This window comes from Sander lucioperca, chromosome 5, assembly GCF_008315115.2.
Source record: "Sander lucioperca isolate FBNREF2018 chromosome 5, SLUC_FBN_1.2, whole genome shotgun sequence".
Classification (NCBI taxonomy): domain Eukaryota; kingdom Metazoa; phylum Chordata; class Actinopteri; order Perciformes; family Percidae; genus Sander; species Sander lucioperca.
The window spans coordinates 38,001,744-38,268,901 of NC_050177.1; the positions used below are offsets into that span (position 1 = coordinate 38,001,744).

The 267,158-nt window shown below is 40.4% G+C and overlaps 11 protein-coding genes and 3 long non-coding RNA genes across 28 annotated transcripts in view; 6 read left to right on the forward strand and 8 right to left on the reverse strand.

The window, feature by feature from the left end:
* Window positions 1–17,102, forward strand: part of LOC116045565 (protein FAM124B) — a 20,181-nt gene extending 3,079 nt beyond the window's left edge. The window contains exons 6-7 of one of the 2 annotated variants that reach the window (XM_031293271.2): window positions 2,283–2,445; window positions 15,898–17,102. In XM_031293271.2, the coding sequence (XP_031149131.1) occupies window positions 2,283–2,445; window positions 15,898–16,508 (774 nt within the window). In that variant the 3' untranslated portion in view covers window positions 16,509–17,102. The remainder of the gene's footprint in view (window positions 1–2,282; window positions 2,446–15,897) is intronic. The other variant, XM_031293272.2, reaches the window with a different exon arrangement.
* Window positions 17,103–18,267: 1,165 nt separating this feature from the next.
* Window positions 18,268–36,091, reverse strand: mmp28 (matrix metallopeptidase 28). Its single transcript, XM_031293273.2, has 8 exons — window positions 35,808–36,091; window positions 33,958–34,034; window positions 32,624–32,823; window positions 25,021–25,242; window positions 24,451–24,696; window positions 20,520–20,669; window positions 19,942–20,109; window positions 18,268–19,105 (listed from the first exon to the last, which is right to left on the reverse strand). The coding sequence occupies exons 1-8, from the start codon at window positions 35,931–35,933 to the stop codon at window positions 18,711–18,713; spliced, it is 1,584 nt and encodes a 527-aa protein (XP_031149133.1). The 5' UTR covers window positions 35,934–36,091; the 3' UTR covers window positions 18,268–18,710.
* A 304-nt stretch (window positions 36,092–36,395) lies between these two features.
* taf15 (TAF15 RNA polymerase II, TATA box binding protein (TBP)-associated factor) lies at window positions 36,396–50,159 on the reverse strand. 5 transcript variants are annotated; one of them, XM_036001329.1, is made up of 16 exons: window positions 49,979–50,159; window positions 48,939–48,963; window positions 48,757–48,790; window positions 48,570–48,657; window positions 47,256–47,313; window positions 46,709–46,863; window positions 45,366–45,546; window positions 42,804–42,838; window positions 42,231–42,263; window positions 41,454–41,563; window positions 40,849–40,978; window positions 40,349–40,456; window positions 40,126–40,204; window positions 39,910–39,995; window positions 38,579–38,639; window positions 36,396–36,855 (listed from the first exon to the last, which is right to left on the reverse strand). In XM_036001329.1, the coding sequence occupies exons 1-16, from the start codon at window positions 49,986–49,988 to the stop codon at window positions 36,816–36,818; spliced, it is 1,233 nt and encodes a 410-aa protein (XP_035857222.1). In that variant the 5' UTR covers window positions 49,989–50,159; the 3' UTR covers window positions 36,396–36,815. The 5 variants fall into 5 exon arrangements, with proteins under 5 accessions (XP_035857222.1, XP_035857221.1, XP_035857223.1 ...); XM_036001328.1 differs by having other exon boundaries at window positions 38,579–38,738; XM_036001330.1 differs by lacking the exons at window positions 46,709–46,863; window positions 47,256–47,313 and having other exon boundaries at window positions 38,579–38,738.
* A 915-nt stretch (window positions 50,160–51,074) lies between these two features.
* Window positions 51,075–85,999, reverse strand: porb (P450 (cytochrome) oxidoreductase b). 2 transcript variants are annotated; one of them, XM_031293312.2, is made up of 16 exons: window positions 85,874–85,999; window positions 81,477–81,664; window positions 68,546–68,594; window positions 66,819–66,947; window positions 66,016–66,168; window positions 61,606–61,730; window positions 60,991–61,080; window positions 60,246–60,344; window positions 59,808–59,924; window positions 59,602–59,720; window positions 58,702–58,883; window positions 58,372–58,521; window positions 54,920–55,187; window positions 54,438–54,583; window positions 54,103–54,188; window positions 51,075–52,715 (listed from the first exon to the last, which is right to left on the reverse strand). In XM_031293312.2, exons 2-16 carry the CDS (start codon window positions 81,653–81,655, stop codon window positions 52,571–52,573), a joined length of 2,037 nt encoding a protein of 678 aa, XP_031149172.1. In that variant the 5' UTR covers window positions 81,656–81,664; window positions 85,874–85,999; the 3' UTR covers window positions 51,075–52,570. The 2 variants fall into 2 exon arrangements, with proteins under 2 accessions (XP_031149172.1, XP_031149173.1); XM_031293313.2 differs by lacking the exons at window positions 81,477–81,664; window positions 85,874–85,999 and adding an exon at window positions 74,253–74,517.
* LOC116045582 lies at window positions 56,244–58,334 on the reverse strand. The gene is made up of 2 exons (XR_004103961.2): window positions 57,364–58,334; window positions 56,244–57,316 (listed from the first exon to the last, which is right to left on the reverse strand). It is a non-coding gene; the product is annotated as an uncharacterized LOC116045582 (long non-coding RNA).
* A 1,548-nt stretch (window positions 86,000–87,547) lies between the features above and the next one.
* LOC116045560 (ion channel TACAN-like) lies at window positions 87,548–92,990 on the reverse strand. 2 transcript variants are annotated; one of them, XM_031293261.2, is made up of 13 exons: window positions 92,937–92,990; window positions 91,393–91,451; window positions 91,068–91,186; window positions 90,681–90,797; window positions 90,495–90,554; window positions 90,231–90,326; window positions 90,017–90,106; window positions 89,434–89,499; window positions 89,175–89,236; window positions 89,003–89,095; window positions 88,773–88,837; window positions 88,399–88,467; window positions 87,548–88,281 (listed from the first exon to the last, which is right to left on the reverse strand). In XM_031293261.2, the coding sequence occupies exons 3-13, from the start codon at window positions 91,172–91,174 to the stop codon at window positions 88,168–88,170; spliced, it is 939 nt and encodes a 312-aa protein (XP_031149121.1). In that variant the 5' UTR covers window positions 91,175–91,186; window positions 91,393–91,451; window positions 92,937–92,990; the 3' UTR covers window positions 87,548–88,167. The 2 variants fall into 2 exon arrangements, with proteins under 2 accessions (XP_031149121.1, XP_031149120.1); XM_031293260.2 differs by lacking the exon at window positions 92,937–92,990 and having other exon boundaries at window positions 91,393–91,671.
* Window positions 92,944–103,379, forward strand: gdpd1 (glycerophosphodiester phosphodiesterase domain containing 1). The gene is made up of 12 exons (XM_036001382.1): window positions 92,944–93,137; window positions 94,719–94,868; window positions 95,514–95,556; window positions 96,446–96,581; window positions 97,535–97,580; window positions 98,055–98,176; window positions 98,308–98,397; window positions 98,684–98,817; window positions 100,970–101,029; window positions 101,440–101,491; window positions 102,095–102,238; window positions 102,465–103,379. Exons 2-11 carry the CDS (start codon window positions 94,733–94,735, stop codon window positions 102,227–102,229), a joined length of 954 nt encoding a protein of 317 aa, XP_035857275.1. The 5' UTR covers window positions 92,944–93,137; window positions 94,719–94,732; the 3' UTR covers window positions 102,230–102,238; window positions 102,465–103,379.
* Window positions 103,380–105,104: 1,725 nt separating this feature from the next.
* Window positions 105,105–132,134, forward strand: ypel2b (yippee-like 2b). Of its 5 annotated transcripts, XR_004897363.1 has the most exons (7): window positions 105,129–105,368; window positions 113,002–113,233; window positions 114,084–114,127; window positions 114,578–114,686; window positions 117,235–117,422; window positions 124,270–124,364; window positions 131,952–132,134. XR_004897363.1 is itself a non-coding variant. In XM_031293270.2 (5 exons), exons 2-5 carry the CDS (start codon window positions 113,117–113,119, stop codon window positions 117,322–117,324), a joined length of 360 nt encoding a protein of 119 aa, XP_031149130.1. In that variant the 5' UTR covers window positions 105,105–105,368; window positions 113,002–113,116; the 3' UTR covers window positions 117,325–120,063. The 5 variants fall into 5 exon arrangements, 2 of the variants coding, with proteins under 2 accessions (XP_031149130.1, XP_031149128.1); XR_004897361.1 differs by lacking the exons at window positions 124,270–124,364; window positions 131,952–132,134 and adding an exon at window positions 117,566–120,063 and having other exon boundaries at window positions 117,235–117,507; XR_004897362.1 differs by lacking the exons at window positions 124,270–124,364; window positions 131,952–132,134 and adding an exon at window positions 117,938–120,063.
* Window positions 116,605–117,238, reverse strand: LOC116045564. The gene is made up of 2 exons (XR_004103959.1): window positions 116,836–117,238; window positions 116,605–116,683 (listed from the first exon to the last, which is right to left on the reverse strand). It is a non-coding gene; the product is annotated as an uncharacterized LOC116045564 (long non-coding RNA).
* hip1 (huntingtin interacting protein 1) lies at window positions 128,578–178,376 on the reverse strand. 3 transcript variants are annotated; one of them, XM_031293274.2, is made up of 32 exons: window positions 178,059–178,376; window positions 156,024–156,087; window positions 155,282–155,424; window positions 155,021–155,077; window positions 153,262–153,342; window positions 151,653–151,729; window positions 150,414–150,475; window positions 149,171–149,311; window positions 147,737–147,794; window positions 147,474–147,549; window positions 146,658–146,801; window positions 145,974–146,071; window positions 145,593–145,665; window positions 145,272–145,455; window positions 144,686–144,774; window positions 144,356–144,472; window positions 143,912–144,013; window positions 141,207–141,209; window positions 139,980–140,174; window positions 139,630–139,777; window positions 139,423–139,509; window positions 137,954–138,061; window positions 136,851–136,987; window positions 136,619–136,729; window positions 136,248–136,306; window positions 134,831–134,924; window positions 133,385–133,485; window positions 133,039–133,144; window positions 132,781–132,904; window positions 132,518–132,579; window positions 131,347–131,464; window positions 128,578–131,259 (listed from the first exon to the last, which is right to left on the reverse strand). In XM_031293274.2, exons 1-32 carry the CDS (start codon window positions 178,173–178,175, stop codon window positions 131,249–131,251), a joined length of 3,147 nt encoding a protein of 1,048 aa, XP_031149134.1. In that variant the 5' UTR covers window positions 178,176–178,376; the 3' UTR covers window positions 128,578–131,248. The 3 variants fall into 3 exon arrangements, with proteins under 3 accessions (XP_031149134.1, XP_031149136.1, XP_031149135.1); XM_031293276.2 differs by lacking the exon at window positions 178,059–178,376 and adding an exon at window positions 167,115–167,715; XM_031293275.2 differs by lacking the exon at window positions 141,207–141,209.
* A 3,374-nt stretch (window positions 178,377–181,750) lies between these two features.
* On the forward strand, window positions 181,751–184,103 carry bcl7bb (BAF chromatin remodeling complex subunit BCL7B b). Its single transcript, XM_031293330.2, has 6 exons — window positions 181,751–181,916; window positions 182,410–182,485; window positions 182,586–182,670; window positions 182,820–182,978; window positions 183,172–183,275; window positions 183,437–184,103. Exons 1-6 carry the CDS (start codon window positions 181,804–181,806, stop codon window positions 183,506–183,508), a joined length of 609 nt encoding a protein of 202 aa, XP_031149190.1. The 5' UTR covers window positions 181,751–181,803; the 3' UTR covers window positions 183,509–184,103.
* Window positions 184,104–184,534: 431 nt separating this feature from the next.
* On the forward strand, window positions 184,535–202,711 carry baz1b (bromodomain adjacent to zinc finger domain, 1B). Of its 2 annotated transcripts, XM_031293308.2 has the most exons (22): window positions 184,535–185,362; window positions 186,531–186,647; window positions 187,623–187,767; window positions 188,137–188,329; window positions 188,557–188,678; window positions 188,936–189,133; window positions 189,232–189,420; window positions 189,540–190,860; window positions 191,073–191,228; window positions 191,497–191,635; window positions 191,757–191,920; window positions 192,194–192,308; window positions 192,394–192,492; window positions 193,121–193,298; window positions 194,173–194,358; window positions 196,379–196,526; window positions 196,876–197,019; window positions 197,208–197,355; window positions 197,964–198,082; window positions 198,960–199,099; window positions 199,278–199,384; window positions 199,888–202,711. In XM_031293308.2, exons 1-22 carry the CDS (start codon window positions 185,244–185,246, stop codon window positions 200,555–200,557), a joined length of 4,917 nt encoding a protein of 1,638 aa, XP_031149168.1. In that variant the 5' UTR covers window positions 184,535–185,243; the 3' UTR covers window positions 200,558–202,711. The 2 variants fall into 2 exon arrangements, with proteins under 2 accessions (XP_031149168.1, XP_031149169.1); XM_031293309.2 differs by lacking the exon at window positions 196,876–197,019 and having other exon boundaries at window positions 184,536–185,362.
* A 6,885-nt stretch (window positions 202,712–209,596) lies between these two features.
* On the forward strand, window positions 209,597–218,289 carry LOC118495077. The gene is made up of 3 exons (XR_004897391.1): window positions 209,597–209,607; window positions 210,147–210,151; window positions 218,196–218,289. It is a non-coding gene; the product is annotated as an uncharacterized LOC118495077 (long non-coding RNA).
* An 8,715-nt stretch (window positions 218,290–227,004) lies between these two features.
* Window positions 227,005–229,884, reverse strand: fzd9b (frizzled class receptor 9b). The gene is made up of 2 exons (XM_036001447.1): window positions 227,558–229,884; window positions 227,005–227,513 (listed from the first exon to the last, which is right to left on the reverse strand). Exon 1 carries the CDS (start codon window positions 229,355–229,357, stop codon window positions 227,600–227,602), a length of 1,758 nt encoding a protein of 585 aa, XP_035857340.1. The 5' UTR covers window positions 229,358–229,884; the 3' UTR covers window positions 227,005–227,513; window positions 227,558–227,599.
* Between the last annotated feature and the right edge of the window lie 37,274 nt (window positions 229,885–267,158).

A 267,158-nucleotide genomic window follows, 5' to 3' on the forward strand; every position in this document is an offset into this window, starting at 1 on the left:
TCGATGCATCGAATCTTGGACATGGACGATGCTGCATCGATAATTGGCTGGGCCATAATCGATAATTTCTGTTTACAATTTAATGTATTCCTAACAACCTTTCTGTTTACATATTCTGTTATGTTTTGCACATTCAGGAAGTGCCATGTGCTCAGTGCTGTAGTTTTATGTATCCAATTTATTTAGTATTAGAGCACTGCAGTGTTTTGTTTTTGAAGCTTGAAAAGCTATGAATTAAATATCCTATATGGCTTTAATAGAAAAATGTATTTGACACATTGTGATGCATCGAGATATCGAATCGAATTGAATCGAATCGCTGCCATGATAATCGTAATCGAATCGAATCGGGAGATCAGTGAAGATTCACACCTCTAATGTTGCCTGATGCCTAATGTTGAGGGCATGATTGTTCAATTCCTGCTGTTTAATTATGTTTTACATGCATCTTAGTGACCAATGTTGTGTGATTTTTTTTAAAGTCCTTTCCAGTCTTTAGTATGCCCCACTCTTTCTACAACATGTTAGATAATTGTTAATGGAAGAAAAGCTTCTCCTTGATTTATGTCAGGTGTAATCATGACGTTTGTCATCAGTGTGAAACAGTCCTACATTAACTGTGAACACACAGCAGTCTGCAGGTTTACTCTATATTTATCTCACAACATATAGAGTCCAAAGAGCAGGATCTTTGTTTTGCTAAAATGTTATTGGTAGAACGGAACATTTTGTACACTGTGTAGCTTGCCAGGATCCTCAAGGGAATAACGAGTTTGATTTTGAGGGAAAGCAGCAGTTGTTTGTGAAATGAAGGAATGTTAATGTGTTGCCTTGTCATGTTATGTTTAAATGACAAAAAGACAAAAACATTATTTATCTGGAATACATGAAGGAGAAGTTTTTCTTCCAATCAAAATTATCACACGATGAACAAAGACAGTTGCTATGGAAGAAAATGTTTCATTTTGCAAATCACACTTAGATGTGCATGTGATGCAAACCCCAAATTGTTACCAGATGTTGTTCAAACACAAATATACAAACAACACAGCCATGAGATTGACGGAGGAGGCCAGTTTGACGACAGGGTATACTATCGTATGTACTAAGGTGGTTATCTTCCCGGGTTTGGCTTGGCATCGCGGGGCAGAGTCAGCTAATAGGAAAGCTGTACGGTTAACCAAGCTAACTGGCTAACGGCAGCTAACTACAGTTAGCAGCAGTTAGCGGTTACTTTACAAGTAAAGCTATCTATCCAAAACTCTGTAAATCACCTTGGTACTGTATTCCCTGTTGTCAAACTGGCCTTATAACATTCATGACATCTTAATGAAAAGTAAAAATGGTACCACTGTACTTAAAGTCAAGGGAATTATTCATGACACAATTATAGAAGCATTTGGATGATCTTTCACTCAAAGAAAAATATTCATAACACAATTATAATGGTCTCATGACAGCCAATGTCAAAACCAACCACTTATGACCGTTTAATGTAATGTTAACACATGAAGCTTTTTTAAGTTTGATAATTAGGACTTCTAGGAAATACTTATGGTTATGTTGTCTAGTTTAATGTAAAGTTGGCATATAATAGACATCTCAAATAATGTCAACATTGTATTAAAAGTGTCATAATTTACAAAATGACTCTTAATGACAACAGTCATAAACATTTATAAAGACTCCTTTATGTTCATGACAGATGTCATGGTTATTACAGTGTCATGTCAGTCTTATGCGCAACCCTTTAAATAAAGTTACCGATTTTAGATTAGTTATATTTGTACCAAATGATAAAAAGTAGAGCAAGTTGGGAGCCGAAAATCATAATACGTGAGCGGCTGCTTTTGTCACATCTCAGGTTTTTAACAATGTCACATAACACAAACCTGATAAGACATAGCCCAACAAAATTAAACAGGTGAAAAAAATATATCTTAGCCAAGGAGCCAGGATTCTTTAGCCTGTTCACACCACAGAATAATCAGTGTCGACTGTCAGGGTTACATGTCATTCATTAGCTCAGAATAAAGAAATCAAGCTTTTAACAGACTAGCCTCATAAGATAAAACAGCATTGGTTCAATATTCCAGTGATGATGAAATAAAAAATGTCTGGATGCATGTGGTTGCTGTCTTTCACGGAGCCAACTAAAAGCTGTCAGAGTAGCCATATGTTAAATGCGTACAGTAATTCTGTCAAAGTTACTTAACTTGCTTAAATCTCTTTAGTCCTGGTGTAAATCATAATCCCTCTCCTTCTGTCTTTCTGTGCTGCAGGTGAAAACCCCAGCTCAACCTCAGCGGCCTCTGACCTGTGCTTTCCCCCTGACATGCCCCAGCGTGTCCCCTCGAGGAATGCAGCTCAGGAGCTTGGGACAGGGCCACAGCCTGTCGCCCTGCAGCCTCACAATGCCCCTGCCCTGGCAAACACACAGGCAAGGTAAGTACACAGAAGTGTAAACTGTGTTCACAGCGTGTTTTTGTTGATGTTTTTTGTGGCATAATACTATGACTTTTTATGACATTTTATGACCTACTATACTATGACTTTTTATGACATTTTATGACCTACTATACTATGACTTTTTATGACATTTTTATGACATAGTATACTATGACATTTTTATGACAAACTAGGCAATGAATTTTTATGACATACTATACTATGACTTTTTTGACATTTTTATGATATACTATGACTTTTTTACATACTATACTATTGACTTTTTATTACCTTTTGTGACATACTATACTATAACTTTATTTTTGACATTTTTATGACATACTATGACATTATTTACATCCTATGCTATGACATTTTAAAAGTATTTTACTCAATCCCCAGGTTCTCAAATGCTCTGTGAACTGGAGCTCTTGATATCCATAAAATAATAACTAATTCACAATGCCATATACGGCACATACACAATTAGCTGTGTATTTATTATTAATGAAACATTTGTTTTTAATGAGTTATTAGCCTACTCCAACCTAAAGAAAATGCCCCTGATAAAATAGGCCAACTTCACATTAAATAAATAATGTAGGATGGTTGTTTGACATTATCAAATGCTTCTCTCACAGCTGGTCTGCTGACAGTTTTAATCCAGCTCTGCAAAGGTGCATCTTTTAGCTGCTTCATTGAGCTCTATCTCTCTCTTCTTCAGTCATCTTTGTTGTGCAGGCATACTTAAGCACACAAAACTAACATTAGGCTATATTTTTTTTTAAATGCAAAGTTTATTACATTAACCAATTGGGACATTCATTTATCATCTCATAACAAAGTAAGGCGACTTTCACTTTCACTAACGTCACATCTGATTGTTGGTTGAAAACTCACGTAACATATTGACTGTAAACAACGTATAACCTAGCATGATTCAAGAGCCCAAACCACCACATCCCTGAGCCTCTCTCTTCTCTACAGAACACACACTAATGTAACGGACTTAACGTAGCTACGTTAGCCTGCTGCTGCAACATACGTTATATATACATATATAACATTAACTTTGGTTGATAACGTAGCATGCAAGGCAATGCCGTGATGCAAACGCTGACTATTCAAAGCTCAAGTGGATTGCTTTGGTTACTATTCACAGGGCATTTGTCATAATCTCAATAACTTTAAAAACTCACGTGAAGGCAGAAGGGTTTGTGGTGCTCCGTGTGTGAGAATATAAACAAAGTCACGTGACTGGGGGCAGAGGGCATCGCTGAGGGCAAGATTGAATGATATAGCGAATTTAATTTGATTTAACTTAAGTAATGATGGGCGTATTATGGTATTATAGGGTTGCACGATATTGACAAAATGTTATATTGCGATATCGATTATGAATATTGCGATATCGATATTAATTTTGATATTTTTAAACATATGTAAAATTACAAAAGTTACGGGAAAACGCATCAAAATAGATTTATAACAAATTAAACAAGTTGTCTTACAACACAAGGTTTATTTCAACTGACTGTCATATTGGACTGGCACAACATGAATAAATAAATAATGGCCATGTCTACAGAACAGAACTGATTCGTTCCGTTTTGTTGTCTCTATTTCTTCACTTACACTGTCACTCTGTCGAAATATGCACACACGTGGTACGCTCCAAAGGGTTTGTCACGTAGTGGCCCCGTGCGCTGACGTGCACTAACATGTGCAAGTGGCACGGTAACTGGCCAATGAAACATGATCATTATAGCGTTTCAAGCGGGCTCTAAATCGAACACAACTAGCAGCCAACGGATGGGACGCAGCGCTCCACAAAATAAACAAAATATTGCATACTTATCATACTCATATTTCGATATATTGCGATAACGATATTGAGTCGATATATCTTGCACCCCTAGATATAATATTGCGCAACGTGATATTGTGATAACGATATTGAGTCGATATATATCTTGCACCCCTATCGTATTAATGCAGCCACAACAGCAAAAAAAGAAGAAAAAAAAAGAAAGAAAGAAAAGTTTATTTAGGCTCTTTTGCCAGAGGGGCAGCTAATCCAATCAGGGCAAACGGGCTGTTGCCCGGGCAACAATAGCCCGTATTTGTGCACGTCCCTGATAAAAAACATAGTATAGTGTGTTGAAAAAGTCATGGTATATTAAAGAGTTGAACCCACAACCTCCAATTTTCATTTTTATTTCCAGCAGCTTATCTCACTGAGCTATTTGTGAAGCTCATAATGCATTGGTTCGGCGGTGTACTCATTGTTCACATTACTGAAAAAGCTGTATGCCAAAAAAGGTAAAAAAAAAAAGTCATAGTATAGTATGTCGAAAAAAGTCATAAAAAGGCAAAGTATAGTAAGTCGGAAAAGTAGTAGTACATACTGTACTACTACTTTTTTTTCGACATACTATACTATTACTTTTTTAGACATACTATACTGTATGTACTATACTGTATGTATACAGTTGAAAAAAGTCATAAAAAAGTAATATCGAAAACAAGTCATAGTATAGTATGTCGAAAAAGTCATAGTTTGTTGAAGAGTTAAACCCTCCATCTCAAATCTTTACTGTCTAGCAGCTTATCTCACTGAGCTATTTCTGAAATTCATAATGCATTGTTTCAGCATTGTATTTATTGTTCACATTACGGAAGACAAAAAAAGTCATAGTATGTCAAAAAAGTCATAGTATAGTATGTCGAAAAAGGTCTAAAAAAAGTCATAGTATAGTATGTCGAAAAAGTCTTAAAAAAGTCATAGTATAATATGTCAAAGAGTTGAGCTCTGAACCGCCAATCTTCATTATTATCTCCAGCAGCTTATCTCACTGAGCTATTTGTGAAGCTCATAATGCATTAGTTCAGCGGTGTACTTATTGTTCACATTACTGAAGACGTAAAAAGTCATAGTATAGTATGTCGAAAAACAAGTCATAGTATAGTATGTCGAAAAAGTCTTTAAAAAGTCATAGTAAAGTATGTCGAAAAAAGGCATAGTATAGTATGTCGAAAAAGTCTTTAAAAAGTCATAGTAAAGTATGTCGAAAAAAGGCATAGTATAGTTTATGGAATAAAAGTAATAAAAAGTCATAGTATGTCGAAGAGTTGAATCCTTAACTTCCTATCTATAGCAGCTTATCTCACTGAGCTATTTGTGGGATAATGAAAAATGTGAAGTATACTATGTCGAAAAAGTCATAGTATGTTGAAGAGTTGAACCCTCAACCTCCAAACTTCATTTTATTTCTAGCAACTTATCTCACTGAGCTATTTGTGAAACTCATAATGCATTGGTTCAACAGTGTATTTATTGTTCACATTACTGAAGACGTAAAAAGTCATAGTAAGGTATGTCAAAAAAGTCATAGTATGTTGAAGAGTTATACCCTCCGTCTCAAATCTTCATTGTCTAGCAGCTTATCTCACTGAGCTATTTCTGAAGCTCACAATGCATTGGTTCAGCATTGTATTTTATTGTTCACATTACAGAAGACAAAAAAAGTCATAGTATGTCAAAAAAAGTCATAAAAAGTCATGGAAAAAGTGTTAGAAAAGTCATAGTATAGTATGTCAGAAAAAAGTCATAGTATAGTATGTCAGAAAAAAGTCATAGTATAGTATGTCAAAAAAAGTTTAGTAAGTCGAAAAAGTCTTTAAAAAGTTACAGTATAGTATGTCGAAAAAAGTCATAAAAAAGTAATAGTATATCGGAAACAAGTTATAGTATAGTATGTCGAAGAGTTAAACCCTCCATCTCAAATCTTTACTGTCTAGCAGGTTATCTCACTGAGCTATTTCTGAAGTTCATAATGCATTGTTTCAGCATTATATTTATTGTTCACATTACGGAAGACAAAAAAAGTCATAATATGTCAAAAAAGTCATAGAATCAGAATCAAAATCAGAAAGGGTTTTATTGCCAAGTACGTTTTTTAACACATACAAGGAATTTGTTTTGGTGTTGTTGGTGCACGTCACACATTTTCTAGATGGAATATTAAACAATATAAGTATAGGTATAAACAATATAAGTATAAGTATATGTACACAGTATGTATTAAATTAAAAATAAAGAATAAATAAAGATATAAATAAAAAATAAAGAGCAAAGAGCATTACAGCAGAGAGAGAACAGTGGCATGAAGAGCCAGGGGTGGAGTGTCAGGGTGGTTTCCGGGCCTTGTTAATAAGGCTAGTGGCGGAGGGGAAAAAGCTGTTCATGTGACGTGAGGTTTTGGTCCTGATGGACCTCAGCCTCCTGCCAGAGGGGAGTGTCTCAAAGAGCTTGTGTCCGGGGTGGGAGGGGTCAGCCACAATCTTTCCAGCACGCTTCAGAGTCCTGGTGGCGTAACGGTCCTGGAGTGGCAGTAGATTGCAGCCAATCACCTTCTCTGCAGACCGAATGACACGCTGCAGTCTACCCTTGTCCTTGGCAGTGGCAGCAGTGTACCAGATGGTGATGGACAATGTGAGGATGGACTCGATGATGGCTGTGTAGAAGTCTACCATCATTGTCTTTGGCAGGTTGAATTTCTTCAGCTGCCGCAGGAAGTACATCCTCTGTTGTGCTTTCTTATAGTTATAGTATAGTATATCGAAATAAGTCATAAAAAGGCAAAGTATAGTATGTCGAAAAAAGGCATAGTATAGTTTATCGAATAAAAGTAATAAAAAGTCATAGTATAGTATGTTGAAAAAGATCTAAAAAAAAGTCATAGTATGGTATGTCGAAAAAAAGTCAGTATGATGAAGAGTTGAACCCTCAACCTCCAATCTTCATTTTATCTCCAGCAGTTTATTTCACTGAGCTATTTGTGAAGGTCATAACGCATTGGTTCGGCGTTATATTTATTGTTCACATTACTGAAGATGTTAAAAAGTCATAGAATAGTATGTCGAAAAAAGTCAAAGCGTAGTATGTCAAAAGAATCATAAAAGAGTCATAGTATATTCAGTCGACAAAAGTCAAAGCATGGTATTTCGAAAAGCATCATGAAAACGTCATAGTTAAGTATGTCGAAAAAAGTCACAGCGTATTTTGTCGAAAAGAATCACAATTTCAATTAAATTTTATTTATAGTATTAAATCATAACAAGAGTTATCTCAAGACACTTTACAGACAGAGTAGGTCTAGACCACTCTATAATTTACAAAGACCCAACAATTCCAGTAATTCCCCCAAGAGCAAGCATTTAGTGCGACAGTGGGGAGGAAAAACTCCCTTTTAGGCAGAAACTTCAAGTGGTGAGGAAAACTTCATTTTAGGGAGAAACCTCGGACAGACCCATGCTCTTGGTAGGCGGTGTCTGACGCCGCCTTCACACTGGCAGTTGAAATCAGCTCCGATACGGCTTCGAAACGACCGGAAGTCATTCATTTCCTATGGAGATTCGCAGACTGCATGCGAATGGGTCCGAACTGGGTCCGAACGAGTGCGGTGCGAAAAAAATCGTTGGTTGGTCATCCGGATGCGTTCAAAAAATTTAACTCTTGCGAAAGGCTACGCAAGGGGTTAAGCTTCGCTTCAGAGCTCGAATCTCCTATGGCGCCATTTTGATGCTACAAAGCGATCACCTGCTGTTAGCATTCCATTGACTGCCACTGTCACATTTACGTCGTTTCTCTCAGTTGGAGGCTGCGCAGTAACGCTCAGCGCTCACCGGAAAAGTGTTTCTAAAGGCCTTCACTGGTCTCCGTCCAGAGCAAGGGGGTAAGCCTCTCCTCGGACCGCGAACCTCCTATGGCGCCATTTTAATGCTACAAAGCGATCACCCCCCGTTAGCATTCCATTGACTGCCATTCATTTTGGCGCCACTTTGACAGCGAATAACTTTACATCTGAAGCGTTTAAAGACTCTATTTGTCCATTGTTTATTTCTAAAGAAACACGACAATGTATGAAAGGCTCCATTACCTTGTACCTCACGTTATGGCTCCGTAGCAGACGTTTTTATAAAAATAGGCTAACGATTGTGTCATAACCACGCAACTTACTGTCGCATAGTAGAGGAATTACCGTATAGTACAGGAGAAGCGCGCAGGCAGTTTCGTCTCACATTAGCTGTTTAAGTGCAATTACTAATGTTAACTAGCATTTTAGTTAGCAATAATTAGCCTGTGCCTATGTTATCTCCTTACATATACCAACGCTCTCCGTTTCTGCTAGATTGGGAATGATTGAGATTTCTCTTGGCACAGCTACCAGAAGACTTCCAACTTTCAGACACGTTGCTCACGTCACATTTACGTCGTCTCTCTCAGTTGGAGGCTGCGCAGTAACGCTCAGCGCTCACCGGAAAAGTGCTTCTAACGGCCTTCACTGGTCTCCGTCAAAGAATTTCTAATATGGGAAGAAGTTCCACTCTCTCGTTACTTCCGGCTTCTGAACTGGTTGCAGTTCCACCAGAGTTCCAAATAGGGGGCGCTCACAGGCCAGTGCAGAATGAATGGGACTCTATGGAGCTATACCCCTCAAAATCCACTTTTCTCAGGATATAATTTTTTGTCTAGTAATTTGAATGTTGCATTTGAAAGGGGAGGCTAAGAAAATACACACTGCTGGGTGTTAGATTTTTTTAAAGTGGCTTTTTTGTTCTAAAAAGCCTTTTAAAATGTCAATGACGTCATGCATATATACGGCCAGAGATTCTGCTTTACGGCAAGCTCTGAGTCGCTTCCTTTTTTCTCTCGAGGCATCGACAACACAGCTGACAGATTAGACTCTCCCTGTCAATACACGTGCTAGAAAGAGGTTTGCTAATGTTTTAAAGACCACGCCGAAATATTCACTCTGGCATTCTGGTTCCGCTTCGGATGCCGTCAAGCAGGATCTCCGATCGTAATCAGTCCTTCACTGACCAATCAGCATCCATTAGCAGAATGCTAGCGTGTTATGGGCAACAACGACTCAACCTGTAACAAATCGAAAGGGCTACGGTGTTCATTTTAGGACATCCTCAGATCTCAGACTCAGGTGTCAGACTCAAACGAAACGGCCTCAGCGTCACAAAAACCTCTCTCATCCTCAGACCAAACGGCATCAGCCTCAGACCAAACGGCGTCAGCCTCAGACCAAACGGCGTCAGCCTCAGACCAAACGGCATCAGCCTCAGACCAAACGGCGTCAGCCTCAGACCAAACGGCATCAGCCTCAGACAAAACGGCATCAGAAAAACCTCTGTCAGCCTCAGACCAAACGGTGTCAGGCTCAGACCAAACGGCATCAGCCTCAGACAAAACGGCATCAGAAAAACCTCTGTCAGCCTCAGACCAAACGGTGTCAGCCTCAGACCAAACGGTGTCAGCCTCAGACCAAACGGTGTCAGGCTCAGACCAAACGGCATCAGAAAAACCTCTGTCAGCCTCAGACCAAACGGTGTCAGGCTCAGACCAAACAGCATCAGCCTCAGACCAAACGGTGTCAGGCTCAGACCAAACGGTGTCAGCCTCAGACCAAACGGCATCAGCCTCAGACAAAACGGCGTCAGAAAAACCTCTCTCAGCCTCAGACAAAAAGTTGTCGAATTAGCTGTTAGCTATACTAACGTTAGCTTGCCTGTGGAGGCTAACGGCAGACCGCTACAATCAGCTAGCGGTTAGCCGAATGAGCCGTTAGCTAAACTAACGTTAGCTTGGCTGTCGACCGGAAGCGTGGAACAGATCGTGCAGTGTCGTAAATCCTCGTATAACAGCGCATGCACGAACATTTTGCGCATGTGCAGAACGGATCGTGCAGGCAGAACCATGGGCAGAACGGATCGTGTACCGACAACATCCATGCTTTCGACCATGCTTTGTAGTGAGTGCACAAGTACATCTCGCTGCAGTCTGCGGGAAGGCGGGGCTTGACATCAAGCCCCGCCCACATCCAAGTCAGTCATTTTTTTTTTTTTTTTTTTGCTTACGTCATTCCCCATACGCTCTAACGGACCAAGACCGTTCTCTTAATACATCCATGACCAAGACAGCCTGGTAGAATTTTTTTACTATGAAGAAAATTATTTGGATAAATGACATGTTTTTTATTTTGAATCTTTTAATTTTATTTGAAAATTTTATATCTATAAATGTAAATGATCTGAAAGAAAACCGAATAGGCTAGTCACCAATTTAAAAATGACATGAAATTATATTTTAAAACCTTAAAAAAGGACTGACAAATAAGAAAGCCATCCGGACTCTGAACATTTACAATGCCTTACAACCTCTTTAATGTAAATTTAATGCGACCCTTTTTCGTGTATGTATGTATGCATTTAATGTTTTCAATGTGTTTATGGATCTGTACTTGAATAATAAAGGTTTTTGAAGACAAAAAAAAAAAAAAAAAAAGAGCCTGGTAGCGAAGCTGATATAGCCTCTTGATTCACATTAGATAGAAACTGATGATTTAGGCTAAACAAACGATATTTCATGCAACAGTGAAGTTTTCATGTAGTTACTACTGATTTCTGATTTTGAAATGATATCCAAATTTGAAAAATGGGTCATTTTAAACCTTGTTAATATTGATGACAATGTGGTCAAACGGAAAACGAGCCATATTTCATTTAATTTAGCCCTCAAAAGTAGAATGGTGTGTTGTTTCGTTATGGACTTTCATATTAACAGCAAGAATTCAGTCACAACCAAATGTACAAAGGGGCGATTTTGCTTTAACAATTAACAGGTGAACCAGAAGCATACAGGTGAAACTCGAAAAATTAGAATATTGTGCAAAAGTTCATTTATTTCAGTAATTCAACTTAAAAGGTAAAACTAATTATATAGACTTATTACATGCAAAGCGAGATATTTCAAGCCTGTATTTGTTATCATTTTGATGACTATGGCTTACAGTTTATGAAAACCCTCAGAAAATTTGAATATTGTGAAAAGGTTCAATATTTTAGGCTCAAAGTGTCCCACTCTAATCAGCTAATTAATCCAAAACACCTGCAAAGGGTTCCTGAGTCTTTAAATGGTCTCTCAGTCTGGTTCAGGAGAACTCACAATCATGCAAAACGCTCCTCGGATATTACCTGCACAGTAAACACACCTAATCTAAGTATTTCAAAAGGTCGAACACACATACAGATGTCTAGATACAGTAAAATCGCTACGTGATTACCGTTATATCCGAGTTGCATTTTAACGGGGCAGTGCAAGTTGCTGCTGTGGTTTAGTTGAAGCTAACGCAGCCTGAGCTTTCACGTTACAATATAAAAGGTGTTGACCGTTGACTTAACTAGCACGCAAACAGTTCATTTACATGTCTACGAGCATGTTAGCAAACTACACCAAAAGACAAATACTGAGGAATATTGATAGAAAGCAGGGGAAACTAGTAGGATACTTCCATACTTTTTAGCATTGGCTAATTAGCAACCTGCCTTCCATCAGATGTAGCTTCCGAGCTAGCTAGCAGCTAGCCCCAGAAGCTCATGAAAACAAGGCTTTCACCGGAGCAGTCTTACGTTATTTCCGAACCACTCTTTTCGTTTCAAAGTCGGAAATCAAATGAACGAAAAAGTACACGGACCCAATTACAGTTCACTGTTGTTGCATGAAATGTCGTTTGTGTTTAGCTTACATCAGTTTCTGTCATCTAATGTGAAACAAGAGGATATGAGGTTTGCTACCGTCTTGGTCCGTTCGAGCCATAGACTGTATGGTTCGAGCGTATGGGGAGACGACGTAGGTAAAAAAAAAAATGACTGACTTGGATGTGGGCGGGGCTTGATGTCAAGCGCCGCTTCCCGCAGACTGCAGCGAGATGCTCCTCAGTGAGTGTACGTCCTTCTGCTCCGGTGAGTTTGCAAGTCATCATTTATTTTTCTTGTTGTTGTCCCATTATATATGTGTTTGATTGGATTTCGAACACCTAAATACAATTTTAAGTTAGCAATTAGCTCTGCATTCATTTGTGGCTGTAAAGTTTCGTGCATAACATTAATGACTAATACATAGCACACAGAGTAAGCCAGAACCCAGCCGTTTGGTCTGAGGCTGACGCCGTTTGGTCTGAGGCTGATGCCGTTTGGTCTGAGGATGAGGCCGTTTGGTCTGAGGCTGACACCGTTTGGTCTGAGCCTGACACCGTTTGGTCTGAGGCTGACAGAGGTTTTTCTGACGCCGTTTTGTCTGAGGCTGATGCCGTTTGGTCTGAGGCTGATGCCGTTTTGTCTGAGGCTGATGCCGTTTGGTCTGAGCCTGACACCGTTTGGTCTGAGGCTGACAGAGGTTTTTCTGACGCCGTTTTGTCTGAGGCTGATGCCGTTTGGTCTGAGGCTGATGCCGTTTTGTCTGAGGCTGATGCCGTTTGGTCTGAGGCTGATGCCGTTTGGTCTGAGCCTGACACCGTTTGGTCTGAGGCTGACACCGTTTGGTCTGAGGCTGACAGAGGTTTTTCTGATGCCGTTTTGTCTGAGGCTGATGCCGTTTGGTCTGAGGCTGATGCCGTTTGGTCTGAGGATGAGAGAGGTTTTTGTGACGCTGAGGCCGTTTCGTTTGAGTCTGACACCTGAGTCTGAGATCTGAGGATGTCCTAAAATGAACACCGTAAAGGGCATAAGTACTCGTTCATTCAACTTTCGACCTATAATCCATGTTGAACTTGCAAAAACTACAATCAAATCTGAGATTTCTCAACGACAATCAGGCGAAAGAGACAAATTTAGCCGTCTAGCTCCATAGGGTCCCATTCATTTTGCACTGGACCGTGATCACCCCCAGTGGAACTCTGGTGGAACTGCAACCAAAGTAGGTACAATGGGGCTTAATAGGGAGTAGAACTGCTTTCCGTAGACGGGCTTTGTCTCCGTCCAGAGCAACGGGGTCTGTTGGTCCACTCTTATATACTGTCTATGGTCCAGAGCAACGGGATCTGTTGATCCATTCTTATATACCGTCTATGAGGCTACGGACGGTTCCTATCCGACAATTCCAGCGTTGCTATGGTACTGATAAACAAACCTGCTAATGCTAATTAGTTAGCTAGCAACAGACATCGAACTATTGACATTATACCGCTATATCACATTTAACCGACGTGACATGTCAACGTCCTGGGCAACTTTTCTCCACGCAGCAGCCTCTCTATTTATATCTGTATAAGAGCGGTCATAGAGAATCGTACATTCAGACACTTATCAGTTGTTCTAGTCTCTCTGCCATTTTTGTGAGTCGCTTCCGAAGCTTTTCCACGGTGTAGTACGACGTCCGCTGGGGGCGTATTGCGTATTACGGAGCTGCCAGTGTGAAGGCGGCGTGACGGTGCCTGCTGGGGGTGTGGTGAATAGTAGCAATTATAGTCACAATAAAGATAATGGAACTAGGACTAGAAATAGTAGTTGTAGTTGTTCATGGTGTAATATGTCGAAAAAAAGTCATAGTATAGTATGTCGCAAACAAGTCATAGTATAGTATGTCGAAAAAATATGACTTTTTTAACATTTTAATTACAAACTATACTATGACTTTTTTGTGACATACTATGACTTTTTTATGACTTACTATACTATGACTTTTTATGACATAATATACTGTTTTGTTTTTTTTTTTACATACTATACTATACCCATTATGTGTTTAGGTTATTAACATTGAATGTAAAAAAAAAATTGTTTATAAGAAAACTCCACAGGTAACTTATAAGTTTGAGTTGAATAACAGTTTTTATAAGCCATTTAGCCACATTGCTACGCAGTTTGTTGAAGTGGATCAGAGTCTTCTACAGTAGCGGTCTAAGGCCCATGAGCCCTTTCTTAGATCCCAAAACTCTCATGTTGCCAGCTGTTAGTGAGCGTCACCTTGTTTTTATTTTATTCAAAATCAAATGCATTACAGTTTTTACTGATGGCTTATACACTTGTTACAAAATGTGGCTCATTGTTAAAATTCTTCACACAAGCCAAATAAGACGCAACACTTGGAGATAAATATCTCACTTCTATGTCACGATGAAATCTGCAATGAAAACGTAACAATCCTTTTTCAAATGGCATTTTTGCAACAAAATTATACACACATACACCACTTATATTACTCTTTCAAAGCAGCAACAACACACTGATGTACTTTATACAAAACACTGCTCTCTTTAGTACTTTGTATACCTATTTTCTCATACAGGCTCCTGTGAAAGATTGTTCCAGTACAGAACATCTACTTACATTTCAATGAATGCAAAAATAGAAAGGCTTCAGAAAAAAACATATACAGTTTATTTTTTCCCATTGCAGGTTTTACAACAAAAACGGAGAAAAGTAGAATTACAGTACAGTAATCAATGTTACTGTAAACACAAAAAACAATCAATATAATTGCAGTAAAATTATAGTGCAATGGTAAACCAAAAATTGTTTTGTAAAGGATTGGGTAGATTGTTTATGGATCCTGTCTTCTGTTTGGGTCTGGCCACATCATGTCATTCACATCACAAGCAATATAATCCCTGGCCAGGCAACAGGGGAAATATCACCTTGCGTGCTGTATACAACCTAGGACTGACCCCACCAGTCAGTCCAGTGTTTTCCCACTGATTGCTAGAGTTTTCATTCTTGAACAAAGTTTCTAATGTAAGAAATAGTGTGTAGTGTTTTGCAAGACGTGTGATGCAGAATTGCAAAGTGCAAAGCAGAAACGTTTTTTGTACTTTTGGTGCCTTTGTTTAAGGCATCGTTACAAAAGTTAAAGGTGCAGTAGGTAAGACTTATAAAACTAACTTTCTGTCATATTTGCTGAAACTGACCCTATGTTCCAGTAGAACTACATGAAGCAGGTAATTTAAAAAAAAGTCTGGCTCCTCCAGAGAAGCCTGTAGTGCGATTTGCAAAAATCCACCGCTCCCTGTTCAGATGCACCAATCATGGCCAGGGGGGGTGTCTAACTGTGTGTCAATCACTGCTCAGGCACACGCATTCATTCTCCCTTGTGGGGGGAGGGGCTTAGGAGAATGTTTTGGGCTTTAGCAGAAAGGGGGGGAGGGACTGAGAAGTTGTCGATGTTCAAATTCTTTGGCTAAGTCCTGGATCTTCCCAATCCTACCTACAGCACCTTTAAAGTTTTGATGCTTTTGTCCAGTCATTCACTCTCCCTGTGTAAGTAGTCGGCAACAACTGTAAAGGATGTCCATGATGATATATTTTACAACAAATCACTTCTTATTAAAAAATGTATTAAGAAATTTATCAGATTCAGATTAATGTACTTACTTAGACCACACATTGTTGTATGGAGTACAAAACAAAAAACAAAACACCGGTCTTATCCTGCAACGCCATCTGCAAATTATCTGACCCTAAGGCTATGAACCTCTTTTCTCCAGTCACTTTAAATTGACGTTACACAAAGAAACCACACTCAATTTAGAGTATAGTACAATAGCAAAGGTTTTTGATGCCCACTTTTGTGACTCTGCTGGATGTGATTTTGGTTGTCAACAGGCCACAGGCCGCGCAGTGACCCTGTCCTTGAGAAGCTTCATGGAGGAGGTGGTGGAGCCGAGAGCCAGGGATCAGGAAGCTGCTGCAGCACCCCTCCAGGCAGCTCCTGTTATTCATCCCAGCGCAGCAGCCCTGCACCGCCGTCAACCACCAATCACCCCGACTCTCCTCTGCGCCCCTGCATCGTGCGTTCGCTCTCCAATCTCCTTCTGGAAGAGGACGAGGAGGAGCCAGAGACCAACGTAGACACAGGAGTCCCTGTCTCACTGCACTCTGACACGGTAGTCAAAATAATTGCTCGCTCTTCTACCATGGACCCTTTGATGACTCACAGCCCTGAGAGACCTGCCGCTGTTGGGGCTTCAGCTGTTGAGGATCTGGCCAAGGAGCTGATTGAATGTCTGCCACGGACACACAAACACCCTCAGGTCGCCTCCAGGACATGGGGCTCCTCTAGATGTGCAGATGCAGCCAGGAAGGGCTGTGGCAGCAGGACTGTGGCAGCAGGACAAAGCCCCTCAAAAGAGCTCTACGTGGAGAACAGGACTACTGCTGAGCTGCTGTCAGCACACACAAACAAGGAGCCAGTCGATGAGTTCTTCATCTAAATTCCTGCTACGATGCCACCTGCTGTGGTAATAATCACAGTGCAAAAAAGCATAACATATCACACAGAGGACATCAACACAAGTTGGACAAGATGAAATCTTGGAATACAGAAGAAACCAAAGTTCAGCTGCAGGTGACACTTTCTACTCTAAGTCTTAAAATGATTTGACTCGTCCCATACATTTCTACAATATACAGTACAAATGTTCAAATCCTACTCTCACAGAGCTGCCAAGATAGCGGTAAGTGATATTTTAAAACAGTGCAGGTAATAATATTCTTGAATGTCGAAATGACTTATATTTACATCCAACTAATGATTTGTGCAGCTATTGTGCTAGAATGTAGCCATTTGAATAGCAAAACATGAAGGAAAAGCTCTATATTAAGTTGTTAACTATCAGGGTACTAATGCCAGACTAGGTTTCTGTCACATTACTTAGCTAGGCAAGCTAATGTTTTATTTTTTGACTGCTGTTGAAACAGATGATGATCTCAGCGTGAAGGCACTCTTTGATGTAGCTGTTGATCGTGATTAGAAATCTGATTTAGTCTGATTGCTTTCCACAGCGCAGCACTGTCAGCCTGTGTTACAGGCTGACAGCGCAGCACTGTCAGCCTGTGTTACAGGCTTTACATAGTAAAAGTATAGCCTAGTGGCTTTTGATTACATTTGTTTAAATGCACTTCAAATTATCTTTACTCTAGTATTTGTGTGTTAAAATGTACAAGACAAGTGATGGACTAGACCAGGCCAAATTACTGTATAGAAGAGGATTACATTTTCTCACATAATTATTTTTTTCCTTAGATAGCCTAGAGTTTACAGAACATTTGGCCTTTACAAACGTCTTGTAATATATATATATATATATATATATATATATATATATATTTATTATTATTATTATTATTATTATTATTAATCTAACCATTAGTATGTAAGGTATCTCAAACAGCCCAAATGTGTCCTGGACATCAGAAATGTTAATTATTGTAAACAGCAGACAGATTCATTTAAGTAAAAGTTTAACATCATGAATTGGACTGATCAGATACAACAGATGGTAGTCAAACCCACAACATTCCTGCACAGTGCTCATGATCAAGTCTGATAAAAGATAATATTGTATTGTGAGGAGAGGAAAATACTATGTTTTTAATAACCTCATGAGTCATGGCATATGAAGACTAACTGTGTGTCCTGACATGTTTCCACAAGACAAAATGTTTCAAGTATGTAATGTCATTGTCAAAATGAATTAGCTGTAGGATTAGTATACTCTATAGTGACTGACTGACGTCTGCTCTGCCTGCAGCGATGAGAAATGACACGCCAAGTGAATACTCTGATAAGATGAAAAGGTCACCAGTGAATGAAGGATATGTCACCGATTTATAACCACCCTGTTATAAAACTACTGTTGAGTTTGGCCTTCAGTCACAAACCATTTCATTTCATTTAATTTTGGTTAAATGGAGAAACATTCATGGTTACAGTTGAATCATCATTAAATGGTTTCTTAAAATGCATCACAGCTGTCAGCTTTGTGATAACATCCATCATGATACACTTTATAATGTACTAATTATATTGTCCAAACGTTGGACCTAAACATCTACCTGCTTTGACATATGTGAATCAGAAATGTGACCTCACATAATGCTGAGCACATGCTGTACTGGGAGTCAGTGATACACATTTAGGCCTTTTACCATAGCGAGCAATTAGCGGGCAACACACAATCACAGGCCAAAGGAAGTAACAGTCATTTATACAATATGTTACATATGTTAGTGACATTGCAGAAGAGATGATAAAAACACATAACATTTAGTTTCTCTGTTTGTGTGCAAATACTACAAGAGAAAAGAAGATGGTTTTAAAAGCATAGTTCCAACCTGTCTGCTCACCTAAGAGTAGACAGTCCAGTCATTATCTACTGTAATAATGAGGCTATAATTGCACATTCATATAGAGTAATATCCATTGCTCTGCAGTATAAATACTATATGTGCATCAAAATGTATAAACCAAGTATTTTTGTTGAATACCTTCATGGCATGAGTTTGCTGAGCTAGGCTCCTTTTGTAACATATAAACTCAATGTGGGTTTAGGCTGAACAAGTTGTAGCACCTTACATTATAGTATACATCAACAAATTGCACTTTATCTAAAGCTTACAGCTCCCTCTGCTGGTCAAAGAATGTTGTTGCTCTGAGGAGCGTTGCTGCAACCAGTCCAGCTCAGATCCTTGGCCCACTGGCCCTCTCTGGTGACACGCACCTTAACCGGGTCAAATCTCCAGAACCGCTGTTCTCTGAACAGGTAGAGGCGTCCGTCGGGACGGGTCAGCGCCCCATTGGTCCCCTGTGGCACACCAGTCCAGTCTGCCAGCCTGCGGGGGTAGTAGGGTTCTTGGTGCAGGGTTTTGAGGTTAAGCACAGAGTAACGGGAGCCCTTGAAGAGGACCATGTGACCCAGAGGAGCATAGTAGAAGGCACAGTCAGGGTGTCGGGGCAACCCCAACTCACTGCTCTTCCTGGGGAAGCCGGGGTCCAGCACACTGCCTGTGTAGCGCCACATCCGCTTCCCTGCACACCACGAGACGGGGAGGAAAACATGAAGTTACAAATTCTATAAGTCAACAATAAAACAATTTAAACTTCAAGATTTATTTTTGTAGAAATCCTTTGCAACGCACCATCTTATATTTGATCATAGTGGCTCTACAAATTCATCGAGTACTTCACATAACATCATGCCGTTGACAGGTCAAACTCCCTTGGCCACTTGCTCTTTGAAAGCAGACAATTCTACGACTTCTACCAAAATACAAAAAATGCCATAACCTCTGCTCTTTTAAAACTACATATAACCCTTGCAAAAGACAGAAAATCATTTTTTATAATAAAGTTTTCCCAGTCACTATTCTACAGAGAGAGGCTTAGAATGAACAACTATTTCGGGGTTCAATGTCTTGGGGAAATATAGCCTGCTACTTATGAGAGCAAAGTATCAATATTGCCGCTTAGCTCACAGATTTAACAAAAAGGAAATAGAAAAAAATGGAGATGGTAAGTATGGTATAAATAGTGTTTTAGTAGAGTGTACTGACACTTACAGAGTGTATTTTGCATAAATCTGTTCTGCATTTAGCACATAAGTGAATCTAGATAACACTGTCAGGTTTTTTACTTTTAACTTGGCCATAACCTAACCTAACATAACCATAACAAGTTATTAGCATTTAGCACAAAGGTGAAGCTACTTTAAAACTACAGCTGAGGCTTCAGTACATTATAGTCTTTAAATAGCACTTTCCTCATTAAAAAGCACAAACAAATCTATTTTGGGGGCTTTAACAGATTAGGGAATGTCTTTAAAGGGAAGTGTGAGAGTCCCATTAATGAGTTCAGTGAAGCAGTACCTTTGAAAAAATACCACTTGGAGTCTAGCGGGGAGAAGGCAGCAGCCTCGATGGCCGGAGGGAGGTCAGACCAGCGCTGACGGAGAGGCAGCGGGCCACTCACTGCGCCTTCAGCCAATACTGACCAGTACACACCGCCCCGAAACACCAGCACTGTGTCATTCTGGTCTAGAGATACAAACAGAAAAGAAAAAACACAAGAGGAGATACAGATTTTTACAACATACTATACTATGACTTTTTGTGTTGTATGAAGACTGAGATGCAGTTGAAAGCTTCAGATAAAAATCTGGCGAGTGAACATTGAGTTCAGACTTTTGTCAGAGAATAAAATGGTGAAGAAAATGGTTTGATGAAAACTCTTTTTCCTGTTTTGTTTCATTTCAAGTGATTTTAATATACCTTTGTCCAATAGTTTTAGAAAGATAAATATGATAACAGGATTCTCTTCCGTTTCTGCAGGTTTTTATTTTATTTTTCAGCTTTTAAAAACCACACCAGTAACCACAGTCATGAGGGATGTGGCTGCATGTTTTTTGATATTAAATATTTCTAATAATATTTCCTCCGGACCTCACCCATAGTGATGGCATCAAAGACACCCTGGCAGTAGAGAGGCTGCCCTGTGGTCTGATGCTCGTTGTGAAGCTCAGTAAACTCCCACTCCTGCAGAGCGGCGTGCAAAACCTGGCCTGGCAGCCTCACAGGGCGATCACCTGATGGCTTACCTGAGGGCAAAAACAAAGCCACAAAACAGTGAACTAAAAGGCATCAGACAAGGTCATGAGAGATGAATCCATCCATGTATGTCATATTCACTTTAAGTAGGGTTGTTTTTTAAAAACTACAGTGACAAAGCTGTAAGTATAGATAGTATGTTACTGAGAGGCACAGACAGTCTCATTTCTCATGCATGCCAAAAGCAATTTAAGTATTTTCTAAATTGGACAGCATGGGAACAAATGGAAATACACAAACAGTGTAGGCTAAAAAACAAGACATGGATAATGTTAACATTTAAATTGTCCTTTACAGGATGTGGCTGAGTTGATGTATACTGATGGATGACATTATACTGCACAGGAAATAAACAAAGAACTCTAGATAGAGCACACAATGAAACCTTAAACTTGAACTGAATTGTTAGCACACAAAAACTTTTTTTGGCCTGTGCAGCCTCATAGTGCAAATTCCTGGCACATGAGACCAAAAGAATAAAAGGAAGAATCAAAGCAGGACAAAAGGGAAAAGCACAACATACCAAAGCATAAGAGTAAAACGATGGTGCTTTACGTGATTACAGCCATTTAGTCTGCAATGAGCTGAACAAACATTTGTGTAGGAGGTGGATAAAATCAGCACACCCAAGAACAGGAGGACGGCAGGAAAAATAGATATACACAACACAGTGGATAACACATGAACAGCTGCCCATAAGCGATAAAGCAGAGCGAGAGAGAGAGAGAGAGAATGTGTGTGTGTGTGTGTAGAGCAGTGTTGTAAGATAAGGGATGGATGTCTGACCTCCCTCCTTATGCTGTTTACATTCATCAGTGGTTAAAGAAGTATTCAGATATTTTGCTTAAGTAAGAAATATCACAATGTAAAAAAAAGTCATGCATTGAAAATGTTACTTAAAGGTCCTATGACATGCTGCTTTTTGGATGCTTTTATATATGCCTTAGTGGTCCCCTAATACTGTATCTGAAGTCTCTTTCCCGAAATTCAGCCTTGGTGCAGAATTACAGCCACTAGAGCCAGTCCCACAATGAGCTTTCCTTAGTATGTGCCATTTCTGTGGGGGGAGGGGGGGGGCAAGGTGGAGGGTGGGGGTGTGGCCTTGACCAACTGCCACTTTGCTCGTTTGAAAGCCATGATGTCTCCCTCTCATGGGCGGGCCAAATTCTCTGGGCGGGCAAAGCAGAGAAAGGGGAGGAAACCTTGCTCCTTATGACCTCATAAGGAGCAAGATTCCAGATCGGCCCATCTGAGCTTTAATTTTCTCAAAGGCAGAGCAGGATACTCAGGGCTCGGTTTACACCTATAGGCAGGCTGGGGGAACGCATATTAATGTTAAAAAACCTCATAAAGTGAAATTTTCATACCCGTACTGTAAGTACTTAAAGGTCCCATGGCATGAAAATTTATGTGAGTACTGTGAGTACACAAAATGTACTTACAATAGTACAAGTTCTTTTCACATGGTTTTATAAAATATTATATTATGTTACAGTTTAAAGCAGAAGGGAAATGCTACTTGGACATTAATGCATCAGTAAAATTAATAATACATTTAATACAATAACACTCACAGGGGCCATTGGTTGATATGTTAAGTGTATTTTGCTAATAATAATTTAATTAATAATTATAATAGTAACATTTTCAATGCAGGACTTTTACTTGTAAATCAGTACATTGTGGTATAACTCTTACTTAAGTAAAGGATCTGAGTAATCATATATACTGTACATACATTGTATGTACAGTATACATACATATATACATATATATACATCTTATGTAGGCAAAACCACCACAAGTGTGTTGTTTAATATAACACACACACACACACACACACACACACACACACACACAGAGCTCATATCTTTAAGCAGATGTAGCATTTTTCACAGCGCCTGCAGTCCTGTCAGTCATGGTTCTCATCCGTCTCTGGAGCTGCTTGACATTTACGTAGGAGCAGCTGCAGTCTGCAGAAACTACTGCCACAGGGTGGAAATCAGGTTGATAAGCAGACGTGTAAAAAGCATGTTGCACTTTGCTAAACTGCACCTGTGCGCCAACTAAGGAATCCTGGATAACTTTTTGTGAAGCAATGAAATAAGTAATCACATTTTTTTCAACATTGCCAGGTTTAGCTTCTCACATCTCACAGCTCAATGAGCAACTAAAAACCGATAATCTGTTGTAATTGCTGCTCATTAGTGGCCATTCACGCAATGGTAGTAGCAATGGTCACATAATAAATCAAAGTGGCATTAAGTGCTGCAGAGTGTAACTGAGCTAAAAATGTGTGTCTGAGGCAGCAGAGTGGTCAGTTGCTGGCAAATACCATTTTAGGAAGCTGAGGCCAGAATATCTTAAGAGGCAGAGCAGAAAAAGAGGAATCATTTGAAGTGAATCTCAAGTTCAGAGTTGAATTATCCAAATGATTGTGAAACTGTCCTGCAGCCATGCAAACATTCCTGCAACAGGCTGTGTCTTCACTGGCCCTTTGCAGCTGTTTTCAGCTTATTTCAGAGTCAAAGCAGAGAAAGCACTTGATGCACTATTGGTATCACATCATCACAGAGGAGGTCGAGTAGTTGCAGAAGATACTTTAAAGAAGATGTTCTTGTGCAACTGCTGCAGTGAAATCAGTATTTTAGCAGCAGAGAAAACACAAGCAATAGGAGAACTCTGCACATGTGGAAACCTGCCTCACACATGCCAGGAGGGACAACACACTCACGGTAAACAGAAACTATTATATTTGTCATACACACAGAAGCGTGTAATGCTCCCACACTCTGCAACAACACCAGCAATCTATCACAACGGAGCCAACAAAACGCCCAGAACACTGTGTGTAGCACTTAGAGGCTGGATAATAATAATGGATAAATGTGTGTGTTTGTGTGTGTGCATGCCCATGGGTTTCATGGTGTTATTTTGACGTTCACACACCCTCTGCTGCCCTCAGTCTAAACCTTTCAGCTGAGAGGCCACAGAGCTGGAACTGATAGAACACACTCATGCTGTTAGAGACAAACTCAACTAAAATACAAAGAGAAAGTGTTGTTTCAACTCCTTGTACGCAGGATTTTATGTTTTACCACGTTTGACCGAACACACAATTAAAAGGGAATGCAAAAATGTTTTTTCTCTTTCTGTCAAATCCAGGTTTTAATGAACTCTCAACGGTGTTGCAGTTCTACTCAATCTTATTCTGTGTTTGCAGCTGGTGCTCTTCGGGCTACCTCTCTGGCCTTTTCACAGCTCAGTGCCACAACTCCAGATTTAATGGGTAGCAGAGTAAAAATTACTCTACTTCTGCGTTTCCTCAAAGGCAAGTCTGGTTTCATAACAAGTCAGCAATTCACGTAAGTGGCTCTATTTCATTCTAAACTGCAACCTCCTTTCACTTTCTTTAACTCAGCCGTCCTGAGGCCAGACAGTGAGACATTTGTCATCTGTCCACTAAAGTGCTTTCCCCCCCAACCCTTCAGACTTTATACCTGAGGAAAAAAGTGGTAAAAATATCTCTGTGTGTCCAGTGAAGGTGCTACATTCACCAATCCTCTTGACCTTGGGACCACACACTATCCATTCCACAAAAAAAACGTTTCCCTTGAGGGAAGATTTGGCATCTTGGAAATTTGGCATCTTGGGCAATGTTTGAATCTAGATGAGAATTTAAGGCAAATGCTTGTCCAAACAGTTAAAATAAACCCACAAATAAAATTTGTGGGCTGGAAGAGATCACCATAAAAAGCACCATCATCTCACCGTACAGCTGCTGCACTGCAATGATGTCGTCCCAGCTCAGCACCAGGCTGCGGCCCAGTTTCCTGTAGTATGGCGACATTAAGGCATGATGGACTGGGGAGTGTTCCAGTCCCAGAGTGTGTCCGATCTCGTGGGCAGTCACCATGAACAGGTTGTGTCCCTTGTGTCCGTTTAGCGTCCACCTCTCCGCCATGTCGAAGTGGGCTTCGCCCCGGCGAGGCAGGAAGGCGTGAGCCAGAGCTCCTCCTGAAAGTCAGAGGAGAGAAACCGTTAAGAGGCAGTGGGCTGTACAGTCACAGTAAACTCTTGTTATTGTGTAATTCCGGTCAGTGCAGAGTGTGTAATCAAACTATTATCCTAATCCGGTTTATTCACAGTAATCCGGTTATTGTGAACACACAAACAGCAGGACTTGTTAAGCTTTATTTATTCAGGAAGTTTTGCAAGAGAGGCCTGAGAGCAAATTACATACACAAGATCATGACACAAAACAATCGACACACACACACACACACACACACACACACACACACACACACACACACACACACACACACACACACACCTGACCTGGTCCGTCGAAGGCATTGCTGGCCCCGTCATTGTGGTCTCCCTCGTAAAATGCCAGCCGGATGTCTGCAGGGCCTTCAGGGGCCTCCTGGAACACCAGGCCCGATACGTTGCTCCACAGCTGGAAGGCAACGCGCACTGCCAGCCGCACGGAGCCCAGAGTTAGGTGACGAGGCCAGTTTACTATCTGGTAGGTCAGATGACGTTTGTACCACTTCTCAGCTGGAGAAAAAAATCCACAGAGAGAGAGAGAGAGAGAGAGAGAGAGAGAGAGAGAGAGAGAGAGAGAGAGAGAGAGAGAGAACGAGGAACTGAGATATGAGACATGTAGGTATGAAGCTCACAATCTTATTCATCACAGACTTACAGCCAGTGCAACTGCAGATGAGCTCAAATCATCAGATAACCAAAAGAAAAACCTTGGCAGCGAGAATATTTCAACTTTTTGTTAATAAAACACACTTTATTGTAATAATCCAACACAAATTAGGCATGGAACATGTTCTTCTCCTCCAGAGTGACAAAAGTGCCAACTTTAACAATTTCCACCTTCCCCATCTTCCATCACTCATTTTGTTCGCTTCATAAAAAAAAATTAGTTTGTGTGTCCGTCATTGCTCATTGTTTTGCATGTGAAGCCACTACCATTACATTTTACCATTATAGCAAGAGTTTTCTTGTAGTGCCACTAATCTGTCTGTTTTCTGTCTGTTTATATGTAAACTTGTTTGAATTCATGCTTGGTATTTCTACTGGTTTTGTTATTGACTTAAAGGTGGTTTTAAAAAAGGTTTCATAAACAATTCATATTATTATTACCTACTGGAGTAGCTACTGTGTGTATTTACATCTTGCATATCTGCATTATATATTTGGATGCCAGATATCTCATGTTCAACCGTGATGTTTTGAAGTAGAGCCTCTCCACATCCAAAATGATAGGATGTTAACCACATTAGCTCACAGCTGGATAAACTAACAAGCACTGAGCACACACTTGACTAACCAATTTACTTCAACATGTGTCTGTGGTTTCTCAGCTTAGACATAATAACATTTGTCGCAAACTTCGGAATCTTACATTTGTTCAGGGATAGAGAGAAGTGGGAAGATCAATTCTGCAGTTCTTTAATTGAAACACTAATCTCTTCGTATACATGAAGGATTACTCATCAATGTAGCAATCTGGAGACAAAGCAAACATAACAGCAAAAACACAAGCTCTCAGCCATGCAGCACACATCCACAACAAGCAGACAGAGAGGCCGCCTTGCAGGAAACAATCATTAGATAATATGAACCTACAGGGAGAGGTTGGACATCGCCTATTCAAATAACGGTCTGCAATGGTGAAAGAGTTAGTGAACAAAATTTAAACAAGAAGATGAAAGGAATTTTAAGAATCAGAGTTTGCTGTATTGATCATCTAAATTATCTCCATCTTTAAAAAATAAATATAGATAATTCTGGATTTCTGGTCCTCTAACTTTTTTTTATATTGGCAAGAAATTGCTAAAAAAAAAAAAAATAACAAAAATATTTGGAATAGAAGATGATTGCTCTTTTGTTACTATTATACCTCGACAAAATCCCAAATAAACTTAAAATTCAGGATAATTATCTCTTTATAATATTTTTTTTATTTTAAACACACATGCAAACCAACAACCAATCCAATTGTCCAAACAAGGATAATTGGATTGCAACTTACATTTACCTTATGATTTTGATTTGCAACTGAATGGTACAAGGGCAGCCCAATACTTGCCCAGGGTCTTTCAGTGACGTACTGTATGTACATCTCATATATATATATATATATATATAGTCCATTTTTCCCCAGTATTTTATATATTGTTCATATAATAGTCTCAAGGTTTTGAGGTATTCTGACACACAGACAAGTAAACAGAACCACTGCAAATGTGCAGTTGTAATAAGGGTTAAAAGTATTTGTACAGCCTGTGTAGTAGGTAATGCACCGCAGACGACTTACCACAAGGGCTTTATACATTTACATATACTTTCACATTTGAGGCTTAACTAGAAAGTGGCAAGATAGATCAAGCGCATACATACAGTTGTCAAAATATTTAAAGATGCGGTAGTTTGTTTGTCTGCCCCGATGTGGAGACCGAATGTGAGTGGGAGGTCTGCACATATGCCTGCATTGCACACTTCTGCTCAATCATACACAAAGGCAGTCAGGTTTGAGAATGTGGACCTTTGAGTTATTTTGATGGCTTTTGTGCTTGGTTAATTAGTATACAGCAAAGAGGCATGTCCAAGATGAGAGTGATAAACAAGAGTTATGCACTCTATGCTCCATACTACCTCAATAGCGCCCTGGAGAAAGAAAATATCTGGATATCTGGAGCCATTCAGACATGGGTCTGGCAATGCCATCAATGTGTGTAAACACACAAACAGAATTTGTGCTTCAGCAGGAACTCAACACGAATCTTGGTTTAAACTTAACATGACGCTTCACAGAAATAGTAGATAATAATAAGAGTGTTAACAGCAGGGCCTCGAACACTACAGCTGTATGGGAGTGAATAAGATTTACATTCATTCAAGGAAAAAAAAGGAAAAAAAAAGATAAGAATTCAACCTCAGGAGTAATGTCACTGCCATTACAACCGGCTGTCTTCTTTAATAAAAGTCTGATTTGTATACACAATTTAATATCTGTACCACTGGAGTAAGTGGGACACTTGAACACATTCCCTGGCTTACCCAACCCAGCTTCATGTTTCAATTCTAGATGAACTATATGCATTCAGCTTGTTGTCATGTGTGTAAATCTGTATTCTCAGCAGAGCTCAGGCGCCTTCTCTCCTTCCCACACTGCCGCAGAGTAAGAGGTCCCCGAGGACGGCAGAAAAGCCAGGAAGTCAGATACACAAGACATTCCCCGACTTCCCTTATGGAAGCAATTATCATGATGCCCTCTATAGCGGCAGTGTGGGGAGGGCGGGTTATCACAGACATTAGGAAGTGACTGAGATCATCTGATAGCCAAAGTTATTGTTTGTGGAGGTGCAGACAGATTTCGTTTGTTACTGGTGTCAACTTGGAGGCTGCTTGACACAGCTAAATGCTAAGGTCTGCGCGCTAACATGCTCACAATGACAATGCTAACCTGCTTTTGTTAACCAGGTTCACCATCTTAGCATTTTAGCATTGACTAATCAAGCAATCATCGTGTGCAAAACCCTGAGCTCCAAACTGTGCATTCTGCTGAAATGTGTAAAATTGCACTCCTATGAAACACACACACACACACACACACACACCAATCACACTTATAACACTTATCTTTGACAAGGGTGGTGGAATGTCAGCTCTGTAAACATCAGTGGGAACGACCATCGGCTTCCACCACAAGTCAAGGTTTGTTTTCAGTTTCCAGGAAGCTCAGAGACAGCCATGTTCACACAAAACAAAATCACAACATAGCTGAGAGTGAATAAAGTTAAGCATTAGGTTTAAGTCAGGTTGGCTCGCAGGTGTCCTAACTGCAGAAAAGACTGTCAAACTACAAGGGTGAGTGGACCAATACCTGAAATATCAATACTACTGATCCAGAAACAACAAGAGCCGAAAGTCATGCTAGCAGTGCTGTGAGGCTGTATTAGGCACAGTGTTGCTAAATGCTAACATCAGCATGCTCACAATGACAATGCTAGCATACTATATTTAGCAGGTATAATGTTTGCCATGTTAACCATTTCAGTTTAGTGTGTCAGCATGCTGACATTTGCTAATCAACACTAAACACAAAGCTGAGGTTGGACAATGGGAATGTCAATGTCATAATCCAAAGTATTGGGCAAATTGAAATGTGAGAGATGAAAAGTTAAGGAATTGCCATGTGCCAAGTGATTACAATTAATTCTAATGAGGACATGAATGCATGTACCAAATTTCACTAAATGCATCCAATTATTTTCAAAACATTTCCCTCACAACAACGACAAATGTGAACTGAATGGCGCTAGAGGAAAAGTGAAGGATCGCTAAAGTCAGGAGGATTCATTCCCTGGGAACAATAAATGTCTGTACAACATGTATTGGCAATCCATCCAATAGTTGTTGAGATATTCCAGTCTGGACAAAGTCAGTGACAGACTGACCAACATTGCCATCCATAGGATCACGTCACCATCATCCATCGAGGCACGCCGCTATCATGGCTAAAAACAAGGGCTGTACACAAGTAATTCAAAGTTGACCTAACAAAGGTGGGTTTCGCTGGCATTTCACCAAGTCTGAATCTGTTTGACCAAATGCTCTATTTAAATACAAAACTCTTCCAGTAAGCATTATTCAAATCACACAGAGAAATGCATCTGCTGCCACTGTAGGACAAAGCAAACTAATGTTTGAGTACAAGGCCGAGGTTACACAGCCTTACTATACTCACAATTAGGTCATTACACCGCTAAACTACATCAGTGGATATATGAAGCCAGATCTAAAAGGGGTTTGACCTGAGGGCATAAACGTATCTGCCACTTAACTCCTTGTGTAATAATACTGCCACCTGTCATATGAATCACGTCTGGGACTAAAATAATGACAATTAATGAGTTGTTTTCTTCATCAAGAACAGGCTGTAATCCATGCAAACATTCAGTCACTCAGCAAGATTTAGCCAGTAAGATTTCTGGCCATTGAGATAGTCAGCCAGTCTGACAAAGAACATAATCCAGCCAGTCAGTTATGGATGTGTTTACCAGAAGGAACATGTCAGGTACTGACATGAAGAGGCAGCGGCAAACATCAGCCACCACTGCATTCCCTGAACATTAGCCAACCTTGTTAGTGACAGGAAGGAATGCAGAGGCTTTACACATCATGAGGCTGGAGGCACAAGTAGAGAGAGAGGGAGAAGAAAACGCCCTACTCCTGTCACTAGGCTGCTGCTGTGCATTTACAAATCACTGTAAGGACCAAAGAGAGAGTAAGAACAAAATTAATTAAAACATTAGTCATTAAAGACAGAAACGTGTAGTGTTAACATGCAGCCTATAAGTCTATAACAGGCTGAAAATGGATCCAGATCCATTCAAAATAATAATAATTTACTCCTGGGTCTGCGCTCTGACTTTCCACCAAATTTCATTGAAATCCATTAAGTCATTTTTTTAAATATCCAGCTAACGTCAACAAATTCACAGATTCCCTGAGCCATATGGCTTCATCAACTCCAATTGAACCTGATGCATTAGAGGGTAAAATAAATTCCCCACACAGGGTAAAATAAATCCATTATAGTGTAAAGATTTTGCCCTAACTCCTCTCAATATCTCCCATACATGTTTATATAAGAGGGGAGAAATTGCACCTCTTAATTCTCATAGAGTTTCTGTAAAGCACCCTAAGACAGAAGGGGAGGACCTCAATTACCTCATGGAGACTTACGAACTCTTCTGAACCACTGTTAAACACTTTAAACCCTGCAGTCTTTAGCCAGTTGAAATTGCAGTGATCTGCTCACCAGTGAATGCTTTTATTACTGTGTTTACAGCAGAAAATTAGGATAATCTTCAACAAGAGCCTCAATAATTATTTAAAGGAATTTAGAGGAAGAATCAACTAAGATAAGATGAACCTTTATTGTTATTGCCCAGAGACTCACACAATAAAATTGTGAGTGCCACAATAGGTGCATTAGAGATAATAAAAAACCAAGATAAATTGCTGTTGTTTAAAGAGAAGCACTGTCATCTCCCAAATCATTTTGCAAACTGAGAAAAACTATCCAGTGGGTTAAGTGGTCCTCTCTTTCTCAACGCACAAAGGAGCATGTTACTCCTAAACTAAAAGAAAATGTTATTGTGCAGGTTTTCACCCAATAAAGATGACATACAACATACGTGGATTGTGTAATTGCAGCTAAAAGCAGGAACCATCCAGGCTGACGCATGCAACATCAGACACTCCACCGGCTTTAATTACAAAACCTCCATATACAGGCCAATATGGTTGTGAAGGGTCGGTACATTTCTGGAAGAATTCCATAAAATTCCCCGAAATCTTCCAAGGGAAGTTAAGCTCAGGGAATTTGCACAATTTCAATATAAAATAGTACCTTTAATGGTGAAAATACACATAAAAAAATCAATACAATAAGATAAGACTATAGTGTCTGTTCACACAAACAAATTCTTGCATCGCCTGCTCCAACAATCAACAGATAACATAAAAAACACAAGCATGAAAAAACCTCTGTATGGTCTTATGGCATGTTTTAGTTAGAAGTATTGTATGCCAACTTAATTGAATTGTAATCATGCACTGCATTCAGCAGTCATTATCCCCCAGATCCCACCAACATCAGCCACCTCTGAGTGCTATGGTCCCTGTTTTGTGTGACACACAACAGGCTGACCACTGCATAAGTTGAAAAACTGGCAGAAGTCTGAGCAAACTTGAGGCTCTTTGAGCCTGACACAGAGCCATCTTCGTCAAGCTTAAATAGTGAAGATAAGTCTGACATCAAGTGGAAACATTTTTTCTTGAAAAGAAGTTTTTTTGTTGGAGGCGGAATGTTTTTTTTTGTTGATGTCCAATGAAAGTTCAATACAACATTAAATAAGTCAACTCATTTAGTTAAAGGTACACTGTGTAGTGTTTTAAGTATTTTATTAGCTAAAATCAATGTCTTCATTCATAAATATGTCCTCATTGGTGTAAAGTTACCTCTGCCAATGATCTGACTTATCCTCGTAAGCGAAGAATTTCTTATCTGTATTTACATTGGACGGGCATATCCAAGGAGGCTTCCATGTCGTTCCACCATTTAGAAAAACTATAATTACTGAGAGGGACATAAAGCACTAGCAACGCGTTCAGAGCCAGCGTCACGTGACTGAAACGAGCTGAAACGGAGAAGGAGATCAGTGAGAGGCGCTTATCACTGCCCCGGCAAATTTGAAAGCCTGCACTGCACTTTAGTTCATAATGGATGATCATACTTATGCCGAGCCACAGGAGAAGGAATCCTCGTCGCCAAAAAAGCGAAGAAGGGAATTAAAAAGGCCGGCTTTCTTCTTGACAGTTAAATATTTAAAGTCTAAATTACAAGGGTAATTACTTATAAATGCTCACACTAATGATTCAATGCAGTTTGCAGTTTGTTTGAAATAACGAACGTCATCACCTGAATGAAAACTTGATGAAGCGCTATTGGAAGACATGTTGTCATAGCTTCTTGGTACATAATGGCTACCGTAGTTGCAACACGCATTTGAAAAAGTGAGGCGCTAGAGAGCACTATTCGTTTGAATGCAAAATACAATTTCACCGCTAGATGGGAGAAATTCCTACAAAAGTAGTACATTTAAAGTTCAACTCAACTACATTTTAGGTTTTTTGATTTCTGAAAAAAAATACAGCATGACCAAATAAATATTGCCGTTTTTTGAACATTCCCTGAATTTTGCAACTATACAGGGCAATGAATGATATCACAGCATGCTAGTGTTCGGTCAGCTCTTCACTGCACACAAACATACACGCTCTCTTTTTATGGATACATAATAACAAACATATAAACATGGTGTCTCACACATGTGCACGTTACACACAATACCTTGTGCAGCAGAGTGCCTTCTGCGGCGCTGTGGTCGCCTGAGAGTGATGCTCTTTCCAGTGAAGATGGCATTTACTCTCTGGGCCCAGATCTGCTGGCTGCCCTCATCCGACACCCCACAGCGGGGCTCCGCCATCTGCCTCAGAGTGGCACTGTCAAGCTCGCCTGTGACAGGAAGCCGGGACAACCACTGGAACTCGCTGCAGAGAGAGGTAATGTTTGCATGATGCTCTTCCTGAACAGACATTTGGCCTTTTAATCATGAATCAACTGGGATTTAAAACTAACTAGATACTCTCTACCCAGTCTGACTATTGGCTTAACGAAATGTAGTTTTCCTCTTGTTCTGAGAAGAGCAAAGATTTACAGTATATTGATGTTTACACTGTCAGCCAGCACCTCATTGCTCAAATGCTGCTTCATGTGCACATGAGATGAAGTTTGTCAACCACACACAGTTTACTAGCCAACGCTCAGCACAAGCTTTCAGCACAAGCAAAGCTTTTCAATGAGTTTCCATTACAGTACAGTAGTCTGTATCAACAGAAGTACATTTCCAGGATAAAGCCTGACATCTGGTGCGCTTCTGCTCTCTGTGTTACCATTCTCAAAATCCCTTAGATATGGGAAACAACAACCTTCGATCTAGCAAGCCACATGCTGAAAATGGCAAGTTTTGAAGAAAATTTGGATCGCTCATGTTACTGTATTGTGTGAACAGTTAACTTAACTTTAATATTGCACGTGACTATTTCTTTTTTCTGGGGTGCCACAAAAACAAGTTCCTTCCCGAGACCATTTTGCATTAATCCATTCTGTCTCGGGAGCTAAGCTCGATTGTGATTGGATTCAAGAAATGCAAACAACCCAGAGCGTTTTTTCTCCTATCCTAGGATGTATGTGTGGTGTAGCCAGACCTTACTCTACAGCGTTGTGGAGCTAGGTCTGGCAATGCGAGACAAATAGTACAGTGACTGTCAGTATATGGACCAGAGGGCGAGGTTCTTGACATTCCTGGATGGTTCAGAGAGGGTTCAGAATTCCCAGTGCAGAGGTGAGGGTGTTTTACTGTCCTGCACTGACATTCAGCCCTGGGGCTTGTCCCACACCGAGCTCATCCTTCCCCCTGATGAACACACTGAGCACCATCTACCTCTGATCAGCAAAATATAGAGAAAGATATGTTGGCCAATTACTTTGTTCTAAAATCATATCATGTTCATTTTAGGACATCTGTCTAGTTGTAATTTATATACTGATATTGGCACAACTGCTAACCACATGTTGCTGGCAAGAAAAGGGTTTAATAGATGAAGACCAGTGTTACCACCTACCGGATAGCTGACTGCATCTCTACTGCATTGTGGATGTGGTTGTCCTGATGGAGGTAGCCGTACTTTTCCAGAAAAACCTGCAATTTATATAGAACTTGTTAATACTACTGCTCCAACTAACTAACTAACAAAACACTTTTCCAATCATTATTTTGCATCCAAGTGCCCCTATGTAAAACTGTGATTTTCTCACAGTAACACTTTGCTTCTCATAAGAACACTCTGGTAAATCCCCATAGAGGCATACCTCCCAATGAGGGGGAAAAAGAAATCATAAAAGTGTAAAAAAGATAATTTTACATTTGTACTGTAGCTCTTGTAGTTTGCCGAGGAAGATGTATAGATCTGGACCACCCACAAGAGAGAAAAACCCCTGGGGTGTCCCTGAAAATGGATAGTTGTTTCTCAAGAATTTCATGTAAATCCAAAATACACCTATAAAACAGTGTAAAAAATAAACCAATTGGGTACATGACAACATATGTTGCATAGTGGTTTGAGATTAGTCATGTTGATAGTTTAATATTACGATCTCTCATGTGGATGTAGCAGGTTTCGTGTTCAGACAACAGCAGGCGCAGCTATGATTACAGATGTGGTGAAGGTGGGATGAAATTAAAATTGAGATGACAGATGTGCTTTGGCAAACAGGAATGTGCAACAAAAATGTCTCTTTGTCCCATTAGAGACACCCAAACACGCCAGAAGGCTTTTTTTTTTTATGTAAGAACAAGAGTTGTGGAAACGTAAAGTATGTAATAGCCGGATGCTATATGCTCCTACAGCTTATGGCAAAGACAGCTGTCAAATTAAACTAGTGCAGTCCAAACCGCTGTGGGCAATTAAATTGTAAAGTCCCAAAATACCCTTAGACACAAATAATTGTAATGGGCTTGGTCTCCTTTTGCGTCACTATATGCAGCTTTAGTATGTATTATTGTAGACAATAAACTAAACATGCAGCAGATCTCAAGACAGTATTTGTATAGCTAGCTTTTTAACCGTTGGGGTCCCACAGACCCCTGCTGTATGTCAAAAAAAAAAATCAACTAATTTGCATTTAAATGTCTATTTTCTTTTCTTCTGGCCTTGTTAAATCAATATGCAGAAAAGGATTGAAGTGGTAAACATTACCCATTGCCACAAACTGAGCTTGCACATTTGATGGTGACAATATGAGCATAAAACATTAGAGCATAGCCCATGTTTTATATTATACAGGCTATGCATGAAATAAATACATTCCTTTTGTCATATATAATTTACAGTCAAAGAAATGTAGCATCTCTTATCTTACATAATGACCTGGTTTATGTTTGGGAGGGGTCTAATTGACAGAAATCAAAAAAAAGGTTTATTTGGGATTTAGGAGGTAAAAAAAAAGGTATTCAACTACAGATTCTTAACATCTAATGCTGAGGTCTCAAACCATAACAGCTCGTTTGTAGGCCATTTTCATAAGATGTGTAAAAGTATCAAGCTGATAAAACAATGTATGTTTTTGAGCAGTTGAAGAGAACCACGACCCGAACCAAATCATTGGGGTCAGTGCCCGCATGACTACAGGTTAAATCCTTCCTAGCTTGAGTTTTTCGTACTCTGTTAACCTACAAGTTACACAAAAGCCTCCTGTGGACAGGTGTCGTAAATTTGCGTTTCGCTACAAATCCCAAACTCCGTGCATCTGGCCCTTGTGCATAAATGTATGACAATTCTAATGCTATTGTGATGTCCACATCAAATAAAATAAAACGTGCATCTTGTAGTTAACGTATATTTAAGAATTTCTTTTTAATTCAGTGATATATAACCTATCTACCAAACACCACTAGGTCTAAAGAAAGGAGTACCCCAGGGTCCGAGAACAGCGGTGCTCCTCCGGCAGTCTGAGCGGTGATGAGGGCGGAAACAGTCAGGATCCAGGCTGCCCTCCTGTCCGGTCCAGCTCCACACCGGTCTGGAGGTCGGCGGCTCATTGCGGGACAGCCACACTTTCACCACACTGGTCCTGTTGCGCATTTCTGTTGAGCTCCAAATATAGTTTTCATTGTTGGTTTTCCTTGCTGTCAGAAACTGAGCGCATGTTGCTGCTCGCCTAAACTCTCCATCCCTCTGGAGTGCCGGAGCCGACGCAACCACCGGAGTATTTCAGGGGGCGGGGCAGCCCCGCCCCTCTCTGTCCGCCTGCACAGCAGCTGAGCAGAGCATGGCAGCTTTTCCTGCTGTACATAGGCCTACTATTGCAATTTAAATATGTAGTTTTTAAAGCTTGACAATTGTCTTTAATATGTAGCAAATTATGGATATAAACCCGCACAAAATTGTAATTAATATATGTTCATGGGAGCATAATAGTGTGCCATTTTTTTTTTTTTACATGTTCTATCCTAGCACCTAGTATTTAAGCCTTTTTGTATAATCTCACACAAAGCACAGAGAAAAGATCAGTTTTTTTTATTATCATTTTGGAAAAAAAAAGAACCAAGTAAAACATTTAATCCGTTCATACAAAACAATGGTACGATGTCTACTTCACAAAAACATCTGCAGCTAGAATCTGAGAAAAATTAAAAGATGTACAAAGAAATAAAACAAAAGCAGAGAAAAAAAAAAACCCAATAAACTTTTGACCACATGCCAACAGTGCCAATCAGCCCCAAAGTCCCTTTACAGTAGCTCAACACATCCGTCCCTCACACAGATGAGCAGCAATAGTTGGGATGCACTGGCTACAAAAAAAACAAAAAGGTGCACAGATCAGGATGTCTGATCCCTGGTCCTTTCCCCCCAGTTTTCCCAACTAAATCCACCCTCCATGGCGAACTCAAGGGCTGGAATGGTTTCCATCTGCTCAACACTTAGTATGGCCGGTCTCTTCTGTCGTCTCTACGGTCACCTCTGCAGGGAAAAGACAAAGATGTCAGTTACCAGCTGTATTTTTTCAAGACCAACATCCACCATTGTCATTGAATCAACCGCTATCATCTGAATGATAAAGATGAGGGTAACATATGGCATCGTTTCCTCATTCACCCACCCCTTTGCCTTTTCAAATTTGTAAGTGGATAACAATTTGTTTTTAATAAAAGTAGTCTATATCCACAACGTTCCACTTCCGGGATTGCTCCGGTGCCGCAGGAAATTCCGCTAGATGCATGTCTTTTCACCGATGTCAGTTTCCTTCTGCTTTCTTTGTGTTGGAATTTTAAACTCTGGTGGATTTATGAGGATTATGATTAACTGCTCCTCAGATCTCTGCATGGTAAATTGAGCTAGACTCTGTCCCATCGGAGTTCTCTCGCATAACTAAGACAACTTTAAAAAAAAAAAAAACAACTTCCTTCGAGGATATTTTGTAGCGGCTCCGTGCAGAACTTAGCTCCGCCCATGATGATTGTGATTGGTTTAAAGAAACGCCAATAAACCAGAGCACATTTTTCTCCCATCCCGGAATGCTATGCGGACTAGCCAGACCCTCAGCCGCATTGTGTGGAGGATGCTCTGGCAAAGCGAGACTAATAAAAGGTGACCGTCCTTCCTTGAACAACCCTCGATTAATGCAGCACTTCACCTTCAGGGAGCAGCAATATATCAAAACCCTCAAATGGCACAAAAACACTGAAGGGCGTAGCATGAATATTTATACACTAGACACTTCACAACTTAGCTTCTTAAATAGCAGGGAGTTAAAATGGGATTAATTTCATTAAAGAGCCTTGGTGCCAGGATGAGTCTAAATACACAATTTGGAATTTGCTATGTAGTGTGTTCACACTAGGAAAGTGACAAAATCAAGTATACTTAATTGGGTTACACTTTACTTGAAGGTATCTACATAAGAGTGACATGACACTTTCATGAACGTGTCAAACAAAAAAGTCAAACGTTTATGACATAACACGTCTTTTAGTTAAGTGTCCTTTGGTTTTTGTCATGACACGTTATGGTTAGGGTTCATGTGTCATGAGTTCATGACAGTGTCATGTCACTCTTATGTAGATACCTTCAAGTAAAGAGTTACCCTTAATTGGTATATAGTACATATGGTATACATTTAGTATTAGGGTTGGGCATCATTTGGATTTTAACAACTCTGATTCCAATTCCGATTCTTCCTTTCGATTCCGGTTCCTATCGATTCTCGATTCCGACTCTGAGGGGTGGAGTTGAAACGGGTCACATGCTATTTAACAAATAAGAGGAACGTTTTATTTTGATTCAATGGTGGGTTGCAGTTTGACCAGGCTTTTTCAACGTAAAATAAAGCCACATTAGAGCGCTGCTTACTGTGCTCCATGGCTGCAACACAACAAGCGCCTGGCCGCTTCGCAATCCAAAACTTGCGCATGTTAAATTTGGAACCCATGATCAGATTTGAAACCAAATCCTCCAAACGATTCCAATAAAGAAGCCATTCCACTGGAATCGTAATTTTGAAAACGATTCCAAGTAGGAATCGGTTCTCGATGCCCAATCCTATTTAGTATGTTGTGTGAAAATGGGGCACAGCATTTGTCTTTAACCAAGTTACAGATTCAGAATTTCTGGACTAAACTCATGACAGGCTGCACCCCATTCTGGTCATAATTTAAAAAAAATAAAATAAAAGAATGCAACCAACCTTGCTCCCATTTTGTAACCCCCTCCGAATCCTCCGCCACCTCCGCCGTAGCCTCCACGGTCTCCTCCACGGTCACCCCCACGGTCACCCCCACGGAAACCTCCACGACCTCTAAAGCCACCACCTCGGTCTCCGCCATAACCGCCTCTGCTGCCACGATCTGCAAACAGTCAATTATGTCAGTAAAACAAGGGGAAAATACTACATTAAAAAAAAGTCATCTAATTACATACTTTAAATTAATCACAATTTTTGCTGTGAAAAGTATTTTAAATATTTCAATTCAAATGAATAATCAGCATTAATGACATTAAAGTTAAAAAAAAAAAAAAAAAATTATTCATTTTTCACTGTTCAAATAATGGCCATAACAATCAACAATATGACATAATATGCTGAGGAAATAAATTAAAAATTGCTTCAGGAATAGGGTTGGGTATTGTTTGGGTTCCACATTAATCCCACAATTTCTGCATCAACATAAATTATATTTAGTCATTTTTAGAAGGAGCGCATGTCACTCTGTCTGAGGTACTGAAATCGAAAGATGGAAAAACACGTCACAGCCTGCCCCACTTTGTCCTGGCGCCTGGCCTGAGCTATCATCTAACGTTACCAGCAGTGAAACTAAAAGCAGGTCTCGACAGTAACAGGCCTCTGGTTGCCCCCTTTGGCCACCACCTGTTCAATATTTATGATTTTTTAAATATATATATAAAAAAAAAAATCAAGACTTCCAACTGGATAATCTTATATTTCATAAGTCAATATTTTATTTGGTTAAAGTTTAAAACACTACGTTCGTGTGCAACACAGTTCAGCTGTTGTGCGACCGCTTTCCACACACGCGCGTTTGCCGCGAAAAGATACAGGCAACGCATGTTAAAATACAGTGCTAATATGGCACCGGTGCCCAGTATCTACCAGGTGGAAAAGCAACGCGGATTTCAGTGCCTCGCTACAGTGCCACCTAAATGTCTGCGCTCCTTTATTTACCAATTAATCGATCAAAATAGTTGCAACTTATCGATTAGTCTCTGCTGCTCTAATTGACGGACTTTAAATTATATGTACATACTGTTTTTATTTGATGCAATTATCCAATTCATACCAACTCCGTAAACATGTCTGCCATATGTCAGCAGCAGAGCGGACAGCTGCTGGGTAACCTGCTTGTCGGGCTGATTGCAGAAACTAAGTGTTCATGTCCATGGGAAGAAATAGTTTGTAGAATGGATGACACAACCTTGTGTTTTCAGGAATATGCACAGATAGTAGGGAATCTCTGGAACAACTTTCTCCAGTATTGAAATCAAGTTAAAAACACTTACCTCCAAATCCTCCTCCATCTCCTGGTTTAGGAGCGCCACACTTGTTACACTCTTGCCGCCGTGCAAAATTCATGTTGCCACAAGAGCTAAGGACAGAGAAATCAGATGGACATTTTATACATAAAAATTCACCTTCACAAAGGGGCTAAATGAGCCCCTTCTGCTGTAAATTGAACATTTTTCTTTTTTATTTAACTTACATAAAGGCATACAAACCTGTTGGGACAGGGCCAGTCTCCTCCCTTAATGTCAAAGCTGGGTCCTCCTCCTCCTCCAGCACCACGACCTCTGAAACCTGAAAGCGACGAAAAATTTATTAAAAAAAAAAAAAAAAAAAAAAAAACACGTCAGGGGCAGCAACATTAACACAAGCAATTCAGTTTTGAAACTAGATATTTGACTACTATTCAAGCCCTGGGACAGCTCCATCAATACCCACCTCCTCGTCCCCCTCGCCCACCTCCTCCTGCTGCTCCTCCTCTCTGTGTGAACTCAGCTCTGCGGGTGGCAAATGATACTTTGATGGGTCTGCCATTGAACTCCTTGCCTGAAATGAAAACATCAGTTAAAAAAGGGACCTTGAATGATGTGTTTTCGGCCTGCACGATTTCGCCCTGTTCGTGATTTAATTTTGAAATTTGGGCATTTTCAGCCTTTGTGATAGGACAAGCTGAAGACATGAAAGAGGAGAGGGGGAATGACATGCAGCAAAAAAAAAAAAAATCTATTTTTGGTACTGCCAATTAGTTTTGTCTTGTCATGGCTCATGTGTGCAATAAACAAAATTAAAAAAAAATCGTGGCAGAACATCGTGATATCAATTCTAAGCTAAAAAAAAAAAAAAAAAAAAAAAAAAAAGTGATTCATATTTTTTCCTCCGAATCGTGCAGGCCTAATGTGTATGATATGAGAAATTGGAAAATACGGCAGTGCTCTTACCATCAAACCAGTCAATAGCAGCTTTGGCAGAGGGCGGGTCATCAAATGACACTGTGCATTCTCCCTTTGGCTGACCAGTGGCCTTGTCAGAGTAGATGTTGATCATTGGCAGGCCAGTCTTCTTGTTCAACTAAAAGAACAAAATGAAAACAGGATTCTCAGAGCTTACATTTGCATTTATTGTTTCTACACCGGTTTGGGCTAGGTGCCAGGTATTTACGCACAAATAAAATCTTAATGTGACTGGTTCAAAGGATAAAGAGTGACAACAATAAAGGGAGGAAGTATGAAGTACAATAATTTCCATAAAGACATGCCAATTGTGTTATTGATTTACTTCAAAAATACTTATATTGTTATGGACATTATTATAAGAGTAAAGAACCTCGGACTTTTTGAAGACATGGCAATAAATATATAGAGATATCTCTATCGAGAGAGAGCGAGCGAGAGATCCATCTATCCACACACACACACACACACACACACACAGTAACAAACTAGACGCATTCAGACATTGCCTGTTTAATCAAGTCTCCACAGTCATTAGGATGCATGATCCTGTGTAATTGAGTAAGAACATGCCAAGAGAATAATTCAATTACCTTGATGATACCAATTTGCTTAAAGAAGTCACCGACTTCCTGAACTGTGGCATCTTCTCCCAGTCCCTGGACAAAAATGGTGTTGTTGTCAGAGTTGTCCTGCTCACCAGCTGTGAAGAGATCAATGAAAAGAAGGTCAGCAATGATTCTGTTAGGAGTCATTTTATAAGCCATGGCCAAATGAAGCTTCGTGAACCATTTTCTCTTTTTTCTGAGCCCACTAGATGGGGCTCTCTCTTCAACAAAGGGTTGAAAACACTTTATGCCATTCCTTTAACCTTTTTCTTTGAACAGAGCGCCATTTAGTGAGCTCAGAAAATAAAGACAATGGTTCACGAAACTTCATTCGGCCATCACTAATTTTATATAGATAAATACTGTGTCCATCACACAGGCAGAAGTACAACATTTAACTAAAAGTGTTCATTCTCATACAATAAGTACATTGTAGGATATCACAAATAATCAACCTATATGGGTAACCATGGCAACTCACTGCTTTTGATAACTTATGTGCAGAAACACAATCTGGATTTTCAGAAATCCATGTTCAGTTGATTAACATTAAAATGTATTATACTACAAATTCAAATACATTAATGCTACAAGGAATTTCAGTTATGATTAAACTGACAACTGGCATATGCCATCAACTAACTTTCCGCACTAGGTATTAAAGAATGATATTAACTTACAGTGACGGACAGATATGAAATTAGAGCCCATTTATCAGTACAAATCAGGTTAATTAATCATGTAATGCTCAAAGAGTCTTACCTGGTTCATCCCTTGAGTCAAAGTCTCGTGAGCCTATAAAACAGAGAGGGTGAAAGAGAACACTTGAGCAAGGAATCTTAAAAACTGTTTCACACAAATAATTATTAACTTCATCCCTAGCAATGCATAACGATAAAGAAAATTAAACAATGTCCATGTTTACAGCTCTCTGATGGGTGTTTTCATACCGTTGCATCATATACCAACACCGTGCAACAAGAACAGAATTGTTCTGGGTTTTTCTCTTGAGCTTACACCAGAAATGAAAACAATCAAAATGTCTCCAGTTTTAGAAAGTTTTCCTTTTTCGTCCTGGGAGCACCTCTGTCATTTACAATCAGCCCTTGTCTTCATGCAACAATACCATTATTTTAAAACTCAGGCTCCATGTTTTTACCATATCTGAAGTCATTTAAGAGAAACCCTGCTAAGATTAATAGGTTGAGTCCCTTGGGATCTGGACATGAAAATGGTGGCATTCACCGAGTTTCTTTAAATCCCCCTCCCTTTTCTTTTTTGCTAACTTAAGTTCTTTCCTCCCCCACCGACACAGTTCTGATGCTCGTCACTTACCACCGTAATTTTTGTAGCCACCACGGTCACCACCTCTGCAGAGGAAAAATTGGAGATATGATGGCTTTTCCTTTGTCCCAACTGAGAGCTCAAAGCTCCCCTACATCCCCATCAGTATGCACTCCTGCCAGGGTGTGCGACTATGGTGGAAATGTCTCACACGAGGAATGAGTTAGTCTTTGACATTAAAGATCAATGAACAGACGACTAGGCAGCTCTGACTGAACAATTGGGTAGATGAGCGAAGACAGTTACCACATCTTAGTCACCATTTACAGTGAATTTGGTACCTTTTCTTTTTACATAACCAGATTGGATACCAAGAGCTGGAAAACCAGCTGATTTTTTTTTTTTTTTAAACATTATCCAAATTGGTGTCAAGGTGTTAAACTGATAAGCAATCTTCCACTGAGTGTGTATATGAGATCCTTTAACAGAGGTCGAAGTTTTAGTTCATTCACTCTGAACACCTGTAGTATAAAATGTAGATCCATGTTAACACAACACACATGTTCGCCATTGTCAAATATACAACACTTGAATGAAACCTGTTGAATGTGAAGCAGCTGAAGATGTGACTCCAGGTCTAAGGGCATCGTTTCAGTGGAGTTTCTACTGTTAAAAAAAAAACAATCATGTGGTGCTCAGGGCACAAGAAACGCACTAGAATCTCTCTTCAAAACTGAGAAGTGCTAATTCTGCAGGACCTAAAAGGGGAAAGGACAGTTTCCCCAATGGTGAAAATTATGGGTCATAGCGCATCTCAGTGTGGAGCACACATTTTCATGCGTTTTATTATCATCTTAATGTGCTACAGCATTGTCACCTTACAGAAAACTTTAGGTAGACCTCTTCCATTTTTTATTTAATGTAATAGAGCTTCTGAAAATGACACATGGTGTCTTTTTTTTTTTGAGACTTCTTATGCAGAATCAACAAAGTATATGGTTGCAGAACCAGGTCTCTGGTGCCTAGGGTGGCAAAACTCAGAGTCAGGAGGTGAAAACTGTCCATGGGAATTAACAGGAATAACATGGAAATATGGGAGTTATCTGATCAGGTTTTATTTACCATGTTGTATGCAGATAGAAACAAACCTTTCACCATATAGGCAGACAAACATTCAATGTGAAATGTGCCTTGTGGTAAGTTAGTTCACCAATGGGTTAAGGTGCGCTGAAAAATTCAAGACAATGTGGGCGGTGTGCAATAGGATTTTATTGGTTTAAAAATGGTCCTGCAGAGTCTATGATCAAAACTTCGTCCATGGCAACAGTCCGTTTTACCTAGCAACGATCTGTTACACAGAATTTACACAGCGTGGTTGCATACTCAAGTTTGATTGGTCAATCACAGCATTCTACACTCTGTTATAACAGACTGTTGCCATGGACGGGGTTCTGATCATTGTCCGGCGGACCGTTTTTAAAATTTGTGCTCAGACCGCTGAACAACGGATCACGAAGGGAGAGAGTGGAGGAAACGGGGATCGCTATCAGCGCTAACAGTGCAAACAGAGCATTAGTTAGCTCCATGTTTAGCCCATTTACCAGGGCGACCTGGCTTCCGCCAGAGAGCCGTGCGCATCAGCAGTAAAGTTAACCGCTCCAACCAGGATGTGGGATAATATAGACCAAGGCAGTCATTGGAAATCTGAACCCTGACAGGGTTTCAGCTTCTAGCTGCTGGTTAACTAAATATAAAATATATATTCTGTCCAGTAATATAATTAAAAGTTACATGAAAGCATGTAGTCCCTTGGCTCAGACAGGACGGTAGTGTTGGCTGCACATGTGATAGGAGCATGCACTGCGCACGCAGAGGGTTAATTCCATTTAATGGGATGCTGGTCAATTACCTGGATGTACAGTATGTGATTAAAGTGTGTGCTGCTGAATGCAGTGCATGGTTATAATTAATTTCAATTAAATGGGCACACTTAACTAAAACATGCCATAAGACCTAATATTGCTTTTAATGTGCATTTCCCCTTCAAATACGTTCACTATTAAAAACAGTCAATATTTTACATTTCAAATCGTGCAAAAATTTCAAACTTCCCAAGCTTAACTTCCCTTGGAAATTCCTGACCCTTTGCAACCCTAGTGGTGCCTTTTAAGCTCCTATTTTGGCAGACATGTTCAGTCATTCATAGCTTTACCTAAGATCCCAATGATAACAAGTAGATCCTCAGTCGGTCAAACAACTAATTTCTAATTAACCACCACTTATGCATCATTAACGATCATTTGATCGTAACAGCAATGTGGATATAACACCAGCAAGTCTTGAAAATTTCTGGTGAATCAAGTTTTGAAAAAGGTTCAGGCACCTGGAGCACAATGCAGAGGGGTGGAGAATGTTACTCATGTGATCTGTGACAACTTTGGATGAAAAATTACTGAAGTTTGGGGTTCCGGGGCACAAAGCAGATGAGTGGTGAAAATCATCTATGTGGATGGTTTGTAGTTAATGGTTGAAGTGTTGAGTGACAACAAGTCATGTCTCATATTTCACAGTGTATAGGAAGTACCTTGGGGGCAGTGGCACTATGCAACTTACCCCATACCAGGAGGTCCACCTCTTCCGCCACGGTCATATCCACCACTGCGGTCATATCCACCACTGCGGTCAAAACCACCACGGTCATAGCCGCCACGGCCTCGGCCTCTGTAGCCCCCTCCTCCTTCGTTACGGTCTCCTTGGTCACGTCCAAACCTCCCACCCTGAACACCTCCTTCACCTAGTGTACAGAGAGATTTATTGAGTACTACCCAACCTGACTCAGGGCTTGACATTAACGCTTGCCCGCTTCAGTGAGCCAACCCAGTAGCACAAAAATGCCCACAATAGCAGAGACAATCTCTTCTGTTCTTACCTTTCACAACAAAAGCCCTAGACATATAGGCTACACAGCATACCCGTTAACCTGAGGACATTAAATTGACTCGCAGTGCACTCGCATTTCGCCAACAGGAAACTCAAAATAGCTTACAGTAGCTTTTTTCTGCTTCCCGACCGTGGTCTGAAAGCACAGGGGGTACATGGGCTGGAGTCTTGGGAGCCAAACACCCATCACTCCATTCAGCAGCCGGGAAACAAGACACCTCCATTGGTCTTGAGGAGCTGCAGCGTTTATGTGGGCTCAAACTGCAGTCTAGCCAATTATTCATTTGATATCTTCACTGCTAAACTTTATAACTCTCCTCTTTCTCATCCGCTCACACCGGATCTACCGTCACTTTCTCTCACTCGCTTCACCTTTATCCCCAGAAGGATCACAAAACTGTTCCACCGATATGCTAACTGTCCGCGGGTGATGAGCTGGCGCCAATATTCAAACCTTTTATTGAACGGTCGCAAATTTGCATCGCTGCCAGTATGAATAGTTTTGATGCGAAATACTCGCATACTTGTCATTTATTCGTCTCGCCCCCAGTGTGTAAAGACCTTTAGTAAGGTGAAAGAGAAACTTCAAGGTGTACTGTTGTATTTTTGTTTCAAAAGGAAAAAGGGTGTAGGAATATCTGACATTGTGTGAATTTATATCAGCAAATCGCTGGTTGTTGTGGCTGCTTGGAAAACTAGCTACCTCACAAGTTGATACTGGTGTCATTTAATGTTATTTGTTATAAAAGTGGTTAAAATAAGACCCCTTATTTGCTACATGAAGTGCATGCATAGTATTATTTTCAGTGTTCTTATGTCATTCTGGATATATAAAAAGGCTTTATCAATAAGCATGTGGATAGTCTTATTACAGCACATCCTCCTTGTAGGCTTCATTAATGACACAGGTACAACAAGGGCACCACTGCACAATAGCTGAAAAGGCCAGAGGCCCCGAAGCACCTGCTCGTCCAGTAATTACAGTCTATATTAATTCAAAATCTAGTTATTTGTACCTTCACTCCATCTTCCATAGCTGCCTCCGCTGCCACCACCTCCTTGCCCACCAAAGGAGCTTTGCTGTCCATAGCTGTCTCCTCCTTGACCCTGGCTACCATAGGAACCTTGATGGCCGTAAGAAGACGATGTTGACGACAACTTATCGCCATACCTTGAAGTGGTTTTAGCAAAAATCATTACAGTTAGCACAACAGAGATGCCAAATATTTTAATCTATTGAGCTGTTTTTATTGGTCATCAGGAAGGTAAGACAAGCAGTTGTCAATTAAAAATAAACCATAAAGTGAAGCAGAAAACAGTAAAATAAACTATACAGCGTAAACAGACTAGCACTTCAGTATATCTACACATTAGAGTATGCCTCTGGGTTTATCAGATTGTTTAATGATGCTCCAATTCTTATATGTTAGAATCTTAATATTTTACATCTAAATGTTACTAAGCCATTAAAAAAGGCAAAGAATGTCAGTGAGAATCATGCTGCACAGACTACAGCACTGACATTTCAAGAAGGTCCCTAACAATGTGATATTAGCAGCTTACCCAGATGGCTCCTGTCCATAATTATCAAAGCTCTGTTGCGGAGCCTGGCCATAACCGTCTGTCAAAAAGAAATTTCACAAAAGAAAAATCAAATCTCTTTCAAAACAATGCACCTTTCAATCCATCGTTTCGTGGTCAATAAACTTAATGAAAATGATCTTAAAAAAGGTCCCATGGCATGAAAATTTCACTTTGAGGTTTTTTAACATTAATATGCGTTCCCCCAGCCTGCCTATAGGTGTAAACCGAGCCCTGGGTATCCTGCTTTGACTTTGAGAAAATGAAAGCTCAGATGGGCCGATCTGGAATCTTGCTCCTTATGAGGTCATAAGGAGGAAGGTTACCTCCCCTTTCTCTGCTTTGCCCGCCCAGAGAATTTGGCCCACCCATGAGAGAAAGAGAGACATCATGGCTTTCAAACGAGCAAAGTGGCAGTTGGTCAAGACCACACCCCCACCCTCCACCTTGGACATGCTTGTGTGAACGACTGATTTAGTGAGACACAAATAAGACAGAAGTGCGTATAACTTTATGTTACTGCAGCTTTCACAACTGCTGATACAGAGGGCAGCCATGTTGGATTTTGGAACTCGGACAACCTTGCAGTAGCCCGAGTTCTGAGCTCGTAAATCTGAGGTCAGGGGGCGTGTTTCCGACTTTGAACTCGGAAAATCTGAGTTCCAAGGTAAATAGAACGCGGCATAAGGAAGGCTCATTGTGGGACTGGCTCTAGTGGCTGTAATTCTGCACCAAAGCTGAATTTCAGGCAAGAGACTTCAACAGTATTAGGGAACCACTAAGGTCTATATAAAATCATCCAAAGAGCACCATGTCATGGGACCTTTAAACTAAAACTGAAAACGCATCTTCAATTCTTCTGTGACTTTTTTTTATCAGTAGGGCTGCGACAATAACCGCATCAGTGCAGTGACGTGGCGCTGTTACGGTGATGTCACCACCGTATTTTTTGTTTTTTTATTGCTGGTGAAAGTTACAGAAGTGCACATGTTATATGAAATATAATAAACACAATCATTTAGTTATGATTGACTGTCTTCGTTCCTATGTACAATGGATTCTGGAAAATTGCTGGAAATCTTTAAGTGACATAATACTGTGGTCTTAATTACTATCAAATAACTCTGGATATACCAGTGCCTGCCATTTCATTAGCTTAACACTCCCCCTTTAGAGGTAATAACCTTACAGCTAGGTTGGCCAAATAAAGATTAAGCGTTGGGTGAGAATCATCAGTATCAACGTACCAATTACTGTGGTTCTGCAAATTGCTTCTATTAAATAGACATACTATACCTTGTGTCGCCACGCCTTGCTGTCCATAGCCACTGTAACTCTGTCCGCCATAAGAGCCACCGCCACTGCCATTTCCTTGTCCATAACCCTGTCAATCAGAATGACCAATTAGACATGTTATAATCCCACCCCCAAAAAACTGATTTAAAATAACGCTAACAGATAGTAAGTTGGGGCAGGGTCTTACCTGTCCACTCTGCTGCCCGCCATATGACCCATAGCTACAAAGACATGATATAAGCAGTTAGCTTCAGGTTATAGATGGATTTAAAAACTATAATATGTCAGTTATATATGTTATGTATTTTAATAAGAATGTGTACAACGGTTTAACATAGGGAATCGATGAGATGCTTGTTTGAACATTACCTTTGTGAGCCACCGTAGCCTGAATCTGAAGGAAATAAAACGGTTTCTTGTTACCACAAAAAGGTTGGCCGGGATTTATTACACACATTTTTTTTATATAAATAATTTTTAATTATAACATAAATAAAATACACTAATTAATTAATATATATATATATATATATATATATATATATATATATATATATATATATATATATATATATACCAAGTACAAGGAATGTACCTTTGCCTTTAACCCATCCTAACTATTTAGAAGCAGTAACATTAGGCACGCATAGTCCGAGAACAAACTCCAGTTTGCCAGTACCTAAGTCAGGGGAAATGGCAGGAGTTCCTAGCATGCATGTCTTGCTAGCATGCAACCCACCCAGTACACAGTAGTGTGTTTTTGCTGTACAACAGTGATAACCACTGAGCCACCGTGCCGCCAACACTAAAACAATCCCGTCACCACGCCGATTCGGTAAAAATGGCGGTCAATTTGGTCTAGGCTTGGGCTAACTCTTGAAACGAGACAAACTACCATAGGTTTATAATTGCTGTCCAGCCTCGGTAGTTTGATTTAAACCAAACTGTTTAGATGTGAATATTACCAACTTCTTGTGAAACTACATTTGTCCAAGTAGCGCAAACCGTGTCTCCTTTAGCAGATAACAATAGCATCGGTATAAACAAAGGCGCATTCATGCTAGCTAGCAGACACCTTGAGCTAACTTGAGTTAGCTAGTCGCGACAAGGCCCTGCTCACTCTGCGGTATTTCCTTATACTGGCGTTACGGCACAGTCACGGGTTTAAAAAAGTACAGTAAAGTGTGATCACAGAGTAAACTCTGCACCGAAAAAAAAAAAAAAGTTTACTCAAACACCCGGCAAAGCTAACTTTGTTCTTCTAGTGAAAGATGAGCCATGTTCCATGAGATAGACGGAGCCCTCCTTCTGGCCTCGCGGTGGTCAGCTAATTTAGCTACAATGCTATTCGGCCCACTTTTCATTATCTATTCAAGAAACACAAGCAATAAACAGACATGTTGACTTACCAGTGGCCATTCTGTGACGTTGTATATATAGTTAAAAAATACAATGAAGTCTGTTTCTTCTGATTAGCTGATAAAAACCCAGGTTGACATCTACGCAGCGCCACAGAATTGAGCTGAACACTCTGCGACACTTCCCTTATGCAGCTTCTTCTTCTTTTTCTTCTTCTACTACTACTTCCTGTTTGAAAGGACTGGTCGTATTTAAAGCTAAGTTATAATACCGCCACCTGCTGCTAGAACAGCAGTTTGTGTGCTCTTTTTAGTTTAAAAAGATAGGCTGAATGCATATTCATCTATTTCTGTCATATCTGATGGTATCTCCATCTAAGTTCTCTCTAAATAGACACTGAAAACTATAGGAGCATATCTGTGTTTTTGCAAGTTTCAGCTATTAAAAATGTATGGTAAGTGTATCTTCAAGGCAGAATCAAAGTCTACATGCAGAGACTTTGATCTTGCTATGTGTGGTTACTTCTAATAAATGTCATTGCGGGTGTGTGTGTGTGTGTGTGTGTGTGTGTGTCTGAGAATGACTGACCCAACAACAAGACCTTTTTCACAGATGTTGTGTCACAGTAGGAAAAGTACAGGTGCAAGTAATACGTATATTAAGTACTCCATTTAGATGTGTCCGTTTTGTCTTACTGGGGAACTTAATTGAAACATAATCAGTCATCATCATTCACGATATTAGTTCCACCTGTGCTGTTCTTATATGAAATGTTTCTGGACCCAAATACAGTGCTGTAACCCAGAACAGGATTTATCATATCAGTCCCTATAACAGATTTTGTTCAGCTAACTTTTACCAATAGTTCAGTACATATCTTGGAGAGGGTGCTGCTGGTAAGGTCACTGTTAAGTCACTCATGATTACAACACAATTTAAGCATAAACACACTGCAGCCCTGTGTGATTTTATTCTCTCAACAATACTGCCTCGTGAGTATTAGCGTGAATGGAGCTAAAACCTCACATCTGATGACAAATGGCTAACAGATAGTTGAGATAATCTGCTGGAGTTAATACATTGTAGAACAGTTACATACTCAAACTTTAACCCTATTTAATTAGAAAAAAAGTAATTAACCCAACAAATTATTCAAATTTTATTCATAAAAACAGGCATGCCTTGATAAAATCAATTAATATCATAAAGTGGAAGGACAAAAAAGAGACAGTACTGGATGAAGTGACTTTCTATCATAATGTAAGCATGGAAAAAAAATAACTATTAAAAAGACAGTTAATTGTCAGGGTTTAAATGCTAAATTAATACATAAGGCAGTGTTAAAAAAAAGGCACAGGCTGCACTTCATCTGGTTTGCTGACCTCCTCAAACTCCCATATTCACACAAAAGTACTGAGATAAGGACTGACTGACAGATGCTGGGAGACTAAATGTTTTGATATGTCTGGTCATCTTCTCCATGTAGTGGTGCATGTGATTGGACAAAAAAACAACAAGACAATTCCATTTCATTACATACTCCTGCCATCAGATGCATATAAAATAAACAAAACCTCTGTTTCAATGCCAATATTTCAAATGACATTTTACAATTATTACAGGGTACCTACAAATTCATTTTCATCATGTTGAAATGCATAAAATAAAATGCACATAATCTCACGTTTTTCTATGAATAATCTCGCCCTTTGCATGACTTTTTGTGCCTCTAAAAAGTTTGTTACTGATTTTAATAAACAGCAAATTATGCATAACAGGCAAAATCCCTTGTCAAAATACAAAGGAAAACGTAATTGTACCCATGATGCAGTTTGTTACATCAAACATTTTCCTCACAGAATGTTAACGTATTTTCTAAAACATTTAATGTATTTTAAGTACTATTAAAAGTACGACAAGATCAGCTCTGAGACACTAAGATCAGCACCCTTTCATGTCTAAAGCGTCTCCGAGTGTTCACACTGCAACAGGAACACACAATGCTTTGTATATTCACTTAGATGTACGATCCAATATTATCTGCTGTGGTTACGTCGGCAATCTATTAAGCAATGGAATTATATCATGTACATCCAGAGGTGGGACGCAGTGAGTCCCTGCCCCACCCCCGAGTCGTCATCAGTTGATAAAGCTGCTCTGATTGACTCATTAATGTAAAAATAAATCTAATCAAAACTAAGTCTGAAATGAAGACGACTCTTTGCTGCATTTGTATGATTGATTGAGGAATTTCAAGCCAGCGGGACCCACACCCAACCTCCAAGCACCTAAGTTACAGTCAAAAACCCAATTACACAAATTCAATCATTTATATCAGAGACTTTGAGAAACCAGACAGGGTAACCACTGTTTGGTCTGAGACCACGGCTCAGACCCTAGGAGATACACACTGGGGGTCCAGATACATAATGTAATGTTGAAATTGCTGAACGTGTTTATCAACAATTGTGCTGAGGTAGTGTTTGCCTCATCTGCTTCTGCTTGCTCTCATGAACCAGGGTGATGAACAAGTGTTTAATGTTTTTATATTCAGTCCTGATAAAAACAAGACCCACAATAAAAAATAAAAAAATTTAAAACCAACACTTAAGTAGTGAGACCAAGGCTGGTTCTGAGGCTCTTTAACTCCAGACATCTTGCGAGTAGCGTCCCTTGGTCATCAGTTTCTTGATGTAATCGGTTGCCTGTGTGCGTGTCATGCCTCCCAGTTCTTCTCCTATCTCATGGAGGGCTGTCTGCACATCCTTTGCCATGTTCTTTGCATCCCTAAATCAGGAGAGAGAGATCACTTTAGAACAGAGATCTTCAACAGGGGGTCCGGGACCCTTAGGGGGTCCTCAGAGTCACTGCAGGGGGGCCTCCAAATTATTGTCAATTTTTGAAAGTTTTTTTTTCCAAAAATGAAAATGTCATAAATGTCAACATAATTCCCACATATTATTAGCAAATATAAATCCCCATTGACGATAGGCTTACTGGCCTATAGGTAAAATAGTCACTAAGATAGCCATCCACAGATACAATTCATCCTAAAGATTCACTGTGCCCCATAAAAGATGATTAATTAAAATGATGCCAACAATTAATATTTTAATAGCTTAGTATTCTATGCACTAAAAGGTATGTATAAAGGCTTTAGGCCGCACTACACATTATTGTAGGCCAGTTTAATGTTCAACTTAATTTTATACAACATGTAGTAGGGGGTCCCTGTCCATCTCTCCTTCAGTTAAGGGGTCCTTGGCTTAAAAAACGTTGAAGAGCCCTGCTTTAGAAGTCTGGTCGTCAGTGTTTTTTCCACCCCCATATTTTATATTTTTTGTTTATCCATCTACTGGAGGATATTTCCCTTTAATCAAAAAACGGATCATCAGCCAGCAACAATGTTCACCTCAAACATGGTGGAAGTTATTTGCTTTCGATTCCCATAGACAGTTAAAGAAAATGGACAAAGCTACGCCGTAGACCGCCACTGAGACCAATGAAGGATATGAGAAGCACTTTTCCGGTGAGGGCTGAGAGTGCAGAGACGGAGAGCATAGGTATATGTAAGGAGATAACATGGACACAGGCTAATTATTGCTAACTAAAATGCTAGTTAACATTAGTAATTAAACCTAAACAGCTAATGTAAGTCGAAACTGCTACGGAGCCATAACGTGAGATACAAGGTAATTGAACCTTTTATACATTGTCGTGTTTCTTTAGAAATAAACAATGGACAAATAAAGTCTTTAAACACTTCAGATGTAAAGTTATTCGCTGTCAAAGTGGCGCCAAAATGAATGGCAGTCAATGGGATGCTAACGGCGGGTGATGGCTTGTTAGCATCAAAATGGCTCCATATGAGATACGCTTTGTGGAGGCTCGCTTACCCCCTTGTCGATTCCTGAATGATGGCAGTATAAACCAATTCTCACTATCCCACTAGAAGGTGCCAAATCACCAAAGAGAATGTGAGTTTCCAAATTTCAGCATTTGTTTTCCCTCCAGTGTAAATTCTCAATTCCTTCATATGAAATGGTCTCAAATGATTGGCAATATCAATTCAAGTCATTAAGTTCACAACGTAAATATAATAATGTGCAAGTCTGATCTTTTTGAATACATGATATTTCATGTGAATCTTTTGCTGGTCCAATGTGTTAATTACCCGCAGACGTAGATATGAGCGTTGTCTGAGTGAATCAGCTTCCAGATGTCCTCCTTATTTTTCTTCATGAGATGCTGCACATACACCTTTATTTTGGAAAGTGAAAACATTGTTTGAAAAGTTCCAAACACACGACAATAAAAGGGTTTATCATCACACACACTGATAAATAATATACAGTATGTACATGTGTTGTCTAATTGACTATTTTCCAGTGTTGTTCCTTATTCTCAATATGTTATTTGACCAAAAAGGTGTTCAATATTTTAAATAACATGAAGATATTTTTGTTTAGCGCTAAGGGACACCAACAGCAGTGAGCTAGACAGACATACCTTTTGCTCCTGGTCTCTGGAGAATGCAACATTAAGCTGTGTTAGAACTCCATTCTTCTCTGCTTCTTCCAGCTCCTCCTGGTAGATATAATCCTCGTTCTTATGTCTGCAGCCGAAAAACATCACTGTCTCCCCAACCTCCTTTCCTGTGAAAGGAAACAAAACATTGGTTATTTTGTACATGCTGTTTATTCCATTCAGGCTCTTCCACTAGACATTTAAAAAAGTATAACTGATCAAGTAAATCTCAGACATCTTGACATGCACATTTATCATGTCTTATAAGTACTTTTGTAAGCATACTAGTTCACAATTCCTACTTAACTAATTAATAGGCCTGTGTTCAGAGTGACTGAGAATGCTAATAACTGAATTAAGATTATGAAAGCACTGATTACTTGTATCCATCAACCCTTAAATGCCTTTTTTAAATAATTATTTCTTTATGGGTCACACACACACACACACACACACACACACACCTTGTTGTTTGAGCCAGCCCCTCTCTTGGATGAAGCCCATGAAGGGAGCGATTCCTGTCCCAGGGCCGATCATGATCACTGGGTTGGTGGTTTTGAAGGGCAGGCGGAACTGAGACTTGCGGATGTACATGGGAACGGTGGACTTGTGGCCGTTGTCTGTGACCAGTTTGTTCTTCAGCCAGTTGGTCGCAACTCCCTTGTTGATGCGGCCTGTCGCAGTCTCGTACTCCACCACTACAGCACAGATGTGGATACTGTTGGGGTGAACCTACAGAACAGCAGAGTGCCAAACAGCCCTCTATTTTAATTCTCAGATCTGACTAACATTTCAGTTCAGTTCAGTTTATTCTTTGTCTCAAAAGGGCAATTTGTATGCAGGAAGACATCACATGAAGAATATACAACACAAACCACACAACAATTAACACAATAAAAACAGCAGCTTCAGCCTGAGTTAAAGAATAAATAGAATAAATAGTTCCAGAGTTGTATTGGAGTTATAATGAAAGCAGAGGTGGGACAAAGTCATTGTTATGCAAGTCACAAGTAAGTCTCAAGTCTTTGCCCTCGAGTCCCGAGTCAAGTCGAGTCAAAGATGAGGCAAGTCCCGAGTCGAGTCACAAGTCAAAGCCAACAAGTCTCAAGTCGAGTCCAAAGTCCTACCATTTTAGTTTTGAGTCATTTCAAGTCCTCTTACCACAGAAATAAAATTTATACAAATCATGTATGTCTGTAAGATTTGTATTTATTTAAACCTCTTTTTATACAATGACATTAATCAAATAAGGGCCCGCATGTTTTGCAAATTGCAACTCTTTTTTTGTCAACTACCTCGTAATTGTTAAAGCCAAACGAAACTATCTTCGGTATCATTTTGCCAACTGGCGCGTTGTTGCTTGTGCTTCATTGGTTGTCTTGCAATGTGCCTGCTTAGATGCTGTTGAATCAAAACAACGTGGGACTACAGTGATTGGATGTCGTGCAGGCAGCGCGCGTGCTCTCTGCATGCATACAGGTGGTGCACATTTTTTTCACAGATGCAGATAAACAGAGCGGCGCGGCCGTGTGAAATTTTCTTCCCCAGTTTTCATGGGAAGTAGCAAGTCTTCTCGAATCAAAAGGCGCAAGTCCAAGTGAAGTCAGGAGTCATTGATGTTAAAGTCCAAGTCGAGTTGCAAGTCTTTGTACATTTTGTCGAGTCGAGTCTGAAGTCATCAAATTCATGACTTGAGTCTGACTCGAGTCCAAGTCACATGACTCGAGTCCACACCTCTGAATGAAAGTAAGAACTACAAAAACTCAAACAATAGATAATAATAAAATAGTATCTCTGTTTAAGAGCCAAGGGGGTGCTAAAACGTAAGCCAGATGGTAATAACATGTATTCTCCGTACAGAGGGTGAGTGTTGTCCTTGCAAATAGACATGGCTTTTTTTTTTTTTTTTTTTAAATCTGTTTGTTAAAAATGTCAGTAAGGCTACTGAACTTCACACCCACTATCTTGCTGGCCACATTCACAATTTTTAAAAGCGCATTTTTATCCTTGATGGTGAGGTTGCCATACCAGCAGATGACAGAAAATGTCAGGCCAGACTCAATAAAAGTTCTGTAGAACAAAGTCATTAATGTTTTGTCCACCTGGAATTTAGCAAGTTTCCTGAGTGTAAAGAGTCTTTGTTGGCCTCTCTTGCACACAGAAGCAGTGTTCAGTTCAAATTTAAGCCGGTTGTCATCAAGGTGCCCAGATATTTGTAATATGGCACCATGTCTATGTCTTGGCCCTTGATAATACTACTACAGGGGACATTGGGATGACGTCTGAGATCAATGGACATATCCTTAGTTTTTGTAATGTTTAGATGAAGGAAAGCATTCTCACACCAGGCAACAAAATCATCAATCGCTGGACCATGGTCATTTTCATGTGCACTAAGAAGGCTGACAATAACGGAGTCGTCTGCAAACTTGATAATGTGCCTATTGTCATGCCTATTGGTATATAGGATGTACAACAGAGGGGACAGGACACATCCCTGTGGGGATCCAGTGGATGATATTAACTCACTGGAAAGCTCACTGTTCACCCTCACCCTCTGACATCTCCGAGTGAGGAAATCCAGTATCCAGCCTACTAAGCTCGGATCAAGGTTAAAATGAGGTTGTATGGTATTGAAAGCAGATGATAAATCAACAAAGAGTAGCCTAGCATGATTCCCACTCCCCTCTAGATGCTTATATAAGAGGTTGAGTAAGGTGATAGTGGCATCTTGTACCCCCCCTCTTGGCCCTGTAGGCAAACTGAAATGGATCTAAAAGGAGTTCTGCCTTAGCTAGAAGCTCTACTTTTTTTTAAGTTTTTCTAAGGATTTCATGACCAAGGAGGTCAGGGCAACAGGCCTGAAATCATTAAGGGTTTGGGGTTGGCTAACCTTGGCAACAGGCACCACCACAGACTGTTTCCATAGAGATGGCACTCTCTGCTGGGAGAGTGACAGGGTGAATATATCATAGAATACTGGACCTAGTTGCTCTGCACACACTTTCAGCAGGTGGCTGCTAATATTATCTGGGCCTGGACTTTTCTTAGGTCTACAGTGTTTAAAACAGTTGATGACACTACATTCCACATTAAATGAAGGGATAAATGGGGGAGATGCCAGAAGACTGTTTCTGAGTTCAGAATGTTTATTGCTGAAGTCATGAGTGTTAAATCTGACATAAAACCTGTTAAGGTCCTGTGCCAGCAGTGAGTCAGACTTGTAGCTGTTCAGTTCAAGCCTACTCCTCCCCCCTCCCTTGAGCCCCACAATTGTCTTCATACTGTCCCAGGCAGAGCCCAGGTTGGTCATCCTGAGCTGTGTTTCTATTGTATCTTTGTACTTAAGTTTACCTGCCCTAATTTCCCTTTTAATGTCCTTTTGAAGCTTGTGTAGTATCTGTACATTTCCTTCCTTAAAAGCCCTATTCTTGTCATGCAATAAAATCTTCAGGGACTTTGTAACCCATGGTTTACTGTTTGGATATACTTTAATAACCTTAGCTGGAATAACAGTACTCTCACAGTATGATATACAACTGCACTATTTTGCTCTTTGCTTTTCAATGTTTAATGATTTATTTAAAGCACTTTGAGTTGCCTTGTGCTGAAATGTGCTATATAAATAAAATTGCCTTGCCCTTGCCTTGCCTTGCAGATAACATCTGTCAGTTCATCAATATCAGAGCTGGATTCCCTGAACATATTCCACTCTGTGCAATCCAGACACCCCTGGAGAGCCAAGCAAGTGTCCTCTGACCAGTCTTTAACGTGCACAGTCTGTACTTTACCCCTCTTGAGGGCAGTGCAATATGAATCTGTCAGATTAGAGCAGCCTGTGTGTCTTTGTTGCTTATACCCATATCAAAAAACATTTGTAAAAAAGGATAGGACTACCTGCCAAACAGGGAATTACCTTTGAGGAGGAGGCGATGGAATAATAGCGAGCCTGGAGACGAGGCAGCAGCTCACACAGGTGGTCAACGGGAGGTCTCAAAGAAGGCATATCTTCCAGGATAGCGAGGATGTTTCTACTGGCACCTAACACCCAACTCTGGTAGAGTGCCTGTAGAGAGGCAGCAACAAAAAGACAAAGTATAAAAAGAGGTGGAAAAGGGTTGAAAAAAAGGGCAACACAAACATACAGAGATGGGCGAGATGTATAACATGACCTAGATAATGACAATTTGGGGTTCAACACTATTCTAAAACTAACACCCAAAAATCTTTACCACCTGGTACTGACCTTGCCCTCAGGTGAGGAAGAGGCCATCTTGCGCATGTTCTCCTGGTCTTTGGGGTCAGAGGCGTACTGTGCCAGCTCATAGAGGACATTGGTGCGAGGAGGGTGTGTGATGTCCAGGTAGTGAGTGAGGGCCGTGCGGTAGGTGGTGGGGCAGGGGAATGGGTGCTTCTTGTTGGACTCCTCTGAAAATATATTAACATGTTTTTTTTTGGTATCTAGAATTGTATCAACATTCATTTCATGGTCAACTGATAATCATAAATGTTTAATAAAAGCTTAAAATGTTTATCAAGGGCAAAATATAACTATAACACCAACACTACAGGTCAACGTACTGCTCTAATTAATCTGTAGTAAATGCTTCCTAATTTTACTTTTGTAGATCTTCGTGTCACCTTGACTTTCAGGTAATTCATTTTGTGTTTCAACAATATTTAACACATACGTATGGTTACCTGCTGCACTGAATGTCTATACAAAGCATGCTTTAATTAATTTCCTATTTGATTGGTCACAAAATACACATCTGTACAGAAAGTTACAAAGAGATAACAAAATACACATCTGTACAGAAAGTTACAAAGAGATAACCTTAGATTGTGTACTAAGTCTTTCATTATGAAGCACTTACGGTCATTTTCAATGATGTTAATAAACACTGAACAGGAGCTGCCTAACTACAAAGTGCATCTGATGACCGGTCTATGATGACAGGGCTCATTTAATTTGTAACAAAACCTATTACAGCAATAACATTCAATTGCAGTAATATAACAATATTCAATTCCTCTGCATTAAGTGAGCAGATACTGCAAGTCTAGATATCAAGGGAGGTTTTTGTGAGAGGGTTTCAGGGACGATCTGTTCAAGTCAATGTGCTTCTGGCTTTCAATGCCATACCATCAAGGTTGTTGAGAGAGATAACCACATCAAGGTCCACTCCAAGGATTTGTCCCAGCTTGTTCACTAGCGTAGAGTCATTTGTGGGAAAAACAGCAACGTGGTCTCCTGACTCATATCTTAAATCACAGAAGGTGACAAATTCAGACTTTGACCTGTATTGCATTATCCAGAAATGTACTATAGATATATCCAACCAGTCTCACCTGATCTTGGAGCCTGTTATGTCTAGTTCCAGGTGCATAAGATGTCTATCACCGCCTTTGTTGAGTCTGCGGTTGACAGTGACTGGGGCCAAGAAAGGGTTTTTCGAATCAAAGGGCCTATAAATAAAAACAGCAACACTTAAATGTAAAAATGCATTTACAAAGGGTTGAAAATAGTCACAAAAGAGATGTAAAATCTCACTTTAATAAAAGACTATAAAGATCTATTACTCTTTAAATAAATGAATTATTGTTTGATTAAAAAAGGCTAGTGAAATATGTTTCCAATATCCACTAGGGGGCAGAAAGCTTCAGTTTAATAAAGTGACCTTTGGTTAACTTTGCATTTGGTTATAAATGTGGGTGAAATGTGAGCAGACAGCACTTTAATGATGAATGAGTTCTGTTGTTGAGCAACGTCTTTACCACAGCACTTACGGCTTTTGGACCTCAAAACTCTTCAGGCGGCCAATCTCTCCTGTGTACACTTTGTTCATGTTGAGGTCAGTGTGCTCCTTTAGCTCGTACTGCCGTATGCTGTGAGGAAAAAAAATAACTTAAGGTTAGCCTCTTCAGGCACAGACACACACATTAGTTAATTTCACATACAGGTGGGGTTATCATAAAGTAGATATGTCCTGATTAAGCATTACAGTCTTATATTTACAAAAAAAAATTTAAAAAAAGAACAAACAAAAAGACTTTGGGTGGAGTATCATTTTAAACCTAGCCCATTTGACCCTATGTGTACAATAAGTCACATTTGGTCATCACTGTGTGGTGATCACCTTGTTACTTTAGTCTGTGATTATTTTCACAGTCCATGTGGAAATTCTACTATCTGAAAATATGGCCATCTTTATCTTACTGAAAAATAGGCATTATGTAAAAACTACCTTACATCTGAAGCAGACAATATATTACTTAACCTTTACTTCAAAACACATAAGTTAGTGTCAATTGTGATTGCAAGCTTTCTGCTGTCATTATCAGTTATATATGTAATGTTGCCGGCTTTAATACGGTAAAGAGCTGGTAAAGAATGCGATTGGGGGAAAAAAAGGTTTAGGGTGAAGATAAGACAATTAAATAATGATGGGGCAAAAAAATGTGAAAAGAAGTAAAAACTTGAAATGATAAAAACAAAAACACAATAAAAAGGGCAAATTGTCTGTGAATGAACCTTGATTCATCGCCTAAGGCTTCAACTCCAAAGTGCTCACAGACAGCCGGCCAGAACTGCTCTCTCCATGAAACAAAGTCCTCTTCCAAACTGAAAGACAAAACCAGGCCAATCAGTTGAGAAATGCATTTGAATTTGCTCTTGCTCAACAAATTAGACTTCTTATTTTATAACTTCTTATTTTACAAATATACGATTTTTCTTTCTAAAGAAGATATGCAAACATTATTTTCACGTTTACACTTGTATTTGGTTTTCTACTAGAACATGTTTATTGCTATAATGTTCAAAACACATTTTTCACATACTCTCTGTCTGCATATACCTGTATATGTCTGAAACACTCCGTTGAAACGCCTGTCTCTTAAAGCCACCCTACCAAAAAGCCCAGTCTGCTCTAAATGGCTTGCGAGAAAAATATGGTGCACCTTTACAAATGGTAGTTCTTAAGCTATGGGTGGAGATACTCAGATGGGGTTCGGCTGCCTACCGTGGCGTGTACTCAGGATCACTTATTGAGGTCCACATCATGTTATTTTGTGTTGCATTTTGCAATTAGAGAAAGGTTTAGTAATCATTTCCTTTTTTGACTCAGATGATTAACAGGTCACTTACTTGCCATCGTCATCTCCTAAACCAAGGTCAAAGATGCGCTTGGCCCCAAGTTCTTCCAGCCTTTTGTCAACGTATTTTCCCATTGCATTGTAGTGTTCATATGTCTTGTTTCCCAAAGCAAATACCTGGAGACAGAATAGGGCACAGAGAGAAACCATCAGTGTGTGGTCTTGGTTTAATCTTGAAACAAACAAGCAGTTAAACAATAACCAATGCAGAAGTTTGTCTGCTTTCCGGTTTAAGTGTGATAGTGTATCAAGTTTTGTTGTCAGGCAATTTATTCTACTAAAATACTGAATGTAAACAACATGCCATACTGAAAAATGTCTTACAAGAGACCCTGAAAAATCTCTCAATGACTTTAATGTATGTAGTCGCTCTAATATAGCCAGAGACAGTAGATGAAATACAGGAGGAAGGATGTGACTGTGCCTAAGAATTTAACTAGATTTCCCATAGTTAAGTTCTTCACTCAAATGAGGCCAGGGGCTCTGCACCCCAACAAAGACGCAATGACAAACACGCACAGACAGACAACACACAAATCCTCTCCTTTCATGGTACACACAAAAGCCGACACAGCTCATGCTAGTTAAGCCTTTGTGCTGTACGTCAGCGAGACAGACTGGCAAGACAAACTGACTCACAAAATGCCACCTAAGTTGAAGAAAAACAATCTGGATCCAGGTATAATTAATAACTACAGACTAATTTTCAATATCCCATTTACAAGCAAAATACCTGAAACTTGTATATAAACAACTGGATGATTATCTTTCAATTCACAATATATATGATAAATACCAATACCCATCATGGCACAGAAACAGAAAAAAAAAATTAATGACCTCAAGATCAACAGTGACTCAGAGAATTTCGATTTCAATGTTGATTGATGTTACTGATGCCTTTGACACTGTTGACCATGACATTTTAATTAAAATGCTCCATGTTTCTGTTGGTTTAGCAGGTCCTGTTCTTAACTGGTTTTCATCATAGTTAAAGGACAGGAATTTTTAGGTTTAAATAGGTATTTTTAAATCTGCAGAAACAAAAATCTTCTCTAGGGTTCCACAAAGGTCAATCCTTGGGCCACTGCTTTTCTATCTGTACATGCTTTCGCTTGGTATTATCATAAAGAAACACAATATATCCTAACATTTATGTGCCGATGACACACAGTTGTACATTTCACTTTCCACTGATGATCTCCGTGCTCTTATCAAACCAGTAAACTGTATTTATGATATTAATTGCTGGATGTCCAAAAACTTTTTACAGCTTAATACAGACAAAACTGAGATACTCGTTGTTGGCTTTAGCAAGTAAGACTACCGTAACGCTCTTTTTGCAGGATTATCCAAACAATCAGTAGGACCCCTCAAACTCAAACTTCAAAATGATGCAGCAACCACAGTCCTTACACGTATGTAAATTTTAACATATTACTCCAGTACTGAAATTACTACACTGGCTCCCAGTACAACACAGAATCACCATCAAAATACTGCTAATTGTCTATAAAGCACTTAATGGTTTAGCTCCTAAGTACATCTGACTTGCTCACTGATGATAACCCCCATAAGGCCATCAGGTAGGTGTGTGTGTGTGTGTGTGTGTGTGTGTGTGTGTGTGTGTGTGTGTGTGTGTGTGTGTGTGTGTGTGTGTGTGTGTGGTCACATTTGTTTTCTTTTTTGTATATTGTCTTATTGTGTTGATGCTTGTACTGTATTCTTATTATACTTATGTTTATGCTTATATTTTGTCGTTTAATGTAAAGCACTTTGAGTTTACGTGTAATGAAAGGTGCTATATAAATAAAATTGCCATTGCCAAACAGGTTGTGAAGCAGCAATTATAGTGAACATGTAGGGCTAGGCAATATGGGGAAAATCAGATATCGCGATATTCTTGACCAAATACCTCAATGTCGATATTGTGTTATATATGGTAGAAAGTCTGAATATATTGAATGAAAGTCTGAATATATTGAATGAATGTCTGAATATATTGAATGAAAGTCTGAATATATTGAATGAAAGTTGAAATGGAATCTGACGTCATTTTCTGCCACCATCTTGTGTTTTCGTTGTGATTAATACTAACCGAAGTGTGACACTATGAGCGATCAGCAAGAAATCTAGTGTCAGCAATTTTGAGCAATGAAGAAATTATTAACACACTGCCGAATGCATGTATGGGCCAAAACACTGGTAACGGTAACTGTATCCAGTACCGTTCTCCCAATGAAGAAGTTTATTCACTTTTTCATCATGGAAGACCGAATGAAAGGAACCTCTTTGGTCAGGCAGGTCCCTTTCATCAGGCTAACGTCAACACGCCTTTCATTTTTTTTTTATTCAGACTTTCATTCAATATATTCAGACTTTCATTCAATATATTCAGACTTTCATTCAATATATTCAAGGTTCATTCAATATATTCAGAATAAAATTCATTCAATATATTCAAACCTCACTTACATATAATAATTTCCTAAACGGCATGCCATATATATATATATATATATATATATATATATATATATATATATATATATATATATATATATATATATATATATATTATATATATATATATATATATATATATATATATATATATATATATATATATATATATAAATAAAATTAACTTATGCTACATTTTTGTTTTCAACATATGATTGTGTTCTCATTAGCAACTACCTCTTAGGTCACAATTTGATTATGCACGCTAAGCCTAAAGCCCGGGCTACACCGCCTACCTAAGCAGTGTGTGTACGACGGCAGCCATGTGTACAGGTTAGAGCAGCCACATAGCCTGCACGCGATTACAGGCTTGAATTAAATATTCTATTATTAATGTTCGTTAACAAAGGCTAACTCAATATAGAAAGACAAGGCTGGCAGCAGCAGCAACGCTGTCTGTGTGGACACCACGCGCAAGACCCTAGCAGTTAAGCAAGGTAGCCATCACGCATAGGTAGAGATAAGCTGTGTGGTTTGGGCATTACCCTTTCATGCATGGTGTTCACTATAGGCATATGTAAAGATTATTCTATGTGCCATAGCCTCAATAAACATTTTCCAAAAAGTGTCATTATCAGTGTTTTGACTACATTAATGGATAATGCCAGCCCTCTGGTTGTCTCATGTCACACAACTATTTGACTTTTCAGCAAAGCGCAGTGAAGATAGATTGAATAATTGAGGAATGTATTTGTTGTCAGACACTGATGTCCAAGGCAAATTTATCATTAGGATAATAAGGTCCATCTTATCTTATCCTATATTAAGACAACCGACAGAGAATGAGGCTGACCAGGTCATTGGAGCCACCTGAGGTTACAGGTCTACATTATTCTAATTATGCTTTAAAATTCAACATTCCATCTATATACACAATGTAAACATTGTGTTTGTGACAAATAATTATGACCTAAATATACAAATATACCATAGTATTACAGCATCTACACCAGAGCCATCACTGAACTGAACTCCACAAAACAATGTCCCCAAACCACCACCACCCTCACCATCATCACTCAACACTCTACTCCACAGGACTAAAACTGGATTCATAATTATTAAAAATGGTATAATGTGCAATAACTCTATATAGCATGCAATAATATATTTATAATGTGTAAATTGTATTTGGCACAATGTACAAAATGCCACTTTTTTATTACTTATTACTTTCTCTTTTAAAATAAGTTTTTCAGCATGACAGGTGCGGGCATGTGTGTATGTGGTGTGTAAGCATGCAAGCATGTGTGAAATGATCATTCTTAGGAATTGAACAGCAAATTGAGTTGTATAATGTTCAATGACAAAGACATTCTAATATTACTGAACTATGGTGTGAAAGATGTGTGCTTCTTTAGATATGTGCCATTCACCTTTCATCACATTCCTTCCAAATTCACAATTAATACTGCTTTGAGTTCTGCCCTTTGCAAAGGATATTTTAAGGGGTGGGGCAAGAGAGTCAAGGGGGATCAGGAGAGGTTGGGGGTGGAAGCAATGGAAAGGGCATAGGTACAGGGACAAAATCTCAGGAGTCAGGTGAGGGTCAGGGGAAAAAGGGTGCCCAGAGGGTGCTTACTTCTAGTTTAAATAATCATTAGCTGCAGCCCTCCATGCGACAAAGCAACAAAAACACATATGCAGAACAGAGAGTGTAGCACAATGTTTGCATGGTCATTGACATCATACACAGTATGCTTTGTGTTGTGCTTATTAAATGGGCAATCTTATGCCAAACTGTAACCGTTTATGCATCACCAACACAATTCCTATACAATTACATTTTTTTATAATAATTTAGACAATTCTCAGCATTCTTGTAAGCTTGTAAGAATTAGAAAGACTATGTATACACAACTTGAGCATAAAGACTCACAGTGTAGTTTAGTCCGGAGAGGTCTTCATCATCATTTTCCTGCAGCCAGTCATAGAAGTCCTGGGCGTTGTCTGTTGGGTCGCCTTCACCATAGGTGGCCATGCAAAATATGGCGAGGGAGTTTTTAATCTCAGACAGACGGGCTAGCTCCCCCTAGAACATGAGACATCACAATCGGAGACAGTGAACGCTGAAGAACTACTAATTTTAAGTAAGTTTGTCTTCAATATCTGACCGGCTGTCTCAAGAGTTGCCCTGTCAGCAAACTTGCAAGTAATTAACTGACTATACCTATATTATAGACTATACCGGTGCTCACAGCAGTGTTGCAACACATTTTTGGATAAAGCCTGAGGTTATAATATTGTGAAGTTGTATTAATGTGACTGAAATAGCATACGCATTATGATCTCAGCGTGTGCTGTCCTTGCATCTTTATGGACTGAACTTGCCTGGACAGGTTTCATTTCAGCACAGCGAATTTATAATTAGAAATTATATTACTATGGCAGGTATTATAAACTGTTATTTGGCTTAGTTAGAATCTGCCATGAGATGTGTATTGTATCATCATCAAAATGACTAAAGGCTCTTGTCTGGATAATTCAGGAGAATATTTTATAACTACTGAGGTGTTAACTGAATGATTGCTTTGTCATAGTTACACACTTCTTCAGCACTGCAGTGTTACTTTTTCCATGACACAATGACAAATAACTAACTGGCAGCTATAATAAGTCATATCCAAAAGAATGTTAATTGTTATTCTGTGGTGTGTATGTTATTCCACTGATGCAAATTACCATTTCATACTCCTCTGGATCGGCAGCCATTCCTTTCATGCCATAGCGCTGAGCGTCTTTGGACAGTCTGTTGGAAAATTCCTCTCCTGTGCCCGTCTGGGAGCCGTAGAACACAATGATGTTCTTGCCCTGGTAACAAATTAAGAAAAAAAAAAACATTTACTTGTAAAAGCATGTAAAAGCTTTCTCCCACAACTACAATGAAAATCTGACCCGCCTAAACACACACCATGTAAAACAGATGCAGAATAGCTTTTGTAATTTAGCTAAAATATATTCAGAATGTATTTTCTCCCAAATCCTGAAATGCTGCATTGCATGCAACAGGGAGATGATATGAGCACAACCCAAACTACAAAATGTAAAAAAGGGCTAAATAACTTCACATGACTTAAACTTCACTTCAAAGCAGAGAAAATACAAATGAAGACAAAAAACAACCAACATTTCTCCAAAATACAGCTTTTCTTTAGATTTTCAACCAGCTCCATCTGTACATGTATTTGTGAGAATCACAAAATACTTTATTCCTGCCTACAGTGTTGCCATTACATTCATACAAAAGAAAAACCGAGACAAAATTAAATGGCACTGTGGACCAAAGTTCTTTCCTGCCAGCATCATGGTATCTGAACTATTTGCTGCAAAACCACATGATTCAAAACCAAAGTCTTTTCTCAAGGCTGGCTTAAGAACAGAGAACCATCAAAGTAAAAACAGTGTTTCTAAATCTAGAACTGCATACGGAATAATCACATTAGCAGCAGGCCATTATAGTCATCTTATTCTTCATCCACTGAGCATAAAAAAAGGGAGGAAAGTTTTATTAACTAAGACACTACCATTCCCTTTTCAAATCAAGCGCTTCGACTTGCACATCAATCAGGTTTTAACTGGGGAAAACCACCAAGGTTGATCAACACCACAACATCAACACTGTCTAACCTTGTACATCTGCAAGTCCAACTGGCTCAGTTTTCTTTTTAAACCCTGAGTTAGGCCGGCCACACACTAGCTGCGTCGCGTGAGCGTGGCCTTTCGATTGCGTGTCAGCTGCGTGGATTTTTCGATGTCTTTACACACCAGAAACGTGTCTGACGCGGCGCTGCTGCTGCTAGCCTTGTCTGTACACATGTATGTTTCCCATTGATAAAATGAAATACCATGTTAAACATAAATATATACTGATTTGATTACAGCAAAGACAAAGTCGGCAGTAGTGACGGCAAAATAGGCTACAGAATATTTCGTTCTGTATTGACAGGTGCAATATTTGAAAATCAATAATTATTATTTATTTTTTTAAATTACATTTATATCTGCATTTATGTCAAAACCTAGAGACTTTCAAACATCAACATGTCATTTATTAATATGTATTCGTGTCAAAATGACATATAAACATCTTTTCCTATTCTATTTCGCCTGGAAACGCTTCCAACATGCTTGCGTGTCGCGTGAAAAATAGGCGTCTTCTAGCATGCACGCGTTTTCGGCGCGGCTCGAGCTGCGACTAACCTGTTAACATGGGAGCCGAAATAAAAACGGACACGCCACGCAGATGACACGCTCACGCGACGCAGCCAGTGTGTGGCCGGCCTTAGTGTTTTGGAATAACAGAAACAAAACTGCTTCTGGATAATATATCTATGTTGGAAACATGAGACTGTTCACACAAAACACAACTGAAGCAGAAATAATGGAAAGGATTAAGTTACAGCACTCACTGTTTTCTTCATTTTCTCGATGAAACTGGTCTCTCTTGTGGTGGGTGCTCTGGGGAAAACAAACAGGTTTGACTTGTTATTACGCAATTTAAGCTTAAACAAACACAAAGGTGTGGTTAATTAATTCAATGAAAATGTCTTGTCTTTCCTCATAAAATAGTTAATTACAAGATCATCATACTTGTAACGACTTCTTTGAACTACCAATAGCCCAGAGAGCAGTAGGGTAAGGTGGTGATGGGTGTGTGATATCCTGTGTAATTAAGGTTGCAATGCATGCAATGGCCTTAAGGACTTTTCAGACCAAAAGGCAGCAACGGCACCGCTGCGCTCTGAAACCCATTGTTTCGAATTGCTTGGCGGCATTTCGCTGCCGCGTTTGGTCTAAAAGGCCCTTTATTGTTTAACTCTGCGAGGTGGAAGTACTATAAATTAAACGCCTAAATAAATCTTTGGACAAATCTGAGCTGAATTCACGACATCGTGAATATAGGCCTGTCTTCCTTAATAAACATGACTGGTGTAAACAAACCAAACAACATTCAAAATGTACATTTAGCTGTTTTCTAGTATTAGTCTGTGTATTAAATGACCACATGTCACTCACGGTAGCATATTCAAATTATGTGAGGAGGTGGAATCCCTAGGTCTCATTTTTTTAGATATTTGCAACTTCGCCATCTGTTAGTGAGGATTTTTGGATCCAGTACTTCAGTCCCGAAGGCACCAGAATGTTTAGATAAGGTGTTGTTGAAATATGGAAAAGGTCATGAGGCTTCCAGGTATTATTCTATGCTTATGCAGAACCTAAGGGATGGAGCCTGGACAGCCATCAAAAAGACATGGTAAGGGGGTCTAAGTATTAAACTTGATGATGAGGAGTGGGACAGAATCTGTAGGAATATTAAAACTATGTCACGCAAAGTGAGGTGCACGTAATTCAGTTCAAAATTATGTATCACTTCTATTGGACTCCCTCCAGGTTGTTTAGAATTGGTCTGAAATGTAAGACAGAGGACGGCCAATTACTTCATGTCCTATGATCCCGTGATAAAGACAATCCTAAGCGGGATGGATCAGCACATAAGAAGCTGGGTCAGCCAGACAGATTATTTTAAGAGGATGGAAGAATGAAGGGGTGCCGTCAATCCAGGAGTGGGCTTGTGAGGTGGCGGTGTTTGAAAAAATGTCATAAAAACGGTTTGCCAGATTGGATGTCTATACTAGAAAATGGGGAAAGTACCTGAGCTTTCTAGAGGTCTCCTAAGAAGCTTTGTGCTGGGGAGAGACATGTATTGATGGGCTTATGGTGTTGTCATTTATGCATTTGGTTTATTGCCCATTTTGTTACTATTCTTTTGAATGGTTTTGAATATTGTAGTTACTGTGTCATCTTTTTGTCTGGGTGGGTGGCGATGACGATTGTTCATGTGAGTTGTATGTTTTGTATTTTGTTTAAAAAAAAAAAAAAAAAGCAAAAATAAAAAAATTGTTTATCACAAAAAAAAGAAGCAAAAAAGTGAGAGAATAATGACTCATGAGTAGCCTGACATCGTCATACTCAGACTCTAGTCAGAATGTGAACTTCCCGACCTCGAATGTTGTGGGCGGGGCTAAGTTCGGCTGGCATCCAGGCTAACTCATGAGATAGGAGCAGGTAATACTTTGACCTAGTTAGTTTAAACACGGATCAAACAAGCTCAACTACTTAATAATCTTCTAGGTAAAAGGCCCACAAACAAACAATAGAGTAGAACTGGTTGACATTATCATTCACTGACATTTAGGGAATTGCAGTGTCAGGGTCATACGATCATATTGATGTGGCGTGAATAACTCCATGATTTTTTGCGAGTTCCTGAACTCATCCAGAACTGGACTCTGGTAAGACTCCTAGTTGACAGTAGCGGAAAACCCAGGACAGAAATTCCACTTTATGACCCCTTGAAACCCCAACAGTTGTTTTTTTAAAAGGTTATTTTTTGGGGGCATTTTAGGCCTTTATTTGTACAGGATAGCTGAAGACATGAAAGGGGAAAGAGAGGGGGAACGACATACAGCAAAGGGCCGCAGGTCGGAGTCGAACCCGGGGCTGCTGCGTAGAGGAGTAAACCTCTATATATGGGTGCCTGCTCTCCCAGGTGAGCTATCCAGGCCCCTCCCCCAACAGTTATTTAAGTTTTTTTGTTATTGAAGAGATTTATTGCATAACATTTCATTAAAGCATGAGTTTTTATTATTTAATGTGATGCACTCATTAATATGCTATATTGGGATATATAATAATTACCAAAAATATTCTCATAATAGCAAGTTATTTATTGAAATAATCAGCACGTAAATAACTGTGTAGCAACAACTCTTGGGCAATGTGGGCAAATTGTCTGGTCATTGTGTGTCTTACAACAACCGCGAGTAGCAGAGCAGTGACTCAGCAGTCATACAAGCATTAGTCATACTAAGCATATGATGTACTAAGCATAAGCATACATGCAATCATGTAATGTAATCATGCAATTTTCAATATTGTAAAGTGGTCAGATTCATCTAGGGAGTAATTAATGGACGGGAATAGATCAAACAACTTGTGCAAACACAGTGCAAGTAAAAAGGGGACACAGGAAGCAAAATCTATTATCGAGCCAAATAAAAGGCAACGCCGCTTCATTCAGCATCAAAGGTCCAAGTGGACAGCTGCAATTCTATCTGCACTGAAAGAGGAACAGAAATAGTATGCCAGATGAATGTGTTTTAGATTTTCCACATCCAAAAGCAACAAGGCTGCCATTAACACTAAGAGAAATAGAGACATTTATTTGCTATATTTGACCTCTAACACACATTTAGTCACAATTTACAACCTAAAGAACCCATCCAACAGCAGACTGCAGGCATGTGGGATTGATGCCCAACATCCCATAAAAAATGCCCCCCCGTGGTTAATTCAGACTGCACTCTGAAGCAAAGTGTAAATTCTTTTTAAACAAGCCTTTGCCCCCAAGCTGAAGCATTTAAGCGCGGTTATTAGCGTTTCTGTGCATCATTAGAAAATAGCCAGGTGACGAGAGTTCAAAATCTCTAGTATCTGAATACTTTGTCAACAAATGCAAAGTATCTTGAGCATGTGTACAATTAATCATAAAGTACATAGAGCAATATATATTCTTTTGTATATTTTAATCTCCAGAGAGTACAGTCTTAATTAGAACAATATATATTACATAACATATAATATATATATAACATACATATGGACAAAAACTAAAAAAAAGTGAACAAATCATGATGGACGACACATCATTAAGTGTTGTGGGACTACTACTGAAGTTGCAGCCTGAAATTGAGCAACATTATTTCAAGTAGACAAAGTGTTTGCATATTCTATGTTGACCACATTTTCCTTCATTGTTGTGAACCAACCAACCAACCAACCAACCAACCAACCAACCAACCAACCAACCAACCAACCAACCAACCAACCAACCAACCAACCAACCAACATACATACATACATACATACATACATACATACATACATACATACATACATACATACATACATACATACATACATACATACATACATACATACATACATACATACATACATACATACATACATACATACATACATACATACATACATACATACATACATACATACATACATACATACATACATACATACATACATACATACATACATACATACATACATACATACATACATACATACATACATACCTACATACATACATACATACATACATACATACATACATACATACATACATACATACATACATACATACATACATACATACATACATACATACATACATACATACATACATACATACATACATACATACATACATACATACATACATACATACATACATACATACATACATACATACATACATACATACATACATACATACATACATACATACATACATACATACATACATACATACATACATACATACATACATACATACATACATACATACATACATACATACATACATACATACATACATACATACATACATACATACATACATACATACATACATACATACATACATACATACATACATACATACTACATACATACATACATACATCATACATACATACATACATACATACATACATACATACATACATACATACATACATACATACATACATACATACATACATACATACATACATACATACATACATACATACATACATACATACATACATACATACATACATACATACATACATACATACATACATACATACATACATACATACATACATACATACATACATACATACATACATACATACATACATACATACATACATACATACATACATACATACATACATACATACATACATACATACATACATACATACATACATACATACATACATACATACATACATACATACATACATACATACATACATACATACATACATACATACATACATACATACATACATACATACATACATACATACATACATACATACATACATACATACATACATACATACATACATACATACATACATACATACATACATACATACATACATACATACATACATACATACATACATACATACATACATACATACATACATACATACATACATACATACATACATACATACATACATACATACATACATACATACATACATACATACATACATACATACATACATACATACATACATACATACATACATACATACATACATACATACATACATACATACATACATACATACATACATACATACATACATACATACATACATACATACATACATACATACATACATACATACATACATACATACATACATACATACATACATACATACATACATACATACATACATACATACATACATACATACATACATACATACATACATACATACATACATACATACATACATACATACATACATACATACATACATACATACATACATACATACATACATACATACATACATACATACATACATACATACATACATACATACATAGAATTAACTTTCCATTCATTCATCTATTCTTCCAGGAACTAAACCTTTTCAAACACGCACACTGACCGTCAGTACAGTCTTATTCTGCAACACTCAAACTGGTGATCTTATGATGCTACAATCAATGGCATGCTTCTCTATTTTGCATTCTGACTTATAAATATATATAATATAAAAAAAACACAATAAAATTAAACAAGACTGGAAATGTTCAACATAATGATGGCTTACATGGTAACTGACAGTGAGGAGCTTGTGAAAAAGGGGAAAAAAAACAGAAGACCCAATAATCAAATTATGTTCGTAGTCAGATTTTATGACCATCTCTTACATAACCTACTAGGAACATGTATGGTTTCTGAAACCACTATCTTGCCAGTGTGTGCAGGAAACAAGCAAATTACAGTGTGTGTTGAGCTTACTTTGGAAACAAGCCACAAGTTCAACATTTACAAACCACAAGATGGCATTCAAAAACGTACATGCCCATGTGTGATCTCTGCTATCAAACTAAACAGTAAGATTAAACAATAGCTGGCGGCAAATGTTTAAGACAATTTCAAGCAAATATTGTCTTAAAAAAAAAAAATCTCTTGGGCCTTAGAAGAAGCAGTAAATAAATCACTTTACTGACCTCTCAGCAGCATATCTCCTGTCCTCTGGCAGGGAGAAGACACAGCCCATGGCATGCAGACCTTTACCTCACCAATGCCACAAGCACCACTGGCTAGGCCACGCTGGGAACCGTCACGCTCAAAATCAAAGCAGGACGTCAACACTCCACAACCACAGAATGGAAAAATAAAACCAATCCAGGAAAGCAGCCGGACTCTCACAGGTTTGGAAGAGCTGCCTGCCTTCACCTTAGAGGCTCCAACACGATCTGAACTCTGCCTTTTCCTGTGCTGCTCTAAACCCAGCAGTGTCTGTTCTCCACACACACTGAACTCCACAAAACACACACAGACCCAGCCTACAAGCCCTGTCAGTGTCTGGCAACCGCTGAGGACACAATGGTGGGAAACTGCCTTTCCCATAAAATGTAGCTCAGCTGCCGACCCACACTTTTGACTCACACAAACACACACTGAAACACTCTCGGGCTGAAAATGCCTTCCTCCTCATCCCCGCCCCTTTTCCTCTCCGATCTGAAAGGTGTTGGAACGAAAATGTCTACAAGATCCATTCTGAGCATTTGGCTGGTTATCAGAGCAACTCCTCGGTGGACCATTAAAGGAGGGGGGAAAAGAGCTGTGAATGGTAGTTTTTTTTCTGAAGTATCCCCTGCCCCCGTCTCACTGGAGGAGAGAGGGGAATGTAATTGCTATGGCAACCTCATTTATCATAAAAGGATTCCATTCGTGACATGGCCTTTCTCTAATGGCAGAGCGGCTCAGCCCAGCCCACACACACACACACACACACACACACTAAAAAGAAAAAACAGGGGAGCAAGGAAAGAAGAATTAAAAAAGTAACTCAGGGCAAAGAAAGGGTTGTTTGTCTTTTGCTTCAACTTTCCACCTTTGGAGAGGTCTCACAAAAGCAGCTTGGCTTGCCCTCCTCATTTGCTTTCCAGGGAACTTTCAAAATGGGTTCATGGCCAAAAACAAAAGCACAGGAAAGACATGGAAGACTACGCCCCCTTCATAACAGTTAGGTAATCACTGCTCCCTTTAAGGGGAGGGGAGACCAGCTCTATGTTCCCTTCCTGTATTCCCGCCCTCCACAGATGCACACTCTTCCCAAAGCAAAACGTGCTCTACAAGGGTCTTTCCCCCCTTCAACCCAACCTCCTGTTTTTACACAAAGGGTCAGGATCTCCCCCACTCAGCCTCCAACACTGTCTCCATTCACATAACCACGCAAGACCTCAGCCACAGAGTGAGTGAGGCTGCTGCTAGCCCAAGGCTTTACTCTGGTTCCCAAACAAATTGTGTTGTGGGTGGGGAGGGACTTAAAGTGGTCAGTAGAAGGGGAGTCCACTGAAATTAAGTTGTGTTTCCATCAGCTGGGTTTAGGTAAATAAAGTGTTCCAATGTCAGAAAAAAAACTGTAAATAAGAGCTTGGTCATCTAGATCTTACTGCTGTTGGACAGGATCTTCTGTTTCAGCTCACATGAGACCATATTTGTTGCTTTCTGAAGCAAGATGATGATAGAGAGGTGCCTATCACAAGAAAATGGAGACAATAGGCTCGTTCGAGATGAACTGCACATGGCCTGTAAAGTGGATGAGAGCAGGCGGCAGCAGCCGGGGGCGGTGACAAATAACAGTGGTAAAGTCGGACAGTTTACAGCCGTTTCCAGCAGCCTTCAGACTGAACAGGAAGTCACAGAAACACTCACATCCTGTTAGGTCCGATTTCGATTTAATAAATGTTATCAGACCCATTTATCAGCTTGTACACGTCTCCAGTTGTTTTTATTAAGACAGAGTAGCTGTCAAAATGCTCTACATGTGATCTGTCGCTGATGTTAAACAGACTGTAGATGAACTTTGAATGGATTTAGTCTCTCTGACTTCTAAATTTAACTATCAGCCACACAACATGTGTTCTGTACAGAATAAGCCTTTAAATCAGACAAATGGTAATTAAAATCCCTCCGATTCAAAAACTATAAAAAGTTTATATAAAACATCATCATGTTGAGTCGAATTCTGAACCAATCAGCTGTTAGATCAGCTGAGAGCCAGGCGTTTCCCATCATGCCCCGGGTCCGCCTGGGTCTTGCAGTTGGTGAAAAGCAACTGTGCTGCCTGCGTCTCAAACCTGCAGCCACCTTGATCTCGTGAGGTTATCGTTGCCCGCGTGCATGACGTCAGAGCAAGTCGGGATCAAGTCGGACACAAATCTAACCAGCATGCATTGGGCGCCGAGCGCCGGCGATCGATTCTGCGCAGACATAGCTCGTCTTGAACGAGCCTAAATGAGAGTAGGCTGCTAAAGAAAACCCATTTATTTTAACCAATATAATTAAGCAAAGAATGAAGAAATAAGCTGAAGTTGCCGTCACGCCATGCCTGCTCAAGCAAAAGAGAACTGCTGAAGGCAGGAGCCAGAAATAGCACCCCCAACCCAGGTGCAGCTCATCGGCGCAAATTACCACCTGCAACACAGCAAACAAGAAACCCCAGGAAACAGGCACAGGGCCACCTAGTGGCAGGGAGGACTCTGTCGTCACATACCCATAAAGGCTCTCTTGATTTATGGTCGCAGTAGTGCGTTTGACAGCTCTCGGGAAAGTTATGCGGGAGTTGTCGCTTTCATCCAGCTTTTCTATTAGATAATTCACGCTTGAGGGTGTGGCTACACAACGACTTGTCAATCAGGCTAGAGGTTTAGCAATTAGTATCCATGGCAATGTGTACATTAAAATAGAGGTGAACGTGTTTTCTTTTTAAAACTTTGATCCTTTCACTGTGCGTTTTCAGTTTATGAAAGTTGATATGGAACATTTGTCGCCTTAAAAATGTCTTGTTTAGTGTTCGTTAGCACCTTACCAAACAAACTACTGTGCTAATGTGTTAGCTTGTAACTTAAGGGAAAGTTTGTTGATTTTCAACTGGCTCTGTGTACTTCTATACATGCAGATGAACAGCACCTGGAGGCCTCCCTTCACCCATCTGCAATACTCTGCTGGATTATTCGCTTCACCGCGGTGAAAATCGGCAGGTTTCCATTTTCAGCATTTAGCTTAGTGCAGGGCCATTTAAACTATAGACGACACTGTCTTAACCACGTCATCCTCCACAGCTCTGCCCTCTTCTCCAAATGTGGTCACTTCTGGCTCCAAAAAAAAACAACATGGTGACAGCCAAATGCCAAACCTGAGGCTTAACTGTAGTCCACAAACCAATGGGTCCCTGCTGCTGCAATATTTTTGACAGTCTATGGTCTGAACATTGTAGCCTCACTACTGAGGTCCCTCAGGGTTTGGTTCTGAGTCCCCTCCTCTTTTCTCTCTAAATCAAGTGACTTGGCTCGGTTATTCATTCACATGGCTTTTCCTATCACAGCTATGCAGATGACACTCAACTGATCCTGTCTTTTCCCCAGCCTGAAACCCAGGTGACAGAGTGTCACTGTTTATGGGACGTGAAAGCTGACAGAGAACTGGATTACTTCGCTAACTGCCGCTCGCCTGCCACAGGCTGCGGTCAACGGAACAGTTGTTTGCAAAAACCTGTTCAAGCCAGCGGCCGCTTGGATTTTGATGAATGTCTATTTGTAGTGCTTGAAGCGGCCAAAAAGTACTAAGAAAGAACCATATTTAAATCAATTTATTTGTTACATGAAAATCATATAAAATACAATTTCAGTGAAATATAATTCTGTCAGTTCCTACAATTTATGCATTAAAAACAATAATAATAATAATAATAATAATAATAATAATAATAATAAATATATGTGTGTATGATTAGAAGCTTCTCCTGAGCCTCTTAGTGCTGGCCTAATAATATAATAATATCAGCAATCATTTCTCAAATTTTAAATACCAAGTAAAAACAACTTTATTTTGTACAATAACAAGGGAGCTACAAATCATCTTTGTCATCTCTGTCATAAAAAACCTTTCCTTCATAGCTTAGCTGAAATTTCCAGTGGATTTGTTCAGACTGACCCGGACTCTATGACCATACAAAAGTTTCATATGGTTTTAGTGTAAAGCTTTGAGAAATTTAAAAAGGGAAAGTCGCCTCAAATTACATTAAAACACATATGTAATTTCCTCATATTAGTGATTTTTATTTTTCTAACTCCTGTTCAGGCTGACTCTGACTATGTCTTTGTCAAATTTTCATGTGATTTTACTGTACAGGTTTCGAGATATTTGAAGGTAAAGTCAGTTTTTATGACAGGTCAAAAAGCCAAACAACTGAAATTTCATGATTGTGACAGCGCTAGTGATGACGTGAGAATACGGGCTTACAGGCACTCACACGTGAGAGGGAGAGTTAGTTAAGTTAAAGAGGCTGTGTAAAAGAGCAGGACAAGGAGAGAGATAACAAAGGTTGCTACTAGTGGAACATTTACAAGCCTTAAGCAATGCACCCTCACACACTTGCTTCAGGCTAAGTAAAGTTATAATATTTATAATATAATATTTGTTTGTTTTTTACTGCTTTTATGTAATATAAGACACAGTCAGATCACTGAAGAGACACACACATATTTATCATTCTTCTCTACTGTGACAAAGAACCAGGGTTTCCCGCAGCACTTTGCAGTTCGGGCGGCCCGCCTAAGCTGGGGAATCCTACCGCCTTAACTAGGTTGTCAAAAAAAATTAAAAATCCACTGCACAAAAAGCCGTCAAGTGCCGCGATTGTTATAATGTAATGGCGATTGTTGAACGCCCTTGCTCACGTTTGTATTTTATGTGCATTATTTACATAGCCTGTAGCGATGCTAGATGTCAGCTCTGTCATAAGCAGTGATCACCTTTGCACATTTTGACAATGTTGTTTTGCACTTTCTTTTGCACTTTAGTGTTGTATAGTTTGTATACGGTTTGTTAAAACTGTTTCAGTTGTTAAGGACAAATATTTTTAACCATTTGTATAGTGTTGTATAGTTTGTATGGTGTTTGTAATGAAAATAAGCATCAATGGTCCACTTGTAAAAGAGTGCAATTACCAAAGGGCCCTTGAATTGATCTTTTTAAAACCAAGGATAGCTTGTAGCGATGCTAGATGTCAGCTCTGCCATAAGCAGTGACTGTGATCACCTTTGCACATTTTGAATGTTGTTTTGCACTTTCTTATTATTATATATTATTATTTAAATTTTATATTTAGTGTTTATAAGTGTATGTGTGTGTAAGTATTTAGGTGAATCATTGGTAAAAGAACAAGCCAAAAACAAATATCGATTCTAGGGAGAAGAATTGATTTTAAAAGAATCACAATACATACGTGAATAGTTCCCCCCCCCCCCCCCCATTGCACTATAACCTCGTCCAACATATTGCTGCTTGTTTGTTGTTGTATAATGGCCGAGCATAGTACTGCCTGTATGTTTAATCGTTTATTTCTGCGCTATGTTAAATTGCTATTTCTATTAGGAATGCAGATATGAAAAATTTGGTTGATGCCGATAACCGATATATGTTGATATGATTTGTATAAAACAAGTTTCTATGATAATACAATTTTTTGTACATACTGAAACACACGTGTAAACACTGAATTTGAAAAATGAATGTCTTTTTTTAATTTGCAAACCATTTGGAAAAGCCCATAAATCAGATTTACCACATTGTTTCCGCTCAACAAGTTACAGGGCCACCATGAAAAACACAAGTAACTAATAGTTACGGGTTAGTTAGGCTACTTTTATAACTTGTAGCAAGTGAATCACTTCATGAAAGTCCAGTTTAACTTACACCTGTGAAAAGATTTGGATCGATTTATAAATCAATTACTAAGGATCATTAAACAAAATATCCTGTTTAGGTTTTATGACTAGTCAGGGTTTTCCAGCATGTCACTAAAATGAGAATAGCTGGTCCACCTTAAAGCCAGCCCACCTTAAGTTAGCGAGCCTGTGCTGAAGTTGTTGCTAGCTCTGTGGCTAACCCATTCACCAACAGATAAACTGTACACACACTGTGCACACAGCTATAGCGTTACTGCTAACGTCGTACTCACCGACACACACACACCTCCTTCTCTCTTTTTTTCCTTCTCTCTCCATCGTACACTCGCTAATGTGTGGGCTGCAGCTGCCGCTGTTTGCGTTTAGGCTGCTTGCTAGTAACCTGTCCCTGATATTGTTTGTGAACTTCTGGATGGTGGTTCTTCATGCGAGTGATCAAATTGGTGGTGATGAAGGATTTGACACAGCGTCCACAGTATTACATTCTGCAATTCATGGTCTTTTTTCACAGTTAAAAACGTCCAGACCGCGGACATTGCTTTGTTCTCAGCATGTAATTCCTGTGCTGTGTCACTGCATCATAAATTTTACGAAAACGATCATCAGTTGTTTACATCAGACCGATGCCAATGTGTATATAAAAAAAAAAAAAAAAAAAATAAAAAAAAAACGGCTGATACGATACGATTGCCGATAGATCGTGCGTCCCTAATTTGTAACCCTAACCATGCAACAACCTGTTGAAATATGCATATTTAGATTGTTCTAACTATTTGCATGTATCCCTGTTCCAGAACCACACACCCTCATTTATTATCTATTTCATTAAATAACCATAAGGGACATCTTGTCTGGAATGCATTCTTACTGATGCCCCCTGGTAGCCACAACCTTTTATGAACCAGTCAAATTATAGTAAAGTCCTTCCCATTCACCAAAACATCTGTGCTGAACTATAAACCATAACATGTCCAATTCCAGATCAGCATACAGTATTGTATAGCTTTTACATAAACTAAAGTATACACACACAGAGACAGAGACAGAGAGAGAGAGAGAGAGAGAGAGAGAGTTAGTTTGGTCTAACAAAAGAGTTCGTAATTTTTGCCAGGTGGTGGAGCAGAGATCGGCAGAGTCCAGATAGAAAGATAGCTTTTAACATATTTTGTTGAAATAATATTCCAAGATCCGAAAAAAGGATTTGATTAAACTCAAAACCATATACAGAGCAGCAATTAGAATAAGAATATGTTAAATCTACACAATACCCAACCCCCTTTTTTACAAAAAAAAAATACACAATATATGCTCTTCTCTACATTTGGTAGCTTAAGGGTTTCAACTTGTTTCTTTACCTTGCAGCAGCCTTCATATTTTTTTAAGACATAGTCAGATCTGAATTGGAATCTAGTTCATACAAACTGCTTTTGTTTTTTATAATTAAATCTAAGGTATAATGTGATGGATGCTTACGGTGTGTCGAGCTTCTTGAATTCAGGGATGTGCTCAGGCTTCTTGCGGGACATGAACCAATAAATGACAAGGCCGACAATCAGCGAGAAGAGGAAGAGGTCCAAGTTGCTGAAAAGAGGCACCTCTTCATCCACCGCGGGCTCGGTGTGAGTGCTGGTCTCAGCGTCCATGTCTGTCATGTTGACACTCTACAGAGGGACAGAACAAACAGCGTCAGACCAGTCTACCATGAAACACTTAAATAGTGCGAAACAGTGTATGATCAATTGATTATTTGACATAAAATGAATCATATTTGATCATTAGGCCAAATTTCTTTTGGAAAAAATAGCAAATATTTGCCACTTCCAGCTCATATGATTGTATAACAAATCCCCTTGGACGTTTGATTAGACTAAATAAAATAACATTATAAAATAACAAATAAATAACATTATTTATAACATTAAGTGAGCTGTAATTTAGAATTGCATTTTAAAAATCAGTCTCAGTTAAAAATTCCAACTGAACAAAACTCAGGCAACTCAGCGAAATGAAATGGTTAAAAAGCTGAATAGAACAATATGATTGCTAACATATGTGAGCAGTATTCTTCATGCTATAGCATACAATGATGGCTTTTGTACAAGCATTGGACAATTGGCTCTACATATGATACCATCCGTAACACACTGCTTTTGGAATTTCTTCTCATGCAATAACGACAGCAGCTCTTTTCACACTGAGCAAAAGACAGACATCATGTTCTGAGCTCTCAAGTTTCAATTTGGTTCAAAGAGTAAAAACAATGAGATTGGGTTTTCACAGATTAATGTAGGCTGGCTAGTCCACAACTGGAGAACACTTTGATCGACACAGATATGTACACACTCACACAAAACACTGGCTTGCTACTACACTACTGTCAGATGAACATAAGTCAAAAACACTTCCCTGTAATTCCTAAATAGAATATTTTAATGATATTTTCACCATTCAACGTAGTGCTATGGAATATGAATGTGATCATTTCTTATTTAATTAACCTTGTTTTCACAGTCCACAGATTGTTTGTTCAACGCAAGGAAACATAAGTTCAAGCTCATCACTTTCCCATTACACTGTCACTTATATATCACCTTATATACCTACTGTTTATACAAACTGTTCACACCTTTGTATATATCTTTATTACTTCTCATTATGCATATACTGTATATTTACTACATACCTGTTTACATTCAGTTTATTAATTTGCAAATACTGTCTACACAAATTGATACATTTCTTTCTTTATATCTTTTTACATTCTCATTTTGCTTTTACTTGTGTAAGTAATTTCTCCTGATTGTTGTGCACATGACAATAAATAACTTGAAACTTGTTTTAAATTTGAGAAAAATGAAATCAAAATGTTGATTGTATATTATAGATCATTATATTTATATATCTGATTATACTGTTTTTATTAAAAAGGTGCACTATGAGTTCCTGCATGGTTTCAGCGCGATTTCCTTTTTGTCTCAAATCGTAGGCATCTCTCCTTGATCCGCTAGCTGCCTGCCCCCCGAATACACTGTGAAACAGCCCGGTCTCGGGAGACAACACAGCAGTCGTAAACATCAAACAAGCACTAGAGGCACAGGCTGTGCACCAAAATACAACAAACAACTCCAGCCAATCACCGACAAGATGGTTGGGGGAGGGAGTTAGAGAGCTGACACACCAAGCCGATTATCGGCCGTCGGACAGTCTGTCAAGTCTGTTCGGTGTGTTCCGTGCCGTCATCTGTCGGAGGAGCCGTCGGCTTTTATTTTGGCCGACCCGACATGTTCAGTCGGAGACAGGGCAGTCGGGACTCACCCGGAAATGGCGAGCGGATGAGCCTCTCAAAATCTGACAAAAATCTTTTAAACTAACCTTTGTCGATCTGAAATGAAGACAGATTCGGCAACAGTATGCCCTATTTCTCACTTAAAATGTTTTCAGAAACGCCAGGGTTCATACGCATTTTAACCAATACTTTTCGGCAAATTTCCATGACTATGTATTCCTGAAAATGTCAGTCGGCATTATACAATAAGAATAAAATCTGTGTTAAAGTTTACCCTCAGATGTTTAACAATAAAATGAATGACAATTTATGTGGTTCATAGTGGGATTCGTAATATCGCGCCCCGAAGAGAACGTTGAGGTTAAGATGATGAAATACATTTATTAATCACATATTATTATGCTGTGTTAAAAAAGAAATTCCATGACTTTTCCAAAACTTTCTGGGTCTTTTTATGTTTCCAAAACCTTTCCAGGCCTGGAATTTGCATTTGCATTTGTATGAACCCTGAAACACGTTCTGAAAACATGTTGGCCGTCTGGTTGCTGTGTAAGCACCTTTAGTCAGTTAGTCATGACAGTTACGGAAACATGGGGGGAGGGGCGAGCTTGCTCTGTGTTGTTTGGATTTTACTTGGAAGTCAACAGAAGTGACCATGCCAGAACTCACAGTGCACCTTTAACACCTGTTTTTGATCTTCCTGCAACCCTAGTACTGACTGTCTTTACTTTAAGTTTATTTAACAAGTTGATATGTAAGGGAAGATTTTAAAAAGGTGTAAAATAAACTTGTCAGTGCTTTCTAATTGACATAGTTTCTAAATGATCTCAAATACACCTTTAGCATCTCTGTACGGACTTTTCTTGTTTTTTTATTAGCTGACAGGTACACAGATATCCGCAGTAAGCTAATACCAGCCAAAATATTCGCTAGGCCAATTAATCGGGAGATACATTCAATTGGAGATTTGGGAGTGCTATAAAGATGATATTAAGTCTGATCATCCAGGAGATAAGCCTCAGATATGGCCACAAACTACATTCCTCATACAGCATCAGTTTCTCCTCTCTGTTGTGATATATTATCCATGCCAACTACTTTGCTCAGTCAAAACACAAGCACCTCCTGTCTCACGTCCATTGTGTGTTATATATGTACAGTACCAGTCAAAAGTTTGGACACGCTTGCATACTACTTGTAATAAGTTACAGGTAGCTATAGTAACGATAACAGACAAACCTAACTACACTCTGCGGAGAGATTTGTTCCCCACAGGTGGTCAGTGGCATGACTTCAACACTGCGGGGCTACGATACTTTAGCTCTGTGTATTTTTAAACAGTAGTAGGCCTACTTTGAAAGTATTACTCATGTCACAGAAAGCACTGAGAGTGAATCTTGTGTTGTGATGTTATTATCATCAGGGTTCAAAATTAACTTTTTCGTCCGCCAGGAAGGTTCAAATTTCACCAGCCACTCAATAAGATTACCATTGTTTTTTTTGGCTGGTGAGTGAAGCAAACATACCAGCCATTTGTGTATTTTACCAGCATTTGGCTGGTAGATGGTGCTAATTTTGAACCCTGATTATCATACTATCGGTGCTCTGCACACATCTCCCCTGTCCCCGGCTCCCTGGAGCTCTGTGCGCCCGCTGTTGCCTGGAGACGGCAGCGGTGTCGGCGCCCCAGGGACCGCCGGTAGACTTTTTTGGTTCATAAAATGTACCTGAACTCACGAATATGTAGGCTATTACTACTGACATTCCTGTAATCTTACACGTCTGCTGCGTTAGTGTATTATTATCAGCTGAGACGTGCAGTGCTTGCTTGACGTCGCTGTTTTACAGAACGTTACCGTTCAGCAGTGTGGATGCTCACATCGTTATAGTTATGGTTCTTGGTGTGGCGTCTGAGGACGGCCCAACACATGTTCTACTCAAAATCATGTGAGACTTTGGTTAGTCACCAATAAAGCCAAGGGAAAAGCTTCAATAGCTGTCACTGGGGGAGTTGAATGACCAATAGAATCAGACATGGACAAGGTTTACAAGAGGTCATTTTGACAATTCACCTCTTCTGCTTAAAGCAAATAATTATGTAACGTTAACACTCGAAGTGGCACGGTGACACCAGTTTCATTTGTTTTAAAAGGAGTTAACGTTATAGCCGATGTTTCCCGTTTAGAAAATAACGCTGGCGGTGAAATAAAACGAGGGAAATTAAGATGATAATGTTAGCCAGCAGAAGAGGAGTAAAAGGCCCTGACTATTCCCTGGACCGTGACAACACTACCTGAAACATACACTGTAAAGAAAAAACACATCTTAATGTAACAGACTAAACGGTGTTGTCTAATGTGTGCAAAGCTTATATTTTAAACTATACATGCCAAGGAACTGACTTTCTCCACAAAAGATATAAAAGTTAGCCACAGTTTGCGGAACACTGGAATCAGTAACGTCAGTTAGTAATGTTTCAATGAAAACATTTACTGTATTTTAAGTTTCGGTGTGAATGCTACGCTGACGTGTAATTCCCGCAAACTACCACAGACTAAAAGCTCGATGTAGGTTTGGTGCTTACCTTCGCCTTCCCTCTTTGTCAAGCTCACTCACACTGAATTTTAGGTTCCTTGCGCTGAACACGGAAGAATACTTTACGTCAATAGGATCAAACCAACTCCATCCTGGCAGCGGGTGTGGCCTCTTGCATTTTCAACGGCAAATACATCTAATCCAGACATGGTTTCATTTATATAGAAGCTACATATGTTTGTATTTTAAAGAGACGTATCTGTTTAAATTGTATGCTCAAATTAAGCATTCAATTTATTTGTTTATTTCAACGGACACGTATCTCAATTTGGCACGGTCTACAATGGCATTACCTAATTTTACTGTGCTTACGGACTCTCGAGGTTAGGTGCAGCAGGCCAAAGTCATGGTTATGTAATCCAACCAGACAGCACAACAGACTCATGAAAAGTGTCGTCCTCAATTTATAGGGTTTATTTTCACAGTGCCAAGGACTCATGTTACATAGCCCAACAACCTGTATGGTTCTCTGCCTGCATGCTCATGGTGGAAGAATAATTCAGATTATTTAAGAAAGTAGCAATGCCAAAACATATTAATGTATAAGTAAAAGTCATGCATTCAAAGTTTTAAGCAAAAGTTCAAAACTATTATCCCCAAAATGTAATTAAAGTACATTGGGAGCAGAGTGACCCCTGTCAGCAGTGCTGGAAAGTAATAGGTACAGTTACCCAAGTACTGTACTAATAAATACAATTTTGAAGTACTTGAATTTTTCAAGTACTTCATCTTAACTGTGTGTGTATAGATTAATTGTAATTATTCCCAATGATCATGCAATGTAAATCAAATCAATCACTTTTCCATATCAAGACAATATTCTGTTCAGTACTGGACTTGCACTTACAATGTACAGAAAATGATGTTCTATAATTGTATGTATTTAGAGTATGTTCCTAATTTTTAGTTTTAGTTTAATTTGTATTTCAGATTTTAGTTATTAAAGTACTCCTAACATATGAATACAGAAATAACAATAATGCAATAATACACAGTAATATAACACTGACATGGGTAACTCTGCATTATGAGTACTTTTACTTTTGATAGTTTAAGTACAATTTGTTGCTAATACTCCTGTACGAGGACTTTTATATTTAACGAGGTACTTTAATATACACTGCTACTTTTAAATAATCAAAATACTTCTTCAACCACTGCCTGTCAGTGTTATATTGTACAATATTTGATTATTATTTCTGACCTGAATGTTGAAGTAGCAGACAGAGCTAATTTTATTACTTTAGACTGCTGGGCAGTTTAATCTATAACAATGAATCAAATTTTATAAGATCATCAGGGAATTTTGCAATATGCAAAACAATTAGTTACTATTGCTTTAGTCTCGCTTTGCCAGACCTTCCTCCACAACTATTGCTATATATATATATATATATTTTTTTTTTTCCCCCTGTAATGTAGTGGAGTACTGAAGTGTAAAGTAACAGTAAATGGAAATACTCAAGTAATACAAGTACTTTAAAACTGCACTTATTTAACTGTACCTAAATGGGCTAAAATACATGAGTAAATGTATTAAGTTACATTTCCCCGTTTGTTCTATCTTCAGTTAAAGCTGCATTTTGTATTTAAACACAGGTAGGAAGTACAGTAATTGCCCAGTGTAACATAATAAAATAGAATGAGATGTATACCTTTTTAATCCATGCAGGGAAACTTAGAATTTACGTGCCCAACTTTTCCTCAAATAGAAAGACTGGAATAATGGGCTGCAATCAAACATATTCAGACACGTACAAGCACAATGTAAAAGTAAAAAAAAAATCCCAGCTTCACAGAGGCTTGCATGTCTGTAATGTATTGGCCTTTTATTCATTGTTTGTCCTCAGAGTCATTTTATACAAAGACAAGAACATACAGTAGAGGTTTTGTGGAGGATAATTTACCTTTTAATGGTGATTGATTAAACATAAAACATTTTTTTTTAACAATTATGTTTATACTGTACATGTTTTGTAATAATAGCCATAATTTGATAGCATAATAGCATTAAATCATGTTAAAGTCGACAATAATGATGATGTGAGCTTTTAATTTGAAGAGAAGCATGTGAGACAGTTTTTTGACATGTTTTTGTAATTTAGTATCTATTCTGCATTGATGTTCTTGACTGTAGCAGTTCTTTGCTCTAATGTTATTGTTATTGTTCCCTTTTTAATATGTTTATTGTTTACTGTGTGTACCTAATACACCAAGGCAAATTCCTTGCAAGTGCAAATTTGCCTGGCAATAAATCGGATTCTGATTTTATTATAGTATTCATCACATACTCTTTGGTTTCTGATTCCTGCTCTTGACCTTGTGACGGACCACAGCAACAGTGGTGAAGAAGTTTCCCATGAACAGAATAAGGAAGCAGAGGCCACACATCAAGACCTGACATCACATGGATAATAGAGAACAATATGTGAGTAAGCATAATAGCTTTAATTCAGCACATCTTTAACTGTTAAAAAACTGTTATAAAACATGGGTGATTGTTGGAGCACTGACCTGCCATTCTTTACAGTCTGGGAGCTGAGCCATTCGGAAGAGTGAGAGGCTGTTGAAGAGCTGCCAGAACTACAAGACAAAACATGAGGACTTAAGGATTTGTCTTGTAAAAAGTGAATGTATATAGTTTGCAGCTGTGCAAACACAGACACTCTGAAGCTTAAGGTGTTATTCAGATCACCAAAACCCAAACATTGTTTCCAATCATGCCTAAACGCACAATATAATATTATGTCTAGAATGACATCAGCATTTTTTATCAGCTTTTCTGTCATCCAGTCTAAACCATGACAAAGCATGATTTTTTGAGCAGTAGTTAGAGGACATTTCTCAAGTGCTGTTGCGAATTATCCAGTTTCACAGGCTGTACTCACATGACCAAAAAACAGGAAGGGTAACAGAAACGTCAGCCCTTTCCACATCCACGACTGAAATCCCTCTATAACAGAAAGCACATCTTTATTACAGCAATGACAATGGAGGAGGAGCCCCAGACATGCCCACTGTCACTCAAAACTTAAAAATCTTCACTAAATATTGAATTATGAGATGCCTAACTGAGTGTGTCTGTATTCTGTGTCCTCGGCGAGTCAACGTATCTCACCCACGGTCAGATCCATGTTGTGTCTTTCTCCCAGGGCTCGAAGCCTGTACAGACATCCGCTTTGATAGTAGCACTGCAGACACTGAACTAAACCTGTGAGTTCCAAATAAAAGAAACACGGATCAGGCTTTGATTTGATTTATAAAAGTTATTTCAAGTACTTTGACCTTACTTTGATACAAGGAGTAGGCAAGGAACTGGTTCCTGAATATCTTGTACAGATTCCCATCTGGCCTTCGGTGTGAAAGGGAGGAAATGTGTTACATAGAAAAACTGCAATTGAATGTATGTATTTTTCTCTGGCAGGAACAAAAATATGTGTGGATAAGAATCACTGGCAAGCATCATATTAATTACATTTTCTCTTGTGTTAGATAGAGTTTCATTGTTTCTTAATCTGTTTAATCTGGTTTCTATCTTCCTCTACTCACCATGTCAGCATTACACTGGACAAAAAAGATGAGATGTAGTGATGAAAAACCCACCAGCCTTTGATTCTATGATGCAGGATACATTTTATTATTAGATATTTAGATTATATGTTTTTACACTTTGTTAAACTGATTTGCTTAAAAGTGCTGTAGGTAGGATTGTGAAGATCCAGGACTTAGCCAAAAAATTTGAACATCGACAACTTCTCAGTCCCTCCCCCCTTTCCGCTAAAGCCAAAAACGGTCTGCCAAGCCCCTCCCCCCCACAAGGAAGAATGAATGTTCGTGCATGAGCAGTGATTGACACTACAGGCTGTAGGTGGTGCCAGAGGAGCCTGATCTTTTTTATTTTTATTACCTGCTTCATGTAATTCTACTGGAACATAGGGTCAGTTTCAGCAAATATGACAGAAAGTTAGTTTTAGAAGTCTTATCTACTGCACCTTTAAAGAAGGAGATTTGTTGAGCAATACTGACTAGTCGCCTTTAATAATGTAAAAAGTGAAAGGTCAGAGAGCTATCAATATGTTTTATTGAGAGATTATTGTTTTGGTAGGATGGTTGTAAGGGTGGTAGGGCTGACCTGGAGCCGTTGGTGATGAGGATACTTTCCCTGATGGTTAATGTACAATAGTACCACACCAGCAGGAAATTGAGGATTGCATCAAGGAATCTTAAGTCAGGGACATAAGACAAGTGCTGGATTTAAACATACAGTACATGCAGTGTCCATGTAATATACTCATTGTAACTGACAAGGATGGAGCAGCTGTGATGTGCGATATGCTGATGCATACCTGTAGCTCACAAAGAAATAGCATATGAAAGAGAACAGCATCAGGAGGACTGTGAAGTACAGCTTGAACTTCTCGTATTCATCTTTGTACGCAAATCTGACAAGGATGTGACAAATATGGATCTCAATATGCAGTGCAACATTTTTTTATAACTAATGAAATTGGCCAATAAAGTGTTTGGTTTTGGGAAATAAGGACTCTTTTCAATATTCATTAAAAGTACGTATTTCAGGTTGTGTGCTGGCTTTGATAGTCATTGCTTACTTTGACTGCTTGCTGAGAAGAGTGACATTCACATGTCCAAGAACCAGACTGAGGTACAACCTGCAATTTGAATGAATCATATTATTTATCTTATGTAACTTTATATAAGGTAATAAATTAATCCGTTGTTTTGTATTTCCATCAGAGCAATAACATCAACTTGTATTTTTCAATAGAAGTCATCACCCGTTTTTTTTTGGAAGGAAAGCTTCCATTTCAGAGAAAGCATTTGGTCGCATCTTTATCTTCTCATTTATTTCATCCAAGGTTTTAGCGTCTTCTTCTGATGGTCCTTGGATGCATCTGATGGATGATACAAGTGCAAAAGATAGGTCTATATCATTGACACGACATGACACATTTGTTTAGTTGTAGTTGTTGGACTGAGAGGGGTGCACTTTGTCCATATCAGTAAGCCTTTCTTTTACCCAGTGGATCTGTGTGCATATATATATATATATATATATATATATATATATATATATATATATATATGTGTGCGTATGTATGTATTTACCTGTGTATATTACTATATACCTGTGTCCATGCAAATTTGTTTGTGTGTAAACGTACTTTTCCACTAGGTGGGACACCTCCTTTAGCCTTTTGCGCTGACTGGAAATGGAGGAAGAGCAGTTGTTTTGTAGTTTGGAAATTTCATCCAGCTTCTGTAAATACATTCTGTGTGTCTCCTTGATGAGAAGAACATGGGGTTACATAACCAATGTAAATGTACCTTACAAGGAGCATTTCAACTTTTTTGGATTGCTGACATACGGCAGTTTTACAAGAGAGATTTCAAAAACATTTCATCATGTGGTTTGAGTAACACAATAGCAAGCATTATTTGCACAACTGATGTGAATAATCTGATAGTGTCAGCTGGTACGTTTCTTACCTGAAGTTGTTGATATTCCTTATCCAGACATTTCCACTCCTCCAGAACGACTCCTAAACCTTGAGGCATTTTGTAAATACTTTATATTTCACACACTGACAGCAAACCCAGGCCCACTGAAAATAATACCCAGCAGTAAAGCTTTAGAATTGTTTAACCACCAAGAAATGACTTGCACATAATGCTAAGTTGAAGTGTTTCTCTTTAGGGTGTGTATCACATCCCTGTGGATGGTTTATTGCATGAAGTGAACTTTGACTGGTGCAAATGTGCAAGATTTGATCTTGGACATTGTTCAGTTATCACTCACAAAGCTAAAGGCAATTATTGACTATATCACATACAATGCAAAGACGAGGTCTACCTTTGCCATGGTTCACCCAGCTCCCTGTTAACTAGTGCTTTTGTGCATATTTTATCTTTCAGAATAATTTGTGTGTCACTCACACAGCTCATTAGCAACATCTGGTGGATCAAAGGACTAAATCAGTGATAAACTCACTTTACTATAAAGACTGGTGTCAAGGGGGAATGTTTTGGCTTTTGTAATTTGTTGGCACAAATGACAAACTGGCAGAAACAATTATTGCATTAGTACATTTAAATAGTTTGATATAAAAATGCTGAGTTCTTTTTAATTGGAAACCCTGCACATGTAATAGACTGACAGCAGTCAATCAGAGTTTTGACACTGTACAATTCGCCTTTAATTCAACTAGTAAAAATACAAATACACAAAGAATTGTCTTCATATTGAAATGGTTAAAAAGAAAACTACAGTCAGCATAAGTAACACTGTCTGTTGTGACATTTAATTATAATTTGATGCATTTATGTTTTGTGTGATGTTTTGTAAGACGTAAGATAAATAGATAGGTAGATAGATGGTCAAGTAAATCACAAAAGACAAAATGACACTCAAAGAGGTAGATAACAAAATGACATTTCAAAAACATGAATACCTAAAATCTTGACTAGAAACTAAACACAGTAGCCTATATATAATGTGCAGTGCCCTGCTGCATGTTTAGTGCAGGTCTGGTGCTGTACAGTGTCTTCTATCGGTAGTGCTAATTCTGAGATGTAAATGGGCATTGAGGATATCAATAATGTATCTACACAGGTTTGCAAAGGTACAGGTAGGCTATATGCAGTAAGTACAGGTGTGTAATATACATAGACTGTATATGGTAACATACAGTATGTAAGTGGCATTCAAGCCATTTTTCTATAACCTGATCTTAAAGAAGCTGTCATTTCAACTGTATGTTCTTTTGTTAGACTGACAAACAAATAAAAAGTGTAAAAAGTGTCAGTGATTTTTCAATGTCAAATTTACTATTGTTACTATATAGCCTACTTCTACTGGCCTGTGATGTATCACCACACCTACCAGTAATATATACAGTACATAGAAATAAAATCAATTTTGTTTTATTTCTGAGTATTTTCAGTATTTGCCGAAAAGTCGCTTTTATTCTGAAGTATTTAGGCGGAAGTGCCAATGCGCTTGCGCATTCAGCTGACAGCGGATATTTATTTACGTCTGTGACAGCGGCAGGTGAATGCTTTGTCTGTAGACAGCTGTGTAGAGCTCGCTGGAGCTGTAGAGGAGAGGTCAGTTCATCAGTTTACCTTCATACAAAGTAACTTAGCTAGCTCTCTGTACACATTTCTGGACACCAACCACTAGCTAGGTTAGTCAACACAAAGAAAGAAAGAAAACCACTCAGTTTGATGAAAAGGTAAGATTTCAACCCCAGCTCAGCTAAAGTTAGCCTTATGTAGCTAGTAAATAACGCTATCGTCTGTAAGCTAGTTAACGTTGTCAGTTAACAGTTGTTGCAACTGTGTATTGTTAAGGAGAAAGGATGTCCTTAACATTATAGTTAATATATTATAGACAGTGAAAATAAACAGGGTTCCTATGGAAAAGTATGGAATTTGATTTAATATCCAGGTCTGATAAGTATATGGAAAAAAGAAAAGATATGTGGAAAAATGTTTGTGTTACACTATTGCCCCTATTTCTATAAATAAATTGATCATGCAAAAATGTTTACCAAAGTGCGGGCCAGAGCGATCTTGATGTCTTCGAAAGCAAGGCAAGAAGAATTGCTGCGGTGCAGTTGTGTCGGAATAATAAGAAAAAAAGAGTTACCTAATAGGAGAATTCCATAGACTGTAAAAAATGTGCAAATACAATTTGTGAAGTATGAATTATTCTGGGTACAGTTTCTCACTTGCGAGACATTATGTCCATTTATATCAATGTATATATAGCCTATATATATATATAGCCTATATATATATATATATCAATAGCCTATATATATCTATATATATCTATATATAGATATATATCAATATTGGCTTGTGAGTATCCCCACGCCCGCCCGGCACATCACACCCTGGGCAACTCCAGAGAAGATTATAGAGTCCAACCCCTGTCCAGGAGTACAGTTCTAGAACCGAGACTGTGTGTAGAGGTAAGCCCCACCAGATCTAACTGGTAGCGCTCCACCTCCCGCAGAGAGAGGTGATGTAGACCAGTGGTTCTCAAACTTTTTTCAATAATGTACCCCTTTTGAATTGATTCTTTAAGCCAAGTACCCCCTGACCAGCGCTAATCATTTTTGGTAGAAAAAAAAGTCTATATAAAGAGAAACAGTACAGCGCTGTCAGCGATAGATTTACTAAATAACAGCCTTGTAACTGAAAAAAAACATTTAAATGCTGATGAGAAAAGGAGACAAATACTGTAAAAAAGAGAAAAACTTGGAAAAAGATGGTAGAAAGAAGGAAGGAAGGAAGTAAGGCAAGAATAGGTCGAAATAGTATCAAAAACTTCAAAAACACTGACATAACTTCGAAAAAAGCGAGAAGCTTGTAAAAAGCTTGTAAAAAGTAGGAGGAAGGAAGGCAAGAATAGGTCCAAAGAAGGAGACACGCATGTCACATTTTTGGTAGGAAAAAAAAAGTCTACATAAAGAGGAACAATGTTCTGGACAACAGCCTTGTAACTATTAAACATTTTGTTAAATATCTCATGTACCCCCTGCAGTCCTCCAACGTACCCCTAAGGGTACACGTACCCCCATTTGAGAAACACTGATGTAGACGTCACCAGGGCCAGCCTCTGTTGCCCAGGTCTGGTCCGTCGAGGCCCCGACCTTCACTGCCACCCGACCCTAGCAGTTCCTCCCATGGGTGGTGGTGGGCCCATGGGATATTTTATTCACTGATTAATTTATTGGAGAAAAAAAAAGTGAGTTTATTGAAATCTTCACTGTAGATATTGACTTTAAGTGGATTGTGTTTTCCAGCCGACTGATAGGAGATGTGTGCTGCTGTGTATGTCCTGTCAACGGTAACGGGCTATGTGCTCACTTCTGCCCTGCTGCTGAAATGCCCAAATCTTTTGTACCGGAAGAAGCGAGAGTCTTTTGTCAGCAGGCACATTTCCCATCGTGGAGGTGAGTCAGCTACACTCATTGTTGTTTTAGCATTTATCATGTTTGAATTTTCTTTTCTTTCTCTCAAAAAACAAAAAGGGTGCATGGCAAGTTATCCCCAGCTCCTCACAGAATGTGCAATCTATTTTTCCAATAGTTAGCATACTTCTTTTTCAGGAAGTGATTTTTGTATATGAAGATGATGAGCGTAATTTCCATCTTGAGCTTAATGCTCAGGTCTTGGCCCATTCTACTGTCAGTGGCTACAATTTTACAATGTCTGAATACAGTATGATCATAATCATATTTGGACAGTTGTGACATTGTTGTGATAATAATTAAGTGATGAGTATGTATACGTTTTTGCTAATGAGTTATTTTCTTACTCTAACTCAAGGTAAGAATATGCCTACTTTTGAGTGTTTGGCTACTTTATCCTCCTCTGGTTAGGTTGGTACCATTTTGTTATATATCTATCTGCATGGTTTTAATTATATTACAGTGTATTTATTACTGTGCTTCCATCAGACAACGGTTTCTTCTGTTTTGTTTATTGTCTGGTATGCTTTAGTAGGGCGAGGGAAATGTTCCAGCTGTGGGTTCGACAGTAATGCAAAAATTAAGAAAATAATGTACCACGCTTAGTGTTTACTTTTTTAATTGCAGGAGCAGGTGAAAACCTGGAAAACACCATGGCAGCTTTCAAACAGTGAGTAGAAAACTTAGTCACAATGACAAAGCTCTTTGATTTTGGTGTGTATGTGTGAAACGTAACTGGTGCTTGTACTTTTTGATTGTGGGCAGTTTGTGTCATCTAAGTTTTGTTTGTGACCACTGTCTGTTTTGTCTTCCTGTTTATCCACTCTCGAGCACACAGGCAACAATGCCTTAAGCGTGTTTTACACTAGACGCATCCAAGGTGGCGCGCGCCATCGTGACGTCAAAATGACGTAATATCCTGCCGGCGCGCCCAATTTATGGCGCGCGAGCAGAGGTCGCGCACGGCTCTTTTTTTTTCAGCGGCGCGCGACAAAGCGGAAACGGGAGGCCTGAACGGGTTCGCCGACAACCGGATGCCAGGACTCTCACAGCGACTGCAAGTCTCTCTTGTAAACTTACTGGGTTAAGATGAGTTCTTTTATGGCGAATGAAAGGCTTGATCCGATGAAGTAGGTCATCGAATCAAATCGAAGCATTGACGTCAATGCTGCTGCCAGTTCTGCCGTTGTTTACCTTTTTCTTCTTCTTCTAGTCTGTAGAAAGAGCAACGTCTGTAGCCTTTGCTCATTAGCGCCACCTCTGTTCAGGAGAAGACTGCAACTAGTGTTGTGAGCACCAGCGCGGGTATAAATAGTCACGGCGATCCCATGACGTCACATTTGCACGCGCCAGCTGGGCTGCGTCTAGTGTATAAGACCCTTTATGGTTGATTATGTCAAAGCCTTGGATGATATACTGCTGCGGTTGTTTCTGATTGATTTATTAATGGTTTGCGAAGTGAACTGCTTTATGATTTTATTGAATGTGTTTTTAATTACAAATGTGTAAAGTCAATGGAGTCTCCCAGGTATAGTGATAAAGTGTGTTGGTCCATGCAGCGCTGTGAATCTTGGCACAGACATGCTGGAGTTGGACTGCCACCTGACGAAAGATGAACAGATAGTGGTGTTACACGATGACAGCTTGCAGAGGGTCTCTGGCATCAACGCCCACATCTCTGACATATCCTACGCTGTGAGTTACTGCTCTGCAATATCATCCCATTTCTAAAGCTGACAGAGAAATAACTATGTCCCTTGCAGCTCTATTAATTGTTTGGCTGTCCCTTTTGTATTTTTAATTGTAATCATGGAAAAATATTGAAAAGGTTAGTAGCACTATGAAGCTATTTTTCTACTCTTTTTGTGTTTGGTAACACGCCACGATATGCTGCAAGGTGCCCACATAGGCAGGGACAGCCCCCCCCCCCTACTTCCGGCCCCCTTCCTCGGACCAAAATCCATTATCGAACTCTGCCTTAATTTTGATCTCAACTACACACCAGTAAAGTTTCGTGACTGCATCTTGTACGGTTGCAACGCTATCGCGCTATATAAACACATGGCAGAGTACTCAAAACCTCCTCTGTGGTAGATCTAGCTACAGTAGGTGTCTCCAGGACCACGTTTTAAGGGTGGTAAAGGGCCTTTACTTTTGTAAATGAGGTATGATGGATCATGTGTCTTGATCAGGTGAGGTACACCAAGTCACTTGATATGTCACAAGATGAACTTCTGCCTGATCAAAACAGTCAAGTGAGAGTCAGTTGATTCATTGCTGTTCACTTAGGATTTCTGCATTTCTGTTTTACACATCTTTGATGGTCTACAATTTAAATGTATAATGAAACAAAGATCTTTGTTTTCCTGAGGAGCCTTAAATAATTTGATACCAAAATGATATTTGTGTAAATGAAGATTGGGTTCACAGTTTCACTGCTCTCTGGCCTTTTGTAGTTCAGAGAAGCAGTCATTTACACAAATTTGCTTTAAAGTGTTCTTGCCTTACTGTCTCTGTCATATTGACTGTCATTAATGTAACACCCTGCGCTCATCACGCCACCTCTGGATATGACCTGACCTTGCAGACTCTGTCTATAGGCTGTATTTCTTGTCTGTTCACCACTGACTGCTGTGTGCTCTTTGCAGGAGCTCCCTCCATACCTCTGCAAGCTGGGTGTAACTTTTCAGAGGGGTGAGCATCACATACCCGTGACTGCTGTAATTACTGCAGAGCTAACACCACCCACATACAGATGAATATCAGCTATATCGGTAGTCAGTGTGTTCCTCAGTTTTCAGTGGTGTGTGTTTGTGTATAGGAACAAATACACAAATATTGTGTTTATTTAAAGTTCGCCATTCATTAATGGATCAGTTAATCTGCAACAGCTTTTAAAATGACAATTTAGTTGACTTTTGATAGTAGGGCTTGGTACCAAATTCAATACTTTTTAGGCACCGTCCAAATTGCCTCTAAAGTATCGAGTATTGAAAAAAAGCCTCATCCCATACCCAGCCCTATTTGATAGATAATATTTTTTTTTATTTTACACGCTGTTGGCCACAGTTGAAATGATGAATACACTTGGGCCAACATGACTCCACCTGCCATATTAAGTATAATCTGAAGCTGACTGTGTTTTTCAACTTGTCCTTGTCTGTGCAGAGTATTTCTGTGAGGGGGGTGAGGACAAACGCATCCCTCTCCTCAGGGATGTTTTTGATGCATTTCCCAATACTCCTGTCAACATTGACATCAAGGTCAACAACGACATGCTCATCAAGAAGGTGTGTCTATGTGTGTGTGTGTGTGTGTGTGTGTGTGTATATAAACATAACATTTCTGATTCATGTTTCACACCTGTGTACCATGTGTTTTATGGAGTTTTTGTAATAATACATTTTTTAAATCCTGGCAGGTATCTGAGCTGGTTGTTAAGTATGACCGAGAGCATCTGACGGTCTGGGGCAACTCCAGCAACCAGATTGTAAAGAAATGTTACAAAGAGGTACACTTACATTAAATGTGAAGTTCAGTTTACCTTCAGTCCAGTCAATTCATGGAGTCAGTCTCCCTTAAAAAACAATTGCTTCCAGTAATAGTATTATTTTTATCTAGTAGGCCTTATATTGGCATGGATAAGCTGCCACAGTAAGCAGGAACTGTGCACTTTTCAATAGTATATACTATTGGTGACTCACTGTAGAGTACATTACAGACATCACTTATCACCAGTAGTGACTGAATTGAAGGGAATTAACCATGAATCCTGATTGTATGCTTGTGTTTTGTAGAACCCGCGAATTCCACTTTTGTTCAGCCTTCCCAGAGTATTGCAGTTGTTAGGCCTCTTCTACACCGGCCTACTGCCCTTCGTTCCCCTCAAGGAGCAGTTTCTGGAGATCCCCATGCCCTCTATTATCACCAAGTAGGTATACACACACAAAAATACAAATAGAATCAAATATAAAAAGAGATGTACTCATAGAGCTTTGGAAAAAAATAGTTTTTAGGAGATGTTAGGTCAAAGTCAGCATCACGCATCAACCTTTAGTAACACTGTACTCTACAGGTTATTATGTAACATGTACACAGTTCTAGTTTGTCAGTAAGATACAACAGTTACACTACACTCCACCAGAGGTGATCAGTATACAGGTACACAACATTTGATAGCAGTAGGTCGATAGTTTGAGGTCTGTTTCACAGGGGTAAGTATTATTTTCACCTTTACTGTGGCTCAAGTCTCAAAATAGGAGTCATTCAAAAATGGCCTCTAGATGACAGAGTGTAACAGGTTTTAGTAAGCTGCAGGATTAAACTGTAATTCTGCCCCAAACTCTAAAACATAAAGAGGAAGAAACCTACTTCAGCTTTTGTTTTTACTTTAATGAGCATTATTGGAGGTGCCTGAGGCCTAAGATTTCCATTGCCTCTGTTATTGTTGTGCACATGACCAATAATGAACCCTGAACCTTGAACCCAAAGTGCTGTGCAGCTGTGTTTCAGAAAAACAATCACAAATATCACAAATTTCTAGTTTGAAATCTTACCTAAACAGGCTAAATTGACATTGGCAATTGGTTTTAGCTGCCACTCAGAAATTAGCAGAGAAAATTGTTCTCTTACCGCTTCAATTTGATCTCCATTTATAGTTTGAAAAAATTGACCCTGGAAATAGCTGTTTGACAAAAATCTAGTCTGGCATAGCCAGACCTATCTCCACAGCGTTGTGTCGCTAAGCCCCGATAGCGGAGATGGCGAGAAGGGAGGGACAGAGGGGATGTCAGGCTTCATTCCAGCAATGTACATTCGTTGTGCCAGTCTACATCACATCAGACACCAGAGACAAACCTTGAACAGAGAAAGAGGGGTTACCACGTGACCGTGAAGTTTCAGACTTAACTGTACAAGCCAACTCTATCTGCTGATAAAAGCCTGGACATTTTCCAGTAAGTGGACCTTGCACTTAGAATTGTTTGTGTGGCATAGTTTATTTCCTCCTGAGATTGGAAAGTTGGCTTGATGTGGATTTTTAGAAGTTACTCACTTTACTTTGTTTTCTTTAATTAAATGTACTTTTATTTTTAAATTGAGGTATTTCATAATTGCAAGAGGTACCTGACTTTCTTGACTCAGGTGTACCCACTTCACTTTGTTCATTCTTGTGAACATTCGAGTGTCCTTTCTGTCTCTGTTATCTGGGGCACAACTGTTTGAAAGATGATCTCAGTCACTAATCAAGTCATTAAAGGAAACATTCACACCCGTTGCCTATGAAAGTGTAAATTAGTGGATCTTATCGGATCGAGGTCATAGAGCAGTTATACGTGCCAGACATTCATTAAGGTTGATTTCCTTGATTACATTTCTCTAAAGGCTACTACAGTATTTATGTTGCACTAAATAGTTGCTTTATAAAAATCCCACCCTCAAACACTCTTACAGTTTTACTGTACGTATATGTCATAAATCTGTTGTGTTTAATGTCCTGATTGAGAGTTGTTGTTCGACATTTTGTTGTGCACATTTTCTCCCAGCCTACTTTATTTACGTCTACTTTAGAAGCTGCAGTAAGTAGTAAGCAAAATCACCTGCCATAATCTCCCTCTCCTTGTCACCTATGCAGATGTTTAGAACAGCCAACAGTAGCGCTCTCTCTCTCTGAAATGACCCATGATTGGTCAAAGTCTCCCATCACGGGCTAGATTATCTAAAGCCTGAAAACTGAGCCAAGCGGAGGTGCAGAAGTCAAGCTTTCCCTCAGACCACTTGAATTAAAACATGCTGAAAGGTTATTATGGAATTTTTACCCAATAACGGCAAATATATCCTGCCTACTCCAGCTTTAATTTCCTATAATGCATTTCAGCTGTTGTGGGGGGGTATTTGACCAGAGTTAATTTAACTGTACAGATCATTCTGCAACTCAAATAACCTGTCATGCAAAAGTGTGAGAGCAGTGATTGACACTTTCCTACCACCTACCACATTTGAGAAGAATTTTTGTCAAGTCTGACTGTGACAACTACATTAGTTTGATGTAACTTTCTGACACTTTTTTCTGTGTGATTTTGCAGACTAAAGGATCCCAACAGACTATCTAGGAGTCAGCGATTCATCACCTGGCTGGCAGACACGTAAGTCACTAATTTGTCTGAATATTTGAAATCCCATTATCCTCTTTATTTTAATGTCAGAGTGGCTGAATCTGTGGGTGTTTGTAACTCACTACTTTAAACCTGGATACCTGTATAGCTGGGCTTTTTTTATTACCTTTCATTGTATTTATGTTTTTATGTGTGACTACCTTTATGTATTTCTCTCTTTTGAACACTTTATATTTGTGTTTTTGAGAAGTGCTGATACTTTGTTGAACAGGGACACTGGGAACAATTCTGATAACTTGTTACAAAATAATAGCCTCATACATTACTGTGTGACCATGATTAATGCAAAACCTTTACAATTGTGCAACTAAACCTCTCTCTAGCTTTGCTACAGTATACTTGTTACCCCATGCAGATGAGTATTTACTTTTCTCTTGCAGTTTGCTGATGAGGAAAGCTCTGTTTGAGCATCTAACTGCCAGGGGAATACAGGTAAAGCTATTGTTATGTAGCTTCTATAGTAGTTCTCAGAAAAGAGAAAACATCTATATATATATATATATATATATATATATATATATATATATATATATATATATATATATATATATAGATGATTTAATGTGTAGTGGATGAAAATTGTGTCGGCATAATAATGACCAGTGGCCACTTCTCTATAAAGTCAATTTAGTATAGTGTTTCTGTTTTTTTTATACTTGTTATAGAAGGCTTTTTGATACAATAGTGTATCCAGTGTTGACATGTACATAGTTCAGAGCAACTGGGTGCATATACAGAATTTTGGCAGTAAAGGCAATAGAGGATATTGCCTTTACTTCCAAGAATGACTGAAAAAACTTTCCATAGTATAAAAGGAGCCTATGTGCTGAGAGCTGTTTGTTGTAGTTGTTGTAGTGTTATGCTTTTAGTTAAGAGCAGTTACTGGGAAATGTCCACAGTTCCTACAAGTTCCAAAAATAGCCTGGAGTGGCCGCTAACACGGCTGTTGGAGTACAGAAGCATTCTTTATCATTGTGTGACTCCCTCCGCTGTGTGATGTGTGTGTTCTTAACGGAGTCCTGCATCTGGTTTCAGGTGTACGTTTGGGTGCTGAACGACGAGGAGGACTTCCAAAGGGCATTTGATTTGGGAGCCACGGGAGTTATGACAGATTTTCCCACCAGGCTTAAAGTTTTCTTGGACAGGAATGGCATTTCAAAGCCCCAGTGACCTGCCAAAATCTACCTCACGCGCTGTCCCCCCAGCCCCTCACACCAGACTGACCTGCCAAACCAGCCCCCCCCAAGTGCACCCACTTTTAGTGCATGTATTCCAGCAGGGGCTCCGTCCTGCTCTGCATCCTGCACTGGTTTGAGGAACCAGTTGTTGTACTGGTGACACAATACTCTATCTTTTTAATCAGATAAAATACTCTTAAATGACACCACATCTGCTGTATATTATCATCTCCTTTGATTTGTGTTCTGTGTTCCCCCAATAGATACCCATGTACCCAAACAGTGTGAGCTTTCTATCAGTATCACACAGCTATTTAACACCACACAATCTTTTTAAGTATGTCTATTAAATAAGACAAAATGGCCATCGAAATATAGTGTTTGCAGTTCTTATCAGCCTTGAATTTCATAATAGATTAGACAGCTATTTACTTGAAAATATATTTTTTAAGTTACGCCTTTTTTGTCATGCTTTCAACTCAAGTAAATGACAGTTATGGTTCAGGTGTTGTGTTAGTAAAAACACCCGCAGATGCAGTTTGATGTTAGGTTTTCTCTTGTTTTCTTTCTTTGTTTACAATCTGACTCTCACTTAGCATATGCAATAATACATTAATCTAAGCCATTGAGATATTTGTATATGTGCCACATGCAGTCAGATGTGCTACTTGTCATAAATTGCAGGGTGCAGACACAAGTCCTGTGCTACGTTGAGTTTCATATGAGCAGTGTGAGTACTGAGGTCAGTCGTGCCACTGCTCCATATTTACAATTCAAAGGCACATTCAACTGACTTGTGAACTGTTCCGTAAAGAAAACACAGTTTTTATGTGTTGTTTTTTAAAGACAATCTATTGTATGTTTATGTGAAGTTGCTTGGTCTCTAGATTTCCCTTTGAATCAAATGAAATGCCTGATTAAATAATCTGAGCGACATTTTGCACAAAAACAAACTTAGTCTTGTTTGTTTTAGTAATGACAGTTGTACCTTTTTCACCTGATTAAAGTGATTGTAATGTATTTTAATGTAAAGGCTTTAAAGTGTATTGGAAATATGGTAGACACACTGACACATGTTTATTGATTGCTTCATGGTAGTCACTTGAAATTGAAATATATTAAAGGCATCTGTTCTTTAGTGATCCCTCGGTGTGGGTGTCACAGTTTAAAAGAGTAAAGATCATTATGGTTATCGTACCACTGACGTTCTCTAATCCAAACTTGTGACCACACAGTGAGGGTAATGAATGTAGTATTGGTTGAATGTACTGTGTCACGTTTGGTATTTTACAGGCAAAACCGTATTGCTGTTTTATTTTCTTAAGTTTGTTGTTGGGCATTTTGTATTCATGCTAACACTGAATCTTATCATGAGTGAAATCTGCACAGGTGTTTGTTTGATATTCTGTTTTGGGAACACCTGTACATCCAAAATCATTACTTTTTGAGAGAAAGGTTTGTGATCTACCAATCATATTACAGATCTTACATTAATTAATATGCTCTAGAGTATTTTGATAACATTACCAGTGCGGTACTGAGTGTACATTTGGTTTGCATGTCTAAATGAATATTTGTTAAGCTGTGTTGTGTTTGAATCATAGATTGTATAAAAATGTGTGTTGTGACTTTGACATAACCAGTTTGTGGGACCAAAATGCTTTATCCCACATGGAGTATGGCATTTGATTCGATAACATAATTATGAGTTCATACAACAAGTACATTTTTATCAATAGCAATAAACACCAAAAACAATATATAAGCGGTGTGTATGTATAGTATTATAACAGCTTTAACATTGTTTGTGGCCATTCTGAACAACAAATATATGACAATTTATATATGAATATTTGGTAACCACCTACAGACTGACAGGAGATGGCGCTATAGACTGGAGGAATTTAAGAAGTTTTCACTGTAACGGGAAAGTTAATGATGCTGGGCATGTTTTGTGCAGAGATTCTTCCTACTCATTTTTGTAAGAACCAGTGGGGTCTTTCTGCTCTTCCCCTATTTGATGTTCTCTCATAAAGCTACACTCACATGTAGCTATAGTAGTGTACATTTTGATTGATGATTATTGGTCAGTCGCTTCTACTCTGGACCAATAAGCTCAGTGTTGCTATGCCTTATCACTTTGCTAATTGGCTGATAGAGCTGTCATTCATTCGGCCAGTGGGATTTCTGGCAAAGATCGTCAATTAGGCTGTCAAGATAGTTCAAATCCTCCGAAATGTGCGCTTTTGACCTGTCGTGTTAAAGGTAAACAAAGATTCTCTAACCGGACAAGTAAAGTATAACTAACTGAAGTGAAGTGTTCCAACCACTGTTTCATTAAATGAAAATGCGGTGTTGTGATGGTACAACCGTAAGAAATATGAACTTTTCCTTGAGGCACAGTTGTGATAGTAGGCTTAACTTGTTTAACTAAGGTCTATGTTACAACTTGAAAAAAACATGTCAAAAATTAACATTGCTTAACAGCATACAACTAGTCTTGGATAATAAAAACATAATGACAATACAATTCGTACAGCATACATTAATCTGTGATTCTATTGAAAATGTAATGAAAACGATTTGAAATGAATATTCCTCTAATACAAAAATAAAAGCAACTGTCACAATACTTATAATGAGCAGGTGCAACACGGTGGTTTTAAATATAATATTAGCTAGTATGTCAGACGTTCCAAATCACGCTGCTCAGAAACCGAAGAAAAGAAGCCGTCCTGCCTGTATAACGGATATTCTGCGAACACGGAAGTTGGTTAGAGTGAACCCTCTCGCTCCGGCTGGCTGTTTTGCCTCTCTCTCTCTCTCTCTCTCTCTCTCTCTCTCTCTCTCTCTCTCTCTCTCTCTCTCTCTCTCTCTCTCTCTCTCTCTCTCTCTCTCTCTCTCTCTCTCTCTCTCTCTCTCTCTCTCTCTGCCTCTTCTGAACTCTGCTGGGCATCATTGCGCGTCAAAACATTGCGTCTCTGCAGGACTTGCCAGGGCCGAGAGAAGAGGAACATTTTCCTGGGAAGGAATGCGAAAGGGAGTTTAGGATTGGCACTGCCAAGAAGAAAACAAGGAGGTGCGACATTTTCTAAGATACGTGGAGATCCGTTTTTTTCTTCCCTTCAAAGGTAAAAGAATGTCCCTGCGTTATTTTTTCACTGTGGTGCAGTTGTTGTTACGCACTGGTTTCATATCTCTATGAAGCTTATTCCAGCGTCGACGTAGTCATGTACAGCCTTATCTATCCAATAGCCTACTTTTAACTGAGGCAACTTTTACCTTGCAGACACACGTGCTGTAATATTACAATAAGAAATAGAAGTTGATGGTTTATATCCTGCAAACAACATGCATGACATGATAGTCAGATGGGTTTATCATGCCTGGACTGATGTTTTCTTCGTGGATTGGTTCAGGTCAACTCTGCAGTGGAGCCACAGTATCTACTGGTTATTATTAGGACACATGCTGTTTGTGGTGGCAGTCCTGGCTGCACGTATGCACCATCATCCCCGTGCACGCGCTCGGTCATGATGGTGTACGTCAGCGGTGATCAATGCGGGTTATCATGTAATACGGACATGTGATCATAAGCTCTGACGACAATCACTTGGTTCTCATCGATCTGTCGAAGTCATAGCAGATGTTAAAGCTTTTCAGAGTGGCTAGTGTGTGTGTGTGTGTGTGTGTGTGTGCGTGCGCGTGTGTTTGTGTGTCTGTGTTTTCAGCATTGCTGAGCTGAGGCATCCCCGCCATCAAAGTGTGGTGGCTGAAGTTTTGCCCCAATTGAAGTGCGCCACTGCCTGTGACCTGATTCAATAATCACACACACACACACACACACACACACACACACACACACACACACACACACACACACACACACACACACACACACACACACACACAAGTCAATAACAGGGAGGCCAGCAGGTGGGAATGCTGCATTTCCCCCCTTCCAAAAAACATCTGTAAGACAGTTTAAGAAGGGTCTTTTATTTAGTCACAACCTTTGCACTGATCAATTTCTATTGCAAAGTTGTGCATGCAGATAGTTATTGATCATGTGAGGAGTTGATACACAGGGATCGAAGATGGTGGGTCAGAGTGTTGCTGGCCTGGGAGGTGATCCTTCACAGATAGGACTTGTATACATAAACAACAGTTGTGTGCAATGTGTTGTGCCTACAGGTCTGAGTCATTTTGTCACATCACTCACTTTGTTTGGTTTTGTCACTTTTCATGACACTTTTACTGTTGATAGCCACACACAGAAATGCAACAGAGATTATACTGTATGTATAAACAAGCCAGCTAATCGGCAGTTAAAAAGTGTTTCCCCTAGGCAAACTCTCAAGGAAATACACAAGTACAAGTGTCTAAAACACCTGAAAACAAGCTGCCTTCCTCTCCACAGAGCACAAGAAGAGACAGACAGAAGAAAACTGGAAGTGAGTACAGATCGAACATAGCAACAGTAACCAGACACACAAACCTGGGATGGCTATATCAGTGATATTTGATATGGTTGGGGAGGAGGGGGGGGGGGCAGAGAATAGTTTTTCCCTCCTCTAGTCAGTGATGTCATGCTGCTGTATGATGTTGGCCTTGGTGTAAGACTGAAAGGAGAGCAAGATGAAAGCGCATGAAGTACAGAAATTGCGTCGGTTCAGCTGGTGGGCAGTATAGGAAACAGCTCATCCATTGCTGAAGGGACACACACTGCTTTTTTCCTCTTTCCCCCTGTTCATTTAACTCCCTCACTCCCATATCCCCGTCTGCCCCCCCCCCCCCGTATCTCTTCCTCCCCTCTGTCTTTCTCCTGCTCTCAATCATTGTCAGAAGCAGCATCAGCAGCGGCAGCATCAGTGCGTTACATAACAAGGTTTTGTTTGTTGGGATACAAGGGCCCTTTTGGCTCTTGAGACTTGTGGCATGTAGCCTTTTGTGATGATACCCAGAAATGACCAGAATGGACAGCTCGGTGACCTCAAACGACCCGCGGCAGAACTGATGAATAGACAGAGTGGCAGCAGAAAATAAATACATATACAAAACAGGCTGAGGGGCATAGAGACAGACAGAGAGAAGACACTGGCAGGCTGAAAAATAAACTGATAAAAGATGGACAAACACCAAAGACACACACTGAGGTTATGCAGACAGTCAGTCTTGCTAAAATGTCCTGCTGTTGGAGCCCATCTGAATTGCTGCAACCAAGTTCTTCTAGTCATCTAATCATTTATGCAATTTGTTATTCTGTCAAAGGGGGGGGGGGGGGGGGTTGTGCAAAGCAGCTCTCTTTGCATCAGTGTTTTACAGCGAGTCAGCATTGTTTGTCCCCACAAACAATGTTGTCTTGCAAAATGATTTTCAAGCATGTCCACCCACCAAGATGAGTGTCCTGTTCTTGGAAACTAATTGTTTTGAAATGTCAAACAGTGTCATTGTGCAGCCTTGATCAGGTCCAGGACATTTTCATCTGTTTAATGTGGTATAAAGCCTGTACTTGCCTTCTCTTCTACTTTATGTTCAGTTGCTTTCTTGTCGTTACATTTACTTATCCCTTATTAGAAGTTTTTTCAATGTTGTAATTCAGTCACTAGTACATGTGTATGAAATTAAAGGGATACTTCATCGATTTAGCATTAAGCTTTGTATCAGTAGAAACACGGTAGTATTTTTGAATGACTGTGCTTCCCTCCCTCATGTCCCCCTGAGATGAGAGATCTCTGTATTGTGGGTCTGGAAAAAAGCCTCTGATGACGCAAAAATCGTCGTTTTCCGTCATTGGAGGCATTTTTGCCCAGAGGCAATGGACTACAGCCAATAGTAGGAGCTACTTCCGCATGTTTTCAACCTGCCCATAGGGGGTTGGACTGTCGTCTTTCTCCGAAAATTTCAGAACCAAAACGAGCGTCAGCCATCTTGAATTTCCGCTACTCCCTTCTTAGCAGAAAACTTTTAGATAGATAGATAGATAGATAGATGTATTCATCCCGAAGGAAATTTTAGAACAACAATTAACAATTATGTGCATTCAAACTACCGCACACATGTACCACTGGATACATTGGTACAGATCGGAGAATATGCAGGACACTTTATTACAGACGGAATACTCGACACAGCTTCGCTCGCCTGCTATGGAGACCAGCGGTGTTGCTCGATGCCTCTGGCCGGTAAAGGGACATCATCAGCAGGGAATGTTGAACGAGTGTGACGGTGGAAAGCTAACGCTAGCTGGCCACCTGTTCCATCAATCCTGCTTGCAAGTGTCCGCTCATTAGACAACAAACTGGACTACACCCAACTTCAACGAAACTCCCAACGCGAGTTCAGAGACTGCTGTGTTTTTGTTGTTGTGGAAACATGGCTGAACAACAGTGTACTGGACTATCCAGCTACCAGGCCGGCTGCTCTGTCGCCGGGTAAGACTAGTGGAGGAGGGCTGTGTTAACACGGACTGGTGCTTGTATCCAACTAACTGCTAACTGCTGGTGGAGTTTGTGACTGTTAAATGCCGACCATTCTACATTCCACGCAAATATATATAAGTTTATACTCTGTGTTTTCAGCCCACCAAGCGCTAATGCTAGTATCTATTGGTTAGCTGAACTTTACGGAGCATATGTGTGTGCACTAAATGTAGCCTGTTTCGTATGTCGTTTTTATATAATGTTGTTTTTATTTATTTTTAATTGTGTAACCACTTGAGCCACGGTGAAATGTTGTTTCGTGTATATGGTTGAAATGACAATAAAACACACTTGAGTTGAATGCTGCCTCACTGTCTGTCTGTAAACGGTAGGCGTGGCTTGGGAGTAGACATTCTGGGATTTGGTGTCTTTCTTCCACATGAGCCAAAAACACATTTTCTGGCTTTTCTCAGCCTAGAAGCCACCAGTTTCTAAAATAAATTCACATTTCTAATACATAAGTGACCCAATTTAAAGATATATTCATCTTTCCAACGGTGAAATATCCCTTTAAGCTAAATAAGCTTTTAATTGGTACCATGTAGGCCTTAATGTTAAACAGAAATATTCATGGCCAAATCAATCAAGGCAATGTTATGCCTGCTAAATCAAAGCCATAACATTTCTAGGCCTGCAGCTAACATTTTTTTTTTATTATCAGTTATTCTGGTGATTATTCTCAAGGTTAATTGGTTATTTGTTTTTCTCTATAAAATGTCAGAAAAAAGTGAATAAATGCTTCACAGAGCCCAAATTGACTCTTAAAATGTTTTTTTTTGTCTGACAAACCCCAAATATATTTACTTCACAATGATAAAAAACAAAAAAAAAAAAAAAAAAACCAGCAAATTTTCATAACTGAGATACGGGAACAAATGGTTGGCAATTTTTGCTTGAAAAAATGACATAAACAATGAAATAGTTCATCACACAGTGACTATATGAACATCTAATTAATCACATGAGTAAGAGATATCAGCTGTTTTCATCCAAAGCCAGTGACATGCACTGACACACTGTTGTTATGGCTGTAATAAAGTGATTGTTCAGAGACTGACTGCAGATAATACACAGAGAGAACTCCACATGGATTATGTAGGACCCACAGGTATTTGTGTAACAAGTACAATACTTTAATCCAGCAATGCTGTTTAAAGTCCATTGAGGGCACATTACTATCATGATGCACTATCAACATGCTGACATTTAACAGCATCCCACAGAGCTTTTCCTACAGATGATAGTTTAAAACATCTCTCCAGGCAGTTGTGACGGACAGGTTCTATACATCACATTTTAGATTTTAGAGATTTAGTTGGTAGTCATATCCTGAGTGACTTGTAGCAAATGTAGGGGTAGAGGCTTAAAAGAAGCTTTAATTAGAAGCTTTCATTTATGTAATTAAATTTGAAGCTCAAGTTTGAGGCTTACATTCCTAGAGTACCTATGACTAATTACTGAGCTATAATCAGGCAGCCTTGTGCAAATGTAAGAGATTGTCTTGATTCATTGAAATCCAAATTGCTTGTTTTGTCTGACCAACAGTCTAAAAATAAAACATATTCAGCTTACTCATAAAAGAAAAAAGAGCAAATATTCACATTTAAAAAGCTGGGACTTGTAAAATTTGGGCATTCCTGCTTAAAAAATGACTTAATCAATTATCAAAATACATTTTCTGTTAATTGACTAATCAATGAATCCACTAATAATTTTAGCTCAAAGTTCCACAGTAGCCAAATATGAAAGAATCAAGTGGCAAACTATATATGTAAGTAAAGTGTCTGTGTGTCAATGTGTTTCTGTATGGCAGATCTCAGAGGACTTGATCCTACAGAAACTTCATTCTTGTCCTCAGTCCTGAAATGACCTAGAGAGGATAAAACACCCTTTGGGTTAAACGGCAGTGAGTGTGTGTGTGTGTGTGTGTGTGTGTGTGTGTGTGTGTGTGTGTGTGTGAGTGTGTGTGTCTGTGTGTGAGTGTGTGTGTCTGTGTTTGTCAGGGGTCAACTCCGACAACTGTACTGAGCGTGTCTTTGTGCCCCAAACCCACGCGGCACTGCTGGCACCGAGTTAAGGGCGCGCTCACTGCCTTATTTATTGATATCCCCCGGTCCTTCCCATCAGCACTAGAGCCTTTATCAGCTTCCGACACTAAAAACAATCATATTGCAGTAAAGTAAAGAGGCCTCTCTCTCTCTCTCTCTCTCTCTCTCTCTCTCTCTCTCTCTCTCTCTCTCTCTCTCTTTTTCTCTCTCTCTCTCTCTCTCTCTCTCTCTCTCTCTCTCTCTTGTTTGTCCTGAATGCAAAGAGACCTCCTGCTCCCGTTCAGTATTTTATTAGTTTTTCCAGATGGTTCAGTAATGACAGACAGGAAGGAGACCGAGTGGGACGGCATATTGTGAAGTCATGAAACAACTCAAGTTATTACAGAATCTTATAGTCCTGTAGACTATAGAAGTTATTGTATTATTTTTTAAGTTTACTGTGATACATTAAATTAGAAAGAATAGTAGTTGAAAAATAGGCCGGTAAACAGTAAAGGGTGGATATACCAGTCATTTTAATGAGTCTCCTCAACAGCTTTATGAAAAGTAGCACTGGGCAATGAAACTAGATTAAATTTTGCGATTGATAGGTTGTGTTTAGCACCAGAGCTACAGGGCTGAAATCACAATAAAAGATGCATTAAGCAATAAAACCACAAAGATTATATATGCACCACAAGGCAGAGAGCACAGGCCCTGAAGCATCTCCTGTACAGTTAGTCAAAACATACTGTCCTCCTGGCCCCGGACCTTTGGGATGGGTTCCCGGGGCCAGCTCACTAATCTTCTCAGTCATCAGAGCACACCAGCAGAAGTATTTTAAGGGTGTAGTCTATTTGGATATCATGGAGTGAGCAGAGCACGATCCTCACAGTTGTGCTACGCTAAGCAGATTATCTCTGCAGCCTCATAGACTTAAACACAGAATGTGAGCTAGCGTTGCTGCCTGTGTGTACTGCATTGAACTACTGCAGGATAATGGAGACAGCTGTGTCTTATAATTATTTTAATTATCAATTTTCTGCCACATCAGTTAATTCATCAATTGTTTGATCTATAAAATGCCAGAAAATAGTGAAAATTGCCCACCATATTTTCCCAGAATGCAAGCTGACATCTAAAAATGTCCGACCGACAGTGTAAAACCCAACTGAACTCATATGGGGTCAACATCTCCACTGTATAGCTTGGAGCCAGACCCAGACGAGCTTTAAACATGATCAGTAAAATCTTAAAATCAATTCTAAATCATACAGGGAGCCAATGGAGAGAAGCCAGGATTGGGGTGACGTGATATCTTCTGTAAAAAACATTGAAAATAATGTAATATAATGCAGGAAAGCAGCAAGCAAATCGTCAAATTTAGGAAGCTGGAACTATGACTTAGACAAGGAGTCTAAAGCCACACTAGCAGCTCTGTGAGGCTGTACTGCAGAATGTTAACGTCAGCATGCTAACGTGCACACAACCAAAATGCTAACGTGCTTATGTGTACAATGCAGGTTATAATGTTTCCCATGCTAACATTGTTTTGCAGGTATTTGATCGTAAATGAAATACCTGCATTGGAAAAAATAAGCGTCTGCCTTGATGGTGGCACTAGAGGAAAAGTCAGTGAATGGCCAAGTCAGGATTCATCCTCTGGGCACCATGAATGTCTGTACAAAATTTCATGGTCATTCATCCAGTAGAACTTGGATATTTCCGTGGAGGACCGACCAACAGACTGGCCACAGACTGACTGGCATGGCTAATAAATTACTTAAACTAAGCAATTATTAAAATAGTCCTATTGTCCTATAGTTTCCTATTGATTTTTTTTCTGTCCCTGCTTTGGTAACCCAAACTGTCTTCTGGACCAACTAGGAGACATTTTTGGCCTTTTGGTAGAAGTATTTGTTTCCTGTGTGGTGAAAGCCTGTTCCTGGTTTTAATCTCATCTCCTAAAGTTGAATTTCTTTAGTGTTTTCACATTGAAACTGAATTGTGAAATTGAGTGACTCAGCCTGGAACACAGGCTCATTAATATCGCATGATGTCTCATCACATCATTGCTCTGAGGTTTTAAGAGTTTCAAAGATGTGAGCAGTTTGGAGAATTCTCTGAACACAGAGCAGACTGTAATCCCACCACCAATTATACACCTGTGGTTCAGTTTACAACATCAGTTTAAGGAGGCAGCTGTTGCACAACCATGTAACCATTAGCTGCTCTTTTATCCTCCCTGTGCTCAGGTGTTCGCCTCCCAACCCACCGCCCACCACGGCCCTCACCTGTGTGTTGCGGTGCTTCCCTTGTGAGCCGACCTGGGCTGGCAGTCCCTTCTTGCACCGCCCGCCGACTCCGCCCATGGTCAGAATGACGCGCTCCAAGACCTTCCAGGCGTACCTGCCGAGCTGTCACCGAACGTACAGCTGCATCCACTGCCGAGCTCATCTGGCCAACCACGACGAGCTCATCTCCAAGGTAACCGGCAACCTGCTTTGGTGACTTGTCTCATCTTACCAACAGTGGTTGTCCCTGGAGGAAAGTACTTACATTCAGGCAGCTAATTATTACAGACTTAAAAGTACTTGTTTTATCACAGGTAATGTTGTATTACTTTATAAACAAGCAATTTACTGTTTAGCTTTTGTCTCTTTCATTTTATAAATTGACATTGATTAACAGCCATTAAAAGGACAAGCGTTGAAGCTTAAAAAAAGAGGGAGAACGGATGAGGAATTATGAAAACAAACAACAGACTGAACACCTGTATGTCTGTGTCAGCCACCGCCGCACTTTTGCCTATGGATGGATTATGTTATAAAATGGTTAGTGAATTGGATTATGAATGCACTATCACTTTTTCCACATGCAAATATGAAAACACTGTTTACACAAACTTCTGCTGGTCGTAACACAGCTGCACAACATAAATCTGTTTAATGTGTAATAGTTAATAATTAATTAATAATTTATAGAAGTTTTCATGTTGTGGAAAATAAAGGCCTGCAAGAAAATAACTGCATCACAAGAGGTAAAGCTTCTTATGCATTAACCAACCATGATGTAATCAGTAACATACGGGCTGTTACTGGGAGACTGTGCACCATTTTAAACTATATGTTAAAATAGATTTTGTCTACAGGTTTTTAAAATAAGAGCTTCTATTTAAGTAAAGGCCTCTCTCAAATCAACATGTGGGCGTTTTCATAAGAAAACCAAACCTCTCTCTCTCAATATAATAGTATGCTTATATCATTTTATAGAGTTACTATAAAAGGGCCGATTCTTGTTTCAGCCTTTTCATCTTTGTCTCATCTTGTATCTGCAGTCCTTCCAGGGCAGCCAAGGCAGAGCCTACCTGTTCAACTCAGTGTGAGTATCCCTCTCTTGCTGCATTTCAACCCACCTGGTTGACGTTATGTGTTAGACAAAAACGTTCATGCTGGACTTTTAGACAGGAGACCAGTGATCTGCTTGCTCAGGTGTTTTAAAACAGTTTAAAAATGTATATGGTTCCACATAGTAGCTGTGTTGTCTTTTAAGCCCTAGTGTAGAAGGAGCCAGCCTGTGCCTCGGAGTCATTATCAGCTGAATTAAGTGTGAAAATGAGGCCGTTTGAATCTATGCTCCTTGGCTTGGTGCCCTATCTGTATGCGCTGTTTGAGTGGGTGTGAGGCAGCGACTCACTCTGAGCACATCATACAGTACATGCAACTGTGCAACTTACAGTAAGCCAAAACTTGTGTATCTGCTTGTGTCTCCTTTTTCTCTGCTTTCCTCTCCACAAACCCATTTCCCCCCCCCTCTCTCTCTCTCTCTCAGGGTGAACGTCGGGTGTGGCCCTGCAGAGGAGAGAGTTCTGCTCACAGGCCTGCATGCTGTCGCAGATATCTACTGTGAGAACTGCAAGACCACCCTGGGCTGGAAATATGTAAGTGTCCTTGTCCAATTTATATTTGAACCTCCTCTTCTCTCGGGGTCAACGCAGTGTTACAGCTGTGGGCTGAATTAATTATGGATTTCTCAAAACTGATGGAGACGTCTTATTCTATTCTATCTATTTATTGTATATGACTTGTGATTAGTTTTTAATGTTTTGTGGAAGTGAAAAACATCAGCATTTCATTTATCGCTCAAATCTGAAGAATAACTTGCACCCAGTTCATTCTTTAGGTTTTAACAGTATATCATTGTAGAACATTTCTAGGTGTTAATACTGTTGGTTGAACACTTACAAACTGACAGTGTAGGTGATTTATTTTAAAATAACTGACAGCCCCACTATGTAGCTTTGGCTCATTTCAGAGCCATATATATGGTAAAAGTCTCCGTAAAGCTGTGATATAGCATCTCAAAATACACATGCAGGATGTATTTAGTACAGGTGGTATTTTAGGTCCCATGTCAGGGTGAAGTAAACAGCATCCACAAATGTTAGCTGTCTTCATATGTCAACAGAGCAGAGCATGTACGGCTGTCACTGGTGAACCCTCTCCGCATGGAAGTGAGAGTTTACACTATAGAGCACTTGACTGTATCCTTAAGGGGTTAAAACACACACACACGCACACACACACACACACACACACACACACACACACACACACACACACACACACACACACACACACACACACACAGTATCCTTGTTGTTTGACTTTTGAGAAGGCTCCATTGACCAGCACTCTTTGCCTAACCTCTAACCGTAACATTCACTGCCAGGTTTCTAACCGTACACCTTCTATAACTTTCCAGCCTAAAAATAACTACTTTCCTTATGACGCCTGGTATAAACACCTGGCGAAGCAGCTTCAAAATTAGATACTTTTCTGGGTAGTTTCTATTCCTGTCAGGACCCCACAAGGCAAAGAAAAAAGGGGTTGCAAGCATGCACAAGCCCACAGACACTAGATAGGACTTAATGGAGGGTTTCCATTAATATCAGTTGCAGCGGTATTGATTTTCCCGCAGTCGTCAAAGTTCTATTGAGAGGCTTGACCTACTGCACTTCTAAACCAAGAAATCTGATAACGTGCCTCTGCAGCTCTGAACCAAAATAGTCAAAGACAAAAACAAGTTACAGACGCTCCACAGTGAAAGAACATTTGTATCAGCCGACTCTGTCACTCTGCTTCAAGAGAGCTTTTGAACAAGAACACAAGGTTGTTCATGGACTTGGACAGGAAGCAGAAGTTGTCATTTTGTGTCATTTTCTTTTATGGCATTGATTTGCAACTCTGCTGGAAAATGGAAAAGTCGATATGATCCAACACTTTTAGAGGATGTGTTAATACAAAAGAAAAAAAGTATTTTTAACCTCAACCTTTACCACAGATACCCTTTTAAGCTTGGGGCTTGGCTTTACTGCTTGCTGCTATCATTGTCAGTGTTACTGAAATATCCACATTTGGGGATATGGGAGATGGAACTGGAACAAGCTATGGTGGGATCAGCAAGCTGCAGCCACCGCAGCTGAGCGTGATGACGTTACCGCCACGAGAAACATCTGTTAATCAAAAACACTGAACACACTCCTGTAAAAGTCACCATAAATCACCATAAAGACCCATATTAGAAGAAGGAAAATTTGCTTTGTGAGTCAACAGCAATGTTAACAGCTCTATGAGGCTGTACTTATAGGCACAGCCTTGGTTTTAGCTAAATGCTAACGATATCATACTAAAATGCTCACAATGACAATGCTAACATACTGATGTTTAGCAGGTATAATGTTTACCACGTTCACCATCTGGTGTTAGCATGCTCAGCTGAGGCTGATGGGAATGTCATTACATACAGTAAGTAGCCTTGGTGGGTGCCACCTGTCACCGTGAATTTTGATCTTTTAGTTTTCATTAATTGCTACTTGATTTTCTTGCTGGGTTTACAGCATCTCAGTAAGCTAGGCTAATGGCAGTTGCAATCATGCTTTTCAAATGATTGACATTTTGCAGTCAGCATCTACTGTATATAAAGTAAAAACTGATAAACTGTGAAAAATAATGATTTTGCCTTCTGTGTAGCTCAGACTTTCCTATAAATCCCATTCATATTTTCCAGAGGAATTTTGGGTTACACACCTAACAGTAGAAATGCATGTTACAGCCTGCAAAAAGAGAGCGGACTCTACATCTCTGTTGGCTGTTGTGAGGCTCAAATCTGTGGCCTTTTGGTTTTTGCTGTTTCTTAGTGGTGAGAGACACATTCCTGCCAGCTTAAGGTATGATGATCCAGTCCGGTCAAAGTTTTGGTTCTGCAGGCTCCTCTGCAGTGTTTAGTGACTGATGGTTATATAACCAGCTCCCAAAGAGCCAGCAGCAGAGACAGGCCAGTATTGAGTCAAGGATTTTCATATACAGCTAAAAGGACTGTCATGAGCAGGCGTTTTTAATGCACCTTGTGTCTAACTATCCTACTCTCAGTCAACGATATAAACATGTTATTATGCTGTCTCTCCTGTCCTGTGCCACACCCTCCAGGAACATGCCTTTGAGAGCAGTCAGAAGTATAAAGAGGGCAAGTTCATCATCGAGCTGGCCCACATGATCAAGGACAACGGCTGGGACTGAGGGACAAGCAGCCGGGACACGACCACAGCAGAGGAGAGGGAGGGGGGAGGGGGCTGGATGGACAAATGGATGGGAGAGATGGGGGTCGTGTGTGGTGGGTGAGTGTGTGACTTTGGTTTGGCTGATTTACAATTAACCCTGTGTAACTCTCTGCCCATCCCTCCCTACCACGCCTCTTGATGTACACACACACACACACACACACACACACACACACACACACACACACACACACACACACACACACACAAACACACACATTCATCAAGGTCCCAGACATCCCAGCTTGACAGAGAGACAGACTAGGCAGGCTTTTGCACAGCTAGCAGGTCTAGATGACTGGCCAGCAAGATGTCTCATTTTCACATTTAAAAAAAAAAAAAAACCTGAAACATGATTTGATAGCTCTTCAAAGGGTAGCAACACTCCCTCTATACCTGCTAGAAGACATCTTCATTGTGTGAAGTATTCCACCTTGTCTAACAATAATGATTAAACCAGTTGTTTATGGGTCATTCAGTGGAAATTTAGCCAGAAGGAGGGCAGTTAGGCCGGCCTGGCGGGGTTCATTGGCCTTGGTTGAAGAGCTGACGGGCATTCTCTCTGTCCACAGCTTGAATCAGATGACCTAAGATGATTATAGCAAATCCAGCTGATCGGGGCCATGCCAGCTGGGCCAGTGATGAGGCCTGGCTCTGAGGCTTGGCACAGAGGCCTGAGCACATGGGCGTTGGGTTGTGGCGCAGGGCTGGGGTGATTGCGGGGATTGCCGCCCACCAGGCCGCTCTCTCAACATGGTGGGGAGGGGAAAATCCTGATCCAGTTATGCAGTGGCTTTGATGGCTTCTGGCTGGGATTCACTCCATGTCTTGCCAGTGATGCAGCTCATGACGGGCCAAGAGTGAAAGAGATACAGACAGACAACTACCGGCTTGTCCTAAAACCTCACCGGAATTTGCCCTCGCAGCAGCAAAGCAGCTCCCCTTGGTTAATACAACAAGTCATGTATAGGGACCTGCTGATACTTCCCGTGTATGTTTGGTGTCATCAGACGCATCGCTGCATCCACCTTTGTTACTTGGCCAGGTAGAATTACACAACATAAGCGTGTCTAAGGTGAACAACTTTGGCTGGGATTCCCAAAGATTTGCAAGCACTGTGAACATCTTTCTGCTGTTGGAGGTGGATGAACTAAGGTGACGAAGCTCTGCAGGCCTTGGGAAGGCTGGGAGCGGCTAGTGATCAGTGAGATACAAACACAACCCCTGCTATCATGCAAATAACTTTTTTTGTTTTGATTTGTGGCCAGACTGCATGACTGGTTTCATGGGCCAAGGGAAAATACAAATAGTAAAGAAATTCACACGGAAAGTAAATGATTACTTTCACTGAAGTTACGAGGTATATACATACCACAGAGGTGTGTACTGTAGATGCATATGTTTAAAATATCACTCTTAGGCTCTCTTTCAGTCTGGGATGACTGCTGTTTAACTGCTGTTACACTGATCTTCACTAACTGGCCCTCACGAAACATTATAACACAACTACTGGGCAACATTATGAAGAAATGCACTAGATAGACCAACTTGCCTATTCTTTTGTTCCTTAATGCACCAACACATTATCTTTTAAGTTTTGCCCAAGTTTTAGATCATTTTTCTCTCACCTCAGTTAGCTAAAATATTCCTAATGCATCATGGGCTTTCGAGTTATGACACCTGGGTAATATTTGAGGTAACATTAATGGGAAGCATTGCTCAGGTACTTTCATTCTACCTTTTCTTTGCTAAGGCCAGAATCCTACTTAATGTGCTGGATGTGTTATTATTCTCTGATGGAAATGTATTATTTTCAAATGAGAGAATCCATCCCATGGATATGCGACATGAATGCATGCATGAAGTAAAACAAGTGTTCTGACCAGTTTTGTGCTCGGTCCTCGTCACATTTTTGTGAAAAGAACATTTTGTGTATACTAGAGTTGCAATGAAACCTTGTGCTGTAATACAACATCTAATCAGTTTCACCCCAGTTCATTTAAGCTGCGAGATCCGTGTTCTTTAGATTAAATGTGATCATGGTTTAGAAAACTAAAATGATTTGCCCCGTTTGTCATTGTTGCAAACATTGCTCTAGTCTAGACGTTGCCCTGTATATGGTGAGTGCTGTTCAAGACTCTCCAGTTACAACCGGACCTAAACAGATAACTCTCTTCAGTAACACTCAGCAAGTGACTGCTGAGTTGGAGGCTGCGACATTAAACCCAGCACAACCAAAGAACCCACCCATCAACAATAAATTGACCAAACAAAAGATCTAATTTTGCTTTGTCAAGTGTTGCAAAACAAGAGGATGTGTACAGCTGAAAGCCAAGGTTGTGGATAGCCTTTCTCTGTGATATATATATAATGCATTATGATTTTGTAAACATAAGATCTTAATATATGAATATATTATATTTACTGTATTCACCACGAGGATTACCATTCATGTCAACCTCTGTGTTACAGACTGTAAATAGTGTTAATGTATTGTGTTTTATCTATGATCCATACAGCGATTAATGAATATGATTTAGGTCATGTCATGCTTTCTCTCTGGTACCCCACATTGGCTGTACGATACTACTTTTTTACTGAAAATGTTTCAATTTTAATGTCTTTTGTAAAGGAGGATGCTGATGTTGACTATATATCATTGGATCTTCATCTAATAAAATGCACCTTGATATCTGTATGGAATATAGTGTTGGTTTCTTCTCATGCAATCTTAAATCAAAAGCAGCATGCACTTTAAAGTGGCAATTCAATGATTTAGCAATGCACCTTAATTAAGTTGGGCGACTCACATGAGATATTTTGAAACAAATGTTTAAAATTGATGCAGCAGCAGCAGAGGCTTATATATCCTAATTTGTAATCCCTGGTATGAGTCAAGCTCCAAAATACTGGATCCTACATTTTCTGTAACGCAACTAAGTAGCATCTATCGTTAGACCATCCCTGCTCGATTAATGTCCTCGCCTTTTAACCTTCACTACGTGAAACACAGGTTTTCTGTTAGGAATTTGAAGTCTTAAGCCAAATGTGAGATTATCCTGGTGACACCCAAGGGGATAAGCTTCTTTCCACAACGCATACCTCCTATGGCGCCATTTTGATGCTATCAAGCACTCACCTGCCGTTAGCATTCCATTGACTGCCATTCATTTTGACGTCACTTTGACAGCGAATACCTTTACATCTGAAGCGTTGAAGACTCTATTTGTCCATTGTTTATATCTAAAGTAACACGACAATGTATAAAAGGCTCCATTACCTTGTACCTCACGTTATGGCTCCGTAGTATACGTTTTTGTTAAAATAGGCTAACGATTGTGTCATAACCACGCGACTTACTGTCGCATAGTAGAGGAATTACCGTATAGTATAGGAGAAGCTTGCAGGCAGTTTCGACTTACATTAGCTGTTTAAGTTTAATCACTAATGTTAACTAGCATTTTAGTTAGCAATAATTAGCCTGTGCCTATGTTATCTACACCTACGCTCTCCGTCTCTGCAAGATTCGGAATGATTGAGATTTCTCTTGGCACAGCTACCAGACGACGTACAACTTTCAGACAGGTTGCTCACGTCACATCTACGTCTTCAAACTCAGCTGGAGGCTGCGCAATAACGCTCAGCGCTCACTGGAAAAGTGCTTATAATATCCTTCACTGGTCTCCGTCCAGAGCAACGGGATCTGTTGGTCCATTTATTTAACTGTCTATGGTGACACCAGGGTTATTTTCTTGTTCCTTAAGAAGTTAATGTGTAAATTTGGAGAACCTCTTTAAGAGATTGAATTGGATCTTTGCAGCCTTGTCTGTAACAGAGATGGGGTCAGCCCTATGTTCCCACAGCCCAATGGTCCCACAGCCCTATGTTCCCACATTTCTAAAAAAGAATTCACTGAAAATTAGGCCCTATGTTCCCACAGCCCTATGTTCCCACATTTCTAAGATTTTTTTCAAAATTAGACCCTATGTTAGGGTTTTGGGTTACATTCCATCTGTAGTCCATTGCTACTGGATAATAGGTTGGGTGTAATTGGCTTCCAAATTGGGAGAAAGGATGGGGAAAAAAATCTTAGAAATGTGGGAACATAGGGCTGTGGGAACACAGGCACGCTCCCACAGAGATAACTCATGTCAATCTTAGTGTTTTTGTTATTGTAGATGATAGTTGCAAGTATAGCTTCTGCACACTAACCACATCCTTGGTTGGTGTGTGAATTGACGTGAGATAACGTGGGCACAAAGCCTGCTGCAACTGAACTGTGATTCATGATGGTCACATTTTATTGTCCCCATGGTAACAAGTGCATCATCTATTACTAAAATCCACATCAGCCGCTTGGTTTTGCACCTACCAGCATTTATTACATCTCACCTTCATACAGAAAGTGACGTCAAGATGATGCTCAAGGTGTTTTCTGTGAGAATGGTTTTGAAGGTGTGTGTGTGTGTGTGTGTGTGTGTGTGTGTGTGTGTGTGCATGTGTGTATGTATGTTCTCGTTTAACTATATTCGTGGGGTCCAAAAACCAGGAATACAGTATACTTGTGGGGTCCGGACAGCTTTGTGGGGCCAAAATGTTGGACCCCACAACTTTAAAGGGCTGTTTGAGGGTTAAGACTTGGTTTTAGGATTAGGGTTAGAATTAGGTTATGGTTAGGGTGAGGGTAAGGGTTAAGGTTAGGCATTTAGTTGTGATGGTTAAGGTTAGGGTAAGGGGCTAGGGAATGCATTATGACAATGACGGGTCCCCACAAAGATAGTGAAATGCACTGTGTGTGTGTGTGTGTGTGTGTGTGTGTGTGTGTGTGCACGCGGAGGAGGGTTATGAGTGGGTATAAGAGTCACACCTGTTAGTCATACATTAATCAAGCTTCTCGTCATGCTTACTTTCCTCTTGCCCTCCCTCCCTGTTCTCCATTCTCCTAATTCCCACTCCCCTTCACTCTTAAATCTTGCTTTCCTTTTCTCCCTTTCATCTTTCATAATCATCCTTTATCCCCTCCTCCCCCTGTCCTCCCGTCTCTCCCTGTTGTGGTGTTTGCAATGATCCTCCTGTGCTGATTTCCCTCTCTCTGTCCGACTTGGCTAACCCACTCCAAATCTCACTGCAGCAGATGGTGCTGTGTTTTCATTGGGTGAGGTCTCCTAGCAACCCCATCTCTCTCTTTTTTTCCTAAAGCAGAGCAGAAGTTGGTGTCATGCACAGTCTGGGTCTGCCATGCCCACCCCTCCTCGGTCTCTTTGATTGACCGGACCGCCTATCAGTGTTGATGTCTATGTTTACGTCTGTGCCTCTGTCTCTCTGTCAGATGCAAAAGTAGGGCAGGGCCCACCTGTCTGGATTACTATACATATATAGCCTAATGATTAAATTGATGTGCAAAATTGGCAAAGCAGGACACACAACAACCAATGTGATTTGTTACCCTATGTGACCTAGACATTTACGTAAGGACAAATAAGGACTAACTATATCCTTACATGGCATTGGCTCTTTGCTTTCATACTACCTCTGGGGACACACACACACACACACACACACACACACACACACACACACACACACACACACACACAAAGCTATTTAAGACTATCAACTCCACAAAACTCTGTATTTCTCAGTATGACTATGTTTAGAAAATGGTGTCCTCTCGAGTGAAGATAATTACCTCTTCTGAAGAATCCATCATGTTTTTTTAATCCTCCGTGTCCCACTTGGCTACAAGTTTCTGTGTTGAGGAGGGGTGGGTGCAGGCGATCACAGAATACTTGTGTCATGTGGATGTAACGACTGTTGTTATCATTACTTAGAATTCCTCATGGGGGAGACAGAAACTACGCACTATAGCTTTAATAATTCTTCTTGAAGTCTGTTGACTGATAGCACAAAGAGAAACAACCTTCTGCTTCATGAGAGCGCTGAATAACCTTTTTGTGTATTTTCAGTAAATAAAAACGCTTCTAACACTTTTAAAAGCTTCTGTTATACCCCTAAGTGGCACCAGATATTGATGATCATTATGAAGCCACAAAGCATCTCCCGGGGGATTGTCTGCACCAGTGGCTAAAAGCTGCCTTTGTGGCTCTTGCTTCTTTTTGAGGAGAATCATTGGCCCTCTTAGGGAAGCAGTGCCTCCTGCTTGTTTGTTTACTCGGGTTGAAGTACCCATAGGCCTCAGCAAAGAGGGGGAGGCTTTTTCCTCAGCCCATGACCTCATATCTGTATCAGGCACTCAAAAGCGGGCTGAGGCCGGCCTCACTGGAAAGCAATGTGCAGGGCAAGCACAAAACAATGCATTCAGAGACTCTCAGTGAGGGCGGCCTGAGTGATGACACTTTGCTGTTCAGGCCCTCCTATTTAGATAAACCCTTCCATAAACAGTAAAAGCTTTCAGAAGGTTTTACAATAGAAAGGTTGTTCCTTTCAGGTGAATTCCTCAAGAGAGGTGAGATTTATGGGAGGTCACCAAGTTATCTATAAAGAGTGAACAGAATATAGGTCACGTTTTGCCTACTTCATTATGTCTTTTAAGGATTTTCTAATATTCCCACAACGGCCAATCAGGACAGAAGCTCCTTCTGTTGAGCAAGTTGTGTGTTTGATGGAGTGGCCCAGATTTTTTTGAAGCTGTGGTAAGCTGTAGAAAACAAAGCTTCTGCACACCAAAACAAATGAAAGTGAAAGTGTTTCTCTCCTTTTTGAATCAAGGATTAACCCAAGCAAACTGCCCTCTAAACCTAAATATTTGTAGTTATATAGCTAACTGGGTAAACCATACAGCCTTTTCTTGGTCCATTATACAGTAAATAATCATCTGACTTGGTACAACTAAAACTGCTGCCATGGAGTGTGAGACAACTGAAATGTTTTGTTTTTGTCTCAGAAACACATCAGCCATCTGAGTCTCATGGGTTGCACCTGTACCTTATCTCCGTGACAACATCAGATGTTTCCAGGGATACAGATGCTGAAGAGAAGGTAATTAATTCTAATGAAAACACCCCCTCAGTCCAGTCTAATTCAGCAGTAACTCTGCATTGGTGAAATGTTTATCTGTGTGTATAATTCAGCTGGGATCAAAGTCCAACTTGATCCTTATAAATGGGTAAGAAGGTGAATAAAACTAAAGTGCAGTGTAAAACAATGTGGCCCTGAATCCTGCTCAGAAACCCAATGACACTTCATCTCTGTACCTGCAAGCCATCCACATTGTGTAGCTACTATCAAGAAGAAAACAATGTTTTCAAGACGAGGTATATACCTATACAATATCTTTGTGAAACTATAATAAAATACAATTGGTGGGAATGAGACTCAGCATGCTGGATGTTAGAGCCCAAAATTCATAATTTATGTTAAAGGGTTAATTATAGATTTGGAGAAAGTAAGCCTATACTCTGCTGTTATTTTTGTGTGAGTGTCAGGAGGGTTGCTGACAAATGCAACATTGGATGTCTTGATCACAGAAAAAAAAAAACATGTGACGTAAACATTTATTATTTTTTTGTTATTATTCCAGAACAGCAGCCTACTTATTGTTTTCTTGTTTTAAGATAGTTTCTGAAAATGTCTTGCACATTTCTTGTTTTGTTTTTGTAAACCGTTTGAAATAATCTGTATGCAATTACAGATTTTTTGTTGAAGAAAAAAAGATTTGATGGACTTGATTATGGACAGAAAGGACTTGATAGGTTGGAGATTTACACAGTTTTAGAGTCAGCAGACCCATTGTGCCCATCTAACATTAGGCATACATTTGGGCCTTTAAATAAATTGAGCTTAAATACTTTGCCATTATTTCCACTTCCAATAAATGCTATGATGTTGTGTATTCTGATGTTGTGAGGCAGAATTGCAGATCTTGGAAGCAGTTTCTTACCAGGTTTGTGATGGTCGTTGGCATCTGGAAGAACTCGAAGGCTGTCCAGAGGAGAGAATGGGGGACGGACCCAAAAGCATTGGCTAGGTCCAGGAATAAGAAGGGCAGATCTTTTCCTTCCCTCTTTGCAGTCTGGATTTAATGCCGTATCATGCTTGTGTGTTCTAAGCATCCCGAGACGCATGGTATTCCAGCTTTCTGTACCGACGTGTCAATAAAATTATTCTGTTTCAGGTAGGTTGTCATCCTTTGAGCAACAATGCTAAAGAAGATCTTCCCATTTGCCGGAATTGGTCAATGTTCGAGGCATCCTTTTCCTTGGGGATTAACACTCACCCTGCTCTTCGCCATGCTTTTGCGATGGTTTTCTTCTTCCATACCACCTTCACTTGCCTCCACAGGAACCATAAGACATCTGGAGCGTTTTTATATGGCCGGTATGGACTATTTGGTCTTGGAGATGAAGCTGCCATTAATACAACACATTAATGAAATAACACATATGAATCAACATCAACATATGAAAAAAACTAAGTAAAAGCCTATTTTGGCACACATTTTGCAGGTTGTTTCCTATAAGCCTAATTCTAGATTTCAACAACTAGTTATGTTTGAGGCCATATTTCTGTTGTGGATCATACAATATTTTACATATTATTACATCAGCTTTCTATATGTTGTATAAACTGTTTCAGCAGCAAAGAACAGATCTGATGTTGTGCACAAAGGTTCATAATGAAGCTTGTGCTTTGCAGCCTACTGGAAATTACTTTCCACACAAGTGACTTTGAACAATCAGCCTGTTCCTGTCAGTGTACCTGCTGATTTAAAGCATCTATATGTGTGAGGCTGGCTATCCCCTGTTGGATCCTGCTTGTGTTGGAGAGCAGAGGGGAGAAGAACAGACTCTGCTGCTGCCAGGAGACTGCTGCTGTTAGCCCAGCTCAGGACTGCAGAGACTATAAATAGTTCAGCTCTTCCAGTCTTCCACAAGCAACGCCCACCACATTACCATGTGTCAAAACAGCAGCACAAAGCAAAACACCACTGTGTACTGTACTACATTAAAAAAAAATCCAGAGGTAGCCAGCTCACTGCTGAATGTGGGCATGGAGTAATATACCAAGATCTGACAGAGAAGTGGAGAACCAGTAGTAGTGAAAATCAGGGGGAATCTTTTGGTCTAGATAATATTTGTGCACTTAGTCTGGAGTCATTTAAGTTAGATAGTTAAACAACAACGCTCACTCATTTTAAAAGAAATCCCTGCATATCGCTACCCACCATCAACCTGAACCTGTCTAATCAGACTAACTGATCGAAAACACCTCTCAACCTTTAAGATACCCCAGACCTGTTGGACTATCTACACAGACCCTACCTACTTATAGTTTTCTACTCTACAAGGAAGTTAACCATTAATTACACTCACCTGGCAACTACCCGAGAGCCTCTAGTTTAGGGAAGTAAGGCTACGTTCAGACTGCAGGCAAAAGTGGCCCAAATCTGATTTTTTTTGGGTCAAGTGACCAGATCAGACTTTGAAAATGAAATGTCTCTCTTTCTTTTCATTCTTCTCCTCCTCAGCACCTGCTCATCAATGTTACGGCTGCCATTACACACACATTTTGAAATAAAAGCGAAAATGCTTACTTCCTCCATAACCTCCCTAACTTTAGTGCAACAGTGTGCCGCGTCTGATGTCATTGTTTTTGTTCTTTTGTGCGTGCAGGTCAGTTAGAAACCGCAAACGGTTCACACTGGAATCTGATACAGGCCACATTTTAAAAGGTAATGTGAACAGCCAAACAAAAAAATCGGATCTGAGCAAAAAATCTGAATTAAGCATTAAGACTTGTGGTGTGAACGTAGCCTAAGATTTGATTTATCCTCAAATATCATGTATCATCAGCTGTCCGCATCTCAGCCTGCTGTTGTTGTTCAAACACTGTTACCTCACTGGATTTACTGAACCGCAAAAAAATGACTGGAGTCCTGCACGTTTAGGGTACTCGCTGGTGGCTAACAAGACCCACCTGGTCTGCCTGGACCTGACAGCAGGTGTGGCTCGTTAACTGCCAGGGAGGAACACATTCCTGCAGGACACCTGTCCAGTCTGTAATTATATATTGTGTCAGTGATAGACCTTTTTCACGGCAGACATGTTGACATGTCATAGTAGGAAAAGCACAGGTGTATTCAAAACCATTAATGATGGCTGCATTCCACTTAGGAGAGCATGCTGACTCACTGAAATAGCTTACTGGGACACTTGATGGAACTGAGCCATCGTTTAAGGTTCAATTTCAGCTGTGCTTTTCCTACTATGACAAGTCAAAATGTCTGCTGTGAAAAAGGTCCATATAATGTTCTATTTAAATCTTCCTGAGTTTTCTATTTACAACCCACTATTCAAGATGAGCATTAACAAAAAGAAAAACAAAATCAGTTACTATCTCAGTGGGAGTCTTTTGCACTGCAGAAACGAGGAAATAAGACTCTTATCAGAAGATGTGGTTGATCCTGGAGCAGCCCAGATTAGGGATTTCTGTAATCTCAGCACCGTGGTTTCAGATTACGCAGATTCATTTCCTCAATGCCTCCAACATATCTGCGTGTGTGGGGTATTCAGTGTTGTTATTTTTACTGTAGGAAGAGCAGGCAGGTTGGAGTTGCAGCAGCAACACATTTTCTACAAAGTTTATTTTTTTCTGTCTCTTATTTGACAATATTTTCTTTAGAATTGAATGCCAACAAAGCACTTTGAATTGCACTAGTCAGTGCTTTTACTGGAAAACAATCTTACCCTCCCAAAAAAATCAATAGGGTGCATTAGAATTTTAGCTCTGCTCTGATGTAGATGTGAGGTTATTGCTCCTGTAAAAGTTACCAAGCCACTTTTCTTGCTCACACATAAACAAGCAAGAACCGTATTGTATTCTGCACTTAGAAAACATTTGCATTAATCACATAAACGTACATATTATCTCCTCTAAAAAATTGCAACATTCATTCATTTTCTTGGAATTCCTGGAGTTTTTTTCATTAAGTGTTGCATCATCAGGTAAGAGGATTATTAGAACTGTGGCTAAAGCAATCTATCAATCAGTGATTATCCAACTTCCAAGAATGATACTAAAGGAAAAATAGAAAACATCAGGTGAAAGGGCAGAGACATAACTGTGCTCTCTCCTAGCCGAGTTATCTAGAAATAACTTGTTTCATCATCTCAGCCTCTTCACTAATTACATTTCATGATAGCTGACTGTAGCTGCTTTGTCTAACATCATAAAAACCACAGTCATATTTGGGTCTGTATTAAGGAGTTGATTTTTTATTTTAAAAACTGAAAAAATAAAAACAAACCCACCAACATAGTTTTAGTATATCATACAAAGACATATATCAATGTTGCTATGTGAGTATTTGTTTCTCTTTGACTACAGTGTGAGGCAGTTTGAAAGGCTGGCTGAGCTGGTATGACTACAGACACAGACCCGAGAGAGAGAGAGAGAGAGAGAGAGAGAGAGAGAGAGAGAGAGAGAGGTTAATAAAGAACATGTGGGCAAAAATACAACCAAACATTACTCAAGGTGCGTTCAATTAATCTTTTGAGACATTTGAAATGCTTAAAAAAGTGGATCTATCTTTTCTTGTTTTATATTCCAATTTCCATTTAATACCGCTACCCAGATGTGGAAGAAGTGACCGAACACAGCTAAAATCATTAAATACAAAGGCCTGGACCCAACAGTACTGCAAATAACACTTGATGTTTGTTTTATAACCTGCTTGGAGCAGCAGATGGATGGTGTCAGATGGGGAAATTATTTTAAAATCTGACTAATAAAACACTTTTCTTGCATCTGCTTCTGCAAGTGGTTTACAACTAGTCTTTAAGAATTATTGGCAAATACTATTTGACCCATGTCTGTTAAATAAACCAGTGTCACAACTTATACTTATAACTGTGTTAAGATACACAGGTGAAGCAGAGGGTCACAACGAAGTATGTTAAGACACAGAGAGAGAGATAAACTCCAAGAGAATCATCGTCGCCGTCATCAAACAGAAGAAAAAAAACAAGGTGTTGGGTTAAAAAACGGATGCCTACTAATCTCATGGTTTACACAAAGGCATGATCAGTCTGCTTACAGAGTCTACTGGCAGTCTCAGTAGGACATTCTGTTAAATAACCTCTCTCTCCTGTGGCATTCATGTGCACTATTTTGTATCCCTTATTCAAATAAACTGAATCCATACTTGGAGAGATGCAAAAAGTAAAAGGTAATGCTATTGAATGTTTTTAGATTAAAAGAAAGAAAAAGATTATTTTCAACAAAAGAAGGCTTGTAGTTTATATACACAGCTACTTGGTCTTTAGGAAGCTATTGAAAACACTGCAGTCACTGTGTGCTCTATACTTCAAAGTCCATTGTGGTCCTGAAAATGCAGACTGTTAGTTAGTGAAGGATTTATAAAACTGCAGTCAACCATCAGTCCTCCAGGGTATTTGAAGAGGCAGGATCATGTGAATGAATAAAGGTTTGCGCAGCTTGAAATGTCCCAAAACTGACACTTTTTAGGATTTCCTTTTTGTTGCTCCTGCAGATTTTCTCTGACTTGTCTCCTGAAAAAGCCTAAACAGTTTATCATCCTCCCCGGGAGCACGGTGGTCCTGTTGGCAGAGTCATGACGTCTCGAGGAAGTAACCGAGAGAATTGCTTGGATAGCCGTCTGTCAGAAGGCAACACCGTTAGCAGTTCATTATGTGACTGGATCCCAGCTGCACCTCCAGAGCTGCTGCTTCTGTGACAGATTTGTTGTAGTGCTGCTTGATCACTGACGTTTGTAAAAAATATGCACCGATAAGGGTCTTAAACTTTATTTACCAACTTTTTCCTTTTTTTCTACAAGAATTGGTCTGTTGTTGCTTTTAGTTATATAAAAAAGGGCTTTTCATACCACAACCCCATTTCCTACCTTTAACTAATAAAAAATAGGAAATGAGAAAAAATGACCCCATGTCTTTAATGTTTCAGCAACGGATTCTCTCTCATCAGTCCTACCCATGATGCACTGCTACCTCTGACGATGTGGCATGAGGTAGTTGGCAGTCTCAAAGCTCACAGGGAGAAGACTGTTGAGAGAAAACAAATGCTGCCACATTCCTTTTTTGAAACTACTCCCCAGTTTGGAGCTTTTTAAAAATTTTCCATGCAAGCCTCTTTTAAAAAGAAAAAAAAAGAAGAAAATAAAAAGGGTGTTGAGTCGAGTTAACAGTCGCGGTCGTTACAATGGTGGAGAGTTGAAAGGCAGAAAGTCCAGTAAACCAGCCAGTTAAGCGGTATGGACTTAATACGGTGATAACTCACAGTGGGAAAAGAATAGGAAGAAACTTGGGAGGGAGATAAAGACCGATAAAGAGCAGCTCAGGCTTAGTACGGGAGCATGCATGCCATCTATGTGACACAGAGACATGATTTAGGGGCTAGTGTAGCTCACTGATCTCCCCTCTTGATGTGGGAGTTTGGCCCTTGTGTAGTGCATCCTGGGATGTCTTGAGTAGAACTTGTGCTCGTAGCCTCTCTGCTGGGACTCCTTGACGAAGCGCCGTTATTAAAAACCGGGGAAGAAAAAGACAATAAATACTCGGTAGAATGGGTCCTCTTCACTTTAACTGCTTTTCACCAACACAGTCCTAGGGGAGAGGCGGGGGTGGGGGGGGATGTGAGACCATGAAGTTGGGCTGCATCTTTTCTCCCCCCACTCCTTACATCCCCGTTGCTGAGCCCTGGGTGCTGTCCTTTGTGGAAGCTTTTGGACACGGGTGGAGAAGCAGGTTTAGAAAAGAAGCACCTTTCAATTTGGCTTAGATAACAAACAAACAAAAAAGAGAGAAGAAAACAAGAGAGTGAGAAGTGTATAAATAGAAAGAGGCAGACAGAAGCCGGTCTTCTGGTAGAGGAGGGGGAAGCAGGTCTCAACCTGTGCCTATGGAGAACAAGGAGACAGACCCATTTGAGTCATTTTAACTGTAAAATATTTTGGGTATATTTATAGTGCAGTGGTTGTCCTCACCCTCTTCTTGCTCGCCCCAGCCCTCCGCTACCCCAGCCAGCTCGTAATGTTTCTTCCTCAGCTCGCCGAGACGCTCTCGCTCCTTCTGCAGACGAGTCTCCAGCTCCAGAACCAGGACCTGAGGAAACACAGACACAAGCAAAGGACAAACCTTCGTCATTTCCCTGAAACCTCTCATTGCCCATCGCAAACCATGGAAAATCTAAAATCCTAAACAGATCATTATTTTTTATCATTCAAGATACTCGATGAACGTCATTATTTTTATGTTCTTGCCTATGATCAGCTAGCTGTCTAGCTAGAGGCCATTTTTGATATAAAATTAAAACTTTTTTTTTTTTTTACAGAAAAATGTCATCCAGGCTAAATTAAATTAGACAGAGCAGTGGTAAATAAAAATTCTTGCTGGTTATGTTATTTTCTCCAATTCCCCTTGTGTCTGTGGATGCTTTCTAAAGACCAGTTAAACAACCATTATTTACACAGGTTTTTTTTTTTTATAGATAAAAACTCCTAAAGATACACTTCAAACAGAGGTACTCTGTGACTTTACAACAATGGGCAGTGTGTGTTAGCAGGTCCAGACATTTCTGTTTTTCTTTCAGTGTCGGGGGAAGCAGAGCCGCAACACCGAGTGAAGTGTTCATATGGGTCTGATATTCGGCTCCTCAATGGACGAAGAACAATACACCTTCAGAGTCTAATGTAAGAAACTTTATTAATTTAAATTGTTATTCAAACTCGCATATCATAGTCCTTACAAATTATTAAATCATCGTATCTCCATATTTTGTCTTTTTTCCCCCCATAAATCAATACTATTGGTTACCCTTTACGTCTGCCTGTTGGTTTTACAACTATTTAACCAATGAAAAGTATTAAAAGAGCGTGTGACTAAATCTCATTGCTCCATTGACTCCTCAAACTGTCGGCAAAACCTAACATAACTCCACTCTGCCTCCATCTTGAATGAAGTGCCGCACACAGCAGAGCTGAAGGTAAAACAGTGACGAAGCGATTTCATCTGAGGTAAATAGCTTAATAAAATGTTTTTTTTTTTTCATTTTCCTGAAAAGTAACGTAAGTAGGTTTCCGCCCGATGGCGACAATATATTTTTTAAGATTCAACTCAGCTATGCAGCTTATTATGATAGATATCTTTGCTGCTTACCTGTGCATCCATCTCTTGTCGTTTGATCTGGGTGAGAGTCATGCTGGAGAAGTCCATTGTATCTGGATACAAACAACAAATTACCTATTGAGTTTTATTTACAACGTGTAGCTTTGAACTCCCTTAAACTAAGAACTAAAAAAGATAGCAGCTGGACATTTTGTGATCAAATAAAGCTTAAACAAAAAAACAAAAACAAAAGAAAAATCATTAAAACTGTGAAACAAACAATTTCAACTTTCCAGTCAACGTGATTCTCTCACCTGTTTCTTCAATCTGGGACTTTCCAGACTTGGTGGAGGCCACGACAGCTGCGGTGGCCTGCGTGACGCCTCGGGACGCCTGCTGTAGGCGGTGCAGGTTGCCGCTGTCTTTGTCTGCTTTTACCTGGAGAGGGAGGGCAGCAACAAGACAAGAGACATGAGATCTACAACATGTATCCCTTTAACTCTATTAGCTCAGCAAACACCAAACAACTTACACCATTTAGACCCAGAGAGAACTATGTATTCTTTGATTACCTTAGAGGCAGCCACTAGCTGGGCTGTGCTGGCAGCTATTTCATGTGAACACACCATCAACTCCTCAAACTTCCCTTTGCCCTGCACCACCAGATCAGCAGCGTCTCTGGAACGACACCATGTTGATGTTTAGACCACTTTGTTCACAACACAGTGACAAGCACCTGATTTATGAATGACCTTCCATGCTTGAAACCTGATTTACTGTTTTGTTTTTTCTTTATTTATGCCCTCATAAGGGTCTCCTCTATCATTCTTTCGGACATTTAAGACTCACAGCACTTGTAAAGCACTTTCATACTCTGTAGTAAGTAGAAAACACTCAGGAGGGAGGACTGATACTTACACCATGACCGTGGCGCCCCATCCCACTGCTTTGGAGGCAGAGATCAGGCCCTCAGTCCAGCGGGAGTTCTTGGCATAAAATTCCTTCATGGAGGCTGCCCCCTAGTGGACAAACGAGAAAATATGAAATATGTTTCATGACACACTTCTTAAAGTGCCCATATTATGAAAAGATCACTTTTTCTGGTATTTGGGGTGTTATTTTGTGTCTCTGGTGTTTCCACACGCATACAAACTTAAACAAAAAAAAACATCCATGCTGTTTTGAGTGAGATACGGGTTTCTGAATGTAACCTGCCTTCAGTCTCCGGGTGAGCTGTTCAAAACCTGCAGGGCTTTCTACGTCACTAGCCGAAACGAGGGGGCTAATCGTCAGCCTTCATTCTCAATGGCAAAACACACACGAGTTCACCATAATCTACAAAATAATTACTTACATGTCCCTATTCTGCAGGTATTCCATGCAAAATTGGAAGTGTGCCCTCGTTTAGAAGAAGTCTCCCGGCTAATCCTGCCTTGTACTGACTGAAGTTAGAGAAACAGCTAGCTAGCTGATGTGATCCGTACCTAGCTACTGTGCATGTGCGACTCCCAACAGAGATGGTACAGAAGTGTGATGTCTCACTCTGTAGCTAAAAACACACAGGGTGAAAAGCGGAGCTGCAGCAATGTGCAGTACAACAGAAATATGGTGTTTTTGAAAATTAAACCATGTAAACCTATTCTGGTACAACCTCAAAATACAATTATGAACCTGAAAATGAGCATAATATGAGCACTTTAAACTCACAGACATGAGCGCAGTGACTGCCACTTATGATTTGTTTTAAATTATTCAATAACCTAGCAATTATTTTCTTGATTAATCAATGGATCATTTGGTCTATTAAATAATAAAAAATGGCCATTACAATATCTCAGAGTCCAAGGCGACATATTGTCTGACCAACAGTTCAAAACCAAAAGATATTCAGTATACTCTAATTTAATACAAAGCAGGAAAGGCAGCTAATTATCACATTGGAGAAGCTGGAACCATCGACTAATCGTTCCAGCTATAGCCTGGACAGAATATCATGAAGATCTGTGCAACATCAAATACGAAACCTTGCAACATATATACGGCCGGTTTTTGTTGAGGGTGTGTCTGCATTATAATGTCAGCAGAGCCTAATATTATTCTAGGTATCAAGGTATTTTTTCATAGTTGCATATCCAGGTTTTTTTTTTTTTTTTTTTTTTTTGTTGAACCATAAACTAAATTCACATACAACAGACCTCAGTGAAAATTAGCATTTGTGAATATGAAATGTATCCATCACAATTAAAAGACTGTAAAGTTGCAAATTTGAATCAGTCAGTTTGGAGAAGTTAGATGTTGGAGTTAGAGAAACGATGCTGAATATCTCATGAGAAATCTGTTTATAATTTCTCACTGTCAACTCACCCTGCCACTCTCCACGATGTCCCTTTGCAGATTCTTGGAAGACAGAACGAGCTGCTTGATCGCCCGCATCAGCTCTGTGCAGGAGGCCAAAATCCTGCAGGGGGCGACAGAGCAGAGGACACAAACAGTGACGCACTGAAACTCTACAGCTGCTGCTATCTCTCATTTTCATCCAACTAGACACATTTTGAAAGATGGAGCTCAAAACAGACAGAAATCAGCTTCCTCACTATTTGGAAATATCAGTTAGTTTCCCCACAGTCTAGTTATTGCATGGCCAATGCACCACTGATGTGAATTCTCAATGTAGTAGTTGTAGATGCAGTAGTTGTACGTTTCTTTTCATAATTATCTCTCACAGCAGCACTGGTGCAGCAGTTATTGAGAAAACAACTTAATTGGCTTCATTTGCACATAAAAGAGACTTATTACACAAACTGGATAAGTAAACATGAAAAGAAACAAACCCAACTACTAGATGGCATGCACATTAACATCAGTATGAGACAAAAGCAGCAAAATCTAAACCCTAGAAAAACTGATAGTCCTGTAGCCTTGGATGGTTAAGTGAAGAGTCATGTGCCTGATGCAGCAGAACCACCACTGATTCTGCACAATAATGTAATCAAGAGATTTCTTAACTTCCTTGGGCTGTTAGTTGCACCATATCTGGTGTAAGACATCTATGATATGATAATAGCTTGTGGAGCTGCTCCAGCGAAATAGGAATGACATTACCGGTATAAAAACTACAGAATGCACACTGAAGAAACTCATTTAAGGTTTGGCTGTATGGAAAAACAGCAGGCAAACATTACATGTCACACTGGCTTCAGGCTTCACAGTTTGCATCGGCTTTGTGGCTGAACTGATGAAATTCTTTGCACGTCAGCCCTCAGTGTGTGACCGTCTGCAACTTCACTGAAATATCATGTGACTGTTGCGCTGCCTTGTTGGTAATCATCTCTATGCCTTTTTCCAGTTCAGTGATGTATCTATAACAGATGAATCGGTTCTTCAATCTTCATATTTCTTTTTTAGGCATTTTGTCTTTCACCGCAGAGATGGTTGTTATTGTTGTTGTCGTCGTTCTAGTCACCGATAGTTCAAGTTTATGGTTTCTACTTTAATCTTAATACAACTTACTGCTACAGTATAGAGAGGAGACACCAAGATAAAGCCATAGAAAGTATAAACGTTTGTTTGTGGGTCAACTGTAGTTCTATTTCAGGAAACTGTGATATTCCTGTAACATAATGAGGTTGATCGTTTTAGTAGATCTAGATCAAATCGTCTTGCACTCTCCTGAATCTCATTTATATTCAGTTAATTTGAGGTTTAAACCGTTTTTGTTTGATCCTGTATATAAACCTTTTCACCTTGGAGAAAGGGATTCCAGGCCAAATCTTTGCTTTACCTCTCATTGACTTCCATCTTGATTCCTGTATCAACTGCTCGGGACTTGTTGAGCATTTCCTGTTGGGATCCACAAAGGCACATTGGAGACAAAAAAAGACACTTTGAAGTTCATACTTCTTGAAAGTGAAAACAGGGGGCAATGTTTTCACCTAGCTTGCAAAGAGCCGCACACTTACACAGCATGTGCATTTAAATACACATCTTCCACCAGATGACCACAGCTTAACACACACACACACACACACACACACACACACACACACACACACACACACACACACACACACACACACACACACACACACACACACACACACACACACACACACACACACACACACACACACACACACACACACACACACACACCTCTATCCTGGTAGCTGCCGATTCCACAGCAGCAGAGGTGGCAGCCATTTCCTGCTCCACTAGATCTCCCAGCTCCCCCTGCTGTAGCTCCAAACCCCGAGGACGCAGTTTCTGAACAAAGACAGAACAAGAGAGACTGAAGTCAGTATTAAAGTACATACATGAGCATATTTAACCTTTTATCACAATCTAGATCATACAGCAACTCTAGGGAGGATTTGTATGTATGGACCTCTGCAGTGGCCAGAATGGCCTCCAGAGCCGCCTTCAGCTTGCTGTTGTCTGCTGCAGTCAGGCTGTCCTGCTGCTTCATCTGGCCCAGCAGAGCCAGAGTTTCGGCCCCACACGCCTTCACACTCTCTGAGAGGGCTGATAGCGACAGAGACAAGGACAGGGAGGACGCATATAATTAAAATAAATAAACATATATAGAAAGAAAATGACCAATAAGTCTGATTTCCTGATATATATATATATATATATATATATATATATATATATATGCCATGCTGTAAAGTCATTTACACTCCATTTTCTATCAAAATACCATAGTATTTCTTCTGTACACTCTGATGTGTATCAGTGCCACTAGGGGCTGCAGCTGCAGTGTTAATTATACTGACATCCCCTCAGGCAAAGTGTCAACTAACAGCTGAAACAGCCACTCCAATGGGAGGTAGAGAAACCAAAACTACCTCTACAGCAGCTGTCGTCCTGTTTTTTCAGATGCAGGACAACCAGCAGATTTGCATCAAACTGTACGCAGGCTTTCAAATGCTGCATTCAAATGTTTCTGCAATGGATAAACACAGGGTCCATTGATTGTCTGAGTTACAGCTACAGATGGCGCTTCAGTTCGACCCAGTTTTAATTCTATGTCGTTTCTTTTTTGCAGTATTAAGACTGCTGGTCAGAGCTCCATTATATTTAGGCATGTTTAGACCTGCCCAGGCTGCTAACATCTCCCAAGAGAGCAACATCCTGCAAACATTAATCCTGAATGAAGTCAGCAACTTTGTTTTTACCCATGCATGTTTTGGCTGAAAGACATGAGTTATTTCTAATTACAGGACGTTCAGATATATGGACTGATACAAGGTATTACCAGAAGATTACATACTAACATTAAGGTAATTATAGAGACAATAGTTTTAACTTTACTGTACATATGTAACACATGAGAAGGTACAATATGAACTACTTACAGACATGTCAGAACATGTACATGTCTGGGCCTGAGAAAAGTGGAGACTACAATTTATTCTATTCTATCTCTCTCACACACACGCGCACACCCACACAGGCACTCACACACGCACGCACACACACACTTACCATCAGCTTGCTCTACAGGCACCATGTGGGAGGTGGCACTACCCTGAACGATGGTGTCTCCCACCAGGTGGCCACACTGGGTCACCACTCGTACCAGCTCAGATACACCTACAAAATAAATTAAAATCTTTAGTACTTAATGGCTTCTTAGCACTCACACAAAAACACATCAACATAAACACACACATATATAAGACATTGGTCACTTACATCACTATTTTATTGCTGTTTTGAAAACACATAGACTATATATTTTATTTTATCTTGTTTCATGTTTTCACTCTTAATGTATTTTAATTTTAACTTTTAAAAAGGTTTTGGACTAGTATTTTTATATGAATATGGTTGGAATGCTTTTTAAAAACTTGAACAAAGAAAGTAGCCTTCTTAAACACAACGTAGCTATATACTTAGCTATATTCAGAAAAGGCTTTACAGCTAAAAGAAACTTTACAACAGCTGCTTTAGCATTTAGAAGGGACATTAGCAAGCTAATAGCATATAAGCTAGTAGCTAGCAAACAGCTATAGCGGGCTGAATACAGTATACTGTATTACCTTAAAATACAGAGATTCATGTGGTCAAACGTATTATTCAGTTAGAAATTACTCTTGAAATGGCCATTGTTTTTCCAATTCTGATAACACAGACATCACCTGGTGTCGACTTTGGCTCTAACGTTACGTTTTCTCGGAGGTTCCCACTCTGTTTTTATGATTCATGTTTTAAAGCCCCCCACGCACCTGTTGTACATCCTCACAGGTGTTTTCTTATGTTGCCTGATTAGACCTTTTCTCAGGTCTCTCTGTACAGACTGTGTCTGATTGACACATACCTCCATCACTTCTTATGTAGCGTCTCATTATTATTTATATATTAGTGCAGAAAGTGGGGATATCACACAATTCCCTGCAGAGCTTCCCCCAGCTTCAACTTGAGACAATCAGCAAATAACTGAAAAAAACCTGTTTGGATGCCCAGGGCCTTTAAAAATGATCATTTTAAGGTCTGTGGACGGTAACAACAGTATTCATTAAAATGTTGAGTAGCAAAATAATAAATCAAAGGCACCACAACATCAGTTAAAATATCTAATTATTTACTAGCTTATTACATATCTTTCTCCTCTACTGTTCCACCTGCTTTTTCAACATGTTAACTACCACCAACAGAAACAAACTCACTCGTGTCACCCAGATTGCATAAAAAAAAAGAAATTGGCCTTCCCACCCCCAACCTATCAGACCTCAACAGCAAAGCCACCAAACGCAAAGCACAGACAATCACTCACGACCCCGCTACAATAAGAGTTTTGTGCCTTCTGCCATATCATCCCTAAATAGCCCTGTACAGACTTTGAAAACAAATTTTCCCATTGGACAATGAAGACTAACTAATTAACTAACTAACTAACTAACTATCTTAATTGCATATCTTTACATATAATGTATCCCTTTCTAACTGCTCACCTGTGTTGTCAGCCAGGAAGGCCTGTCTGGCAGAATGCAGTCGGTCTATACAGTCTAAAGAGGCCTGACATCTGGATGCTAGGTAGTCTGCAGGGATAACAAAAAGAGAGACATGGCAGCCAAGACATAAAAATGTGAGTATGCACACAAACATTACTACACACAGTGCTGATCTGCATCCCAACACTGAATTACAGCAGCTCTGACCTGCAGAGCTGGTGCAGCTGATGTGCACCGGGTCGTCTATCTGAGCCAGCGAATCCTGAATGATCTTCTCCGCCTCCTCCACAGCTCCCTGCAGACTGGACCAGCGAGCTGTGACCAGCTGGCTCTCCAACGACTGCTCCCTGCTCTCCTGTGGATGCAAATCCACACACACGGTTGAACTTATCACACCAGCCTTTATTAGAAAGGCCAGAGAGCGTAAAATGTGAAGATTAAGATGTTTATTGGACATGCTGGTTCTCTCAATTGCCACCAAAACATTGGCTCAATTTATTACAGCTAATTAAGAAAGTTAATTAAGAAAGATAATTGAGAAAATAACAATGTGTCACCTTCTCATTGAGCTGATTTTGCAGGGCTTCTGCCGTCTTCACCCCGCTCTCCCTTTCAGTCGCCAGCGAGCTCTGTACTCGTTCTAGCTCCTCCCCGCGGGCAGCCAGCTCTGCCTCCACCTTCGACAAGGATTGCACCAGCTCCGCCTTCTCAGACTCAAGGGCGACCAGCTGGGTGCCGATCACCTCACTTGACTGCGTGGACGAAAAAAAAGCAGGGGGGGGGGGATAAAAAAAGAAGATGATTTCGAGGCACAATGAATCCACAGGAAGACGTGGTTACACGTGGTTAGGATAATACATATCTGTCATGACATATCAGGATGTGGTAGGGCGTGATGCCAGTACTCTGACCTCACAATAAAAATAAAAAAACACTTCATCTTCAGCCACTGATTATAACAATATTGCCTCCATTTAAGTTTGCGGAGAGGCGTACAGTCTCCAGAGATGTTTGGGTTGAGGTCAAGTTTACAATCAAACGAACACTAGGAGGCTGTGGTTGTGCAACTTGGCTGCAATGCAACAAACATGAACTATGGCAACGGGGTAAAGGGTTACATCAGATCCTGTGTACTAGAAGTTTCTGAAATGACATTTCTGGAATATTAACTACTTAAAAAATTAGGTGAGCGCAAGAATATGATCTACAGGTAAGAAAAACATGTGTGAGACCTACAGCCTAAGTCCCAGCAGGTCCAACTGAGAGGGAAAAATGTTGAGAGATAAAGGAGAAACAGAATTAAGAATATGGATGTAAACTGTGCGGCAGGAGCTCGTGAGAGCTGAAAGCATGTGACAAGAGCGATAAAATGTGGGCTATGTGTGAAAAGGACTGTGGAGATTAAAGAGATGGAGGAGGAGGATAAAAGACTGACGGAATTGATAAGTAGTGACTACAAAAATAGGATGTCAGGAGTGGGAGGCAGAGACGGATGAGAGGGACGCTGCATGTGCAGAAAAACATCTGAAATTGTGGGTGGAGGGAGTCATGAGCAATCAGTGAGGTTGTGAGGGTGTATAACATGAATTCATAGCTCATTGAACTGTCACTCCCCTTATAGTTCCCTTCGAAATATCCCTGCAGATCAATTTGAGCTAGCTGCTCAAAGACACAAACTCACACGGATATACTGAAGCAGGAACCAAGCGGCTGCATTTACGAAAGGGATTCTGCTGGGGGAAGGACAGTCAGTCAGTTAAGGATTTAGTTTTCACAATGTGAACAGCCTGGTCCAGGATACAGAATGGTATATACAGTGGCACTAAAAGGTTTATGAACCCATGCTAAAGTTGACTAAAAAGAGGAATAAAAAATTAATCTTTTGGAAATTGATCTTAATGCCTTAATTAAAAAAATGAGGAAAAATCCAGGGAAATTGACGACATTGGCGACAATGTCGTCAATTTCCCTGGTGGAAGTTGCTGAGGTAGTTAAACAACTCCACAGTCGCAAAGCCCCAGGGATTGATGAGATCCATCCAGAAATGCTTAAAGCTCTGGGTGTGGAGGGGTTGTCTTGGTTGACACGCCTCTTCAACATTGCGTGGAAGTCGGGGACGGTGCCTAAGGAGTGGCAGACCGGGGTGGTGGTTCCCCTTTTCAAAAAGGGGGACCAGAGGGTGTGTGCCAATTACAGGGGTATCACACTTCTTAGCCTCCCCGGTAAAGTCTACTCCAAGGTGCTGGAAAGGAGGGTTTGGTCGATAGTCGAACCTCAGGTTGAAGAGGAACAATGCGGATTCCGTCCTGGTCGTGGAACAACGGACCAGATCTTTACTCTTGCAAGGATCCTGGAGGGAGCCTGGGAGTATGCCCAACCGGTCTACATGTGCTTTGTAGATCTGGAGAAGGCGTATGACCGGGTCCCCCGGGAGATACTGTGGGAGGTGCTGCGGGAGTATGGGGTGAGGGGGTCCCTTCTCAGGGCCATCCAATCTCTGTACGACCAAAGCGAGAGCTGTGTCCGGGTTCTCGGCAGTAAGTCAGACTCGTTTCAGGTGAGGGTTGGCCTCTGCCAGGGCTGCGCTTTGTCACCAATCCTGTTTGTAGTATTTATGGACAGGATATCGAGGCGTAGTCGGGGTGGAGAGGGGTTGCAGTTTGGTGAGCTGGGGATCTCATCGCTGCTTTTTGCAGATGATGTGGTCCTGATGGCATCATCGGCCTATGACCTCCAACACTCACTGGATCGGTTCGCAGCCGAGTGTGAAGCGGCTGGGATGAGGATCAGCACCTCTAAATCGGAGGCCATGGTTCTCAGCAGGAAACCGATGGAGTGCCTTCTCCAGGTAGGGAATGAGTCCTTACCCCAAGTGAAGGAGTTCAAGTGCCTTGGGGTCTTGTTCGCGAGTGAGAGGACAATGGAGCGGGAGATTGGTCGGAGAATCGGCGCAGCGGGTGCGGTATTACATTCAATTTATCGCACCGTTGTGACGAAAAGAGAGCTGAGCCAAAAGGCAAAGCTCTCGATCTACCGGTCAGTTTTCGTTCCTACCCTCACCTATGGTCATGAAGGTTGGGTCATGACCGAAAGAACGAGATCCAGGGTACAAATGGGTTTCCTCAGGAGGGTGGCTGGTGTCTCCCTTAGAGATAGGGTGAGAAGCTCAGTCATCCGTGAGGAGCTCGGAGTAGAGCCGCTGCTCCTTCGCGTCGAAAGGAGCCAGTTGAGGTGGTTCGGGCATCTGGTAAGGATGCCCCCTGGGCGCCTCCCTAGGGAGGTGTTCCAGGCACGTCCAGCTGGGAGGAGGCCTCGGGGAAGACCCAGGACTAGGTGGAGGGATTATATCTCCAACCTGGCCTGGGAACGCCTCGGGATCCCCCAGTCGGAGCTGGTTAATGTGGCTCGGGAAAGGGAAGTTTGCTGGAGCTGCTACCCCCGCGACCCGATACCGGATAAGCGGACGAAGATGGATGGATGGATAGAAAAATCCAACCTTTAAGGACACCAATTTTCTTTGTGAATGAATAATGTATCGTAATTAAATAAATGCTCTTCCTTAAAATACAGGGGGCATAAGTAAATACACCCCTATGTTAAATTCCCATAGAGGCAGACAGATTTTTATTTTTAAAGGCCAGTTATTTCATGGATCCAGGATACTATGCATCCTGATAAAAGTTCTACATATAAATAAATAAAATCATCTCGCAGTGCAAATCAAATCAGCTATTAGGTTAACTGAAATAAAACCATGCCAATCTCTAGGTATGGTGAAGGGTATGTGATGATGTGGGACTATTTAATTCCAAAGACCAAGGGAACTTTATCAGGATGCATAGTATCCTGGATCCATGAAATAACTGGCCTTAAAAAAATAAAAATCTGCCTGCCTCTATGGGAATTTAACATAGGGGTGTACTTACTTATGCCCCCTGTATTTTAAGGAAAACATTTATTTATTTACGATACATTATTCATTCACAAAGAAAATTGGTGTCCTTAAAGGTTGGATTTTTCCTCATTTTTTTTAATTAAGGCATTAAGATCAATTTCCAAAAGATTTTTTTTTTTATTCCTCTTTTTATTCAACTTTAGCATGGGTTCATAAACGTATGAGTGCCACTGTACTATAGCCTGGGCCTAATTTTTCTTGTTTAAGAAGGTCAGGTTTCATGAACAGCTGATCCATATGGATGACGTGGTACGTGCACCAAAGATGTAACTGACGCTACAAAAGTTGGGCGTAAGTGAGATAAATAAATAACTGATGACTAGAATAAGAGTGCATGCCGCCAGCAGCCCATTTTTTGATTTTGTCCAGACTGTGCTCCATTAGGAAACCCCAGGTTTGATTAATGTCACATGACTGATCTTTTCACACTTTCTTGTAGCAGCCGCTTTTATCTTTTATAAATTACTTCAGTAACAGCAGCTTCAAGCTAATCCTTTTGTGCGAGGAGTGCCAAAATGCTGAGAGGAGAGTGACCTGTTGTGACGAGGCCAAGGTGGTCTTCAGGGAGTCTAGCTCCGTCCTGCTGGACACCAGCTCTCTCTGGAGCTCCTGAAGCTGCTCCAGCTGCTCCCTCTCCTGAGCAAGAGAAGTCAAAATCTCACTTTAGACAGCTCACATCAGCTCCACCAATAAGAGAAAAAAAATTCTTTTGTGGGAGTTTTTTTACAGGTCCAAAAAACAACAACCAAAAATATAATTTCTCAAAGCAGTTTCTTTTGTTTGGGTCTTTTTGTGGCCAAATGATTGACCCTGAGGGCCCCAAAAATCTTTTCCCTTATTATGTTCCTCATGCACCCTAAAGCAGTGAGGTTCAGCACTGTTGGACCCACAGCCAATCATTTGACTGCAAAACACTGAGATGAATGGACGTGGCTAACTTGCTGTGTGGCAGGGATGTTAAAATGCATTTGTAGTCACCTGTCTGTCTGCAATCTCCTGAGCGGCCTTCACCTTCTCTTGCATCTCTCTCCTCACTGCGTCCACTTCATCCTGTGCCGCACGAGCCACCGTCATCTGCCGGGTCACCTCTGCATTCTACACACACAAACACACACACACACACACACACACACACACACACACACACACACACACAAAAAGGGCCAGCTCTTTAGCTTGGGGGAAATTATAACAAGGACAGCAGGGGGACAGAATTTAATTTAACTTGGAAGTTGTTTTTTTTAGGAGGTGACAAGGACACAGAGACGGATTTGATTTAACATGAAGAAGTCAGACTCGTCTTCATACCTTCCTCAGCAGGTCTGCATGACTCTGAACCAGCTCTGAGTACTTCTCCTTCAGTTTGGTGTAGCGCTGCTCATTGGCCTGAGCTTTTTCTGGTTAGAAACAACAGAGAGAGAGACACAGTCATACACAGTTATTAGCAGACACAATAATTGACTGCAGGTGAGGAACACTGTAGGTAAATCATCGATACAACAAAGACCTAGTTTAATAAATTATTATCAGTTTTTCATCATGTTACAACCTATTGTTTTTTCCTTCCTTTTAAAAGGCATACATATCTGCAGTCAAGTTGAGTCATGGATACAAACAGAAGAAGCAAATAAATGAACATAAAATAGTCTTGACTGTATGTTAAGTGTACCAGTGTGTTCTGTATAAGTAGGACACAGCATGTATTGTGAAACACACTCCTTTATCAGATTTGTAAACTGCTTTGTTGTAGCTTCACTTAAAGCCATTGCCAAAAGGGTGGAATTTGTCAGACTAAACAAAACAAAAAATGAGGGCAGCACAGCTTTAAACTATTTTGATTAATAATGATGTGACCAAGAAGCTTCCTGTTAAAGGGACAGATGTCCAGACTTACTCTCTATCTCCGTCAGGCTCCGCTGCTCCTTCTCCGTGTCCTCTCGGACCCTCCGCAGGTCGTCCAGCTCCGCCTTCAGGAACTCGCTCTCTCCTGCCGCCTGCAGCCTCAGGTGGCTTTGCTCTGCAAGCTCCGCCTCCAGCTCATTGACACGCCCCCTCAGGGCTTGACACAAGCGACCACTCTGGTGACGGACAGAGAAAGAGAGAGTGGGATTAAAAGAAATGAACACTGGGATCCTTTGTAGATAGATTTATTTGTGTGTGAGACATTTGTAAGCTATCTGTGAAATGAATAATGAGTGTTTCCTCTCCTCTTTACCTCCAGTCTGAAAGAGTCCAGCTCGTCTTTCAGGGCCTGGATCTCCCTCGTCAGCTGTTCAATGAGACGGTCTCTGATGGGTACAGACAAAACAACAGTCCAAAATACAGTATAAACAGGAAATCAATAAACTTTATTTTCGCAGGAAGACTTGTAACAGATACAAATGAAATTTGGCTTGATTTGGGTCTGGATTTTTGTATGCATCTAATTAAATGTAGAATTTCACACAACCACCCCAAAGATCCATAACTGTGCTGCAATATTTATGCATTTATGCAAATGTAACGAGAATAATTTAGCTTCTTGTCAAATTTTAAATTACACCGACGGCTATAATCATGCAGACACACAAATCTAGTGTGACGTTTTAAGCCCTACTTGTCGTCCTTCCGCATGCCGTTCTGACTGTTGAAGTTGAAGGGGTCTATAGCAGCCGAGGTGCCAAACAGGTCGTCAAACTTGGTCTCCAAAGCAGCCTGTGTGTTTAAAACAAGCAGGTTTAAAAGAAAAATCACATGAGAAAACTTACATTGGCACCATTGCATTGTCGTCATTAACTGGGTTATTATTTTGTGTTTCCTTGTCTTTTCTAACTCATTATGAAACAAAGTCATTAACTATTGGAGCTGTACCTACAATCCACCTTTGTGCCTCTAATGTTTCATGTCTTCTAATATTCTTGTAAGTAGTCTCCATCGATCTTTCCAATCTGCACATTCACTGTCAATGATCCAGGTGTTTTGCAGCTTTATAAGAAGACAAATATTTTTTTTTCAAACAGCCAGCTACTGTATGTGAAAGTCAGTATAATTAACACCATGACATGCTGACATAAATATAAACCAGATGTTTAGAGTAGTCTTACCAAGAATCTGAAAAATATGTGGTTACACAGGGGAGTCTACTCATGTCTACGCTGCTGGCAGGTTATTTCCTGCTTTTTCTCCTTCAGTTTACCATTTTTGATTGCTGACTACAACAGCACACACACACCATCTCCAAAACAGAGATGGATTTCATTTAAGAAGGTATCATTCAGGGATACTTGGCTTGTTTAGTTACCGGCAACACGGGCACATCCGTGTCCACCAGGTCGTCTGTCTCCACTACGTGCTCCAACTCGGGGGACGACGACTCGGCGGGGATCACGACCACAGGGCTGATGTGCTCCGACAGAGCCGACGCACGCAGGAAGTTAGGAGGGTTCTGCAAGAATCACACAGCACAATTTTAATCACCATATTGTTGTTTTTTTTTTTGCAGGAAGCAGCTAGAAGTGTCCCTAAATGTCTTTACCCCTTGAAAATCTGATATTTGTTGCAAGTTTAAACAACATAGAAATAGATGTGTATTTTTTAACAAATGAGATCTAGATTACATCAATATCCTGTGCTTACATTCAACACAGATTCATTTACATGAATTCACCTGCATCCCCATGAAGGGGAGTTAGTCATTTGCCTTGTGGCAGAATTTTAGTGTGAAAGCAACTTTTGTTTTTCTTCGTTTGCATAAAAATAAAAAGCAAGGGAGTGCAGCTACAGGGCATGTTTATGTCACGTCATGTTAGTGATGGATATGAGTTACACCCTCAAATAGATATGAGCAAATGTAGGACAGAGAGTGAGCTCAAAATACATATTGTGAAGGCGGCATATTTTTTTTATTTTTTTTTAAAGATATAATCAAGACTTGTTTTAGAGTCTATAAACAACTGGTATATAAATATACACTATTAAAAGAGAGAGCTTTTTGATGGGGAATTAATTAATCAACTGTTAAACAAAAACCTGAAACAACCGTTGTGGGTCAACTTGAGGCTTAGGTTTGGTTAAAATGTGGGTGGAAAATGTAAGACTTAGTGAGGGCGGTTCTCACCTCAGGCAACTGTGGGATCTGAATCAGCCTCTTGAAATACTGCAAGTTACTGGAGCGATAGAACAGACTCTTTAATCTGAAACAGAGAGACAGAGAGTTTAGGACAGACCAAGGAACAGACAGAAAATCAAAGAGAGACTAAAGAGTTTGACACTGTAAACGTCATTCTACGCGTTACTAAGAGCTCAGTCCTCGGGGTCACACTCAGTCAGCGAGTAGAGTGAAACCGTGACCGGCTAGGTTTATGTGAGTGAACTTCATACTTCTTAAACTGTTCCTGGAAGCGATCTCTGTGGCCCTGGAGAGTGTCTGCTGGAAGGCCTGCAAGCACACACAAAACAGAAACATGTCAGTGCTCGGACACCAATGCTGTCAGGTATTCTGTATACAAACATCTTCTTTTCAGAAACTGAGAAAAGGCTTCTTGAAACTGAATTGCATGCATGTTTGAGTTTATCCAGCAGAGCTGTGAAAGTTTTTCAGGAGCCAAAGGGTCTGAAAAAGCCTTTAACTCCGAGGAGAGCATGTCATCTTTAAATCTTTGAAGAAAAGGGTCACACATTTTGAGTATTTACACACATTATTTCTGTACTGCAGTAGGACTTTTAAGAGTTAAAAGGTGAAACTCAAATCTCAAAAGTTGAATTCAATGCTGCTCAAGAGGCAATGGATCTCATACAAGAACCACTCAAACAAACAGATATGTTCTGAAGTGTGTTCGAGTGATTCAAGAGAATTTGTGGCATTTACCAATTTACATGTGTTAAAAATGTTTCACAAAGGGAATTCATGAGTGGTTTAGACCTGTCATACAAGTCATGTACAGACAGTATTTTTAAGTTTAAATCAAATATAACTATAAAAATAAATAAATATAACTGAAATAAACTTAGGCTAATGCAATATTAATATTCTCTTCACCATATTATCATTATCATGGCTTGCCGATTTAGTTTTTTTATGATTTTATTGGCATATCTAAACTTTATTTTGTCTTTATTTCTGTCACAGAAATATTGAAGCCTGTTTTAATATTTTCTTCAGTAATTGTTTCAGGTCCCATAATAATGACCGGAGCTGCGATTATCAGTCAATCGGAAAAAAAAAAAAAACATTAACTGGGAATTATCTTGATAGTCGATAAATCCTTACTGTAATTCTTTAAGCCAAAATGCCAAATCTTATCTGGTTCCAGCTTCTCAGATATGAGGATTTGCTTCTTGATTTGATCATATATGATGGTAGATGAAATATAATTTGGTATCGGACTGTTTGTCAGATAAAACAAACAATTTAAGGACATCACTTGGGTTCTGGAAAGTTGTGAATGGCGTTTTTCACTACCTTTACCTTTTTGTAGAATAAATCGTGAAAATAATCGTCAGATTAATTGATAATGAAAAGAATTACTGCCCCACTACCGACACTGGAAGTTGTCACGTTTTCGTCTGCTGACTTCCAATAGCAGGACTTGACTACTTATTCATCAGTTATGAGAAATTGATTATGCTATCGATCAAAACCCATGAAAGTGCACCTCCCCTATGAACAGGTGGCATTCATCAGATTGAAACGCATACTTTATGACAAGGTAAGGCAGTTTGTAATAAGAGACTTTTCAAATAAGGTTTGAACTCTAATACTACTGAGCCTGTAGTTGCGGTGCAGTTTGACCAACAGACGTGTGTGTCACTCACAGGAGTGCAGCTTAAACAGCAGCTTGACGGTGTAATCATACAGGTGGCTGCTGTCCAGGATGACTTGGATGAGGGGGGCCAGGCGACACTGGCCCGCCGCTGTCACTGACACCGACCGAGACATGTCGAGAGAGCTAAATACTGGGGAGGGGAGAGAGAAACACATACCCGATCAATGGATCTCTTCAATGCATCAATATCTACCCACACACAGTCGTGAGAACCCATCAGGTATCATTACAAACACACCACACATGCACACATCATTGATTATTAATGCAAACGTAGCGAGACAGTCGTGCACGAGCCTCGTCAATCATGAATTTTTCATGAATCAATCAAGTTGTTCTGCTGTGCTCTCAGCCACTAAAATAAACTGATAAAATGACTGAAAGCAGCAAGAAGCTCACTCTTGCTCATGGGGGGGGGGGGGAAGGTTTGAAGTGGAGCAGCAACCTGAACACTAACAGGATTGTCTAACTCCCTCTCTGCCTCCATCATCACGCCCCTCTTTCATTTCCCTGCCACCCTACTCACACCACCCCTAAAGCCTGGAGAGCCTCTGTGCAGTGCAGAGGTGTGGTTTCCTGCACAGCTATAACACACACACACACACACACACACACACACACACACACACACACTGCCCCCCCCCCCCCCCTCCCAGGCCTATTTACCCCTGAATGACGTGATGCTTTGAGATTTGGGTGTGAGAGGTGACACAGACTCTAATGCGTTTTTGTGTATGTTTAGTGGAATATCAGACTCATAAGAAGAAACATTTGTTCTGAATATGAATAGAGATATGGTTTTGGCAGATATCTTTATTTCCCTAGAGAGAGCATGGGGTAATAAGAATGAAGAGCATCATACATTGAAACAAGAATGTAATTTTCTCCTGTTCATTTAAGAACGGGAGCGCACAGCTTCTGAGCTCCTGGTCACATCCCAGCCATCTATTTTTAGTCCTGTCCATACTTTAAAAGACATTAACCCAGGATGACTCACCCAGACAACAGCAGGGCTACAGTCCGGGTATCTAACCACTAATAGCTGTCAGAGTGTCTATTTCTGTGCACCATTATGAACAGTACACCTATCAGTCAGACTGCGTCTTCCTGTCTGTGAAAGTGTATCATCAAACTGTTTTGTTGTGTGTGTGTGTGTGTGTGTGTGTGTGTGTGTGTGTGTGTGTGTGTGTTACATCATAGTCTGGCTCAGATAAGCACAGCTGGTAGCTTACCACCCAGGAAGAGGTTGAGCTCACACTCCAGGTAGTCAAACATCTCTACTGTCAACTGGAAGCTAAAAGAGGAGAGATACAGAAAGAGAGATGACCGTTTTACATGATTTCAGCAAACACACAAATGTTTTATCTCGTCATAGTGGTAAAAATTGCATCAAGGAGTGTAAGAGAGAGCGTTCACATTGATGGAATTCTTCTCACATGTCAATACCACTGTTGCTCCAAATAAAATGACCCAAGAGTACCAAAAAATGTGGTTCTTCAGTTTTTTGCAGATGAGTGTTTTCCTGTTTTTCTTGAATCAACACCTTTACTTCATTTCCTTCCCACATTCTGATTGGCTGAGTCATGGTCAAAGCAGGAGAAACATACCCCAAACTAGAAGGGCACTCTGGGATCACAGACCTCCGCCAAGGCATGCCCTATTTCACAATGTTAATGCAGTGCGACTCTTCCCAGTCGGGAACTCATTTTTCCAATTATTTCGACACTACGTGAATGCAGCACAAATGCACAGAAATCTGGCAATATTAACAATAGCAAAAAATAATTGGTGTATTTGCCCTGTGATTCGGATTTGCTCCAAAATTTTAATGGGCTCCTCCTTGGCCCATGCTACACCCTTCTACCAAGTTTCATGAAAATCCGACAAGTAGATTTTATGTAATCCTGCTGACAAACAAACAGACAAACCAAGCCAAAAACATTACGTTCTTGGTGGAAGTAATAATAGTAATGCACACCTGTAACGGTATAATACAGTAGGTCCAAACCTGGGAATACATCTCCACAAAATGATTCCTTTTTTTTCGGACTTTTCCTATATTTTTGCAAACATTAGATACTTCTACTTCTTCAGGCCTCTGGAAATCTAAATGTAACAACATGAGAAGGAAAACCTCGCTCTAGTTTGACATAGAAGTTATTAAAAGAGGTAACTGTAGCAGCCCCGGAACTAAACTGCTTGGAGGGAGACTAACATTTTTAAACAGTTTTCTTCTACTAACTTGTGCTGAACAACACATCTCTAAAATGATCACGATGAATACGTTCTTGTGGCCCTGTAGCATTATGATGATAATGAATTCATCCAATTACATTTTATTTCACACTTTGGTCAACACAGTTTGAGATATAACACTGAAAACCCATTCATATCTGGATCCTGGGTTCTGGCCGGCAATAACCACAAAAACAATAACGACAGGCGAGGCAGCAGCAGCATGCCACACTCACAAGTTGTTAACGTCGTTCTCTCCAGCCTCGTCGAGCTGTCTGTTTGACATCTGTAGGTTGCCGGGGAAACGAGGGTTCTGAAAAAGAAGACAACAGGAGGAAGTTCAGCCGTCCTGATGGCCATCTGAGACGAACACATGAGTAGTTTACAGGCATGATCTACTGTGTATAACCATTAACGTATGTACTTTTATAATTCATGCATAATTCATTTGGAGTCATGTTTGTGTCCATCTGATGAATTTGAGTCCAATATTTACTCAGAAACAAATCCTCAAAAACATATCTGGCTCTTTAGCTGCTAATGCTACACTGTGTTCACCAGCTAGCTGTGTCTGTCTGCTGTTTGGTGCTGAGCAGGTAGAGTACAGAGAGTTTTTAGATGAGATCGGGGAGAATGAACCAAACCGGTACAGTTGTTGGCCAGAAAACCAAAGTTATGAGCTGAAAAAGTCTTTATAACGCTGTGTAAAGCAGAGGGGATGCTTCTCTGTTGTTTTATCACTATGAGCGACCCCTTTTACAAACAAATAATCACGAGATACATTGTTAATATTGTTAAATATTAATTGCTTTAAGTAAAGGATTGAAAGGAGTGATTTCCCCTTGGGGGATCAATAAAAGTATGTCTTAATGTCTTAATCTGAATACTTCCCATACGCTGGCTGGCAAGTTTACGAGAAACTCTTTGAATCCCTCAGGCAAATGTGTTGTTTGGACTTTGAACTGCTCCCGTGCACTCTTTTGTCTCACAAGTTGAAGCCTTGAAGTTGAAGTTTGACTCTGGATTTACATAAAACTGCAGCACAAATATATATCTAAAAACCGTTCTTGTTTCTCTGCAGCCAAAGATTATATGAAGTGTAATGGTGGGCAGGTGTGAGGACTCCAAAGATACAAAAAAAAGACAAAAAAAATCCCGCTGCAATAATTCTGTTTTGAAAATAACCCTAAAATATGTTAAGGCACCCTATTTCTGTTGAAATATGTATGTGGGCAGTAGATCATTTAGCAAGTAAAAATGACCCAAGCAGATATTCTTTTTAGTTCACCAGCTCTTTGCTTTGTTAATATGAGACTGTTTTCACAGAAGCTGACTGTTGATTAATTGACCTTTATCTAGTGTGTGACGAGATAATTTGTATTTCTTTCTCTGTGAGCTCAGCGTTTTTTAAGACATTGCGTGAGGCGTATATATCAACTTGCATGCTGATGTGTCAGCGATAATAAAATATAGGGTACAGAGGTGAAATAAAAGTTGATTAACGGTTTCCTCCGGCAAAGTGTCACTTTACTCTTTTGATTCCCATGATACATCTTGGCAAACTGTCCTCTAAAACTGCCCTGACCCTTGGGTAAGAATTAGCCGTCAGCGGTGCAAAAACTAACCACATCTTCTTGTGATAGTATCAACACTGCCTCTCGGTCAGAGCACAGCTCTGCTCTGCTGTCTCATAAAAAGACTACATTACAGATTCTTGAGAGGCCATTAGTGTAACCCCCCCCCTCCCCCAGCAGAGATATGCTGGCACTAAAAAGAGAGTCTGAGACAAAGATAATGAGTGATGAGGGAGACTGGCGCTGGGTTTTATAGGCCAATATGACTCACTTTGATGTGAAACTCCATTTTGGTGATGAGCAGTTTGAGGTAGATGCTGCACAGCTTCCCATAGCCTTCACTCAGGTGACCCTGGGGGGGAGACATTAAGAGGAAGAGCAGAGACATGATCAAAAGGTATAAAAAAGTCGTTTCTCTTCCTGGAGGACTTGCAGCTCTTGCTGGTAAAAGAAAACTGAGGAAGCAAATCATTTGGTGTTTTGAGGAAATTCGTTGTGGCACTTTAGCTGAAGGCATCACACAGTAAACGTGAAAAGAGTTAGCAAAGACCATATTCAGTTCAGGTTCAGTTCAGTGAACTGGGTGTGAAAATGTCTCAGTGTGGACAAAGTTGAATAAGAGTAGTTATTTGGCCAATTTGCTTCTCACTTCCTTTTTCCCTGAGCCTGGGAGTGCGGGTGGTGATGACACAACAGGAGAGGCCACCACCCGGGTCACAGGGACCAACTTCCTGTATCCTCCTGCCTAGTGACTTCAGCGAAAACTGAGTAATAAAAAAACATCCAGGAATACAGAGCAGAGCGGCTCTCCACCCGTATGTTGCTTTAGACTGCTCTGATTTTGTGGCTTTAATGCACTGCATTCTGTAGAGGTAGGGCTGGGCGATATGGAGAAAATCAAATATCACCATATTTTTGACCAAATACCATGATATCAATATTGCGACGATATTGTAGGGTTGACTATTGGTGAGTTCACAAAATATTTACACAATAAGATCTGTGATAAATAATCACCAGTAATGTGGATATAACGACTAAGTGGTTAAAGGCAAATAATAGAACAGCTAGAACAGTTTGGTAAGTTCCGAAAATTACATCCTTTTACTGTAATGTAGCCTTTAAAACCAGGAACAACGCGTATGCCATATTACAATATAACGATATCCAAAATCTAAGACGATATCATGTCTCATATCACGATATTGATATAATGTTGATATATTGCCCAGCCCTTTGTACAGCTTTACACAATAAACCCTGTTAATTTCTTCAGAGGTGTCATCAATAATGTGAAGAGCCTTGCGCTCACTTAGATCAATGCAAATGTTATCACCAATGAGACTTACACAGAAACCAAGTTCAATTTTTAGCTCTGCCACCTTAAAAACAGGTGAGAGCAGGGATTCCCCGCTGAGAAGCTAGCAGACTAGCTTATGTAACACTACTGTCTGTTAGCCACAACATGTAGCTGGCAGGCATTGCGTTCTGACAGTCACACTTGGCATGCTTTTACATGGCTTTGTCCATCACAGGACACAATGTCTGTCACTCCAACAGCAGCCGGCTGACTAAAAACAAATCATGTAATCTAACAAGGAGGACAGTTGGTGGCTGTACTGTGATCATGCTAATAAACAAAATACAAGCATCCTTAATAATAATTCTCCTTATTTTTAGGGTAAATCATCAAACATTGCTGCTGCATTGCATTTCTGGCCACAGTCCAATCATGATGTCAGAAAAGGTGTTTTCCAGCTGCTGTCAAAAGCCACACCCGAATAAGTTGTTGTTTCTGACGACATTTTAGCCGCTGCCAAATTACAGGAGCTGGCTCAGTAATAGACAATTATCATTATTAATATGGATGGAAAATATGTTTTAACACAAAAGTATGTTATTCATCCATGTTTAATATTGATGATCAAAATACAGAGTCACCAGTAGAGAAGATCACCTATGACATAAGGTCCTTTTTGTGACTGCATGCTGTAATGTGACCACATTAATATAATACTCTGTGTCCTTACCCACATCCTGCTCATATCAGTTAAATCAGCCTTGTTCCTCATGGAGTCCTTTATCACCTGGAGGGACATCAGCAGAGACAGAGGGAGGAGGAGAACCAAGAGGGCGAAAAAAAGAGTTCATAAAGCAGGACTCATCAGGGATAATTAACTAAATGTAGACGAGGTGTGACATAAACTGAAGAATTAACCATTAGTGAAATTGTCACCATGATATGTGAGTGAAAATGGTTACGGTGTTACAATATTGTCATCTTCACGTACGTTTGGATGGCCGTCTCGCAGCAGCTTGTGGAAGACGTGGCAGAACTTCCAGCAGAGCACCGCGTTGCTGGAGAGAGGAAGCCGGTTGACTGCTGCCCAGAAAGTGTGGGCGCCTTTCTCATGATGGGTTCCCAAGATGCAGGGTGACGGGGCTGGTCAAGGATCACTGGATTATTATAGTGCATGACATACCAACATTTTTTTTCTGTGTGGCACTAGTCTGGCTCGTGACCAATGTTACATTTCATCATCTCTTTTTCTTGTCTTTTTTTAAATTTTTACCAATCTTCATACATAAAACCCATGTTTTTACAATCAGTTTAAACAGATTTTTACTAAACTTTCATGAGTTGTTTCTCTTGAAGCAAGAAGACACTGATTACTACAGTTTTAAATTAAATCTAAATTACAACATTGACAGCTCAGACAAAAAAAAAAAAAAGACAAATAAACACAAATGAGCTGCTGATGATGTGGAAGAGTCTGTACTCCTATGTAAAAATATGAAAAAAAATAAAAATAAAAATAAAATGAGCTCCAGATATTTTGGATTTAGTTCCTCCTCTCCCTGGGACTCTGCAGACTCCAAACAATTAAATTAGCTCTGCAGTAGGGCCACATGAAGATGATGGGGTTACACTAAGTTTATTGTTTTGATCTTGCACTAACGTAACCCTGCAGCTACGGAGAAACACACACACACACACACACACACACACACACACACAATATGTGAGGATATTCCTGGCATGCTTCTCTTTGACAGCGACCTCCTGTGTGTTGATGGCCTTATTGATGCTGACAGCCTGTGAAGAGGAGGAAAGAAAGGGCAGAGGAGAACAGAGGAAAAAATGGAGAACACAAATCAGCTCACAGCTTTTTTTTCACTGATTACAGAAGAAATGTTTGTTTTTTTTAACTTGACAACCTTTCAGAAAGATATTTTTTTTACCTTTCCTACAAATCTGGAAGTGGAGAAAGAAGCAAAGTTTTTATTTAAGGGTGATTGACCTATTTTCTGCAGAGTTAGTATTCAACAGCTGCTGAGAGGCCTGAGCTCCTCTCTGCTTTTGAGGAGCTCTACAGAGGCAAACATCTGTCTCATCAAGCGACACATAGGGCATCACATCTCTTCTTTATGTTCCACCTGCAGAACACAGTCACTACCTTGAATTAGGGAGAAGCGACAGAGCATGTTGAGTGTATGTAGGGCGGGGGGTGGGGATCAGAATATTGGATCATAAAATAGAAACAATCATGTTTATTGTCTCTATTGAGAGTGTGGACAGAAAGCAATCATGAAACAAATAGATTTCCATTTCCAAGCCAGAAGCCTGCATTTCCAAGGAACGACTTAGGACTGTAACCAGGAAGACCGAATGAGATAGTACCAACAGTTGCTCCCGTGTGGATAATCAGAGGAATATCTGTGAAATCTACTAAGAAATGTTGGCCAGATTAAAAATGAGCCCCCTCCAACTTCAGCTCAACTTAAAGTATCATCTAACTCTTCATACAAACACTCAAAACGTTTGAGTTATATATGCATCCTGCAGACAGTTTTGAATTTATACTGATATGCACAGTTAGACAGCAATCATGACTATTACAAAGTTGTTATGGTTTGATATTAACAGGCTGAAATACAGCCACCAGTATAGTTTGGATGTTAGCTGCTGCAGAGTTGGTAGTGTTGACAGTGATTCCCCACAGTGAGCATTAGTGATAGTTGTTGGTTACAACCCACAGCATTTTTATTTTTTGGGGTTTATTCATTTGATAAAAAGAAAAACTGTCTGGTATATTATAAACAATAAGATGAAAGAGCTATGCTAGCAGCTCTGTAAGGCTGTACTTGTACTATGGCAATTTGACAATGCTAACATGTTAATGTTAAGCAGTATAATGTTTACCATGTTTAACCATTGTAGTTTAGCATGTTAGCATGCTAACATTTGCTTGAACTAAACACAAAGTACAGCGGAAGCTGATGGGAACGTCATTTTGCAGGTATTCAGTCATAAACCAAAGTATTTAACAAATTAAAATTCTGACCAGATGATTGTGCTAACAAGTTGACAAGTTATTATTAATATAAAAGTTATTACCTATTACCTATTATTACCTATAACTTATTTACATTGTCCTCCTATTACATCTTCAGACTCACAATGGACAGTTATAAAACGGAACTATCGACTAATACGATAGTTCCCCTATAGAACTATCGTATTTTTGATCCAAACATTCTTCTTCCTGAAAACCTAGTTCCCACAATGCAACTCGACTGCCGATAGTTTGATCAGAGATTCAGGAGTGTTTTGCTAGTAGCGGCTAATGTAGCCTCGATCTGCTAGCCTCAAGCAGAGATGAGGAGCTACAGCGGTCTGTTAAGCTCATTTCTATTTTAAATGGCATTCTATCCTGTCAACCTTATGTAAGTACTAGAGTAAAATTCAGGGGATCACCAACGTCAGTATGATTTATTTTCTTGAGACCATGAATGTATGTACAAAATATCATGGCAATCCATCCAATAGTTGTTGAGATATATCAGTCTGGACTGACTGACAGACACTGCCATTCATAGAGCCATGCTGTTAGCATGGCTAAAGATCCTGTACTTGTTCTTGTTTTCTTTTCTTTTCTTTATGTTCCATCAAGGTTATGTTAATCAGCCAAACAGGAAAGCTGTATGATGAGAAAAATATGAAAAATGTTCTGGCTAGAAGTTCCAGACCCACACTGTTTGAGAGTTAAAGCCGTTTCAGATGCTTTTCAAAACAAGGTGTTCTGGAGCGGCATCTGGCTGACATATCACGTTGCACATGACAAACCAAGAAAATCATACATCTCAACCCCTAAATTCAAATTATGCTCATAAAATGCTGACGTTCAAAAAAATAAAGCCAAACATGCATTTTGTCACTATGGTTTGCATGGTAAACATGAACGGTGACTGTGGTTCCTGGGGTCAGCAGAGGACAGGAGGCCTGTTTCATAATCTCACTTCCCACAGATGTCCGGAGTCTGCTCCTCCTCTTCCCGTATGTGAGCTGTCAGGACTGGTAGTTCACCGTAATCAATCATTGGAGGAGAAGTGTGCCAGGAGGGGTGAGACGGAGGCAGGAATAAAGGAGGGAAGAGGAAGAACTTGGAAGCATTTGTAGCTATAGGCACAAACCCAACACACTCTGCTAAAATCATTAGTTAAATCTCTGAACCAGAACATCTGCACCCATCTAACCTTAAATATGCTAACAGGTGTCATGGCTGTTTTGAATCTAAAATGTCCAGAGAATATTTTATTTGTAACATAACATAAACCCTTCAACGACACAGCTCAAAACAAAAACTAAACTGGGATTTAAAAGAAATTCAGCTCCTGTCTTGTCTGAACAGCAGCAGACTGCATCATCCACATACCACATCTGAATGACAAATCATCACCAGCTCCAGCAAGTTGGGAAAAAAAAAAGTTTTGTGTCCTTGGAAATCAGTCACAGGAGTGGTTCACAAAAGCAAAGTTAGGGCAAGAGGAGGAATGTAGGAATGAGGCTGCTTCAACATCATCTACCCGCCTGCGCTCGGCTCGTAGTCCTGGCGATGACGAGGATACACCACAGGGTGTGTCGTAAACATGATGCCTGACTGACCACGCTTCCACTCCTGTCATTAAACATGCACGGTGTTGATTAAACATGAGCACGGAAGCGACAAGTGCAACACCTGTTGTGTTGCATCAGCACCTGAGCCATAACTCTGGCTGTGTGTGTGTGTGTGTGTGTGTGTGTGTGTGTGTGTGTGTGTGTGTGTGTGTGTGTGTGTGTGTACTGTAAAGGTCAAACACAGCAGGGTTTACGCTGTCTTGTCCAGGCTGTGCAGAAGAGAGCTGAAAAGGTCAAACCTACAGTCTGTTTCCTCTGATCGAGACCACGAGGGAAAGGTCACCGAGTTAAATTTGAGCATCTGCTTTGTAAGACGTTACACTTCCTGTTTAGGCATGAACATTTTGTCAACAGAATTCAAACATCTCACATTTACTTTCTTATCTCATCTTCATAGCACATGAAACAACAGTGTTGCAGAAGCAGTTGCGAGGGGATGTTAATAGCAGCTCTAAAATCATTGGCAAAACACAGAGATCCCTTGCACAGCTTAATGCCGAACACATACGAACAAACGTATATTATCAATGACACCACACATGTCCTTTATGTCAACTTTAAGATAATGCTATAGGGACTGTGTTTCAGATTGCCTGTATGTAAAACTAACAAAAGAAAATTTGGTTTTATTCCAGAAGCCATAAGTGTGTGAAGTAATTTACTTGATGTATAGATTAAACTCATGGTTCACTTGCTAAATTTTTCTGAAGCTTTTAACCTAATTATGTGATGGACCTTTGACCATGAGATGTGGTTAAAGGCTACAGAAAAAAAACTAGTAGGTGAACATTATAAAATAATTTTGGCACACTAGTATTTCCGAGGTGAGGAGTGAACTACGTCTTTTTTTAAACCAAGATATGTTTCCATAAACCTATAAAACCACATATTTTAGAGGTGGTTCCTGTTATTAAGTGTCATTTTTCTCACGGTTAATGAAAAACACTATAAGACTGTTGACGGTGTAGAGGCCCTCATTTAGCATGGTGCAATCAATAATTGCAACATACTAGCTTCATTTCCACCACGAGCACGTAAAGCTAGCCAGAGCTTTTTCGGTGCTAGCGGGCTGCACTTTTCCCCCAAACACTGACTCTCATTAGCAAAAAGGGAAATTACTTTTGTGTCGTTTCCTGTCACTGTCCTGGTTGCTAATCTGTCAACATTATCTTGTGTTGTTATCAGTACAAGGGTCATCTAGTAAAAATGACACTCAAACGTTTTTATGTTTGATATCAGCCGTTGGATGTCAATGTCACATTTAAATCTCAAGAAGAGCAGTTTTCATCACTTTAATTGTTTCAATGTAATGTCATTTTAGCTCATTTTGCTTCCCCTTTCCTCTCCGTTACTTACACCCAAAAATCAAGGGATGATTGAGAAACTCGCAGTGCAACTGGTTCCCACGTGAGGATGACCCAATTAGCCCACAGTGAGACTTTGTACTTTGTGTTTGGGTTGAATGAGAGTGCCAGCTGCCTGGGACTCCTGGCATTGGCTGCTGGCATCGATGCATCAATGACCTATTAGCTCCTCGCAGTGTGGCCAGCTACGCAGACCAGCTAACAGAGTGAAACGATGAGAAATTAAATCAGAGGTGAGAAGCAGGTGATTATGAGGATGAAGAGCAAAGATCAGCTCTGTGGGGACATCCTTATACTCGTTAATGTGGACAGAAACCTCAACTCCTTTCCTCCTGAACATCCTCCCTCATGCCTTCCTTTCACCCTTTCAGCACTACACCCAAAAGTTATAATAAGGATGTATTTAATTCATCGCCAGCTGAAGACAAAACTCCTTTTTGCATCTTGGTATCTACAAAAACATCTTTTTTTCCTCCACAGCTTTGCTTTTGAACAAAGTGTTATTGATACATTGTTGAAAGCATGTTAAGTTAAGCCTGGCAAGCTCCAAACAGCCCTTCTGTAGAAAGCAGGGCATTGATATGCTGATCATAGCCTGGCTGTGTCCACTGAAGGGTCAGTGCACAGAGCCTAGAGAGAGGAAACATCTTCTGCCTGCTAAATGAAACCGCCCTCGCTCATCGATTCACTTCCCCACCCTGACTCCTCTAACCAGTCGCGAGAGCTTGTGACTAATGCATGCCTTGGCAAATTGATGTCCATGTTAGTCCTGGAGATATGTCATCGTATCATGGTCACCCCATGATGGTAGCAGAGAAAAAAACTGTGTTTTTGGTTATTTTTGTCTCCGCTATGTCAACATTAATGTTGAGATGAACCCAGTAGTGTTCAATCATGAGCCAAATGAAACGGGGCAGAGAAAATTCTGGAAAACTTGATCTCGGTGGATTTAAATTCTCATGGTCAAGGAGGCGGAGGAGGTATCCTTATGTGACCCCGATGATTTAGTATGGGAGTGGTGATTCATCTGAGTTATAGCACTATGATTGCATGACCCCAGTCATTTAGGTCTAGAGGGAGGAGGACACAGAGCCGGGAGCACCCATGACAGTATATCATGCATATCATGAGTCTATCCTGCAGTCTTTTTTAGCTAAACAAATTTATCAGATCATCATTTCTGACTGGCTCTTCCAAGTATTTAATCATAAAGTCAAGGCTTAGGTACTGTACTTACTCGATGTATCTCCAATGTCTTTGCAATATTTCCTTCCCTTGATGTATCTGCAGTTCTTGTGATTTGCTGTATCTGTGGGGCTTTAAATGTATTTGGACTAAAGCTGAAACAATTCGTCCATTAATCGATTAGACAGCTTATTAAAGGGGAACGATTAATCATTTCACTGGTTACAGCATCTTGAATGTGAGGATTTGCTGCTTTTCTCTGATTTAGATAACTCTAAATTAGGGCTGGGCGATATATCAATATTAAATCGATATCCATATATTGGACTAGATATCGTCTTAGATTTTGTATAATATTCAATCGTAATATGGCATAAGTGTTGTCTTTTCCTGGTTTCACAGACTGCATTACAGTAAAGTGATGTCATTTTCTGAACTTACCAGACTGTTCTATTATTTGCCTTTACCCAGTTAGTCAATATATCCACATTATTGGGGATTATTTATCTAAAATCTCATTGGTAAAATATTTTGTAAAAGCACCAATTGACAACCCGACAATACCGTCGCAATATCGACATTGTATTTGGTCAAGAATATTGTGAAATCTGATTTTCTCCATATCGCCCAGCCCTACTCTAAATACAATATGTTACAAAAAACAAAGTTATTTGAAGGTATCACATTGGGCACTGAGAAATGGTGATGGGACATTTTTTTTTGGACAATTGAATCTAAGGTTTTCACCCACAATGTCCAAAAAGAGAAAACAAAACAAAGTTAGTTAGTTGCAGCCTTTATTTAGACCTTGGGAACTACGCATGTGAACTGCATTTAACAAGTGTACTTGTTAAAAGCACAGGCATGCACAGAAGTTGACGAAAAAACGTAGAGAAAAAAATGACATAAAGTGCAGTATCTACAACCCTCAAACACATCGTTAAACTCCATCTATATTAGGAGTCCAAATTTAGACGTACAGGATGTGTATCCAGTAGACTATTTGATGCCATTACAAGCCCTGGCATTCTCTTTTGTCAAGCACTTGCCACAATACTACTTGAGACTGTTATTTATAAATTAGGAAATACTTGCATTGGACCTGTGTGCAGAGTCTTCCATCCTAAATATTTGCTTCCTTATCAAAACTTATCTTTTAAACCTCACCAAACCAAACTGTTGATAAATAATTACAATTCTACTTTTCCATGTAACAGTGAGCTTTTCAAACATTTGGAGATTTACTGCAAGTGTAAATGAATGGTGGTTTACAAAGCCACATCATGGCAGCAGGTGGCAACACTACTGCTGAAACTTGTCCAGCGACTGTACTGTACAGGGGGATGGGTGACCAGTGAAGGGATGAAGGGAGGAATGACAACAGGAAACACGCACGGCTGTCTGTGAATGCAGAAGCCCGGTAATGCTGAGGTGCGGCCGTGGAGTCATGGCCATTGTGGCTGACGTACTGGGGGTAGAGGTGGTAGTGGTGGGGAGGGGTGGAGGCGCTCAGTCAGGCTTCCTGTCTTGGCACACCCTGCACTGCCCATTTCCTGCCTTCTGAAAAATGCCCAGCTAGAAACCTTGCTCAGTTGACCCAGACAGCACCCGAGCAAGTCAGTCAGGCCGAACACTTCATTCCTTCTACCCTCTCACATTTCCTGTCAGATTCTTCCAGGTGTCTTTAAAAGAAACACCACGGCTTATAATAACTTCTTGGGTCTTATATTTGTAGCTCTCTGGCTTTTAGTTATGAATAAAACCGTCCTTGCAAAAGCAATTATTGAGATCTGGGAACAAGGGGACATCACAAACAGGGGGCAACAGACACGAGCAGTCAGATCTCCTCTAAGACCAAGTTGTAACAAAAAGTGGTTTTCCTTTTCAAGCTAAGCTGAATATATTCTTCACGTCACTCTTGTGTGTGTCAGTGCATTGAGAAGCTGGACATAGTATTGATAATTAAAAAGGTATCGGCTACGATGCAACTGAAGGTCACCCATACAATAAAATCAAAACACAGAATTTTGAAAAGGGAAGGAAGGTTTGAACATATAAAAATACATGCCCATTTCCTTGAAAATAATACAACTCCCCTCACGGTTCAACATGCACGACCAAAAATAAACGCTTGAAACTGAAAGCTAGTCTCACCACAGTGTGTTTCACATAAACACACATCTTCCCACACAATGAAATGGCACTTATTACAAACAAATTAAAATAAATCAGATAATATATGGAAAAGCGTTTTGAGCCCAAACATTTTTCCAAAAGTAACTCAACCCAATTCCAAAGGTCACTCCTCTGAACAGAGCCCTCTGTGTTGCTTGTTTAAGGACCATTTTACGTGGTGCATTTGACATGAACATCCGCTCTCATACAACAGTCACTCCACGCCTCTTAAAAGGGAGCCTGACCCTTTTTTTAGAATGGCTATTTTCCCTGTGTACATGAATGCACGCAGAGAAAGACCCAGCTGTGAGAAGGAACATTACAAACTCACAAAGGTCATGTTATACAGCCCTCATTCGAGGGAAATGAGGCAGTTCACATATTGATCTGCACCATTATCAGCGCAGTGAACAGAATCTGCGTTGCAAGTAATAATTCTGCTGATAAGCGATGGTGAAACATCTATGTTGTCTCAGCCTCTATCAGCCTTATTACAATCATGAAGACTGGCGGGCTGAAATGACTCTCAGTCTGTAACCTGGATATGGTTTTTCACAGAATGTACAGAGCATCTTCGATCCCATTAATAACAGGGTATTTAGTGACACAGATATGCCCAGTGGGATGACGCCGTCTCTAAAGAGCCCATTAAAAAGCATGAAAACATAGAGCTTCAGGATATTTGCAATGTGTGACCTCAGAGCACTGGGCTTCTGTTCCTGAGGGCAGAGGTGGAGGGCAGCAGCTGGTTAAACACACACACACACACGCACACACACACGCACACACACACACACACACACACACACACACACACACACACACACGATGCTGAAGGCCAGGCCGCAGCATAATTAAAGTCTCCGGCCCACACCCCCATGGCAGGTTTACGAGCCTGTCCTAATAGGACCGCTTTCTGCAGCCTCGTGTGAAGGAGTCTCGGCTCTAAAGCTCAACTTCCTGCAGGACCGGTGATGTCATGACGACACATTATAAAAGGAACATCTGTGCAGCTCAGCGAGGCTCCTCAGCCCACTTGCTTATTACTCCCCAACATTGAACACACGTGAACATCACAGTTTGTCTGTGTGCGGGGGTGCGTTTTCCTAAAGGACTTGATGGCTTATGTTGCAATCTGACACCAATTAAACTCCTGCAGCTAACAGACTGTTGTCAGTGTTTTTTTCTAAGCACAGCAGTCTGTTTGACTGGCAACTGCCAGCTCAATTTGTTACATTTGTTCAAGGAATCTTTTGATGTGCATCGTTAGAGACTTTACTTAAGTTATGTGGAGGCAAAAAAAGGCATGCCAATCAGGGACGACACTGTTCGCTCCTCTGTACATCCATGTGCCTAGATTATAAATAAATCAGTGTGCATGTTCCTTTATTTTAGCCCTTATAATGCATTTCTGTTTACTTGTTACATGTAGAGCTACAATATTTTAATTATCAATGAACCTGCCGATTATTTTCTCAATCAATTCACTGTTTGGTTAATAAAACGTCAGAAAATGCCAGTCATATTTCCTGGAGCCCAAGGTGACATCTTTAAATAGCTTGTTTTGTCTGACCAAAGGTCAACTGTTTTTTTTTTGTATGTGCAAGTGTGACAGGTACTGTACACCTAAAGTGCTACTGTGGGGAAATTAAAAATACCAGTATCGGCATTCACTGCAATGGCACTAAAAATGATTGTTTATTGGACATCTGTACAAGTATTCAACATCATGCCACTCCAAACAAAAAACATGTAAATCTTTCATGCAATCAAGTTCCTCAAAACTCTTAAATCCAGCAAGTATTTGGCTCAGCTGTGCATCACCAACTTATATGCAGTGTTGGAATGTAGAGTATGCTCGCTGACAAGGCTTGCATCTATCTAGACTTTGTTTTCATACTACCGCGTCTCACTACATGCCAAAAAGCCAAAACATAGCAGCAGAAAGAAGGCGACAATCAACCAAGGAGAACAGCTTTGAGGGGGTTCTGTTAGATTCAGAAGACTGTTTTCCCAATAACATCAATAAGTTTGCCTGTAAAGTGCAACTGAATGAAAATGAAGATCTACAGGAAGAGATTTCCCACCACTACACCTACGCCATGTCTGCGCTATATGTCCCGACTGACTTCATGTGGGCAGCTGGAATTTATTTCAGAAATCAGAGAGTGATTTTCCTGTTCCAGTTATCAAAAGAAACTGTCTGGATTCTGTACCTCTTCATACATTTGCCACTATGAATGTGTACAATTTCTTTTTATGTTTCTCAGAGTATTTCCTTCAATACAAAACTTTCTTAGCTGAGGATCATTGGAAAGAGGACTAGGGGTGTGCTTGTATCACCCACCCTCCCCCACATCTACTATAAAAGGGCTAAAAGTACACCCATCCATCCATGTTGGCAGTGAAAGGCCGGTCTTGTTGCTTTGGCTTATGTGCACCTGCTCCAGTACACTCTGGACACTTTAGCCAGCCTGTTAGCCTCTATCACATCATTCACAGCCCTCAAAGGAAAGGAAAATTAAATGCACACAAGATTTGAGTTGGGTTAGCTTCCACGCACCATTAAATATTGTTTCTACTGTCCTGCTTGTAATAAAGACAATATACCATCTCACTTTACTTTTAATTAATACCGATTGTCTCTTTAATTTGTTAAATACGCTGGGAGCTACACAAAGACAGAGTGTCTTTGAGGTTTGTCTCCAACAAACATCAATACAATCTGCAATTGATATTCATGGCACATGTAAGCTGTTCTTTGCTGAACTTTATTTTCACTAACCTGCAGCTGGAGACTGAGCTGTGTAAAAAGCAGAACGCACTGGGCAACAGATGGGCACTGCGTGGTCTTGGACCCCCAATTAAACTTAGTTAAAGCTGCATATGTCCATGTGTTAATGCCATGTCCACAACATAGGATACAGTTTTGGTTGCTGTTGTTTTATCAGCCTTGTTTAACAGTCTTTGTACAGTTAAACCTGTGATCTCAGTGTCTTAATGTGATCATTTTCAATACATTTAAGTGGATTTAAACTGTTCTTCCATTGAGCTGGGATCAGACCCACTTCAAGAACCCTGTGCCCATATTGCTGGTCGGACCTTCAACAAAATCCAAACTTCCTATATATGCCCACATTTATCTGCAATAATCGGCAACAAGTATCCGCTTGTTGCCGATGATTGCATTAGGGCATATTGGGCATAGGAAGTATACATATTTATATATACACAAGTATAGAGCATAATATACAAGTAATCGCACAAACAGCCCGTGTGTGTGTGTGTGTGCGCGCAACAGGACTTCTCGGACACCACCCCCACCTCCACCTCCAAAAAAACATGCAAAGTCTCAGTGTATGTCCTGCTGTCGGTGATTTAAAAAAAAAAAAAAAAAACATTTTTCAAGAAAACAAAACAAATCTGTTCTTCAGCACTTACGATTTTACTGAGATCCATGATCGTCCCCCAAAACGACGATTGAGGATCCTTTGAGCCAGAGAGGAGATCCGCTGTATCCTAACGCGGAGTAATTAGTAACGGGAAGGCGACTGAGGCAACAAATGCATTTGCGAGGAGAAAGGGGGGGGGGGGAGGTGGAGCGGGCCGTTAGCTCAACATGTGTCCCGATTTGGTATTAAAATGCTCCCCTAGCCTTCCTTCCTTCCTTCCGCGTCCTTTCTCCTTTTTCTCTGCGAGCCCTACGTGCTCCCTTATCGGCGAGGACTTCCAGCATCCGACAGCCGACAAGCCGAAGCTCTCCGGGAGGAAAACACAAGAGGACTACCGCTGGTAATACCCGCTCATTTCAGCTTCACGTTAAAACCCACCCTGCTTGTATGTATCAGCCCACATAGCGGCTAAGACCAAGACAGTAGGCTACCTTTATTTTGCAAATAGCCCGCTCTCTTGTTAGACAATAGTAGCACGGAGCCTGCAGAGAGGGATGGCTTAAACCCTGTGGTTCCCAAGCTGGGGTCCGGGGACCGAAGGGGGTCCTGAAAGAGGGGAGGTGATGTCCAGGAAATGAGAAAACAGCTGCATATCCATTGGTGCTCCTTTTATTAGCAGGTAATGTGATCACCAATTCTTTTGTTTGGTTCACCTGGCCTGCAGCAGAAGACTGCAAAAAATAAGCAAACATCTTGGAGGATGTTCCTTAGGGTGATGACGTCAATATTGTCATTCATTAAAGAGTTGTTTTCAAGAAAAGGTGTGGACACCCTTCCGCCTTCTCTCATGCTCAGTGTGCCACACCACATACACAAACAATAACCACAAGTAGCTATTGTTATAACACTACTAACACATATTGATTTAAAATAAATATTACATGACTGCACATGCTTCATTTGGTTTTTAAAGCGCTGAGGCCTGTGGGAAGGGAAAAAAGCTCAGCTTTCACCATGAGAGCAATTCTAGGTAACTGATGCCCCCATCTGGTTTCTCTAAGACTGTCAACCATTTTCTGTCTTCACGGCACAGTTGTGTTTGATGTGAGCCTGATATTTTAGAGTTTTACAATGGGCATTTGTCACAGAAGACATTTTGACATGTAGAAAAATCACAGGTGTGAATTTAAAAAAGAATGAATTAATAGCTGAATGCCATTTATGCTTCAGTTTCAGGGTCTTGTGTTTGGTTTCTGGTATTGTGCATGCTGGCTCTCTGTCACAACTTACTGGGACACTTTAAACCATCGTTAATGTTATTATTAGAAAACAAGGACTTGAAGAAAGAGAAAATCCCGCACACTGCTCTTGCTGCAGCATCACTATCTATTAAAGAAAACTAACGTTTCGGTCCCTCTGGAGCTTCGTCAAGAGTAGTTTTCTTTAATAAATGGTGATGCTGCAGCAAGAGCAGTGTGCGGGAATTTCAATTTCTTCAGGTCCTTGTTTGTGTCCTACGCACCTGCACAGAAGAATTGTTTGGATGTGCAAATTATTTGCGAATTATTACAAAACATCAAAAAGCACTAAGCACACTTGTTTACCATTATAGCTGAAGTCCTGTCCTGGCATTTTTGTTTTTTTCAATTTCATTACAATTCTTACAAAAGAAGACACTTATTTATTCCCTGATTTAGTTGAATAAACAGTTAGTATTGTGGAACCAGCCATGTTTATCGGTGTTTTAAGTCCCCAACGTCTCCTTCCAGGCAGCACTGCCTGGAAGGCACTAGGATTAGGCAATGGTTATGGTTAAGGTTAGGGTTATGTGCCTTGAAGTCAACGGTCGCAGCGCTGCCTGGAAGGAGACGTTGGGGGCTTAAAACACCATCGAGCGCCAGCCACAGACAGAGAAGTGGCTGACACTTTTCCTCCCACATCCTCAAACTCATTCTTTTCTTGTGGAGGTGGAAAGTTTATAACCATCATCCACATCATCTGTTCTTTTTTCCTGCGTGTTACAAATACTGGATGCCTTCACAGACAGTATATGCTGAAAATTGTCAGGGACATTTCCTAGATTCCGTGTGAGAAAGGACATGAGGTGTGATATGGGTGGGAACTTGGGCAAATGCTCACAAGAGCTCAGAGTTGACTAGCATTGCTGTAACTTATACAGTATATGTCCTGTACAGCTGATTAAAAAATGCTAAAAACAATATAACGCAGTAAAGATCAGCACTACTATTAATTATGATCTTAGTAAAAACAATATGGTTACATTAACATTGTTTTAGTTTTAACAAAAAATGAGCATTATAAGCTTCATAAAGGTTGAATATGTGGCAGAGCTGCTGTACTGGATTGCATTAGATTGCAGGTGTACTTAAAGTTGTCAAAGAGTGTATGTTTCAATCAATTAGAACTAAACTGATGTGTAATTTACTGTATTTGTGGAAATTGGCATGTTACAGCAGCAATTTGATACATAAATACATACATACATACATGATACATACATTAACACTTTAGGAGTTTTAAGTGTTAATATGAATTATCCAATCGGACCTTTAAGTCATAGATTACCGTTCCGGGTAATTCAACACCCTGTTGGGATTCTAATTCGCAATAATGACCGGCTTGCTCTACATTATCCTCTTCATTACAAGGCTAGTACTAAGAAATGAATAATTTGCCACAAAATATTGATTTTAATTTTTATTTTTTTTATTTTTATATAGGCATCGGTATTTGATGATCTGGGAATGAGAACGAGTTGTTGAAACTGATGGCCCTGCTTCCTGTTCATGTCTCACTGGCTGGCTGATTGCTGGCGACTCGCCGCTGCTATAAAGTCAGCCTACCTGTCTACCAGAGAGGACAAGTTGGCTGTTAGTAAGCTTATGTTAGCTATGTGTTAGCAAGCTAAGGCACTTGCAAACATAATACTGAATAGCTTTCTGATTTATCCACATTCCACTATAACACAAGTTGCATACTGTCAAAATGCTTAAGGTTAATTTATAGAAATATAGTTAGCCTAAAACTGACATATGGGATGATAAATGTCAGAGCCCACGTAACAGATTAGATTAGATTATTATTTTGGGCATTTTAGGCCTTTATTGGATAGGACAACTTGAGACGTGAAATGGGAGAGCAAGGGGGAATGACATGCAGCAAAGGGCCGCAGGTCGAAACCGAACCCGCTGCGGTAAGGACTGAGCCTTTGTACATGGGCCGTATGCTCAACCAGGTGAGCTATCCAGGAGCCCCAACGTTATGCATACTTAGTATCAGGATCCCACAGTTTTCCAAATGTTCCTGCTGACGTCTCATGTCTTATTGCCTGTACAGTGTTTCCCACACATAGACTAATTTGTGGAGGTGTGCTGCACTATCAACACTGGCCGCCGCACATTGTGTTTCGTTATTCTTTTTTTTTTTTTTAAACGCTATTTAAAACACGTTCAGCTGCATTTCCTTTCCCTGCTCTCCTCCGTCTCTCTGTCACTTGGGTCTTGCTCACACACACACACACACACACACACACACACACACACACACACACGTCTGTCTCCATAAAGGAGAGAAGACGGCTGGCGAAATTCACAAGTTCACGAAAGGTTGGTATCTATCTCGTGAACACCTTTACAGAATCACACATTAAAAAGTGCTATAAAAATATTTTATATTCTGAATACAATGTTGTCAGTGTGTTAATGTTGGAGTCCCCACCCGACTCTTAGCAAACAAGCGATTGTGCCTGCTTTAGAAAGTCGCAAGTTTGCGGTAAAATGCAGTTGGGATGTCGAGGTCAAAACACTATGTAGCAGTTGTGAATCAAATACACGTATTATAAATAATGTTATGTAATTTTTTTACTCTTACACAGAATGTTTACTGCTTCAATCCAGATGAGCATTGAAAAGTATTTTCCGCAAAAAAGGCACATGTTGAGGATAAGGACCAGCCTGAACCGGAGGTATCAGTCTGAAACAGAGCTGAACAGTCCGACCAGTGTAATTAGTTATGTTATTAAGTTGTTTACAATATTTTCAGGCTTCAACCAGTGAAAGACAGGGTCAGGGAGAGAGAGAGATAGATGTGTTAGGCATTGAAGTAGGAGAGGAGGACAGCATTGCTTTGTAATCTGTGGGAAACACTGCTGTATCCACTTTTGTCTTCCTAAAAGCTCAGTTTTTCAGTTCAGCAGCTTATAAAAACCTAGTTATGGGTTCTTTAACCTGTTGTTAGTGCATCCCAACACACAGCAGCTTTTAGGCCTGTAGGTTGTTTGATAGCAGACGGAATTGACAAGGAGGCCCCTTCATGCAATACAAAGTCAATGGTGATTGACTAATCAGAATTGAGTATTCAAAGCTGTGTAATGAAGGGCTTTAAAGACCAAACATTTTCATTATTATTATTATTATTATTAATATTAATGTCACTACTAGTAGTAGGTTTTCTAATAAAAATGGTTTATTAAAGGATAATAATGCTACTCTTGTCATGTAGATCCCACCAGAAATAATACGCCTAAAAAAATTTTTAAACCAGGCCACTGTTTTAAAAAAGGCTTTTCTATACAATCACAGGACATCAGCTGATTGATCGAGACCAGGCCAGCCACGATAATCAATACGCTACTCATTATACCATTGGTGCTGCACATTATACCTCCAGGCTGTTCAACATAAACAGTCTGTCTCCAGACAATGCCGGCTCTTTTCCACTGAATCTCTTCACTTCCTGGTACGGCGTGGGCCCTTCGTTGTGAGGGCAGCCTCACAGAGCATTTCTTACATACAGCAGTCCCACTCTGTCTCTGTCTGGCCTTCACTCAGCCAACCAAAACCCTTCCCCTTTTAATACAAATTTAAAAGTTTTCTCTCCTCATCACCATCTTTCCATTCCAATTAGCTTCTAAAAAAATCAAGTTAAGCATTGATGACACAGAGTATCTTCCTTCCTCAAATATTACACATTTATAGGGTGAAGGACAAGGAGTAAAAATGATGGTTTTACCTGACCTGTGTGGATGAGGTTCCAACTAACTTGCCCGTTTAGTGCTGGAGACTACTCATCAAACATCACAAAACCTCTTTGTGTAATGGTGACATCACATGTGGTTTTCTTATGTTGTATTTAATAGCAACAGAGGAATTTTAGTCTTTAAGTCCTGCTAAAAATTAAAGTCTGTCAATGCCTAACAAATATAAACAAAAATATGTCCGGCTTTGAATGTTACAACTATGCAGATTCTGGAACTGTCCAATTACACATTTGGTGCAGATATGGGATATTCAGCTGATACCTCTGATATGATAACGTTTTGATATAACTTAAAAAATGTAGTTGCAGTAATAAAAGTGTTCCACATTAAAGTTCTCTGAAGCAAAACATGGTCTGTGTTGAGCAAACAGGCTAAAGCCTGTGCACAGGGGTAAAGTCTACTCATGCAGACTGACACTGAGGTTAAAATGTGTAGTTTTTCAGGTCAACTCTATGTCTCCCAATGCTAAAGTCCAATACAGAAATGATCCAGCATTTTGTTCAAATCAACATATGTTTCCACCATCTGTACATGCTATAGGATTCTTAAATCAGTCTGTTGCATTAAAGCAGGTTTGCAGAGGATATTTGGGCTCAGACTGTCAGACAATAAAAAGGTAAAATTCTGAGTGCGTCCTTTCTCTTTCATTCTGACGTGTTGTATAAATTAACAACTATCCATGCGAGTTGGCATGAAGCTCCAACACTACGCTTCCACAATAATCAATGAAACTGGCTACACCGTGCATGAGAGCAGCACGCAAGTGGTGCGAAAGCACTGCGGAGATCAGCACTACAAGCGTTAAAATAGGACAGTCTTCTATTATGTCAATTTTTTTTTTTTATTAAACTACCAATATACAGAAAATTACTAAATGATTGTCAATGAGTTTATTGGCAGCTTATTGAGTTTGTATTTTTATTTATTGTTTCCTGTCACCTGTGCCCTTTGATAATAGCATACTGAATGATAAAAGTAAAAAAAGAAAAAGAAAAGATGAGCGATAAGAGCTTATTGACCTAACGTTAACTCCATTAGTCAGTGCAGAATGTAAATTATTATTTAAAATGAGGAAGCAGGCTAATTTGCAAACCACACGCTTACAGGTTTCAGTCTGACTTTTGACCTTTGCTCTATGTAAAACAAAAAAAACACTCCATCTCTGTCTCTCTCTCTCTTTCCGCTTTACTGTGCTGTAAAACACAGATGAGAACTCCAAAACAATGTGTAAATCAAAGCCATTGTTAATGCCGCCAGGAACTCATCGTTGCACTATTCTACAGCCAGTTAGTGCAATGAGGCCACAAACCACCGCCTGCTGTTTCTGCCGCCTCAGTGCTTTTAATGGTCTCGCTTTCATGCTTGCATTCTTGTCTGTGTGTACTGTATGTATGCGGATATCCCTCCATAACTTCCCTGCACTTTGAATTGCAGGATGTAAATGAAGCAAAGGAAGACTCCAGACAATAAACGATGGAGGGGAGAACAACAAGGCAAAGAGAAAGACAAAATACAGTGGAGAAAGAGAGGCAGAGAGACAGGGTGATAAAAAAATTCTTGTCTATGTCTGCCCTGCTGAGTCCTGCTTGTGCCCGAGGCCCAGGGCAGCAGAGAGGCTCCTCCCCCGAATTCCACAGCTGCCAGGGCACCGAACAGCACTAAAAGAGGGTGCAATGGCTAAGGGTTGTTCATTAATGGAGGTCCATACTGTATCCCAGTGATTCCCAACCAGGGGTACTTGTAAACAAGGGGTACTTATGCAGCTGCTAGGAGATATGTGTGAGAGATTATGGTGTAATCAACTAATTTAAAAAAAATTAGGCCATTTAATTGTTCAAATATATATTTACAATGAGAACACATTCAGTCAGATGTAACAATTGAGAGTGCGTAAAAACTAGTTAGCAGCCAGCAGACAGGAGGGGCAGTTAAATGGTTAGCTAAAAGTAAAAGATAAACGGAAACAGATAAAAGTCATGGATTAACAGTTAAAATAGTTAACTAACGGATAAAGTTGAAATAATTAGCTAAAAGTAATAATAAATGGTTGCAATTGTTAGCTAAAAGTAATGGATAAATGGTTGAAATTGTTAGCTAAAAGTAATGAATGAATGGGTGAAATTATTAGCTAAAAGTAATGAATTAGAAGTTAAAATAGTTAGCTAAAAGTAAAAGATAAAAGGAAGTAGTTAGCTAAAACTTGGATTAATGGTTGAAATTGTTAGCTAAATGTAATGGATTAGCAGTTGAAATTGATAGCTAAAAGTAATGGATAAACAGTTTAAATTATTAGCTAAAAGTAATGGATTAGCAGTTAAAATAGTTAGCTAAAAGATAAAAGGAAATAGTTAGCTAAAACTCGTGGATTAACAGTTGAAATTGTTAGCTAAAAGTAATGGATTAGCAGTTGAAATTGTTAGCTGAAAGTAATGGCCAAACGGTTTAAATTTTTAGCTAAAAAAAAGATTAGCAGTTAAAATAGTTAAACTTGAAGATACACGGTTTAGATTGTTAGCTAAAAGTAATGGATTAGCAATTAAAACAGTTAACGGTGGCTAAAAGTAATAGATAAACTGTTTAAATTGTTAGCTAAAAGTAATGGATTACCAATTGAAATAGTCAAGGTTGGTTAAAAGTAAAAGATAAATTGTTTCAATTGTTAACTGAAATTATAAAAAGGTTTCAATTGTTAGCTAAAATGACTAAACCATTAATGTTAGCTAAAAGTAATGGATAAACAGCTTAAACAGGTAATAGATACAGTAAATGGTTGAAAAGTCCAGCTTCTGCTACTCCAAGTGGTAGTATAATGAATGCAGACTTGACCTAACCGACCATAATATTGACAGTTTAATGAGATAGAAAAGGTCACTAAACACTGCTGTACATTCACACCAACTGCCAAACAAGCATGTCTTTAAATAAACAGGACTCATCAATGACATCCGTGTGGACCAGTAAAGAAGAAGGAGGTGGCTGGCAGCCAGTCTAATTTTAAGGCCTTAATTATGTAACATACAATGTGGTGTCACCCAGGGGCTCACGCTGCATGTCCCAACTGAGGAACTGGTGCCCCAGAAGTTTTCCACAAGCACTAATTTTGGCTCATATCGGTCCAGAGATTACTACCTACACCAGCTTTCAAATGAAAAACCCTGGCCTCTGACAGCTTGGAGATGGTTTTGCAATCTAGGATAGGGTTGGTATCTCTGACATTTTGGAGCCTTAAAATAAAGATTATAACAAGTGTTTAGTACTAACTTGTTATTTACTTGTTGGTTTTATTCTATTGAGAACACAATAGAACACCAAAAGATGGAATGCCGTTCAAGACAAACACACCAAAGATTAAACCCCCTAAACTCTAAATTAAAGAGTTAGCTGCTATTATGAGGCGAAACATGTCATTAAAAGTAGGCGCTGTGTGCTATAGGGATGCCCTGTTTCTTTCTTTTTATAACCCAGTGTGGACACTATGGCAGAGAGGATTTTGAACACACCCTGGTTGTTTACCCAACTCAACGGAGATATAGGCAAGCACTTCTCAAAATCAGCATTTTACACAGCTATGGCTTTACAGTAGTTGAGCCTGCTGTCCGCAGAGCACACTGCTCATAGCTTGTAACTGTAGGTTGCATGTTGAGAAGGACATACAGTATAATCCGCTGTTTACCCTGGCTTTGTACTGACATACTGCTGACAGTCGGTTCTCTAGTGACACATTTCTCTACATGCATTGCAACTGATTATAAAAGTTATTCTGCTCTGTAGTTAACACACTCACATATCGGTAGCAACCAACCTTAACAACTCAAAAAGTTGCTTGTTCCAGTCTTCTGTCATAATAATATTAGTCTATATCCATGACGTTCCACTTCCGGGATTGCTCCGGTGCCGCAGGAAATTCCGCCGGATGCATGTCTTTTTGCCGATGTCCGCTTCCTTACGCTTTCTTTGTGTTGGAAATTTAAACTATGTTTGATTCATGAGGACTATGGTTAACTGCTCCTCAGATCTCTGCATGGTAAATTGAGACAGCTAGCTAGACTATCTATACAATCTGAGTTTTCTCTCACATGACTAAAACAACTTTTGAACGTACACGTTCCACCAAAACAAGTATTTTGCAGCGGCTCTGTGCGGAGCTTAGCGCCGCCCATGACAATTGTGATTTATTTAAAGAAATGCCAATTAACTGGAGCACGTTTTTTCTTCCATCCCAGAATGCTGTGTGGACTAGCCAGACCCTCCTCCGCAGCGTTGTGGAGGAAGGTCTGGCAATGCGAGACTACAATAATATGGAAGACCTTCATACTTAACATGGGCTTATTAATACAAACATGTATTAAGCTTTCACTGCATTGTATTGCTTAAAAGAGATGACTGGAGACAACAGAAGCAGACAGACAGATATGCAGACAGACAGGAGGTGAAAGCCAGCCACCCAGCAGATTTAGGAAGCTTTAGAGCACAACAGATCACATCAGATTATCTCTCGCTGATCCCCTGTAAAGCAGACAGCAGATTCATTGATTCCTGCACCGCCTGCCATGGCTCTGGATCCCCCAGTCAAAAATCAACCAAATGAAACTGGCACAATTGGTATCAAGAACAAAACAGCTGAATGTGCTGCGGTCTAGTCACGGAACACTAATAAATAATAGCAAATCAAACTTGGGCTTGTTTTATTTTGCATGGATATTTTCACCCTCCTTAATGGTAGCAGTGAGCTGATCAACTGCAAAGCTCTGTGCTTCGTTTAAATTATCTCAGATAAATTAGAGATATATTCCATTCAGACAAATTTCTTTTTACTTCAATTGCCACAACACATGTTATCAGGACTCGGAAGAAATTATGTACATGTATTGTGTTGTGATCTAGGAGCCAATTTTGCCTTGACACACTTTCAGAGGGTGGGATCTTAGGAGCCTGACAGTGACCTAGTGACCAGGCTTGGCTCAGGACACATAAAGCCACCATGCGTCTCTCCCAGCCACTCTAATCCATACTGCTACTGTTCCGGATGGGAGAGGCGTGGGAGACTGAGAGGGGGGTGGGCAAACTATATGCAACCATCCAGACGCAGAATTGCCAAATACCTACTGTCCAATTTAGCAGCCGCTGTAAACGGGAGAAGCATGTTGTAGCACTATGTTGCAGCACTACCACAGCAGTTTGTGCTGCCTTGATTTATCTGACCTACTTTCTGCCCCCTTTCCCTCCCCTGTGCCTGGTCTGGGGAGAGGGGAGGGGAGACCACCAGGCAGGAAGCAGCAGGCTCCACAGCATAACAGCAGCCTACATACATATGCTCATTGGGAGAGTCCTGCAAAGACAGATGTAGCTTTTAAAGCTACACAGCATTCATTATTCACCAGAAGCCATAACAGAAAACTAAACAAAATAAACAAAGATCTCATCATACCATCATCACTGATCCTGCCTTTACTGGAGACCTATAAGGCACCGACATCCTGTCACACTTGACTCAGCTCCACAAAGCCTCAACTTGCCTCCCTCTTTTTCTGGTTTATCTAGCAGATATTCTAAACAGTAGAGATATCTGAATTCAAAAAGGCCATTGACCTACATTTCAACAGCTCTTTTGTTGTACAGTGGACTCATTTGTATCTCTGCTGATCACAGGCAGACATCAGGAAAGGCAACACTGTCTAACCCATAATCTGGATCAAGTACAGGAACAGCGGAGTATCAAAACTAGATGGATTCCCTAAATATGTCAAATGCGGTTATTGTGCGTCAAGACAAAATCTCACAATGCATAGTTTAATTAAGGAGCTGACAGCAAACATTCTGACATGACTACTCCCACCGTATAAAGCGGCAAGGACTTGGCTTCATCCCACGCTTTCAGGAAAATAATGCTATCATTACATTAATGTGACCCCCCCCCCACCCTCTGCTCCATACCTGCCCTCTCTCAAAGTTTTCCTTCTCCAGCTCCAGGCTGTTGGCCCCTCCAGTCCGTCGGATCACTTTGGGAATAGCGTTGGGTACTTGCTGCATGGAGCTTTTCACTCGATCCATTGTCGTCTTTTTTCACAGCAGCGAAAAAAAACTTTCAGCCGATAAAAAAAAGGCTAGACTGTAAAACAAATTAAAAAAAATAAAAGCTGCACTAACTATGGCGGGCAGCAGTCCATGCTGGGCTGGACTCGTCGCCCCTTTCACAGGATCATTTGGCCTCTCTGTCCACCACCCCAGTCAATGACAGGAGCAGTCTGAACGGCACCAGTGTAAAGTGAGCCAGGCTTAGAGGAAGGGGACCCTTCCGCTTTTCAAAATAAAACCCCTTAGCCGACGTTCTAGTCTGTAAATCAGAGATCTTCAACAGGTGGTCCGGGACCACTAAGGGGTCTGCAGAGTTACTGCAGGGGGCACCAAAACATTTTTGAAATTTAAAAAAAAAAAAATTAAAACGTCTTAACATGAATCCAACATATTATTAGCAAATATAAAGCACCCTATTAGTTAAAAAATTATAGGCTTACTAAATAGATAGATAGATAGATAGATAGATAGATAGATACTTTATTCATCCCAAAGGAAATTTTAGGCATCCAGTAGCTTACACAACCATAACACAACAAACACATAATACACACATATATCACACATACATAAAAATAAAAATAAAAATCACTCACAGAAATGCAATGACCATGATAAGGTGCTATGGTAGACTGTGTGCAATGGTGATAGTGCAAAAGTGAACAGTGCAGGGATTGAACTGTGCAGTAGAGTATTATTAAATATTAACTATGACTATGAAATATTAACATAATAACATATTAACTGACTGATTGGATAAGAATAAGAACAAAATATAACAGGGAATAAGTTAAAAGATGTAGATGTTATGACCACAGTCCAGATTGTGTACTAGCCTACAGGTAAGGTAGTCACTAAGGTAGCCATTCACAGATACAGTTAATCCTGAGGATTTAGTGTACCACATGTATGTTTAACATTAAAAAATGATTTATAAAATCATGCCAACAATAATTATTTTAATAGCTTAGTATTGGGTGGGTGGGTGGGTGGGGGGAGGGGTCCCTGCTCCGTCTCTCTTTTAGTTAAAAGGTCCTTGGCTTAAAGAACGTTGAAGACTAAAGCTGTAATGCGTGAAATGAAATTAGGTCCAATTCTTACATGTAAAACAAGATTGTAGTGTCATAATTACTTGTTACTAATTAACTCAAATGCGTATTGAACTAAAACCCGGAAGGTCTCCATTTACAATAGATGTATTTGGATATTTTCTCTGGCAACTGTCACTGACTCCTCCCAGTGTTGTAGCCACTGGCTGGAGCTGCAGCAGTTGGGATTTTTATTTTCTAGCCCTGCCCAAAAGAAATACTCCTGCAGTCTTATCGTACAGATATGACATATACATCTTAACAAAAAATATGGCTGGGTTGGGGAATTCAGGCAATTTCAGGAACAGTGATATTTAGTCTTATACTTTTAAACTATTGTTGTATATTATATTGCAGAAGTAAATTAAGACAAAAAAAAACACAATAGATATAGAAAATGCATTTATTATAGTTGTTGAAATTATGCTTGTTGTTGTAGGCAGCAACAATTTAATGGGAGAAATCATAATCCCTGCCCTTTTGCTCTAACAATCTCATAGTAATATGCAAGGAAAATATTTGAATCTATTAAATTTAATATAATTTAATCAGGTTCAATTCCTAGTTACTGACAATACAGTACTTTTAATGCCATACGCTCTGCAGGAAACAAAACAATGAGTTCCCTTATGGTGTCCTGATTAGTGCTACCACAACTTGTCCAAATAACAATAGACAGGTACTGAACAGTCAGCATCAGTGTGCCACTATCAGCACTGTCTGAGTAGTGATGTAGTATGTTATCAAGTATTGTCATTAGACAATATTTTTTATAAGGGCTTTTTGCTGTAAACCACACAGTCCACTCGGATCAGTTTTGGTAAGGAGCTGGTTGAAGAGAGCTGATCCTGCTCTTGTATTCCCTGGAGGATATAGGCAAGCAATGGATGATATCTTGTCAGTGATCATATGATGAATGAATCAAAACTGCAACAGACTCAGCCTTTGCTCTCAGTCTTAGGTGGAGCCTGTTTGCTCTGCACAACTCAAGACTACCATCTGTTGGTCAAACATGGGAACCAGAAGTCAATGTACATTTAATTAAGCTTTTGTCTACACAGTAGCAAAGGCAAATCCGGTTTTTCACATTCACAATAATAAATTATATATATATATATATATATATATATATACATATACATATATATGTAAATATATGCTAGATATAAAAGCATAAAGATAAATAAACGGTGGAAGAAGTACTTAGATCCTAAAGTAAAAGTACCAATACTACAATGTAAAATTACTCAAAGTAAATGTCCTACATTGAAAATCCCACTTCAGTAAAAGTACAGAAGTATTATCAGCTAAACGTACTATAAGTATCAAAAGTATAAGTACACATTCTTGAAAACTGGCTCCTGTGACAGACATATTATCATATATCACATTATTAGATGTTTTAAATATCATTTAACTGTTGTTGGTCGAGGTGGAGCAAGTTTGATCTATTTTTTTTTATCTGAGTGGTCGTGAGAATATTAATAATAATATTAATGGGGTAGGAAAGAACAAAGAAATTCAAGTTCTGCAGCTCAAATCATATTATAGAATATTTTTTGTGAAATATCAGAGTGTTACTCTTTGGGCCTCAACCAATTATCTAAATGAAACCATCTGAGTCTAAGTCTGGCCGGGATGAAATGATTCTTCGGTGGAACTGCTAACATCTAAAATGGGACAAGGGACACCAACCAGATACAGCTTTTTTTGTAGGGGCCACAAGCCAAAAAGGTTGGGAACCACTGGTTTTATCTTTAACAATGCACTATAAGCTTATGTAGAATCTTAAACTGGAAAGTAACTAGAAACTATACCTGTCACATAAATGTAGTAGATTAAAAAAGGTACATTAAAAGGGATAAGAGAGACTTTATTGTCATCCATACAGTTCAGTACAGTACATAGAGGAACAAAATTGTGTTTCCCTGATCCCCAGTGCAAACAAATAAAAAATAATATTTAAGGTGCAAACAACAAAATACAAAAACAGGTACAGAACAAGATACAAGACAAGGTAGGCTACAGACATATAGTGCAATAACAAACATGCAGTGCAATGACAGAAAAATAAAAATACAGGTAGTGTAAATAAATGTTAACAAAGGTAAAGTGATAAACAACAGTAAAAACAGTTTTTGGGTCCTTGAGAATATTTATGTAGTAAGGTGCAATAGCATTTATGGTCCAATATTACTACATTGTAGTGGAGTAGAAATATAAAGTAGCATAAAATAGAAATACTCAAGTTAAGTATAAGTACTTCAAATGTGTACTTAAGCATAGTACTTATGTATATGAGTATACACGGTTAATATAAACTTCAAACCCTGATAAATAAATATATTATGAATAAATAAATAGCACCTACCACCCAATCATTACAGTATGAGCATACTGAGGAGGATGAAGCACAAAAAAAGAGAAAAAAAAAAAAAAGAGATGATGAAATCTCGCGAGATTACCACTGTAACGGTGGACTGGGGTTTGGTCGAAGTTTTCAGATGCATCTGTAGATGAATCATAACAGCATCAAGATGTCGGGACGATCAGGCCGCGCTGAGACCCGAAGTCGGGCTAAAGATGACATTAAAAAGGTCCTGGCAGCCATCGAGAAGGTGCGCAAATGGTATGTAGGCTGTCTTGGGGACAATATGGAGGGGAATGTATTGGTAGACTGTAGCCTGATATCTGCTGCGTCGCTCAACAAACTTCAGTCGGAAAAGTTAGATGATTGACGGAGCTGCTGACCAATCAATGCCCCGGGTTGACAGGAGAGGCGGAGCTAGCTGAGTTTTTTTTTCCGCCTAGAGCTAGAGCTGTCAATATGGCCACAGCCTCACATGCTGAGCGGCGTAATGTAGACGACTGTCCCGTAGTCACATAACATGACATTAATGAACACCTTCGGACCTATCCTCGTGGCTTTTAAACGCCATGTAAAGTAAACGATGGCTGTAAGTGAGCACAATAGGACATTTGATTTGATTAGCTGCTGTGTCTCTGCTGTGGACAGAAGGACACGAGCATGCAGGCTATGTTACAGATTTATACTAAGATGGTTTAGTGTTAGACCTTTCGAAAATAATAACTAACTAATTAATAACTAATTTCATTCCCAGGGAGAAGAAATGGGTGACAGTTGGAGACACATCTTTACGCATATTCAAGTGGGTGCCAGTAACAGAAACAAAGCAGGTGGGGGCCTCTGTCACATAAAAAAAAATCTCACTTTCAAGGATTTACTTTAATAAATCTAGTGAGTAGTCTGATTTTACAAACCCCTCTTTGTGTTCAGATATATCGCACCAAATCCACAGGTGGAGATAGAGGACTGAAAGATGTGGTCCTGGAAAACACAAACTCTTTACTGGATTTCACTGGTGAGTTTTGTGGCTGTATTTATTAAAATACTGAAACCACTGCATGTAGGCAAAGCCAAAAGATCACACAATCAAACTCATACAATCTAAAAACAAAACCAGCATGAGAACATGTCACCTGATGTTCAGTACAACTCCTCTCTGCTCAGATGAAAACAGCAACCAGAGCTTTCTGTCAGACGTTTACCAGCCTAAAATGGATAACAGCAGCAGCACTTCAAGCTCGCAGCAGGTCAGCCCTCCACACACCTCCAGCCTCCGTACTGAAGACTCTCAGCCACCAATGCTGGGCCAGGAGAGTGTGGATGGTATGTGGATGGCTCTCTCTAGTATATTTTCACTCAATTGTACACGTTATCCGAGTATAAAAGGGAATCGATCCTAGAGCTCAGTGGTGACAATTATAAACAATTACAATTAGTTATGTCCTGTACTGTCTCTGTATTCCCTCACTGTCAAAGCTGTATTAATGAGGATATATTTCCACCCTTGTGAAAGCAGAACCAGTTCATTCAGGACAGGAGGGGGCTGATGAGCCTCCCACTCTCATCAAGGAGGACCTTCTTTCATCGGGAGCTGTCAGACGGAGCACCCCAGACACACAGGTTCACTTTCTGAAAACGGGTTCAAAAAAGACCAGAACATGTTCCTTGATTAATTAAGAATTCATTCCTGTCACTGGGGTCTGTTGCATGGTGTCAATTGATGTTCATTTTTAACTAGAATGGTGTCAAAACATGTAAACATGTTTCTTTTTATTCAACAGGAGGAATTGGATGAATCAGGAGCACCCCCTTTAAAGAAGATTTACACAGGAGAAAATGCTGCTCTGAGATAGCTCATTTATAATAATTTTGTCAAAATGCACACGATACCTGTCTTCAGTTCGATTAGCTAAGCTTTCAAAATGATTCCAAGATTCTCCTGACATATTTACGAAAATGTTAAATTACAGCAAACGAGAAAAAAAAGTTTTTACTGCAAAATCCTTGTTCACTTTTAAAAGGTCTTTAAAGTATGCTGTTTAAATTGATTTCTAAAATGAATGGAGAGGATTTTCCCAACTTTGTGTGGCAAGTCACTGTTATTGCAGGCAGTGTGTATTTCAATTCACATGCTGTAAATGTTTTTTTTGGCAACTAACTGTTTTGAATTTACTTATGCAGTTGAACTTTACGTTTGCATGTTTCCATATCCTATTGCTTTATTTTTTAGGTTTGCAGGCCATTTTGAAAAGGTGTTAAAAGTGTAGCTTTATGCAGATTGATTTTTAGATGTGCCATTAGATATTAAATACGAGGCTCTTTGTGGAACAGATCTTCTTTTGGCTTATCACATGCAAGACAATTTTTTTTATATATTTATAATATAATTTGCCCATGATTATAACTGACAATGTTGTAAACCATAATAAATGCTACTTTCCAATTCTATTTCAATTCCTTGTTTCTGCAAGGTCGGTATGCATTTACCATGATACCTTGAGGCAATCAATCTACTATATCATGAAGGCAAGGCCTATTGTTTAATCAGACCTGTTCAAAATGGAGCCCACACAATGGGTTCAGAAATTATTTCGATAATACATGAAGGTATTCATGCCACGTCATTTTTCAACACATACATAATCAAAATATGTAAGCGTGTTTTAGTATGAATGAGCTAAATAGATCATATAAGCTTTATTGTCATCAGGCTGACCTCTAGCCCCCTCATCTGTATTCGATGCAGGCGTGGTTTCTTTTAAGGGGCTATTCTAGTTTGACAATAGACAGGACATAACAGCCAATGAGAAACCGTATCAGAACAATTCTATGAAGGCCTTTCACTGAGGAATCCAATGAACGTCGAGGGAGGGCGGGACGTGCCTGCGACGCTGCTTGCTGCCGGGGAAACGGAGTTCTGAGGGTGTACGGAATTGTGCCGGTGGACGAGAAACTCCCGCCATTTCGACAAGGAATTTAACCTCTTGATTGATCCAGGTTACTTTTTCGTAACACTTGCTAATTATCTTATCTGACAACAAGAAGCTCAGACAGTACGAACATGCAGCAAGTACAATTGATTAAACGAGAACAGGCCTAGTTTGCAAAGACTTGGGATTGTACAACGCGCCAGACCTACTGCTGAACTGAGCTTTGGCTGTTGCCGCGAGTTTGATTTCGGTTTGGTTTGCATCTTTACATGTTCATCCGGAGAAGCTAAAAGTTTACTAACTATACCGAGAGACAAGTCCGGCAACCTGTTTTACATCTAAGACATTGCGTAAAACCAGCATGACACCACTACTAGAGGAGAGGAGAAGGATGCGATGAGGCGGGTGGCAAGAAGCGGACTGTTATTGTTTTGCAACGAGATAGCAATCCATCCTACTAGCTAGCTAACGTTAGTCAGCTAGCTAGCTGCTAGCTACACGTTGAGTGCCGGGCCTGCCGGCGGTAACGTGAGACGTGCTAAGATATTTAGGGACACTTGCATACATGCTAAGGACATATTATTGTATGCTATTGTGCTAGTTTATTGCTAGAAGATTTCATTTTACCCTTGGCACCCGTGCCATCTGTGGATTTGAGATGGCACCGCTTTTAGGCCGGAAACCTTACCCACTGGCTAAGCCGCTAGCCGAGCCACCAGGCCCGGGAGAAGAGGTCTACATCATCGAGCACACCAAGGAGGCCTTCAGGAACAAAGAGTATCCTTTAACATGATGCTGATGCTCAGTCTTGACTTATCTATCCAGTCGGCATGATGCTGTATAGTTAGCTAAGTGGCTTTGTTCAATTTGCTATATGTATGCTCACATAGACACGTGCATTGGTCTGTAGAGCTTCAGTACCTAATTTGATGTTACCTTTAAAACTTCACCCAATTTAATATTAACCCACATGTACAGTGTACACCGGATGATAAGCTTGCTGGCTAACGTTAGCACCGCTTTGCTAATCAACTCATTGTTAGCTAGCTGGCTGTTTCGCTAAGTTATAGTAAATATTAACTTTTAAATTGCGCATAGAACAATTCACATGCTTAGTTAAATATAGAGAGCTGCTAAAAGGCGTCCCGTCACTTTCACGGCCCCACTGTCAGCTAGTAATGCTAGTGGGTTTAGCTAGCGCGCTGCTAGCGTTAGGGATCCCATTATGTCACAATAGCCCGCCGTCTGCTTCCACAGGCTGAGGATGTTGCTCGGCTGGTTACAGTTAGCTGTTAATGCTTGCATGTTTAGAGTCAGCTAGCCTTAGCTACCGCTACATTTGTGGTTTTTAGTTTGCCAAGAGAGAACGGTTTACTGATTTAAGACAGTATTTTGGGATAGCTATTTCTGTTCTAATATAATAGGATAACTTTACCCACTTGTTTTGGTGTTTATGTGAAAACTTTGAACGTCAGCAAGATTATGAAGCCAGTTATGACATCGGTGTGACACACGCAGTGCGAAAAGTAGACTATGTATTTTTATGGCTGCATGAGTTGTTATAAGTTCTAGTAGATGTGGATTCCTGCAGCGACATGGTTGTAATTCACTTTATGTCGCGTTACCTTTTAACATCAGAATCTACCATCACTGCTTGAACAACAGCTATGTGAAACACAGGCCTCCCAGCTACCTTTCCACACAATCTGATCATCAGAATTGGTTCAATTCTCAAGTGGAGAATGTGGTTCACTTTATTGTTGTAGTTTTTACAATCACCAGAGGTAGCAAAGTCAAACTTTTTACTCCCATCAACTACCCATAGAAGTGTGTGTTAACTTTTTTTCCACATAACTTATTTTCATCTTGTTAGTAAGCAAATGGCTAAATAAGGAGGAACTGCTTACATGTCACTATTGTAATTTCCTTGACAAAATGCCTACAGAGAGTACGAGGCACGCGTGCAGAGGTATAATGAGCGCATCTGGACATGCAAGAGCACTGGAAGCAACCAGCTCACACACAAAGAAGCATGGGAGGAGGAACAAGAAGTCACCGAACTGTTAGTATTACATCCAGAGTTTGTTTGTACACAATTTTATCCAACTTTTTAAATAATAGCCATTAGTCGACTCTGTTGATTACTGTCCATGGCCTATACAGGGTGTGATATGTTTTGTGAAGAATACACTGGTACAGTTTAGTAAATGACAGTACTGGTAGTTTAGATGCCCAAAAAAATGCGGATTAGCCTCCTATAACAGCAGCTCAGTTGTATCACAAAAGAGTGACACTCTCCCAGTGACGGTCACAAGGCTTGCTTCTTTGCTATGATTGGATAAATCTAGTGCTCCTCCTCTCATTCTATTTAGAGGGTGTGTGATTGAGTCATCCTTCAATCTGCAATGACCTGGTGATAGTTCCCTTTAGACTGATCTGCAAACAGGAAGAACATAGCCATAAAAAACTGTAGGAAAGTTCAACTGATCTTTGTCAGTCCACTTATCACCAACCAGGTGTACATACACTGTCTGTATATGTGCTATCAGCAAGAGAAAGGTGGGCCAAAGAGATGTCACAGCAAAGAGGGGGCAGAGCGTTGTTCAGCTGGCCAGAGCTCAAGTCACTCAGGATCACATTGTGTATTTAAGCTCTGTCTAATTATATCAGCAAAGGAATTTTACTCCCCCTACTGGTCACTCTCAGCCCTTTGTTGCCCTGTTATGTAATGCTCTGGTCCCTGTGACAAATGCTTAGGAGAAATCCAAACAATGTGAAATAAATCTTGTCTTGAACAGAGTGCATCACACCCATTTACCAACTCAATTTATGTCTGATGTGGCAACAGCATTGTTTGCTGAGCATCAGGACAAATAAAAGCAGTGTCTGACTTTATACTGAAAAAGGTGGAGCACATTAAGATGGGAATGCAAGACAGAAACTATATTAAACTTTATCTTCATATATTATGAGTGTATATATAATGTAATATAAAAAAATTGTGTGTGTGTAACTGCTGACCATTTTCTGTGTGCAGGCTTCAGGAGGAGTATCCCCTGTGGTTTGAGAAGCCGGTCCTGGAGATGGTCCACCACAACACGGTGTCTCTAGACAAACTGGTTGAAATGGCCTGGATGGAAATCCTTACCAAGTATGCTGTGGATGAAGAGTGTGACTTCCTGGTCAGTTTGGCTTCATACATTTCTGAACTTGTCTATTATGTAACTTTGCATTTGGATCTCATGATGACTCCAGCACCCATTATCACTATTAATATTATCTTTAGAGGACCAAATACATTTTTAACAACAAACGAGACACTTTAAAATACTGCTGGCAATTTACCAAAGGTTATTGACATTTTTTGGATTAATGTTCTACCTCTTAGGCAGCAGTTGATTTTTGGTTCTTTTAAGAGGTGTTAAGAAATTACAATCACTGCTAAGTCTAATATGACTTGTAAAACCTAAACGATACCCATCCAGCAGGTGTTTAATTGAGAACTTCCACTTGGTGTATTCTGAGATGCTCACAAGGCTTTTCCACTTCAGGTGGGGAAGGACAAAAGTTTGCAAGTGAAGGTGGTGAAGATCCATCCCCTAGAAAACCCAGAGGGCGAGATGGGAGAGAAGAAGCTTGAAGGTGCCTGTGATTCTCCATCTAGCGACAAGGAGAATGCAAGTCAGGAGAACCAGAGGAAGGAACCTCCTCCCCGAGAGGAGGAGAACAGGAGGGAGAGTCTCAGTGAGTACCAGTCGCTGCATAAAGAGTGTAAACAAAGAGTTTTGAAGCAAATTGATATTGTAGCCATGCAGCTATATATATTGTTTGATTGTTTGTAGGCCCAGAACAGTTTTTTTTCTTAGAAAAAATGTTTTCATTTCCCCAGTTAATTCACTTTATGTTGTGATCACTTTTTTCTGCATGTTTGGGTAAAAAGTCTCATTTCTTACACATTTACTTCCTATTAGGTGACAGAGCACGACGTTCACCAAGGAAACTTCCCAATGCCATGAAGGAAGAAAAGAAGAAATGGGTGATGCCCAAATTCCTTCCGCATAAGTACGACGTGAAGCTCGTCAACGAGGATAAGGTCTGTATCTCGTTGTCAACGGAAAGTGTCTGAACTTCTTTTCCTTCTGGGTCCCAGATAAGAATTAGTCTCGTCTTGAAACCCGTGACAGTATATTACTCTTCCGTAGTTTCCTGTGCTAAATGTGATGATATTTGGCAGCCTGGTCCACAACCGGTCTTACATGTTTGGTTGATGATCTTTTGAGACCTACACAGTTTTTTTAAAATTTTTGAAAGAAGCTGACGCTAAATCTTTCCCACCGACTCGTCTCCTAGGTGATCAGTGATGTCCCAGCAGACAGTCTTAACAGAACGGAGCGCCCTCCAACCAAGGAGATCATACGCTACTTTATCAGGCACTATGCTCTGAGGCTGGGCATGGGAGAGAGTGCTCCCTGGGTGGTTGAAGATGAACTGGTGAAAAAATTTAACTTGCCCAGCAAATTCAGTGACTTTCTTCTTGATCCACACAAGGTAATTTACTCATGGCAATTTCTTTTTGCAATATTACTCGATTTTAAAAATGTCGCTTGTTCTTGGCTCACACTTTTTTTTTTTTTTTGTGTCTAAAGTTTTTAGCAGAGAATCCCTCTGCAAAGCGTAAGAGCTTGTCATCTCCAGAGGGTAAACCTAACAAGAGGCTCAAGTCCCCTGACACCCCAGGAGACGATTCAGGAAATGAGAAGGGAGAAAAGAAAAGGAAAAAGAAGAAAGACTCTTTAGGCATGCCCCTTAGTCCGACCATTTGGGGCCACATGCAGGTTAGCTGGCTTCTATGCACATGTTTTTTTCAATTACTTAATAACTATGGGGGTATCCCCCTTTTTTTTTTTTTTTAGTCAAAGCTTTGCTTAACAGGCTCATTTTGACTGTATTTCAGAAAATAAAAATGAATGGCTCCCCTCTCAAGATGAAGAACTCGGGATCTCCAAAGAAAGGAGAAGGCAAAGGGTCGGCTCCCTCCACTCCAAAATCGGGCAAGAAGTCCGGGGACAAGAAAGAAGGAAAGAAAACTGGAAAGAGCGGTGATAAGAAGCTCAATGTCCTCAAAGCTTCTAAAAAGGAGGATAAAGCTGGTGCTAAGACACCGAAGATGAAGCAGATGACTCTGCTGCATCTGGCTAAGAGCACCCCTGCTGGGAGCCCTAAGAAGAGAGCCCGTAGTACCAGCATAGGTACGCCTAAACTGGGGAAGCCACTGCACCCTATGGCTCTCCACCTTCTTCGTTACTATAAGGAAAACAAGGGCAAAGAGGACAAAAAGAACTCCCTTTCCGGCCTCATCTCCAAGGCTGCAAAGACCTTGTCCCCAGATGATCGGGGCCGGCTGCCAGAGGAGCTCAAGGAGCTGGTGCAGAAACGCTGGGAGCTACTGGAGCAAAAGAAGCGCTGGGCAGCCATGAGTGAAGAGGAAAAGCAGGAAGAGATGAAGAAAAGGCGCGAGGAAGTCAAGGAGAAACTTCGAGAAAAGGCCAAGGAGAGGCGTGAGAAGGAGATGCTTGTCCGCCGAGAACAATCCCGCCGATACGAGGACCAGGAGATCGAAGGTGGCAAGACTCTGCCGACGTTCAAGCTTGTAGACATGCCCGAGGGGCTGCCCAACACCCTGTTTGGTGATGTGGCTATGGTCGTGGACTTCCTCCACTGCTATGCAGGGCTGCTGATGCCAGATGACCAGTACCCCATCACAGCTGGGGCTCTGATGGAAGCCCTGGCCGGGGAGCGGTCGGGCTTCCTCTACCTGAACCGTGTGCTGGTGGTGCTGCTTCAGACGCTGCTGCAGGACGAGCTGGCAGAAGGCTACAGTGAGCTTGATATGCCCTTATCTGAGATCCCCCTCACCATGCACTCAGTGTCAGAGCTGGCACGGTTGTGCCTGCGACCATGTGACGCCCATGGCGAGGAGAGCGCCCGGGGCTCAGTGGACTCGGGGGCTTTGGGTGGCTTTGATGATGTGGTGACCAGTGAGTTCTTAGAGAAACTTGAGACAATCGAGGTGTTTGAGCTGAGCCCCGAAGAGAAGGTCAGCCTGCTGGTGGCAATGTGCCACCGCATACTCATGACGTACTCGGTTGAAGACCATGTCGATGCAATGCAGCAACGGTCCGCTGAGGTGTGGAAGGAGCGTCTGGCAATGCTGAAAGAGGTCAATGACCGCAAGAGGGCAGAGAAGCAGATGCGAAAGGAGATGGAGGGCAAAGGTAGGCTTCTTTTCCCACTTATTTTAACTGCACTGAACAGCTTATATAATGCCCACAAAAACATCAATACAACTGAATTTTTGGATTGTTAAAATACCAGAGAGTGGAAAATCTTCTCTCAGCCTTTATTTAGTCTTTTATTGATATCCCCATATACATAGGTTGATGTCAATATTCATTTTTTTTGTTCTTTTCTTCTTCTGGGCTCAAAGGCGAGAAAAAGAAAGAGGGGGGTGCTAAGAAGGAGAACAAAAAAGAAGTAAAGGTGGAGCCAGAGCCAGAGGACATGATCAGCTCAGTGAAGAGCCGGCGGCTGATGTCCATGCAGGCCAAGAAGGAGAAGGAGGAGATGGACAGACAGAACAAAGGTAAACTTTTGTAGCAGGGAGTGGAGCACATAATCCATTTCAAAATATGCTATTTAAAAAAAACAAAAAAGTTGGTTAACTGACAAGCTAACCATTTATCGTGTGACACAACGATTTGATTTTGTTCTCTCAGTACTTAGTTTCTCCACCACTGAGATCTTGTAGGAATGTGTCATTTAGAGTGAAGCCAGTTCATCATTAATAACTTATTATAATATTATAATTCTTAAGTCAGTGTACCTCACTCTACTGTGTTATTCCCCCAAAGAGCGCATGGAGAAGGAGGCTGAAGAGGAGCGGATGCGTAAACAGCGGGCTGCTGTAGAAAGAGCCTTTCAGGATGGCATAACCAAAGCCAGACTGGTCATGCGCAGGACCCCACTGGGTACCGACAGAAGTCATAACAGGTTAGTGCTGCACACAAATGTTTGAAAAGATTAAACGCAGATAAATAGGGTTAGGAATCGGGTGAATTCAATGAATAGCCTAAGTAAATTATAACCACGGCTGCTTGACATTTTTGTCCAGATACTGGCTTTTCTCTGACGTGGTCCCTGGTCTGTACATTGAGAAAGGCTGGGTGCATGAAAGCATCGACTACAGCTTCACCCCTCCACCGGAGGACAAACCAGCTGAGCCCGAGGTAGAAGAGGAAGAGGATGGCGAGTCGGCCGCTGTTCACGATTCACAAGGTACAGTAACTCAAGTGTAAGGTATCCTCGTCAAAATGTTTGTCATCAAAATGTTTGTGTTAATGCGAAAAAGTTAATATTGGCTGATGTCTGTCCCAAATATAAAAATCTCATATATTGGTATCGACTTAAAAATGCGACTCTAATTCAAATGAATGTCTTGTTTAGTTTTGCTTGGTGTGCAGTTCTGTGTGTGGACATAATTCATTTGCTGTTTTGGTCAAACCTTTTTAGTCATAAAAATCTTTTTTTTTTAATTACTGTTTGTTGTAGGAGCTGAAAAGGATGATGGCAGCATAGATGGTGCTATTTGTGAGGGAGCCCAGCAGGGGGCAGCACCAGACATCTGTATAGAAACTACTGTTCCCAACCAGGGACAGAACCTCTGGTAAGAGCTTTTGTTTCTGTCTTCTTCTTTCATTTGATTGATTTCCTTCCTTTTCTTTTTACGCCATCTTTTTCTGCCTCTACAGGTTTGTATGTGAAAGCACAGCTGAGCTGGAGGAACTAGTGGAAAGTCTTCATCCTCAGGGGGTTAGAGAGAGCGAACTGAAAGCGAAGATACAAAGCAGGTGCGTGTACTCATAAACAGTTACTCTAACTCCACCTTGCTCCAACTTCATGGAATGAGTTACAAAATCAGCTAAAATTGCAGGTTTTTATTTCACATACTGAATTCAAGTCCCGCTTACATCAAATATATCAACATGTTTGCGCTTGTTTTTAAAATGTGATTTTCTGTTTTTATTTCTTATTTATTATTGCTGTCCATCCCTGTCTCTGTTATTTGTTGTATGTTAGTGTATTTTCATGTGCTGCCTTCTTGGCCAGGGCTCACTTGTAAAAGATTTTAATCTCAATGTGATTTTTTTCCCTGGTAAAATGAAGGTAAAAATAAAATAACAAACATGCAAGCATCCAGTCGTACTGCGCTGCTAAAGCATTACCTGGTTTTACCAGCTTGTTGGAGTGATCCAACAGGTGCTATTTAAAACTTTTGCTTTTTTTTTTAGTTGCAGCAAGCTTGTAGGTTATGAAAAAGTTTAGAATTAAAGTAAAATGAATACAAAACCACCAGAGCATCTACAAGAAAGTATGAACAATGGTGTTTGAAAAAACAAAAAGAAGAGTTAAAAAACATAGCAGCAGTGATGCAGTAAATGAGAAGTTGAATACAAAGCTTTCCCTTCCCTGTTCCAGGTACCAGGACATCCTCCACTCTGTCCATCTGACCCGTAAAAGCAAAATGGCCCTTAGGACCTGTGATGGCTACGCAGAGCTGCTCAATTACCTGCGCAGTGACATCCATGAGGTAGCCTCGAGACTCCAGAAGGGAGGCCTGGGATACCTAGATGACAACATGGACATTGAAGATCAGGTGATTAGTTTGTCTGGCTACATACAATATCACTATCAGTAGCCCTGAATTTACATTACAAAAAAACATTAATGTTCACTGACAACTGAGAAAATTCTTTCTTTGGGGTGAGTGACTGTGTTCAACCTTCTGTCAACACCTGGAAACACCCTAATGAAAAAAAAAAAAGAAAAAAAAAAAAAGCATGAAACATAAATGTGTACAAAAGGAAGTGGTATTTTGATTATACAGATAAGTGTACTCGGCTGAGAAAACGGGTGATTTGAGAAAAAAAAAATGATGTAGAAAGCATATGAAGAAGAAAAAAAACCACTACATGGGCGCCTGGTTAGCTCACCTGGTAGAGCAGGGGCCCATATATAGAGGTTTACTCCTCGACGCCGCGCGTTTGACTCTGAACTGCGGCCCTTTGCTGCAGGTCATTCCCATTCTCTCTGCCCTTTCAAGCCTAAGCTGTCCTATCCAAATGAAGGCCTAAAATGCCCCAAAAATGATCTTAGAAAAAGAAACCACTACATACCGAGGCTCTACAATTGTGTGTGTGTGTGTGTGTGTGTGTGTGTGTGTGTGTGTGTGTGTGTGTGTGTGTGTGTGTGTGTGTGTGTGTGTGTGTGTGTATGTGTAGTTATTTTCGCATATCATTTAATGGTTAAAAGTGGTTTACCCCTGTGTTTACAAGCATTGATGATGGTACAAAAACCATCATCAACCCTAATAGGTTTGATAACATTGCTTGTATTATATTGTGCTTGTGAAACAGCTAATGTTTTATTATACAGTGGAGTGTTAATGGTTTTTATGTAGTTTGTCAGTGTTGGCCACACAACGTTGGGATTGTAACTGATAACTGATCCGTTTCGTCCTCTATTCACAGTTGAAAGACATGGAGAGCTTGAAAGACTTTGGCGAATGCATCATCACCATTCAGGCCTGTGTAATCAAAAAGTTCCTGCAGGGATTCATGGCCCCCAAGCAGAAAAAGAAGAAAAAGCAAGGAGGGGAGGAAAGCAGCAAGGCTGAAGAGGTGGACGAGGAGAAGAGACTGGCAGAAGAGGCTAGGGTAAGAGAACAGAGTTGCAATATTCAAGTTTAGCTTTTTAAGTTGGTGTCTCAACGGTAACGTGGTCCATTTTAAAAAGTCACTGGATGTTGGGATTGTCTGATTTTCACTGGGGATGTTTGCACAGGTATTAAAGGCATCATGGTCATAACTCTAGGTAAAACGTATTAATGTCAAAGCTCCTGTAATAAGTTTTTTTCTTTTTTTTTTTTTTTTTTTTCTTTTTTTTTTTTAAATATCTGCAAGAAAACACGGAGCTATAAGATGGGCACATAAAATTGAATTGAGAAGCTGACGTTTGCTCATGAAACATACTAAAGACTCATATACAGACAGAGCTATCACCAGAGGTGTGGACTCGAGTCATGTGACTTGGACTCGAGTCAGACTCGAGTCATGAATTTGATGACTTCAGACTCGACTCGACAAAATGTACAAAGACTTGCAACTCGACTTGGACTTTAACATCAATGACTCGTGACTTCACTTGGACTTGCACCTTTTGACTCGAGAAGACTTGCTACTTCCCATGAAAACTGGGGAAGAAAATGTTCACACGGCCGCGCCGCTCTCAGTTTATCTGCATCTGTGAAAAAAATGTGCACCACCTGTATGCATGCAGAGAGCACGCGCGCTGCCTGCACGACATCCAATCACTGTAGTCCCACATTGTTTTGATTCGACAGCATCTAAGCAGGCACATTGCAAGACAACCAATGAAGCACAAGCAACAACGCGCCAGTTGGCAAAATGATACCGAAGATAGTTTCGTTTGGTTATAACAATTACGAGGTAGTCGACAAAAAAAGAGTTGCAATTTGCAAAACATGCGGGTCGAAGATTACAGACGGAGCTGCCACAACGTCCAACTTTGTTCGACACCTGAAGTTGCACAAAGAAAGGTAAGTTTTGAATGAATGCTAAGCACCTTATCGGATGTATGTACCGTAACATACTAGCTGCTGCATATTTACTGTCTCAACGACACAGTAAACGCACGTCTCCCTTGCTGGTTCATGCTTACAAAAATAGGGATTTTTGAACCCTGATTATATGAGGTACATGAGTGTAGCACACTCAGATGGAAAACCTCGCCAACATCATGTCAACGTCCGTTTTAAAGTAACGTTACCATAACACAGTCACAGTAGATCCACCATTAGCCTTCCCTTTTCATATCAGGGGTTGTATTCGCTATAACTACCGCCTCGCTATACATTATCCCGCTTATTACATGACTACCTATCAAATAAATCATTACTTTGACACAAAATATTGATTTTAAAAAGGAGTTTATTGATTTAAAAGCGATTGTATTGCTTCCGCTAAACCGAACTGCGTCCATAGCAACGCTCTGTTTTTCATGGCAACGGTCTGTTATCAAGAAATAACAGACCGCATTCTACATTGGAATTCAACCAAGCCATGTAATAAAATAAAATAATAACGATTACAGTAGTAATGTTCAGAGATGCAATAGATTATTATAGTGCAGTTCTTAACTAATGGGAATATTGTTTAGCTTATTTTTGGTTTCATTTGGTTTACTTTAGTTATTTAATTTATTCAATTATTTTGTTTTGCTATACTTTTCATGCCAACTTGCCATGGCCCCCTAGTACCCCCTCACAGCACCCAGGGGTCCCCGTCCCCACTTTGAAAACCACTGCTATAAAGCATATGACTTCAGTTTCTTGAGAGAAAGGGCTTTCTTATGACTTTTGAAGCAGTGAAAATATTCTTAATATTGCATACACTGAAACTGAAATGACTTGAAATGACTCGAAACGAAAATGGTAGGACTTTGGACTCGACTTGAGACTTGTTGGCTTTGACTTGTGACTCGACTCGGGACTTGCCTCATCTTTGACTTGACTCGGGACTCGAGGGCAAAGACTTGAGACTTACTTGTGACTTGCATAACAATGACTTTGTCCCACCTCTGGCTATCACTATTGAACTCTTTCTTCATGTAAAGTTCTGAGTTAATAAACAAGTCTGGGCTTTTCCTCTTCCTTAGGTGGCGACAGCGGTAGAGAAGTGGAAGACTGCCATCCGAGAGGCCCAGACCTTTTCCCGCATGCACGTCCTGCTGGGAATGTTGGACGCTTGCATAAAGTGGGACATGTCTGCCGAGAACGCTCGCTGCAAAGTCTGTCGCAGGAAAGGTAAGGACAGTTTTCTGTTGTTTTCTCACTCATTTGGTCTCAAAGAAAGGAATTTGCAGCCTATGAGAGCGTCATGGCTTGATTGACATAGAAGTGTTGGTTGTAACATGGCTTTCTTTGACCAATAACGGGACAAATAACCTTTTTGTTCTATATCTGACCTCAGATCACCTAAACAGAACTACAGCACCACAACTGGCGCCTGTCTAATAAATATGGTTTCTCATGTTTTTCTTCATGAAGACACAGTCAGTACAACAGTCAGTCCTTACTAATAGGTGTGCTGAATTGTTGAGTTGCAGTTTGAGTGAAGCATTGCTACACCACTACCCTTCTGCCTTCTGTCTAGTGCTCAGGCAGAGCCCATCTGTGCTGAAGCTGATGGAGTCTAGACCCAGATCCAAACAGGGCAGCAGCGGCAGGCTCAGAGCAGGGCAGACTAGTAGTGTAAGGCAGGTCTACATACAGAGCCGGCAGATCCACAGGCCAACAGGTGAACCTGTAGTGATAAGATGACGATTAAAAACGTGGTTACTTGCACAGAGTTTGTTGGCCTTTTTCAGGGAGTGAATACGGGAACAGAAATGTGGGCATACTGAATACATTTTAGGTAAAACCAGGAAATTGGTTTAAAAATGCCGTCTTTAGCCAGTCCTATGGTAAATGTTGATCCTCTTCCAGGTGACGATGAGAAACTCATCCTCTGTGATGAGTGCAACAAGGCCTTCCACCTGTTCTGTCTGCGACCGGCCCTGTACCGCATTCCTGACGGAGAGTGGCTGTGCCCGGCCTGCCAGCCCACTGTGGCCAGACGCGGCTCCCGTTCAAGGTAACTGTCCGCCGCACACTTTGTCACGTTCCTTCATTATCGCTGTAAACTGTTAGAGTTCGTGTAGACATAGAAATGGCATTTAATTTGTGTGCAGTAACACATTTGTCTTTGATTAAAAGTGAAATATTTTTATTTATCACAAAAATGAGTGCTGTGCATACAGTAAATAGTGGAGCATTTACAGTGACAATCTGTCATTTTGTCATTTTGGATGTGTGCATACAAAGATGTTTTCATTATAAAATGACTGTAGACCTAAATGAAGCTGGATAAATTGGACTATGCAGGTTTCTGATGGACACATTTCCCCCTCACTGTTTTTAAAAGGACTGCATTCTTAAAGCTGCAGTAATACTCAAGATTGTACTCCCCTCACTGTGCATAACCCCAGCCACAAAATGTAAATTGGCAGGAAAATGGCAGCACAGTGGCTCTAGTATAAGTGAGACTCTACATATTATTTGACACACTACTATGATATATGATTATTTTTCCTAATTCTAACAAAACCTCTAAAGTAAACCCTGCCTCTTTTCCAACTACAGACCATGTTCTGTCTTTGTAATCCGTGTAAAGGTTTTTGATTGGCAACCCCTGTATTGCAGGAACTACAACCAAGACACAGATGATGAAGAAGAGGACGAGGAGGAGTCTGAAGAGGAGGAGTCTGAGGAAGATGAAGAGGATGAGGAAGAGAATGACTACAAAGCCATGGGTCACAGCTGTGAGTACCGGCGAGAGAGAATTAAGTCCAGGTTTCACAAAATTGTCTCGGCTCAATGGTTCATCATTAGGGTATCAACCAGGAATAAGTTAAGGATGAGCGGCCAAATGTCTCTTTTGATTTCTATGTACCAACTCCAGACTGGAATCCTTGCGTCATCAATACGTTACATTTCGTATTAAAAACGATGGCACAAAACAAAGAATACAACAAATAAATTGAGTTGTCCAAAAGAATAAGTCACAGTTGGTTTTGGAAAACGGGGTGCTAAAGGTTGGGAATGAGAAGAACGCTGACGGAGAATAACGGCCCCTGTCCTCTCCCCGTCTCTATTGTCTGTGTGTTGTCATGTAGCACAGCTCAGGTCTGGACCTTTGCTTTGAAGCCATGTCTCACTCTGGCTTCACTCAAAGTATGTGGCAGGATGATCCCCTCTGTCAGTTCAAGCGTGCATGTCAAGGATGACAATTAAGAACTTTTATGCATCAATAGTTTGAAAGAGAATGGCAGAACAGATAATTTTTCTTATTTCTAGCATGAGACTTTGCGATAGTCTACAGCATTGCGCACTGGAATTGGTCTGATAAAAAAATTTAAATAATACGACGAACAATTAAGCATTAATTGTTTAGTAACTGTAACTTAGAAACAATACCCTCATTAAAATAATTGCCCATCTGCAGGCTGTGTGACATGACAAATTAGCAGTTAATGTTGGTTACACATGGCAACATTTCAGATATTTATTGATTATTGTTTTTCCTATGCCTTTTTGGTGCATACAAAATTAAGTGTTTCCACTGGGGTTCTTTTTCTTTTTCACTTGCCTCCGACCTCTTCTTCCTCTTGTCCTGATCACCTCGTTATTTCTTCACAGTGAGACCAAGGAAGAAAAATAAGCAGTCTTCGTCTCGGCAGAAAAGTTCAAAAAGTAAACCCAAGAAGCAGTCGTCTTCGAGTAGTCAGAGCAGCAAACAGAGGACTGGCCCCAACAGCCCTGCGGACATCGATGAACTGGTAAGAAACAAGCATACAGAAGCTAGGTCTTCTTAGAAGAATTAAAGAATACACTTAAAATGGGGAAACGTGAGGGCAAGAGTTGATCTATATCTCAGAAAGAGACAGACATTGTCATTGGCAGCCTAGAATAAATCGGTTTGTTCTAATTGTTGTTCTGTGTGCGCGGTGTCTGCAGGTGCGACAGAGTTCCCTATCAGGAGTGCGCAGGCAGGCACTGGAGCTGGAGAGGTGCGAGGAAATCCTCAAGAAACTGATGAAATTCCGCTACAGCTGGCCTTTCAGGTGAGCAAAGGACATAATCTGAATGTTTGAATGGACATTCAGTTATGAAGTACTCTGGAGCAGCACCAACTACTTGCATGTGGGAGAAAAGTGTTATACACCTAGGAGTCATAAATTGTGATATTTATTTTAGTTTGTATAACATTTCCTGTATCGGTAGAAACCCAAAATTGGTCTTTCAGGGTGACCTCATTTGTCATATAAAATCTTGACACCCCATCCCCAGTACATTCAACATGTATGATCTCACTAAGACTACTGAATTGAACGTTTAACATGTTGCTACGTAGTCTAAAACAATAATACCAGATTACCCTGGAGAGATATGCTGCCGGTGTTGTTGCAGGTCTTTAGACCCATGAATAAATCACAAATTAGTTTCGGAGTTTGTCGTAGTAAATCGACATATCCTACTACCTGAATGACTTGGACATCAAGAATTAATATGATGCTTAACCTGTAGCCTAACGTGGCACTTTTCTACCGCTCGGCTTCTCGTACAGGGAGCCTGTGTCCACAGAGGAGGCAGAGGACTACCTGGACATCATCTCCCAGCCCATGGATTTCCAGACGATGCTGGGAAAGTTCAGCCAGGGCTTGTATCGTCACGGCCAGGATTTCCTGGAAGACCTGAAGCTAGTCTTCTCCAACGCAGAGGAGTACAACCAGCAGGGCAGCAGCGTCCTCTCCTGCATGGTCAAGACAGAGCAGTCGTTCATTGAGCTGCTCCAAAAGCTGCTGCCTGGCCTCAGCTACCTCCGCCGGCGGTCACGCAAACGCGTCAGCCGAGCCCCTGCAACATCTGAGGAAGAGGAGGAGGAAGAAGAAGCTGAGGAGGATGAAGAGGAACCGAAGAAGAAGATTCAGAATGGCAAATCGAACAGGAAGAAAACCAGAAATGTTCAGGGACGAAGGGAAGAGGAGAGCGAGAGTGGCGAGGAGGAGGAGGAGGAGGAGGAGGAGGAGGAGGATGATGATGATGATGGCAGGAGGAGAAGTAAGCGGACCTCTACCACCTCAGGCAGGAAGGATTACAGGGAGCAGGATAGCGATGGCGAGCGGGACACACGGAGAACTCGTCAGCGGGGGGGCCGGGGCGATGCTGGGGCGGCGAGCAGCGACGAGGACCGGTCCAGCAAGCAGCGACATTCCAAGAGACAGAAACGCTCATGAAGACCAGGGTGATTTTTGTTTGTTTGGTCGTCTCTTTTCTTTAAAATTTCTGTCCCGCTCTTCTAAAAATGATCAAGACCCCTCCATCACCTCCTCCTCCTCACAGCCAGCGGGACTTAATCCTCAGAAGGACTTTTTTGTGTTACTAAATTTCTGTTCATATTTTGAAAAACGACAAAAGAAAACTGATTTATATTTGTACCAAGTTTAATTTTTTTTTTCTTCTTCTAGCCAAGAAAAATGAGACATTTGAGATAATGGATGGGTCCTCATAGCTCTTAAGACTCTTTGATTTGAATTTCAGTTCCACTTCGACAACCTCACACGTGTGTAATTTGACTTAAAATGTTGTCCCGTGAACTGCTTTATTTTTACATTTGCGACTCCCCAAACACCAGTACAGTGTAATCAGAGGTCTGTCTTCACTCGACACACAAAGTCCAGCCATCACTTGTGTCTAGCTGTAAAGTGTTTGTTCCACCCACATCTCTGTTACAAGTCACGGTGTTTTCACTGACGTGAAGTACTTTTTGTTAAAAAGATGGTGTCCATGTAGCCAAAATCTTTCTTGGCTTAAAAACAGCGCTGATAGCTGATATTAAATGTTCCCGTCGCCTGTAAATCCCTCTTACTACTATAAGCATCTTGACGCCAACATTATCTTTAGTCAAATGCAAGTCTCTAGACACACATGGTAGGATTTTTTTACTAGTTAGTATACATTTTTTTTCCTGCCCAGGTGCAGATTTATTGTCAAAAGCTGGGTTCAGACTGCATGTCACACATGTAGTTGCATCACTTTAGTGCTAAAAACACAATCTTCAACTCAGCTCTTAGTGCCAAGATGTTTTCAAAAACAGGGACCTGACTTGGAGTCTCGTCCTTGGCGTGTAGAGCTGACCAGCCTTTCCTCCTCTGTAGTGCCCTGCCACTTTAAAAGAACCTGTACCTCAATGCTCCGTCAGTTTGCACTCCTCTTGTGCAAAGTGCACCTATTATGCCAGCAGCTGCAGGACCAGACTTTATTGAAATTATGTGCGTAAACATTTTGTAAACGGTGTTCAAAACAACAAATGTGACGTTTGTTAAGAAAATGGGCATTTTTGAATATTTGATATTTTTTTGCACATTTTATTTGGTATTGTAAATGATAACTTGTTGATCTTAATCATATCCAACAAATGGCGAGGTTTAACCAGGGCTCTCCTAGTCGATGCAGAGAACATGTCAGGAGTGGGTTCACTTTTCATTGTCACTTGTTCACTTTTGTAACAAACACCCTAAAGTCACTCTTTTAAAAGGATTTGCGTGGGTGAAACGGCTCATAGGATGCAAAATGAAGGTTTCCCCTGCATGTCCTGGTTCAGTCACCAGGCGGTGCTCCACTCCTGCTCTCTGAATACTCTGTCCCATCGGTTTCCTAATAATTAATTGACAGTGCTGTTAGCTGGACTGCTGTAACTCACTGCTTTGTGGGCTCACTGGTCATCAAAGGACGGGGAGCTTCACAGTGCTGGTGTATTTTGGCTCTACAACTTGTTTTGTAATACACAGACAACCTAACAAATCTTTTGAGTATGCAGAATATATATATATACATCACTGACCCTCTAACACCTGTACTATGCTGTGCTGGTCTCCTGTGTTTTTCTAGTGCTGTTATCATCAAGACCTTACTGATTTCATTTGGCCACTGATCCCCCCCCACCCCTCTTATTTTTGTTTAAATTTGGCTTAGTTCCTGACATGATTATAAAATCACTGTTGTAATTGTTTGACATTTCAATGAACAAACAAAAGGTTACTGCCCTTCTCAAGTTGAGACCTGACTGTAAATGCTTTCTTTGTTCTTGGAGGAACTGCAAAAAGTCTTTTACACTTCCTTTTTTTTATATATATATTTATAGTCTCTAAAGTTGGGGTTGGGCAGGTTCAGAGGATTCACATGTAAAGAATTTCCAATAAAGGCTATGGACGAAGACTGTAGTTTCCCTGTTTTGTGTTGAGCTGATGAGCGTCCCCTGGTCAGACAGACACACATCACTGCCATCTGTAAAACCTTGTGATAAGATGGTCGGGGAGAGAAACGGGTTAGCCGTGAGCACCGACTGATGTCTAATTTTACTTTTTAATAAAACATCAAACATGGTCTTACTCTCTGTGTGGACTCTTTTCTCAAAAACATCAGCATCTTCAAATAGAAGCCAAACTAGCTTCAAATATGTGTGCGTTGAAGCCAAAAGTGACATGACAGAGGATAAATGGTTTCATTTTCACAGAGGAGGAGGATGAGCAGCTTGGACTTAACCTATTCCAAGAAAACATTGTGGAAAATGTGAAGCTTATGATGGTTGAGTTAAGCCTTAATCACACAATTTAGGCTCCGTAAGGTACAATGTTACTTTATTTTATTATTTTGTATTCGTTAGACTAAATCTGAAGATGAACAATTCCTTGTCCAGTAGAAAGCTGTGGACACAAGAAACCTTAGATGTTTACACAAGGCTATTCCATTGTCTAGACTGTTATTGACTGCTTCTGAGGCTTTTTATGGACCAAAATAAAGATTTTGCTGCACTCAGTAGTCCGAGTCAGTTTCATAGGGAGCTCTCTTCACAAAAATGTGCCCGTATAGGTAATAGGTGGCAGCAATGATAACTACCAACTGGAAAGTCCCACAGTTATATAGCCACAATAAGGAGTGTGTCTGTGATGGATGGAGCAGAGGAGAGTACAAGAAGGACAGCAAGATCCTATGAAATCTACTAAAGTGATGACCGCATCTAAGCCATCTATAATTTGGCAACAGGTGTAGAGGCTGATGGATCAGAGTAAAGGTCAGAGATGTGAAAAGTCAGTGGAAACCTTGCACTTGATTAGTGACCGTTCAAGCAACTGCATTCATTAGAAAAACTTGAAATGTTTCACTTTTATGAGTTTAATTATCCATAAAGAACAAATTCTAATTTAGAAATAAGATTGCTGACACATTCTTAATTATCTGTCATTTCTTAATAGCTCTCTGTTTTAAAATTAAAGTGTGCAATTTCTGTCCTTCCCCAGACATCTTTGTAACTGCAGCATTTTGAGCCTTAGAAGAAGAAAGAGGTTACAGGTCCATGATTTTGACCCACAAGAAAAGAAGTTAATGGCAGATTGAGGACATTATGAGTTACAAGCCCCAAAGCATTGGAGGGAAATCACCGCTTTTTGTCTGTTTTGTTGTTATTTCGGAGTCTTCAATGCTAGCTGAATCTCTGTGACAGCCAGTTTTTTGTGGCTGGCTGTTTTGGGAAATGGAGCCAAAAGCAACTGAACATTGCTATATATACAAAATGAACTCACTCGCATGACTTAAGTGAACTTCTAATGAACTCTGGCCTCTTAAGCATTCAAGACTTGACTTGTTAACTTGAATAAGATACAATACAGTCATGATGTATGAACTTTTAGAAGGCTGGTGGATCTATCAGGGTCTTTCCAAACCAACGAAACATGTTTCAAGTTTTGTTCATTCCTCGCAAGGTGCATCCTACGCAGTGAAACATAGTTGAGACATGCATTAATCACCCAACTTTTACTCCCTATTGAAGTAAAAGAACGACTGTACACACGCTTCTGTGTAGCACGAAAAGAGCTCCCGAGTTTTTACGGGTAGCAGGACAAAGAGGTTCAGAAATAGTTCAAATACAGTTACATAATGTGAAAGAATCCTATATGATGAGCTATAGAGGCCTATTTTATTTTTAGCCATGCTAGCGGCGTGGTTCTAGGGACTTTTAGTGCAACCAATGAAGTTCACATTTGTGGTTTTGAGTGTCTCGACAGCTATTGGATGGTTTGTCATGAATTGTAAAGATTTAAGTAAAGCTTAAATATCGCTGTAGTACGGCCTCAGAGCCGCTAGCATGGCTGTAGACTAGTCTTGTTGAATGATCTTTTGTAATTAGGTGGTCCATGTTAGTGTTTTATTCTCCTATTTAAGTTGCTTTTCTTAACAAAGTAAAGGTTATGTGCACTTGTGTATGAGGGAGGTCAAATGGACCTCAAATGAGTGAGGAGATTGAGCACTGTTCACACTCATGACATTTGTCCATTTTGAATTTGAAACTGTAATGTTTTAATACTAAAAGAAGCAGAGGACTCCAGCCTGTTGGAGAGCAGTAGAAGTGTACTGTTAAAGAGGCTACAATCAATATTTTTTACAATAACAATGAATGTGACAATATGAAAGGCAGACACCCAAAATCTGCAGCTCCTCGGCTGTTTACAGAGTTTTATATAGGTTTATCTCATTGTTTAGCTGCCGCAACTTTACTATTTTGTTTCACTCTCAACTCTCTCATTGTTGTTTTCGGCTGCAGCAGGCAGCTGTTTTCAGTGAAAAAGCTCTAATAACCCATTGTACCTAATGTTACACAGTTACCAGCTTGTGAACACAGTGGAGCATTTAGCAGCTAAAGCGTCCGATATTTCCATCAGGAGTTGGTGGAGACCAAAATCAGAGCTAAAAGGAGAATGAATATTGGACTTACATTCATTAGGTGGTCAGAAACACAACTGACACAACGCAATGATAATGTTCCTCTGTATCTGCTGGATTTGAAAATAAGCATCTGTTTGCTAAAAAGTTTCTCATATTTACTTGAAAGGAGATGATGATGATGATGATGTGTGTGTGTGTGTGTGTGTGTGTTTAGGTTTTATGTTGCCTCCACTATTATATCGCAAAGTCTGACCTCATAGGTTGAAGCAGCAGGTGCCTTCACTCTATAACAAGCAAACAATGGCCATGCACAGACTAATCTTTGAACCCTGTGCAAACTGACAGCAGCAGTGTATGACTGAGACATCCACACACATAACAGCAGAGCGGAGCAGCCCAACCTGCAAATATTTACCCCGGGTCCAAGTCGGTGCAGAGGGCATCTGGCAAGGAGCAAACAAGTGTGTTTCTCACTCTCATTCCAGGAGACACAATGTACAGCAGTCTGTGAAGTGACATTACTGTGACCACATTAAAGGACAGTTGCAGGATTTAATTGAGGCAGGGTTTGGTTTTACTGCTCATCAATGCAATATGAAAATGTTATCTCTCTTATTTTTTGTCATTTTCTATTCCTTATGTCCTTTTTTGTTTTCTTTCTTATCTCTTTATGCAATTACCTGTTAACTCTATGGTTTATCTTTAGTCTCTGTTATTTGTGTGCTTTTGTGTTTGACCTCAGTAACTGCATTAGACGAAGCTAATCGGGACCCAATTAACAATAAAAAAAATATTTTTGCTTAAACCATTAGTTCACCTGAATGTCCCACTTCCCTTTGTCTTCCTACATTTTTTAATTTGATTGGTTAAACATGTTTGACCTTAATAATATAGATAATATTTCTGTAGCGGAAACAGTTTGTTTACTTAGGCTTAGCCCACACGTTCATGGGGAGTTTTGAAAACAGGGGTTTTCCCTCCTTCGTTCTGAAAAGTTTTTCGTCCACATGAGCACTTTTTAAGAAAAATCTCTGTCCACATGAAAATGCAAAAACACAATTGAAGCATTGTCAAGAGCATGCTGAGCCAACAAGTTGCAATAATCCCAGTCCTTAAAGAAGAAGAAAAAGATATTGGCCAATCAGAAGCCTGAAAAAGCTGGTGGTGGGGTCTGTGTCTATGGCAGTGTTGGATTATTTAGCAGTGACCTCTGTAGCGCATTCTGATGCCTCTGTTCCTCAATACAACGGAAGAGTAACTGTACATTTATGTGTAAACATGTAAAAAGTCCTGCTAGCAAGCCTGTTACCATTACTATTTTGGCCATGTCTGCCATTGCAAGAAATGTTGCCTTAGTTGTGACGCCTCACAAAGGACATACCGGTTATTAATGGAGCACACTCTCTACGTTACAAATCTAAAACTTAATTTTCCCTGTCTACACGACAACATTTCTAAAAATCTTCACCCTGGCCTAAAGGTGACCTAAAACAGCATTTGCGTGTGGACGAAAGGCCATAGAAGAAGCTACGTTTTTAAAAATACCCGTGTACATGTTGACTAGGCCTTAGACAGCAATTGAAAATCTTGTTGTTGTTTTTTATCTCCAGTGGTTTAACTTCTCACCTAGCTGTAGCGAGCTGTGTGTCAGTACACCGTGACATCAGTGTTGAGTGTGGTGTCCACCTGAGAGGTCAGTGAAACACTGCTTGTCAGCCTGGTATTAGTTAAATGTCAATATTTTGTATAGTTATAAATAAGGATAAGTGACAAATTAAAGGAAAATGAATACATTAAATGTAACAAATGTAGATGCTTCTGTACAGTATGAAATGTCAAGACACACTGCAAGCGTAGACACTTCCTTAAATTTGTTACCCGTCTGTACCTTTGATAGCTATCACCTTTAGATGACTCAAGAGATCAAACCTTTATAAATATCTTTTTACGTGTTGAACAGGTCTTGAGCTTGAGATGAGATTATACTGAGGCCTACTTGCTACATTTTTGACACCTGTCCCACTGGTGCCGTCACTATAAAATGACACAGCGAGTCAAGCTGTCCTGCTGGAGTTGGTGTTGCGGTGAAGGGAGTTTTCAGCTGTAAGCATAAACTCGATTTGTGTCATATCATGGCACGCTTTAGAATGAGCTCAGTCAGTAGTCTATCATGCTGGCAGCTGCAGCAAAGCACACAGAGAAAATGAGGACAAGGGGGAAAGAGATAGAAAAATTCTGACAGTCTGCCAGAACAGAGAGAAGTAACATAATCATTCACAGAGCATAAAGGTGACCTAAAAATGGAGTGCCAAAACCAACTTATATGACCACAGCGGCGACATGCCCTATATTTCTCTCTGCTTTAAGTAGAAATGAATATTAATGCATTATTCTCACCCATTTTTCTCCACTCATGTGCATCCTCTCACTTTGATGATATAACCAAAGTAAGCGGAAAAAAAGAAAAGCAAGAAACGGAGGAATTCAGAGGATGGCTTTTCTCTTGGGAACACAGAGCTCTCATCCCAAAGGGGACCCTGCACTCTTCTGAAACTGTCTGAATCTTCCTGCAGACCAAACAGCAGCATTTACACATCAGTCATATATCCTCTCTGCCATGACTGCAACCAGAAACACAAGTGCTAAGGTACACACTTGGACTGGCTTACTCAGGCTAGCTTTTCATCAAACAGCTAAATGTTTAAGATATCCATGTACACGTTGCCCCCTTCTTTATTAATTAATAATATAGTAATTTGGAATTTACATGAAGGCACAAATCTGACAAATGTTAAAGCCAATCTGAAAAACGACTGGAGAGAATAACCTCAGAATCACCCAGGGATTTCTTTGAACTCGGGGATCCAGATATGGCAGCAACAACAATTGGATGAGCGTGCTACGGGGAAGATGAAAGGCAGTCAAACTTGCAGACGTAATAAGTGGGCTGTGGCCTTTCATGATTCATACTGAGGCTTCATCTTACTGTTCAGTCAAGCTATGATCCCAAATGTTGAATAGGCTCATATATATATACACATATCTGGATTCTTTGTAAAGCATAGCTGTGGATGATAGAAAGCCAATTAACTTCCTCCTCACTGTTGTGAGTTGGCACAGTAGAGTACTTATAGTCCTTTGCGAGATTGTATTTTTGCATTATGCTAAGCTTTCCAGCATTCCCTTTACAAACCTCTCCGATCCTGCCTGTTTTCCTGGATTCCGATTCCTTGCTGCCCTTAGCATAAAGACTGGAAACAGGGGTGACACAGCTAACCAGGCACCGTTAAAGCCAAGATATAGTCCTTCACATAACCGCTCGTTAATCCTTTGCTTGTCGTTTTTATTTAAAAAAAATGGTTAATAATTAACAAATTCCGGTGAGAGGATTAGCGTCCAAGATCTATGTCAAACTGATGCAAGCATCCATAGGAGAACTCCCAATAGCAAGGGAATGGGAGCGAGAGCTGAGCCCTGAGGGAAACGCAATTAATTGGGAGACAGTTTGGGACAACATTTTCCATTGTTCCAAGAACCTAAATCACCAGTATATCCACTTCAACATATGCCATAGGACATATTGGACTCCTCAAAAGAGATACGTCTCTAAAGTCATTCCTACTCCCTATTGCACGTTCTGTCAACCTGAACAAACTGGAATTTTCCTGCACATGGTCTGGGAGTGTGAACAGGTGCATGAGGTTTGGAATAAAACAACATCAATAATATCTGATGTGATAGGATGTCGAATTCCTACTGACCCAATTGTTTTGTTACTTAATGACAACTCTAAACTACACCTGCTTGAGAGACATAGGAAAGTTTGGCTAGCCGGCTTAACCGCAATCAAGAAAATGATAGCTCAACGCTGGCTCCCCCCCCCCACTCACTTTGTATAAAACAGTGGTTGGTGTATTTTCTGGACATAGTTATGCTTGAGCTCTCTACAGCAAGGATTAACAAAGCCAGATCATTGACTATAGACCTATGGAAAAATGCAGCAGCACAAGTATCAGTCCTAATGACCTCAGCATCACAAGAAGTAGAGGAGAGTGACTAGGCAAGGTGTGATTTTTGTTTTTCTGTTTTTAGTTTTTTTTTGCTTATTTGTTTGTTTTGTTTTCCTCGAGACCGCAGAGGGTGGGGGGTGGGCGAGGGTTTTTGTTCTTGTTCAATTATATTTGTATGTTCTGTATGTTAAAAAATATAAAAATAATAAAAAATTGATCTAAAAAAAATAAATAATAATAATTAAACAAATGAGATATAATGTGTTAAATTAGTGAGCTTTAGAGGTGTTGGACTTACCTTTGGACAGAGCCGGGCTAGCTGCTTTACTCTGTTTCAAGTCTTTATGCTAAAGTAAGATGGGCTCTGTAAAACACAACTGTAAAAACATCAAGTTGCAGTCTGACAGGAGTAATGTTTAAAAAAACAAAACAGATATAACGTGTTAATTAGTGAACTTTAGAGGTGGGCCGATTTTCTTAGCTTTGGACAGAACCAAGCTAAGCTAACCAGCTGCAGGCGGTATCTTAATGTTTACTGTACAGACATGACAGTGGTATCAATCTTTTAATTTAACTCTTGGCAAGAGAGCAAATGAACATTCAAAATGTCAAACTATTGCTTTAATTTTATTTCAATGTTTTTAATAAGGAGATTTTTTTTAATCAAACATCTAAATCCCTCATCCCTCTATGTTTAGAAGTTAAAATCTTAATCTAATAAAAGAAGGGAATAAATGTAGAATAATTTCCTGTCACATCAGAACAGGTATTGTTTCCCAAAAGCATCTTGTTTTGCAGAATTGAGATGATCACTGCAGACTGATCATGGATCATATTGTTTTTTTTACATCTATATTTTCTCTCCTTTCTCTCCAAATCAGATCCATCTAAAGTTACATGATGGCCTTGCTCCTGTCACAGCTCATGTTTCTCCGGAGTTTGCATATGCCTATTGAGGAGGATGACAGCAGTAAATAGATTAAAGTGTGTAATGGCCCAATCCCATCCCTGCACTGCTCCACCATGCATGGGTGATTCACTTAAAAAAATAAAAAAAATACCAAGGGGCTGCAGCTGTTGGGGCTGACTTAAGTTCAGGTTTTTGTTGAGTAAGAAACTGGAGGCGAGTGTGTACACGTGTGTGCGTATGTGCATATTTATGTGTTTGTATACAGTATATGACTAAGGGCAGAGAAAGAGAAAAAGACAACACATCGTATATGGAAATACCCACTCAAAAGTAGGCATGAGTGTAAATGTGTGCATAAGTACAAACCTGTGCGCACTTTGTGTGTATGTGTGTGTGTGTGTGTGTGTGTGTGTGTGTGTGTGTGTGCCAACCAAGGTGTGTATGTGTACGAAGTGTGCATGTGTCTTAATAGGAAGCAGTCACAGGGCTGCTGACGGCTCCATAAAGGAGCCTTTGAATGGCTTGGCTCTGGTAAATTCATAGCAGATGTGAGGGAAAGAATATCCACCCAGGTTGAGTGGCCCTTCACTGGGAAGGCGACAGGAGTCCAATCCAGGGGAGGCAGACGGACGGCAGACAGGAGCCAGGACACACAAACACACACACACACACACACACACACACACACACACACACGTTGGGTGAACTCCAATCAGCCAGGAGGAAACTGCATGGCACTAAACAGGAGACAGGAGTTTCTTTAAGGCACGCTGGCTTTTAAATTGAAAATAATTCTCCCTTTTATTTCTGAAAGAACAACTTCCCTGTGTTTTCCATTCAAGTGTACAAGTTCAGGCCAGGGGTCCGTTTCAGAAAGCAGGTTTACTTATGATTAAATATGATATTAATACACTATATTGGAACTTACGCATTAACTCGAGCAGCAATTTTCTCCCACGCAAATTCTCTCTCTTTTGCAGCAGCTGCTTTGTTGCTTTTTTAACGAAATACATGTTCAAACTCGCTGTATGTGCGCATGAGTATTTCTGCCGACCAGTTTGTTTGTGGTTATTACCATGGTGAATCGTAGTATCATGGCTCCATTCATGCTGCCTTTTTATTGTGGTGGTGCTGTAATGGCAACATTTCTGTTAACATGATTCTCTATATATTTTTCTGATTTATTTGTTTTATGCTTTCTCTCACAATGCTGAAAGGGAGTTCATCTCATTTCCACATGTAGAATCTGATTCTAACTAAGTGCGAATCACAAAGTCTGGAACATAATGTGAGCACTGTTTGTCTGAACAGATAGGGGCTACAAGGTCACCCTAAAACTATCGCTTCTGATACATTTAGTTTTCCCATGCCAGTTGAGATGTAACTGGGGGGGGTGAAAGTTGTACAGGGGGAAGGAGGCGAAATGGCTCCAAGATGTCTCTTGTGTTTTTTGATTGTCTTCATGTGTATCAGATTGCCTGTGAGAAATGTAGAGTCATAATAAGCCAAGTGCGTGTGTGCTGTCACTCTGAAGATGTATTTAAGTTCAGTGTTTCTGTTCACTCATTTGAAAAGACCTTTCACACTAGTGCTGCGTGCCTTTTGTGAACCGTATGCTTCCTTGTAAACTTGCAAGTTTATAATAAAATACAAAAACCTAAATTGGCTTGGTCTACGACTGTTCTTTTATTTTTGTTTCACAGTTCTATTTTCTTTCCAAAACATCTACACCTGCTGAAAAGAAAACTTCCACCACAGTGCACACGCTTAACTCTGAGTGAACCTACTCTGAGTTGATTGAACCAACTCAAATCAGCTGTTCTGGAACCAAAAACTCAGAGTTTCCCATCTCAGGGTAAATCAACTCAGACATCAGGATTAGACTCAGAGTTTGTTAAACCTCCTTCCTGAAACGGGCCCCAGGTGTGTGCTTCAGGGATGGCATCCACACACTGGATCATGCCTTTTGGTTTCCTCTGGACCCACGGAGTCTGGAGCGCTCCGAGGCCAGGCTTCATGCCACCTTTCCTGGCTCTTACTGACGCCAGAGGCGGGGTGGTAGAGACTGGCGCCTCACCGCCAATTAACATCCTCTCACACTGAGAGCACGGTCAGGTAACACATGATAGGCTAGACTCTTTCTAGCAAAGAGCCCAGCAGACAGTCAGGTGGGGTTAGACTCATTAACTTATCTATACGCTGGACATCTGTCGGTGATACAACGTGAGGCAAGTGGGGTTTTTTTTTCAAAGGGTGAGAGTCAAAGGTGGAGGTAGCTTAGCACACCACTTGTCATTTTTACTCTTTGATTTTGTACAGATTAACCAAACGGGATATACTGTGTTAGTTAGTGAGATGTATTATTTGTTTTATTTATGGAGAAAGCTAGGCTAGTTACCAGTCTTTATCCTAAGCTAAGCTAACTGCTGGCAGTAGCTTCATATTTACCATACAGACATGACAGAGGTATCAATTTGAACAAACTAACTTTTGGCAAGAAAGTGGAAAAGCATATTTCCCAAAATGTCTACATTTGTTTTAAAAGTCACACGTATACTCATGTACACAATGTAAACCTGAAGTTGATGCTTTTACACTTAGGTTTTTGTACCTTTGGACAGACCCAAGCTAGGTGTTTCCCTGTTTCCAGTTGCTAAGCAGGCTGCAGCTTCATATTTACTGTACAAGTACAAGATGAGAGGTATCCATTTTTTCATCTAAGCTGCAAGAAAGCGAATACGTGTATTTTTGAACATGTCAAACCATTCCTTTTAGCACTGTAAGCTCAGCCAAAAGGTAAGTGGCCCTTGTGGCCGGGTTGGTTCAGTGGGTAGAGCAGGCGCACATTTACTGAGAGGTTTATGCCTCGACACAGAGGTCCAAGGTTCAAATCCGACCTGTGACAATTTCCTGCATGTCTTCCCCCTCTCTCCCCTGTCCTGTCCATTAAAGGCGGAAAAGCCCAAAAAATAATCTTAAAAAAAAAAAAAAAAGGCAAGTGTATAGGCAAAGAATTTCTAATATGGGAAGAAGTTCCACTCTCTCGTTACTTCCGGCTTCTGAACTGGTTGCAGTTCCACCAGAGTTCCAAATGGGGGGCGCTCACAGGCCAGTGCAGAATGAATGGGACTCTATGGAGCTATACCCCTCAAAATAATTTTTTGTCTAGTAATTTGAATGTTGCATTTGAAAGGGGAGGCTAAGAAAATACACACTGCTGGGTGTTAGATTTTTTTAAAGTGGCTTTTTTGTTCTAAAAAGCCTTTTAAAATGTCAATGACGTCATACACATATACGGCCAGAGATTCTGCTTTACGGCAAGCTTTGAGTCGCTTCCTTTTTTCTCTCGAGGCATCGACAACACAGCTGACAGGTTAGACTCTCCCTGTCAATACACGTGCTAGAAAGAGGTTTGCTAATGTTTTAAAGACCACGCCGAAATATTCACTCAGGCATTCTGGTTCTGCTTCGGATGCCGTCAAGCGGGATCTCCGATCGTAATCTGTCCTTCACTGACCAATCAGCATTCATTAGCAGAATGCTAGCGTGTTATGGGCAACAACGACTCAACCTGTAACAAATCGAAAGGGCATAAGTACTCGTTCATTCAACTTTCGACCTATAATCCATGTTGAACTTACAAAAACTACAATCAAATCTGAGATTTCTCATCGACAATCAGGCGAAAGAGACAAATTTAGCCGTCTAGATCCATAGGGTCCCATTCATTTTGCACTGGACCGTGATCACCCCCAGTGGAACTCTGGTGGAACTGCAACCAAAGTAGGTACAATGGGGCTTAATAGGGAGTGGAACGGCTTTCCGTAGACGGGCTTTGGTATAGGGTAAGTGTGATGACTAATGATTACAATATTTAGAAACTAAATAAAGTTTCAACATTTAGAATTCTAAATTTGCATTTTTTTAACTTGACAAATGTGTAAAGGTTCTGCTCTGTCAGCAAAACAAGCCCCGGCTTTAATTAAAAGTGATCTGGAACATTTCTCACGTGGGGGTGCTGAAGCTCATTCACACACTTTCTGCCTCCTTAAGGCAATTACAACTGATAGATGGAAGGTTTAGCTTTATTACCTGTGTTGCTATAAACAAGGTGTACGTACAATGAGCTTTTTTTAGTTTAAAATGATGAGGGAATCCATGTGCCAGCTCATAAATGAGGCCCCAGCATTTTGTATCCGGAGGCCATTGGTAAACACAACATGAGCTCAGTCTCACTCGTAAATTGCTGCTCTGACTGTGACTACAATGCAAAAGCTGCAGCAGTGTAGGGATTGACTTTAGCCAAAATATCTTGCAAAATTATTTCCAAAGACAATTCTTAAAATCATGAAAACCCCAAAACAGGATGGATGGATATTAGGAATTGCTCTCTTGTTCTCCTGATTCTGGGTTGTAAGGGTCAGTGTGCTCTTAGCCAGTTGACAGAGGTGATTTTGCATGCAAGGGTGCTTCTGGAAAACCAGACTCTGAAGAGTAAGCAGATTTTTCTGTAAGCAATACGCCCTCCTCTGTGTGTGGGGGCAACGGGCACTTTGTCTGTAATTCAGGCTGTTCCATGTGACTGCAACTGAAAACAAACAGCAAGAAGGGAAATTTCACACCCTAAATGGATAAATTACTCTATATCTCCTGTCTGCATCTCTTCTCCTACATATCTGCATTTGTTTGTCTGTTTTCTGCTTTTTTTTTCTGCCCTCTGTCTATCTCTTCCTATCTAGTTTTACTTTTCTCTCCGTTCCACACTCAGATGAAGCTCAGGGGATAGACGAAGCTTGGGGGGGTTGGCCAGCGGGCATGGCTTTCACTTTTAATTAAAACTTCACACCCAAATAAATGTAGCTGAGTATCACACCCACTCATATCGCCCTATGAAAAGAGCCCGCCGGGGCCAGATGTTTGCCTTAGCAAGGATAAATATCTAAGTGGCAGCTTTCTCTGAAAGGGAATCTGCTCCCTCTGTCGTTTTGTCGGATTAGCTGGGGTAGGGAAAACATGGAGATCGTATTCCATGCGTTTCCCACTCTCTGGCTGTTCAGCATAAACACCATGAGTTCTTGGCCTCCCTCACATCCGCCTCCTCAGCTCCTCCGCCACTCGCCTCAGCCCCTGGGGTTCCAGCGCAGGGTTTGTTTTAGTAGCATAGCCCCAGAAGAGTGTTTGCTTGTGTTGTGTGTCACACTGGGTGAGTGTTTGATTATGTCAAGTGTTACACGGTACGGGTGTGCATGAGCAGAAAGGCGGGGGACGCTAATCCCTCTCTGCTTTGTCCTCTGCTGCACAGCTTTAGTCTTTGCAGGACACTTCACACTGGAGCTGTGGAGGAATTCATGTAGCTGCTGCTGAAAGAGGCCTGCAGGGATGTGAGGGTCTCATAGTTATAAACACACAAAAATGAACACGGAAGGGCTACTTGCACATGCACAACCAGAGAGAGAGAGAGACTAAATCAAGGACACCTCTGTGTTCTTAAACTGTTTTCAGTCATATTTCTGGCTTGGTCTGCATTTTGTGGCCATGCTTACACTCTGCAATGATCTGGTGATATTCTATATTTTTCGTATCATCAAAAGACCAAAACCAGCAATGAAATGATTCTACTAACAAGTATTGTCTGTGTATCCTGCTACACTAAGAGCTCCATTTTTGTTTGTTAAAAGCACATCGATGAGCAACACTGTTGCAGAATATGACATATTCCTTCATTATTTTCTCTTTAGTTTTGAGTTGATCCCACGTACACACTGTTTTGCTGCTGTAAATATTCACTAGTGCACCGAATGCGTATTAAATTAGGGTGATCAGATTTTCCGGAACTAAAACCGGGACACTTTGCGCGTGACCGTAGTGCTTGTGCACGCACACGCTTTTTAACGTGAACATGTGCCAGCCCAGGTCATATTTTTCAGAGAAAATTGAGTCCTGCTTCCATATAAATTGTCTTTTTTTAGGAAACCGTGACCAGTAGTAAGTGGCAGTGAGTGATTGGGAAGTAGCCTACTACAGCAATTAGAATGAGAGAATTAGATTTTTATTTCATATTTTCCAGAAATAATAATAACTGAACTGTACGTATTGGAAAGTAATGCAATCATCATGAAAACAAATTATTAGTGAATATTTTTTCAAAAAAATAGCATCCCTACTGTCATTGCCGATCTACCAAAACGGTAATTTGTCGACGGTCCCTTACACAAAACCTAGCGACAGAACAGATGATGAAGTGCTATAGCTTAAAGCGTAACTCTCGCCAAAATGCAACCTAGGGTCTTTTTGTGAATGTACCCGAGTCAAACTTTAGTTTAAAAGCATATTTAGGACGGAATCGCCACTTTTAAGTTTTACCGTATTTTCGTTTTTCGGTCAAATGGCCTTTTGAATGGGAGTGCTAGGGGCACTTTTATGATAGCCTCAAAATAGCTATTTTTAAAACACTAAGAAGGCTCGACACAACATGAAACTTTGCTCGAAGTATCACCAAGGGCTCTACACCTTAACAAAAGCATTGAGAACATTGTTTGTGTACCCAGAGTTTACTAAAAAGAAAGGTTTTGAACAACTCACTGTAGGTCTTGTTGTTTCTGGCCGCAGCCATTTTATCAGTCAAAAACAATTAATTTCCGAATGCAACATAACAGGGAGGAGAGTAAAGATGGAAAGCTCCTAAAGCTTAGTTCCATATAAATGCACGGATTATTTCTTGTTTTGTCGTTATTGAAAAACAATATTGACCTCATAGTAAAAAGGAGCCTCATATGGAGTCCGTTCATTCGCATTCGGATATCGACTCGTTTTGACTGCCGAGGTGGTAGCAGCCGGAAACAACAAAACCTACGGTGAGTTGTTAAATGGTAAATCTTAAAAGTGGCGATTCCGTCCTAAATATGCTTTTAAACGAAAGTTTGACTCGGGTACATTCACAAAAAGACCCTAGGTTGCATTTTGACGAGAGTTACGCTTTAAATGTCGGAAACAGATCTCTAGTTTTCTCTTGATGCTCTGTAACAATGTCAACTTTCTTTGACCCTGATCACGTCATTGACCTGAATTGCGTTGTTGATCTCGAACGAAGGGGAAGTTAAAATTGAATATCAAGTGAATATCAAACATCCAGCCAATTTCACCGCGCTTAAAATGAGACAGATAAGAAGTATGGAGCTAAATCAGGGCCAAATGTTTTGTTCATTTGAAAAAAATATATATAGGCCTATAGTTGAAAAACTAAAGCTTGAAATTGAAAATTTAAGTTTTGGTCTAAAACTTGAAAAATAAAACCATGTATTCAAACTAAATATAAATGTACCAATTTTTCTTTCAGTTTGAATAAAATTTAGATTAAATTCTGGAATTATTTTTGAATAAATGATTAACTTTCATTTTTCACTTTTATATTTGTTTTCAGTTCCACATTTCATGTTTTCAGATTCAAAACTTATTTTTTTTACAGCTTCAAATCTTTTTTTTCAGTTTCAGATCATTTTTTTTCAGTTTCAGACTTTTGGCCCAGATTTTGCGTAGGGGGCGTGGCTTCAACTCAGAGGGGCGTGGAATTATGAGTGACAGCCTAACAAAGAAGGCAGAAGACTCTCCTCAGTCATGTTGCCTTCAGGAAATTGTGTTACTGCGAGAACTATGACTGAATGCTTTCTATCCACCATATACATGATTTTTACTAAACAAACTGATGCCAGTGACAAAGTTCCATTTAAAATACTGTTTTGGACAACACGTGGTACCAATTACACTATAAGAGCAATACACTGTGCCAGATTGTGCAGTTCAGCAGGAACAATGACTTCTCCCACTTCCACGTACGACTTTGAATGAATGCACCACAGTATTCACTCGGCAGTCAGCATGGCGTCCGCTCCGCCAAGGCAACCCTGGCGCCAGCGCACAGGTAAGACATGTGAAAGATATTAGCTTTTTTGAATAGATACTTTGGGACATTATCCCCGCAGTGGCATTTTTTTGTCATTAACACATAAAGGGAAAATAGGTGGACAGCTGGACAAAGCTGGAAATGAAGCATCGCAGCCACTGTCGAGTTATGGTCATTCTGACAAACAGAGGTTAACAAAGACCACTACACGTTAAAGTCAAAAAACTTGAGCTGGACACTGAAATTAGTGTAAAAACACCAGCTAGTGTGAAGCTAACATTAGTTAATGCTAACTTTAGTGCTAGCGATGCTTCATTTCCAGCTTTGTCCAGCCTTCTTTGTTAGGCTGTCACTCATAATTCCACGCCCCTCTGAGTTGAAGCCACGCCCCCTATGCAAAATCAGGGCCAAAAGTCTGAAACTGAAAAAAAAGATTTGAAGCCGTAAAAAAAATAAGTTTTGAATCTGAAAACATGAAATGTGGAACTGAAATCAAATATAAAAGTGAAAAATTAAAATTAATAATTTATTCAAAATAATTCCAGAATTTAATCTAAATTTTATTCAAACTGAAAGAAAAAATGGTACACTTATTTTTAGGTTGAATACATGATTTTATTTTTCAAGTATTAGACAAGTATATTTTTAAAATCATACACTGGACACTTTATTAGTCTTTCTACATGGGTTTAGTTAATGATCGGGCTATAATAAGATCACGTCGGCTATGTAATCGCTGACAACCGGGACAATTTCATAGTGGTTAGTGTAAACCGGGACATTTTAGCGTCCCGAGAGGTTTTTGTCGGGACTCGGGACAAGCAACTCAAAATCGGGACTGTCCCGGTCAAATCGGGACTGTCCCGGTCAAACCGGGATGTCTGGTCACCCTATATTAAATGCACAATTTACCCGTTCAAGTTTACTAAAATCTCAGTGCCCTGCTGATTTAGGGTATTAGTTAGACCCCTTTTTAAATGAAACTTTACATTTGTGACCAGTTTGTAATGATTTATGTATGTGTAACCAACAGATTTAAGACTGAGGGCAACAGGCATTGTAGAGAAGTTGGAAAGTTTTAAGAGAAAACATACATGAGTTTGGTGTTTTCATGGGATTTGCTGATAATAACAAAAATATAGAATATCACCATACTTAAAATTCAATGTCATATCTGACAAATCCTCATGAATGAGGTGGGGTTTGGCAAAAATTAACGATGCACACTTTTCTAATGACTAAAGGCCTTTTTAGCCCTGTTTGTCTGTGTTGTGGAAACCAGGCTGAAGCATGAAGCACCTGGCCCAGTTGGGTTCTGGTTTGGGGCTAGAGGCCGGCCCCACTAATAGGCACTTGAGCCCCCCCACATCCGCCTAGTACCATGTTCCATTTAATGAGGCTCTAGTCTGGGCTGTAAACAAGCCCAGATGCAACCCCAAAACACACACAGGAAATGTCTCACGACCATAACAACACAAGAATCCTGCCAGCTTATGCATGATGGGGTGTGAACAGGAAGTCTGATCCTTGCAGGTTTTCTCCCTCTCTGCTCAACAAGCAGTTATTATCCTGAGGGAAAGGGCTGCATGTGGTACTGCTGCTCCAGCTCTTGCTCTGCATGCCAAATCCTCACCGGCCGCCAAGATCATCACAGACCGCTGCCTTGCTCCTTTTCCACAGCCTACAGTTACAGTATGTACACAAACCACAGTTTATTCAGCACTGTGTTGGACCTGGCATGAGAGCTTTGACACGCCACAATAGGAACAATGTCTGCTTCCACACAAAGAGTATCTCTCATGCAACAAGGTTTTTATTTTACATGTAGGGGGGCTGAGACCTGGACAAAAGGTCCAGTGTTAGAGTGAGTGTGGCCCCAGCTGGTTCCCTTTACTACACAGACTGGCTAATGTACAGTGATCAGCCTGAGTCAACAGTCCTGGCCGGAAAAAGGGCTTAATTGATGATAGGAAATTTTTGGGCCAAATGTATTTGAACCTTCCCCGAAATGTCCCATTGGATTTTCTGTCTCATTTTCTTTACAAAATACAAACAACCCTGAACAACCTTAGCAGACACTTACTGTGCAAAAAATACAAATGTGAGTTAATCAACACGCTCATTTTAAGAAACTAAGAGCAGAAAGCAGGACTAAAGAACACTGTTTATACAATAAGGACACACACACACACACACACACACACACACACACACACACACACACACACACACACACTGGCACCATCAACACACAGGTTCCTCTTAATTAGCCAATTACATCCCTTCATACAAACCTTTGAGCTGGTTCACAAAGGACTTTTATACCTTTAGACAGTCTGGTCGAGTAAAATCCTTTTTCTGTTTGAGACTACTTCATGAGTCCCACTTTAAAAGGACTAGTTCCACATTTGGGGAAATCTGCTTACTGGCTTTCTTGCCTTGGGTATAGAGTAGAATGATAACACTTTTATGTCTGACAGTTAGGCTACATGTAAGGATACAGCCAGCAGATGGTTACAGGATCTGGTCTGGTGTGACAGGAGATTATTCTTCATTTATTCACATCTATTGTTAGAATAAGATTTTAACTTCTTCACAGAGAAGAATGAGATATTTATGTGCCAGCTCTGCTTTGAGAAAAAAAAATCCTTATTAAAGACATGGAAATATAATTTTAAAGTAATAGTTTTGAAAGCTAATTTGCTTTCTTGCTGTGAGTTAGATTAGAAGATTGATAACACTATGTGTAGTAAACATTAAGCTACCACATGCAGCTGCTTAGCTCAGCTTGGCTCATTCCAAAGCTAATGAAATCCACCCATCTCTAAGGTCTTGCAACTTAAAACACATAACTGCAAGTTACGTTTTTACATTTTGTTGGTTTAGACAGAGCCAGGCTTAGCTAAGCACAAATATTGGAAACAGCTAGCCTAGCTCTGTTCAAAGGTAACAAAATCCACCTACTAGCACCTCTAAAGCTCACTCATTAACACGTTATATCTTATTTGGTTAATTTGTACAAAAAGTGAGTACACATTACCTCCTGTGAAACCACATCTGGAGTGTAAACTCAGGTTTTTGAACCTTTGGATAAAACCAAGCTAACAGTTGTTTCCCCTCTTTTTCCAGTATTTATGCAATGCTAGCTAACCGGCTGTTGGCTGTAGCACATGAGAGCATCAGAAGCAGCACAGTGCTACAGTGCCAAGTTTGCAAAGTGCACCTCAGTTGGAAACTTCATGAATCAAGACAGTCATTATTAAACACAACCAAGGCAAAAATTGCGGGACAAAAGACAGACTTGAACAAACTTCAAAACTCCAAATCAAAGAGTGTGAAATGCAACAGAGAATAGCAGATCCTTACTGAGCCTGAGGTGGGAGGGAGGGGATCAGTGTGTGTGTGTGTGTGTGTGTGGGGGGGCTTCTCTCTCAGAACACAGAGCCGAGGGGTGAGCCTTTGATGGCGGAGCGTGACATGTCTGGCAGTGTGACAGCAGACACACTTGCCAGACGACCGAGACCCTGGATCTGAGCGGTTCTGATCCATTTTGGTACCTGTTGACAGACAATTTGTGCCAAAATCCTGACTCACATCAGCTTTCCTGCTTTCACTGACCCACTGGAGCATTTCCACCTGTTTTTTTTAAAAGCTTGACTCAAGAGTTGAAAGATGTTACATACCCTAATTGTTACGTACCCGATTTGAATGTTGAATTTATCCTACAGTTGGAGTTGTGTGATTTGGTTGATCATCCTTTAGTTATTCAGGCAATTGCACAAACAAAACCACAGGGGTTTAAAGATGTTCAGGAGAGCCAGAGCAGGTTTCAGGGCCGAGCTACATCCTGTCCTTTTCCACTCCCTCCCTTTAGAGTGTTTCTAAAAGCAGTCCTTGCATGGGTTTGTCTTCTTTGTTGATGCTGTTTTCAAATTTTTTTTCCCATCCTTTGTAACTCATGCTCTCTCTCTTTTTCTCCAGGGAGAGACTCTTTGGTACAAGAGATTAGAGCGGGTGCTGCCTAGCAACTGAATAAAAATGGCAGCTACAAAAGGGGCGCTCTCACTCTCAAACGTCTGACCTACATAATCCCAAGCCTCTGATCGTGCAACATAACAACATGATGAAAGGCCTGCTGTGATTTAACCCTCAAACAAATACTTGTCATCACTGACCCCTTCGCTCAAAGAGCAATCTCGCCCGCAGCAGAGCACCAAAGGGTGACTTCTGAAATCTTGACGGTGCCTAATTAGAAAGGAAGAAGAGGCCATGCACACTATTAGAAATGAGATGAATGTATTTGAGGAGATGGCAGCAGAGTGGCAAAGGAGATTAACAGTGATCACAGCAATGCTGTTGGCTTCAGAGAGCATGAGCGAGCGGCGGAACCTCCCTCTGTTCACTGATTCATCTCTCCTTCAGCCACAGGCAGCAGAGCACAGGAATGAGTACAGGGGTATGAAAAAGCTTTACTTCTCTGTCTTCTGCTTATTGATCAAAGGACATGAAAATACACTGAAAAAAAGATACAGCAGAAAGCTGGAAACTTTTTCTTGAAACTTTCTCCTCCTGCACTGTGTTCTTAATATAATCTGCCCGGCCTTTACTCTTCTTCTTTTTTTTTTTTTTTTACCACTTTGTGTTATAGCACAGCTTTCATTTGCATCCTTTCTGACCTGTCTGCATCTTTGACAGCATATTACATTGGATGCATTTGTCAAAAGTAATTCATAATTGTTGGGTCTCTGTATAGAGTCAGGTCTAAGCCTACTCTACCTGTAAAGTGTCCCGTTATGATTTGACATTTTAAATAACATTGAATTGAATAATGAGTGCATTCAATCACTGTAGGAACTAGATCAAGATGGCATCAAAGATTGCATCTTTTCAAAATAAACAACTAAGAACGTTGATAGCATGAGGTGTCCAGACATGGTTTGAAAGGCAGGTTTTCAGTCTGTTGTGCAGGATGGGCAGTGACTCTGCTGTCCTTTAATACCATTTAATTAAATTATATAATTGTAATGTAGCATATGCATTTTATTGAACTTTTTGCTCTTGGTAAAAAATGTATCTTTTTTGCATAGTAACTCTCTTTTATTATTTTTGAAGCTTTTTGTGTTGAAGCAGTCTTTTCACAAATGTTTCATGTGATCTGCCTTCTTAATGACACCAGCTTCATCCCTAAAATGTATTATGTTAGTTTCCTTGCTGATAAGTTGCAGTACTTGTTCTTAAACAAGTACTGCAATTTGATGTTGATTTGTGATTTTGGACTATATATATATTGTTTCACTTGATTTGAATTGATTCAATTCAAATCCTGTTTTGGGTCCTTTTTGGTGAATGTTTAATTAAAAGTTTGTTCTGAAAAAATGTAAAAGTACATTCCTTACAGTGGTATGCATGTCTTCATTCTCTTTTATCGAGATGAAAGGATGAAGTCTGGAAATTGAGACTCAAAAGTTACGTCCTTGAGATCAGACAAAGTGCAGTTACAACTTGGACAAAATCCACACTGCAGAAAATCTCCATCTTAACTGATCAGAATGTCTATTGTTGAGTCTTATTTATATGCCAGCCTTTAAAAGGAAATGACAAAAACCAGTCAGTGGAGTACAGAAAATGCCTTATTTGCCAGACATGTTTCGAGATAGTGATGCTTATTTTTAGAAAATACTGTTGGAATGATTTCAATCCAAGAAGAAAAAGAAATCCTGAAAGAAGTATCTATGACAAAATAGAGAGTGAATATGAAAAGGACTTTTGATTCATTTTAGAAACTCCTAATAGATCTGCTGCTGTTGATTAGATAACATGTCAATTTGAGTAGAATAAAAACCTTTGAGTATTTCTTCCTCTGCAGTGCTTCTGAAATTCCAAGACACTGAACAACACAGACACTCATCTGTACTCTAAAGCAGTCTTTTAATCTCTCAGCCTGTGTGCTTTCATATCACTGACGTGATAGATGCTAAAAATCTCAGCTGCTGTATCTCTTCAGCCACTCAACACTGTATCCTCATTTTGACAAGAACGTCACAACACGGAAGACAAATCCTCAAACTCGTCTGTGCGTTTTTACCTCATTCTTCTCAGAGGTCACAGTGTAAATGTTTATGTCTGCATAATGATATGAGTCAGCATGCATCTCTGCAATTGTGTGTGTGATTTTATGTTCGTGCCTCGCTCTAACAGGCGAGACAGCAGCGGCAACGGCGTACTGGGTGTCTGATTGGAGTCCGGTTGCGAGGAGTAGTGAGCTGTGTGAACTCTGGTGCTCTCTGACTGCCGCATTTTCATGGAAAGCATCTCTTTGGGGGCCTGCAGGTTTTCAATGCGCTCATTTACACATCAAAACAGCACAGGAAAGGGATAGTGCTCAAGGGGGTTGTGGGGCTGCAGAAGCAGGGAGGGCAGAGTAATGAAGGATGCTTTATTTTCTCTTTTTTTCCCCTCAGGGGTGGGCAGGGTTTAAGTCTATGAGGGAGGCGCATTGATGCCATAATGATCGCCTTTAATCAGACCCATGACCAGATGGAGGGATTTCTCCTCAGCAGACAAAAACATGGTGTCAGCAGCTAAAGCGGGAGAGGTGTTTTTACGCCTCTTGATAAAAAACAAATGTACAAATCCTGGGTAAATAGACCTGTTCTGTGTTGCTTTAGAACAAATAAATACACTGTTAGATTCACAGTCAACACAATGAAATATTCCTGAGAAACCTATAAGGAAAAGTGTTGCCTTTTCTGGGAGTAGTCTCACTTTTGGCCCAGACAAACTTGCTGCTCAGTGCGACTGACACTATTTAACCTCCTGAGCCAAAAGAGAAGAAAAACAGCGTGGAGAGTCAGCCAAACCAAACCTTTCAAGCTTACTTGCTCCTGAAATCGGACATTACTTGAAGTTTAGGTGAGGTCTTCTTCACAAGAAGCTTGGTGTTGATTGGCTGCTGCTGCTCCAGCACTGCAGACCTCAGGTGTGTGTGTGTGAAGGGAAGGTGTTCCCGGCAGCCACATCTCTGACGCCAAAGGAACCACAGCTCAAACAAAAACTGTTTTTGGAATGAACATTTCTTTCTAGCCTCTATCTATAACACTGTGCTCCACTGTGATTCCTTTCCTCTGCGAAAGAGAGGAGCTAAAAATAGCTGTCAGTGACCTGGAAATGTAGCGATAGAATTCATATTTGTGGAAAAAGAAACAGAGCAAAGACATCCTGTTGCTGCTATAACAAGTCATTTCTGTTGACCTTTGTGATTTTAAAAAAAACTGTCTTAGTCATATTCAGCAAAACGTCAGGGAAAAGTGCAGAAAAGGCAAGAAAATGAAAATAAGAAATGCTGAGAAGTGATAAAAGAAATTTAAACAAAACTTTGCTGCAGAAGACAAACTTGCCCTCTGTACTACCCCCGTGTCCTTAACCCTCTGCAGCTACCGCCTTCCTATCTAATCAGTGGAGCTCAGCGCAGGTGGGACAAGCTGCTTTGTGTCTCACACAGCAAGTGTTTGGACTCTCTGGGTCATGTCACTGGAGTGTAAACTGGGGAGGAAGCACGCGCCCCCGTTCAGGCGCCCATGAACTGGAACGTGTGGCTGAAACACCACCAGCCGAGTCCCTGGCTGCAAGCGCGCTCCAAGCAAAACAACCCTTTTTAAATAGCTAAATGTGATCCACACGGTGTCAGAGTCCAGAACTCGCAACGCTCGCCTGCCAAGCCATGGACAACGTCTACAATGGCTGAGTAATGAAAACAAAAAAAGGGGAGGATGTTGGTAGTTAACACACATCTTGTTCTGCAGCAGGAAGGAGTAAGTAATTTGAGTTAACTCGGGCGTTGCACAGATCCACACAACACTGCACCGAGTGGAAATGTGGTTAATTTACTACAGAGATATAATGCAGCTTTGATTTAAACTCAAGTCTTTAGTAAATGAATACTAAAGTGCTGCAGTACATTCATCTTATCCTGCTGGAATGCAAATGTTGGAAAAAAAATGAAAACAAAACAAGTTTTACCCTCTGGAGATGTCAGCGAGCACACGCCTGCTTCACACTGCTGAGGTTCCAGTAATGTAATGAAAACAAGCTCCTGGTCATCACATTTTTTCCATGCTATCACTCCCATGTGCTGCTGCCTGTGACACAGCACACAATTACACACAGACATAATAATCAATCCCACTGCTGTCAAACACTGTATTTTGCTGTGTGGCTGTAATTTGTGTTGGCACTTAAATTGTTAAAGTCCTGTAATGTAAAAACTATTTATTTTCACTTTTTTTTATGGACCATGTGAGAACATGGTGGCTCTTGTGCATATTAAAATGGATTTTATTACTGAAATGTTAGTTGCAAGACCCAACTTAGGGTATTTATTTAATGAAAGTAATGTTCTGCACACTTTTTCTCTTAAACAGTCAGTGATTATTTATACCTGGTATGGTAGTTGCATTGTTTCTTTAGCCAAACAAAATGCCTTGCAGTACATCAAATTCAAACAGTTAAACATGGGAATTTGGATCTTTTATACAGTGGAATTCCCTTTATTTATACCAAAAATACAGCTTCCAATAGCCACAAACCACAACTTAAATATTAAGTGAATAATCCATCTACTCAATGAGCAACCACAATATTGAGTGCCTGTGAAACTGTCAGTGAAATCATGCAATAACGCTGAAATCCACGTCAGATTCGTCCTCTCAGATCAAAGTGCTGAGTGTTTGCACAGGGATTAGATGGAGCAGCGAGAGGGCAACAACAATGATGGAAGGATTAAAACAGCCATTAATTAAATATATTCCTCCGCTCCTGCATTTTTTAAGACAGTGGTGCAAACTTGAATACTTGCCACGGTTTGCTATTCATCAGTGATTCTCTTTGAGGATTATTGTTGGGGACGCCTCTGGGATGTGTAGCATGCACTTGGAACACAACACATTTGGCGGGGAGCCCCGCTGTAAAAGAAATTGGGCAAATCCCTGGAGAAGAATGGCAGGAAAATCAGGAAAACAAGAATGAAATGAGCAATGATTTGTGACTATTAAATCTGAAACAGTTTATGACTGTTCAAATGGTTAAATATCCATTATAAGCTACTGTAAGATAGTAACAAACAGTAACACCAGTCAGCAAAAGTTGAACATGAATTTCACAAATTTATTATCCTCCAAAAAGGCCAGAACCAGAATTCTTATAAAAGGCACTTCATTTCCCTTTACCTTTAATAAATGCATCTAAACAACAAATCTGATGAGATACAACTTTAAATTAAATCTATTTACAATAAATAAAACATTTATACAGATGTATACAGTTAATCATGCCACTCTCAGGGAGGACAATATTTCCCATGATACCTCCCCTAACAGTCTTTTTTTTTGCTTTGAAACACTGGGGCATGTCTACTGCACAGAACACTATGGATCAGAAAAATATGGGTAACAATACTGAACATTTCCCTTTATGCATTGAATACTGTTTATAGATAGTTTCTCATAGTGACACCTGTACCTGTGAATCCCTCGGCAGCAGCAGAGCAGCAACTGACAACTGTTCAATTCAACCACTCATCTTCTTACAAAGTCTTTAGCAGCTCCTTATTCAGGGCATAGGTGTGTTTGTGACTGTATGTGGTTGCATTTGGCAGTGTGTGTGTGTGTGTGTGTGTGTGTGTGTGTGTGTGTGTGTGTGTGTGTGTGTGTGTGTGTGTGTGTGTGTGTCATGCTCCCTCTCAGACATGTGTGGGGTTGTCTGAGTGCAGGTCAGTCTTGGCCATGTGCAGAACCACAGCAGGAGATTTGTAGTGGCAGTGTGTGCTGCCGCAGCTGACGCCACTGCAGGGTTTTCTACTTCTAGTCCTGTCTGTCAGCTTCCGGCTGCACAGGCCCTGCCAGGTCTGCAGGGTCTTAGAGCTCCACACCCACACGCCGCTGGTGATGCCGACCACCAGCGACATGAAGATCTTCAGCATGAACACGGCCACCGTGGGCACAGACGTCTGCAGCGAGCAGTCGCTGCTGAGACCGTTGAATGAGCCGCACTTCATCTGCAGCCCCCTCAGCTTCCAGTAGTCCATGTTAAGCCTCTCGTAGAAGTAGCAGACTATGACGCAGGTGGCCGGCACCGTGTAGAGGATGGAGTAGATGCCGATTTTCACCATGAGCTTCTCCAGCTTCTCTGTGTTGGTGCCCTCCGTCTTCATCACTTTCCGGATGTGAAAGAGAGCCACGAAGCCTGTGAGGATGAAGGATGTGCCGATGATCAGGTAGCAGGACAGAGGGATGAGGACGAAGCCCGTGAGCGCCCCGGAGTCCATGCTTCCCACGTAGCACAGCCCTGTCAGCTCATCTCCAGCCACCTTCCTCATTGTGAGGATGATGATGGTCTTCAGAGCCGGGATGCCCCACGCAGCCATGTGGAAGTAGTTGCTGTGGGCTTCGATAGCCTCATGGCCCCACTTCTTCCCTGCAGCCAGGAACCAGGTGAGGGTGAGGATGACCCACCAGATAGAAGAGGCCATGCCAAAGTAGTAGAGGATGAGGAAGACGATGGTGCAGCCTGTTGACTCCAGCCCTTCCTGGATGATGTACAGTTCTCCGTGCTCCCGGTCACAGGCGATGTTCTCAGCCCCTGCTACTGAGCGGATGATGAAGGCCACAGAGTAGACGTTATAACACATGGAGAGGAAGATTATGGGGCGCTCAGGGTACTGGAAGCGGTGAGGCTCCAAAAGAAAGGTGAGGACGGTGAAGGCAGTGGAGACAAAGCAGAGGATGGACCACACTGCCATCCAAATGAAGGCAAAGTCCTTGTCCTGCCTGGACCAGAAGACATCTACAGCAGGGGAGCAGCGTGGGGCACAAGACTGGCTCTTCTCCACAAACTGGAACTTGTCTGGGTTTTCACAGGACCCCATGCTGCCTGGAGAGCGACCACTGCTGGTGCCTGGCTGCCTGGGGCGAGGGGGCACCGGAAGCATGCCTTCACCTTTCTTGCCCTCTGTCCTGGTTTCGTTCTCGGGGGCCTCCATGCACAAGGCGTTGGGGTCGTTTCTGGTGGGCAGCTTGGAGCAGTCAAGCGAGTCCGGCCAGGTGTAGCTGAACTTCTTCATGATGGGGGCACACCTCTCCCTGGCCTGCTCACACATGGGTCTGCAGGCGGGGATGGAGGTCGACACTTTGTCCGTGCACATGGGGGCGTATAGGGAGCAGAGGAAGAAGCGGAGGTGCACATCACAGCCATAAGCCACCAGAGGGGCAAACTCTTTCAGCTTGATGGCAGCCTCCTTCTGGTCGTCGTGGTCCATAAAGTTGGGCATCCGGGTCAGGTTGTAGCCGATCCCCTCGCACATGGGGATCACGATGGGCTCGCACTTGGCCGGTCTGCCTCGCTCCAGGTCGTAGGAGCCTATCTCAAAGCTGGATCCAGAAATCACCAGCAGACACCACAAAAAAACCACCACCTTCAGCGGACAACCATCCATGTTCATTGTTTTAGTCAAAAACTAAGCTCTGTCTTTTACAAAATGATCATGAAAAGGTAAAAAACACGGGGTCGGTTAGAGAGCGAGACCCCCGCTATTTCCCCATGGCGAAGGCAGGTCCAAATGTTGCCTTTACCGTTATCGCTCCGTTAGAAAAAAAAACACCCTCCAAAACAGACTTACGCAGAAAGTAGCTAAGAGTTCAATTATTTAGTGTTGAATTGAAACGATTAATCCCACAGACAGTCGAGATAAATGTCCGTAGCTAAGACGTGACAGTCGAAAACTTCGAAAAAACAATGGAGGAAAATCATCAAAATCAAACACCGAAAGCTGAGTGTAAATCCCCAAACCGACCGTTAGTAACCTTTGATAAAAAGCAGATTTCAAAGAGGCCGTTTGCGCATTTGTTGCGGGTCCAAAAAGGTTGGTTAGCTGCGACTCTGCCTGTCTGTCGGCTCTCTGCTCTCCGCTTTCAGACTCGACACTGAAGTTTGAGAGCCGCTCAGTGGGACTTCAGTCGGGGAGAGACTGAGGGGAGGAGGGGGGTGGGCGCTGCGTGACGCTCACATTTCAACCGGCAGCACCACACAAGGAAAATTATCAGACAGATGCTGGAGGATGGTCAAATAGCCTACCTCTGACATTTCTGCTTTGAATTGTATTCAGACCCTTTACTTGGGTAAAATAGCAATACACAAATGTGTAAAATACTGTGTTACAGGTAAAAGCACTGCATTCCAAACTTGAATTATTAGAATTATCAGCAAAGTGTAAAGTATAGGCTTAGTCTTTCTCAATTGTGGAATGTAGCCTACACTCACTCAAGTAGCCTACTGTAGCCCTACGAAAGTAGCCTACACATTAAGGTACCAGCACTTTACTTGAATGTATGTAGGCCTATGTCATACTTTGGCATACTTTAACTCCGTTATAATTCAGAGAAAAATATTTGATTTTGAGATATTAGAATTTGACATAGGCTATTTAGCCTACTCTATACATTTTAAAGATATTCCATACAAAACACTACACATGGTAAGCTTATAAAATAGTTTAAAGTGATTCAAATTTGCTGTACCCTGACCATCTACAACAATACAATGCTACTTAGACATTGATGCATCAGTATTAACAATGCTTGGAATGCTGCTGAATCAGCATTCCCACTAATTAAGTATTTTCAGAGTGTGGTATTGCTACTTTTACTCAAGTAAAGGATCTGAATACCCCCACTACCACTGCTTTTTTTTTTTTTTGCATTGAATAATTGATTATTATTACTCATACACAGTGGTATGAGAAGTATGCTCAGCTTTTGCTTACGTAAAAGTAGAAATGTAAAAATACTCCATTACAAGTAAAAGTCCTGCATTTAAAATTATACTTGAGTAGAGGCAGGGCCGTATTAACCTGCAAGGGGACCTCGGGGCAAAGATGAGCTGTAGGCCCCAACTCACCCCCCTCAAGTTAATTAAATGCCAAGTGTATCTAAGAATCTACATGCATTATCAGCTGAAAAACTAATATTATAACTAGTGAAAAACAGAAAGATGCTTTTCACAAAATGTGTACTGCAGAGCAAGAGGTGCTGGCAACTGCAAGATGTATGACTGTATACTCAGAAAAAGTAAACAAAAGTGTTTGAGTTAGTGATCGCACAGATCCTTTATCATATAGTTTACTTGTATGTATTATAATTACATTTATATTATAAAAAGTACAGTAGATTTTGACAAACTTGAATAAAAGTATGGAAGTATAATCAACAAAATACTTCATGTATTAATTAAAAGTACCCATAATGCGTTAAAATGGCCCCTGTCGTATTCTACTCATGCATTAGCAGCATAAGCAGCATTTAAATGTTGTAGCCGTTCTAGAAGGAACTAATTTTAACTAATTTATATAATGTTGGGTATGTAAAGCAAAACATTATACTTATGCTTCTCTTATATTTGTTATATAGAGTTTTGATTTGCTAAGTTACTGGTGATAGTCGAATAAATGTAGTGGAGTAAAAAGTATAAAGTAACATAAAATTGGACTACTCAAATTATGTTAAACACATATGTTAAAAATGACGTTCATTTTAAGAATTAAAGTCTTAACCTGCAAAGTAACTACAGCTGTCAAATTAATCTAGTGAAGTAAAACAAGAACAATATTTCCCTCAAAATCACAGCAGAGTACAAGTACAAAGTAATAAAAAATGGACTGTAAGTACAGCACTTGAGTATTGTTTCTTTTTTGTTACTTTCAGGATAAAATTAGGAGCCAGCTATCAACACCAAATGGATCTGAAGCTATTATTATCCTTTATTAAACAATTAAGACCAATAGAAAAAAGTAAGGCGATTTCCCCTTCTGGATCATAAGAATCTGCCTTACTGCACTAACACAAGTATAGTTTTTCTCCAGTAAAGTTGTAGAAAAATCCTGCTCCTCTTGTAAAATGATAGTCCCAGTGGTGTTTTACTGTTGCTGACTCATAATTACTCTGTCACCATTTACTGCTAATGTTTTCATGCAGTATAATGTGAAACTTTAAGGAGCCCTGCAGGTCAGTTCTCTTCTGTAAAACAAAGCTCTCCTGCAGCTGGTCGGGAGTTTCCCTGCCTTGCTTAAGGACACTTCAGTAGGGGGCAGGTGCGGGGGTGGACCAGTTGAAGGATGGTCTCTCTAAAACCACAAAGACACATGCACAATGAATCCATAAATAGGATGATTTGAATTGATGGCAAAAGACAAAACAGTGCACAGAATCAGGCATAACATGCAATAAATAGATGCAACTGATTGTGTGGCGCAGAGGACTATTGTTTCCATCTAGTGGCTGAGTGGGGAGAGCCTGCAGCTCCACAGCTGTTGCGCAGAGCATTTGATCTTTTCTCAAACGGGTGGAACTCAAGGATTTTGGCCCCTCGCCCTGCAGGACTGAATTGGCTGTCAACTGCATACTGTCTCTATTAGTCCCTGTGTTAAAACTCTGCTGAAGGGAGTTTTGCACTTGTCTGGTCTGAGAGTGACTTATTGGTTGTAACATTTAGATCAATGCTGGAAACATGTTGAATATGTTAAGAAATAAGCATGATGCTGTGGCCTTATGCACATGAACTGAAATGCAGAAAAACGACACATTCTTTATAAGGAATAGTTGAACATTTTTGGATACAATATTTACTTTTTTTGTCTTAGTGAGATGAGAAGCTGATCACTCTTATGTCTGTATGCTAAATTTAAGACTAGAGCCAACAATCATTAGCTAAGCTTGGCTTAGCAAGACTGAAAGAGTGGGGAAACAGCTAGCCTGGCTCTATATCCAAAGGTGTCAAAATCCAGCTCCAGCACCTCTAAAGCTCACTAATAACAAGTTAGATGTTTTTTTTTTTTTTTTTTAAATCTTTACAAAATGTGTTGAGCAAAACAATAATTGATGTGCTGTTTGTGCAATTTTTTCTTCGCTGTAAACACACAAATTGTAGTTTTTTCACTTCAGTTTTCATACAGATTTTAAAAAACAAGAAATAATTTATTAATTAGTGAGCTTTAAAAATGCTAGCTGCCTGGCTAGCTGTTTCTAGTCTTTCTGCTCAGCTAAACCAACCAACTGCTGACTACAGCTTGATGTTTACTTTACAGATATGATATTGGTATAAATCTGCTCATCTAAGTCTCAAAAAACAAAAACAAAAAGATGACTGTATCCCACAATATTTAGATCTTGTCCAATGAGGTGTGAAAATACTGCTGCTTAAACACTGCACTTTGTATAATCAGGCTATAAATTTGCCCCTGCCTTATGAAAGGAAATCTCTTCTTCTAGATGACAAATTGAGCTAGATGAAGGCACTGTGTGCTGCTTTATCAGATCTGGCATCAGGTAGAAAAAAGCCTCCAACTTCAAATTAAGCCTGATCGAGCAGGGGAGGAAATACATTCCAGACTCCGAGATGATATCTTATTGTACGTCAGAGCCGAGGCTTTTGGTCAATCAAATAGAAATGCTTTGACTGAAGTTCCATTACTACTCAGCAGCCTGTCCACTGTAACGTTTTTAAGTTCACACTTCAAAGACAGGGGGTCATTGGAGAGGGTCTGGAGAAGCCTGAGTGTGCCCTTAGAAGGCCTCAGATTATTATCAGACAGATATCTTTCTCCAAGGTAAGCAGCACATATCGGTATGCATTAGTATCCAAGTCATAAAGTCTCTTAAGGTGAACACTTGTGGATCAAAGTTTGACTCCTAAAGCAGTTTGGGATTAGTGGTTAACTGAGCCTCAATATGTCAGTGAGGGTTAAACTAAAAACAAAAAAGCAAACAGATTTATTTTGGATTTATGTACTTTTGTGTAATTTAAAGGAAAAGTTTGACATTTAGGGGAATTCAACTATTCCATTTCTTGGAGAGAGTAAGATAAGAAGCCCACTTTTTATCTGCACTGTGAATTTGAAGCTACCACCTACAGACAGGTAGTTTAATTTAGCATTTACTGGAAACGGGTCGCCTGGCTCCAGCTACCACTTTTTTGTGTGGTTTTTACACTTTTTTTTTTTTTACTGATTAAACTAAAAATATCTAATGTGTTCATTAGTGAGCTTTCCGGGTAGATAGAGTCAAGCCAGCTGTTTCCCACCATTTCCAGTCAATATGCTATGCTAAACTAACCAGATGCTGGTTCCAGACCTATTTAACAGACAAATACAGACATGATAGTAGTATCGATCTTTTCATCTCATCCCACCTTTAAAGCTAACTAATTAGCATGTTATATCTTAGGAAGTTAGAAGAGAAAGTCTGATGTATTAACCCCCATCAATTTTGCCAATTTTTTTACTTTGGACAGCTCTAGGCTAGCTAAGTCGCTAAGCTAACTGCTGCTGGCTGTAGCTTCCTTATTAACTTACAGACATGAAATTGATCTTTTTATCTAACTCTTTGGGGAAAAAAAATTAAAGAAACGTAATTTCCAAAATGTCAAACTATTCGTTTAATCCATTGTGATACCACTAACTGGCTTGGAATTAACAATTGAGCACACTGTGTGGGTAGCTTTTGATTCTCCACTGCGTTCCTGGGGCGACATCCATAAAGAATAAATGGCACTGAGCCGCTGATCAGTTTAGGAGACACAAGGTCTGACCGCACCACTTCTCTGTGTCCTGAACCCTACAGTAGGATACCACTGTGCTTTCTTTGTGTATTTTTATTTCACCTAATCGTGTTATTTTTTTCTTGACCTAAACAGAGAATGGGAAAAGAGTATGTGCAACCAAGTATTTTGATTTGGACATTTGTTGGCTTGCAGCTGATTTGTTTTAAGAAGGTCAATGATATTTACTTGGAAATGGATATATGCTATTTATTTCTCCCTCTGCTCGTGCTCATAATACTGCCGTATGTCAAGTCTCTGGATGTCTTTGTAATAACTAGCCTCCACAAAGTACCCCCCATCTTTTATTTCACACATTCATCAGGCGATCCGGTGGAGTGTGGGCCTTGTAATTACTACCTCTTACTTATTGGTTATCATATATCAGGCACAAAGCTATAAACATCCTGTGGAGAACAATGGGAGAGCCTTGCCACAGCCTGGCATGACATTACTATCCCAGAGACACGGGCTGTCTGAGATTGTTATGGGTGTAATAAGAGACACCTCACACTTAAAGCAATACATCTGGACCAGTGTACTTTGACAGGGAGTATAATGGCAGATTGTTGAGGCTTAGATCATGTAATTATGTCTTTGTTCATATTGTGTAGTAATAATCTGTAATTATGCAGTGCCAGGGGAATGAGCAGACACCGGAGACGAGTGAAAGTTAGCAGTAGTTTTCTTGTTTTCTAATCACGACTACAGACACTTCTTTCCATATCCACAATTTGAAATTTATATGTGCTATAATGAGAGGGCAGTGTGCACAAAATGTCTCAGTTTCATTCTTATGCAATTTTTTTATGTAGTGCTATTAGGTGACTGAGTGAATGGGCCTCATCACCTCAGTCCATCTGTGTTCCTCATCCTCCAGTGTTTTGAAATAATATAATGTCCTTTACAGCCTGTGGCAGGTAGCAAGAATGACTCTGCTATCATATCCTCAAAATGTCAGCATTACTGGAATTAAACAAGCAGATCATTTAAGTTTCAAAATGACTGATGAATGATGTGTTTGTATACAAACGTAAACCCAGATTTAGTTGTAATTAAACGTTTTAGTGTTACCTACTTATTCTTTCATGTTTTGTTAAAAAACATATTCATTACTAAATCACATTAGTTGTTCGTAATAATCAGCTTAAGTATGCAGTGCACACACAGATCATATTAAGCAGAGATAACTAGGGATGTTCAGTGTCTGTATGGGAGGGAGGGGCGGGGTCATTTCAACTGTTCTGCGCTAAAGCAATGCAAAGGCTCATGGGAAAAAAAAATTCGGAACGGTTTCTGTCCTAATTAAAGTGTTTTTTTAATAATGTTCTGTTGATGTTTTGGGTGTGCATTTATGTTATCTGGGTTTTAGTTTTGGTTGATTTGGTGTTCATGTTTATCTACATTTATTTTTGCACCATGACCGAGACCCGGGTGGGGACTGATGGCATCTGGGCAGTAAAAAGGTGTGTTTAGACAGGTTGGACATCAGTGTTCATCTTGAGTGAAATGTTAAATATAATGTAATATATTGGAGAACTTCAATGTTGTAGGTATCTTGTGACATTTCAAATGTTATTGGAAATAATGTATTCAATGCATTATTCTTAAAGCTGTGCTGCTATAAAGAAAAACTAATATAAACAAAGCATTTCCTTAGTAGTGATAAGTAGCCAAATGTTTGTATTTCTTGTTTTTTTGCATGTTTAAAGCTATTGCGCGTAGTTTCTGTCTCCCCGGAATTCTAAGTAATGACAACAAAACTGTTGGCACGTCCACATGATACAAGCCTTCCGTGATCGCGCACCACCCCCACCCCTCCTCAACACAGTTAGTAGCCAAGGAGGACATGGAGGATTAAAAAAAAACATGATGGACACTTCAGAAGAGGTAATTATCTTCACTCGAGTGTCTGTGCACGAAAGTCACCGGATGCCACAATCTTCTGAACATAGCCATACTGAGAAATACAGAGAGAGTTTTGTGGAGCTGATAGTCTTAATTAGCTTTGTAGCAACTCATTTAGCAATGGCTTGAATGTAAACAACTTTCATTAATATAAAAAGTTATGCGCTAAAGCTTTAACTTAACATGCTTATTTTAGACAACAAGACAATAATTTGTTTACTAATGATTTTTAGTAATGCCTACTAATGTAAACTTGATTTGTCTACTGCATCAACTTACTGCTCTGTGTTAAAGGTGCTGTAGGTAGGATTGTGAAGATCCTAGCCTGGGTAAACCCTGACGAACTTCCGGCAAATTTGAGATTTGCTCTGCAAGTTAGTCTGGCGAAGAGCCCATTCAAACCCATTTCCAATGTCCCCGAAATTGAGGCACCAGTCACAACCGCTGAGGCGGGCTTTACACCAATCACAACCGCTAAGGCGGGCTTTACATCAATCACAACCGCTGAGGCGGGCTTTACGCGACAACGATAGCGCAGCGACGGCGAGCAGCAAGCAGCTTTTTGTTTACATTCAACATGACGGCTACCGAAGAGCAGCGTCACCCGGATCGTTGGTCTGATTGATTGGACTATCCAATGCGCCCAGAGGCATTTGAGTGGCGTCCGTTGGTGACGCCCCTTTGGAAATGAACTGTCAGTGAACCTTTCCCAGACCCACTCTCAGTTACAACTGAGAAGGTTCTGGTGTCAACCAGGCTATGAAGATCCAGGACTTAGCCAAATAATTTTAACATCGACAACTTCAAAGTCCCTCCCCCCCTTTCTGCTAAAGCCCAAACAGTCTCCTAAGCCCCTGAGGGAGAATGAATGTGTGTGCCTGAGCAGTGATTGACACGCAGCTAGACACCAATAATAGTAAAACATCACTTTAGTACATTTATTTCTTGTTCTTGTACCGCCATATTGTGCTGTGTCAACCTACAGTGAATATAAAGTGTATACTTTAATGTACAAAAATTACATATATTATAGCATTAGGGCACAGTCGCTGCTATATATTTTGAGTTATCTGTTTTAGCTACCAGCTGGCTACAGGCAACATTTTAGCAGTGTTGCCAGCCCTCTTTCAAGGAGAGTGACTACTTGTTGCTAAAAAGGTTTTAACAAGTTGCCAGGTGATGATTGGTATAAATAGGATATATTTTCTACAGTCCCCTATTTAGAGTGAGGGGGTTGCACAGTAGCGCACCAGAAGCAGGTTTAGGTATACGATTAACAGTGGTTATGTCTTCTGTGTAAAAGGCTTTTTATCACCGGCTTTTCTTGCTGTTTCCCAGTCACCAGAGCATCACCTGCCTGCGCACCTCCATTCCCCTAATCAGCCACCCAGTAAATATACAGGACCAGCAGTGCATTATCGCCAGATCGTTTGTTGTGCTGATCGGCCTTAGCGTCCAGCTCTAGTTTTTCTTTCGTTTAGGCTCGCTTTTCTGCTCCCTTTTGGGTCTGTTTTGGTGACAGCTTACCTGTGGCCGACCTAGTTTTTGAATCAAGAAGAGACCTGCCTTTTAACTTTACCTGCTCTGCCTCTACATTGTGCTTTTCAGGACAACAACACATACCAGATTTTTTGGAATCTATAAAAACGCACAAATCAACATCAGAGAAAACTGCAAATCTCAACATACTGTATGTGAAAACTTGCCAGATTTGTCACTAGTTGCTTTTATCAAATAATGTCAACCAACTCAAAAATTGCAACAACTAGTCATTGCTATGTTGGCAACATTGGATTCTGGTAAAGATGTGGACTATGTATGTATATGTGGTCTATTGACATCTTTGATCTTTGACATCACCTGATATTGAGTTATTGCCAATTTAGTAAAATCTGCATCTTAAATATCGCAAAGCTAAAAGTCCCTAACTGTTTATCTTATTTCATTCTTGATTTTTTAAATTTTTTTTTATTTAACCAGGTAGGACGTTGAGAACAGGTTCTCATTTGCAATGGTGACCTGGCCAAGAAAAGTGTAGGCGTGCAAGACAACAAATACTTTCACATTCAATACACTACAAGAATACAAAATGCTTGCTGTTTACATACATTTAAAAAGAGAAAGTAACTATTAATAACTTTTACATGAATTAATTACTACAGATAAATACTAATACATAATAATAGTATAGAATACTATTCTATTCGTATAGACTATTAATAGTTTGTATAGAAGCAGTTGGTGCACAACAGCTGGCCTTACTCTGAACTATCCCACCCTGACTGTGACATAAGTTCAAAATGGATCCTGTGGGAAAGAGGTCTATAGGGTTTCAGCCCTGCAGCTGAATCATCAACTAAAAAAGCAAACGGAGAAATACAAAAATAGAGTTACAGATGTTTACAACAGCAGTAAAGAGCAAATAACCACTGAGTGTCCATAATAGGAAGAAAAACCTAAAGTTATGTGATGACACAGTACCTCAGACGTAGGTAAACTAACCATATTTAGTACTCATCAGTTCAGAGAATAACTATGTTTCAACATCAGGATGTTTATCCATACTTTTGAGAGATCATGAAGTCTGAATGTTAACACTCTCTCTGGTTCTGCTGTACTCGGTGTCCACACACAGTCACTGTAAATATACCCTAATGTGAGGTACCAAGAGCAACACATGTTAAAGGATTTTCTAAAATAAATGGGTTTTCGTCCTGTAAAAGGCATTCATGAAAGTATCCACAGTGTCCAAAACATTTGTATAAGCAGATAATGCTGAGAAAAATAAAGAGGTCAAAAATGAAATAGACTACTGATGTATGTGTTTATGTATGTGTGGGTGTTTGCACAGGAAGGCTAATGCTAAATGGCTCAATTTGCAACAGTTAAATGTTTCTGCTTTGTTTTTAAAGGCTGAAGTTTCTGGGCACACTCAGGTCCACTCTCGGATGTCCTTGGGGAGCAATGCAGTTGAAAGCAATACTACTGCACGCTCATACAGCCGTAGTGGAGAGGGGTGGGGGTGTTTTGAATGGCTGAGGCTTTGTGCAGAGGGAAAGTGGGGTCAGAGGATTTAGAAATATCTAAAGATAACGTTTTTAGGGGAGGGAAGCCTAAACAATGATGTTTAGTTGTTAAAATTGTTAAAATTTCCGTGGGAGGATATGATAAGAAACAATATCTGTTTGCCAAGGTTGTATAATTGAAGAAGATGTTATATTCTTCTTTCCCAGAATAAGAATTCTCCGCAGGCATCCTCTGCACTGGTAAGTGCTGGGATTGATTATATTTCACTATGGGTCGGAGTGCAGCTAGTGAGCGACTTTAGACTGTCGGCCAGGCCGGCCTGGAAGGACTAAAAATGGACTGAGGGGAGCGGTGGAGTGAGCAAGGTTAAAGGAACAAGTAGCATATCTGACTTGAAATAACACTTGCAGTTGCCGTTTATTTTGTCAAGGCCTGTCAATCAGCTTTAGAAACTGTACTTAAAGTATGGGGGAAGATCCTTAAAGTATGGAGAAAAATTAGACTGGATTTGGGATCTTCTCCCAAATCCAGTCTGAGGATTTAATAGTAGGCAATAGCTAGTTACAGAACTTTTCAACAGGCCCTGGTAAATGTTTAATAGCTGTTTGTCTAACTAGTGCACCAGTCTAGAAAACCCTCCACGGTGCACAGGTTCAAGTGCCAGCCCCCTGCCAGGCCCTCACATTTCTCTCAGAAAACTAATAAAACACTGAAGGAGGGTGGATTGCTCGCTCTTCTTTGAAAAAAAAAAATGAAGGGAGAGAATTATTCCTCACAGCTGTGCAGTCCTAAGGCCATATCTAAGGAGCCGCCATCGGAGAGGTCAACCCTGTCGTAGTCTCACACTAGTCTTTAAATCAATCATATGTCAAGGCTGTGAATAGCAGGCCAATAAGCTCAATTAACACCAAAATACTCTGAATCCATGCCCTTCTGCCGCCCGTCACCACCTCCTGGGAGAGGCCTCTCAGATCTCGGGACATGAGAAGACACCGACAGGCCGACCCACTGTAGCTGCCTGCCCAGCCGCGGCCTCGCAGCCACGTACAGCCCGTATCAAGCTATAGCCACATAACTTAAGCCTGCACTCACACACAAACAGCTTGGTGCCTATTTATACATCAGATGCTGGCAACACACATGGGAAAACAAGACCCCTGCACTATCAGTATGTATCCAGTGTTGTCTGCTTCTCACTGTTCTGTTCTCGTCTGATGTCGGAGGGGACAGAGACATAAGATAGCTGCTTAGGATAGCTGAAAGATGGCTGCTTTAGATAGCTGGAGATACCGAAACAACTTGATTATGCGTTTGGCAGCAGGGAGCAGTTGTTGATATTCCAGACGTTGCATTCTCTGCTGACATTCCTGTGTGTGTAATTTAGTCTGCAATTTCATGTTATCAAATCATTATTAACATGCGTTAGCTACAATAAAACAGCATGATTTACCTCAGCCTACGGTGCTTTGTGCTGCATTGTGAATTAAAAAGACACAAATTATTCTTTAACCACAGTTCTTTATTTGGATTCAACTGGTACTTTGATCAAAAAAAGACTTCACGGCACAAATAGACACTGCAATGTGATAAACGTGGTAGGCAAAATATCACCTCACAGTATATTGCAGTTCAATATACAGTAATATAAAAAATATGAAATAAAAAATGTTAACTTTTTGTTAAGACTGTGTTTGGGCTGGTAAAGTCAAGTACAAATATGACTCATGTAATCACAGTCATCTTTGTATGAGTACCCAGATATAACTAGTATCAATCCCAAAACAAGAAATTAAAAACACACACCAGACCTATGCCATAACTCCTTTCCTCCAGAACTTTTAGACACTCAGTGAAAGGTTGACACCATTAAGAGAGGAAAACTGGCCTGTTCATGGAGGAATCCCAGGGTGGTGTTGTGTTACAAAAGGACATCTGTGTAATTTCGTTCTCATGTTTCATTTTCTCATTTTCTCATTATTACAAAATAATTGTTCTGTGAGCTTGGCACAACAACAACAAAAACTTCTATAAACATTTACACAATTTTACATTTAAGATGTTTGACCATGTAATTGCCATCCACTTTCTTCACAAATACTGGAAACAGGGAAATAACTATCCTGGTTCTAACATAGGTAGCAAAATCAACCTACGAGCACCTCTAAACCACATATCCCAAAATGTTGAACTATTCCTTTAAAGGAAGAGAAGCTGTAACTGTAACTCCTAAACTCCTGTAAATATCCATCATGTCTAAGAAGGTTTCTCGATGATCTGAGTGACACAATGTGACCCAAGCAAATATTTTTATCAGTGTGTTGTATTAACTGTCAGAACTGACTGTTGGTGATCAAACCCAGGTCAGCAGCCCAGCATGGTTTCTCCTGTCTTATCTTCATTACTGTTTTGTCTCTGTTATCTTACCAGAAGAAGCTTCCAACATGGCACCAGGAAGTTTGATCCTCCAGGCTTGTTTGGTTTTAGAGCACTTCAGAGATTAGCAGTTATAACACAACGTGAGCCAAAAATTATACGCTCATATAAGACGGGGTTTAAAATCAATTTGTTGTTCTCCACTCACTTGGGCTCTGCGTTTAATCTGCCTGATCTTCTTTAATCTTGTTAATCTGCATATCCCGTTTCTCAGGGACTCTCTGTTGGGAAATGTGCAGACCAAAAGGAATCATAATTCATATATTAACACATGTTGACTCATTCTGTGCTCCAGCCAAGTCTGTAGATATGTCCAGGGGGAGGGGTTTGGGGTCCACTAAAATTATGATGATGAAGCACAAATATCTTCGGCCATTTGCCGTGTGTCTGAGCAGTTCGATTACAAGCTGCCAGCCGAGCTCCAGCTGAGCGAGACAGAGAGAGAAAGAGAGCGAGAGCGTCTGCAGCGATGATGATAAAGCACAAATACCTCTTGCCATTTGTCATGTTTTCATGTGTTTGACCATTTTAATTACATGCTGTCAGCTGGAAAGAGAGAGAGAGAGAATGAGAGAGAGAGAGAGAGAGAGAGAGAATGAGAGAGAGAGAGAGAGAGAGAATGAGAGAGAGAGAGAGAATGAGAGAGAGAGAGAGAGAGAGAGAGCATTAGGGATAGAGTGCATGCCAGAGAGAGTGTGAGTCACACATGCTACACAGAGTGAGTGAGGGAGGACACATGGTGAGATAGAGAAGAAAGAAAGAAAGAAAGAAAGAAAGAAAGAAAGAAAGAAAGAAAGAAAGAAAAGAAAGTTGCATGTGAGAGAGAGCTGGCAGCAGAGTGAAGGGGGGTTATATAGAGAGTGAGAGCAGTTAGAGGACAAGCACAGGGATATCAACTATCTTTGACCCTCCATCACCACTCCCTCCATTTGCCCACCCTGTAAGCCTCAGCACTGGTACGTCAAACAAGTCCTATTTATAACCTGTGGATGGATGAGGGAATCAGGTGGACTCTTCTCTGGAAGCAGTTTACATCTGAAGGGTGTGTGTGTGTGTGTGTGTGTGTGTGTGTGTTAATGTAGAGGTGTGTGTGTTTGTGTGTGTGGAGGAGTGGGATGTTAGCATATGTGCATTTGTCCCTATGAATGTGCTAATGTGTTCTTCTTCCAGGGTTTCCAACCATATGACATGGGCTTCATCAGCTGATGTAGTTCAGTTGTCACAGAGATTAATCTGTTGACATGTGAGCTATTTGTTCTAATTACATAACAAGTCTTAAAAGGTGCTACAGATAACATGATGATTGTGAGTAAGTAAGTGGACCTTGATTTCGTTTTTTTCAAATTATTCTGAAGGTCAAAAATGAACCTTGATGCTTAATCCAGCTTACTGTCTAAGATTTTGGTCACACTGTGATGATCCTGGGTTTTGCTGTTTTCCTGTTTTTATTTTGTAGGTTCTTCTCATGTGTCATGTCTTGTTTTACTTCCTGCCTTGTGTGTTTTCCTGCCTTTGTGATTGTCTGACCCGCACTGATGTGTTTCACCTGTTCCTCGTCAGCCCTCATGTCACCTGTCCCTCATTACCACCCTCCTTTATTAGTATGTTCTCTCGTTTCAGCCTTATGTTTATTAAGGTTTGCTTTTTGTTTTGCAAACCTACCTGGCTGCTTTCCTTCTTTTGGGTGCTCATTTTGAACTCTCATCACTGTGACACACACAGACTTTGTCAGAGCATGGCACAAATACATAGCCTGACAAGCCAGACTCACATCAAGATGTTGGGTCTGGGAACTCACCATTGACGGAGCTCAATCCGAGGGGCGGGATAAACGGTTGTCTTTCAAATTCCCTCTGCACACAATAGGATAGCGCTACAACCGGGCAGAGCAACGAAGAAGGTAGCGAAGCTAGTTGATGGATTAAACTTTTGCCGTATCCGGTCGGCAAAACTCTGAACACATCTTCCTTTTTTAAGAATGATTTCAGTGTCGTTCTTTGTTCTTTCCTCAAAGAAAAGCTTAACTCCAAGTCTTCCAGAAGACCGCTGTTCCCAGCAGCAGCAGCCACAAGCCCGCCTACCGACTCTATACACGATGTGATTGGCCTGACTAGAGTTTGGTTTTTCAAGCTCGCAAGCCAACGGAGAGTGCCTAGACCCCCCTGGCTGCAAATTACATTTGCTGCCGCTAGGGTGCGTCTAGATTTGTAGGCTAACAAATACACACAGAACAGTCCCTCTCAATTATCAGTCAATACAACTGAAATCATGTAAGACAACACATGGGCGCACCAGATTTTGCTGCCCATTCGTTTCTAGGAGAAGCGGTGCAATATGGATTCGCTTCTGGTCTCTCTTGCTTCCTACAGCTGGCATCCGCCCTGTGTCATCTTCTTTTGCACCTTCAACACCTCCACAGCACACATCCATGCTCTGCTTTTATTGCTGACATTGCTGATCTACCCACTATATTGTTGATTTTGTGTTAACCTTAGTTTAATAAATTTGTTGATGTAAATGTTTTTAAGCCTAACCTTATTTGTACTCACTTGTTACATTTTCTGAGCCAGTTTGTGACATGACAATAGCGTTAAGCAGTGTAATTTAAAAATAATTGCGATGTTCCACAGCATAGTGGCTTAAATAAACCTCATGTGTCAAACCTTCATAAACAACAACTTCTACAAACATGTGACGAGAAACCGGTGTGAAGATGCTTTGACTTCTCATGGATTGGTTCCAAACAGAATATATGCAGGTTGCTTGACTGAAATGTAGCTATTGATTCAAACCTTTTTCCAAACTTGATCTTGTCATCTCATCTTTAGCAGTTCCTCTTGCCATAATAAGTGTGTGTGTGTGTGTGTGTGTGTGTGTGTGTGTCTGGAGGCAGAGGTGTAAGGCTAAACCTGCGTTAACACTCGACAGCTAATAGGCTCATCCATCATGGAGGAAATGAGACAGGTTCTGCCCTGCTCTCTCTCTCTTCTCTCTGCTCGCTCAGCCAACTCTTTAGCCCAGACATACAGGCGAAATTACTGCAAAGTCCTTCACCAGGGTATCCTTTCTTTATTATTCTACGTGAACAAGCGGGCCCTTCATAGTCAATATAATTTATCCAGTGCCTCATTTCGGAATAAAAAAGCTCAAAAAATAAAGTGAAAGGAGCGAGAAGGTCGTTGTGGTTAGAAGCCTCCAAACCTCAGGCTTTCCCGAGCGGTCTAAACATGGAACCGAGGCCAGGGGGTCATGAGGAGGCCCATTCAATCCTGGCTCTGTTTTGACACGGATGAAAACACAGATCCATCAGTAGGACCATTTACAAAACCTTGCATTCCTGCACTTTGTTCCCTTCTTAATAATTTGCTGGCACGAGTTTCAGAATATTTCAGTTTCATGGCTTTAAGAGGCTATGACACTAAAAACATCTTGAAGGTTTTATTTTCTCAAGACAGAAAGGAAATGGCACAAAATGTACAGCTTATTTTGAGGATGGCATCTTCAAGCTTCTTCACTCCAACTGATGACATTAAAACTTTTGCTTGGGCATAGGCGGCGCCAGGGAGGGGCTTGAGGGTGCTGTAGCTACCCCTAGGATTCCCATAGCACCCCCTTAGCACCCCCAAGAAATTGCTGTGGTTTATTTATAAAAAAATATTTTCGTTAATGTGTAAATAGTATAATTTATATTTGAAAAATGAATAAATACATTACTGAAACAAACGGATTATTTTTAGACTAAAAAAACATGAATTCGGCATGGACGCAGCACACATTAAACTTTTGACCTTAATTCTGCAGTAACGTATTTACACAGAAGAAGAAGAACGCAACATTTGGTAGCCGTTAGGATTAGCGAAGTGAGTGTAACATTAGCAAAGTGTCATTTTTTTACTCCCTAAATGTCAAACTGTGGAGACTTTATCTGTTATATACAGATATGACTACATTATTTTTACCATATATGCAAGTATGAATACTGTGTGAGGATGCGTGCGTGTGTGTTTATGTGTGGTTGGCTGTCTGTGGTGTATTTGGCCTGCTGCATTACTTTTCTGCAAATATAAGCTACTGTATGAAAGCTGCAGTAATGATTGTGTAAACCTGGCTTGTTGGCTGGTATTTGAAAAATGTTCGGTGGGCTAATCAGAGTTTTATGGTGCTGTTGTATTGGCAACTTTAGTTTTAACTTTAGTTAAAAAACATAAATCAATCTCTCTCTCCCTCTCGTTCGCTCACTTAGTAAACCGCGGCAGAGGTGGGTGCGTATCTGCGTGTGTGTGTGTGTGTGTGTATTGTTTGCATGTGTTTAGGGAAACTCTAAATTTTAGAGCACCCTCACTGAAACGTCGAGCAACCCCATAGCACCAGCAAAAGAAAATCTCTGGCGCCGCCACTGGCTCCAGAACTTGTGGTGCCTGAAAAAACGGGGTCTAATAAAACAAAATGTTTACAGTTATGGTGTAAGCTTAAAAAAAGAAACAGTTTGGGCTGTTTTGCCAAATCAAGTGTATGTTACTTATTTATGCTTGTTTGTTTTGTATACTCACTGTATTTAATCAAAATTGCGATTAGTAAAAAGAAGGAATTTCAGTTTTCATGTTTTTTGTTTTTTATGTACTTGTATCAGTACAATTTCTATTTGGGCAGGCTCTGAAAATAGTTAGCAATATCATTTTACTTCCAATGAACTAGCACGCAGTTAGCTTGCTGTGGGAGCTATGTGCTATGTTCCCTCAACCCTAACCCCTAAACCAAGATGAATACAAGGTCACATTCCTTGAGGGAACATAGGGCTGACCCCCTTGCTATGGGCATAACATTATTAGCCGTTGCTATTGTATGATACTCAGCACTCTTTACTCTTTAGTCTTTGAACAGTTCACCCACAGCGCTTGAGTGCCGATTTGCAAGCGCCTAGCCAATGCTGACTTGCCTCTGATCTGGGGCTTTTGTCGGAAAGCTCTAAAAACGACGAGTGGGAAATCAGGGCTAAAGTCATGTGGTGTGAACTAGGCATTGCACAAAAAGTAAAGAGAATTCAAATGTCAGTTCCACTGTAACCGGCAATTTCCACTGGCTGCGGAGTCATTAGGTTTCCATTAAAGTCAATGTGTGTATTTCCTCTGACTGCAGAACGTCTGCGTCCCTACTCCGTCCCAGTTCCGTCAGTCCGCAGCCCTCCGGAGCAGATACGCAGAGCTTCTATTTTTGACGGATGACGGAGAGCTCCGCAGCAATTCAGCACAGGGCAGATTGTGCGGGACAGGAAGTCGAGCACAGAAAAAAATAAAACATCCGGTTACTTTTCAAAATAAAATACACCGTGCTCATGGCAGGTCATATTTCCCTGCACTACACCTTGAAATCACAGCACAGAATTGTTTCCCCTCTACTCCTCTGGATGGAAACAAACTGTTGTTGGTTTTGTGGTTCTGTTTATAGAAACTACATCCTGTTATATCGCGTGAACATACAAGAATTTGCGAGATCTTGTGGTCGGCTGGCCGCAGCCGTTACGCAACAAATCCGGACCTGGTGGGTATTGACCAAGGGGGTAAGCTTCGCTTCAGAGCTCGAACCTCCTATGGCACCATTTTGATGCTACAAAGCGATCACCCCCCGTTAGCATTCCATTGACTGCCATTCATTTTGGCGTCACTTTGACAGCGAATAACTTTACATCTGAAGCGTTTAAAGACTCTATTTGTCCATTGTTTATTTCTAAAGAAACACGACAATGTATGAAAGGCTCCATTACCTTGTACCTCACGTTATGGCTCCGTAGCAGACGTTTTTGTAAAAATAGGCTAACGATTGTGTCATAACCACGCGACTTACTGTCGCATAGTAGAGGAATTACCGTATAGTACAGGAGAAGCTCGCAGGCAGTTTCGTCTCACATTAGCTGTTTAAGTTTAATTACTAATGTTAACTAGCATTTTAGTTAGCAATAATTAGCCTGTGCCTATGTTATCTCCTTACATATACCTACACTCTCCGTCTCTGCAAGATTGGGAATGATTGAGATTTCTCTTGGCACAGCTACCAGAAGACTTCCAACTTTCAGACACGTTGCTCACGTCACATTTACGTTGTTTCTCTCAGTTGGAGGCTGCGCAGTAACGCTCAGCGCTCACCGGAAAAGTGCCTCTAAAGGCCTTCACTGGTCTCCGTCCAGAGCAACGGGATCTGTTGGTCCATTCTTATATACAGTCTATGGTATTGACGGACGGCGGAGCACGCAGCCGTTCCGCAGCGGAGCCGGTCTGCAGCGGAGCCGGTCTGCAGCGGAGCCGTTCCGCAGACGTTCTGCATCCTGTGGAAATCCACAGTAAGATTTGTTTGACGAATGTTATACTTATTGTACATATTTCTCATGCAAATATGTGTTACACATCCACACACACACACACACACACACACACACACACACACACACACACACACACACACACACACACACACTTTTTGATGGTAAAAGACGTCTTTGAGTTTGTCCCAAGTGCTATACCCAGAAGTCTGTATGTTTTCCCAAAAGTAGGAAAATCATAAAAAGTCCAGGTTCCTAAATGACTGTCATTCAAAGAGTTTTTTTCTCCTCCTCTCTCTCTCCCTGTCTCCATTCACCTCTCCTCCCGCCAGCCCCGCAGTCTCCGACCCTTTCCTGCTTCCACCAGCAGCAATGGGGGCTTTCTCTTGTTTCCTGGTGCTGGCGCTGCTGGATAAACACACAACCTCCCCCTCATATAAAGGCCCAATTCTTCTCCATCATGTTTAAATATGGATACAAAGAGAAACTTGTATGATAATTTTTGGCATGTGGTGGTGGGGGTCAGCGGGCGGTATGTGTGTATAAGAGGGTGGTGGTGGTGGTGGTGGGGGGTGCAGGCTAGACAGAGTTCTGCCTTGTTCTGATACTTGTCTAAGATTTCGAGGTTTTTGTTTTATGCAAGACCAGACCAATGCCATCTGACAAAGTGAGTGACTGAGCAGCAGTTTGTGTTTGAGCGTGCCTGAAAATGTGAGGTTTAACAAACTCCTGCCAGTCATATGTGCTGATATGATAAGTGCTGGCAGGGTATGTTGCAGCATAAAGCAGCACTGTTATGGAATTCGGGTGGCATGTGGAAACATACTGCAAAGCCAGAGATTAAACAATGACTTAATTGCAAAACTCAAATGAAGGAGATCGCTTCTCTTCTTCGATGGTGGGCTGTCTGCGATCTTTCATCTTTGATTTAGCGATGGAGTAATGGAAGGAGATACAGAATCTGGCTCCTGGGTTGGAACATGCCAGAGATGACACAGATACCCTGGGTGATACTGATGGTCTGCTGATAGCCTGTGGATCCCCTTACTGCCCCCGTGCCAACAGCAGTACAGCAAGGCAAGTATAGGCCCCTGAGGAGAGTGATGTTACCTCTGTGGATCCTTCAGAGCATAGTAGCACAGCAAAGTAGCTTTAGGCTTTGCAAATATACAAGAGTTGTTGGTTGTAAACCTTTTTTTCTTTCAGGATATTAGTGCCATACTAGTCTGGCGTTGAGGTTTTGTGTTGAGGTCTTGAATCATCCCTTGGGGAAAAAAAATAAAATAACTTGAAAAAGCCATGTCTACAGAAGCAAAAACAGCAACTTTACTGTGCCTCATGAAGTGCAAAGTGGTGGACGATTGGCTGAATTTTGATACGGGACCTATGTCCTTTGTCCTATATCCTACCAACAGTCAACCTCAACCAAATAGTTTAACTGTACAGTCTGGACTCAAAGTGGAGCTTACTAGCTACTATGTGGACCTCAAGTTTGGATTGATTTGTCAAACTACTATATACAAGGTGAAGAATGTACTTTTATGCTTAACTTATAAGCCAACACAGAAGAAAAGCTAACTCATGACAGAGTTTGCAAGTCAACAGATCCCTCTCCATGACAACTGAGCAAACTCTGCTAAAGACGCTAAGATACGATTGGGTCATTTTGGATTGCATTGAACAACAATCTATTTTGCTGTGTAGCTATGAGGTGGATATAGTATTTGATGCTTATCAACACTGGGAATGAAAGTCAGAGGAAAGGCAGTGACCAAAACCATCAGATAGGAGCTGGCTCCAGGATTCTTTCTGGTTGCGATCCTGGTGATAAAATGGGATCAGCTGGGATTTGAGTCAGATTGGGAGTGTGACACTGGGAGTGGGTGGAGTGTGGAGATGGTTGAACTCCCACTAAAGAGGTGAAAAAGATGGGATGATGTGGATTTTCTCTGAGAGATAAAATGACAGCAGTGCGTGATAACATTACAAAATCCTCTCTGTGTACAGGGACTTTATGGTTCACTGCAGGAATACTGTATGCACTATTGTACGAGGACAACAATGAATACATGTGCACATGGAACTACATATCTTAATAAATTCTGGTTGTTTTTGCAGCAGTCTGAGGGATACCTATAATGATTGGCAGCCCTGCACAGAGGTAATAAAGCACTTCATTCTTCTGTCTGTCAGGACATAGAGCGCACATTCACCAGCCGCCAATGGACACAGCCTACTCTGGTTTGCTGAAGAGGACGTATAAAAGTCCTGTTTCTTTTGTAATCGGACCAAAAGCCTATTTGATATTTTAATCCAATCTCACTTTACCCCCGTCTTTCAAAAATATAAACTTCCAAAAATCACACATTAAGTTTACATTTGGCTAAACCCTTTCCATTTTTTTATTTTTTTTTCCAATGAGAACGTTTGTATTTTTGTGGAATAAGTAAAAAAATCCACATATAATGTGGTATAATTACTCAGCTCATTTAAAAAAGGGAACTATTGACACACACATCACAGCTACAGTTGGATCCTTGTACAAGATTTCCAACCAGATACACCTCCAGAAACCTTTTATGCAACAGAGCAGACATTTCCATGCATTTACAGTCTGGGCTGTTGAATTTTAAAAACTATCTGCCAGTGACCTTGCTTCATTCATCCTTCATGCTAGGGGAACAAATAACACCCAGCCAGCATCAGAGAAGAGGAAGCCACTCTGACACAGCACTGCACAAGTTTTTTTTTTCTGTAAATGTGTCCCAAGTAGCAGAAATACAGGATATGTCTTTATCTGGGTTGACTTGTCTAAGCAGTGACCCTTAGTAACATTTTGAATTCATTCACATTTAATCAGGTGGTAATTATAACAGTCCTATGCAGATAATAGAGGTTTTAACTTGACTGTGTGTGTGTGTGTGTGTGTGTGTGTGTGTGTGTGTGTGTGTGTGTGTGTGTGTGTGTGTGTTGGGTCACCTCATGCCCTCATCAACACTGAGGCACTGTAGGGAGGATGATGTTAGATAAAGCCCCCCTATGCCAAACTGTACAGCAGAAAACTGATCTCTGAGATAATAAAGATCTAAAACACTGATGTTCAGGTTTCCAGTTGGTAACTCTGACTCATAACAACCTCCTCTGTGCAGTGGGCATAAAAGAAAAACCTTGAATGGTTTCGACATGTGGAGGAGTGAGAGATATGGGCAGCGGAAAAGGCAGGAAGAAAACAGACAAGGATTTTTTTGTGTTGTGTACACATAGGACTCTCTCTCTGACTAAAAAACGAAAGTTTTTCTTACCACTTTAATCAGTGAAGAACTGAGTTCCAAAAAAAATATTGTTTGCTCAATCAACATGCTAAATTAAATTAAACTAAAAAATGTTTCAGTCACCATAGTCAGATTTTTGGCCAATATTGCTTTGTAATTTGCATTTCTAGATCCCTGTAGTCTGAAAAAAAAAAATCTTTAATTTGTATCATTATTTATAATAATTACAGAGGGAATTATTTGTAACAACACTAATAACTAAAAATACAGCCTTGGAACATGCTGTGGCTCTCTCCATATGTTTAGACAAGGATGTAAAAAAAACTGCCTTTCTCCCTTTTCACTAGGCGCTGTTCTCAACAGTGTTCTGTGTCTGCTTAATCCTTAATTTCAGTATTACGTTTCAGTTTATTCGATAAATTATCATTTGTTGTGTACAAAATAACATAGGCCATTTAGTTAGCATTTAGTTTAGGTAGATCAGCTGGTCAATCAAGCAGAGTGCATGCAGGTGTGCCTGATTAGGTCCTCTCAGCAGGGAGGGGCTGGGCACTCCTAAGGCGAAAAGAGAATAGGTAAGATAGTTCTGCAGTAAATTACATTTTTATAATATTTGGGATCATTATTGTTGTGGGTGCCCATATTTAGAAATGGTAATGTTAGCAGTAACTGATCTATGTGAATCTAATTTTCCAGACTTTGCTCTTTCAGCTCACTCTATACTTACCTGTACAGGTGGTAGGTTCCAGTTATGTGAGACTGAGATTAAAAAGTGCCTTCAGGACAAAAAAGAGAAGGAGCAAGGAGTTGGCAGCTTGCTGTGAGGTTGCTATTTTTTTTGTTTTGTTTGAGTATGTATTTTTTGGTTAATAAACACTACTTTTTTGCACGTCTTTAGCTTTCTGTCAGGCTTCTTAAAAATCCCTGTGTATACATTTCCAGTGCCCCGCCACTTCATCTGCCTTTGCATGAGGTGGTGTTGTGACAAAAGACTTTTTTTTTTTAAACACCATTTTTCAGGGGTCACAGTTCAGTCATGTCTGTAATGTAACAGCAGGACAGCGAGGAGTGAACGCTGTGAAGCTTTTTAGACATCAGATTACATTTAGAAATTTTGAAAACATACTAGGGATGTCCCGATCAGGTTTTTTTGCCCTCGAGTCCGAGTCCGAGTCATTTGAATTTGAGTATCTACCGATACCGAGTCCTGATCCGATACTTCTATAATATATAAAAAAAGAATAAAGAAGAGCGAAAAAACAGATCCAGGATGTTCCTTATTTTTTATTTAATTCACCTTATTTTAACATTCAACAACTCTGTTAACAAACAGAGCACTTCTGTTACATATCTCACAGTTTGCTATGGCAATGTTGTTGTCATCAACTTTATAATACCTCCAGACCGCAGACATACTCGCGCTTTCCACTTCAAGCTGCTTCCGTGTTCTACTTTGCCGGCATTTAACCAATAGCGTCTCTGCAACAAAGTGATGTCATGCCGCACACGTTGCTGTTTCTGTGTGGAGTCAAAAGGGTCTAACTCTGTGCCACCGCATAACTATAGATTTGTTAAAAAAATAATGAGAATATATATACATATATATCCGAGTCCTGATCGGGAGGTAACGTCCGATTCCGATCGAGTCTGAAACCACGTGATCGGGCCCGATTTCCGATCACGTGATCGGATCTGGACATCCCTAAAACATACACTTATAGATATGGGCGAAACCACATTACAATGACGCAAGCACCCGCGGGGAGCCATCGTTTTTTACTGTGCACACAAAGTAATCGTTTGACTTCATAATGGCAACAGCTGTAGTAGATGCTGCTTCGTCTTAGAATGTAAACCCTAGGAACGTGATTTTTTTTTCCAGAAAGACAGATGAAAGAAATGCTGATTGAGAGATTGCATTGAGTGGCAGAAGCCAGTGGAACAGAGGCTAGACCGAACATGACATCACAACTTTGGCTTTGTATTTCTAGTATGGCTAAAGACTCACAAGAAAATTCACAAAGAATGGATTGCGGCCACCGATGGCACCATTTGCACATCATTCCTCTATCTACCCCGCCTCAAGGTCAGATTCACAAAAGATATTGTGCTAATGACATTTTCAGTGCAAACACGGCCATAAAGTTTTGCAGCTGATTATCTGCAGCCGATTACAATTATCCATGTGTCCAAGAACACAGTAGGCAGAACAATGACAGAGAAAGAAAAAAAACATTTTCAGACTGCAGGTCCTGACCGACGAGGTGCAGAGGAATTCCTCAAAACTTCAAGGAGAGGAATTTAAACTTGAGTGGGAAAGACCATATTTGGGATTTAATATCCCAGTCTGTCAGTGCTGTTGGTGTTTTCAAATTCAGACTGTAAAGAAGATGGCATGATTTGAAGCGGAGGACACCCCTAACTGCATGTGGCTATTCGCGCTGATCTTTGTGAATGGATTGTTTTTGCAATGAGGCTCATTTGCAAGGGGACAATTTTATGCCAAATGTCTGCACATTTCTTTATTTGAGTACTTGCCAAGAGCATAGGATTGCTACTTAATTTCGTTGTACTTCGTTGTGCAATGACAATAAAATAATTCTATTCTATTCTATCCAGGAGCAATTCTTTGAGAATTACATGGTGTCTTTTTGTCTAATTTGTGGAGGTTTAGCGGCCGCAAAAGCCGCACAATCCTTTTGTCAATTCGCCTGTCAGTGTCTTGAACTGCAAGTTTGCTGGGAGGCTTCCTATGTTCCTTATGTACATGCAATTCTCCACATCCTCATCATCTACAGCATATTAACAGTGTAGGCTAAACTCACATTTTATTTAATCTTGACTTTCTGACTTATACTATAGGACAAAGTTGTTAATATTCACTAAATCTGCATTAATTCAGGCCAGAGCAATGAAATATTTGCACTCCCATTAAGCATATGGGTGAATATATTCTCTCTCTCTGTACATACTGTCTCAGCATGTCAGTGTGGTGATATGATTTTGGGAAAGCTGCCACTGTGCAGGGCATTAATCAACCAGAGCTTAGCCTGTCAACATTCAATAATGTACTTCTCTGTGTTCTTGATCCTATAAAGCTCCAGCCAGCATAGCAAACTCTCTCAGCCTCAACAGTGGAATGGAAGATGAGCTAAAATATTGATTGCTCTTACTTCTCCACATAAATCCTGTTAACAAGAATGCATCATCTAACAGCTGTTGGACGGAGAAGCTTGTGTCTCCAGGATTGAGAAAACATGAATATTGTATGTGAATTTAGCGATGAATATGTATTCTGAAAGCAACATTTTTTAACATGGCTGGGAACGGAGCAGGGTCATAAAAGACTGAGTTAGTGCATATAAGGTAATGTAACTTTTCAGCTTGGCTCAAGATTTTCATCCAAGAGTTGCATGCTCACTCCCCTTCAAATGAAGTGCTGTTCCTTTCCAGGTTAAGCAGATGTGAGTTATGATGCATGTTCACCGACAGGAGAGTATTAGCTTCCTTGGGTGTCAATGTTCCGGCCTGTTGATTTACAGCACATGTCTGAATAGTTTGGCTTGCTGATTTACAGCACGTGTCTGAGAGCATCATGGCCCATAGCTAGGGGGCTCCCGGCCAATCAGGGGCCGGAGCAATCCAGGTCACGCTGGGCAACGTGGTTCCACAGGAAGGCATACTGAAGTCTAATAAAGCTCCAGCGTGTCTGAGAGCAGAGAGGCCCCAATCCATAGGGGGGACTCAATCTGTCATGGCCCATCAGTGAAGCCCTAAAGCACAGCAATGGCTGTATTCCTTAGAGCTCACTTGGGCAGTGTTGGTTACTGAGCAGGTCTGAGCTGCTACTACCTCCACTGCTGTCTCCACTCTACAGTCCATCACACAAACACCAGACGCAGTAATGACCAATACGCCTGTTCTGTGCAACTGACATGGCTTAACCCAAAACTGTATGAGACAGCTGATGTTGACTGACAAACACTGTGCATTGCAGTTTGTAGGCGACAGCAGAAAGTGCTCTATGGTGTTTTAAGTCCCCAACGTCTCCTTCCAGGCAGCGCTGCGACCGTTGACTTCAAGGCACCTAACCCTAACCTTAACCCTAACCTTAACCCTAACCATAATGTCAATCAGGCATTCAACTACAAACACAACTTAGGGACATTATCCAATCACTCTACCATAGAAAATTTCTCACCATTTCGCCAAAAATCCATAAAGAACCCCACACCTGGACCATTCCCTGTGAGGTTCCTCCTGGTAGACCCATAGTCTCCGATTGCAACCCTGGAAGACCAGACAAAGACATCCTACAACTCTTAAACCTTTGCCTCATTAATAACGACTTTCTTTTCAATAACAAACATTACCTCCAGGTTCAAGGGACAGCCATGGGTCAACGTTTTGCACCATCATACGCTAACATCTACATGAGCGAGTGGGAGCGAGAGGCACTGGCCAAATGTCCACATAAACCCCTTCTCTACCTTCGCTTCTTAGATGACATATTTGGTATTTGGACGCATGACATCTCCCTCTTCCCAGATTTCCTTAATATCCTCAACAATCATCATCCCTCCATTAAGGTTAAGCACACAATAGATCCAGCACAGGTCAATTTTCCAGACACCACGATTTTCTTCCAGCCAACCAATCCAACACATAACTGCCTTTTTACCAAGGTTTACTTTAAACCAACTGATACACATGCACTCCTCCACAAAAACAGTTACCACCCAAAACACACCTTCAAAGGTATCATAAAGAAACAGATTATCCGATTTCACCGCTTTTCTTCTCACCCACTAGACTTCCAGACAGCCATCACCACTCTATTCACCAGTCTCAGGACCAGAGGATACAGCAAACCGCTCCATTAAAAACAGCACCATGGCCGCCCTCGCTCCCACTCGCTCCACCGATTCTCCTACACCATTCCAAGTCCCGAACTTGGACGGGCTCCCGCCTCCTACTCTCCCACCTGCCTTACTCCTCCACCCTAACCAGGGTCTGCATCCCATCCCCTACCATTTACCCAACCCCTTTCCTAACCCTAACTGTCTCTCCCCCCACCTTAACCAGGGTCTGCATCCCATCCCCTACCCTTTACCCTACCCTTACCCTAACCCTAACTGTCTCTCCCCCCACCCTAACCAGGGTCTGTATCCCATCCCCTACCCTCATCCCCATCATCACCCTAACCCTAACCCTAACCCTTCCCTCTCTCCCTCCCTTAAACAGGGTCTGCATCCCACACCCTACCCTCATCCTCATCCCCATCCTCACCTCAACCCCCAACCCTATCTTTCCCTTGGAGGCGGGTCCCTTTCTGAGCCCTCACACAAAACACTACCTAATCTACCAGTTCCCAACCCTTCAATCATCCAGAAGATCATCCCATTTGTATCCACCTATTCCCAACGGACCACTAGATTACACCACCATATTAAACACAATTACACTAGCCTACAATCACAACACCAAGCCTTCCATAACCACAAAACTACCGAAAAAACAAAAACCTCCAACACCTACTTGTCCGGTCCCAATTTACAGACCATAGACCTGCCACCAACACCCAACACAACACTCTTTACAAAAACAGAAAATTCATCTTTAACCCACATAGCCAGACGGCCGACCCCATTCTTCAATCCTACTCCCTTCACGCTAGCAATACTATTTACATTATCACATGTACTATCTGTAACAAACATTACATAAGAGAAACCAAACACACCATACTCACACGCCTCAAACAACATCTTTACAACATTGGAGAAGGTAAACTCACCAGGCCATCACTTCCACTGCCCTATCTACTCTTTTCCTATCCCACATCTTGTTGATGTGTTTCAATAGTCATGAGCCCTACCGTCTCCACTCCTACAACAGTTTGATGTTCCCAGAGCCCTGCAGCCCTGACTTATTTCCATTTATTAATCAAATTGGTAGCAGGATCTTTGACAATACTTACAAAAGAAATAAAAAAGCCAATGCTCTCTGCAGTCATCTGAAGCAGCCAAGTTTATTCTGTCATCTCCAAATGAGTTTAGACTTCAATGGATGGTAAAAGAACTACAGAGAGAGTTTGGCTCAGATGTGATTTTTTTTTCTTTTTACTGCCAGCATTTCTGGGGTCGTCACTCCAGCTCAGAGTTGAAAAAGGCATTGTGGTCAGGTAAAATGACATCCTACTTCACATTTTATAGCATGTTGTAAGGGACGGTTCATAAGAATGAACTATAGCCCAATAGAAGACAGAACTCAGTCTGCCACTACTTTTTCCGGGAGATGATACGAGCCTCCAGGAACTGACAGGTAGTGTTTTTGTGCTTCAGCTCACCAGTGCCAACTCAAACCAAGTCACTGTGCCACAGTTTCAGAGGGGCCAACAGAAACAAGAGGGCAGTTACGTGAGTAAGTGTTTCTGTTGACTAATGGTGGGTTTCTATATCTGATACATTTACTGTATCTTTTTTCATTTTAATTATCTAAGTGTGTTATAATTTCTCTGTAAAGCACAGCTTGGTTGTTTCTAAATGTGCTCTATGAATAAATTCACTTGACTATAAATTAGTCTGGTTATGAATGCTAAATGTGGCGAGAGTATCTGCAAAATGTACATATTTACTGTTTTACCTTCCCCTTCCCAATCACACTAAAGTCATTGTTCAGTTGTGTGTACATTGTACATGCACAGCCCGTTGTGTTTGCACACTGGTCAGGTGAAAAGAAGCACAGTATCAGCAGATGTGATAAGGGACTTATGTCAGATAAACAATCCATGAATTTGGACTGATTGGTGGGTTTGCCGCTCCCAACCTCATGCACAATGTCTACCGGTACCTGTAGACACTCTGAGCAGTGAATTTTTACAACATTTAATACATCATTGTATGTTTACCTAATATTGTCATTTTTGCTTCTTCATATTGTAATTCTACCACAGACACTTCTGTCTACTCTGTATATACAACATATTTTTGTTGTTGAGTTTTCCTTATGCATATCAAGGGTCTAAAGATAGAGCGTGTCACATGATGTTCAGATAATAAATCCCTGTGAGGCAAACTTGTGATATTGTTCACATAATAAGCTCAAATGTTCCTTTGATTGTCAAAGAATATGTCTCCATTTATGTTATACATCATATATTCATAGACAATTTACTTCATCTGCTTTACACTTCAATATTTCCTTTCAGATTATACAGCTCAACTGACACTAATTTATTTTCAGGACTTCCACTTCACCTGACACATCCAGGTCACTTACAATTTGACTGACATTTCAGTTGCTTTCAGTGCTTAAAGTTCAACTAAATATTCAGTAATTTGACTTCAACTTCAATGAAATTGACACTCCAACTTTGCTCAGACTTTCACCTAAACCGACACTTTACCTTCTTTCACCCCTCCATTTCAACTGCTGCTTAAACTTCTTTCAGTATTTCAACTATTTCAAGTGAAATACTGAAAGAAGTTGAAGTGCTTGTGAGTTTTCTTGGCCCTTAAATTGTCAGAAAACTCATCTACATTGATGTTACAGCTTTTGCTGTTAAACTGTATTGTATTTGTACTGGAAATATCACATTACATTGGACGAGTTATTATACGCAGGAATTATAATAAATATACTACCAAACTAAATGGATTAAACAATGTAAGGTTTGCTCCTAATAGTTAATATAACTGTACTTTAGGGTGGATTTCTCTCTCCTTTAACACCAACTGAAGACGACTGAAACCAAGGAGCCTCTTAAGATTGCTATTTTCATTTTTAAGTGTAGCTGATACTGAGCTGAAAGACACGCCTTTCCTTTCTGCACCTCACCCCCCCCCAAATGCTGTCCACCATGTTTTCAATGTACAGAGGAACGCTAGCACGACTTTCCCAGATCTCACAGATGTCTTCCCCTCTGGTCATAAAGGCCACTTTATACAGCTGTACATCTGTGACCCAGCCTGTAGAAATGTCACAACAGAGCTGTTTGTGGCCTTTGTGCTGGGACACACGTACCGCTGTTACACCCTCTCACCCACAGATGCCAGTCAAGGATGACACTAATACATGCTAACGCATTCAGATGGAACATGTGCTGTGAACTGCACATTTCTCTGGAGCTTGATTCATCCTATACGTCGATACTAATGTTTAAAACATTTGACCTCCAATTCTTGATATCAGTGCAAAGCTAAATTAGTTAAATCTGGCCTTGGACACTATGATTGGTCCAGTGACAAGACCTCTGCAGGACATGTGCGCAGCGCCATCACGGAGTGTATTTGCAAGGGATTACCTCGATGATCTGTGATAAAGTGCTCAACTGTTTTCCACACACTGCTTTCATGGCCACAAGGGCATTAGAGGCGGATAGAAACAGAGAGAGCGAGAGAAAGAGGGGAGGGAGACAGAAATAGTAAGCGAGCTAGATGGACGCATAGACAAAGAGTGACAGAGAGACATTGAGAAGTAGAAACAGAGGAAGACAGAAGGCTGGGCAGAGGGAGAAATGAGCAGTGGCAGAAGTGACAGACTGCAAGTATGAGATGGCAGAGAGGGAGAGTGAGAGAAAGAGGGGAACAAAGAGCATATTGTCAGTGCTGGGCGCTAATCGTCCCCTCTTAGGCTGCCAGAGACAACAGGTGAGAGCAGTTTGACTCCCTGCAGGCTCCATGAAGCTTTCAGGGCTGTGTGCATGTGTGTGTGTGTGTGTGTGTGTGTGTGTGTGTGTGTGTGTGTGTGTGTGCAGGGGCCAGGGGACCTCAGGAGAACTCTGCCAATGCCAACTCAAACGGCAAATGAGGAGTGAGGGCCGTACCATCAAAGGGCTCTTTTCAGACATGCCTTGGCTGTAAATGTGTGTGTGTGTGTGTGTGTGTGTGTGTGTGTGTGTGTGTGTATAAGTGCGTATATGTGTTGTGTGTGTGTGCCCATTTGCATGTGTATTCTGTGTGTACACATCTTCCAAGAAATTCTCCTCCTCCTCACACCAGCAAAGTAATAATGGTATGTGTTCAAAGCAACAACAAAGGGGACGTTGCATCGTCAGACTTTGATGTGTGCAAGAGTGCGTGGGCTTATTACGTGTTAACAATCTGATAAGGCATGTGACCCAGAGCAGCTGTTTGCAAAACACAGCTATTAAGAGCAAGGAAGTGAATTTCAAGCAGGAGAAATTAAGAAAGACACAAGCAGAGTAGTTGCTACTGATGTGATTTTAAAAGACATGTCTATTCAAACTTTTTCATTTGTGTAGCTCACGCCATCATTTCCAACACTGATAAAAACTAGAGCTACGAAATTAAAACCCAAGTTGTAATACTTTTCCTTTGAAATGTGACAGCAAACCAACAATTAGTTAAAGCCCCTACACACCTATAGTCCACCCACATATGTTTCTGATTATATTCTTTTCAGGACTGTGGGCTTGATTGACAGCTCCCTCAGTCTCCTGTTGGCTTTGTTGCACCTGTTAGGGCGGGATAAGTTACTTGACCTGGCGAGGTTTAATTAGTAAGCAATTGAAAACACCTGTGAGAGTGTGCTGATTAAACTTTCACAAAGCTGCATTAGGAGTATAATAAATATCCCGATTCACTACAGCATCGCTGGATGCTCATTTGGATGGCACTTTTATAACACCTGCCGTGGCATGTCTGAAAATGCAGTCATGGAAATATGTGTTGGGTGGTGGTGTTTCATGCCAGAGAGCAGATGTGTGACAAGCACAGTGGCATCTATTGGCAAAGCATTGTGTGATTTCAGACTCATGTCCACCTATTAAAAAATAATTATCATTTTGTTTCAAACTATACAAGAAAAAGCAGTGATCACTACCATAGATGCCATGATTAATATGTCTATCCATTGTGTTTCTGTGGCAGTCCAAGATACTTACGGAGTGAATGGAAAAGAGTTGCAGTGGAAAGTGCAGTGCTCTGTAGTGCAGGGCATGGAGAGTTAACTATGCACAGAGGGATAAACAAATGTACTGGAGTCACAGCAGACCATGTCAAAAAAACATCTGGGGGCAATGTGTGCGTGTATTTTTGCTGGCATATTTGTATGTGCGTGTGCATTTGTGTGTGGGAGACCACAGGCCGCATCCTCATGATCATCACAAGATTAAACCCATTAATCCATCATACATGTGAGTATAAAACGTCATTCACCAGAGATAAAAATAAGAGAGATAAGGTTACAGTGTGGAGGTTTTAGGTTTGAGGCGTGTTACCACTGAAAGCATTCTCAACAGTTAAGTTATTGCTGCCGTTACTTGAGCTCAGTTGGGTTTTAAATGCCAAGAGATGGCCTGCAACAAGAAATAGCCTGAAGTAGTACTGTCTGTCAAAACAAGACATAGTACCTCTGAGGACGTAGCTTCCAGAGAGTGTGTTTAAAACTGTATTTTCCATCTGGGAACCAACATTATCAATCTTTTTTTCTCACAAACACACAGAGTTTAAGCTTATTAGGATACAAATGCTCAGCCCCAGTTTGGCCAGTATTTCACTGGACTACAGTACTTTATGTTGAAGCGATGCTGCAAAGCTTTGGCATCATATCATCTTCATATGAACCTGAAAATACATTTATCAATATTCATCCATTCATTTATCCATTATGATGACAACCCGCTACCACATCTTGTTAGATGACACCCTCCGGTTGCAGCAATGGTGGCTATATCACCAGTCATCTGCCCATAACTCTCCTCTTTGCTCCATTTGCCGAGATACATCCCTCTTTCCCTTCCTGCTGAGGCCCACAGCAGTCAGGAATCGCAGCCTCTGTAACTGACCTCAATGGGGAACAGCCATGCTTTCCTTTTTGTAGCTTACGTGCTCAAAACTTCAGGGGAGGTGTAGATTTAATTCCATAGGTGATGGTTCAAGCAGCTGCGGTTACATGTACAGTATTTCTTCAACCCGATTGAAATCATTCTGATTAGAGATTCCAACTTAACTGTTTACATGGACACTTAATAAAGTGATACGATAAAGTGATAAGATGTGCGTTTACTTGCCCCAAAGCATGTAATCTGTTCCGCTCATTGTAAAGCATCTAATCTGTCAGATATATAGCCTAACGGAAGGTTGAAATTCTTTTTTTTTTTTTACTTTATTTGGTTCGGTGGATTCCGGCTCTGTTTAACTCGTTTCGAGCTTTTCGATCATTGAGTCGTTTTTTAACAATACTTAAATATTTTAAGGTCTTCAACAAAAAAGTTGCATTAGCCACAGACCAGTTTTGTTTTGCTACCGGGTTTCTGTCCCTCCTGGAAGCAGCGTCACCCAATGTTACCCCCACGTAGGGCAAAAGTGCAGAAATAATATTTATTATTATTTATTATATATTTATATTTAAGCGTTTACATGGTTATTAGTCGCTAATATTTTCCTATGAAACTGATTATCAAAGGTTTACACCACCCCTCTCAGCCCAATAGGATCATGCCAGTATTTTACCAAAGAGGTGGTTACATGAGCCATTTTAATTCTGATTGGGCTATTTTTAATTATAACTGGACTATTCAGGTCCATGTTGATACACTGTTCTCTGTCTTAGCTGCCATGCATTTTCTATAAATATCTCCAAGATAGATATTAAAATAACAAAATGTGAGATACCGTACCTATTCAATAAAGACTATCTATCTATCTATCTATCTATCTATCTATCTTTCCAACTATCTATCTATCTATCTATCTATCTATCTATCTATCTATCTATCTATCTATCTATACCTAACTCTTTCACTTGGGGCAGCTACTTCTTCCTCACCTGGGGCAAATGGTATAGCTTATAATAATAATAATAAGCCATTAAAATGACATCATCTGCAGATGCCAGGCTGCTGTCACCAAAATGGACACTCTCCAGACTCTACAGACTGACATCCTGTCCATAATGAATGAAAAAGGGGATAAGATGTATCCTTTTAGGAATCTACACTTTTAGCCAAGAATCTGAATATACCACTTCCTCCTCTTCCTGCCAGTGTACAGGGACCAAATGAGTCATGGTATGAGGAGTACCTGTGAGGAAATACCTCAAAGTTTGGTCATAGCATGAGGAGTAGTTGTCTCTTTTCAGTGTTAAACCGATCCAACTAGTTCACCCACATCCTGCACTTTTCTTTATTACAGAAACAGCTTTGCAGATTTGTCCGTAGTATTTTATCCATTAGCAGCTGTGACACACCCCAGATGTCCAGATGTGATAGGAGTGTATTTAGTGACACACACACACACACACACACACACACACACACACACACACACACACACACACACACACACACACACACACACATGGATGACAGACTGAAAGAGGCAGGTTACAGATTCTGGGAACACACACTAACAGCAAAGATGGACTTGGAGTCAGTCCAGAGTCAAACTGCCTGCTGCACCAACTGTCAGTCATATTACACCACTAACAAAGAATGCAATAAGTACCAGCTAATTAAATCAAACTGGATACACTCTTAGAAACTAATAGCACCTCACAGCTTACATTTCTGTTTTTCTGTCACATTGTGGAATTGATTGCTTTTATACCTGCTTCTGAGCACTTCTCTCATTTACTGACACACACGGAGACAGAGACGTCCACACAAACACAGATGTCAAAACCTGCTCGGTCAGTGACCCCTGAGGCAACATGGTGTACTGTAATTAAAGTACATTAACACATGCACCACAACTTTTTTTTCCTTTCACAGTTCAGGATGAGGGGTTTTAAAGTGTTTCACTTATACAGTATTCTGTATCATTATATCCCTCTCCCTTCGTTTGATGTGCTGATCTTCAATCACCCTGCAGTGGAGGGGTGAGGGATATCAGAAAGCTTTACACTCTGGCTAACTCGGGTTTCAGGATGCTGTAACTTTTTGAACTTTAAGCCGTTTCAATGGGATTTTCAACTTGTGGGAGATAACTTTATTTCTAGCGACAGGTGACCGGAGAGATGTGACTGATCGTGGAAATGGGTAAACTGTAAAAGTTAAGGAGTAGGATAGCAGTTAAAAAGTTTGGTGTAGACCCAATGTGTATACTGCAGTTGCCAGAGGGTATGGGGAAAGATTGAGAGTTCAAATAATTTGAAAAAGAAAGTTTATGACTTGATTAAAATAATGTATCCACATATTAAGTCAGCTTTAACACTTGAACATGACGTGTTGGGATTGAGAGAGTGTGAAAACTAGGTAGCAAGTGAGCAAGGTAGTCCAAACAGCATAAAGTTGAAATAGGCACAAAAAACATGTTGTTCAGCCCCTATTGACCTCCACTACACATGGTGGCTTATTTCTTCAGACTCCAACGGTAACTGGTAATCCTATGATGGAATAATATTACCTGGTCCAAGTTTTTCTGTGTCAAATTTGAGGAATTAAGGAAACTGAGCACAACATAAGTGAAATAATTAAAGTATCAGTTTTAAGATTTTGACACAGCTTATCTAAAACACAAGGGCCATAAGATTAAGAATGGATGGTGTGATGGTGTGAATTCCTCAGAAAACTGCAATTAATCAAGTTACGTACAATCAACTGATTTAAGTAAACTTGGGGGCCTTTGGCAGTTTGCTTGATTGGTTATCCAGCCTTGCCAATGAATTAATAATTAATATTAACTTTTTTTGAAAGGTCTACAAAATCTCCTGAAAAAAATCCTGCTTAGATCATTTTAATCTATTTCTAAATCCTAAAATCCCATTTTCTTTAATCAACTGACAACAATCTTTTAATGTGGTGAGATCGCTTTCCCTGCTTCAAATACAAATCAACTTGTGCCAGTAATTCTGTGCAAACATGTAATTTTCTTGATTCTCATGCCGTGCAGTTATGGTTCAAGACGCTGATAATCTTTTCTAGAAAATCCAAAAACGTGGGGTTGTACAGGGAACAAGATTCATTATTTGGCCCCACTGGCAGCAGAAAGTAAAGTAAATATTAAAGTCTGAACATGAGATTAAATAACATAGACAGATAATTTTTGCAGTAAAGGGACCAAACGTGGTGCAGAGATAAGACGAGGGCTAAGAGTGTGGGACAGTTTATGTGTGTGTGTGTGTGTGTGTGTGTGTGTGTGTGTGTGTGTGTGTGTGTGTGTGTGTGTGTATGAATGTGTGTGTGTGTGTGTGTGTGTGAGATCAAGCTCTATCCATGACGTTGTCCAGCCCCTGGCAGTGGAAGGGGTCTGAGGTCTGGGCGCCATGGAAACTGACCATTGGGCCTCAGTGGGGAAGAACATCATGCACACACACGCTCTGTTTCTGTTGGACCGCCCTGCAGGAATTCACTTATTTGTGGAAATGTTAAGAATTCAAGCAATGAAGCTTAGAAAATTGAACGTTAACCAAAAACAAAACACTTCCTGAGCGGTAGTGGGGTCACCCTGGTAGCTCTGTACAATGACGCTCTCCTTGATTTTAAAATTTTTGTGACATAAAATGTTACTAAGCACACTAGCAGTGAGTTGTCTACGAGACAGCAGGCAACAACCCTCTTCCTCCTTCAATCCTTCTCCCACATGGCTGGCTCTCAATTCCCCTCAGCAGACAATGGCCTCTTTGTTTCGACTGTTTAACCACTTTCTCACCTATCCTTAATGCTCACACACTCTCACAGACACACCCTGTGCATAGACACAAATCAATTTTCATGTTTACATCTATGGAAACACATACACAGACACACATACACATATACACATATGCATGTACACACAAATACAGACATTCACTCACAGCCAAAGTAGGAAAAAAAGCAGCAATATTGCTGGTGTGATACCATCCTGAGGATGCCAGGGCTGAGCTGAAGTGTGGAACATGCCTTTGATGTGAATCCAGAGCATGGGCATGTAACAAACGCAGATACCAAATTACACCCTGCCCTGCTTTGATCTCTAAAACCCCATGCCTGCGAACTACAGAGGTAATAAGATTGTGTGTGTAAGTGAGTGTGTATCTAGATGTGTGTGTACATCTTTGCCTGCATAATCAGCATTAACATAAGAAAGTAAAGATGCATAAATGTGCATATGTGTGTGTATCTGCATGCATGAGTGCAAATGTGCAATGATACGGGCAGTGTGTGTGTGTATGTGTGTGTGTGTGTGTGTGTGTGTGTGTGTGTGTGTGTGTGTGTGTGTGTGTGTGTGTGTGTGTGTGTGTGTGTGTGTGTGTGCATGTGTGTGTTGCAGAGTGGCTCATTCAGTTTATTGAAGGGCAGGAGTTACAGTGTCGAGCCTTGGGGAACTAAACCCTAGCAGAGGCTTGTAGGCACCTGGTAAAAACATGTTCCTGGAGACCTTCTGCCAGGTTTGTCTTGTCGTCACGTCGTCCACAGTGGACTCCCCACTCTGCCTTCGCAGCCGACAATGATCAGGTTGCGTCTTCAATTCCACCCCTCTAATGTCATGACAGTTGAGTGTGAACGAAACCACTTCTCAACCCTGTAAGGTCATCCCCTCACAGGAATTAGCACAACACATGTTTATGTGTCCCTCATTACCTAAATGTGTCTGAGGTTTTGGAGTGATATACACTAAGTGATGAATGATGCACTGTGAATCAAATATTGAGGTGACGTTATGTTGTAATTATGAATGTACTGTAGTTACTATAAAGAGACAAGCACCTTCCTTTTACAGACTGACCATGGCTGTTTGGATGATAGATGATAT

Bases quoted from the DNA above. Each gene is read 5' to 3' on its own strand.
- hip1 (XM_031293274.2), bottom strand. From the start codon at position 178,175: ATGGATCGAGTGAAAAGCTCCATGCAGCAAGTACCCAACGCTATTCCC. The intron at 146,072-146,657 runs GTAACTAAACAA...TTAAACACACAG, and splicing joins CGGATGTGCCCGTGTTGCCG to GCTGCTTTGGAGACCAAGTT. The intron at 145,456-145,592 runs GTAAAGAGGAGA...GTCCGTCACCAG, and splicing joins TGGACTCTTTCAGACTGGAG to AGTGGTCGCTTGTGTCAAGC.
- ypel2b (XM_031293270.2), top strand. From the start codon at position 113,117: ATGGTCAGAATGACGCGCTCCAAGACCTTCCAGGCGTACCTGCCGAGC. The intron at 113,234-114,083 runs GTAACCGGCAAC...TTGTATCTGCAG, and splicing joins ACGACGAGCTCATCTCCAAG to TCCTTCCAGGGCAGCCAAGG. The intron at 114,128-114,577 runs GTGAGTATCCCT...TCTCTCTCTCAG, and splicing joins GCCTACCTGTTCAACTCAGT to GGTGAACGTCGGGTGTGGCC.
- porb (XM_031293312.2), bottom strand. From the start codon at position 81,655: ATGACAGACATGGACGCTGAGACCAGCACTCACACCGAGCCCGCGGTG. The intron at 66,948-68,545 runs GTGAGTGCTGTA...ATTTGTTACCAG, and splicing joins TCGAGAAAATGAAGAAAACA to GGCAAGAACATCATTGTGTT. The intron at 54,584-54,919 runs GTGTGTGTGTGT...TTCCTTTCACAG, and splicing joins GGGCTGGCTCAAACAACAAG to GAAAGGAGGTTGGGGAGACA.
- baz1b (XM_031293308.2), top strand. From the start codon at position 185,244: ATGGCACCGCTTTTAGGCCGGAAACCTTACCCACTGGCTAAGCCGCTA. The intron at 187,768-188,136 runs GTCAGTTTGGCT...TTTCCACTTCAG, and splicing joins ATGAAGAGTGTGACTTCCTG to GTGGGGAAGGACAAAAGTTT. The intron at 194,359-196,378 runs GTAAGAGAACAG...CCTCTTCCTTAG, and splicing joins GACTGGCAGAAGAGGCTAGG to GTGGCGACAGCGGTAGAGAA.
- mmp28 (XM_031293273.2), bottom strand. From the start codon at position 35,933: ATGAGCCGCCGACCTCCAGACCGGTGTGGAGCTGGACCGGACAGGAGG. The intron at 20,670-24,450 runs GTGAGATGATGG...TTTTGCCCTCAG, and splicing joins TGCAGTGCAGCAGCTGTACG to GTAAGCCATCAGGTGATCGC. The intron at 20,110-20,519 runs GTGAGGTCCGGA...TTGTATCTCTAG, and splicing joins CTTTGATGCCATCACTATGG to ACCAGAATGACACAGTGCTG.
- gdpd1 (XM_036001382.1), top strand. From the start codon at position 94,733: ATGTGTGCTGCTGTGTATGTCCTGTCAACGGTAACGGGCTATGTGCTC. The intron at 95,557-96,445 runs GTGAGTAGAAAA...TGGTCCATGCAG, and splicing joins ACCATGGCAGCTTTCAAACA to CGCTGTGAATCTTGGCACAG. The intron at 98,177-98,307 runs GTGTGTCTATGT...AAATCCTGGCAG, and splicing joins ACGACATGCTCATCAAGAAG to GTATCTGAGCTGGTTGTTAA.
- taf15 (XM_036001328.1), bottom strand. The intron at 46,864-47,255 runs GTAAGCTGCTAA...AACCACTTCAAG, and splicing joins TATGGACAGGAGCCATCTGG to GTATGGCGATAAGTTGTCGT. The intron at 38,739-39,909 runs GTAAGTGTTTTT...GACTGTTTGCAG, and splicing joins AGATGGAGGAGGATTTGGAG to ATCGTGGCAGCAGAGGCGGT.
- LOC116045560 (XM_031293260.2), bottom strand. From the start codon at position 91,461: ATGCCTCAAGGTTTAGGAGTCGTTCTGGAGGAGTGGAAATGTCTGGAT. The intron at 90,107-90,230 runs GTATGCATCAGC...CCCTGACTTAAG, and splicing joins TATTTCTTTGTGAGCTACAG to ATTCCTTGATGCAATCCTCA. The intron at 89,237-89,433 runs GTGAGTAGAGGA...TTCACACCGAAG, and splicing joins TCCAGTGTAATGCTGACATG to GCCAGATGGGAATCTGTACA.
- fzd9b (XM_036001447.1), bottom strand. From the start codon at position 229,357: ATGAACATGGATGGTTGTCCGCTGAAGGTGGTGGTTTTTTTGTGGTGT.
- bcl7bb (XM_031293330.2), top strand. From the start codon at position 181,804: ATGAATCATAACAGCATCAAGATGTCGGGACGATCAGGCCGCGCTGAG. The intron at 182,486-182,585 runs GTGGGGGCCTCT...CTTTGTGTTCAG, and splicing joins CAGTAACAGAAACAAAGCAG to ATATATCGCACCAAATCCAC. The intron at 182,979-183,171 runs GTATGTGGATGG...TTGTGAAAGCAG, and splicing joins GGGCCAGGAGAGTGTGGATG to AACCAGTTCATTCAGGACAG.